Below are 288,358 nucleotides of genomic sequence, written 5' to 3'. Positions count from 1 at the left end.
GCCTAGGGTCAGTGTTGGACTGGCCCGGTGGGAAACCGGGAAAAAACCCGGTGGGCCACGACCCTTAATGGGCCCCCACCGGACCAGACCCCTCTCCCAATCGGATCGTACAAAAAAGTTTTCTTTTGCCGCCACGCAGCACCATCTGCGCATGCATGCAGTGCCATTATAGGCGGTGCCTTCTTGCAGGCGCGTCGAGCACGCTCTGCGCATCACAGTCCGACCCTGCCAGTGGCGGAACTATCGGGGGAGCAGGGGGTGCGAGCGGGCCAGGGCCCGCACCCCTCAGGGCCTCCCGGCAGTCTGTGCGCCACTAACAAATGCGGCCAAATGCGGCCGTACGGAGGGGGGCGGGGCCCGGCTGCGCGTCACGCACCAGGGCCTGCCCCCTCTAGGATCGCTACTGGACCATGCCTAGGGTGCCCAGCCAGCCTGGCACATCCCTGACTGGGAATCAAAGTGGCCATTGCATTCCGAGTACAGAGAGGCCCAATCAGTCCCCACCAGCCCACTAAATAGTGACTTTCTATTGCATCTTATGGCAGCCCCATAAAACTAGGTTTTAGGGCTGATTCATGGACAAGTGGCACCAGGGCAGTAACTCACTATCTGACATTAGTTTTCAGTTTTTCATCAGAGCTATTTGTACTGACTGAACTGTAGCATTACCTTTTCTACTAAACAACATACAGTATATCCTAGTTATCTTGCTACGCTGTTATCTAGGTTCTTGGGATTTCTGCTACAGAATGTTTAGGTTATTGTATCCATGGAGGAAGTTGTACAGTTCACATTTGCAGCTGTTGTTTTTGACCTTCTGTAACAGTAATAGCAGACTGGGCAATTAAACATATTGTTGCTTTTATTATTATCTTTATTATTAGTACAGGTATGGGATTCGTTATCCAGAAACCTGGTATCCAGAAATGGATTCACAAAATGGAGTATTAAATAAAATACAGGTATGGGATCCTTTATCCAGAAAGCTAGGAATTATTGAAAAGCCATCTCCATAGACTCCATTTTATCCAAATAATACAAATGTTAAATAAAACAGTATAATAATAAAACAGTATTTTTCACATAATCCAAACCAAGATACAATTAATCTTTATTATAAGCAGAACCAGCCTATTGGGTTTATTTAATGTTTACATGAGGTTCTAGTAGACTTAAGGTATGAAGAGCCAAATTGCAGAAAGATCCATTATCCAGAAAGCCCCAGGTCCCGAGCATTCTGGATAACAGGTCCTATACTTGTATTAGTAGTAATAATAATAAAATATCTTTTTCGAGCGCCAACATATTCTGCAGCAGGAACATAGAGAATATGGCATATATAATGAATGACATATGAGAATGATATAAATAGCGACCAGTAGCAGATACAAAGGTGTGATTTGAAATACAAGGTTTGGGAATGGGCAAGATCAGAAATAAGCAAAGTGGGAGATGAAGCCAATGATATTGCAGTTAGTAGCTAAACTAAATTAGGGTGAACTTCTCTAAATAAATATGCTGTTCCTGTTCTTTAATGGTTTATGTAAAAGATTTGAAAGGAATAAATATATAAATGTTTGAGACAAATAAATGTAAGCCTATGTTGACACTTCAGGTTATTTTATAAAGGTCGAATTTTGAAGTTATGTGTTAGGAATTGAAAGCTTTTATTAAGTGAATCCTGTATTGAAGCAGCAAAAGAAAAAGGTGCACACTTGAAAATGAATGAAGTCTCTTAATTTCCAGGTCCATGTAGAGGAACAATCTCTGTAATTCTCAGGAAGACAATCCCGTACGAGGAAAGGAGATCAGCAGGAACTTCCAGGAAAGTAAAGCTGTAGTGGGAAATGTTCTTATTGGAGTCAATTAGTCTTTAATGATGAAAACTTCTGAATTTGGGAAACCGAGATCTGTTTTCCCCCACTCACTAAATATATTGTCACTCCCAGCAGATAACAGGAAATGAAGGCAAACAGGGGTTCATGATACAGTCTATAGCAGAGTAAGCCAGGCAGTGCAGAGAGGCAAGGGTTAACAGCACAGTCTTTGATTAAGTAAGGCAGGCAGTGTTAAGAGGCAAGGGTTAACAGCACAGTCTATAGCAGAGTAAGCCAGGCAGTGTAGAGAGGCAAGGGTTAACAGCACAGTCTTTGATTAAGTAAGTCAGGCAGTGTTAAGAGGCAAGGGTTAACAGCACAGTCTATAGCAGAGTAAGTCAGGCAGTGTAGAGAGGCAAGGGTTAACAGCACAGTCTTTGATTAAGTAAGTCAGGCAGTGTTAAGAGGCAAGGGTTAACAGCACAGTCTTTGATTAAGTAAGTCAGGCAGTGTTAAGAGGCAAGGGTTAACAGCACAGTCTTTGATTAAGTAAGTCAGGCAGTGTTAAGAGGCAAGGGTTAACAGCACAGTCTTTGATTAAGTAAGTCAGGCAGTGTTAAGAGGCAAGGGTTAACAGCACAGTCTATAGCAGAGTAAGTCAGGCAGTGTAGAGAGGCAAGGGTTAACAGCACAGTCTTTGATTAAGAAATTATAATATGCTTGAATTCAGCTTTAAAAGGGTTAATTAGTACTGCAGGAAACTTCTTGAGCAGTATTGAGTTCAGGCAGAAAACAATACAAGTAGTGATGGGCGAATTGGTGGAGTTTCGCTTCGTCGAAAAATCCGCGAATTTCCAGCGAAATTCATGAAACTGTGAAAAATTCGTGAAACGCTGACTGCGTCTCATTTTTGACGCCGGCGTTTGTTTTTGACGCAGGCGTACGTTTTTTTGACTCTAGCGAATTTTCGCGGTGGTTTTGAGAATTTATGCATGAAGACGCAGTGGTTCCTTCCGGGTTGACGTAAGTATAACTGTGCAGCAAAGGGGAAGGCGGCCGCAAGCTCAGTCACTGAGCTACAGCACCAAACATTATGTGAATTTTTTTATGCAAAATCTCTGATAAATGTACTCTCGACTCAAATGTACAGCAAATGTGTAGCTACTTAAAAGACATCAATGACTTTCTGAAGGTGATCAGGAGTATAGATATCCCTGTAACTGATTTTATCCTCGTAACAATGGATGGGCAAAGCTCGTATACGTGTATCCCACATGAGGGGGGAATAGAATCTGTACGGAAATTGATTTCTGACATTGAGCTTTATAAAGGACCCCATGTGAATTCATTTTGCTCCTATTGCAATTTATCCTGTATAGGAACTATTTCAAGTTTGAAAGGCAATATTTTATACAGACCACTATGGGATGTAAGGTATATGGGATCTAATGCTTACATGTATGCGTATGAGGATGAATGCATTTTGAACCATGCACTTTTGAGGAGATATGGCGCCTTCTGTATGCGATATATCGATGATATCTTTTTCATTTGGTCAGGGCCCATTGCAGAGTTGGAGGGGCTAGTGGATCAATCGAATGACATGGCTAGCCCCATAAAGTTGACACTGAACTATAATCTGAGTAGCATAGAATTTGTAGATGTTAAAATCTACAAGGGGGAAGGTAAATTGCATTCTTGGATTTTTGTAAAGCCCACAGATAGAAACACAATTGTGCACTACCGGAGCCAGGGCCGGACTGGGGGGGCTGGGACCCACCGGGACTGCTGTCCCAGGGCCCCTCTCCGACCCCCGCTCCCCTACTGTGATTCGCTGAGCCTCTCCGGCACCACGTGCATGCGCAAACGGCTCCACTCACATACGGCACTGTGCAGCCCTGAAGATTTTTTTTAACTCAACCGCAATTTCGGGAGAGGGGGTCTGGCCCGGCGGGGGCCTATGAGGGTCGGGGCCCAGTCCGACACTGACCAGAGCCACCACCCAAGGCATATGTTAAATTCACTACCAAATTCACAAATGCTTAGGGTAGTGCGTATAGACAGTGAGGATAGTAAATAGAGGCTACCCACAAGAATTGGTCAACGATACCATAGAATGGGCTTTAAACCTCAGTCGGGAAGAGATTTTACTAGAGTCAGATACAGGAGGCACAAACTTGAGTAAAAGGAAATAAAAATGGTATGTACTATGTGAGCCAGTATGGAGAAGGCTCTGGATACATGCGCAAATGTGTGTTAAAACACTGGCCCCTAGTTGTGAGTGATGATAATATATCTAAAAAATCCCTCACAAGCCTAAATTTAGCTATCAGAGAGGAAGCTCTCTGACCCGACTGACAAATATTCAAATCCACAGGTACAACAGTTTTTGGCACAACGACCAGGGGTCCATAGATGCAGTGGCTGTCATGTGTAGTAGCCTGATCTTAGGTAACCATTTGTTTCATCCCTGGACTGGTAAGAAGTTCACTATTAAACACAGGATGACGTACAACAACAATCATGGTTGTGTACATTATTAAATGCCCATGTGGGTTGATTTACTGTGGCAAGACAGTTAAGGTGCTTAAAGAACACATTGGGATGCACAGGGCAAGTATTAGAGCTGCCTTGGACCCAGAGAGAGACGACAAGGCAAAAAACAAAAAAAGGACATTGCTCAACAGCTGGTGGCAAAACATTGGGCAGAAGAAAAGCACAGCCCAGATGCATTTAGGTCTATGCCCATTGAGTATGTGCCAGTTAGAGCGAGAGGCGGAGATTTTGACAATGCCCTGCTTAGGAGAGAGGCTTACTGGATACTGGATACATGAGCTGGATAGTGTGGCACCTAAGGGGTTGAATGGGCAGTTAGTACTAAGCTGCTTTCTAACTGGATAAGATTTTCTCATGTAATATGTGATCAGACAGATTTAAAAAGTAATTGTACTTTGAAACATAGAATCTATAGAACAACAGCATGATAAAGTTGCTAATGTGTATCTGTCATTATGGAAACAAAGTATCTGATCTGTATAAACTTGTAGGTTTTTTGAATGGATTATCTCTGAATGGACACTTTTGTTTCACCAAGTTGGACACATTATTCACTGGCACAGCAGTGGCACCGTGTGGTGAGAAACATGTACTGCATTTATGTTTATACAAATGATTGAGCTTTTTTTTGAAAGGCTTTTACTGCCTATGACGTCACATTTGGCACCGATTTTAAAGGGTATTAAAGTATAAACCCATTCACTTGCAATTTGTCCTTGAAAAAGGCCCTGATGTGGCGCCGGCGATTTACATTCTAGCTGTTAGGAAGGCAGTTCAGGGAGATTAGTCTCCGGAAGAAGAAGCAACTTGTTGCTGGGCGACTAATCTCCCAAAATAGCAGCGTGTGTCTCTGGCCTTAGTCTTTTTACATCAGATAATCTCCATTTGATTTACTTGTTCTCTCCAGTTATATGATAGTTAAGTGCTACTGATGTTACACTATTCGACTAAACACACTTTTGCTCAAAAATAGTAAAATAAATAGGAATCAAGTGGCTTTATTGTAGTTAAGAAGAGAAATCTATTCATTCTGTTTAAATAAATCTACCTTTATTTGCCATTGCCAACTATGCAGCAGTATTAAAAGTATAATTATTTTTAGCCTTGGTATAGGCCTAAACCAACACACTTTTGCTCAAAAATATCAAAATAAATAGGAATCAAGTGGCTTTATTATAGTTAAGAAGGGCAATCTATTTATTTGGTTGAAATAAATCTACCTTATACTTTACGAGGTCTGTGTGCCTCCACTTAAGATCGCTCCAGATCCTCTGGCCTCAGACGGATGTTATACCACCTCCTGAGCCTGTGCTGCAGTCTCTCCTTAATATTATGTTGCAGGTTCTGTATGCCGGGGGTCCCAGGGGGGATGTTGTCATATCCCTCACTGTGCAGGTAGCGGATTAGGTTGCTTAGCTGCTCCTCGTTCATCAGTCTGGGACCTGCCATCTTCATGTAGAAAGGTTTTCCAGTCCTACATATGTAAGGGCAGGGCATTGGGTATTTCTACAGGTGACATTTTTGATGCATTTATGACGCACATGTCACATGATATACACACGCCAATTTCAATGCTCAGGCGCTGATTTTGTCATGTGGACGCATGGGAGGTGAGTTTAAACCATGGGTGCTGAGTTTAACGTGTGGGTAGCACTGAAAAACATTGTGTTTTTTCATTTTAGTAATAGTGTGACTACATTTGCCAACCATGCGGCAGTATTAGAAGTAACATTATTACAATTAGAAGAGGTAGGCCTCAACCAGAAAAAAATAGCCAACCAGGCGGCAGTATTAGCAACAGCAGCAGCAGCATTGGAAGAAATATTATTATTAGGAGCTTTGACAGACCTCAACCAGAAGAAATTAGACAGCCTTGTGGCAGTATTAGAATCAACATTATTAGAATTAAAATTAGAATTAGAACAGGTAGGTAGACCTCAACCAGAAGAAATTTTCCAACCAGGCAGAAGTAGTAGCAGCAGCAGCAGCAGTATTAACATTATTAGAATTAGATGAGGTAGGCCTCAAGCAGAAGAAATTTCTCAACCATGTGGCAGTAGTAGCAATAGCAGCAGCAGTATTGGAATCAACATTATTTGAATTAGAATTAGATGAGGTAGGCCTCAACCAGAAGACATTTGTCAACCATGCGGCAGTATTAGAAGCAACATTTTTAGAAGCCATGGTAGGCCGAACCTATTGGGGCCTACACCTTACTCATACTCCCAGGCCTGGAAACAGACCTGAAGATGGGGTAGATTTGCTTCTCTCTCCTCTCTGTACTTTTAAAGTTCTTCCACCTGTTCCTTCTCTATAATTCTCCTCATTTGAGGCTCACTGCATTAGGCTCTTTGCTCCTGTTTCACTTCGCGTTGCTGTCATATATTGACCTCCTGGACCAACCACACAATTTTTGGAAAATTTTGCTACTTGGCTTCCTTACTTTCTTTTATCTAACACCCCATCCATCATATTAGGTGACTTTAATATACCTGTTAACAATATTAACAACCCTTCTGTCTCCAAACTTCTTTTGCAAACATCCTCCCTTGGATTATCTCTGTGCTCAGACCCCCCCTCTCACTCCAATGGTAACGCTCTGGATCTCATATTTACCAGACTCTGTTCAACCACCAATTTTACTAACTCACCATTTCCCCTCTCTGGTTACAATAGGCTCACATTTCAACTCTCACTAACTCCTCACCCCCTGCTATTCCCCAAATATGTACCTTTCATGACTTGTAAGCTTGTAAGCTCTCACCTGCGCTCACTAGTTTTCCATAGAAGTAAAAAAAAACATAATTACACAGGTTGGCATTAGTAATGTGCCCGACCCTTACAGGCAACACACGAAATTCTTAGAAACGAACGGTGGCTGAATGTTATTATTTATTGAAACAATTTGTGATCACATAGTTACAGAGTTCATTTGGGTTGAAAAAAAGACTTTAAATGTATCAACATCACACCCCCCCATAGCCAGAAAGAAAAATCCATGTAGAATAATCAAAGAGAGAACTGAGAGCAGTTGGAACTTCAGAATATGAGAAAGAAAGACAAGTATTGTGGCTGACACTTTAAAGAGCAGCGTTTGACAGGTCTAGTAACCAATAGCGACCAATCAGCTGACCAGCAAATGCTACCCACCAATTGGCTGTTATGGGTTACTAAACTAGCAAACTTTGTATCTTACATTACCCTCTTTGATGTCGAATAACACCCAGACCAGCAGAAGTATTTTTATTCAGTGGAAGAATAACGGAATTCTGAGATGTTTTACCTTGTTCAGCCATAGAAATATCACCTTAACCATGAAAAGGCCACGTGTGACGTTGCTTTATTATAAGGGTTACAGTGTGATTTAATTGGCTTTATAACAAATCGGACAGCATGGAATCAGCATATTCACACCTAAAGACATTCCCATTATGACTAATGAGCCACAGGAACCCAGAATCATGGCTGACGTACTTAAAGCCGTTACAGACGTCTATCTGAATCCATGAGGTTCCTCTGGGGTTTTTAGGGCAGATCCCAACTCTGAAGATAAAAGTAAATACCAATGGTTAGATAATGACATGGCACATCCCCGAATCTGCCTGAATGCCCTGACCCTTAATATGGGTCTTCATACCTTAAATCTATTAGAAAATCTTATAAGCATTACAAAATCTAATACCCTGGGTTTGCTTCGAATATTAATATTATTTAAATCTTAGGTGGGATCAAGTACAAGCTAATGTTTTATTAAAACTGGACAGTTGGGAAGTATGTGTATGTAGGGACCTATAGGGTTAATGTGCCCCTATGGCTTTAAATCCCTACACTTACTGATATCCCTAGTTGCCTGGATAGTACAAAAACTTGTTACATGTACTTCCGTTTATTTAGTACCTTACAGAAAAAAAACAATTGTGGAGAAATCCACAATAAAACTTTTGCCTCCTTATCCCATTACCTTTTGTATACGGAGCCGTCTGCATTCACACCAAAGACTGAACCATCAGTTCCAACCTCCACCATGATCAGACTGCCATCCACCCTAGTCCATGAGGTACCGTGGCATGCGTTTGGGGTCACCTGGTTACGATAATAGATCTCATTGGCGCTATTGACTCCCCAACAACCAAAAGGACCGCAGGCGTAATGCTTCAGCTTCCCATCAATTTGGACATAGGGTAAGGAAGTTGCAGGGGAAGTAGTTGCATCCTGGTTCAGGCAGTAAATGTCATCGTTAGAATTGGCTCCTGATAGGAATTTATTACCCCCAGCATCTATCTGCTTCAAGCGTCCTGTGAGTAAAAGAGCACACAATGACATAAATAGTTGTGATCATGCACAAAGTGCAGCCTATTTATCCAAGACATAGAAAAACATACATGTTGGCGAAAGTTCGCCAGTACAACGCTAATTCACTAAAATGCAAAATTGCGCTAGCGTTGGCTTATTTGCATATGGCGGGAAGTTACATTTCAATGGACGTATATGTTGCAGCAAATACATTACACTACACAAGCCCAGGGAACATCAATAAAAGAAAATAGAGTTATCAGGCCCGGATTTGTGGAAAGGCCACCTTGGCCCGGGCCTTGGGTTGCAGGATTTTAGGGGGGCAGCATGCTGCCCAACCACACCCACATTGGTTCAGAAACACTGGGGATGTGCTGGAGATATAATCATTTTTTAAATTACCATGCGCCAATCTCCATTGCTCTGGTCCAGATGATTAAAATTTGCATGAATAAAGGGAAGGGGACAGGGGCGACGGACGGCAGTGGGCCTAGGGGCGCCCACTACGTAAATCCGGCCCTGGTTGTTATAATACCCTACACATGAGCCCAGTGTATAGTTTATGTGCCATATGTTAGGAAATGTAGGTGGGAAGCTGGGTACCCTAAAAAAAAATTATCTTTTGCAGCCTATCACCCTGGGGCATAAAAATGCCTGGGGACTATTTTTTGAGGAAGTCCTATCTACTCTATTGCACTTCGCCTGGTCTGAGGTGGCGAAGGCAAGTCTGGCGCAAGAGGTAAAGTTCAGTCAAATCCGCATCTTAGTGAATTTGCAATGTTAGTCCCTTTGCCCTTTAGTGAATTTTCCCCCATGCATCTCTGCCCATTCTGCATTTCCCAATAACTGCTGACACTCCCTCTCACATCTCTGCTTCTCCCCTCAATCTTGGTTACACCTTTCTAGATTGTTGACCTCCAATATGTTCTGTCTGTTTTTATATTCAATATGCCTTCCCCATGTCTAGCCTCTGGGTGCCTCCCAGCCCTCCCAGCTAAACAAGAGGTCCCACTGGCATTACCTGATACTTGTATCCAGTTAAAATTGTTCAGCCTGTAAATGTAGTTCTCTTTGTTGACTCCCCAGACTCCAGCTGGTCCCACAGTCACATGTATGAGCCTCCCTTCAATCCGTGCCCATTGGTTTGCGTGCCAGAGGTAAATCGTGTCATTATCTGCCACCCCATACACTTCTCCATTGCCTGCGTCCAACTGCTTCAGCTTCCCTGGCATAACTGTGCATGGCAATTCTGAAAAGTGACAGACAGTAGGTTATTGGTAGAGTGAGATACAACTTGAGTTTTAGGGGGGCACATAGCAGATTAGTAGTCCTGGCCTCTCCTTAAACTCTTCTTAAGGTCGGAGCTAAAACTACTGAAGTCTCAATGTTCCCTTTACCCTCATGTAGGAGGAGTTGGCCTAGAGGTATTAAGCTTTTGATGTAGAATCTCATGTTAGAGACCCTAGTTCAATTCCTTGTGGCAACTTCTTGTGACCCTGGACAAGTCACTTAATCGTCTGGTGTCCCGACTACTACTGTGTCTATAATGGTTGCCTTGCTTGATGTAAAAGCACTTTGAGTCACATTTGGGAAAAACACTATATAACAATCATTCCTTTTCCCCCATTAGTAAGAGACCTGTAGGAAAGCCCCTTGGTGGGGACATGTAAAGTGACATTAGCTTTGGATCAAACACTACCAGACTGCCTGGATGATGCGGGTGTAACAGGTACCAGAACTGATACTGTGAAGTTCTGAAGATAGTAGACCATTATGGTAACCAACCAAATGCAAACAGAAGACAAAAAGGCTACCCGCTGATTACTAGATCTAGAGCAAACTATATGTGCCTATCATTGCTCTTATCTGTAATATTAAATAAATTCCTTTGTGCTTGAGAATTGTTAAAGTGTAGAACAAGAAAAAGACAGAAATCGTTTTTTTTTTACCTGCAATGGCTCCTGAGTACAGCAGAAATAGGCAGATGAAGCGCAGCATGGTGACTTTTGGTTCAGACACAAGGAACAATAACTTGGGCTGTGTGTCCTGCAATATTTATACTTTTTCACGTACTTCTCCCTCATACCCAGAGGGGTGTAGACTGGGTGTGAGGGCAGTGAGAGGATCATTATTGCCTCACGAAGATTAATTATCTTGGGGAAATGAATGTCAATAACAGCTCTGCCCTGTTGTTTTTGGAACTATTACAACTTGGCTGCGAAACTACTAAATACATGGAACAGGTGCAATTGTTTTACAAAAGTTGTGAACTAATAAACATCGCACCTTGCATAACCAATAAGGTAAGTAGAATATTATTTTCTTGTTACTGATATTGTACCAGAAAAAATGCAGTTATTCCCATCAGTGATCAGGGGGAATTCTGTTCTAATATTCAGGCCAGGGGCACATAACACACACACACTAGAGCCAATTTATATAGAGCTGCTGGGTTTAATGACTATGCAAGGAAACTGGAGCCATGGAACTACAGGGAGTGCAGAAAACTCTGTGCATTGTAATATTGCACCCCAGACCCAAGGCAACAATGCGAAATACTGTGCCATCCAACATCATCCAATATTGTAAGCCTGTAGAATAATATTTAGTCATAAACTGTACATACAGTAGCCTCGGGCAAATGACCCGATGCCACCCTGGCTCACCTTTTCTAAACTTCAGCCAAGTCAAGGGGACTATATCACTGAGCAGAACAGCTGAATAACCAGTGTCGAGGCCTAGTTTCCCTCCTGCATCCCCACATTCTACCTATCAAATGATTACATTATTATAACCTATCTGTACTCCTATCTATAGAAATAAAGTATATTTCCATCAGCCGCTATAACATTTTGTGTAGTACACCCTTGAGTGCCCTTTAGATGTGCGTATTATGGTGTGTGACTGGGACTACGTCTGCTTGTATTGTGCCCAGTGCCAGGCCAAGCAGGCCGGCCACCGCAATCCCCCTCGACTGACTGCACCCGCAGAGTACGGGAGGGGAGGGAGCGCCAGAAGGGAGAAGAGAGAGGAAGAGGGGAGAGAGCATTGGGGGGAGGGGAGAGCGGGTCGGAATGGAGGGGAGGGCGAGAGCACTAGAGGGGAGGAGAGCAGGGGGGTAGGGGGAGAGAGCACCGGAGGGGAGAGGAGGGAGAGAGCACCGGAGGGGAGAGAGAGCAGGAGGGGAGAAAGCGTTGGGAGGGTGGGGGAGAGAGCGCCGGAAGGGAGGGGAGGGAGAGAGCACCGGAGGGGGGAGAGAGAGCAGGGCAGGCCCGGACTGGCAAATGCCAGAGGGGCTGCTATAAGGTGCCATAGAAAGCCAGAATTTAGTGGGCTGGTGGGGGCTGTTTGAGCCTCTCTGTGGGCTGATTGGGCCTCTATGTACCTGAAATGCCAGGGCCTATTTTAATTCTCAGTCCGGACCTGGAGCAGGGGGTAGGGGAGAGAGTGTTGGAAGGGAGGGTAGGGAGAGAGCACCGGAGGGGAGAATGAGAGCAGGAGGGGAGGGGAGAAAGTGTCGGAATGGAGGGGAGGGAGAGAGCATCGGAGGGGAGAGCGAGAGCAGGAGGGGAGGGGAGAGAGCATCGGAGGGGAGGGAGAGAGCACCGGAGGGGAGAGAGAGCATCGGGACGGTAGGGGAGAGAGCGTCAGAAGGGAGGGGAGAGAGAGAGCAGGAGGGGAGAGAGCATCGGGAGGGTAGGGGAGAGAGCATCGGAAGAGAGGGGAGAGAGAAAGAGAGAGAGAGAGAGCAGGAGGGGAGAGAGCATCGGGAGGGTAGGGAAGAGAGCGTCAGAAGAGAGGGGAGGGAGACAGCACTGGGGGGAGCGGGAGGGAGAGCAGGAGTGGAGGGGAGAGAGCCGGAGGGGAGGGAGGCAGGGGAAACAACGAGCATAGACTAGGGGTAGGCAGAAGGCAGGTACCTTCCCAGCACCCCCATTTCGTTGCGCTCTAGGCAGCTGTCTTACCTGGTAAATTTAGGAATGAATATTCTGATATTTAAATCAGAATTTTGGCTAGAGTAGAGAGCATAATTGCACTCTCCTCAAACAGCCTCTCCGGCACTCAAAATCGTATACACCGGGTGCGAGAGGGAGCAGCATCAGAAAAGCCACCTCAGGGCAGTAATGCCCCTGTAGCCACACACTTTCCCTTAAAGGGGTTGTTCATCTTTAAATTAACTGTTAGTATGATGAAGAGAGTGATATTCTGAGACAATTTGCAATTGGTTTTAATTTTTTAGCATTTGTGATTTTTGAGTTATTTAGCTTTTTATTCAGCAGCAATATCAGCCATCTGGTTGCTATGGTCCAAATTACCCTAGCAACCATGCATTGATTTGAATAAGAGACTGGAATATGAATAGGAGAGGCTTGAATAGAAAGATGAGGAATAGAAAGTAGCATTAACAATACATTTGTAGCCTTACAGAGCATTTGGTTTTTAGATGGGGTCAGTGACCCCCATTTGAAAGAATCAGAAGAAGAAGGCAAATAATTCAAAAACTATAAAAAAAAGAAAAAATGAAGACCAGTTGAAAAGTTGCTTAGAATTAGCCATTGTATTATATAATAAAATTTAACTTAAAGATGAACCACCCCTTTAAGGCCTTTTGACAGGGGAGTATAGATACAATGAAATAGTAAATATTATGAGTAGGCTTGGGGCGAATTTGACCTGTTTTTTTTGACGTGTGATTTATTTTTTGACTCACAATGTCATACAAGTCTATGTGCTTCATTTCCACAGCGAAACCAGGCGAAAAAAATTTGTCCATCCCTAATCATGAGCAAGGAATTTTCCTGTATAAAGACTAAAAAAATTGCAATGGAAACATTGTTGGACTTGGGCAGATACTACATGAAAATGACCTTTCCCAGTGCTAGAAAGAAAGCCTAAACCACTGCAAACATGCATTTATTTAAATAAATCTGAATGAGACTGGAATATAAATAGGAGAGGGTCTATACATTTTTAGTCTTTCAAAGAATTTGTTTTCTAGATGGGGGTCAGTGACCACCATTCAAAAGCTGGAAAGAGTCAGAAGAAAAAGGCAAATAATTAAAAAACTATGAAATATAAATAACGAAGACCAATTGAAAAGTTGCTTGGAATTGTGCATTCTATAACATACTAATGGCAAACCACCCATTTAAAAGCCTCATAAAGACCCACATGCGTAGCTAACACACCATCAATTATCAGAAGTCAACATCCAATAAAGGGGCAGATTTACTAAAGGATGAACTGGCTAATACTAGCGACTTTTCACCATCGTTGCCAGCCGCAGGGACATCACCAATTCACTAACAGACGCAGGCGCCAATTTGCTAGTGAACATGACCGTCACTGCGTTCATTCGCACTCTATCTCCAGGAAACTTTTCACTCTGGCAAACGATCGTTACTCTGCAAATTCACTAAAGTGCGGATTTTACTGAACGTTATCTAGTATAGGTAAATCTAAAAACAACTGGACTTGCTGAGTAATCAATGAAGACGTTTCACTACTCATCCGAGCAGCTTCTTCAGTTCAACTGACTGGTGTGGGAAGTTCTCGGCATATAAACTCTTCCACTAATCCAATCACAATGGCCCATTGTAACTCTTCAAAGAGGCGACATCTGAAGAAATTCACAGAGGTGTAGATTCTGTGTAGTTACTGTGATAGGATTATCAAACCCGCAGAACTGTAGTCCCGCGTCTGTACCCGCACACGGAACTTCTACCCGCAACCCGCAGGGTACCGCAGGTTTTTGCGGGTAATCCTTGGGTACACGACCCACTGCAGGATGTCCTTAGCTATTCTAAGTTTTCCAAAATAGGAAACAAAGAGCCCATCTCCCCTATACCAATGCGAAAAATGCAGATGTTCACAGCTCCATTGACAGTTGCCATGAATGACATTTTGACTTCTGCCCATCCGCTCTCTCTCTTTCTTTCTCTCGCTCTCTCTCTGGGGTAAATTTATCAAAGAGTGAAGTTCCGCCACTAGAGTGAAATCCCGCAGCTCTCAATTCATTTCTATGGGATTTTTAAAGGCGTATTTATCAATGGGTGAAAGTGAAAGTTCCCCCTTTGATAAATACGCCTATAAAAATCCCATTGAAATGAATGGAGAGTGGCGGAATTTCACTCTAGTGGCGGAACTTCACTATTAACTTCACTCTTTGATAAATATACCCCTCTCTGTCTTGAATATTAAAATCCATTTTTTGTTAGCCTAGTTGAAGAACGTTTCGCTTTTACGTCAAGCAAGATTTCTTGAGAGTGAAACTTTCTCTTGATGAGAGACCCTATAAAAAAACGTAATTCCTATGTTTTCCAAGAAGAGAAATGTGGGCCTAGTCAAAATTATTAGTGAATAGAAAAGGGTGAAATCTAAACCAGGATGAACTCGCAAATTCACATCATTTATTTTGATGATTTAGGTAACGGTGCCTAATATTTACACAACGCATTCATTTCAAATAAAACTGATTTGTAGAAAGTATTGCAACAGAAGTATCTAATATCAACATTCAGTATTTACAGATTACTTTTATTCAGTTCCTTGTTCCTTGTGATTTTTGGGAGTCTCCCCCTCCCAAAGAAAATAATGCTTGTTTCACAAGATAAACAATGGTTTCAGTTCCAAGTCTGTCTGGCTTACACAAGATAATCAGACAATACTGGATATGTGGCCTCAGTGTGTGGTGCTTATCTCTCTACACAATCACCTGTTTATAAAGAATTAATCAATAGTACAATTATTGTTTATATTTTATTGATTTTTCCATGGCTGACTATTTGTAAGATTTCCAATTTGACAAAAAATATTGATTTAACGTGGCTTTTAGAAGGAAACCAATGGCACTCACCTGATGATGGGCATAAGGTGGTTATATATGGGCTGATCTGGTACGCTTTCCAACTGGCCGAACAGATCAATGGGCCACATCATATTTTCAAACAACGGATACTTTATTTATTATAATACACAAGTTTCAGTGAATTTAAACAGAAGTTCTCTAAATGCAGTATATGCACAATAAGCACAATATGCACCAGAAATGAAAAAAAGTTTAGTCCTTTAGTTTTAGTCCCCTCCTGCCGGTCCTAATTCAGTCTCTCAACTGTAGAATACTTCATTTAGGAAAAAAGTGGATCAGCGCCTTTGACAACGGAGTCGAACTCAACAGAAACGAAGAAGAAGGGGAGAAAAAAAGAGAAAATCGACATATAGGGGCAGATTCACTAAGGGTCGAATTTCGAAGTTAAAAATACTTTGAAATTCGACCCTCGAATTGAAATCCTTCGACTTCGAATATCGAAGTCGAAGGATTTAGCGCTAAACGTTCGATCGAACGATCGAAGGATTTTTCGTTCGATCGAACGATTAAATCCTTCGAATCGTACGATTCGAAGGATTTTAATCAAACGATCGAATGAATATCCTTCGATCAAAAAAAGTTTAGCAAGCCTATGGGGACCTTCCCCATAGGCTAACATTGACTTCGGTAGGTTTTATCTGCCGAAGTAGGGGGTCGAAGTTTTTTTTAAAGGGAAAGTACTTCGACTATCGAATGGTCGAATCGTTCGATTTCGTTCAAATTCGAACGAATTTAACCAATTCGATGGTCGAAGTACCCAAAAAATACTTCGAAATTCGAATTTTTTTCATTCGAATCCTTCACTCGAAGTTAGTAAATCTGCCCCATAGTGTAATATTTTTGGAAATATTCGTTTTACACCAGATGCTTATGTGAAAAAGATTTTTTTATATATATATTTTGTTGTGTTTGTTCCCCTTTTTTTCAAAAAATTCCTTTTGTTTTAGTCCTCCATTTCGGGGGCTGTGCCTAATATTCAACTTTCAACATGCATGTGCGTCTTCCACCAACAAATGGTTAAAGTGCCTACTTACAAGACATTTATTATTTCAACAACGTATAGTAGTGTTTTCCTTTTCCCTTTACGACAAATTTCTGTGCCTTTCACCAAACAGCGGCTAAAGTGCCTACTTACAAAACCTTAGTATGTGGCTCGCATGTAGTATTATTTTACGACTCCTTCTCAGTTCCTCCGATCGATCCCACATGGAATAGAGACGTATATTGTGCAATACGTTTTAATAAATATTTAAAAACTTTCATAAAAAATTTTTACACTCACATTTTGATCAAGTTTCACAAGCATTTCTAAAAAGTCAGCTGTCCTTTGCAGGTTGCCCAGGTCTTTCCGGGGTAGGAATAAAAAAGCCGGCTTTTCCTATCCCTCGTGGTTGCGTTCCTGCTGGTCAGTGTCCTGTCCCCTACTGCCTGACGCGTTTCGCTGGTCCAATCAGCTTCCTCAGAGGCATGATCAAAATTTGAGTGTAAAAATTTTTTATGAAAGTTTTTAAATATTTATTAAAACGTATTGCACAATATACGTCTCTATTCCATGTGGGATCGATCGGAGGAACTGAGAAGGAGTCGTAAAATAATACTACATGCGAGCCACATACTAAGGTTTTGTAAGTAGGCATTTTAGCCGCTGTTTGGTGAAAGGCACAGAAATTTGTCGTAAAGGGAAAAGGAAAACACTACTATACGTTGTTGAAATAATAAATGTCTTGTAAGTAGGCACTTTAACCATTTGTTGGTGGAAGACGCACATGCATGTTGAAAATTGAATATTAGGCACAGCCCCCGAAATGGAGGACTAAAACAAAAGGAATTTTTTGAAAAAAAGGGGAACAAACACAACAAAATATATATATAAAAAAATCTTTTTCACATAAGCATCTGGTGTAAAACGAATATTTCCAAAAATATTACACTATGGGGCAGATTTACTAAGGGTCGAATATCGAGGGTTAATTAACCCTCGATATTCGACCAGGAACTAAAATCGTTCGACTTCGAATATCGAAGTCGAACGATTTAGCGCAAATCCTGCGATCGAACGATCAAAGGATTATTCGTTCGATCGAACGATTAAATCCTTCGAAGGATTTTAATCCAACGATCGAAGGAATATCCTTCGATCAAAAAAACGCAGGCAAGCTTATGTGGACCTTCCCCATAGGCTAACATTGACTTCGGTAGGTTTTAGCTGCCGAACTAGGGGGTCGAAGTTTTTCTTAAAGAGACAGTACTTCGATTATCGAATGGTCGAATAGTCTAACCATTTTTACTTCGAATCGTTCGATTCAAAGTCGAAGTAGTAGTCGAAGGTCGAACTAGCCCATTCGATGGTCGAAGTAGCCAAAAAAACACTTCGAAATTCGAAGTTTTTTTAATTCGAATCCTTCACTCGAGCTTTGTAAATGTGGCCCATTATATGTCGATTTTCTCTGTTTTTTCTCCCCTTCTTCTTCGTTTCTGTTGAGTTCGACTCCGTTGCCAAAGGCGCTGATCCACTTTTTTCCTATAACAAGTTTCAGTGAGTCATGTGACAAAGATGACGTCACTACTCACCGTTTATAACTGATGACATCACCGTTTATAAGGATAGAATTTACAAGATATCCATGATATTTTCAGAAAGGATGAAAACCAAAGTAGCCAAATAAAGTCTCAATGGATCCCATTAGTCGGCCTGCTACCTCTTACCTGCTGTTTTAAAAATATTATATGAGCCTTTTAACCCTATCGCTGCTGGAAACCTAATTGCGTTCCATATTCATATCTACAATTTATTGGGGAAACTATAGTGGAGCAGTGTCACAACAGGAATGCACTCTTTCTGGGTAATGTAATAACACATACAAGTAACAGCTAAGTCACTTATCCATTCCCTCATCCTATCCTGCCTAGACTACTGCAACCTGCTACTAACTGACTGTCCCCACTGCCCAAACTGTCTTAAATTCTACTGCTAGAATTGACATTCTCTCATCCAAGAGAAAACAGTCCCATCGACTGCTGGAATCCTTATCATGGCTTACTGTTAAAGGGGTGGTCCACCTTTAAGGTAACTTTTATTATGTTATAGAACGGCCAATTCTAAGCAACATTTCAAATGGTTTTCATTATTTATTTTTTATAGTTTTATAGTTATTTGCCTTTTTCTTCTGGCTCTTTGCAGCTTTCAAATGCGCATCACTACCCCTTCTAAAAAACAAATGCTCTGTAAGTCTTCAAATGTATTGTTATTGTTACTTTTACTGATCCTTCTATTCAGGTCTCTCCTATTCATATTACAGTCTCTTATTCAAATCAATACATGGTTGCTAGGGTAATTTGGACCCTAGTTACCAGATTGGTTAAGATGGGTTGCTGAATAAAAAGCTAAATAACTCAAAAACCACAAATAATAAAAAATGAAAACCAATTGCAAATTGTCTCAGAATATCTCTCTCTACATCATACTAACAGTTATCTCAAAGGTGAACAACCCCTTTACGCAACCTCATTCCATCTCTTGTGTCTTCGTACATTTGTTGCCAAATTTTCCATTCCTCTCAGAGCAACCGCTTGGCCTCCACCCACTAGCACTGCTCTTTCCTGCCTTAAAGGAGAACTGAAGCCTAACTAAAGTAGTAGCTACAAATGTTGTACATTACGTTTTGTGCATCTATACAAGCCCTAGGAACCACAGACATTTAGCAGTAAAGATCTGTGTCTCCAAAGATGCCCCAGTAGCTCCCCATCTTCTTTTCTGCTGATTCACTGCATATGCTCTGTGCTGCTGTCACTTACTGAGCTTAGGGAGCCACTCACAATATACAGTACACATAGAATAGAAATGTCACAATATAAGGCTGATTAGTAATTAATACAGATAATTACTACATGGCAGCACAGAAACCAGTGCAATTAGAATCAGAATTTAATAATCAGCAAACCTGTAGCATAAGCTTATATTACAGCCAGGGAAGCTCATTTTCTGCTGGATAATTAGTGACGAGCCCTAAGCTTAGCTTCTCAACAGCCAATCAGAGCCCACTGAGCATGTGAGTGTCACAGACACTTTCCAAGATGGTGACCCCCTGTGACAAGTTTGAAGCCCTGAATCATTGGTGCTATTGAAATGTTGAAATTTAAGGTTGGTGCAATAAGTTCAGTATGTAAAATATAGCATTTTTAACCATATTCATTTTTATGGTGTAGTTCTCCTTTAAACCTTTCTCTCTAGTTTCACCTAATCTCTAGAATTCCATCCCTGATTTCCAATGGAGTCAATACACATTTCAACTTTGTAAACTCAAAGACTGTTTATGGAGCACTCACATAACATCTGCTTCCTTTTGGAATTGATCAGGCAATACCTCAACCAGTGTACATTCCATTACTTGTTATGCTCCTATTTGTGCATGAAAGTTCCCACATATATGTAAGTTCTTCAGGCAGGGAATGCTTTCCTTTTTTTCTTTTGTAATTATTTTGTATATGTTTTAATATTGTATTAGCTCTTGATTTTTATCTTGATCAAAGTATTACGAGATGGCTCTGCCGTACACAAGTAGTGCTATATAAATAAACCGTAAGAAACAAAGTGGGGTGCGCTATGTTAGAATGTCAAAAAACCTAAAAAAGAAAAAAAGCCTGATAGTGTATAAACCTTTAAGATAAAGGGTAATGTGCGCTAAGATCTACTCACAGGCGATTAATAGAATGTCTTGCAGTGTTAAACGGTTATCGCTTCAATGTCCTGTTGGAGTCTCGTCAGCTTTGTACCTAGCGGCGAGAATCTCAAGATAGCGCAGAAAAGTCGGCTTTCGTGTAAAGGGGAACAGAAGGGTTTAGGCTTACCAGACAGTGGTATTCAAGTGCAATTCAAACCTCTACTGGTATATGCTGGTATTATTTAGGTATAAATTCGAACTTTACAGAGAGCCTCAGGCTCTGATAAGGCTCTTTAAAGTTCGAATTTATACCATCAGAGTGATGAAGTGCCCAGCTATGGGGCATGAAACGCGTTCGAATTGTATACCCTCCACTGTTATCCTTCCCATGCGTGAATAAAGCCAAACGTTGATGTTAACTGTGCCGGATTCCTGGTATTCTTGATCTGCGCCTCCGCAGCGGTTTGTGGGTTTGATGTAGTAGCCGGCGAGGAGTGACCGGCATATGGCGAGAGCAGCGATCCCCCCCCCGCCTCTATGCCTAGGCAAAGAGGCGGGGCAGACAATTACTTTCACTTTCCATTCAGCACTTCCTACATGTCACTGCTCTCCCCACATTCCCCCATTATCTTCACCATTTAATTGTGTAACCAGGACATGGGGATGGACATCAGGCCCCCCATTCTGGTGCACAAACAAGATTCTGAGATGATACAAGACTTGTCTTAATAACAGTGTCCACAAAATGGCTCCTGTCTGCTTGTTATAATTATGAATTCGCAGACTGAAGGAAATAAGATTCAAATAATCAATATAGTGTAATTAAAGTTCATTGACTAATGTGATAAAAAAAGGATTTTGAATAATTATTTTGGGTGACGGGTCCCCTTTAATCGCCTGTGAGTAGTTCTTAGCGCACATTTCCCTTTATCTTAAAGGTTAATACACTATCGGGCTTTTTTTCTTTTTTAGGTTTTTTGACATTTTTGATATGACCCCACTTTGTTTTTACGGTTTATTTGTATGTGGATACGTGGATCCACATTTTTGATTGGTGCAGCTTTAACCCCCCATTTTCCCAGCGAGCGCGGACTTTCATTCCCTCCTTCCTCATTCTATATAATAAAACCTATTCATAAGTAGTACTATTTATTAGGACACGGGTCAGAGTGCCATGCTCTCATATGCTTTGATTATACGAAGGATCCCTTGTACCACCATGTGCTGGCACATGTGCAAAAGAGTCATTAGTGTTTTATTATCCTTTACATGTACAGAACAAAGTAGTCCTGTTTATGGTTTGCAAGAAAGGTAGTACAGGTAAAAACTCTTAAGCATTTCAGATAACAAATATTTATCTAATTTTATTTTTGTATAATAAAGGCTAGAAAAATACACACCCAGTAGTAATACAACGAGATAGAAAAGGGCACTGGCTTGATCTGTTTGCAAAGAACCAACAGTAGATTTATATTTATTATTAATATAACCTTACTGTGCAAATATATGTAGCAAACCTGTATCAAATGTAAAAATGTGTTCTTTAATAACAATAAGTATTTTAAACCATTTTAGCCCTATTGCTCAAAAGCCTCATAAAAATCTTTCACTGAAATGGTGGTTCAATTGCTGTAGCATGGGGGGGGGGGGGTTAGTCTAGTCAATTAGAGGCAATTAACATTTGTCTCTGAGTTGCATGACCTGCATAAAAACACTCAGCCTTCAGCCTTGGGCTTTTATATGGTCATGGTAATTTATTAGTCATGTATAGGTGTAGAGTAAGTGCAGCAGAGCTCATGGGTGCATGGGAAAGTGACGGAAATTGCCAAAGGGAAGGAAGAGGACCCCAAGAATACCGAAGAGATGGAAGATGCCGCCCATGAACTCTGCCATGTTTACTCTGCACCTATACGTATACGTAATAACTTAGGGGCATATAACTATGAAGATTTTTATTAATTTAGGTCATGCTAAATCTTGTAAGTAAGTCTTAAACAACTGGACTTGCTGAGTAATCATTGAAGACGTTTCACTACTCATCCGAGAAGCTTCTTCAATTCAACTGACTGGTGTGGGAAATCCTCTGCATATAAACTCTTCCACTAATCCAATCACAGTGAGGGTCTTCGACACCACCTGTCTGCTACATACAATGCTGTTCTAACATCTGTACCCCGGCGGTTTCAGAACACTTCATACATCCATTCATGCAACTCTTACAAGTGACACCTGTTTCTAGTGGTTGCATGATACCTTTATAATCCTATTTTTATGTTTGGGAAGATTCTCATTCATCCAGGTCATGATATATCTGTAGAAATAAATCAAATCAACTGGACTTGCTGTGTTTTTTTTTTCCTTGAAGACGTTTCACCAGTCATCCAACTGGCTTTCTCAATTCAGAATAACTTTTACATAGGATCTTTCTTCGGTATATATCCTCTGCCTAAGTACCATCTATTTCAAGTACAAGGATAACTTCTACAGGCAAAAGAATGGCTGCACCAAGGGATCACCAGTTTCGACCATTGTGGCAAACCTGTACATGGAGGAAGTGGAAAGAAAAGCCCTTGATAGTTTCAAATGAATCACTCCCAGTCATTGGTTCCGATATGTGGATGACACGTGGGTTAAAATACACACACAGGAGGGACAGACTTTCACTGAACACATCAACACAGTGGACCACAACATCAGGTTTACACGAGAAGATGTGCAAGATAACACACTGGCTTTTTTTGGACTGTTTGATAAGAGTCAGAGAGGGTGGAAAGCTGGAAATAAAGGTCTACAGGAAATCTACCCATACAGACCAGTACCTGCTGTTTGACTCCACTAGATCGCAAACTGGGGGTCATCAAAACTCTACATCACAGAGCAGACGCGATCCCCACCAGCATAAAGGCTAAGTTGAAAGAGATGGAACATCTCAGAGGGGACCTGAAGACGTGTGGGTATCCAGATTGGGCTTTTGTGAAAACCAGCAGAAAAAGATCAATAACACCAAGACTACCGGTGAAGGTGGAAAACAGGACAGCAGAAAGAACTTGGTCCTCCCATATGTAGCTGGGGTGTCGGAAAAACGTAGAAGGATTTTTAAGAAACACCACATCACTATCTGCTTTAAACCAAGCAACACACTGAGGAACTAGTTCACCCAAAAGCACAAGAAGAGTAACATTGTGTATGTAGTGCAGTGAGGAGTGCTTTGATTTGTATGTGGGGGAACCAAACAACGGTTACACCGGCGTATGTCGAAGCACAGAAGAGCCTCTTGTCAGGACTCAGCCGTGTACCTACATCTAAAAGAAAAAGGACACACTTTGAAGTCCAGTTTCTAGACCGGGAGAGCGATTGGTTCAAAAGAGGTGTTAAAGAAGCCATATATGTAAAAACTCAAAACCCAAATTTGAATATAGACGGGGGGTGGGGTGCAACATCTATTGTCTGCCGCATACAATGCTGTTTTGGCACCTCTCCCTGAAAGGTTTAATAACACATCAAAGCTCCAATCTTGCTAATACAATCAACACCTAACTTCATGACATCCTTGCTGATTATGATAAACAGATTATGCTGATTGGAGCAACATTTCAGAGGATATATACAGAAGAAAGTTCCTATGTACAAGTTATTCTGAATTGAAAAAAACAGTTGGATGACTGGTGAAACGTCTTCAAGGAAAAAAAACACAGCAAGTCCAGTTGATTATTTCTACAGATAATCATATTTTTATTCATTATTAGAAGAAGTACATCAACCCCACATGCCTTCAACAATTACTGTGTATAATTCAACAATTACCCTTTGATTGAGTCCTATTTCCTTACTCAATTATGTTCTCACTTTAATCAGTTGAATGGAATTCTAAAAGGTGTCGTTTGTAAAGTGCTTGTGTTTCTATGTCAATTAATTCTTTTAATTCATTACCTTCTGTGTATAATATACATAATGGAGTAAGGAAATAGAACTCGATCCAAGGGAAATTGTTGAAGGCATGCGGGGTTGATGTACTTCTTTTAATAATAAATAAACTAGCAGCTGGTAATTATGTCTCGTTGCTTGTTTAAGGTGGAAGTAGAAGTTGTATCAATAATGCAGTTGGTTGTGGAACAAACCCAAGGCAGCAAGTTGACCACAATACTCTTTATCGGGAGGTAGAGTTACACAAGTAGAAGTTGCACGGCAGTTCTGGTATATTTAAAAACCTTGATAATCCTATCACAGTAACTCCACAGAATCAACACGTCTGTGAGTTTCAGATGGCACCTCTCTGAAGAGTTACAATGTGTTATTGTGATTGGATTAGTGGAATTTCCCACACCAGTCAGTTGAACTGAAGAAGCTGCCAAGATGAGTAGTGAAACATCTTCAATGATTACTCAGCAAGTCCAGTTGTTTTAGAATCACATATAATAGATAATTTAGGGGCACTTTCAGGGGTTATCACCTATGTGGGGGTGGGGGAAGCAGGGGTGGGGGACTATATAGGGTAGGGTAGTGGATAGGGGTTTTTATCATTGGGAGGGTTAGATCTCCTTGAAATAGTTTCAGACACTCTATCAGAATTGGGGCCCAATCGCTATGGACCTGATGGCAACATTGTATGACTCCTTCCAGTTATGCAGGGAAGGAGGCAACTGCCTTTAACACATTTTATTGCAGAAACTGTGGAACAAGCTTTTGGGGACCAACCCCTTCCTCAGGTGAATTACAGTTTTCTATAGTAAAATGTGTTAAAGTCAGTTGCCAGTCTCCGGTAGTTTGCTTCTTCCCTGCATAACTGGAATGGTTCGTTGGGCTTGGAGTGGCCTGGTTAGTGAAAGCACCTACAGAAAATGTAAGCGGTTTGCTGCAAGAAAGAGTTTTACTTGGACATCCTACAACTCTCAACTCCCTCTATTTTGTTACAGAACTCGCAGTCGACAGGCCTACCAGACAGATGCATTTTCATGTTTATGGAGCTAGGGTCTTTATGTATAATTGCGAGAGTTCTAAAAGGGATATACTTGGACAGAGTGGTTTCCACAGCTACTACAAATGTCAATATCCAAACCATGGAGAATTCCAATAATTCCTTGATTACTAAATCAGGGTCAAATCTTTAAAGGATAAGTAAATCTTTAAAATAAATGAATGTAAAATTGATTAGAGTGCTAATCTAAGCACTTTTGTAATTTACATTCATTATTTATTATTTTTTCATTCCAAGATATTAAGGGATACATGTACTGTTAATATAAATGAATTTTGTTACAACAGCGCCACCTGCTGGTCAGTTTCCCACCAGTCTGACCACCAAGTAGTCAAGGAAGTTGTCAGGAGAAAGAAAGAGGCTGCTCTGATGTTCTTCTGCTTAGGAAAAAAAATAGAAACATTTCTCAAATCTTTTCTAAGCAGAAAAACATCAGAGCTCTTTCTCCTGACAACTTCCTTGACTATTTGATGGTCAGACTGGTGGGAAACTGACCAGCAGGTGGCGATATTGTAACAAAATTCATTTTGCGAAGTTGGAGGCGAAGTTGAAGTACTGAAGCCATGAGTTCAATTCTACTGAACACTAGTTTGTGTGTTTTTTTTTTGTTTTTTTTAATCCCCTGGCCACCAATGTACTATTTTAATATTCTATAGGCCCCTGCCACCAATCTTTTTTTTAAAACATTTTTTTTTGGGGCCCCAATTTTTTTTTAACTCGTAAGGGGCCCTTGCCACCATTGTTTTTTTTTTTAAAAAAAAAAAATATATTTTTTTTGGCAACCCCAATTTTTTTTAACTTGTAAGGGGGCCCCTGCCACCAGTTTTATTTTTTTCAAAAAAAACTTTTTTTTACATTTTTTTGGGGCCCCAATTTGTTTTTAACTTATAAGGGGGCCCCTGCCACCAATGTTTGTTTTTTAGTTTTTTTTTACATTTTTTTTTGTTGGGGCCCCAAGTTTTTTTTAAGTTATAAGGGGGCCCTGATCATCAATAGCTTTTTACAACTTGTGTGGGGAGGGTTACTTTTTTAGCGCTGATGTCTGTGTGGTCTTTTAACTGCGATGTGGAGTGGGCGGGATATGGGGTGGAGCTTGGTCGTCAGTGTGGGCGGGGCCCTGGGGGCCCCAAAAATGTCATTGTACGGGGCCCTGTGATTTCTAATGGCGGCCCTGCCCATTCATATAGACTGCAATGGAATGCCCCAGAAAAGAAAATCATGGTAACTTGGTTATAGATCTTTTCTTTTCTGTTTACAGAATAACTTTTGCAATAGATGTGGCAAATTGTGACTGCGACAGTTGGGAGGTTTGCAATTGCAATACGGCCTTGGAATATCAGGCCACCACTGAAACAAATACTGAGACTTTCAGTTCTTAGTAATGTTAATTATCGCTGACCCTAGCATAACATTATGTGCAAAAGTTTCAAGCAGGGTTTACAACAGACTTGGCAGTATAGACTCAGGATAGGGACATCTAATGACGCGCCCATTCTCAGCAATAATCCACAGGAATCCAGCATCGTAGCTGACATGTTTGAAATTGCCATAAAGTTCCAGGCTCTTCCATGTGGTTCCCATAGGATTCGTAGGGCTGATACCCACTCTAAAAAGGAAATAAATAATTATAATTAGATAACTGCAGAATCAACATGAGTTATCACCATATTCCTTTATTAGCAGACACATCTGCTCTGTAGTGATTGTGTAAAAAGTGTCAGACTGGGTCACATTGGGCCCACAAGAGCAGTGTTGGAACTAGGGGTAGGCAGAAGAGAACCTTATGTAAAGTTCAACATATCTTTATATGAGCAGCCACAGAGTTAGCATAGTACGACAGGAACAGTACTAGGAAGCTGTTTTGTCTTGTAATGGAAATTTAGGTTGTTCTTGCCATGAAAGCTCCTGAATTGTACATCCTCCACCTCACCCCAGCCTCCCTGCCAATTATCTGGACTGAGCTGAAAAGTAGGTCATTAGCCACTCCATCTTCCCTTCAAGTGCTCCTTTGTCTTGTGCACATATAAACTTTGGTCCCACCTCTGTGCTTTTCTGCTCATATTCCCCAGACAACACCTGCCAGAGTAGGGACTTCAGTGTGGAAGAGCTCAGTGGTAGAGTATAGTCCCTTGAATATCCGGTATGCTAAGGCTACACTTGTGATAAGATTAAAGGAGATTTAAAGCCTACATTTTCCTACATGCATATAACTTGGGCATGTCTTCCCCATCCAAGCCACATAATTTCTACTGCATATAGCCCCTACATTTGCCATCACATTTTTCTACAACAAATAGCAGCTTTCACCCGGCGGCCATTTTCCCTCTGACACATCATCAGTAACATTGAGACGTGTGTGCTATAAAGTTCATACAATGCAGAATGCAGGTTACACAGGCACAACATACGTTGATAAAAAGTTCTGCTGGGGTTGAGCACTGTTAATGTTACTCTGAGCTCAGGAGAGGTGGTTAGGAGAAACAAAATAGGATCAGACAGTAACAGTTTCTATAGCGAAAAATTTGGATGCACAGCTGTTTGTTGAAATTGTGTCCAAGGTGATTTATTTAAAGGATAAGTAAACCTTTAAAATAAATGAATGTAAAATTGACGAGAGTGCTAGTCTAAGCACTTTTGTGATTTACATTCATTATTTATTCTTTTTTCATTCCAAGATATTAAGGGAAACATGTACTGTTAATATAAATGAATTTTGTTACAACAGCGCCACCTGCTGGTCAGTTTCCCACCAGTCTGACCACCAAGTAGTCAAGGAAGTTGTCAGGAGAAAGAAAGAGGCTGCTCTGATCGAAGGATTCAAACTAAAAATCGTACGACTATTGGACCATTACATAGTCAAAGTACTGTCTCTTTAAGAAAAAACTTCGACCCCCTAGTTCGCCACCTAAAAGCTACCGAACCCAATGTTAGCCTATGGGGAAGGTCCCCATAGGCTTGGCTAAGTTTTTATGGTCGAAGGATAATCCTTCGATCGTTGGAATAAAATCGTTCGATTCAAAGGATTTAATCGTTCGATCGAACGATTATTCCTTCGATCGTTCGATCGCTGTTTTTGCGCAAAATCCTTTGACTTCCATATTCGAAGTCGAAGGATTTTCATTCCCAGTCGAATATCGAGGGTTAATTAACCCTCGATATTCGACCCTTGATGCATCTGCCCCTTAGTGTTAAATGAATCCGAATCCTAATTTGCACATGAAAATTAGGGGTGGGAAGGGGAAAACATTTTTTACTTCCTTGTTTTATGACAAAAACTCATGGATTTTCCCTCCCCGCCCCTCATTTGCATTTGCAAATCAGGGTTCGGATTCGGTTCGGCCAGGCAGAAGGATTCGGCCGAATCCTGCTGAAAAAGGCAGAATACCGAGCCGAATCCTGGATTTGGTGCATCCCTACTATGAAATAAGTGGATGCAATTTGTTGTTACCAAGTGAAAGATTGAGGTTATGTGAGGCTTATTTTTGTTTGCTCAGTGTTCTACAGAAAATGTTAAGAGACCCAAGAATGACTGCCCTGTGGCATTACCTTCTGATAACTTCACCATATTTGGTCACACCAAACACAGATCCGTCTGTTCCCACCTCCACCATGGCAGAAGATCCTGGCACTCGAACAGACCCTGTTCCCTTGCAAGATGTCTGTGTCACATTATTTTGGTAATAGACCTCATAGACGTTGTTAACACCCCAGCAGCCATGGGGACCACAACTGTAGTACATGAGCTTCCCTTTAATTTGTTTGTAGCTAAGAGTAATTCCCTTTATGCTCTCTTGGTTCAGACAATAAATATTATCTTCTGCATTTACTCCAACTAGGAACGTATCACCCCCAGCATCTATTTGCTTCAAGAGTCCTGTCAAAGAAATATAACAAAAAAAATGTATTAATATTTTAAAAACAATAGAAAAATGAATTAAAAGCGAAACTAAGCTTTGCACAGAAAGCTCTAAATGAGAATGATTATAGTCCGAGTGCCTACGCATATGGTACCAATACAGAAGCAAGCATGTTAGTGAGTGGCATTTTATTGGTTACATTCTTAGCTAATTTAAGTACCTAGTGTTGCGCCCAAAGAAAGGCCTAATTTTTTATGGCTGAGAAAGGTGCAAAGCACAAAAAGGGGGAGAACAGCGAATCATTATATCACATTGCACAAATTCTGTTTTGTAACACCAAAAAATGAAAGCGTTTAAAGTAATGAAAATATCATGTATTGTTGCCCTGCACTGGTAATACTGATGTGTTTGCTTTAGATACACTATTATAGTTTATATAAACAAGCTGCTGTGTAGCCATGGGGGCAGCCATTCAAGCACAGGATACACAGTAGATAACAGATAAGTACTACTATAGTTTATATAAACAAGCTGCTGTGTAGCCATGGGGGCAGCCATTCAAGCACAGGATACACAGTAGATAACAGATAAGTACTACTATAGTTATATAAACAAGCTGCTGGGTAGCCATGGGGGCAGCCATTTAAGCACAGGATACACAGTAGATAACAGATAAGTACTACTATAGTTATATAAACAAGCTGCTGTGTAGCCATGGGGGCAGCCATTTAAGCACAGGATACACAGTATACAACAGATAAGTACTACTATAGTTATATAAACAAGCTGCTGTGTAGCCATGGGGGCAGCCATTTAAGCACAGGGTACACAGTATATAACAGATAAATACTACTATAGTTTATATAAACAAGCTGCTGTGTAGCCATGGGGGCAGCCATTCAAGCACAGGATACACAGTAGATAACAGATAAGTACTACTATAGTTTATATAAACCAGCTGCTGTGTAGCCATGGGGGCAGCCATTCAAGCACAGGATACACAGTAGATAACAGATAAGTACTACTATAGTTATATAAACAAGCTGCTGTGTAGCCATGGGGGCAGCCATTTAAGCACAGGATACACAGTAGATAACAGATAAGTACTACTATAGTTATATAAACAAGCTGCTGTGTAGCCATGGGGGCAGCCATTTAAGCACAGGATACACAGTATATAACAGATAAGTACTACTATAGTTATATAAACAAGCTGCTGTGTAGCCATGGGGGCAGCCATTTAAGCACAGGGTACACAGTATATAACAGATAAATACTACTATAGTTTATATAAACAAGCTGCTGTGTAGCCATGGGGGCAGCCATTCAAGCACAGGATACACAGTAGATAACAGATAAGTACTACTATAGTTTATATAAACAAGCTGCTGTGTAGCCATGAGGGCAGCCATTCAAGCACAGGATACACAGTAGATAACAGATAAGTACTACTATAGTTCATATAAACACGCTGCTGTGTAGCAATGGCGGAAATTGAAAAAAGTCTATATGGCACAGGTTAAATAGTGGATAACAGATAACACAATTAAAGTATGTTCTACAGAGCTTATCTGCTATCTGCTGTGTAACCTGAGCTTTTTCTCCTTTGAATGGCTGCCCCCATGGCTACACAGCAGCTTGTTTATATAAACTTTAATAGTACTTATCTGTTATCTACTGTGTATCCTGTGCTTGAATGGCTGCCCCATGGCTACACAGCAGCTTGTTTATATAAACTATAGTAGTACTTATCTGTTATCTACTGTGTATCCTGTGCTTGAATGGCTGCCCCATGGCTACACAGCAGCTTGTTTATTTAAACAATAGTAGTGCATCTGAAGCAAACACACCATTTTTACCAGTGCAGGGCAACACTGCATTATATTTTTATTACTTTAACACACTCTTATTTTTTGATGTTACTGTTTCTTTAAGGCGTAAGACCCCCAGATATACCATATTTTGTGTGTCTGCACAAACTTCAGTCACCTGATACTTGTATCCACTCAAAATTCTGCAGCCTGTAAACCAAGTTGTTCTTGTCGACCGCCCAAACTCCAGCTGGTCCCACCGTGACATGCAAATAGTTTCCTTTAATCTGCCTCCACCGATCTGAATGCCAGAAGTATACGCTGCCCTCATCTGACACCCCGAAAACGTCTCCATTCCCAGCATCCAGTTGTTTTAGCTTCTCAGGTATTGTCGTGCAGGACATTTCTGGGTATTAACAGAGAGAATACCAACTGTAAATAGGAACAGTAAAGAAAACAAATTCTGAATTTTGAATTTCTCCTGACTGACCCCTAAGCAGACACCTTCGTAGCTGTTCCATTTGCTTCTAGCAGCTATAGAGGCTTTCTAGGTGTCATTGTCCCTTTAAAACATTTTTGCTATTGTAGGAATGCCTGTGATATATATGGCAGTACAGTGTATATATATATATATATATATATATATATATATATATATATATATATATATATATATATATATATATATATATATATATATATATATATATACAACAAAAAGTCCAGACCAATTCAAGCTAAAGAAAAAATAAAATTTTACCAGAACCCGGGTAATCATGCAAACATGCAACGTTTCGGAGCTCCCGCCCCTTTGTCAAGCATTAATTCTCACTGTGACATCATATCCTATTTAACATGTCCCATAACATAGACACACCTATTTCTTACATGGTATCAATTATTTTACATACACAAATATTAGTATTAGTTCCATAGTTTCACTCCTATCGTATTATATCCATACTATATAGGTATCACATAATTTTAGTCATTTGGTAAATTGTGTCTAATCTCATATATTAGTTCTGTCTTACTCCAAAACCATTTAAATAAACGCATACTCTACAGGCGCTGCATCCGAAAGGACTCAACAGAGAATATGATCTTTATGCGTTTATTTAAATGGTTTTGGAGTAAGACAGAACTAATATATGAGATTAGACACAATTTACCAAATGACTAAAATTATGTGATACCTATATAGTATGGATATAATACGATAGGAGTGAAACTATGGAACTACTACTTATATTTGTGTATGTATAATAATTGATACCATGTAAGAAATAGGTGTGTCTATGTTATGGGACATGTTAAATAGGATATGATGTCACTGTGAGAATTAATGCGGGAGCGGGAGCTCCGAAAGTTGCATGTTTGCATGATTACCTGGATTCTGGTAAAATTTCATTTTTTCTTTACCTTGACTTGGTCTGGACTTTTTTGTTGTATATATAATTTGTCCATGTAATTGGACTAAGTCACGGACGGGTTAAGTGCTCCACTCTACTTTTGTACAGATATATATATATAATACACAAAAGCCATGAATATCCTGTAAATTATATCCTTATAAACGGTGAGTTCTGATGTCATCAGTTATAAACGGTGAGTTCTGATGTCATTTTTGTCACATGACTCACTGAAATTTGTGTATTATAATAAATAAAGTACCCCCCGTTGAAAAATATGAGGATATTAGATGTTACCTCAGAGTTCCATGACCTGTATAAAAACACTCGGCCTTCGGCCTCGTGTTTTTATATGGTCATGGAACTCCTCGGTAACTTATAATATCCTTATATTTTACAAGAGGGGGTACTTTATTCACTATATATATATATATATATATATATATATATATATATATATATATATATATATATATATATATATATATATATATATATATATATAGTCCCATAGTGCATCCACTCAAAACGTTATGTTTATTATACATTATAACAGCATCAAATCCATCCAACCATCAATCTTGGACTCGAGTGCACAATTTCTTATTCCATGCACAGTAGAAGAGATTTACAGAATTAAACAAATAGCAGAATAGAATTAATTACCTGCAGAAGCTCCGGTGTAGAGCAGTTGTAGGAGGATGAGGAGCAGCATGTTGTCCTTTGGGTTGAGATAAAAGAATAGTCTGGACTATAAATCCTTTCTTGGATATAAATAAGCTCATTATACTCCTCCCTTCCCAGACAGAGAGGCAGAGACTGGGGGCAGAGCAGTGAGAATATTGACAGTAGTGATGAGCGATTCTGTCCCGTTTCGCTGAAAAATAATTCGAGAAATGGTGAAAAATTCACCAAACGTCAATGGGTGCTTTTATGAGCGACAATATTTACCCGTGAGACAATTTTCCTTGCTCCAAATGCTTTAAAGGAGTTGTTCACCTTTGAGTAAAGTTTTAGTATGATGTAGGGAGCGATATTCTGAGACAATTCGCAATTGGTTTTCATCTTTTATAATTTGTGGTTTTTAAGTTATTTAGCTTTTTATTCAGCGGCTCTTCCGTTTGCAATGTCAGCCGTCTGGTTGCTAGGGTCCAAATTACCTTAGCAACCATGCATTGATTTGAATGAGAATATGGACTATTAATAGGGGAAGGTCAGAACAGAAAGGGGAGGAATAAAAATTAGCAATAACAATACATTTGTAGCTTTGCAGAGCATTTTGTTTTTAGATGGGGTCAGTGACCCCTCTTGTGAAAGCTGGAAAGAGTCAGGAGTAGTGATGGGCGAATTTTTCGCATTTTTTCGCAAATTCGCCCATCACTAGTCAGGAGAAAAAGGCACATCATTTGTAAACTATAAAAAATAAATAATCAAGACCACTTGAAAATGTAATTAGAATTGGCCATTTTATAACATAGTAAAAGTTAACCTGAAGGTGAACCACCCCTATAAAGTCAAATGGCGTTTTTTCTTATGGTGGACTTTTGTCATAGTGCGTTAAAGTGAATGTGCAATTTTTCTTATGGGCAAATTTTTCCGCAGCAAATTTTTGCCGCAGTTCTGCAAATCAATGGGTGGCCAATAAATCCGCTCATCACTATTAGGCAGATTTAATGAAGGGAATAAAATGCATGAAATTCTGAAATGCTACAGAGCTACTGTTTGCTAGATATTGTATATATAATGAATATATTTGAAAAAAGGCCTCTGAAGAGGTCGAAACGTCAGTCTCCTATGTGAATAAAAGTTTTTTTATTTCTCCTAAGTCCTGAGAGTGCGAACCTTTTTTGTATAGTGTATTATATATATATATATATATATTGTGACAGGGTGTTCGGGAAACACCACTGTCTTGCAGCAAAGTGCCCTGAAAAGAGTGCATATAAGTTGCATGATATGTATTGCGGGAGGGATACCCAGCACAGGTAGGGTTAATATTCCCTCTCAGCCAAGTAATGAAGTGGCAGCTGAGAGAGGGGCTACCTAGGAACGGTAAAGGGGCTGTATGTTTTGCTATAAAGTTGCTGAACTGTACCTTTAATATTTTACATTGAAGTTGCTGAACTGTACCCTGAACATTTTCTGTTGCCTTTTGTAGGGAATGCCCAGTTCTTAATAAACCGTGTTTTGTCCCAAGCCTTGGTGTCCCTGTCTCTAAGCTCAAAATCCTACGTTTACCTGCCTACCAAACGCTAATTCCCCCATAAAGTGCATGAGCAGGGCAGTGGCATGTCCCAATAGATATTTTACCTTTTTGCCCCTAAGGGGGTCCAGGGGGGTCCACGAGGGTGGCAGAGAGGGCCAATACGCTAGCGCAGAGAGCCTTACTGCGCTCTCTGCACTAGATGAGCCAAATTTCCAGTTTGAAAACCGGAAATTCGGCTCTTAAAGTACCAGGAGCTGCATTTTTGCCACCCCTGGTACCTAGTGGGGAGCTTCCACCTGAGGCAAGAGCCTCAACTCACCTCATTGGCGAAGCACCCCTGTATAAATAATAACCTGATCTGAAAACTACTTTTCTACCATGGGAGAGCCTATGCCTTAGCAATTGGTCTGGGAGCTTTGAATTATTCAGTATAGGTATGAGATCCCTTATTTGAAAAACCTGTTATCTATAAAGCTCAGAGTTACGGGAAGGTTATTTTTCATAGACTCACATTTTATTCAAATTATTCAATTTGTTTTTAAAAATATGTCCTTTTTCTCTTTAATAATAAAATAGTAGCTTGTTCTTGATTCCAACTAAGATATAATTAATCCTTAAATTTTTAGTACTTAAATTATGCAGATTTAAATCACAGAAAGGCCCCTTATCCAGAAACCCAAGTATTCTGTCCCATAGATGTATTTTCTATATGTAGAAATCTTTTTTAAGTATATGGAACATATTTTTTATTTCACCCATGTATAATTATGCTTGAGGGACTCCCATCATTATATGACAGTTGTCGGTTAATTGACTGGGCTGAGAGGACAATGGGAAGCTTATAACCAGCTGAGTGTACGGTAGGACACATTAAAATGGGAACATAATTGGTGAAAACACTTTTGCTCCATTATTGGCTGGTTTGCATTGTGTATGTCAAAATGATGGTGAATAGTACCAGTTTTTTACAACGGTGAGTCCTTATACCTACTTTCACACATTTATTCTCCTCTTTCTTTAAAGGAGAAGGAACGCTACGGATTAGCTAATAGATTAGCTGCAGAAGTGCAAGCTAGAATGCTAAATTTTTTCTGCAGAATGTTTTACCATACCTGAGTAAAAAGCTCTAGAAACTCTCTCTTTTTGTTTCGGATAGCAGCTGCCATATTAGCTTGGTGTGACATCACTTCCTGCCTGAGTCTCTCCCTGCTCACTCATAGCTTCGAGCTCAGATTACATCAGAGAAGGGAGGGGGGGGAGAGGTACAAACTGAGCATGCTCAAGCCCTAGACCTGGAGGTTCAAGCTGAAAACAGGAAGTCTGATACAGAAGCCCATGAGTACACAATAGAAGGAAAGAAATGTGATGTTTCTTTTGACAGAGGACTCAGAGCAGCATTACTTTGAGGGTTTACTGGTGTATTTATATAGACCATTCTGATAAAGCTTACTTAATATTGGCCTTTCCTTCTCCTTTAAAGTGGTGGTTCACCTTTAAGTTTTAGTATGTTATAGAATGTCCAATTCCAAGCAACTTTTCAATTGGTCTTCATTATTTCTTTTTTTTATAGTTTTTTTTTTATTATTTGCCTTCTTCTTCCGACTCTTTCCAGATATAAAATGGGGGTCACTGACCCCATCTAAAACCAATACTCAGTAAGGCTACAAATTTATTGTTATTGCTACTTGTTATTACACGTCTTTCTATTCCGACCTCTGCCTTTCAAAGTCCAGTCTCTTATTGAAATCAATGCATGGTTGCTAGGGTCATTTGGACCTTAGCGACCAGATTGTGGAAACTGTTAACTGGAGAGCTGCTGAATAAAAAGCTAAACAACTCAAAAAACATAAATAATAACAAATGAAAACCAATTGCAATTTGTTTCAGAATATCACTCTCTACGTCATACTAAAAGTTAACTTAAAGGTGAACAAACCCTTTAAGCTTTAATTTAATTTTAAGCTTTAATTACATATTTCAGCACAGCAACTTTCAGAATTATCCTCTTATATTCTAATTCATGCTACAGCAGTTCTGAAGCTCTTTTTTTCTGAAAATCTGAACACCCTCATTCAAACCCAGGGCTACACATTTCTGAAATACCATCACATCATTATTCTTTAACTCCTCAAGATCACCCATTATCTGGTGTTATGTTTATTCAGAATACTTTATTCGAGGTCCAAGCCATATGTTTCTCTGCGCTGTTCTGCATATTTGCACTTTTATGCTGCTTGGCTCCCTTAGGCTTCTCTTACACACCTCATTGGGTGACATGCATTTGTATAGGTTACCACGAGGAGCCAGAAATGGAAGATGTTGGAGGTATAGAGCACGTTTGGAAAATGGGGGACGAAGAGGGAGAAGCACGGGGCACACTGGACAGGCAGAGGGGACATTACAATAAGCACAAGGGTCAGTGGCTGTCATTTATATCATTTATAAACTTCACGCAAGGCAGATTGGTTCACAAAGTGATTATATTTGCCCTGTGCGTGGTTATATTTATAAAGCTGAATAAGTGTGGTGAAAACAGAATTGCACATTTTTTTTCACAATGCGAATATGGACTCCGACTATAGGACCAACGCTTTAATCGGTCAATAGCCGATCCTAGCCACATAATGGGCCGCCACATCAAGGCCCGTCCCTTCCATATAATGGCCCACCCCCTGCATGGTCTCCACGGGAGAAAAGGTGGCAACCCTATATATACAGCAAGTAGGAGACGACTCCTTCTACCTAATAGAAATGACATGCTGGGAAACATTCATATAATGTATGAACAAGTCTGGTAATGACAAAGATCTGTTTCAGCCTCCCCTAAAGGAAAAATCGCCCTATGACTGGAATTTAACTCTTTGTGAACACCATAACTGATTGTATTAAACAATCATTCACATCCAGGTCATTATGTGAGATGAATTTGCCCTGATGGTTTGGGAAAGCTTAGCCTACCCCCCAGCCTTATTTAAAATCTGCCTATGGTTTTGGGGTGTTGTACATCAAGCTGGCCTAGAATTAGACAACAAGGCTGTGTTTTTGGTTCATGTTTTTTCGTTGCATGGAAAAGCTGCAACTTGCATTTGTGACCTGTGTTGTGGTTTCGGGAAGTATTCCTGAGCCCCTGCAGTGATTTCAACAACAAAATAGTGTCTGTTTTAGTGCAGTGTAGTTCGTAGACGTAGAGATCACATCCATCCATTTAGGGATGCTTAGGGTCTGTGATACTGTGGGGGGGGGGGGGTGGCGATTGGCCGGTAAATCATAGGGAATCCTGCCCAGTTTTCCTAGTTTAACTTGGGCAGCCCTTCAAAAAACCGGGATGTCCGGGTCAAAACTGGACAGGTACCAACCCTACATCCGATATTGCCTTTCAGCCTTGTCCCTCGCATAAAGAGGCTTCTCCAGATTCTCTAAATCTTTTAATGATATTATGTACTGTATATAATACCCGCGGGCTACCCGAAAAAACCTGCGGTACCCTGTGGGTTGCGGGTAGAAGATCCTCGTGCGGGTATAGACGCGGGTTGGCAGGTCACGGGTTTGGCCGCAGGTCTTCTCAATAGTGATTTGTACTCCTTTTTTCTGATCACGTCTACGTCCGATGATGTCACTTCCAGTTTACAATGACAGAACTTCCTGTTGTACTCCTTTTTTCTGATCACGTCTACTTCCGATGATGTCACTTCCAGTTTATAATGACAGCACTTCCGGATTCTTGATGGTCAGCGGGTCACCGGTCTGGGTTGCGGATAAGGTACTTGCGGGTTGGGTCAGGATGTGGGTCCAAGCAGGTAAGAATGCGGGTTGTGGGTACAGGTCGGGTATGGGTTCCAAAAAATGGACCCGCGCAGGACTCTACTGTATATGATGAAATCATCAAATGCTTTGCAATTTTACATAGAGGAATGGTAATGGTATATCAGTGTGTCACAGAGTGGTGCACCCTCTCTGTATCTTTAATTTGAGAGAACCAGCCTCCTTGGGTTCTGCTCGTTCTATAACCAATCATGTTACTGACCTATTGCCAAATAGTGAGATGTCCCACCAGAAATTTTCTTTTTTAGGGTTACATATCTTTTCCAGTATTTTGTTGCCCCTGTTACAACTGCTATAATGATCCTTCCCAAACACAAAAACACCCGTCAGCCAAAGGGATGGGAGCAACATGCAGTTGGATTCAAAGTGTGTCCAACATACAAGGAGGAGGCAAGTGGGTGGGACATAAGCATTCAGGATATGGGTGCAAGAATTATAGCTAGCATTGCATTATTATCTATTTATATATATGAACTGCGCCTTGAGTACAAAGACCCCCTCCTAAATGAATCATTAATGGGCACCTGTTGGCTAAATATAAGGTGCAGGCTAAAAGAGCCTGCACTCCGGTTGGGGGTAACAGCGGGGTTTTTTAAAAAAAAAATTGCCCCACCAGCACTAGGACATTTGCACCAGGAGGCCATGTCAATAAGAGTGCATGTGCAAATGTGCTTCTGATGTCACCTGTATGAGCATAATGAGCAAACTGTGACATTCACTCATTATCCACATTTGTGTGCCCCATCATGGCTGCTCGCACTGGGAGCTCCTTCCCGTTGGGGGTGGCCTATCGCTGTCGGGCAGCAATTAAAAATAATAATAATATTACCACCAACTGGTGTGCAGGCTCTATTGGCCACACCTTTGGTTGGGGATAATATATTTAGCCAACAGGTTCCCTTTAAAGGAGAAGGAAAGGCTAATATTAAGTAAGCCTTATCAGAAATATACCAGTAAACCCCCAAAATAATGTTGCTCTGAGTCCCCTGTTAAAAGAAACACTTCATTTGTTTCCTTCTATTGTGTACACATGAGCTTCTGTATCAGACTTCCTGCCTTCAGCTTAAACCTCATTGCCCTGGGCAAGAGCATGCTCAGTTTGCTCCTCTCCCCTCACCCCTCCCTTCTCTACTGTAATCTGAGCCCAGAGCAGGGAGAGACTCAGGCAGGAAGTGATGTCACACCCCATTAATACTGCACCTCCTATTCTAAACAGAGAGATTCTAGAGCTTTTTACTCATGTATGGTAAAACATTCTACAGAATAAATATAGCATTCTAGCTTGCACTATTGCAGCTAATCTATTGGCAATAAAATGCCTCCGTAGCTTTCCTTCTCCTTTAAGCAAACACTATACCCCTTTCACTAGCCAATCTCTTCTTACTTCAGTGTCCTGTGCACTAAGCTTGAATTAAGAAAAAACATATATTGCGAGGCAAATATTGGCATGGGGTATATTATCCAGAAAACTTATCGAGAAAGCTTCAAATATCACAGTGCTATTTCTGTTTTTTAGCAAAAGTGTAATTTTTTCTTTTTTTTTAATATTAAAATAGGACATTGCTGATATTCAGCATGAGATCTATTCTGATATTAAATATTCCTTACTGACTTCAATAGGGTAATTGGACCTCTTCCTGAACCAGCATTCACTGTAGTGATAATATAAAAATAAAACCTGTATTTTCGCACTTGCTAAAAGCCATTCAACCCTTTAATGCCAATGTATCTGCCAGTACAACCATACAGGGAGAGAATTCTACAGTTTCACAGCGCTCACTGTAAGAAGCGTTTTATTGTGAAATGTTTTTTCTTCTAAACCATCAGTTCCCAATTGGCCTCCAGGCCCCACCTTAGCTTATTACAAGGTTACAGAGCCAGGATAAACCACCTTCATATTTACGTTTGCAAAAAATCTGTGGGACTGTAGAAATCAAAATGACTATTAATTTACATTAAAAATGATACACAGTCGTGTTACCTTACCTTAATGTTTTACTCTGGTTCTCAAGTACAAATAAAGATTTAGGGACAGATTTAACAAAGAATGAGTTTAGAGCTCAACTTAGAAAAACTCACTTTCTTTTTATTCCTATGGGATTTTAAGAAATGTATTTATCAGTGCAAGTTAGAGAAAGAAAGTTAAAGGGATACTGTCATGGGGAAAAAAAAATTCAAAATGAATCAGTTAATAGGGCTGCTCCAGCAGAATTCTGCACTGAAATCCATTTCTCAAAAGAGCAAACAGATTTTTTTATATTCAATTTTGAAATCTGACATGGGCCTAGACATATTGTCAATTTCCCAGCTGCCCCAAGTCATGTGACTTGTGCTCTGATAAACTTCAATCACTCTTACTGCTGACTGCAAGTTGGAGTGATATCACCCCTCCCTTTTCCTCCCCAGCAGCCAAACAAAAGAACAATGGGAAGGTAACCAGATAACAGCTCCCTAACACAAGATAACAGCTGCCTGGTAGATCTAAGAACAACACTCAATAGTAAAAACCCATCTCCCACTGAGACACATTCAGTTACATTGAGAAGGAAAAACAGCAGCCTGCCAGAAAGCATTTCTCTCCTAAAGTGCAGGCACAAGTCACATGACCAGGGGCAGCTGGGAAATTGACAAAATGTCTAGCCCCATGTCAGATTTCAAAATTGAATATAAAAAAATCTGTTTGCTCTTTTGAGAAATGGATTTCTGTGCAGAATTCTGCTGGAGCAGCACTATTAACTGATGCGTTTTGTTGAGAAAAATGTTTTCCGATGACAGGATCCCTTTAAGAGTTAGAGCGCATAGGAATGGATAGAAAGTTTGGAGTTTTTTGAAGATGAGCTCTAATCACGCTTTTTTAAATATGTCTCTTTTTTTTATTAAAGCTTCCTAATTAACTAAACAACAAAAAGGCAGCTACCGGCAGGAACTCATTCTAAAATAAAGAAAAAAAAACAGAACAACATTTTTTTTCGATCATGGACTGTTCATTTTTACTACTGATTACTTTTATTCTTTCCTTTTACATATTGGTTTGAAAAAAAGAAGCACTTAAGCAATGAACAAAAAGGCACTTCAGTGCGAAAATACGAGTGCCCAGAATGTGGGAAAAGATTACAACATAAAAGCAAACTTATTATTCACCAGAGAATTCATAATAGGGAGAAACCCTTTACATGCACCAAATGTGGAAGAAGTTTTTCTGATAAGTCAGCCCTTAGAAAGCACCAGAAAATTCACACTGGGGAGAAACCCTTCACCTGCACCCAATGTGAGAAAAGTTTCAGGGGAAAGGCACTTCTTAAACACCACCATAGAATTCATACTGGGGGAAAACCCTTCATCTGCACTGAATATGAGAAAAGTTTCAGACTTAAGGCATTTCTTAAAAAGCACCACAGAATTCACACTGGGGAGAAACCCTTTACATGCAACAAATGTGAAAAAAGTTTCTCTGAGAAGTCAGTCCTTATAATGCACAAGTGAATTCATACTGGGGAGAAACCCTTTACATGCAAAAAATGTTGAAAAAGTTTCTCTGATAAGTCAGTCCTTAGAATGCACTAGAAAATTCACACCGGGGAGATACCCTTCACCTGCAACAAATGTGAGAAATGTTTCAAGCTAAAGTCAGATCTTAAACAGCACCAGAAAATTCACACTGGGGAGAAACCCTTCACCTGCACCGAATGTGAGAAAAGTTTCAGGCTAAAGGCAGTTCTTAAAGATCACCAAAAAAAATCATACTGAGGTAAAGCCCTTTACTGGCTCCGAATGTGAGAAATGTTTCAGGCTAAAGACAGTCCTTAAACTGCGCCAGAGATTTCACACTGGGGAGAAACCCTTCACCTGCACTGAATGTGGAAGAAGTTTCTCTGATGCCTCAACCCTGAAAAGACACCAGATTATTCACACTGGGGAGAAATCATTCACATGTACAGAATGTGGGAAACAATTCCCTTGTAATATTCAGCTCCTCATCCACATAAAACCCACAGAGCACTGAAACGTTTTCTATGCGCGGAACGTGGCAAAGTTTTGAGAATTCACACACAGAAGCAAACGATGCCGAATGTGAAGAAAACGTTCCCTCACTTTAAGAACAGCTAAAATAGCCATGAAGCAAAAAGCATTTATATCCAGAAGAAGGCAATTTCATACAGTTACACAATGCAAGTGGTTTGAGTGGCCAAATTCTCAGTCTCAGTCTCGTCTGCCATCGCCATTGCTTTTCCTGTAAATGTTCATTGTCGCCTGTTCCTTTTCGGATCTGACTGTCTGGCAGTTTCAGAATCCTTATTTTCTCTTTGGATGGGCTGTCTTGTTTTTTTGTATTTCTTCCTTCCTCTGTAATTTGTTGTCATAAGTTACGCTGTTTATGTGATATTTTCTTTTCACAGCAGTTGTTTTTGTTCTGTCCTCACTACGTGTTACTCTGGGGTAATGTGTAGCTTGACATGCAGCTAAACTCCTTCCTTCATGAATCCACTGACACGGGTTATTGAGCTTCAGTTTATTAAAGGGCAAGGTGTAAAACTAGGAGATAGAAAATGACAGTGCTTAGTAAGCTGTACAATATATAGTGAATAACGTACCCCCTCTTGTAAAATATAAGGATATTATAAGTTACCGAGGAGTTTCATGACCATATAAAAACAAGAGGCCGAAGGCCGAGTGCTTTTATACAGGTCATGGAATTTCCGAGGTTACTTCTAATATCCTCATATTTTACAACTGGGGGTACTTTATTTATTATAATACACAAATTTCAGTGAGTCATGTGACAGAAATGACATCAGAACTCACCGTTTATAACTGATGACATCAGAACTCACCGTTTATAAGGATATAATTTACAGGATATTCATGGCTCTTGTGTATTATAACATTATATATTTAGTGAATAAAGTACCCCCTCTTGTAAATTATAAGGATATTATAAGTTACTAAGGAGTTTCATGACCATATAAAAGTACGAGGCCGAAGGCTGAGTGTTTTTATACAGGTCATGGAACTCCGAGGTTACTTCTAATATCCTCATATTTTGCAACTGGGGGTACTTTATTTATTATAATACACACGTTTCAGTGATTCATGTGACAGAAATGACATCAGAACTCACTGTTTATAACTGATGACATCAGAACTCACCGTTTATAAAGATATTCATGGCTTTTGTGTATTATATATAAATACATAAACACATTGTAGCATATGTAAACTATAAAGGGGTGAGAGGCATCTGCATATAATATAAGGCTTAGACACCTAGGGAGAAACATATACTGTATAGCAGGGCCATACATATATAACAGATATAAACTTGGATATAAATGTACAAAACAAGTAAATAACTATCTGCTTTTATAGATAGGCTTGGGATATAAACAATACCCACCAACGACGCTACCATGAGACTGGATGGAGTAGGATTGCTGCAGATAGAGATAGAGCTGTGAACACTATGAAGATGGCAGCTACAGTGATCATTTCCTGGTATTACGCAGGATCACATGGGAAGGGTATGGTGGCCTAAGAAGAACATTTCTATAAGAAAGCATAACCATACAAGTAAATGACAAGATGATGCACTACAAACAATAAAACAGTTTTCAAAGTTTCAAAAACTGTCTTAAGACAAATGCAGCAAAACGGCACAAAGACAAAGGAAAAATGTTCTATGTATAATAAATGCTGTTTCTTCCCATTTTTCATATTCACTTTCTTGTCTGAGCAACTCGTGGTTAAAGGGACACTGTCGTTTTATTACACTGCAAATAATTCACTCTACCATATAAAATTTTATTCCTGAACCAACAAGTTGTTTTTTTTTGTTGTAATATTGGTGTGTAGGCGCACCTCAGGTAATTTTGCCTGGTCATGTGCTTTCAGAAAAAGCCAGTGCTTCACCGTGGAACTGCTTTCTGACAGGCTGTTGTTTCTACTACTCAATGTAACTAAAGGAGTCACAGTGAGACATGGATTTTTCTCTATTGAGTGCTATTCTCGTATCTACCAGGGAGCTGTTATCTGTTTACCTTCCAATTGTTCTGCTGATGGACTGCAGGGGGGGAGAAGGGAGGGGGGTGATATGACTCCAACTTGCAGTACAGCAGTAAAGAGTGACTGAAGTTTATCAGAGCACAAGTCACATGACTGGGAAAACCTGGGAAACTGACAATATGTCTAGCCCCATGTCAGATTTTAAAATTAAATATCAAAAAATCAGTTATTAAAATCAGTAAACGCAGTTTTATCAACCTGCTATAGTCGTACAGAAATCCAAAGCACTTGGCATTAACTACCAAAACTTTTCTTTACTGGCTTTCACAATGGGCCTCCTCATTTATGTCATTGTCCTGGTATTTAGCCAATCCACCTTTTACAGCCTGTTCCCGTCTGTTCTTAGTTCCCCTGTCTCTTGCCCCCTCCTTCAAATCCTAGTATCAATTATCCCCTTCAGAATTCTCTTACAGCAAGCAGCCATTTTTTCCCATCCTCATGTGCTCACTAGGGGCTGAACTGGCAAAAATTCTTCTTTTATTAGGTGATATTGTGGGATTAGTGAGCATTACAATGAGCTCCAACTTATAACCAACAGGCAAGAACATCTACATGAAATTAAAGTTTCTGCCTACAAAACAAAGTTGCTTTACTGCTCTTTCAGGTTCTAGTTTTACAGCTCCAAGCTTTCCCAATTTTTTTACTGGATATTGCTAATTCTAACACCTGAATAGTTGGCTGTGGCTTTCCCACAACCAATTCATGGCGCAGCCTGCTTCCAGGCATTCCATAACAGACACAAAGCTCCACATAGACTTCACAGTTCAACAAATACTCCTTGCACTCAGGAGACTGGTGTGATGTCAGCACTTTCTATATTGCAGGTAGTGATGTCATAGTTTCATCTTGCAAGACTGTAACAAGACTCTAGATGGCGGTCAGCAGAAACTGGGATATTGGACCTAATTCTCAGTCTCAGTCTCGTCTGCCATCACCTTTGCTTTTCCTGTAAATGTTCATTGTCGTCTGTTCCTTTTTGGATCCAACTGTCTGGCAGTTTCAGAACCCCTATTTTTAGTGATAGGCGAATTTGCGCCGTTTTGCTTCGCCGAAAAATTCGCAAATTTCCAAAACTTCGAAGTTTTTGACGCCGGCGTCCGTTTTTACGTCGCCGTCCGTTTTTTTTTCGATGCTGGTGTCAAATTTTTCACCGCGAATTTGCGAATAAATTCGCCCACCACTTCCTATTTTCTCTTTGGATGGGCTGTCTTGCGCTTTTTGTATTTCTTCCTTCCTCTGTAAGTTGTTGTCAGAAGAGTTACGCTGTTTATGTGATATTTTCTTTTCACAGCAGTTGTTTTTAAAATTTCATGCATTTTAGTCAAATGCAGCAAAACTGCACAAAACCAAATAAACAGACAAAGGAACAAAGTAATATGTATAATAAATGCTGTTTCTTGCAGTTTCTCTCATTCGCTTTCTTGTCTCAGCGACTCGTGGGGTTAAAGGGATACTGTCATGATATTTATGGTGTCGTTTTTACTTCTAAATTACACATGTTTAAAAATTCGAATTTGATTTTCGAGATTTATCATACACTGGCCCAATAAGAACTCAAATTCGACTATTCGCCACCTTAAACCTGCCGAATTGCTGATTTAGCCTATGGAGGACGTCCTGGGATCAATTTGGAGTTGTTTGCAGTAGGGATGTAGCGAACGGCGGAAAAAATGTTCGCGAACATATTTGCGAACTTGCGTCCAAAAATGGGAAGGCGAATTTTAAAAGCTAGAAAAGACATTTCTGGCCAGAAAAATGATTTTAAAGTTGTTTAAAGGGTGCAACGACCTGGACAGTGGCATGCCAGAGGGGGATCAAGGGCAAAAATGTATCTGAAAAATACATTGTTGACACAGCACTGCGTTTTGTGCTGTAAAGGGCAGAAATCACACTACGTCACTCAGGTGATGTTTCTGGACACGGAATGTGAAAAAGCTCACACAGCTAGGTGGCACTTGGTTAAAGACTGGGCAAACAATGCCTGCAAGGGCAACGTATACAGTAGTGGATATGGAATATATTATTGCTGCTGTAAAAACATCACTCAGGTGATGTTTACGGACACGGAATTATTATTGTTATTTAGACAGAATGTGAAAAAGCTCACACAGCTAGGTGGCACTTGCATACCTCCCAACTGTCCCTCTTTTGACCACTCAACCCCCCTGTCCCTCTTTTGTACTGGAAAGTCCCTCTTTTCTCTGCACTGAACAGCCAGAAAAAAAACAGTTTCTAACTTAATTAGCTTTTGGCAGAGAGCTCAGAACAGCTAACAGCTGCAAATAAGATACTTTGTAACAATTTTGGTTGGTGCCTGTAGTGGTGAACTACTAGGAGGAGCAGCACACCAGTCCCACTCCCCAACACAGCTAGACTAATAGCACTGGGCTCTTACAGTAGCAAAGTAAAAAAACAAAAAAGAAAATAAAAGCAGTCCTTACAAGGACTATTGGGTTACAGGCAGCAGTCAGCAGATGAGATCAGAAGCAGTGCCCACAGCAGCTACATACAGAGCACTGCAGTAGAAGGTAGATTACTAGTCAGCAAAGCTAACTAACCTAAACTCACTGTCCCTCAAATCCCTGCAGAGTTCTGTCCCTACAATACAGAGCAGTATCAAGTAGATTACTAGCCAGCAAACTTACTATCAACTGTCCCTCAAATCACTAACAGCTCTCTCCCTACACTAGCTCTTCCAAGCACACACAGGCAGAATGAAAAAACGCTGCAGGGCTTCAGTTTATATATGGAAGGGGAGTGGTCCAGGGGGGTGTGGGGGTGGTCCAGGAGGGAGAGCTTCCTGATTGGCTGCCATGTATCTGCTGGTCTGGGGTGAGAGGGCAAAAATAAGCGCCAGCTAAGGCGAACCCAAATTGGCGAACGTCGCGCGACGTTCGCGAACATTCGGCGGACGCTAACGGCCGATGTTCGCGCAAATTAGTTCGCGGGCGAACAGTCCGCGACATCCCTAGTTTGCAGCCTTTTTGACATTCAAGTTTTGTTTCCTGAGAAAAAACTTGAATCGAATTTGATTCAAATTCGATTCAAATGGGAGTTTAAATAGTTCCCATGAACTCAAAATTTAACCCTTGATAAATCTGCCCCTATGTGTAACTATTTAAAGCAGGCTTTACTGTGAGCTCTCTGGGTTTACAACAGGCTCGACAGTATAGACTCAGGTTAGGGACATCTAATGACGCGGCCATTCTCAGCAATAATCCACAGGAATCCAGCATCGTAGCTGACATGTTTGAAATTTTAATAAAGTTCCAGGTCTTCCCATTTATTACGATAAACGGAATCCATTTACTGCTCTTGGGAAAAAACACACCTGGATTTAGGTGAAGTGGACAAGTCCACATTACACTGGAGTCACTCATTGACTACATTATGTATGTACATAGGTATACCTTTATTTGCTGATAAGGAGCAGTGCTGTACAATGCATAAAAGAACAATATATATAGTGAATAAAGTAACCTCTCTTGTAAATTTTAAGGATATTATAAGTTACCGAGGAGTTTCATGACCATATAAAAACATAACATATATATAAATATATAATTAATATAAACAGAGCTCATATCAAAACAAAGAGCTTGAGTGATATGTGTCGAATCCTTCTGCCCGGCCGGACCGAATCCTAATTTGCATATGCAAATTAGGGGTGGAGAGAGAAATCGCGTGACTTTTTGTCACAAAACAAGGAAGTAAAAAATGTTTTCCCCTTCCCACCCCTAATTTGCATATGCAAATTAGGATTCGGTTTGGTATTCGGCTGAACCCTTCATGAAGGATTCGGGGGTTCAGCCGAATCCAAAATAGTGGATTCGGTGCATCCCTAATTAATATATATTAAAGAAGGAGAGAGACTGGATATAGATTGAAGGCAGATCTTGTATCAATACAGAATGGTTAATAGTAACAGGAGAATCTGAATAGAGTAATACCCTTTGGCCTTAGCAGTCTGGAGATCATCTGCAACTCTATACAGGTATAAGGCAGTCTCAGTGGTTTGCAGGTTGAAAGCCAGACTGCATAGGCTCAGCAAATTATTGGTGCAGAGAAAGTTAGTAATACAGGAAAAGACGAGATGTTCCAGAAGTTTAGAAGCGAGAGGTAAGAGAGAAACAGGGTGGTAGTTAGACAAACAGGATGGGTCCAATGTAGCCTTTCTCAGAATGGACTTGACGCAGGCCTGTTTGAATAATGAGGGGAAAATAGCAAATGTTATTGAGAAATTGAACATACAGTATGAGTAAGTACTGGAGTAAGGACAGGAGCACACTGTTTTAGTAGAGGTGATGGTATAGGATCAAGTAAGCAAGTCATTGATGCATACCTCCCAACTGTTCCGTTTTTCACGGGACAGTCCCGATTTTGACTTCTCAACCCACAGTCCTGGATTGTTACTGAAATGCCCCGACTTTCTCTTTGATCTCCTGCACTGAACAGCTAGAAAAAGTTTCTAAAACATAATTGGCTTTTGGCAGAGAGTCCAAAATATGTATCAGGTGCACTTAGATACATTTGCAACAATTTCAGATAAGCAAATGAACATTTGTAACAATTTATGATAAACAGGTCTTTTGGGGAAACTGTGACTTGCCGCTTAAAGGGCAATTCACCTTCATTAGCAAAACGGTAATAACAAAAAAAACACAGAAATGTGTTCAAACTTTCATAAACTGCCAAATTTTGTGAAATGGACATGGTAATTAGGGGTGTGTGGCCACAACAATCTTTTTGTCCCTCCTTCTATTTCCAGAATTTTGGGAGTTATGTTGATGGAGAGGATAGGAGAAGTTTTGAGACTTCAGGCTCAGTTATAAGATCGAAAGAGTTGAAAAGGGAAAGAGGAGATTTAGGAGGAGTGAGAATATTGGTGTCTGAAGGGTCAGTTCTGGGGGGTATGTTCAGATATTAGTGTTTCATTTGTGGAGGGATGAAGTAGAGAGTTACTGAAAACAAGCATTGTGGGTTAGATTTATTATTATTTATGAGTGTACTGTAGAGCTGTTGTTTAGCCTGGGATAGAGCAGTACTAAGGCAGGCCATTAGAATTTTAGTGGAGAAAGTCGGCTTTTGTACAGATTTCCTCCACTTGAGCTCTGCCACTTACATACAGAAACGCAGAAATCACGTCTTCCCGTTCATTATGGGATGGGGATTCTGGGCTCAACTGTGTTGTGGCTGCAGAGGAGCAAGGGTATTGATAGTTAGTGATGGGCGAATTTGCGCGAAATTCGTGAAACGGCGCAGGCGTCTCGTTTTTGACGCTGGCGCCCGTTTTTGACGCCGGCGCCCTTTTTTTTCGAAATTTTTTTTTTGCCGACTGTGATTTTTTTCCGCGAATTTTCGTGGGCGTTTTGCGAATTTATTCGCCTGCCGCGAATTGCGCAAATTCGCCTCGAATTTGCCTCTGGCGAATAAATTCGCCCATCACTTTTGATAGTAGCAAACAGAACTGAGCTTTAATATTTACCCATGAATGAGGATCGTAGAAAGTCATGATGGAGGAGAAGCTAGAACTGAGAAAATCAGATAAAGTTATATCAATAGCACAGGTGTTACAAACCAGAATTTTTGGTTTAGAGTTAGCAGAGGGGGGGTGCGAAATAGAAAAAGAGATAAGATGATGATCTGAAAGAGGATAAAGATCAATGTTAAATGCAGAAAGATTTAGTCTACGGGCACACAGGCACTTTTCAGCAGTTGCAGGCTCAGAGAAGATCTGCTCAGTGCCCGTGCTCCATTGATTTGAATCAGATCAGCCTGATAAAACAGGATCAAGTTTGGATCAAGTACATTGTACTGTTTTATTATTACATAGAAAAGGGAAATCATTTTTGCACATTTGGATTATTTGGATGAAATGGAGTCTCCTAAAACTGAGAAAGGAGAAAAGGCCCAGGATACATAGCAGATAACAAATAAGCTCTGTATTATACAATGGGATTATTCAGAACATATGGTATTTGTTATTGTCACAACCAGCACCCAATACCAGAACAAGTGCCAAGCACCCTGGTCTCGGCTCTGCTTCACCAGTAGTGTGACCACCATTGGGCTTCGGGAGGAGCCCTCAGCTTACTTGGGTGCCACGTGGCCTTAACGAGAGGTGCAAGGCGAGATGTTCTGACTGGCAAAGGGGCACGACCGGATAGCAAGAGTCTTTGGCCAGAAGGTCAAGGACAAGGCGTCTGGTGGAAACGGAACAGACCGGATCAGGACAGGCAGATAACAGAATCGTCAGGCAGGCAAGGGGTCAAAACCAGATAATCAGACATACTGGATAAGGCAGAAGGATGGTCGGACAGGCTGGGTCGAGGCAGGCGGATATCAGAATCCAATCAAGGGTTTAAGCAGGAAGAGTTGTCGTAGGCAGGCAAGGTCAGGATACAGAATTCAGAATAGTCAGGAACAGGCTGGGTCAAACACGGATAATCAGTCAGGATAGCAAATTCAGGAACAGGTAGCACTAGGCTTAGGAAACCACAGGATATGATCCTAGAACGAGCACTGGCTACAGGTCTGAATGGGCCTTAAATATGGTCAAAGTTCGCGCCAAAACGTGCGTCAATGTGCGATGGCGCAATCACGCTAGTGTGTCTGTACCTGTAAGAGGCGCGCAGGCGCACCGCGCGTGCCTAAGGAATCAAAGATGGCGCCGGCAAGGGGAGGACAGGAGCAGCGCAGCGGGCATCCACGCCAAGGACTGCCCACTGGACCACCAGGGAAGGTTTCTACTGTGTATCCTGGGCTTGAATGACTATCCCAAAGGCTACACAGCAGCTTGTTTATATAATCTATAACAACAAATTACAATAATACTTAGAAATTATATTGTCCTTAGATAAAATCTCTCCTGCCATTCCCCCTCAGTCTCTCAGCTGCGTGGAAAAATATTGCACAAAGACAAGAACAATGTTTCATGGACCAGCGCCTAAAGCAAACGGAGTGATTAAAAACAAACAGAAAAAAACATATGGTGTAGTATTTTTGATTTTTCCTGAGTCACCCAGTGTTTCAGAAGGTGAGGTGTGAACAAAGGGGATACAGCAAAGAATTAATCAAAAAGTCATTGAAGTAAATAGAGTTGACCTCCTTAGAGAAAAGGGAAAGGAAGAAGGAGTAGATATTGGAAATTGAGAAAATTGTACGTTTATCACCACATACGCCCCAGGAACCCACGCTATAAAAAGAAATATTAATAAACATTGGAATGTCCTTGAGGGAGATGTGCAGTTGAAAGGAAAAATACCAATTAAACCAAGAGTAATATATAAGAGGGCAAAAAAATTGGGACAAATCTTAGTACACAATTACATTCCAACTGAAAGAAAACAGAGTAAGAAACAAAGAGAGGAATGGAAGGGGTTCTATCCGTGTGCCCTATGTAAGGCCTGTAGACATGCTGAGAAAAAGAAAAATTATAAGTCAAATGTAACTAACAAAGTATACAAGATTGAAAATTGTATCAAATGTACCACCAAAAATGTGATATATTGTCTAGAATGCCCCTGTGGTTTGCAATATATAGAAAAACTAACAGAAGCCTGAGAGAAAGAATTAACGAACAAAGGGAGTGGAAAACCACAATGTATCACAACACTTCAAGAATGTCCATAAAAAAAGCACCACAGGTTTAAAATTCTGGGGTATCCCGGAGACAATAAAAAATTGGGGGGGGGGGGGTGACATAATTAAGAGAACTTTACAGGAAGAAAGTAGATGGATCCATGGAATGAAAACGCTAGCCCCACAAGGGTTGGATATGGATATGAATCTCAGAGAATTTCTATAAATTAGTATGAATCCAATAGAAAGGGAAACAAAGACGATCTAATGGATGAAAGTATTTATTATTGTAAATTAATATTGGAATTCATTTTAGGTGTGGTGAATAAATATTTATTAATAAACATGACGTATGATGAGTCATGAGGCACGGACTGAAAATATAAATAAAAATAACAATAATTAAATTATAAGTAAAACATTTTATTGAAGTGGATATTTGAAGAGATTAAAAGGAGCAATCACAACCCAATATTATCGAACTGTATTAAATTGTACACAATTGTATCAGTATATTGTGTGAATTAAATAGTAAGGAAATATGTTCAGCCTGAGCCCCAGACTCGGATACATCATGGAATATAAAAGCATAACAAAGAATTTAATCCATGATTTGTATAGGACCGAAAGTGAGAATGTTTTGTTTAAATTAGTTTTAGCACTTTGCCCTTTATTTAAAAAATGAATAGGAGCACTTTCCTGCCCCATTGGAATAAGACTAGGAAATCACTATGGCAACCCGCCGACGAAACTAAATAGCAAGAGATCTAAATTAAGGATGGAACGCAATTTCAGTTAGGGCTGGAACGCAAGCCAGAGAAATCCGGAACAGTATCCCTGGCAACGGAACAGGCACAACCGCACTTAAGGGAGTCATAGGGGAAGAACGTTAAGCCTCTGAAGAAGTCTATTGGTGAAACGCGTAAGGCAGAAGTGATGTAAGCGGCAGACAGGAGCAACACGAGGAGAAGGAGACGCCGGCAAATCTCTTTTCCCACTCTAGGACATCGCGTAACCTGTAAAAAAGACTTTACGCTTACACATGACTTTTAACTCATGTAACATGTGAGTGCAAATTTTAATTATTTTATTATTTTTAATAAAACGTTATTACACTACGATCGTTTTATACCCCTATGTTGGAGCCTGAACATCAATCTGACCATCAGGAGAGCGGACTTGGGTACAAATATTCCACGCAATAAACCTACTAACATCTTGTAAGTAGGCATTTTAGATAAAGTCGGTGAAGGTCTGGTATAAGCACATTAGTGTTAATCGTATATAACACTGGAGAAAAGAAGAACCTAGAGGGAAATAAATACAGGAACACACCTCACCTTCTGAAACACTGGGTGACTCAGGAAAAATCAAAAATACTACACCATGGGGCACATTTACCTAGGGTCGAATATCGAGGGTTAATTAACCCTCGATATTCGACTGCCGAATTGAAATCCTTCGTCTTTGAATATCGAAGTTGAAGGATTTAGCGCAATTCGTTCGATCGGAGGAATAATCGTTCGATTAAATCCTTTGAATCGAACGATTCGAAGGATTTTAATACATCGATCGAAGGATTATCCTTCCATCAGAAAAACCTTGGAAAGCCTATGGGGACCTTCCCTAACATTGGCCTCGGTAGGTTTTAAGTGGCGAATTAGGGGGTTGAAGTTTTTTTTTAAAGAGACAGTACTTCGACTATCGAATAGTCGAATAGTCAAACGATTTTTAGTTCGAATCAAAGGTCGTAGTCGAAGGTTGAAGTAGCCAATTCGATGGTCGAAGTAGCCAAAAAAAACATTTGAAATTCGAACTATTTTTCCTCTATTTTCCTCTATTCCTTCACTCGAGCTTAGTGAATGGGCCCCCATATGTTTTTTTCTGTTTGTTTTTAATCTCTCTGTTATATAAACTATAGTAGTACTTATCTGTTATCTACTGTGTATCCTGTGCTTAAATGGCTGCCCCCATGGCTACACAGCAGCTTGTTTATATAAACTATAGTAGTACTTATCTGTTATCTACTGTGTATCCTGTGCTTGAATGGCTGCCCCCATGGCTACACAGCAGCTTGTTTATATAAACTATAGTAGTACTTATCTGTTATCTACTGTGTATCCTGTGTTTGAATGGCTGCCCCCATGGCTACACAACAACTTGTTTATATAAACTATAGTAGTACTTATCTGTTATCTACTGTGTATCCTGTGCTTGAATGGCTGCCCCCATGGCTACACAGCAGCTTGTTTATATAAACTATAGTAGTACTTATCTGTTATCTACTGTGTATCCTGTGCTTGAATGGCTGCCCCCATGGCTACACAGCAGCTTGTTTATATAAACTATAGTAGTACTTATCTGTTATCTACTGCGTATCCTGTGCTTGAATGGCTGCCCCCATGGCTACACAGCAGCTTATTTATATAAACTATAGTAGTGTTTCTGAAACAATCATGCCATTTATACCAGTGCAGGTCAACAGGACATTATAGTGTCATTCTTTTTTAAACACTTTAATTTTTTTAGTGTAACATGGACATTTGATCCAGAATTGTGTGATTGGAGTGGTGAATCAGAGCTGTGCCATGAAAAGCAGGACAGTTGGGAGGTATGGGGTTGCAATGGGATGTGTGACGGTGCATCACCAAAACAAATACTGAGATTTTCAGTTCAGCTATACAAATTATCACACTAGCATAACATTACGTGTAACTATTTGAAGCAGGCTTTACTGTGAGCTCTCTGGGTTTACAACAGGCTTGACAGTATAGACTCAGGATAGGGACATCTAATGACGCGGCCATTCTCAGCAATAATCCACAGGAATCCAGCATCGTAGCTGACATGTTTGAAACTGTCAAAAAGATCCAGGCCTTCCCATTTGGTTCCCACAGGATTCTTGGGGCTGATAGCCACTCTGAAAAGTAAAGAAATAATTATGATTAGATAATGGCAGAATTCATCAGAGGAAACATTATTGAGTTATCACCATATGCCTTTATTGACAGACACATTCTGCTTTGTAGTGAGTGTCAGACTGGGCCACATTGGGCAAAGTTACTTTATCTTCGGCACCCACTTCCACATCCACGACAAGTAGAACAACTTCTTTTAGAAAAGGGAAATGAAGCACACCATCATACTTCGGCTCTTGCCTTAAACACATTTATTGCTTTTGCTCTTGCTTTAAAGGCAAGAGCCAAAGTATGATGGTGTGCTTCATTTTGGTAACACGGGTAGACTATCAGAAACATGTATTGTTTTGTAATGTTCTTGCCAAGAAAACTCCAGAAATGCTCATCCTCCACTGTCGAACCCCAGACTCCCTGTCAATTATCTGGACTTTAATTGTGGATGCCATACGCCTCTACATTTTTCCCTCCACTACTGCTTTATACTGTGTTGTGCTGTTTGCTTAGAAACTTTGGTCCCACCTCAATGCTTTCAGTACAGCTCCACACTCCAGTACTGTGTAAGGGTCACTGGCATGTATCAGCTTAATAATTGGGGTAGTGTTTTGTGCCAATGAATAAATGAATTCATTTTACTGCCCTTTGTGAAAAAGTGTATTAAACACAGCTGAATTTAGCTGTAGGACACATGACAATTACCTACAAGTCCACACTACACTGATGTCCCTCACTTTATCTCTGGAAAGACTAAGGGGAGACATCTACTCATGGGTATATACAGTACAACAACTTCATATATCACCCGCATACTGTACCTACTTACATTACAAAAGTGAAAGTTGGAAAATTTAGGGTAGGCCCCTGATCCAGCTATCACCCAATCTTCCTTTTCCTTGCCAATTTTCCAGGAAAATAAAAAACAACAACCAGAAGGTATGTCATCACAATTACATTGTAGTCCCTCACAAACTACTTTATCTATAGAGGGACCATGGGGATACACCTACTCTGAGTAGATTCCTATGGCTACATGCAGTAGGTACAACAACAACTCTGCCACATGTATCACCAGCATACTGTACTTTATCAAACAGACAATTGGGTCAGTTTAGGTCAGGTCCCTGATCCACGCCAGCCACCACCAAACCTTCCACTCTCCTGTCCATTTCAGAACAGCAAAAGTGACAACTGCCCAGAATATCATCACAATTCCATCAGTAGCATAACCATACAGACAACCCTATGAACTCATATCAATAAATAATAATAGTTAACCTGTTTATTCCATGGTTTACAACCTATTCCTCCCAGGGGTTATTGCCTTCATTGTGATCAACTTGGTACCAGGTCCCATTCTCTCTACACCACTGATCCCCAACCAGTAGCTTGTGAGTAACATGTTTCTCTCCAACCCCTTGGATGTTGCTCCCAGTGGGCTCAAAGCAGGTGTTTATTTTTGAATTCCAGGCTTGGAGGCAAGTTTTGGTTGTATAAAAACCAGGTGTACTGCCAAACAGAGCCTCAATGTAGGTTGACAATCCACATAGGGGCTACCAAATGGCCAATCACAGCACTTATTTGGCAACCCAAGAGTAATTTTAATGCTTGTGTTGCTTCCCAACTCCTTTTTCTTCTGGATGTTGCTCATGGTTCAAATGGTTGGGGATCCCTGCTCTACACTATCCAAGCAGCTAAGAATCATAGGTGCTCACCATATCAGAAATCTCAAGGCTCCACTACAAAACTGCCAGCTCAGATGGCAGGGTGGGTAAAAGATGCCTATGCGACAATTTCATTACTATTCATTACTTTCTATTTCATTACTATTCAAACTATTCTCTCCAGTAACAAGCTTAGACCCAGGACGGTCTTTGTGATTTAATAACATATTTGAAACAACTTGACAGAAGCAAGTCTCTTTCTGAGGACTACGAGGAGGAGGTAGACCTCAATATGCAAGAAGAAGAGGTTAAACCCTAAGGTAATTATTATTGAAGCCAGGGTAACAGAGACCCTGTGAATTAAGTTAGCAAATCACAGACTAGCATGCTGTCCTAGTACACTACAGAGGTGTAAGGTAGTCAGGGCAAGTGAGCAAGAGCAATTCTGTACTCCACCAAGTATCTATGAGTATTCAGGGTTCTCTTTACAACTGAATTTTTAGTAGCCTCTGTGTATAATAATTGCATTTTTATTGGCTGAATATGTGGAGCGTGGTATTTGTTTATTTCCTAATTTCTATACATATGCCCTTAAGATATACATATCGGCAGGATAGTTATTACATGGGGAGGCCCATTTATCAAAGGTCGTGTTTCTAATTAATGTGAATTTTTTTAAATTCGAATATACTAACAATTCGATTGGGAGGTTATTTAAGAAAAAATGAGAATGGCTAATATTCTACCGAATGGTTCCGATATGAAATTTCAAAACATATTCGATTTGTACAAATAGAGTTTTTTTCAAAAAAATAACTCAGGAAGGCTATTAACATCTCCAAATGGCTCAACAGACCTCTGCCATTGACTTGTACATGAACTCGGCAGGTTTTAGGTGGCGAATATTCGAATTAGGACTGTTTCCATGGTCGAGGTGTGATAAATCTCACATTAGAATTTAAATTCAAATTTGAATGTGTGAATTTTGACACTTGAAAACTTGAATTCATATTTACTATTCGACCCTTGATAAATCTGCTCCTAAGTGTTAAATATATATATATTATTAATAGTTGGTTTTAAAAAATGCCAAGACTGGATCACTATGTTGCTTATGACATTGGGTTGAGGTCTGCCAATATGGGGGGTGGCTATGAAATCAGTAGATACAAGTTGTTGCCACCAAGTGAAAGCATGAGATTTTGTGTGGCTTGTAGTGATGTGCCTCTGACCCGCACCCGACCCTAAGCCACCCTCCGTTGGCCAGCACCCGTCTGCATCTGCAGGTTCTTTTTATAGACCCGCGCCACCCCGAACATGATGTCACAAAAGGCGTGAGGCGAGTAGGTGCGGCGTCTATAAAAGACGACCCCGGAAGGCGACATTTGACGAAGTGTGCAAGGTCAGCCCGAACTGGCCCGTTCCCGTGGGTATCGGGCCAGCCAGCACATCACTAGTGGCTTGTACCTTGCACTGCTCAGTGTCCTACATAAGGTGAACAAGGACAAATAATAACAACAGAAAATGTTAAGAGGTCCCAGAATGACTGCCCTGTGGCATTACCTCCTGAAAACTTTGCCATATTGGTTCACACCAAACACAGATCCGTCTGTTCCCACCTCCACCATGGCAAGACTTCCTGACACTCGAACAGACCTTGTTCCCTTGCAAGATGTCTGCGTCACATTTTTCTGGTAATAGATCTCATAGACGTTGTTAACACCCCAGCAGCCGAGGGGACCACAACTGTAGTACATGAGCTTCCCTTCAATTTGTGTGAAGGTAACGGCAGTTTCCGTTAATTTGTCCTGGTTCAGGCAGTAAATATTATCTTCTGTATTTACTCCAGCTAGGAATGTATCACCCCCAGCATCTATTTGCTTGAAGAGTCCTTGGGGGGGGGGATATAAGAAAAAAACAAATTAAATCAAAAATATTACAACAAAACATGAAAAGCTTAAGGGGATACTGTTATGGGAAAACATGTTTTTTTTGAAAACGCATCAGTTAATAGCGCTGCTCCAGCAGAATTCTGCACTGAAATCCATTTCTCAAAAGAGCAAACAGATGTTTTTTCTATTTAATGTTGAAATCTGACATGAGGCTAGACATATTGTCAGTTTCCCAGCTGCCCCCAGTCATGTGACTTGTGCTCTGATAAACTTCAGTCACTCTTTACTGGTGTACTGCAAGTTGGAGTGATATCACCCCCCTCCCTCCCTTCCCCCCCCCAGCAGCCTAACAACAGAACAATGGGAAGGTAACCAGTTAGCAGCTCCCTAACACAAGATAACAGCTGCCTGGTAGATCTAAGAACAACACTCAATAGTAAAATCCAGGTCCCACTGAGACACATTCAGTTACATTGAGTAGGAGAAACAACAGTCTGCCAGAAAGCAGTTCCATCCTAAAGTGCTTTCTCTTTCTGAAAACACATGACCAGGCAAAATGACCAGAGATGCACCTACACACCAATATTACAACTAAAACTTGCTGGTTCAGAAATTAAATGTATATATTGTAGAGTGAATTATTTGCAGTGTAAGTGTAATTTAGAAAAAAAACCCGACACCATAAAAATCATGACAGAATCCCTTTAACTAAGCTTTGCACAGAATGCCCAAAGTTGGCGTGCCTACAATTATAATACAAATACAGAAGAGAGCATGTTAGTGAATGGAAGTGTGATGGTTGCATTAAGAGCTAATTTTGGCACCTAGTGCTACACCCAAAGGCGTCATATCTTATGGCTGAGCAAGGTGCAAAACACAAAGCAGGGGCGCATCAGATGTTGATGTTGATGTTGATGTTGCTCTTCTCAGGAAAGAGATCAGAAGCTGCAGATGCCTTTTCCCCATATCTTTCCTGAGCAACATCAGAACAAGTCTCTTGTTCTCCTTGACTGTACAGTTACAGGAAGTGACCAGCAGGTGGCCTTGTTCTTACAAAATTCATTACAATGGCAGTTAATAAACAAAATCTGAAACTGAAAAAATAAAATAACTCTGAAACTGAAAAAAATAATTACATGTAAATTCTGAAAGTACTTAGAAAAACACCCAAAGCAATTTCGATGCCAGACTTTGCCAATCTCTTGCAACTGTAACTGTTCCTGTAACTATTGTTCCTGAGCTGAGTCTGGATACTGACTGCCCTTTACCATTGCCTGGACTGTGTACATTGTTACTAGCCTTGCCAGTAGCCTGATGTTTGTATATTAACCCTGTTTTTGTAAGTACATATCCTCAACCCTGCCTTTTTTTATGAGTGCCTACATTTAGGAACCCATGCCTGTGCCAGTGCCTGCCTTTCTATTTTGTGTTGCTGCTTTTTCTGTTTGCCAAATACCTGCCTGTCTGTGGCCACCTGAAACTCTATTTTGGCCCCTTGATTGTGACAGTTGGATGGTTGTAAAAAAAGGTCATTTTGCACTTTCTAGCCATATGCCTATGAGCAAATCCTAACATTTCCCTCATTATGTTTGCAAATAAGGCACAGGACCCCAAGCTATACAGGCATGGGACCTGTTATCCAGAATGCTCAGGAGCTGGGGCTTTCTGGATAAAGGATCTTTCTGTAACTTAGATCTTCATACCTTAAGTCTACTAAATAAACCCAATAGGCTGGTTTTGCTTCCAATAAGGATTAATTATATCTTAGTTGGGATCAAGTACAAGCTACTGTTTTATTATTACAGAGAAAAAGGAATCATTTTTTAAAATTTGGATTATTTGGATAAAAGAGAGTCTATGGAAGACGGGCTTTCTGTAATTTGGAACTTTCTGGATAACGGGTTTTCCGGATAACGGATCCCATACCTGTTCCATAATTTGTGTGTCTGCACAAACACTTATACTCACCTGATACACGTATCCACTCAAAATTCTGCAGCCTGTAAATTAAGTTGAACTTGTTGACGACCCAAATTCCTGCTGGTCCCACAGTCACATGTGATCCGTTCCCTGCAATCTGTGTCCACTGATTTAAATGCCAGAAGTAAACCTTGTCATCTTCTGACACCCCAAAAACCTCTCCTTTCCCAGCATCCAGCTGTTTCAGCTTCCCAGGCATTACTGTGCAGGACATTTCTGTGTATTAACAGAGTATCAGCTGTAAATAAAAACTCTTACATTTCTCCTGACTGACCCCTGAGCATATACATTTATAGTTGTTGTATTTGCTTCTTCTAGCAGCTTTGCCAATATATCCAACAGATATGGCTGTAATATATATATATATATATATATATATATATATATATATATATATATATATATATATATATATATATATATATATATATATATATACAAATACAAAAGGTCCTCTGCACTCAACCCATTACAAGTATGGGACCTGTTCTCCAGAATGCTCGGGACCTGAGGGTTTCCTGATAACGGATCTTTCCGTAATTTGGATCTTCATACCTTAGGTATACTAGAAAATCATGTAAACATTAACTAAACCCAATAGGCTGGTTTTACTTCCAATAAGGATTAATTATATCTTAGTTGGGATCAAGTACAAGGTACTGTTTTATTATTACAGAGAAAAAGGAAATTAATTTGAAAAATCTGGATTATTTGATCATAATGGAGTCTATTGGAGACGGCCTTTCCATAACTCAGTGCTTTCTGGATAACGGGTTTCCAGATAACGGGTCCCATACCTGTTTCAATAAATTTAAGACACTGAGACATTTTGTGCCTTAAAAGGGTGGTTCACCTTTAAGGTAAATTTTAGTATGATGTAGAGAGAGTGATATTTTTAAGGTTTTTGAGTTAATTAGCTTTTTATTCAGCAGTTCTTAATTTTGCATTTTAAGCAATCTGGTAGCTAGGGACCAAATTACCCTAGCAACTATGCATTGATTTAAATAAGAGGCTGGAATATGAATAGGAGATGGTCTGAATAGAAAGATGAGTCATAAAAAGTAAAAAAAAAAAAACAATACATTTGTAGCCTTACAGTGCGTTTAATTTATAGAAGGGGTCGGCGACACCCATTTAAAAGCTGCAAAGAGTCGGAAGAAAAAGGCAAATTACTATAAAACTATAAAAAAATAAATATTGAAAACCAATTGAAAAGTTGTTTTGAACTGGCCAATCTATAACATACTGAAAGTTACCTTAAAGGTGAACCACCCCTTTAAGCTATTAAAAATGCCTTACCCTTTAAACAAAACAGGGATTGTTAGTCCATATATTGCAACATATTTAAGATGGCCAACTTGTTGTTGACTTGTTATCCAGAATGCTCGGGACCTTGGGTTTTCCAGATAACAGATCTTTCTGTAATTTGGATCTTTGTACCTTGTCTACTAGAAAATCATTGAAACATTAAATAAACGCATAGGATTTTTTTGCTTCCTTTAATTATTCTTAATTTAGATCAAGTAAAGTACTGTTTAATATTACAGAGAGAATAATTATATATATATATATATATATATATATATATATATATATAATATATTATTATATATATATATATATATATGACGAAAGGAGGCTCACACTGTGGGTGTTTAATTAATCAAAAATAGGGACTAACGTTTCGGCTAGCACTCTAGCCTTTTTCAAAAGAAAAAAAAGGCTAGTGCTAGCCGAAATATTAGTCCCTATTTTTGATAAATAAACACTTTTATTTCATCATAAGACCAGTGAGTGTGAACCTCCTTCTGTCATATACTTATCCCTTTGGGCTTTTTTTTTGCACCCGGCAACATATACCTTTATACGAATTGTGTCGGCATCCAGACATCTATATATATATTTATTTATTTGTTTGTTTTTCACCAAACTTTGGAGTGCAGGTCCTTGACAAAATAGGGAATACAAAGTTTCTGATTCCATGCACAGTAGAAGAGATGTACAGAAACACACAAATAGCAGAATAGAATTAATTACCTGCCGTGACTCCGGTGCAGAGCACTTGTAGGAGGATGAGGAGCAGCATGTTGTCCTTTGGGTTGAGATAAAAGAATAGTCTGGACTATAAATCCATTCTTGGATATAAATAAGATCATTATACTCCTCCCTTCCCAGACAGAGAGGCAGAGACTGGGGGGCAGAGCAGTGAGAATAGTGACAGAGACCATTATCAGCTGGAAGTTCATGAGATAGATTAAAGGGATCCTGTCATCGGAAAACATGTTTTTCTCAAAATGAATCAGTTAATAGTGCTACTCCAGCAGAATTCTGCACTGAAATCCATTTCTCAAAAGAGCAAACAGATTTTTTTATATTCAATTTTGAAATCTGACATGGGGCTAGACATTTTGTCAATTTCCCAGCTGCCCCCAGTCATGTGACTTGTGCCTGCACTTTAGGAGAGAAATGCTTTCTGGCAGGCTGCTGTTTTTCCTTCTCAATGTAACTGAATGTGTCTCAGTGGGACATGGGTTTTTACTATTGAGTGCTGTTCTTAGATCTACCAGACAGCTGTTATCTTGTGTTAGGGAGCTGTTATCTGGTTACCTTCCCTTTGTTCTTTTGTTTGGCTGCTGGGGGGGGGAGGGGGTGATATCACTCCAACTTGCAGTACAGCAGTAAAGAGTGACTGAAGTTTATCAGAGCACAAGTCACATGACTTGGGGCAGCTGGGAAATTGACAAAATGTCTAGCCCTATGTCAGATTTCAAAATTGAATATAAAAAAATCTGTTTGCTCTTTTGAGAAATGGATTTCAGTACAGAATATTACAAGGCAATACTGACTTAAAGCTGGCCACAGACGCAAAGATTCGATCGTACGAATCAACGTACGATCAGACTTCTCCATCTCCCGACCTGCCACTAACCATTCAGATCATATAAAGTAGTAAAAGAACAGATCGGCCGATGTTCTGCCCCTGACAGCAATCGTATGACAGTTATGTCCGACAAAGCTGGTGACAGTCTCCCACTGAAAATCGTACGATCGGCAATACACGCAGAGATATTATCGGCAGCCGACAGAAATCTTTTAACCTGTCCGACTGACCAAACGACCGATCTCCGCCGGATGAAAAATGTCAAGACTCTCGATTCGTATGATCAGATCTTTGCGTCTATGACCAGCTTTAGACAAAAATTCCCTGATATAACAGAGCTGCTGTTTGTTAGATATATACTGCTGCTTGAATAAACAGTAAAGTACTAATAACATGATCTGATCCTCCCTTTCTATCAAGGAAACTTGATTTGAATTTGAATTTTGAGATTTATCACAGTCTAGCCCTTTAAGAACTCAAATTCGACTATTCGCCACCTTAAACCTGCCCAATTACTGTTTAAGTCAATGGGGGAGGTCCAGGGATCAATTTGGTGATGTTTGCAGCCTTCCTGACATTTTTTTAATTCGATTCAAGTTTTTCCAATTCGATTTGAGTTTTTCCAATTCGAATAAAATTCGAGTTTTCTGGTCGATTCAATTCATCCAAGCTGTGAAAATTCTATTTTATTAATACATTTGGATTGGTGGAATTTGAAGTTTATGGGAGTTTTGAAAAAATCACATGAAATCGAAATTCGACCCTTGATAAATGTAACCCCAAATGTTGAACTTGATGGATGTGTGTCTTTTAGTGATGGGCGAATTTCTCCCGTTTCGCTTCGAATTTCCAGCGAAATTTGTGAAACGCAAAAAATTTGTGAAAAAAATCATGAAACTTGAAAATCGACGCCCGCGTTACCGGAGACCACTTGAGCTAAAAAATAACAAAAGAGCTCAATGGATTCTCTTCATTATACAGGTATGGGATCCATTATCTGGAAACCCATTATCCAGCTCCAAAGTACGGGAAGGCCATCTTCCATGAACTCAATTTCATCTAAATAATTCAGATTTTTGAAAATGTTTTCCTTTTAATAAAACAGTAGCTTGAACTTGGTACAAACTAAGATATAATTAATCCTTATTGAAGGCAAAACAATCCTATTGGGTTTATGTAATGGTTTAATATTTTATAGTATACTTAAGATATGAAGTTCCAAATTATGGAAAGATCTATTATCTGGAAAATCCCAGATCCCAAGCATTGAAGATAACAGATTCCATAACTGTAAAAGTTCTTTCAAATGGGAACAACCCCTTTGATCACAGGTATTCATTGCACATATTTACTATGCCCAATAAGTAAGAATCTTACCAAGGGAATTTAGCAAGGTAGAAAAATATTTTGGCTAAAAGTGATTGGGGTAAAGAAGTAGGTAGAAATGTTGTACATTATGTTTTGTGCTTCTGTACTAGCCCAAGGCAACCACAGCCCTTTAGCAGTAAAGATCTGTGTCTCCAAAGATGCCCCAGTAGCTCTTCATCTTCTTTTCTGCTGATTCACTGCACATGCTCTGTGCTGCTGTCACTTACTGAGCTTAGGGACCACTCACAATATACAGTACACATAGAATAGAAATGTCACAATATAAGGCTGATTAGTAATTAATACAGATAATTATTACATGGCAGCACAGAAACCAGTGCAATTAGCATCAGAATTTAATAATCAGCAAACCTGTAGCATCAGCTTATATTACAGCCAGGGAAGCTCATTTTCTGCTGGATAATTAGTGACGAGCCCTAAGCTTAGCTTCTCAACAGCCAATCAGAGCCCACTGAGCATGTGAGTGTCACAGACACTTTCCAAGATGGTGACCCCCTGTGACAAGTCTGAAGTCCTGGATCATTGCTGCTATTGACAAGCTGAAACTTTAGGCTGGTACAATAAATTCACTATATAAAATATGGCAGTTTTAGCCATATTAATTTTTAGGGTTTAGTTCTCCTTTAAGAGCCATATAATGGCAAAAAATACCTAAATGTCATTTTCTATAACAAGCAATAAAACATCAGCATTGCAAAATGCATTCATTCTATCAAAATGCAAATAGTATTCATTCTATCACATGTATATATAATCTAAACATTAAATAAACCCAATAGGCTGGTTTTGCCTCAGACATAGAGATGTGACAAAATATGATTAACAGCTGAGAATTGTCTGAATTGAAATGTTGTGTTCTAGGCCAGATTTGCAACTCTTTTTTTTTTTTTTTGGTTCTAAAAATCTGAATTCAACCCAAGTCAACATAACTGAACCCTCAATGGTCTGATCCCAAGGCTATACATTTCTGAAATACCAGCACATAATTATTCTTTAATTTCTCAAGATTCCAGCCAACTGTTTTTTTTTAACTCCTACCATATATTTCTGGTCTCTGCTCTGCACATTTTTGCTTGTCTTCTGCTTGGCTCCCTTATGCTTCTCTAACACTCCTTATTCTGGGTGTCCAACAATTTTATAGGTCATCATAGGGAGGCAAACTGGGCAATGTTGTAGGTAAAGAGTACAGTTGGGGTGTCAGAGTGGGATGCACAGAAGCATAGGGGAGAGTTGGGGAGGTAGAGGGCACATTTCCATATGAAAGGATTACTGTGGACTGAGAAAAAGAAACCTATATCCAATATACTTTAATTAAAAATTGCGTACCGTTTTTATAAGAAACCTGACTGTATGCAGTGAAATTCTCCCTTCCTTTACTGCTGTGAATAGGAATTGTCAGACGGTCCCTAACTGCTCTGCAGGGAAACAATCATACTTATGAACAGCAGGGGGAGCCCCGTCTTACTTCCCAACCATGCAGAACTCAAGCAGCTTTGTTTGTTTCCCTGTAGAGCAGTCGGCGACTGTGTAGAGATTTGTATTGGATTTTATTTTTGCCTTTACATCCCCTTTACTGTTTCCAACTCCAGCTGCAGGGACAAAGATCATGGAGCCAGATATAAACAGATAAACTGGGATTCTATTTGGAGGATTATTTTGCTGCAGCCACTGGTTCTGCAGAGTTGGAGAAAGTTTGTATTAAACAATACAAAAACTATAAAATCCACATTAGATTACATGACAACACAGGACCCAGTGCAGTCTGTATATTCTGATTATTAATCAGTCTTGCTGTATCGGCTTCTGGCAGATATTATTTGACTTGTGCTGTTTTGATCATTTATGACAATCCCTAAGCAGCCCAGACTACATGGAGCATGTGCACATATTTTAAGTACATTATATTGGAGATAGGTTTATTTTTCATAAAAAATTTAAGTTTTTTGCCTTTACATGCCCTTTAAGTGTTGTTAGGGGTTGAAGTAAAAAGTTAATTGTGCTGGTTTATAAAGTACATTGGTAAGTTTGCTCTGTATGATGAAGGGGCGCGTGTGACGTAATAAACGTGCAGAGTGATCTACTGTGGGAGAAGTGCCGACCCCTCTGAGAGGAACGGAACCCTTCAGAGAGGATGGAGGAACAAGGAATATTGTTCAATCTTGGTTTCCCACAAGCTCTGCCCACACACAACCCACCCAATCTCCTTAGCATCTCTTGGGGGACCCCTCTGCCCATGGGCCTCCGATCTTTGCGCTATCCATGGCATGCTGTGGGCTTAAAGCAATTCCTGCTCCTACAATAACTCTGAATGTTGGAATTTGTGAGTTTGCTCTTGTGTAATCACTATCGCTTATGGGAAATGGTCTGATCCCAAGGCTATACATTTCTGAAATACCAGCACATAATCATTCTTTAATTTCTCAGAAATAGTTCAGCTGGATAAAAGATATTTGCTGAATTACCGAAAACTGAACAGTAGAGGGCTCTGCTGCCACCTGTCTCCTTGTCTCTCAGCTTCATCAGCTCTAAGCAAAGCTGCACGGACAAATATACATTTCAATAAAAAGTCCTTTTTGGAAATTTAAGGACTGTTAAAAATGTTGCAAAATAATTTAAGAGAAATATGAAATTGTTTAAAGGATAAGTAAACGTTTAAAATAAGTGAATGTAAAATTGATGAGGGGGCTATTCTAAGCACTTTTTGTAATTTACATTCATTATTTCTTTTTTTATTCCAAGATATTAAGGGATACATGTACTGTTAATATGAATGGATTTTGTTCCAACAGCGCCACCTGCTGGTCATTTCCCACCAGTCTGACCACCAAGTAGTCAAGGAAGTTGTCAGGAGAAAGAAAGAGGCTGCTCTGATGTTCTTCTGCTTAGGAAAGATTTTAGAAAGGTTTCTTATTTTTTTCCCCCTTAAGAAATAAGCATAAGACCATCAGAGCAGCCTCTTTCTTTCTCCTGACAACTTCCTTGACTACTTGCTGGTCAGACTGGTGGGAAAATGACCAGCAGGTGGCGCTGTTGTAAAGAAATTCATTCATATCAACAGTACATGTATCCCTTAATATCTCGCAATAAAAACAGAATAAATAATGAATGTACATTGTAAAAGTCCTTAGAATAGCCCCCTCGTCAATTTTACATTCACTTATTTTAAAGGTTTACTTATCCTTTAACAGCAACACATTTTAATTGATTATAATCAGTGCTTAGTGATGTAATTTGTGTCACATGACTCACTTATAATAAATACTAATATACAGTACCCCCTGTAATCCAGCTCCTGTTATTAGGCCTGTAACTGTGTAATCTGTATCTTTATGCTACTACAGTAGCTTTGATTTGTAAAGGGCTTTGTAAAGAGATCCAAAAGTATCGATGGGGCCACATTATTCATATGACATAGAACTGCCAAATTTATGTCTACCTGTAGCTGCTGGGGGGTGCTGGATATTGCACATATGTGTTATATATAGGGTTGCCACCTGGCCAGTATTTTACCAGCCTGACTGGTAAAAATGATGGTTGATCCCAATGTTATTAATAGGGAAAAAAGATAAATATATAGGAAGGCCGGAATTTATTTCCAGAAAAGGTGGCAACCCTAGTTATATATAAAATATCTACATTATCAGTGTCGGACTGGCCCACCTGGATACCAGGAAAACTCCCGGTGGGCCCAGGTGTCAGTGGCTCACTTGCTTATAACCATTTGGCCTATTTCATGGTCATTCTCTATTTCTTAATGGGAAAAAAGAGGCTTAATAATGGAAGAATAGAGTATAGTATGTAAAGATAAAAGACTCGGAAAATAAAGAGGAGAGGAGGAATAATAGTTTGGAAAGTGGGCTCACGATCTAAAGTTTTCAAACGGAGGCATTTAACATACAGCACAGTTTAAAACCTTGAATCATGAACTAGATGATATATTAATGCCAGATGCCCAACTAACTTAAGCTTTTTTAAAGTTAAAGTTCCATTTGCAAGTCCAGTGTTTGGTCTTAGTTCATAACTTGGCTACAAATACAAGAGAACATCCCCATATCAGACTTCACCTGTATATTTCCAAGAATATTTACTGGGCCTGCTGGACACCAGGAAAAACATGGTGGGCCTGGGGTCCTCCAGGGGTCCTGCCAGCCCAGATCCGCTCCCTCCTGCCTGGCACTCTGCTCTCACTGATCTCTCCCTGCCCCGACCAATAGAAGAAGAGGAGCGTCATCAGCAGCTGACGAGGGGGGGACCTGAAGATTGACGGAATGGGGGGTCGGGGCCGTGAAGTTGGAGGAGGGTGGGTCGGGGGCCTGGAGCTGGTGTGTGTGGGCCTCTGATGTGGCAACCTCTTCACAAACACTTTTCACTAATAAATCCGGGTGGCTATTAGCACTGCTTTGGTCTGATGATTAAACGAAACAAAGCCACAAAATATTTATTATCATTTTATTGGTTTCACCATTGCATAATAATAATAATAATAATTACATCCAATGTACTTCATGTCCTCTTTATTTTTTTTGTTTCTGTAAAAGAAAGCAGTTCAATAGGGTTATAGATAATAACTGAAACCTGCTCAGTAATAACACCTACCCAAAGGCCTGTTTATATTGTCAAGTTTATATTGTCAAGAAAACAGAATATTCAGGGGTGTCCAAACTGCGGCCCAAGGGCCACATGCGGCCCAGGATGCATATGAATGCGGCCCAGGTTGAAACGCTTGGTTCCTGATGAAATAGGAGGAGGGGGGACTCTGCCCATTGCCCAGTTAGTAATAATAATAATATAATACACAACAGCCATGAATATTATAAATTCTATCCTTATAAACAGGTGAGTTCTGATGTCATCAGTTATAAATGGTGAGTTCTGATGTCATTTCTGTCACATGACTCCCTGAAACGTGTGTATTATAATAAATAAAGTACCCCCAGTTGCAAAATATGAGGATATTAGAAGTTACCTCGGAGTTCCATGACCTGTATAAAAACACTCGGCCTTGTGTTTTTATATAGTCATGAAACTCCTCGTTAACTTATAATATCCTTATATTTTACAAGAAGGGGCACTTTATTCACTATATAATAATACGTCTATTTAATATCCAGGTGTCCCATATTCCAGTGTATAGCTCCGTCTGGTTATCCAACTGGCATAGAAGTTCTTTTCTGTGTATTTCCTTTACTTTTACAAATCAAACGTGTTTGTGTATTTCATGTGTGGCCCCAGACAATTTTTCTTTTTCCAATGTAGCCCGGCGAGCCAAAAGTTTGGACACCCCTGCTCTACATGCTGCCATGTAGAGTGTTCTGTAGGCTGCCAGTCCACATAGAGGCTACGAAATAGCCAATCACAGCCCATATTTGGCACCCCATGCTTGTGTTGCTCCCCAACTCTTTTTATATTTGAATGTGACTGACAAGTATAAAAAGGTTGGGGACCCTGTCCTATAATAAAGCAGTGGATAATTTAGGGAGACAACTGGATACAGCATCATAAGACTTACTTTTGTTTACTAATGCTTCTTTTCTCTTTCCCGACCATGTTCTGGTCTCTTTTCTTCACTTAAATTGTCATTGCGGGTAAAAGTGGAATGGTCTGGTCTGGGAGAACGGCCTATTCCATTGCTGCCGTTGTGGAATTCTTCTGTGTGATGAGGGACTCCAGTAGGGACAATTTTCCCATGGTGCATATTTCTTGTATGTCTGCCATGCTGGGGATGGAATAATGTGTCAGTATTTATCATTACAAATGTAAAACAGCAAATAGACCCAATACTAAAGTGCTGCAACTTCATGGCTAAGAATGTTGTACTGCAAGGTTAAAGGATAAGTAAACCTATATAACAAGTGAATGTAAAATTGACGAGAGTGCTATTCTAAGCAGGCCCGGATTTGTGGAGAGGCCACCAAGGCCCAGGCCTAGGGCAGCAGGATTTTAGGGGGCGACCTGCTGCCCAACCACACCTAGATCGGTTCAGAAACACTGGAGAGGCGCAGGAGATATGATAGTTTTTAAAATTTCCCATGCGCCAATCCCCAATGCTCTGGACCCGATGATAAAAATATGATTGAATTAAAGGGAGGGGACGGGGGGCGACGAACAACAGTGGGCCTAGGGGTGCCTGCTATGTAAATCCGGCCCTGATTCTAAGCACTTTTTGTAATTTACATTCATTATTTATTTATTTTTTATTCCAAGATATTAAGGGATACATGTACTAGCATTTTGTTCCAACAGCTCCACCTGCTGGTCAGTTTCCCACCAGTCTGACCCCCAAGTAGTCAAGGAAGTTGTCAGGAGAAAGAAAGAGGCTGCTCTGATGTTCTTCTGCTTAGGAAAGATTTGAGAGAGGTTTCTAATTATATTCCTGACAACTTCCTTGACAAATCGTCCAGCACATGATAATTTTTATTATTATAATCAACAGGAAACTAAAGATGCATCATGTGATCTACATTAACAGGAGGAGAGTGCATGAAATTATGAGGCCCAGTTTGATTTAGCTAGAGAAGCTTAAAAATGCCTTGGTCTCATGTTGGTCTTACAAACTGATCTTGCCAAAATGCTCAGTCAAATTCTTTTATAAAGGCAACAGTACAGCTATTATGGGTGCCACGGTGTGTAATTCCGATTGGCACAAACTATAGTTTAAGGGTTTTATTACTTTTATATGCAAAAAAAAGACATATGATAATGATTCACAGGAGACTTTATGTCATAGAGTAGGCATTGTTAGCCTGAGAAACTCCAGATCTTGTTTAACTACAATGCTTTGCTGTCCACCACTTCCATAGATGATCACTCTTATAGTTGGTCACTCCTATAGATGGTCACTCTTATAGTTAGTCACTCCCATAGATGGTCAAAATGCTAATTGCTTTGCTCACCTCATTTTTTATGGGTAGCAAGGGACGTCCAGTCCTGAACCCTTCAGGTCTGTTTTCTTCATGTGACGTGTGAGTAATGGAAGAATAGTGTGTGTGATGTGGGACTTCTCCTGTATGATGAGGGACTCTAATGAGGACAGCTTTCCCATGATGAACATATCTCTTAGGCCTGCCATGCTAGGGATGAAACAATGTGTCAGCTGTCTTAAAAGTAGTTATCATTACACTTTTATAAATTAATAAATATATCCTATTCACATATATTTTGCAATAGGTGTGTTCTCCCTGATTGGTAACTACTGATTAGTAGGATTAGAGGTTACTTGCTTTGTTTCTAGCATTGACATATTATGCTGCTACAATTGCATTGATAAGAGTTAAAAGAACAGTTAAAGGAATTGTGAAAGTGTCCTAAAGTAATGTAAATATAACATACTATTGTGTTCCTCTGGTACAACTGGTGTCTTTGCCTCAGAAACACAACTATAGTTTATATAAACAAGCTGCTGTGTAGCCATGGGGCAGCCATTCAAGTACAGGATACACAGTAGATAACAGATAAGTACTACTATAGTTTATATAAACAAGACGCTGTGTAGCCCATGGGGCAGCCATTCAAGCACAGGATACACAGTAGATAACAGATAAGTACTACTATAGTTTATATAAACAAGCTGCTGTGTAGCCAAGGGGCAGCCATTCAAGCACAGGATACACAGTAGATAACAGATAAGTACTACTATAGTTTATATAAACAAGCTGCTGTGTAGCCATGGGGCAGCCATTCAAGTACAGGATACACAGTAGATAACAGATAAGTACTACTATAGTTTATATAAACAAGCTGCTGTGTAGCCATGGGGCAGCCATTCAAGTACAGGATACACAGTAGATAACAGATAAGTACTACTATAGTTTATATAAACAAGACGCTGTGTAGCCATGGGGGCAGCCATTCAAGCACAGGATACACAGTAGATAACAGATAAGTACTACTATAGTTTATATAAACAAGCTGCTGTGTAGCCAAGGGGCAGCCATTCAAGCACAGGATACACAGTAGATAACAGATAAGTACTACTATAGATTATATAAACAAGCTGCTGTGCAGCCATGGGGGCAGCCATTCAAGCACAGGATACACAGTAGATAACAGATAAGTACTACTATAGTTTATATAAACAAGCTGCTGTGTAGCCAAGGGGCAGCCCTTCAAGCACAGGATACACAGTAGATAACAGATAAGTACTACTATAGTTTATATAAACAAGCTGCTGTGTAGCCAAGGGCAGCCATTCAAGCACAGGATACACCGTAGATAACAGATAAGTACTACTATAGTTTATATAAACAAGCTGCTGTGTAGCCATGGGGGCAGCCATTCAAGCACAGGATACACAGTTGATAACAGATAAGTACTACTATAGTTTATATAAACAAGCTGCTGTGTAGCCATGGGGGCAGCCATTCACAGCTGAGAAAGAAGAAAAGGCACAGGATACACAGCAGATAACAGATTAGCTCTATAGTATACAATAGGATTCTTCAGACGTTATCTGTTATCTACTTGTGTTGTTTGTGCAGATGGCCTGTAGATATCACTGTGCTCAGACTTATACTATGCATACTTCCTGGACACCTTAAAAGGGAAAGTTACTGTTGTGTAATGGCTGCATGAGTCTGCTTATAAAGCACTGTTATACTCTACTCATCCTTGGCTACCAAAACATAACAATTGGCAACAGGATGGCTCTTATACCTCTGCAGCAGCCTACACCTTTTCTTCCAAACCCTGGTGAGCCTACCATACATGGATCCGTATGTTTGAAAATTACATTATTGCTGTTGACGAAGGGGAGATTTCTGCTGCTAGAAAGTGTGCTTTACTAATTCACTGCCTGGGAGCAGAGGGACAGTGTATATTCTATACATTACCTTCACCTGATGATAGTTATGAAACTGCTCTTACTGCTATAAATATTTTTTCCATGCCAGGAGTAAATGTGGTTGCTGAAAGATATAAATTCCGCCAACATGGACAACGTAATGGCGAATCCACAGAACAATTTGTAGCAGCTTTGAGAGAGCTGGTTGTTACCTGTGACTTTGGGAATCTAAAGGTGGCCATACACGGATAATCCGCTCGTTTGGCGATGTCGCCAAACGAGCGGATCTCCCTCCGATATGCCCACCTTGAGGTGGCAATATCGGGCTGATCCGATCGTGGGCCCTAGGGCCAACGATCGGATCCTTCACGTTCGCAAACAGGCGGTCGGATCACGGGACCGCATCAACGAACAGATGCGGCCGCGATCCGACGGATTTTTAACCCCATCCGATCGAGATCTGGCCGAACTTTCGGCCAGATCTCGATCGGGGAAGCCCGTCGGGGGCCCCATACACGGCCAATAAGCTGCCGACTCGGTCTGTCGGCAGCTTTTATCGGCCCGTGTATGGCCACCTTAACAGATGAAATGCTAAGAGACCAAATAGTGGAAAAAACAAACTCACATCGCATTAGAGAGAGACTGCTCCTTGAGCAGGATTTAACCCTTGCAAAGGCTATTACAGTTGCTAGCCAAATTGAAACAGCAGTGGCATAGGCTAAAAGCTCAGTCAGGGAACTGCTGGGAATATACAGACTGTGAATTCAACTCTGTGTAATGCACAGTCACAGGCAAAATACAGTTGCTAAGGAAAGGGATTCACCTACACTGCAAAAACCGTGCAGCAAATACAACTAAAAATACTGCATTCGCTGTGGTTCAACAAACACACTGCAAATTATGTTACATGTCCTGCAAAAGCTAAACGGTGCTGCAAATGCAAAAAGGTAGGACATTTTGCTAAGATCTGCAGTAGTTCTGCTAAAGATGTTCATGAAGTCACTACTACAAATGTCACAGTATTAAGTGTGGATAAAGCTGGTACATTTATTCCAGACAAGTTTATATGTCAGTGTCAGTACTGCTTCTGCTGACAAGGGACACTCCATTAACCTGATGCTTGATACAGGTTCAGCTCTTTCTATACTACCAAAGGAGATTTTCTTGAAATACTTTGCAAAAGATCCGCTTGTTGCAACTGCCCTGAAACTGGTCAGTTACTTAAAGGGATACTGTCATTGGAAAACATGTTTTTTTCAAAACGCATCAGTTAATAGTGCTACTCCAGCAGAATTCTACACTGAAATCCATTTCTCAAAAGAGCAAACAGATTTTTTTTATATTCAATTTTGAAATCTGACATGGGGCTAGACATTTTGTCAATTTCCCAGCTGCCCCTGGTCATGTGACTTGTGCCTGCCACTTTAGGAGAGAAATGCTTTCTGGCAGGCTGCTGCTTTCTTCTCAATGTAACTGAATGTGTCTCAGTGGGACATGGGTTTTTACTATTGAGTGTTGTTCTTAGATCTACCAGGCAGCTGTTATCTTGTGTTAGGGAGCTGCTATCTGGTTACCTTCCCATTGTTCTTTTGTTTGACTGCTGGGGGAGGAAAGGGAGGGGGTGATATCACTCTAACTTGCAGTACAGCAGTAAAGAGTGATTGAAGTTTATCAGAGCACAAGTGACATGACTTGGAGCAGCTGGGAAATTGACAATATATCTAGCCCCATGTCAGATTTCAAAACTGAATATAAAAAAATCTGTTTTCTCTTTTGAGAAATGGATTTCAGTGCAGAATTCTGCTGGAGTAGCACTATTAACTGATGCGTTTTGAAAAAAACATGTTTTCCGATGACAGGATCCCTTTAAAGGATCCAATCCCTGTGCTTGGTTGCTTGCCAGTGACTGTACAATTTGAATCAGATACTGCAAAATGTGACTTTTACATTGTGAATAAGGGAACTGCTATACTTGGAAGGGATCTCTTTGCTGCATTAAACCTACAATTAGTTGATGGTCTCATTACTACAGCACCAGTGCCTGCCCCACAGCCTGTATCTAAAATTTTACCACAAAGCAACACTTCACTGGGCTGTGAGAAGAAGTTTGTATACAAAGTTGAGTTCAGACCAGATGTAAAACCAGTACCATTTCCTGATTCAGCATGGGAAAACTTGCTATTGATATTGTTGGTCCTTTTACAGATGTTCCTATAGACTGTAGATTTGCTATAACCTTGATAGACCATTACAGTAAATGGCCTGAAATTGCATTTGTTTCTCATATAACATCAGCTACAGTAATAACATTTCTGTCTACAGTCTTCAGCAGAGAAGGTAATCCAAAAGAGTTAATATCAGACAACGGACCACAGTTTGTCTCATATGAGTTTGAATCCTTTCTGAGAGAGAGGAATATTGTACATAGGAAATCTTCAGTGTATTAACCACAAGCAAATGGAGAAATCGAGCAATTCAACCGAAGTCTGAAAGAAGTACTACAGACAGCAAATCTTACTGGGAAATCTTGGAAAGTATTTACAACAGAGTTCCTACATAACTACAGAGCAATGCAACAACCCAATCATCTTCTGCTGAATTATTACATGGCAGACAGATGCGCACTGAGTTATATGTTGCAGACATCAAACTTCCACAAAATACTGTGCCTACAAAATCATCTACTGCTGACATTGTGAAACCTCAACAAGTCAAATGCAAGGCTTATACTGATAGAAAATGTGGTGCCAGAGAAGAACACTTTCAGCCTGGATCTTTAGTCAGAATTAAGAAACCAGGAATACTGAAACAAGGACAATCTAAATTTACTATACCACTTGAAGTAAGACGCCAGCGAGGACCATACACATATGGAATGCAAGTCGTCTTGCTCCTGTTAGATCTGACTTTGGAGAAGCTCCATTTGATGAAGTAATTTTCCTACTCCTGATGCTAACTGCAATAGCCCTGAAGAAAGTGAATCTATAAGGCGTACTGATAGAATCAGAAACCTAGCTGCATGGACCAAGGACTTTGTGATGTGAAGAATGTATAATATTGTTTTAAAATGCATACTGTATAATTGTTGCTGTTCTTATAGTTGTCCAGATGCTTTCCTACTATAGGGGGAATATGTGGTGTTTATACAAATGGCCTGTAGATGTCACTGTGCTCAGACTTATACTGTGCATACTTCCTGGATGGCTTAAAAGTGAAAGTTACTGTTGTGTAATGGCTGCATAAGTCTGCTAATAAAGCACTGTTATACTCTACTCATCCTCGGCTACCCAGAACATAACACTACTTTGTGTCCTGTGCTGGAATGACTGCTCCCATGGCTACACAACAGCTTGTTTATATAAACTATAGTAGTTGTACTTATCTGTTAACTACTGTGTATCCTGTGCTTGAATGACTGCCCCATGGCTACACAGCAGTCTGTTTATATAAACTATTGTAGTATTTATCTGTTATCTACTGTGTATCCTGTGCTTGAATGGCTGCCTCCATGGCTACACAGCAGCTTGTTTATATAATCTATAGTAGTACTTATCTGTTATCTACTGTGTATCCTGTGCTGAATGGCTGCCCCATTGCTACACAGCAGCTTGTTTATATAAACTATAGTAGTACTTATCTGTTATCTACTGTGTATCCTGTGCTTGAATGGCTGCCCCCATGGCTACACAGCAGCTTGTTTATATAAACTATAGTAGTACTTATCTGTTATCTACTGTGTATCCTGTACTTGAATGGCTGTCCCCATGGCTACACAGCAGCTTGTTTATTAAACTATAGTAGTACTTATCTGTTATCTACTGTGTATCCTGTGTTGAATGGCTGCCCCCATGGCTACACAACAGCTTGTTTATATAAACTGTAGTTGTGTTTCAGAAGCAAACACATTATATTGTCTTTCCTTTTCAACTGACCCTTTAAGGGTGTGGTTCTGTAATGTTGCAGTTATAATACTGGCATGAGAAAAGACTACACGTCCCTTGTGAGGGTTCTATTAACATAAATGAAAAAGTGGGAACTAGAACTTGCACTGAGTTCCAGTAAGTTATATATCACAATAATACATACAATAATACATACAATAATATCATAACAATTGAGAATAAATTAACAAAGAAGGGTGACAGAAAGAAGAGAGAGAGAGAGTCAGAGGGCCCATCTTGCAATTGCATAATCTGTGTTTCTGGCATGTGCCGTGAGGTCTTCAACCACAAGAGGAGAGTGCACAAGACCCAGTTTGTTCTTGCTGGATCTACTTACAAATTCTGTACTATCATGCTACTCTTACTATGCGTATTTAATAAGATTACATAGCTCATAAATATTGCGTAGGTTTCATACAAAAAGGCAACAATACAACTATTATCAATCTAGATGCCACACTCTATAATTTCAACTTTTGATAACTAATATATGCAGAAAAACAAAAACCCTTGATTGATGGTGACCTTATATTATAAAGTAGGCACTGGCAACCTGAACACCCCCAGCTCTTGTTTAATAACAATTCTCAGCTGCCCATCTGTATCATAAATGGTCATATTTATAATTGCTTAGATAATTGCTTTGCTTACCTCAGAGTTATTTGGAGGCAGGGGAGCTCTGGTTCTGAACCCTTCAGGTCTCTTTTCTCCACTTGACTTGAGGGCAATGGCAGAATGGTCTGTATGATCTGGAACTTCTATTGTATGAGGAGGAGGGACTTCTGTGTGATGTGGGCCTTCTCCTGCTTCATGTGAGACTTCTCCTGCTTCACGAGGGACTTCTCCTGCTTCACGAGGGACTTCTCCTGCTTCATGAGGGACTACTTCTGCATGGTGTTCAACTTCTCCTACTTGATGTGGGACTTTTAATGCGTGATGTGGGACTTCTATTGCGTGATGTGGGACTTCTATTGCGTGATGTGGGACTTCTCCTGCTTCATGTGAGACTTCTGCTTCATGTGAGACTTCTGCTGCATGTGAGACTTCTCTTGCTTCATGTGAGACTTCTCCTGCTTCATGTGAGACTTCTCCTGCATCATGTGAGACTTCCCTTGTTTGATGTGGGACTTCTCTTGTGGGATGTGGGACTTCTTCTACTTCATGTGGAACTTCTCTTGTGTGATGTGGGACTTCTCCTACTTGACGTGGGACTTTTCTTGCTTGATGTGGGACTTCTCTTGTGTGATGTGGGACTTCTGCTTCATATGGGACTTCTCCTGCTTCATGTGAGACTTCTCCTGCTTCATGTGAGACTTCTGCTTCATGTGAGACTTCTCTCCTGCTTCATGTGAGAATTCCCTTGTTTGATGTGGGACTTCTCTTGTGTGATGTGGGATTTCTACTTGATGTGGGACTTTTCCTGCTTGACGTGGGACTTCTCTTGTGTGATGTGGGACTTCTGCTTCATGTGGGACTTCTCCTACTTCATGTGGGACTTCTCCTGCTTCATGTGGGACTTCTCTTTTGTGATGTTGGACTTTTCCTGCTTGATGTGGGACTTCTATTGTGTGATGTGGGATTCCAGTGGGGACAGCTTTCCCATGTTGAAGTTTATGCTAGGAGTGGAACAGTGTGTCAGCTCACTTAAAAATGACCCTACCCTCCTAGATTTCTCTTTTATAGATACAACATACTTTATAAAAGAAAGGTTATATATCAGGCCTAAATTACTGGAGCTTACAGCTGATTTTTAATCTAGAAACAGTTGTAGTGGAATTTCAAGGTCAATAAAGTTGTCCATTTCTAATTTTCCCTTAAAGTGCTTCATAGGAATAAATATAACCACTAAATGCAATTAGCAACTCCTTGTTACTCTGGACAAGCCCCCTTTCTGGTGCACAAAGTTTTGGGGGTAAAGTAGTAAGTGACATGTTTGCCTCTGATCTAGTAACCCGCATCCACCAGTCAGATGCATTGTTTGGAACAGGTGACAAGTAAATCGTAAATCCCTGCTGATTGGTTGCCAGTGGTACAGAACATGTGACCAATAAATAATAGCTGCTAGCTGATGGCTATGGGTTGCTAGACCTGCTGCATACATTGATTGCTGTAAAGTCATACAATATTCACTTAACCTTGGCCCAGTTGTAGTGCAGTAACCCATAACAAGTTCACTGTCATCAAAATTAAGGTCTGCATTGAACTTTGTTTTGTGCTCCAGAATTTGCAGCAGAAGTTAAATGACCCCTACTATGTCAGTCAAAAATGCTGTACTTGAATGCTAGTCTTATAGACTGCTACTAATTGAAAAGACTAGAAAGCCTATAAGAGCCCTATGTAAATGAAACAGTACAACTATTATGGGTGCTGGAACATTATCACCCAAATCATTTTAAAATGGTTATAAGAAGTGTTAAACTTTTGATTTTCAAAGGACCTTATCTCATAAAGTAGTCACTGTCAACCAGGAAATCTCCATAAATGGTCACAAAATACAAATTGCTTTGCTCACCCCAGGCTTATTGGGTGTTTTTTTTGGAGGTAAAGATGCTCCAGTCCCGAACATCTCAGGGTATCCCGATGGCTTGTGCAGGTCGTGGCTGACAGCTGGAGGAAGGCCAGTACTTTTGGGTGGAGGAGGAGGCCTGGAGACTGCAGAATCACCTCCTTGATTGTGAGAAAAGATGAAGACCAATAAAAATACAGACATCATAACACTAAAATGACCCTACTCTACTAAATTACACTATGATATTTTGTTTACTGGGATTGACATTTATATAATCTATTCCTAATTATCATCTCCATTTTTTTGTACCCGTTTTACCTTGGAATATACGGGATACAGTGTCTGAATATGAAAATGATAATTTCAGCCTTACAATCTGAAACATTTTGTTGCATTAAAGGATAAGTAAACCTTTAAAATAAGCGATTTTAAAATTGATGAGAGTGCTATTCTAAGCACTTTTGTAATTTACATTCATTATTTATTCTTTTTTCATTCCAAATATTAAGGAACAAGTACTGTAATATAAATGAATTTTGTTACAATAGCGCCACCTGCTGGCAGTTTCCCACCAGTCTGACCATCAAATAGTCAAGGAAGTGTCAGGAGAAAGACTCTGAGTTTTCTGCTTAGAAAAGATTGAGAAATGTTTTATTTTTTTTCCTAAGCAGTAAGAACATCAGAGCAGCCCTCTTTCTTTTTTCCTGACAACTTCCTTTGACTACTTGTGTGTCAGACTGGTGGAAACTGACCAGCAGGTGTGATGTTTGGAACAAAATTCATTTATATTAACAGTACATGTTTCCCTTAATATCTTGGAATGAAAAAATAATAAATAATGAATGTAAATGACAAAAGTGCGTAGATTAGCACTCTCATTAATTTTACATTCATTTATTTTAAAGGTTTACTTATCCTTTAATTGCGTAATAAGAAACATTGCTCCTACTATAGGATTTGTATCCCTTCTTACACACAGTTCAATATATGCCCCTTCAAAAAAAACCTACCTACAGTTATGTAAAAATTGGTGTATACTAAGACCCAGATTTGTGAAAAGGCCACAAAGGCCCGGGCCTAGGGCAGCAGAATTTTAGGGGGGTGGTATTTGTTCGGAAGTTTTTAAAATTTCCTGTGCACTTATCCCCAGTACTCCAGACCCAATGATGAAAATTTGCTCATGTACACAAGGAAGGGGAGGGGGACGATGAACGGCAGGTGGCCTAGGGAAGTCTGCTATGTAAATCTGGCCCTGTGTATACTCCTTTAAAAAAAAATCCCTTAAAGGGATACTGAAGACTTTTATATTTTTTATAGGAAAGTATCCGGAACATTTTAAAAGTTCACCCCAAGATATTAAAACTTTAAAAAAAAGTGGCTGTTTGCCCACTGCTTAGCCTTTAAGGAATCCTTACAGTATGCACCTTACTCACCTGACTTCCCTGGCCCTGCGCCATTAGAGCAAGCAGAAGAACATAGCAAAACATGGCTGGAAATCCTTTCTATCACTCTTCAAATGAGAGAAGCAGGACTGCTTTGTATCAAGAGGCAGCCACAGTTGACTTTTAAAGCTTTTCATTGTCTACGCCCCTTGTGAAAATCCTTTGCAGTAGCCAATCAGGGGGAGCTTGAGTTAGCAAAAATGATATGGCTAAAAAAGAACAAAAGGATTACAGGTGTGGCGTCTCATCACTAAACAAACTTAAAGGGAATTCCTGCTTCAAGTAATTAAGACATAATCTCTTTAATTGGACTGGACCCATTATTTAGAGATTATTAGTGATGCCTTTATAACACCACAATAGACCAACAGTGATATAAAATGATTATAACACGTATAAGTTGGCAAGGATCAGTTCCTAAGACCTCTATTCAATATTTATGCTTTATACATACAACATTATACAACATAATACACAGATGAATTGGGAGGGATGAGGATGCCCATAGAGTCTGTAGGACTTGTGTATGATATTAAAGGATTTTATTGGCATGCATATCCAGAATGAGGACGGTTCATCTGGTTAAAGTATTGGGATTATCTATATTTATTGAGGTCCTTAACTATAGATTGGGAAGCTGATTTCTCAATGGTGTGGTTCATCCAAAAGAAGTTGATGGGGTTATTTCTATCACCATCATTCAGATGTTGAAACACTTGTGGGAACTGTAACATCAAGGGGGATATTGGTGTTACTGTTCCCACAAGTGCTTCAACTGGCGTATCATTCAGATGTACAACTCAGTAAGTGCTGGTGGACACAGTGCAATGGAGTCTTGTCCTTATTGCTTGACTGGGTTTAAATTTTTGAATGGGCAACGAGATTCTGTGCCCCTTAGAGACCTATCACTTGTGTCTGGGGCCTTATGGCTGCTACATTTGCAAAAACAGATAAGTTCCATTTAGAAATGGTGGTACATGATCAGACAGAGGCAAAAGCTACATTAAGATCATAATACCATTTAAACCTATCAAGATCCAATTCTAGGCTCTACTGATTTAATACTGAGCAGACTGATGCATTGAGAACATTGCTAGGAGTCTAAGGGGGTTATTTATCAAAATCCAAATTGATCTCATTATTTTCTGAAATATAGTCCAACCAAATTATTTATCAATATATTTTCCCGCAAAAATTCCAGTTTGGGGGAAAAAAATAAATTTCGGATTTTCCACCAGCAAACTCAGTTTTTTTTCCAAAATTTTGCCTGTAAACCACAAAATCTTTGTATCTTTGCACGAAACCCAGCACAGATCCAACTTCGGCAGGTCTGAGATGCCAGATTTTCGGACTTTTACCATCCTCGGGGTATAATAAATCTCGGAAAATTCTAGGGTTTTTTTTCACTAAATATTCTGATTTTATAGTAAAAAAAAAAAAATAGAATTTTTCTAGTTTTTGGCATTCGGACTTTAATAAATAACTCCCTAAAACTGAAAATGAAATAAACAGGGGAAGGAAAAACCTATATCATGAGAACTGTTTACCATATATATGCAGTGCTGCATAGACAATACACTTTAGGGGGTTATTTATCAAAGTCCGAATGTATCTCAATATTGTCTGCTGCAAACTCCGATCAAATCCGCTTGGGTTTTTAACGCTTATTTATTATTACATTTTCCCAAAATTTGCTTTGCGGGAAAAAAACAGATTTTCAGGATTTTTCATCCGATATTTAAGGTTTTTTCCGTAATTTTCACCTGAAAACTCCGAATACTTCGGGGTATTGCACGAAACCCAGCGTGCATCAAAAAATCAATGTAACTTCTCTTATTGACTGATATGAAACCTCAAAAGGTCTGAGATGCTGGATTTTGAAATTCAGACTTTTCCATCCCCGTGGTTTAATAAAATCCAAAAAATTCGTGATTTTTTTAAAGTCCGATTTTATTAAAAAAAAATCACGGATTTTTCGTGATTTTTGCATTCAGAGTTTAGTAAATAACCCCCTTACAGTTTATTGTGCAAATGTATTAGGTGCAGCTAGAGATCTAAAGTCTTTTATGATCCCCTATGTCTTCATCATTCCTTACACCCTGCCTATGGGCTTGTTGATTTGTCCATTTACACTACTTTTTTTCTTTTGCAGAGAAATATCTGATTGCTTTTGTTTAGAGCCCTCTAAGGCCAATTTCAATGTGCCCCTAATTGGAAAGGCCAGCGATGGTATTTCTCTTTTCCCCACTGTATCAGCCCTTCTCCCACAAAAGTATAGAGATTGTGTCCTGGAGTCTGTGGGCTGAAATGGATCTGTGTTATAGTATAAATATGTGTATTGTATGTATCTTGCTTAGTTTGGATTAAATGCCATTAAATCGGCTCATATATTAACCTATATTATACCTGCAATCCTGTTACAAAAGGCCAATGGATTATCTAATGGAATCTTCCAGTGCAAAGGTGTCAAACAAGATTTAGTGCATCTTCTTATGAGCTCAGAACTAAATCACTGTCACTGCTACTTTATCACACCCTCCATTTGTGTTTTCTGTTTAATTGCTAAATTGTTAGGCACCCCCAGTAATTCTAGTCACTTACCTTCGACTTCCTCCAATGTTCTAAAAAACGTGATTCCTGGTGACTGGGCACTGTTTACTCATTCACTTCTCCTCTGTGTAGTCATGGCTACTTGCTCTTGTTTAAATAAACTCAGATGGTAAGGCTCAGAGTAAAGGGCCTTGTGCCTCCATATACTGTAGAAATTGCACTCAAAATGCTGACAACAGTGTTATTATTGGCTATCACTTCAGCCAAAAGAACAAGTAAATTGTAGGCGCTGTATATATATTTCCTGAGTTTCTTAGCTTTTCTATGAAATGGTTTTGAACCTCAGTAACAGGTGGAATCTTATTGTCTCATCATTCGACAGTTGGTCCCACCTACGTTCTTTCATGAAGAATGACAAATGAAGAACAGCAATGGGACAACCTACAAGTGGTTAGATGTCTAAGGCGTCAGTTTACTAAGGTGCGATAAACAGCGATAATATCCTGCGCCAGAAAACACGCCAGAACATCCGCAAGAGCAAGTTTACTAAAAGTGCAAGCACTTCTGTCATTGCCAATATTCTGGCAAACATATATATTAACTGTCTTAAATATATTGATAATGGGTTGAGTGCAGAGGACTCTTGTAGTTGACTATATGTATTTTGTGGTCACAACCTCATTGCACCCCCGCCTAATGGTTTTAAAAAATAGTGGTGAGCACAACTTTCCCTTGTTTGTTATAGTTATACAGGAGCAGTGACCAGCTCCATGTTGTAGCTCCCACCCTTCCCAGCTATAGTCAGGTGATCCCACTGGTGTCTAATAAAAGGGCAGCCAAGTTTGGAGTTTTACTTTGAAAGCAGCAAGTAAGTTGCAGGTAAAACTTAGTCCCTTTGTAAAATGTATAAGGGTAAGGCCACACTAGGCGATAGCGCGGCGATTTGACTCGCGGCGACTTTTCGCCGCGACTTTTAAGCCGCAATCGCTGGCGAAACTTTGGCGCTGGCGTCTATGGGGAATCGCGCAAAATCGCCAGCGTAAAAACACACGCGGCGATCTTTTTTCTATTGTCGCTCGAAATCGCCTCGCTAGGCGATTTCGAGCGACAATAGAAAAAAGATCGCGCTAGGCGATTTCGAGCGACAATAGAAAAAAGATCGCCGCGTGTGTTTTTACGCTGGCGATTTCTTGTCGATTCCCCATAGACAGCCAGCGCCAAAGTTTCGCGCAGCGATTGCGGCTTAAAAAGTCGCGCGAAAAGTTCGCCGCGAGTCAAATCGCCGCGCTATCGCTAGGTGGCCTTACCCTAATGAAGCAATAGAATTCTTAATGAATCAGATAAAATTGAGCGTAGGACTGGCCAGATATGGGATGACTTTGACGTAGTTGTTCAGCTTAAATATATTGCAATATATGGACAAACAATCCCTGTGTTGTTTAAAGGGTAAGGCATTTTTCAGTAGCAGTATGCACAAAATGTCTCTGTCTTAAATATATTGATAATGGGTTGAGTACAGAGGACTCTTGTAGTTGACTATATATATTAACGGCTAGTTGTCTCGCTAAAGATTATCACCAGAATTGTCGCTAAATATAGACAAAATGGTCACTAATTTGTATCGCTACCCAGAGAGTGGCGTTATGTGAAAAAAAGACAGACATTATATAGTAAAAGAGGAGTATAGTCAGTTTTTTAAACAGGAAATTCGTTTTTTCCCTGGGGAAGAATGACACTTATAAATTTATTTTTAGTGAATTCTAGGGTAAGGCCACACGCTAAGATTCGGGGAGATTTAGTCGCCCAGCAATAAATTGCATATTCTTCGGGCGACTAATCTCCCTGAAAAGCCTTCCCAATGGCTCTGTTACGCCATATCTGGCCAGTCCTATGCTCAATTTTGTTATGTTACATGGGCATGTTGTGGGTCATAGCAAACTCTTGGAAGTCTCCATTCAGCCATTGGGCCTAAACAGATATGGGACCTGTTATTCAGAATAGTCAAGACCTGGGGTTTTCCCAGATAACGAATCATTTCATAATTTAATTTCATACCTTAAGTCAACTAGAAAATCATGTAAACATTAAATAAACCCAATAGGCTGGTTTTGCTTCCAATAAGGATTAATTATATCTTAGTTGGGATCAAGTACAGGCTACTGTTTTGTTATTACAGAGAAAAAGGAACTTATATTATTTGGGTAAAATGGAGTCTATGGGAGACGGCCTTTCTGTAATTTGTTGCTTTCTGGATAACGGGTTTCCAGATAACAGATCCTATACCTGTAGTTGGAACACCCTGCTTTATATGATGGCTAGAGGCTGTATTTGTTTTGTGTTTACAGATTGACCTTGTGCAGGAAGCACTATGGCAGCTCCTACAGAATACTGACATGCACACTGTTCTTAACTTCTTAGTGAAGATTTGTTGCTCACTACATAACACCGGAAAATGCCGGAGAAGGCAAGTGATGCCTATAGACTTGAGGTTACGGCTAAGAACTGTTTCTCCAGAGCAGTGGCGTAACTAGATGTTACTTGCCCCCACAGCAGATTAATTTTAGGCCCCCCAACTAGGATTGCCATCTTTTTTGGATAAAAATACCAGCCTTCCCGTATATTTAGATTTTTTCCCTATTAATATCATTGCGGTGAAGCATCGTTTTTACCGGTCAGGCCGATGAAATACTAGCCAGGTGGCAACCATATCCCCAAAATATCCAGAGATTGTCCTGTTTTACAAATGTATGTTGAAATTGCTCATTATTTGGGTCTCGTATACCTCCAGGGCCCCCTGCAGCCGCAGGATCTGCTTTCTCTGTAGTCACTTTCCTGCTCCAGAGTTGCACAGGGAATCAGGGATACACAGTGGTGCAGTTGCAGCTGAGATCTCTATATGAATTGTTATTATAAACAGACACTTACATTAATCAAACAGAACATAATATCAGCAAATCAAAAAGCCACAAACCCACTCATACGCCCTCTATCCCTCTGTCCATATACAACAGTCCAAAACCCTCCCCCAATTCAAAAGGCCAAACTTGCAAAGTCTTTTTTTATGTCTATTTGGCCTTTATACCAGCCCAACACAAAAACAATATCCAAGCTCCACCACCCTCTTCCAAAACGGAATGAAAAACAAACAAAATATTTACAGGACATATCTCTCCCCACGCTGAGATCTCTATAGGATCAATATGCAAGCTAATGGGAGAAAAAGGGCTGAGAACACGATTATGTATTAAAGATGGGCTAGAAATAACTGGCACAACAATGTCATTTATTCCTTTTCATTTCTGGCTGTGACTGGTCCTTTAAGTGGCTGTGCACAGTAATGGCTGAAGCCCCATGAGTGAGACATGAGCAGGAGATGCTAGAGGAGCCGTCAGGTTACACGCAGCATCTCTGCATCTCCACCGAGTGTGAGCTCATCTGCTCCTCCTCCTCCACCAACACCACCGTGGGGAAGTCGTGGGCATGTGACTGTTGCTGTTAAGATGGCAGCTCTGTCTGAGCCCCTAGGACTGGAGAGAGGTAAGATCATGTTGCTTTGCCGCAGCCAAGGCCAGCCAAAGGGAGGATGAGGAGGGAATGGGAATATTCTTTCTTTTCCTTTCTTCCTCTCACTGTCATCAGAGAAATCTGCAGAATATTCTTCCATTTCACAAGCATTGCTTATTCTACAATGACTCCCTCTTGCACCTCTTCTCCTTCCCTTATCTTGGCATTTCACATTTTCCTTTCATTCCCTGCCAAACCTTTACATTTCCCCAGGTACATTTCCTCACATTACTTCCTCTCCTTTTTCCTTTGTACCACATGTTGCATTATGGCTCCTGTTCTTTTATAGGATCAATGGACTGTGATAGGCTAATCCTGTGACATAGGTAACAGTATTGAGACTTTGGTGCAAGTGCAACACCTTAAAGGTGCATTACTACACAGTTATCATGCCATCTAGTTAAATGGATAACAACTAATACAGTACATCCTGCCTGTGTGTGTTATTTATAGTAGGGATACTAATCTCTGGGATAGCAGGTATAGTAGGGAGAGATGGTGCCTATAGTAACAGTGGGATAATAGTCTCTGGGAAGGGAGTGTGACTGTGGGATAGAGGCAAGGTATAAGTAGGGAAGAGATGTGGGTGGCTATAGTAACAGTGGATAATAGTCTCTGGGAAGGGAGTGTGACTGTGGGATAGCAGGTATAGTAGGGAGAGATGGTGCCTATAGTAACAGTGGATAATAGTCTCTGGGAAGGGAGTGTGACTGTGGGATAGCAGGTATAGTAGGGAGAGATGGTGCCTATAGTAACAGTGGATAATAGTCTCTGGGAAGGGAGTGTGACTGTGGGATAGCAGGTATAGTAGGGAGAGATGGTGCCTATAGTAACAGTGGATAATAGTCTCTGGGAAGGGAGTGTGACTGTGGGATAGCAGGTATAGTAGGGAGAGATGGTGCCTATAGTAACAGTGGATAATAGTCTCTGGGAAGGGAGTGTGACTGTGGATAGCAGGTATAGTAGGGAGAGATGGTGCCTATAGTAACAGTGGATAATAGTCTCTGGAAGGGAGTGTGACTGTGGGATAGCAGGTATAGTAGGGAGAGATGGTGTCTATAGTAACAGTGGATAATAGTCTCTGGGAAGGGAGTGTGACTGTGGGATAGCAGGTATAGTAGGGAGAGATGGTGTCTATAGTAACAGTGGATAATAGTCTCTGGGAAGGGAGTGTGACTGTGGGATAGCAGGTATAGTAGGGAGAGATGGTGCCTATAGTAACAGTGGATAATAGTCTCTGGGAAGGGAGTGTGACTGTGGGATAGCAGGTATAGTAGGGAGAGATGGTGCCTATAGTAACAGTGGATAATAGTCTCTGGGAAGGGAGTGTGACTGTGGGATAGCAGGTATAGTAGGGAGAGATGGTGCCTATAGTAACAGTGGGATAATAGTCTCTGGGAAGGGAGTGTGACTGTGGGATAGCAGGTAAGTAGGGAGAGATGTGCCTATAGTAACAGTGGGATAATAGTCTCTGGGAAGGGAGTGTGACTGTGGGATAGCAGGTATAGTAGGGAGAGATGTTGCCTATAGTAACAGTGGATAATAGTCTCTGGAAGGGAGTGTGACTGTGGGATAGCAGGTATAGTAGGGAGAGATGGTGCCTATAGTAACAGTGGATAATAGTCTCTGGGAAGGGAGTGTGACTGTGGGATAGCAGGTATAGTAGGGAGAGATGGTGCCTATAGTAACAGTGGATAATAGTCTCTGGGAAGGGAGTGTGACTGTGGGATAGCAGGTATAGTAGGGAGAGATGGTGCCTATAGTAACAGTGGGATAATAGTCTCTGGGAAGGGAGTGTGACTGTGGGATAGCAGGTATAGTAGGGAGAGATGGTGCCTATAGTAACAGTGGATAATAGTCTCTGGGAAGGGAGTGTGACTGTGGGATAGCAGGTATAGTAGGGAGAGATGGTGCCTATAGTAACAGTGGATAATAGTCTCTGGGAAGGGAGTGTGACTGTGGGATAGCAGGTATAGTAGGGAGAGATGGTGCCTATAGTAACAGTGGATAATAGTCTCTGGGAAGGGAGTGTGACTGTGGGATAGCAGGTATAGTAGGGAGAGATGTTGCCTATAGTAACAGTGGATAATAGTCTCTGGGAAGGGAGTGTGACTGTGGGATAGCAGGTATAGTAGGGAGAGATGGTGTCTATAGTAACAGTGGATAATAGTCTCTGGGAAGGAGTGTGACTGTGGGATAGCAGGTATAGTAGGGAGAGATGTTGCCTATAGTAACAGTGGATAATAGTCTCTGGGAAGGGAGTGTGACTGTGGGATAGCAGGTATAGTAGGGAGAGATGGTGCCTATAGTAACAGTGGATAATAGTCTCTGGGAAGGGAGTGTGACTGTGGGATAGCAGGTATAGTAGGGAGAGATGGTGCCTATAGTAACAGTGGGATAATAGTCTCTGGGAAGGGAGTGTGACTGTGGGATAGCAGGTATAGTAGGGAGAGATGGTGCCTATAGTAACGTGATATAGTCTCTGGAAGGGTGACTGGATAGCAGGTATGTAGGGAAAGTGCTTTACTGGGTAATAGCTCTGGAGGAGTGTGACTGTGGGATAGCAGGTATAGTAGGGAGAGATGGTGCCTATAGTAACAGTGGGATAATAGTCTCTGGGAAGGGAGTGTGACTGTGGGATAGCAGGTATAGTAGGGAGAGATGGTGCCTATAGTAACAGTGGATAATAGTCTCTGGGAAGGGAGTGTGACTGTGGGATAGCAGGTATAGTAGGGAGAGGTGGTGTCTATAGTAACAGTAGGATAATATCCTGCAGGACTGTGGATATAGTCTAATGTGACTGTGGAATAAATATAAAGTTGGGAGAGATGGTACCTAAAGCAATGCCAATGGCAACCACTTGAAAGTGCATTCTCTTTAATTGCTAGGTTATGCAATTTGCAACCTTCCTCTCCTGCCATCTCAAAGACAGATGTTGACAGACTTCATACTTTCTGTGACATATAGATATGATTATGTGCATGTATAGCCACAGCAGAGCTTATGATGGTTCAGAAGAAGAAGGCGAGTGGGTTCTTTGTGGCTAGCAGGAACACATACAGGGCCACTAGCAAGCTTGAACACCAAAGCGTTTACTGATAAAGGTATAAAGCGGCAGATTTACTGGCATTAGAAGTGGCAATTTCAGGAAGGGCTACCAGTTCACATTTTAGCTGGGACAGACATTTAAAACTGGAAATGGAGAAAAGGCACAGGATACACAGCAGATAACAGATAAGCTCTGTTGTATATAATGGGATTCTTCAGAACGTATCTGTTATCTTGTTTATATAAACTATAGTAGTACTTATCTGTTATCTACTGTGTATCCTGTGCTTGAATGGCTGCCCCCATGGCTACACAGCAGCTTGTTTATATAAACTATAGTAGTACTTATCTGTTATCTACGATGTATCCTGTGCTTGAATGGCTGCCCCCATGGCTACACAGCAGCTTGTTTATATAAACTATAGTAGTACTTATCTGTTATCTACTGTGATCCTGTGCTGAATGGCTGCCCCATGGCTACACAGCAGCTTGTCTATATAAACTATAGTAGTACTTTCTGTTATCTACTGTGTATCTTGTGCTTGAATGGCTGCCCCATGCTACACAGCAGCTTGTTTATATAAACTATAGTAGTACTTATCTGTTATCTACTGTGTATCCTGTGCTTGAATGGCTGCCCCCATGGCTACACAGCAGCTTGTTTATATAAACTATAGTTATGTATCTGAAGCAAAGACACCAGTTTTACCAGTGCCGGGCAACACTACATTACATTGTCATTCCTTTTAAGCACTTTTTTTTTTTTTTTTGGTGTTACTGTTCCTTTGAGCTCAGATTTGTAAGGCCACTAGATGGCAGTCCTTCCCAAAGCATTGTATCAGTCCCACTATACTGTATGTTGCACAATTATTATCCTTTATTTCATTTCTGCAGCACTTTACATAGATTATAGGGGTCATTTATGTCTGCAAGAGCAGTGTGCAAAATGCAATATCAATCACAATCCTCATTTTAAAATTGGGCGCAATTGAACAGAGTGACCAATTCATATTTAGGTGCAATTGTGCTGTGTATTGTAACCGCACTTGTGCTTGTAATTGACTCTTCATATAGCCTCTCATAGCGCCACTTAGTATTTCCCCCTTTAGTTCTGAATCGAGTGCAGGGTTGGACTGGAGAATTGGGGGTCCACCAGGACTGCAACCCAAAGGGCCCTCCTGGCAGTCACTGGGGGCCCCTCCTGACTTTTAAACTATGCCCTCTGAAACCCCTGAAGCTACCACCGCCTTCTGACCTGGTAGTAACTCCAGGGTTCCCTAGGCGCAGTCAATAGGCGCAGCAAATATGTGTCAAACACCAGACTACAGACAAACTTCCAGCAATTGCATCCAATTTGCAAGGAAATGCACATGCAGTTGCATCAATTATGCCAAACTGGGTGCAATTGCATCAGGTGCAGTTGGGTCAGGTGCAACTCCCACTTTTGACCACAATGACGCTGAAAACTGGTGGAAAATGCTGCACTTTGGGGGGGAAAGATGTGCCGATTTCACTTGAAATTACACTTTATTCACTGCACTTCATTCGCTGCACTTCAGGACATAAATGAGCCCTCTAATCTTTGCTACAAATCCGCAGAAATCAGCTATCAGAACAAGATTAACAATCAGTTCCCTGAAAGAGCTGAACATAAAATGGTTTTGTGCCTCATAGATGTTTGCCGTGCCATTGAGCTCTTGGAGAGATTACAGCGGAGCGGAGAGGTGCCGTCTCAGAAACTGCAAGCCTTGCAACGTGTCTTACAAAGCAAATTCTGCTCTGCTGTACGTGAGGTCAGTTTCCCTTTAAATCTTGAGTCAGTCTTCCATGGCAACTGAGGAGAGGAGGCCCCATGCCAATGCAGGAAGGTTGGGTGTTGTCGTTTTTTTAATGGAAACCTTCTAACATAGTAGGAAAAAAAACATCAGTAGTAACAAATGAATTTGTATTATGATATATTATTAAATATTACATATTATGTGTCTCAGGCCGGGGGCTCAAGGTATATTCCCTTTCTGCCATCCTTTAACACTAGCCTAGGAAGCATCTGCCTGTCAAATATGGCAACAGGCACAAAAATAGGGTGGGTGCAGAAAAGCAGTCACCCAATATCACCTCTGATTCTGCAGTTCTCTGAAATGCAACACTGGAAAAATGTACTTCTGTGAATCTATATGGATCTACAGAACTGTCACAGTCTTCTAAAGATGTTATTAGACTGTAACTAATGGTAGCCAGGTGCCCTTTGCTATGTGCCCAAGGTCAGATGCATAGTCTGCTTGGCTGCAAAGTCAGCAGGGATCATTGCTTCTTCCCATACCATTAGCTGGGCTCATAGTGACTCAATAGGATTCCTATGGTCTCAGGCTTGGGTGCATCCTCTGCACTAATATCAATTGGATTACACTCTTGTTAAATGAGCTCTAGAAAAACCTTTGGGATACTGTCATGGGGAAAATGATTTTTTTTTTAAAACACACCTGTTAATAATGCTGCACCAGCAGAATTCTGCACTGAAATCCATTTCCCAAAAGAAAAATTTAAGTTTACATCCGGTAAGGTAACACTGCAGTGAGTGTTGGTCACATTTCCACCCCTATGGGCCTGATCATTATGATTATATTGCTGCTCAAAACTTCATTCATTCCATTTAACTCCTTGCAGGTCTATCAGCAGTTGTATGACACCCTGGATATCACAGGGAATGCCGAGATAAGGGCTCATGCCACTGCTAAGGTAAGAATGACATGCGCCATGTGATTATGAACTATAGTCCAACTATAGTCCAATCTCAACTAAGAACAGAGAGTAACCCACTATTGTTGATCTATGATTCACAGCATATCTTACAGCTGTCTGCCAATCCTGGCCATCAAATGAGCTTCTGGGGAGGGGGGGGGCTTTTAGGTGAATTCCTTAGCCTTTAAAGTACAGGAGTTTGGAGTTAAGTAAGGGATGTGGAAGCTGGCCATACACAGGAAAATCTAGCAAGTTTGCAAAAATCAGCAGTTATTTGTCCGATTTGCCAACCCAAGTATTGCTGGTTACCATAGGTTGGCTCCTGAGATGCTACTTCACTATAACTAGCAACTCACATCAAACCCTGGATTATACTATGGATGATGTTTAGTAGCATCCGAGCACCCAAAACATGTTCCCAGACTAATCCTTATCTTCTTTTCCACTTTGGAAAATCATGGCCCTCTTGATTTTGGTTTTTGCAATTACCTTCATGGATAAACCGTGATTAATAATTCCACCCAAGCTTTGGATCTGTTTGCAATGTCAGCAAGCTGAACCATCACTGAGGTTTGCCACAGGTTACTAGGAACTGGACACCCCAACCTGCATTATTCCATATTAACAACATTTTAAAAATAGAATAAATCAGGAAATTTAGGACACATTCCTTTGCCCAACCAAACCATATCCAGTTACTTTAAGACATGTAATTGTTTCAGAGCCTGGGCCATGTGGTATTTGTACTCAGACACCAACCTTTCTATCTCCCACACTGATCACCACATTCACACTCTTCTCTCCACCACTTATACAAGCCCCTGCTCACTCACAAACTAACAACAATGTCTACTCCCACAATAGTCACCTGTTCTCTTCCATGGACTCTCATTTATGATCTTACCTCTTACCTAAGGAGTTGACTCTGTTGCCTACTACCATTTTTGGCCCTGGTCTGGTCTATGATCTGGACGGTTCCTTCTAACTGGCCATATAGCCTAAATATGTGGACACTATTATTGTTTGGGTCTTATTGCCCCTGCAAATGGGTTGTGGGCAGGTGGTAGGCCCTGCTTGCTGTCAGCCTAGATCCTCCAACCTTCCTAGAGCTGTTCCAACAGCCACTACATCATACAATGACATTCTTGACAATTCTCTGCTTTCTTCTTTCCTGCTGCAGCAGGATAATGCCCCATACACAAAGGAAGGTCCATACAGAACTGGTTAGCAGAATGAAAGAACTTGACTGTCCTTCTCAGCTCCCAACTGAACTCCCATTAGCAATGCTCAGCATTGAACTATTCCTGATCCCCAACATCAGTGCCCAATCACTTACATATAAAAGGAAACAAATCCCACTAACAATGTTCAAACATCTACTTAAAAGTATAGGAAAAAGTTCTTGATGAAGACAGACAAAGGTCCAAATTCATATTAATAGTCTTGGTTTTGGAATAAGATATTGGACAGGCAAGTGTTGACTTTTCTGATTATTGTACTAAAATATTTAGTAGAGCATGAAAATCTGGAGGTAAACTACAGAGTAAAGCTTTTCTCGGGACTCAAAGTTGAGCCCATGATATGAAACAAAGAATCTTCAGTAGAATAATTAATCAGATATAGGGTTGTGGCATATATGGCTTTAGAAATACATTTGCACTCACTTAACCTATTGCAAAGTCAGTCGCAAATCTCCCAGAAAACAGAAGCAGCTGTCGTTGAACTAAACTTGCTGCACTAACATATGATACGTGGATATATGTTTTCCTGAAATTCCTATCATTGAAATAAGATCTAGAAGTGGAGAAGGGGGTGGAGTGATATGAGGAACACGCTGACATATATGAAGGAGTCAATGAGCGTTGGCAGTGGAGCTGATTCTATGCCAACTAATAAAACCTTTGCAATTTGTGGAATAGTCTGTAATAGGCCTGTAGTTGCCTTTAATTGATAATGAGCTATGTGTCATTTTGAGCAATTTCCTGGCACAGCAGTGATTCTAAAGCTGGCCATACGCATTGAGATCTGGCAACCCCATACACAAGTGAATCAGGAACCCAGGCCTGTACTACTTGACCCAGAACCCTGCCTGCTGGTTCACCCATCCACTCACATCCTTTCCACAAGCAATTTGTGTGCTCCCTCCCCATGTATTCAACCACTTTCCACTCACTTCCCCTCCAACTGAACCCCCTCCCATAGTACCTAAGGCATTTGCCTCCGATAACTACCCCTAGTTCCAGCCATGGCCTCCACAATTTAAAAACTCCCATATATAATAAAAGGCACTGCACTTGCCCAGGAGCAGTAACCCATAGCAACCAATAAGATGTTTGTGTTTGAACAGGTGACCAATAAATGCTTCATGGTTGCTATGCGTTACTGCCCCTGGGCAAACTTAGTGTCTTTTATTACATAATCCCATATGACTGTATAAATGCACAAGATCTTAACCAGTTTAACAGTCTGGTTCCAAAACTCTGGACTTGTCCACCTTAGGGGAATATGGAGCCATGAGTAGGGGGGCAATTTTAAATGAAAATTAAAGCTTAACTAAAGAAGTAGCTAGAAATGTTGTTCATTATGTTTTATGCTTCTGTACCAGCCCAAGGCAACCACATCCCTTTAGCAGTAAAGATCTGTGTCTCCAAAGATGCCCCAGTAGCTCCTCATCTTCTTTTCTGCTGATTCACTGCACATGCTCTGTGCTGCTGTCACTTACTGAGCTTAGGGACCCACTCACAATATACAGTACACATAGAATAGAAATGTCACAATATAAGGCTGATTAGTAATTAATACACATAATTACTACATGGCAGCACAGAAACCAGTGCAATTAGCATCAGAATTTAATAATCAGCAAACCTGTAGCATCAGCTTATATAACAGCCAGGGAAGCTCATTTTCTGCTGGATAATTAGTGACGAGCCCTAAGCTTAGCTTCTCAACAGCCAATCAGAGCCCACTGAGCATGTGAGTGTCACAGACACTTTCCAAGATGGTGACCCCCTGTGACAAGTTTGAAGTCCTGGATCATTGCTGCTATTGACAAGCTGAAACTTTAGGCTGGTACAATAAGTTCAATATGTAAAATATGTCATTTTTAGCCACATTAATTTTTAGGGTTTAGTTCTATTTTAAGGGAGTTAGGAGAATGCCTGTTATACCCTGGAAGCCGAGCTTGAAGGCTGTTTATAATGAAATTTGGGGTGGGTATAGTGGAAATTAGTGGAACTATGTCTGAATGGTGAATGCATCAATCATTTCATTTAATTTTAATATCGTTGGGGGCAGACCAAACGTAAGATCTCAAGGGGGGCTTAAAACAAAAATGTCTGGTAACAACTATGTCAGGCCTACCACCCCAATTCTTATTAAGCTACATCTTTCAGCTTAGGCAAATCTCCTCAGAAAAGGTTATCCTCCCAACTATCTTCTAAACCACGTTTGCAGTAATGCACCAGTAAAGGTTTTTTGTTTTTTTTAAAGATTTTTTTCCAGAATTTGCAGTGAAGAGATGTATTTTTTATTCAAATTATTTTCAGGCCACTGTGGCAGCTTTTGCAGCAAGTGAAGGACATGCTCACCCTAGAGTGGTTGAGCTCCCTAAAACTGATGAAGGACTGGGATTTAACATCATGGGAGGAAAAGAGCAAAATTCCCCCATTTACATCTCTAGAATAATCCCTGGTGGGGTGGCAGATCGTCACGGAGGACTCAAACGTGGGGACCAGCTCCTTTCTGTTAACGGGGTGGTAAGTATTTTATGGACTTTTATGTTTCCAGACAGAGGAACATCCTGTAGAAGACCATGATATAGCCTCAACCTGTTGAATATACTGTAGAAGACCATGATATAGCCTCAACCTGTTGAATATACTGTAGAAGACCATGATATAGCCTCAACCTGTTGAATCTACTGTAGAAGGCCATGATATAGCCTCGACCTGTTGGATCTACTGTAGAAGACGATGATATAGCCTCAATCTGTTGAATCTACTGTAGAAGACCATGATATAGCCTCAACCTGTTTAATCTACTGTAGAAGGCCATGATATAGCCTCAACCTGTTGAATCAACTGTAGAAGACCATAATATAGCCTCAACCTGTTGAATCTACTGTAGAAGACCATGATATAGCCTCAACCCGTTGAATCTACTGTAGAAGGCCATGATATAGCCTCAACCTGTTAAATCTACTCTAGAAGACCATGATATAGCCTCAACCTGTTGAATCCACTCTCTACTAGGAATCTACTAGGTTTTCCATTTGTTGCAGACCACACCTTACATTGGGTTTTTATAGGCAGGGCATAACATATTCTGTGCATAGACCCATAGTTGACCTTGCAATACCATTCTATAGAACTCTCTAAAACACAAAATTGTTTGCTGATCTGTGTCTCCCTTGTAAAAATCAGGAAGCCATTCTTTGGTAATTATTTAGAGATTTCCTCTCTGCAGAGTGTTGAAGGAGAGCAGCATGAAATGGCAGTAGAGCTCCTGAAAGCTGCACAGGGGACAGTGAAGCTAGTGGTGCGCTATACTCCAAAGGTTCTGGAGGAGATGGAGGCCAGGTTTGAGAAGATGAGGACAGCTCGGCGTCGCCAGCAACAGAACAGCTACACGTAAGGAACAGCATCTTTCATTGGAAAGGCTGAATCAGTGGGAATGAAACAAGGGCAATCAATATACTGTAGGTTAGCTTTACCTTAGAGGCTAAGGCAACCTGAACATCTTCAACTACAGCTCCAATACATGTGATAAAAAGAGGAGAGGAGGACTTGATGTAATGGCCAAGGGATTCAAATGAGGCGATAGTTTAGGTATAAAGTAAAATGAACAATGAAATGGATCATAATATGGGTGTGGAGCAAGGAATAACTTTTTCATCAACCTTGAGATCTAGTCATTTGGTAGGGAGCTGGATTTAAGTACCACGTGCTGGGTTTAATCAGACTGGTCAACTTGTTGTCTAAAGGGTCAATGATTGAGTTATACTGCAGCATGGCAGAGAACTAGTTGAGGCCAAATATCAACTGGAAAGGCCATCTGGTGGATGCCATACACAGGCCAATAACAAAAGAAAGCAGTTTATATTAGCCTGCATATGGCCAGTTTTTGACGGGATGGGAGTGTAGGGACTATGAGTTGGTTGGGAAAATGTAAGACTTTAAAGGAACGGTAACACCAAAAAAATGAAAGTGTTCTAAAGTAAGGAAAATATCATGTACTGTTGCTCTGCACTGGTAAAACAGGTCTGTTTGGATCAGAAACACTACTATAGTTCATATAAACAAGCTGCTGTACAGCAACGGTGGTAATGAAATAGGCTATATGGCACAGGTTGAATAGTAGATAACAGATAACCATATGTTCTACAGAGTTAACTGTGTGTAACGAGCTTATTCTACATTTGAATGGCTGCCCATGGCTACATAGAGCTTATCTGTATGTAGTAACTATAGTAGTACTTATCTGTTATCTACTATGTATCCTGTTTGAATGGCTGCCCAATGGCTAAACAGCAGCTTGTTTATATAAACTATAGTAGTACTTATCTGTTATCTACTGTGTATCCTGTGCTTGAATGGCTGCCCAATGGCTACACAGCAGCTTGTTTATATAAACTATAGTAGTACTTATCTGTTATCTACTGTGTATCCTGTGCTTGAATGGCTGCCCATGGCTACACAGCAGCTTTTTATATAAACTATAGTAGTACTTATCTGTTATTACTGTTATCTGTGCTTGAATGGCTGCCCCCATGGCTACCCAGCAGCTTGTTTATATAAACTATAGTAGTACTTATCTGTTATCTACTGTGTATCCTGTGCTTGAATGGCTGCCCCCATGGGTACCCAGCAGCTTGTTTATATAAACTATAGTAGTGTTTCTAAAGCAAATATGCCAGTTTTACCAGTGCAGGGCAACACTGCATTATATTTTTATTACTTTAAAACACTATTTTTTGATGTTACTTTTCCTTTAAAGGGAAACTAAACCAAACTATAAAACTGTCCCACTGCGCCCCCTAGTTCCCTGTAGAAGTTGAAAAAAACATAATTACACATGGAAACCAATGAGAATTCAACTGACTAAAATCTTTAACTAAAAATGCAAAAGAATAGACGAATGAGAATGCTGATACCCAGCACTATGTCAGCTCCTATCTTACATACAGAGATTATTGTGTCATTTTGAGCTCATTATATTACACTGGAATCAAACATGGGACAGAGGGACAGACTTGTTCAGTGCTGGAAAACTACTTAATGTTTCCAACTCCAAATGCAGGAACAAAGAACGGAGTCAGATTGAGACAGATCAGCTGAGATTCTCATTGGGGGATTATTTTGCATTTTAATGTTGCTGTGGGCCCTAGAGTACAGGGGAAAGTTTTATTGTGCAATATTGCTTTAAGAATATTACCCTTATTTTTCTGAACTACAGCTCCCAGCATGCCTTAACCTTGATAATATGCTATAACATGATGGGATTTGTAGTCCATCTTCAGATTTTCCTGTAGAATTCTACTTACTATAGGGGAAAACTTGTGCTGCGGTGGATTTCTAGCATCTCTCTATACAGGTTATTAAAAAGATGCTGAAAGATACAAAACCACTATTTATAGGGTTTGGGCATCAGTGTTCTAGAAATCGAATCTCAGTCCTGACATTCCTGGACTGACCTGTTGTAATTTCTCATTTCTGTTTTGCAGTTCCCTTGAATCTCGGGGTTGAGCATCACGGACCCTCGTCCTGAATAGGTCACCCGGCTGGAACCCTAATCGTTATATTTAGTGACACGACTATACCTATCTCTGATCTGTGTACAGTATTTATTCCAGCTGTGTTTATACACAGGGCTGTCTTGGTGTAACTGTCAGTACGTGAGCAGGTTTATAAGCACAGACCGATGTACATAAGCTTGGACGTGATTTTGTACTGTGTCCTATTTTGTGTGTCTCAGCAACTGTATAAAATATATAACCCTGTGGGTGTTTATGCACAAAATGATCTGTTTGCACTTAGAATCTTGTCCTGTTTTTCTCTAAGGGTAGGGTACACAGGGTGATTTTGGCACTTGAGCTGGGTGAACAGGTGATAAAATTAATGAATTCATATGGTTTCCACTACCACCTCTATGCTGACGATACTCAGATCTATCTCTCATCTCCTGATCTCAACCCAGAACTCCTAACTCGCGTCTCCTCCTGCCTGTCCCCTATCTCTACCTGGATGTCGCAACGCTACCTTAAATTAAACCTCTCTAAAACTGAAATGGTTCTCTTTCCTCCAACTAACACCAGTAACATCCCGGAAGTATCCATCATAGTTAACAATTCCACTATCACCCCCTCTCCCCAGGCCCGGGGCCTTGGGGTTATCCTAGATTCTGCCCTGTCATTCACTCCTCATATCCAGTCACTTATTAAATCATGTCACTTCCACCTAAGGAACATATCCAAAATACGATCATTTATCACCCAAGACGCTGCCAAAATTCTTATTCACTCTCTCGTCATATCGCGTCTAGACTACTGTAACTCTCTTTTAATTGGCCTCCCCCTCCAGAGACTGTCACCTCTCCAGTCCATAATGAACACTGCTGCGAGGCTCATACACCTCAGCAACCGCTCCTCCTCTGCCTCGCCATTCTGTCAATCTCTGCACTGGCTTCCGTTACCTTTCAGAATCAAATTCAAATTAATGACACTGACTTTCAAAGCACTTCATAACTCTGCTCCACCCTACATCTCTGAACTCATCTCTATATAGTCACCCAACCGCTTACTACGCTCCTCTACTGACCTGCTCCTCAACTCTTCTCTCATTACCTCCTCACATGCTCGCATTCAAGACTTTGCAAGGGCTGCACCCCTCCTCTGGAACTCTCTCCCACCCTCTGTCCGACTTTCTCCCAACCTTTCTGCTTTCAAAAAATCTCTGAAAACGCACTTCTTTCGAGAAGCCTACCCTCACTCTGCTTAACTACCAAACGCAACACCACATACAGTACCACATTTCTCACCCACTTAATTCGATCTTGCCCACTCCCACACCTTGTGTATTACTCCCTTCCCTTTAGACTGTATGCCTATGCATAGGGCCTTCCTCACCTTTTTGTACCGGTATTGATTGTGATGTTTGTTACTCCATATATTCTATATATGTAATTCATGTGATGTAGTTGTATAATCACATTTACTTTACAGTGCTACGCAATATGTTGGTGCTATATAAATACATGTTAATAATAATACACTCAAAATCGCTCCCCCATACATTCCTATGGGAATCACCGGCACACAGTGCAGGTGATTCCCATAGGAATGAATGGGATGCAATTCCAAGCTATTGCTAAGAAATGCTCTGTGTCCCATTACTCTTAGGGCAGAGACAAACGGTCAGATTCGGAGAGTTTAGTCACCCAGCGACAAATCTCCTCTTCTTTGGGGAGACTAATCTCCCCGAACTGCCTTCGTTTCCGAAGTCGTCCAAAGTTGCCTCGTTAAGAGCGAACGAGGGCAGGGGAAGGCAGTTCAGAGAGATTAGTCACCCCGAAGAAGAGGAGATTTGTCACTAATCTCCCGAATGTCTCTGCCCTTAAGAAAGCAGAGAGAAAAAAATCTTCGCTAACATTTAGATTCATCCTAAGGGCTCTTACAGATGAGCGCTTTTAGCTGCGTTCCGGTTTCATGCGTTCAGCTGCAGGGGAGCACAGGAGTAGATGCACTGAATTCTTTTAAATTGGGCTGTACTCTCACAGACGCATGTAAGTGCCCAATGCAGGAAAAAAGCAGCATGCTGCCAACCTACATTGGGCACTTACATGCGTCTGTGAGAGTACAGCCCAATTGAAAAGAATTCAGTGCGACTACTCCTGCCCTCCCCTGCGGCTGAAAGCCTGAAACCGGAACTAGGGATGCACCAAATCCACTATTTGGGATTCGGCCGAATCCCTGAATCCTTGGTGAAAGATTCAGCCGAATACCGAACTGAATCCGAATCCAAATTTGCATATGCAAATTAGGGTCAGGAAAGGAAAAAGTGGGAAAAAAATCTTCTTTTGTGGCAAAAAGTCACGTGATTTCCCTACCCAACTCTAATTTACATATGCAAATTAGGATTCGGTTCAGCCAGGCACAAGGATTTGGCCGAATCCGAATCCTGCTGAAAAAATCTGAATCCCGAACCGAATCCTGGATTTGGTGCATCCCTAACTGGTACACAGGTGAGCGCAGCTAAAAACGCTCGTCTGTAAGAGCCCTAAAACAAAACGTTGTTTGTGCCTTTAAGTTCTGTGAAGCAGATTTGTTTACATTGATTTTATGCTTTAATTCTGACTTGGAATTCCCATTTGTGGTGCTACAGTTGCTGTATATGAAGACAAAGCAAGTAGCTCTCTTTGTCTCTGAAAGTAACTGTCACCCCCCACTGTTTTTTGCAGCAGAGCAAGATCAGATCTTTAGTTATTGTGAGCAAACTGGCCTGTGTCATCAAAGCACATTTCCTCTGAGCTGGTCCAGAACTTATGTTTTGTAATTTATACTATATAAAATATCTTCCAACCGGCACACCCTTATAAAAACTTTTCTTTATATTACATTGTATCAAAGTCTAACGTTTCGGCCCTCATTAGGGCCTTTATCCAGGGGCCGAAAAGTTGGACTTTGATACAATGCCACTGTTACTATAGACACCATCTGATACAGCAGTGTTTTTTTTTATTAATTCCCACTACCATATGTAGAAATCAGGGTTTTAGGTTTAAGCCATAAGTGGTTATTGTCAAAGAACAAAGATGATAGAACATGACACTAATACAGAATTCCTGTGTTGTAGAAGAAGCTCAAGGTTAAAGGCCACTCTGTTATTAGGGTTGTAGAATGTTTGCACAATTCCTCATCTCTCCCTGCCTGCTATCCCACAGCTACACTCCCTTCCCAAAGACTATTACTGTATCTGCCACTGTTACTATAGGCACCATCTCTCCCTTCTATACCTGCTATCCCACAGTCACACTCCCTTCCCAGAGACTATTATCCACTGTTACTATAGGCACCATCTCTCCCTACTATACCTGCTATCCCACAGTCACACTCCCTTCCCAGAGACTATTATCCACTGTTACTATAGGCACCATCTCTCCCTACTATACCTGCTATCCCACAGTCACACTCCCTTCCCAGAGACTATTATCCACTGTTACTATAGGCACCATCTCTCCCTTACTATACCTGCTATCCCACAGCCACACTCCCTTCCCAGAGACTATTATCCACTGTTACTATAGGCACCATCTCTCCCTACTATACCTGCTATCCCACAGTCACACTCCCTTCCCAGAGACTATTATCCCCACTGTTACTATAGACACCATCTCTCCCCTACTATACCTGCTATCCCACAGTCACACTCCCTTCCCAGAGACTATTATCCACTGTTACTATAGGCACCATCTCTCCCTACTATACCTGCTATCCCACAGTCACACTCCCTTCCCAGAGACTATTATCCACTGTTACTATAGGCACCATCTCTCCCTACTATACCTGCTATCCCACAGCCACACTCCCTTCCCAGAGACTATTATCCACTGTTACTATAGGCACCATCTCTCCCTACTATACCTGCTATCCCACAGTCACACTCCCTTCCCAGAGACTATTATCCCACTGTTACTATAGACACCATCTCTCCCTACTATACCTGCTATCCCACAGTCACACTCCCTTCCCAGAGACTATTATCCACTGTTACTATAGGCACCATCTCTCCCTACTATACCTGCTATCCCACAGTCACACTCTCTTTGCAAGACTCCAATATTTAACCAGGTACAGGTATGGGACCCGTTATCCAAAATGCTTGGGACCTGGGTTTTCGGGATAACAGATCTTTCTGTAATTTGGATCTTCATACCTCAAATCTACTAGCAGATCATCTAATATTAACTAAACTAAATAGACTGGTTTTGCTTCCAATAAGGATTAATTATATATTACTTTGGATCAAGTAAAAGGTACTGTTTTATTATTACAGAGAAAAAGGAAATCATTTTTACAAATTTGGATTATTTCATTATAATGGAGTCTATGGGAGACAGCCATTCCATAATTCGGGGCTTTCTGGATAATGGGTTTCCAGATAACGGATCCCATACCTTTAATACTTGATTATATTCCCAGCAACTGTCATGTTTGCTGTTATTTTTATTAAAAAATCCCAGAGGCTCTAATGGAAAGTCCTGTGATGTGGAGCTAAATTCAGCTTCATAGTGAATGTGTTACTGTGACTATAGATACTAAAGTGACTCTGTATCTTCTCTGTGTGGCCAGTGATCCCTACATTGTGTGTAATTATGAATAACATTAAGCTTTCTGCTATAGGGTAAGGCCACACTAAGCGATAGCGCAGCGATTTGACTCGCGGCGACTTTTCGCCGCGACTTTTAAACGGCAATCGCTGGCGAAACTTTGGCGCTGGCGTCTATGGGGAATCGCTGCGTAAAAACACACGCGGCGATCTTTTTTCTATTGTCGCTCGAAATCGCCTCGCTAGGCGATTTCAAGCGACAATAGAAAAAAGATCGCCGCGTGTGTTTTTACGCTGGCGATTTTGCGCGATTCCCCATAGACGCCAGCGCCAAAGTTTCGCCAGCAATTGCGGATTAAAAGTCGCCGCGAAAAGTCGCCGCGAGTCAAATCGCCGCGCTATCGCTTAGTGTGGCCTTACCCTTAAGATGAACAGATGTAATCAGTGGTGTCCTTGTCGCAAACAAAACAATCCGAGGATTTCAAGTGAATAATTTGTCAAAGGACCCCCCGAGGCTCCTATTAACACACTCTCTGGATTTGTAGTAAGTAATTGGAATTCATCAGACGATTAGCGGCAATGGGGCTGCTGATAATGTCACTTTAGCAACAGACTGGTGCAGTGAGGGCTGTAGGCAGATTTCCCCTTTATTCCTTTTGGAAATCAAAGAAAATTGCAGTGTAAGATGCCACCAGCGTCTGCTTTTGATGCCAATTTGCCATACGCCAGTCTTCGTTCATGTCTACTGATTAATTAAGAAAAATTAAAAGGGATAATTAAGCCAATGTGACCTTTACTGGATCTCTGTTATCTGAGGCACGGATAAGATCTATCACAGTGAAAAGAAGAAAATGAATGCAGTTTAGGTCCCAGGGAGACTCACACTTTAAAGGATAAGTAAACCTTTAAAATAAGTGATTTTAAAATTGATGAGAGTGCTACTCTAAGCACTTTTGTAATTTACATTCATTATTTATTCTTTTTTCATTCCAAGATATTAAGGGATACATGTACTGTTAATATGAATGAATTTTGTTACAATAGCGCCACCTGCTGGTCAGTTTCCCACCAGTCTGACCACCAAGTAGTCAAGGAAGTTGTCAGGAGAAAGAAAGAGGCTGCTCTGATGTTCTTCTGCTTAGGAATAAAATTAGAAACCTTTCTCACATCTTTCCTAAGCATCTGACCAGCAGGTGGCGCTGTTGGAACAAAATTCATTAATATTAACAGTACATGTGTCCCTTAATATCTTGGAATGAAAAAAGAATAAATAATGAATGTAAATCACAAAATTGCTTAGACTAGCACTCTCGTCAATTTTACATTCATTTATTTTAAAGGTTTACTTATCCTTTAACTTATTTAGCCTTCTCCTCCAACTGTTTCCTTTCTGTCACTTTAAATCTGACAGTTAGAGTATCTACAGGAAGGCTACTTCCACTAAGATCCTGGCAGCTGCCCTTGCTACCCTTTTCCTACCTATCTTATACACCTAATGCACACTATCACATTAATCTCCTGTTACCTGAACTTCAAGGCTGGGCTCTCCTCCTCCAACAGGTGTTCTGCACTGGACCACGCCCTCCTACAAACTCCTCCCCCCTGACTCTTCTGTTGCCTTTTTATAGTTCCCCCTGGGGTAGAGTCCTGCGCGAAACCAATTTCTAAGACCCAAACCCACAGCCTGCATATTTACTCACTTTGATCCGCTACCTGACCTGGACCCGCAACTGCCTTATCCGCAACCCTACAACTACCATCAAACAGGAAGTGATGTTGCTGCAAACCGGAAGTGACGTCATCAAAAGTGGGCGGGGACAAAGAACAAGTTTTGTAAAACTTTAAAAGGAGTAAAATATAGACAATATTACATAAGATAAGAAATTTAGATGACACATAGAAGAGGGTATACCCGCACCTGAAAATCCTCCCCTCATTCTGCAGGGTGCCCGCTTCTTTTGCGGGTAACCCGCGGGTACCAGACCCCGGGGTATAAATTACACTATATTAAACATATTAAACATTTACCAAAACCATACCTCTTCTCTCATACTCCTAAAGTACAATTTTCTCAAAAATTATAAGTTTCAACATTCAAAACCCCACATGCCTACATAATAGACACATACCTCCCAACTGTCCAGTTTTCAGTGGGACAGTCCCGCTTTTGACAGCTCAACCCACAGTCCGGTATTTGTACTGAAAAGTCCTGACTTTCTCTGCACTGAACAGCCAGAAAAACAAACAAGGTTTCTAATTGAATTGGCTTTTGGCAGAGAGCACAGAACAGCCACCAGGTGCAGCTGAGATACTTTTGTAACAACTGAGATAAGCAAAAAAGTAATTGCAACAATTTAGATAAACAGGTCTCTTGGGAGAAGTTAGACTTAAAGGAGAACTAAACCCTAAATTTTCATGAGTTTCAGCGCATGCACAGCTGTCGCGAGACAAAAAATTGCTCCAACTGCGCATGTGGCGATACGGCACTTACTTCCCAAAGATTATCGAAGAGAAGAAGATGGCGACCGTGAACTCCGCTGGACAGAATCTGCACGGAGGGGTAAGTAAAGAGTTAGGGGCATTTGCCCGGGGAAACACTTAGGCTGGGGGGAGGACGGAGGGGTAGGGTTCTTTTAACTTTAGGTTCTCCTTTAAAGGGCAATTCACCTTCATTAGCAAAACTGTAATAACTGAAAAAAAAACGCAGAAATATGTTCAAACTTTCATAACCTGCCAAATTTTGTAAAATGAACATGGTGTGGCCACAAAAATGGTCGTGGTCAAAAAATTCACTGCGCGCAAGTTTTTTTGTCCCTCTTTTTATTTCCAAAATGTTGGGAGGTATTTAGACATTTCACATTTATATTCTCATATACCACACTTTCCACATTACACAATCTTCAGCCACCTTATAAATGGAACCTGCCGGTGCTACTGCTTTACATTGCTCTCTCTTTATATAAATGAATGAGGCAATGTGATAGTGGAAATGTGTCCGATATAATGTAATTATAAGGTTCGACACTTAGAATAAGAGAAGGAAAACTCTTCTGCATGTGATGAGAATCCTGCAGTGTGAGATGTGGCCTCAAGGGGGAGACATTTCCTTCACCAAATTATCCCAGAGAAAGATCATTTTTATTCTGTGAGTTGGAAGCTGAGGAACGCGTTTCGTGTTTAATTCCATTTAAAAAAAAAAACTTTTAAAAGGCGATAAAACGAATCTCTTGCAAATTTCCTATGTCCAACTGCCCTGTGATTCTATTGGGGGGGTGTCCTCCCATGGGAACTGCCTGGCGACAGATTGAGGACGAGGTTTTTCATGGGGAATTTAAAACAATTTATCAACAGAAACAAAAGTGTGAACGTGTTATTTTTAGTAAACCTGCATTATAGGGGTGGTTCACCTTTAATTAAACTAGTATGCTATAGAATGGCCAGTTCTAAGCAACTTTTCATTTGGTCTTCATGATTTATGTTTTATAGTTTTTTTTTCATTATTTTTTCAATTCTTCTTCTTCTTCTTCTGACTCTTGCCAGTTTTTGAATGGGGGTCACTGACCCCATCTAAAAAACAAATCTCTGTAAGACTATATATGTATTGTTTTTGCTACTTTTTATTTACTCATCTGTCTATTCAGACCCTCCCCTATTCAGAGACCAGTCTCTTACTCAAATCAATGCATGGTTGGTAAGGTAATTTGGACCCTAGCAACCAGGCTGCTGAAACTACAAACTGGAGAGCTGCGGAACCTAAACACACCCCTGACATCACATGCAGGCGCTCTGATGTCACATCCTTCCTCTGCCCCCCTACCCCTCAGCCCTGGCAGAGAGTGGGGTGGGGTTTAAAAAAAAAATTGGCACCCCCAAAACCGTGCCACCCTAGGCACAGGCCCTCAGGGGCCTATATATATAAATACGTTCCTGTGAATCAGGATTTGTTGAATCCTGAATCCTTCATGAAAGATTCAGCTGAATACTGAATTATTAAAATTACATATGCAAATCAGTAGTAGAAAGGGCAACCAAGACCATTTCTTTTACTTGATTCAAAGGATTCAGATTCGGTTCAACCAGGCACAATCATTCGGCCAAAACAAATCCTGTTGAAAAAGGACGAATCCTGGATTTGGTGCATCTCCTTCCCTTTGACTATTACATTATCCCTCTTCTTCTATTGTATATGTATCATTTATAATTTCAGGGGCAAATTAGGAGAAAGGTTTATAAATTGTTTATTTCTATGACAAGTCACAGCATAAATCGAAGGGCCAACTGCTGCCATGCCAAGAGTTAAAGCCTTTCAACGAGCCTCTTATACAGCCGGTAGAGATGTCGCGAACTGTTCGCCGGCGAACTTGTTCGCGCGAACATCGGGTGTTCGCGCTCGCCGGAAGTTCGCGAACGTCGCGCGACGTTCGCCATTTTGGTTCGCCATTGTTGGCGCTTTTTTTTTGCCCTCTCACCCCAGACCAGCAGGTACATGGCAGCCAATCAGGAAGCTCTCCCCTGGACCACTCCCCTTCCCTATAAAACCGAAGCCCTGCAGCGTTTTTTTCACTCTGCCTGTGTGCTGAAGAGATAGTGTAGGGAGAGAGCTGCTGCCTGTTAGTGATTTCAGGGACAGTTGAAAGTTTGCTGGCTAGTAATCGTTTTGATACTGCTCTGTTATTGGAGGGACAGAAGTCTGCAGGGGTTTGAGGGACATTTAAGCTTAGGTAGCTTTGCTGGCTAGTAATCTACCTTCTACTGCAGTGCTCTGTATGTAGCTGCAGTGGGCAGCTGTCCTGCTTCTGATCTCATCTGCTGACTGCTGCAATAACAGTAGTCCTTGTAAGGACTGCTTTTATTTATTTTTTGTTGTTTTACTACTACTACTACTACTACTACTATAAGAGCCCAGTGCTATTAGTCTAGCAGTGTTGGGGAGTGGGACTGGTGTGCTAATCTGCTGCTCCTAGTAGTTCAGCAGCACCAACTTTAATTTTTTTTTTTAATATTCTTTTTTTTTTATTTTACTTTTTTTTATTTTACTACCGCTGTAGTAGTGTATAAGTTGACCTTTTAGGCATTATTTGCCCTGTAGGCATTATTTGCACACTGTTTTCTTCAACCCGCCATCGAGCTGTGTGACCTTGTTCACATTCTGTCTAAATATCCATAATATTACCGTCTCCAGAAAAAACACCGGAGTCACTTTTTTCAAGCAGCCATAATATATTTTACGTAATCCGTATCCACCGCTGTAGTAGTGTATACGTTGGCCTTGTAGGCATTATTTGCACACTGTTTTTCTTCAACCCGCCATCGAGCTGTGTGACCTTGTTCCCATTCTGTCTAAATATCCATAATATTACCGTCTCCAGAAAAAACACCGGAGTCACTTTTTTCAAGCAGCATTCATATATTTTACGTAATCCGTATCCACCGCTGTAGTAGTGTATACGTTGGCCTTGTAGGCATTATTTGCACAGTGTTTTCTTCAACCCGCCATCGAGCTGTGTGAGCTTGTTCACATTTTGTCTAAATATTGATAATATTATCGTCTCTAGAAAAACCACTTGAGTTACTTTTTTTCAAGCAGCATTCATATATTTTACGTAATCCGTATCCACCGCTGTAGTAGTGTATACGTTGACCTTGTAGGCATTGTTTGCCCAGTTTTTTTGGCCGCAGCCACTGAAGCACAGAGGCCAGAAAAAATATGCCATATAAATGCTGAAAATAGTCATTTTTTGCCATACGTTGACTCAACGTATATGGCAAAAAATGACTATTTTCAGCATTTATATGGCATATTTTTTCTGGCAACTGTGCTTCAGTGGCTGCGACCAAAAAAACTGGGCAAACAATGCCTACAAGGTCAACGTATGGCAAAAAATGACTATTTTCAGCATTTATATGGCATATTTTTCTGGCAACTGTGCTTCAGTGGCTGCAACCAAAAAAACTGGGCAAACAATGTCTACAAGGTCAACGTATGGCGAAAAATTACTATTTTCAGCATTTATATGGCATATTTTTTCTGGCAACTGTGCTTCAGTGGCTGCGTCCAAAAAAACTGGGCAAACAATGCCTACAAGGTCAACGTATGGCAGTTGTTTAAAGAGAACAGTAGATTACTAGCCAGCAAAGCTACCTAAGCTAAAATGTCCCTCAAATCCCTGCAGACTTCTGTCCCTCCAATACAGAGCAGTATCAAGCAGATTACTAGCCAGCAAACTTACTATCATCTGTCCCTGAAATCACTAACAGCTCTCCCCCTACACTATCTCTTCCAAGCACACACAGGCAGATTTTTCAGATACATTTTTGCCCTTGATCCCCCTCTGGCATGCCACTGTCCAGGTCGTTGCACCCTTTAAACAACTTTAAAATCATTTTTCTGGCCAGAAATGTCTTTTCTAGATGTTAAAGTTCGCCTTCCCATTGAAGTCTATGGGGTTCGCGAACCGTTCGCGAACCGCTCGCATTTTTGCGCAAGTTCGCGAATATGTTCGCGAACTTTTTTTCCGACGTTCGCTACATCCCTAACAGCCGGTGCCTGCAAGCACTTTTTCATGCACAATTTACTGCTCTAGTGCCATTTTTTTGTTTCATTGTGTCCATTGTTCTATGCTTTGTGCCCTGAGAACTTTACAGTCATTAGGCAAACGCCATAAACATTGACTGCAGTGGCCAACTAACATGAAGGCTTAATGGGGAATGAGCCCTGGAAATTGACTTACAATTAAATTGGCCATGGCAACAAAATAACTAATTAGGGCATAAAATCTAAACGACCGACCTAATCCGATGGTGGGGGTGTACAGGTTATGGTTTCATAGGAACACGGGTCCCTGTACTACTAAGCTGGCGGCTGTTACTAGCCAAGAGCCACAGTAAGGAACTCAAAGCTGGAACCAAATGGGCATTGGTTTTATAGGTTGTCAGTTTTTCCTTCTGGAGGAATAAAATTCACCTCACCCTGATTTAACCGCCCTCATCCAGTGACCCACAGTAACAGTCCAGTCACCCACTGGCAGTAGTTTGCACCTAAATCTCAATTTATCCCTGTTACTGAAATAAACTGCAAAGGCACCCGAATTCTCAGAAGCAGATGATTATGGGCATGGATATAGGTCACATCCAGATCTGTTGGGATCCACATTGGTCTCTTTCTGAAAGTGCAGAGGCTCAGAGTCCAGCGCTGGTGGGTACAGGGTGATCCTTTTATTACCACCAGCTATACGACAGGTGTTAAAGGAGAAGGAAATGCTAAAATTAAATAATCAGAAAGGTCTATATAAATACACCAGTAAATTATCAAAGTAATGCTGCTCTGAGTCCTCTGTCAAAAGAAACACCACATTTCTTTCCTTCTATTGTGTACTCATGGGCTTCTGTATCAGACGTCCTGTTTTCAGCTTAAACCTCCAGGGCATGGGCTTGAGCATGCTCAGTTTGCTCCTCTATCCTCCTCCTTCCTCCCCTCCTTGCTGTAATCTGAGCCCAGAGCTATGAGTGAGCAGGGAGAGACTCAGGCAGGAAGTGATGTCACACCAAGCTAATATGGCAACTGCTATCCTAAACAAACAGAGAGAGAGATTCTAGAGCTGTTTACTTAAGTATGGTAAAGCATTTTGCAGAATAAATATACTGTTATTGCTTGCACTATTGTGACTCATCTAATGGCAATACACTGCTTCAGTACCTAGTACCTAGCTCCTTTAAGTACAGGGCTCCTTTACACCCTGCACTCACGTGCACCATAACTAGGGGGCAGTCAGGGGGACACCTATATGCGTCCCCATCATGATTGCGAAATTCAGACAGTGCTATGTTCATAGGGAGATGCAGGTCTTTGTGCAGCACAGGGCAGAGTGCAAAAGTGCAAGAAAAGTGTCAGTTTGTTGCAGCTTTTTACACTTAGCACCTTTCCCTCCACTTTGCCACCTATGAAATTCAGCAAAATATAGCTACATTTCATCCAGTGGCCTCTAGAGGGGGCTAGTAAACCAGTTATTGTACAGGAGGAACACTCAGGAAACCCAGCAAAGTGAGAATTTGCAGCAAGAGTCTAAGAGTATAATAAGTGGATATATAGGTATACTAGTATTTAATGATAATTATGCCCATTGCTACAACCATAGGATGACAATGCAGCTTGGCCATTTGAAAGCATTCTGGTAAGACAGAGAAATGTAGCTGAGGCTCTGCTATATAGTCATAATGCTCAGCATTGAAAATAGAAAGAGGGACAGCGTGCAGCAATTTCTTGACCCCTCTAATTACCATGTCCATTTTAAAAAATTTGGCAGGTTATGACAGTTTGAACACATTTCTGTGGTTTTTATGTGTTATTACAGTTTTGCTAATGAAGGTGAATTGCCCTTTAAGCTGCAAATCACAGTTTCCCCAAGAGACCTGCTTAAATTTTTACAATTGTTTCTTTGCTTATCTTAAATTGTAACAAATGTATCTAAGTGTACTTGCTACGTATTCTGGGCTCTCTGCCAAAAATTTAGTTTTAGAAACTTTGTATCTTTTTCTGGCTGTTCAGTGCAGGAGATCAAAGAGAAAGTTGGGACATTTCAGTTGAACTGTCAAAATCGGGACTATCCTGCTAAAAACGGGACAGTTGGGAGGTACAGTATGTACAGTATAGTGTATAGGAGACAATGGAATTCCTGTCTATTGAGAGGGAAAGATAGTGACTCTGCTCAGGTCAGTGAACCTAAAAAGGGGGTTCTGCAACAGTAAAGAGCTGAAGTTCCCAGGGGTGTCGCTGCAACTCAGGCCCTGACTGGCAATTTGTGAATTCTGGCAAAAGCCAGAGGGGCTGCTGTAAGCTGCCATAGACAATCACTATTTATTGGGCCAATAGAGGGTTGATTGGGTCTTTGTGTATTGACTGGAACCTCAGCCCGGACCTGTGCAGCTACAAGACAAGGCATTAGGCCTGGAGACCACAAAGGCCTTAGCCCAAGGTGGCACAGATTTAGGGGGGCATGCCACCCAGCCAGGTCCGGACTGAGAATTAAAATAAGCCCTGGCATTTCAGGTACATAGAGGCCCGCTCAGCCCACACAGAGGCCCAAACAGCCCCCACCAGCTCACTAAATACTGTCTTTCTATGGCACCTTATAGCCGCCCCTCTGGCATTTGCCAGAACCCACAGATTGCCAGTCCGGGCCTGCACCCAGCTGCATATGAATTTTGCTCACATATAGAGCACTGAGGTCTTGGATGCCTAAAGTTTTCTCTGCGTCCTTTCCCCTGTGCTCAGTGTGTGAGCTAAACGGATGAGCTTGTGCGTAATGCTGGGGAGGGACAGGGGTGGCCTCTGGGCATCCGGTATTGAAATCTGCCATTGACTGACATTAGAAAACCAAGCTTTTCCTTTGGGGCCCCATACATAGATAACATAAGGGACACGTAGAGACATTTATTTGTACTAAATACTGCTGGACTACTCCCCATGGCATAATAGGAGCTTAAAGGAGAACTAAAGCCTAATTAAAGAAGTAGCTAGAAATGTTGTACATAATGTTTTGTGCGTCTGTACCAGCCCAAGGCAACCACAGCCCTTTAGCAGTAAAGATCTGTGTCTCCAAAGATGCCCCAGTAGCTCCCCATCTTCTTTTCTGCTGATTCACTGCACATGCTCTGTGCTGCTGTCACTTACTGAGCTTAGGGACCCACTCACAATATACAGTACACATAGAATAGAAATGTCACAATATAAGGCTGATTAGTAATTAATACACACAATTACTACATGGCAGCACAGAAACCAGTGCAATTAGCATCAGAATTTAATAATCAGCAAACCTGTAGCATCAGCTTATATTACAGCCAGGGAAGCTCATTTTCTGCTGGATAATTAGTGACGAGCCCTAAGCTTAGCTTCTCAACAGCCAATCAGAGCCCACTGAGCATGTGAGTGTCACAGACACTTTCCAAGATGGTGACCCCCTGTGACAAGTTTGAAGTCCTGGATCATTGCTGCTATTGACAAGCTCAAACTTTAGCCTCGTGCAATAAGTTCACTATATAAAATATGCCATTTTAAGCCACATTCATTTTTAGGGTTTAGTTCTTTAATGGTAAACGGGGCTCCTTCCAAATCTGTTGCCATCTGGTCATTAATGAATCATAATTATATATGCCATTTTATGAACCCCAATGCGCATAGCTGGTAGGTAATTCTTTAAACTGACTGCCTATATGGTATAAAAACTCTTTCTATGCTGGTAGCAAAACTCAATTTCATGAGGCTTTGTCGCTCTCTTTGCAGCAACAAAATATTTTTATAATACTTAAAACAATGCAATGTGCAGAGATATGATATGATATGCATGATCTTATATAGGCCAGGGATCTGTCTGAATGAGTTGCCTCATGTCTGTTTACAGTCTCCAGATATGTGAATGTTTTATTATAGGGATAAGGCAGAATTCTTTCACCATTCATAGAGAGAGGCAGGAAAAGCCCAGGGTGGAGACCAACTGTTTAACAGCTAAAACTGCTGACAGTCATCTGTTCTTTTGCCAACAGGCTGCTGAGTAGTATCCAGATATCCCAGGCCCAGCAGGCATATACCTTAAACATGCACAATCTGCATACAGTATGTACTCTTTAGGTTTGTCTCAGACACTTCCATAATCACTTGTACTGATGTCGGTCCATATGTCCTTACGAAAAACTGCCAGTAACAGGAGAGGACATGGCGCAAGCAAATACAAAGCTGTTATCAGAGTGTGCCATTAGAGGGGGCTGTGGGAACACAACTCTTTCTGGATGCAATTTGTTCTGTGCCTGGTACTAAGGGCCTATTTTTATAAATGGGTTGTAGCTCCAACCCGCACTCAGCTCTCTGTATTTATATTATATTTAGGCAATCATTTACCCCTATTGTAAAATAGGATATCAGGATATTAGTAGTTGCAGAGGAGTATAAATCTGTAATAGATACATATAACAACAATTGTTACCCCAGTTAGGCATTAATTGTTAGAGTCCTGGGGACCGATGTTTTCAGCTCTTTCCGGTGGAAAACTTAGCTGATGTTCTGCATTTACTATATGTTTTTGCAGCATTAATAACCCAGGAAAAAAAAAAAAATAATAAAAAAAAAAAAAAAAAAATATATATATATAATATATATATATATATACTAAGCTCTATAGTTAGTATAGGTATGGGTATATAAGAATTTAATTAAAAGTAAGAGGATGTGTGTATGGATGCTGGGTTTTCATTTGGAGGGTTGAACTTGATGGACTTTTTCAACCTAATTTAACTATGTAACATATATATATATATATATATATATATATATATATATATATATATATAATATATATTATATATATATATATATATATATAATATATAATTATATATATATGTATATACTGAATGACGGAATCCTTATTGGTTCTTGTAGTTAGTGGCAATATATTATATTATCACCTAGCCCCCAAAATGGTTCCCATAAATTCAAGGAGCTGACCAGCGTATTATATGTTCTTACCTAAGATCTAAAATGCTAATTCCTATGAGTTAAAGGGCATGTAAAAGCAAAAAAAATAAAATCCAATTTTTACTTTCTTTAATGAAAAAGAAATCTATCTCCAATATAATCTAATTAAAAAATGTGTACCGTTTTTATAAGAAGCCTGACTGTATGCAGTGAAATTCTCCCTTCATTTACTGCTGTGGATAGGAATTGTCAGACGGTCCCTAACTGCTCTGCAGGGAAACAATCATACTTATGAACAGCAGGGGGAGCCCCCGCCTTACTTCCCAGCCATGCAGAACTCAAGCAGCTTTGTTTGTTTCCCTGTAGAGCACAGTCGGTGACTGTGTAGAGATTTGTATTGGATTTTATTTTTGCCTTTCCAACTCCAGCTGCAGGGACAAAGATCATGGAGCCAGATTTAAACAGATAAACTGGGATTCTATTTGGAGGATTATTTTGCTGCAGCCACTGGTTCTGCAGAGTTAGAGAAAGTTTGTATTGAACAATTCAAAAACCATAAAATCCACATTAGATTACATGACAACACAGGACCCAGTGCAGTCTGTATATTCTGATTATTAATCAGTCTTGCTGTATCGGCTTCTGTCAGATATTATTTGACTTGTGCTGTTTTGATAATTTATGATGATCCCTAAGCAGCCCAGATCACACTGAGCATGTGCACAGTCTTGGTCTTGCAAAGATGTTTAACAAAGTTACCCAAAGTTTTTCCCATTAGTTTCTGCCAGGGAGCCCGATAATTTTGTTGTACGGGGCGCCGTGTTTCTAATGGCGGCCCTGCTTGAACTGAATATATTATCGATACACAATAAAACGAGAGCAATCCAAAAGGCGAAGCCTCTCCAAGTAATAATGATCCACATTACCATAAGCTTTTGCAGGGGTATACCTATGATGTGCTCCTACGCACAGGTTATGAGCAAATTTGGGGGGCTGTTCCTGCAGAACTGTGCTTAGTGCAAGGGAATACTTATCTCAACTGCCCAGAGAAACCTAAAATGTCCAAAATACAAACCGTATGTATAGGTAATAGCTCAATCCAACACTGATCTGGTTTTGCCAAGTCCAGGGAAGAGGTATCATGTAGAAAATGAGGATTTCACTGGAGAGCTGATTTAGTGAAGCAGTGAAGACGTTTATTCAAGATGAATTAAGCACCTAAAATTTAATGCTAAATGCATCTTGAATAAATGTCTTCACTGCTTCACTAAATCAGCTCTCCAGTGAAATCCTTATTTTCTACATGCCCAGAGAAACTGCCCAAGGTCAATACTTAGGGTCAGGGCACACAGGCAGATTCGGGGAGATTAGTCGCCCGGCAACAAATCTCCTCTTCTTCAGGGGACTAATCTCCCCAAAGTGTCTCCCCTGCCTTCCCGCCGGCTAAAATACAAATCGCTGGTGGGATGGCACTCGGATCAATTAGTCTTCCGAAATCGCCAGAAGTGGAAACTTTGGATGACTTCGGAAAATGAATCGCCATCCCACCAGCGATTTACATTTTAGCAGGTGGGAAGGCAGTTCGGGGAGATTAGTTGTCCAGAAGAAGAAGAGATTTATCGCTGGGCGACTAATCTCCCCGAATCTGCCTGTGCGCCCTAAGTAAGACTTCACTACAACAGCACATTTATTCATATTTTATTTTTCATCGTCCCCTTTTTTAAGAACTATGAGACAAACGCCTTGGGCAACTTCTTCAAAGCATCTCAAATGCCAGTGTCTGCGCTCATTAAGATGCCAACATTTTTATTATTCGGCAGAATTAAGGGTCAGCTTATCTCTATGCATGTAACAAAAGAAATTGCAAGAAAAAGAAAACAGAAAAAAGTCTCTACCTTCAAATAAAGATCCAAGCTTGTCTACTGTTTGTTGTACCCCAAACCCACTAAATTATTCAGTCGATGGCAGCGTTTATACACTAGGAAAAGTTGCTTAAAGGAACTCTGAATAACTTTGGTTTCCGCATACAAAAAATAATGTCAACTGCATTATTTGTTTCTTGCTAGATTCCAGAGTAGCACTGAGTATGTATAGTCAGGACAGTGAACAAAGGGTAAGAAAATGGTGTCCTCGTTGGTGGCCCTTGGGGAGAGCACATTGCTGCAGTATAGAAGATAGTAAAGCTGTAGATCAAGTCACTGTATATATATTTCCTTTTCATAGAGTGTCAGAGCAAATTACATCTCTGAGTGATTTAGGGATTGTGCCACTGATCATATTTATGTGGGTTATTTAAAATTTCTATTTGCAATGAGCGCAGCCCAAAAGATAAATCAGCCCTTATAAAATGAGCACAAACATAATAAACAGGTGGGGAATTTTCCAAATAGCTTTAGGAAGCCGCTGAACCCGCTGAGCCCTGACAAGACAACATGGAGAATGGTTTTGTTTTTTTTTCAATATATCTCTTTATTAGTTTTTAAGTTTTACAAACAACAAGAGCAGTATGCTCAAAAAAATACCAACAGACAAAAAGAAAGAAGAAAGAAAGGAAAAAAAATAAAAAGGGGGGCGGGGAAGAAAAAAAATAAATAAATAAAAAAAGGGGGTATGAGCTATTTACAGATCTTTTAACATCTAGTACCGACCAGAGACCATTTTTCCCAGGAAATATAAAATTTCCTAATCTTATTGTTAGCTAGTGCCACTATTTTCTCATATTGGTAATTTAACTCCACATTATTGACTATCTGTTGAATTGAAGGAATATCGATACTTTTCCAGTTCCTGGCAATTATTTGTCTTGTCGCATAGATTATGTGATGGATAATTGTATGGTAAGGCTTTGGTACTGTTAGAGGAATTAGTCCCAATGTAATACGTTCTACAGTAATAGGTACTTGAACATTCCAAGTTGATTCAATAAATGATTCTAATTGTGACCAAAAAGGTTGCAATTTTGGACAGTTCCACCAAATATGTACAAGGCTCCATTGTGATGATATCCTCTCCAGCATCTATTTGAAATACTCTTATATATACAGTTTAACTTATTTGGTGTCATATACCAATCCTACAAGATTTTGCTTGATGTTTCCAAGTGTGTTATACATTTAGAAAATTCAGAGGGGTTGGAATATATCTGTTTCCATTCTGTTGCTGATAAATTCACATGGAGCCTCTTCTCCCATTTTTGTACAGTAGTAGTTTGTTTGATGTCCGTAAGAGGGGTTAGAGCTTTATACCACAACGAGAGACCACCTCTTGCTGGAGTTAAGGTGGCCATACACGGATAGATCCGCTCGTTTGGCGATGTCGCCAAACGAGCGGATCTCCCTCCGATATGCCCACCTTGAGGTGGGCAATATCGGGCTGATCCGATCGTGGGCCCTAGGGCCCAACGATCGGATCCTAGCGTTCGCCAAACGGGCGGTTGGATCGCGGGACCGCATCAACGAACAGATGCGGCCGCGATCCGACGGGATTTTTAATCCCATCCGATCGAGATCTGGCCGTCGGGGGCCCCCATACACGGGCCAATAAGCTGCCGACTCAGTCTGTCGGCAGCTTTTATCGGCCCGTGTATGGCCACCTTTAGAGTGGTTAACCATTCTTCCAAATAAGTCGGTTTCCTTAGAGGTATCGAGTTCATTGCCCCCATAATAAATTCTGCAACTCCTCAAATGATAGTAATTGCCCATTCTTTGTTAAATAATGAATGGGGGCGAATCTGTATTGACCCCATGCGGTTAATCTTAAATTCGGAATGAGAAGTTCAAATGTCACTATTGGTGCCACTGGAGAGAGATGAGGAGGACTTTCAGTTTTCTTCTTTTAATTTTGCCATGTATCACACGCATAAATTATTGTAGGTGCCACGTTTTGATGATAAGTACCTTTAACGGAGTTGGAGAACCTAAAATTTGTGGTAATAACAATGGGAAAACCAAACCTTGTTCTATTTGCACCCATCTTTTTCCACAATCCAAAGTCATCCATGCCTTGAGTTGTTCCAAACTAACAGCCTGATAGTACTTTATAATATTTGGGGCATTAATCCCACCCATACCCATAGGCAATTGTAATATAGCGTGTGACACTCTAGGAATGTGATCTGACCACGTCAATTGCGTAAACAATTTCTGTAGTTTAACCAAGTGTGATTTAGAGATCTGGATAGGTATAGTTCTAAATATATACAATATTTTTGGTAGCGCCATCATTTTTAATGCATGAACCCTTCCCAGCCAAGATAGATATTGTAATTTCCAAGATTTCATATTGTTATGTATATCTCTATAAAGGTTATTCAAATTTACCCTAACTAAATCCTCCAGAGATGATGTCAATTCGATGCCCAGATACTTTATAGAGTCCAGTCTCCATTCTACCTGGAGAATGTTTACATCTTGAAGCAGCACCGTAACTAGATGTTACTGGGCCCCACAGCAAATTCATTTTAGGGTTCCCTAAATAACCTGAGGTTGTGCTTTTTTTTACCAATATATGTTGAAATTGCTCATTATTTAGGGCCTCATGGGTCCCCTGAAGCCACAGGGTCTGCTCCCTCTGTAGTTATCGCCCTTGGAAAAGGCCTGTAGGATCTTGGAGACGTAAAGGAACCATGCCAGTTATCATACCAACCACTAATGTGTTTACTTGAAAACATTTTGTAGCACCAGGATTGCTCCAGGGATATTATTTTATAATACACAAAAGCCATGAATATCTTGTAAACTATATCCTTATAAACAGTGAGTTCTGATGTCATCAGTTATAAACGGTGAGTTCTGATGTCATCAGTTATAAACGGTGAGTTCGGATGTCATTTCTGTCACATGACTCAATGCAATTTGTGTATTATAATTAATAAAGTACCCCCAGTTGCAAAATATGAGGATATTAGAAGTTACCTCCGAGTTCCATGACCTGTATAAAAACACTCAGCCTTCGGCCTCGTACTTTTATATGGTCATGAAACTCCTCTGTAACTTATAATATCCTTATATTTTACAAGAGGGGGTACTTTATTCACTATATATTTTATAAAGAGGGTGTACTATTGATGAACATCACTGTCATGTTATGCTGTGGCTGAATTCTCATCCCCAACCCAAAACGTAACGATGTATAGGCATTCCTTATATTATTTACACTCCTACTCAAAATACATGGTTGATATTTAATATAATTCAGCAGAACTCTCTAGGTCTCAATTGTTGTGATTGTTTATACATGTCAATGGCTTTACCATGTATTGTTGTCCTATAATTTATGTTCTTTTCTTAATTATAGTTTCTCTTAAGACAAATCTTACCCTTTCCCCTGGCCTTATTTAGCTATTGTTGTAAAGGTATTGATATAACTGTTGTAATTTCTTGGATGTAAAACAAAGACACATATTTTACTGTACACTCTTTAACATTTAACAGTTAAAGGAACAGTAAAACTCAAAAAAATTAAAGTGTTTTAAAGCAATAAAAATATATCGTACTGTTGTGCTGCACTAGTAAAAATGCAGTGTGTGTGCTTGAGACTGTACTGTCGTTTATACAAACAAGCTGCTGTGTAGCCAAGGGGGCAGCCATTCAAGCACAGGATACACAGTAGATAACAGATAAGTACTACTATAGTTTATATAAACAAGCTGCTGTGTAGCCATGGGGGCAGCCATTCAAGCACAGGATACACAGTAGATAACAGATAAGTACTACTATAGTTTATATAAACATGCTGCTGTGTAGCCAAGGGGGCAGCCATTCAAGCACAGGATACACAGTAGATAACAGATAAGTACTACTATAGTTTATATAAACAAGCTGCTGTGTAGCCATGGGGGCAGCAATTCAAGCATAGGATACACAGTAGATAACAGATAAGTACTACTATAGTTTATATAAACATGCTGCTGTGTAGCCATGGGGGCAGTCATTCAAGCACAGGATACACAGTAGATAACAGATAAGTACTACTATAGTTTATATAAACAAGCTGCTGTGTAGCCATGGGGGGCAGCCATTCAAGCATAGGATACACAGTAGATAACAGATAAGTACTACTATAGTTTATATAAACATGCTGCTGTGTAGCCATGGGGGCAGCCATTCAAGCACAGGATACACAGTAGATTACAGATAAGTACTACTATAGTTTATATAAACAAGCTGCTGTGTAGCCAAGGGGGCAGCCATTCAAGCACAGGATACACAGTAGATAACAGATAAGTACTACTATAGTTTATATAAACAAGCTGCTGTGTAGCCATGGGGGGCAGCCATTCAAGCATAGGATACACAGTAGATAACAGATAAGTACTACTATAGTTTATATAAACAAGCTGCTGTGTAGCCATGGGGGGCAGCCATTCAAGCATAGGATACACAGTAGATTACAGATAAGTACTACTATAGTTTATATAAACAAGCTGCTGTGTAGCCAAGGGGGCAGCCATTCAAGCACAGGATACACAGTAGATAACAGATAAGTACTACTATAGTTTATATAAACATGCTGCTGTGTAGCCCTGGGGGCAGCCATTCAAGCACAGGATACACAGTAGATAACAGATAAGTACTACTATAGTTTATATAAACAAGCTGCTGTGTAGCCATGGGGGCAGCCATTCAAGCACAGGATACAAAGTAAATAACAGATAAGTACTACTATACTTTATATAAATAAGCTGCTGTGTAGCCAAGGGGGCAGCCATCCAAGCACAGGATACACAGTAGATAACAGATACCTACTACTATAGTTTATATAAACAAGCTGCTGTGTAGCCATGGGGGCAGCCATCCAAGCACAGGATACACAGTAGATAACAGATACGTACTACTATAGTTTATATAAATAAGCTGCTGTGTAGCCAAGGGGGCAGCCATTCAAGCACAGGATACACAGTAGATAACAGATACGTACTACTATAGTTCATATAAATAAGCTGCTGTTTAGCCAAGGGGGCAGCCATTCAAGCACAGGATACACAGTAAATAACAGATAAGTACTACTATAGTTTATATAAACAAGCTGCTGTGTAGCCATAGGGGGCAGCCATTCAAGCACAGGATACACAGTAGATAACAGATAAGTACTACTATAATTTATATAAACATGCTGCTGTGTAGCCATGGGGGCAGCCATTCAAGCACGGGATACACAGTAGATAACAGATAAGTACTACTATAGTTTATATAAACAAGCTGCTGTGTAGCCATGGGGGCAGCCATTCAAGCACAGGATACACAGTAGATAACAGATAAGTACTACTATAATTTATATAAACATGCTGCTGTGTAGCCATGGGGGCAGCCATTCAAGCACGGGATACACAGTAGATAACAGATAAGTACTACTATAGATTATATAAACAAGCTGCTGTGTAGCCATGTGGGCAGCCATTCAAGCACAGGATACGAAGTAAATAACAGATAATTACTACTATAGTTTATATAAACAAGCTGCTGTGTAGCCATGGGGGCAGCCATTCAAGCACAGGATACACAGTAGATAACAGATAAGTACTACTACAGTTTACATAAACAAGCTGCTGTGTAGCCCTGGGGGCAGCCATTCAAGCACAGGATACACAGTAGATAACAGATAAGTACTACTATAGTTTATATAAACAAACTGCTGTGTAGCCAAGGGGGCAGCCGTTCAAGCACAGGATACAAAGTAAATAACAGATAAGTACTACTATAGTTTATATAAATAAGCTGCTGTGTAGCCATGGGGGCAGCCATTCAAGCACAGGATACACAGTAGATAACAGATACGTACTACTATAGTTTATATAAACAAGCTGCTGTGTAGCCATGGGGGCAGCCATTCAAGCACAGGATACAAAGTAAATAACAGATACGTACTACTATAGTTTATATAAATAAGCTGCTGTGTAGCCATGGGGGCAGCCATTCAAGCACAGGATACACAGTAGATAACAGATAAGTACTACTATAGTTTATATAAACAAGCTGCTATGTAGCCATGGGGGGCAGCCATTCAAGCACAGGATACACAGTAGATAACAGATACGTACTACTATAGTTTATATAAACAAGCTGCTGTGTAGCCAAGGGGGCAGCCGTTCAAGCACAGGATACAAAGTAAATAACAGATAAGTACTACTATAGTTTATATAAATAAGCTGCTGTGTAGCCATGGGGGCAGCCATTCAAGCACAGGATACACAGTAGATAACAGATACGTACTACTATAGTTTATATAAATAAGCTGCTGTGTAGCCAAGGGGGCAGCCATCCAAGCACAGGATACACAGTAGATAACAGATACCTACTACTATAGTTTATATAAACAAGCTGCTGTGTAGCCATGGGGGCAGCCATCCAAGCACAGGATACACAGTAGATAACAGATACATACTACTATAGTTTATATAAATAAGCTGCTGTTTAGCCATGGGGGCAGCCATTCAAGCACAGGATACACAGTAAATAACAGATAAGTACTACTATAGTTTATATAAACAAACTGCTGTGTAGCCATAGGGGCAGCCATTCAAGCACAGGATACACAGTAGATAACAGATAAGTACTACTATAGTTTATATAAACATGCTGCTGTGTAGCCATGGGGGCAGCCATTCAAGAACGGGATACACAGTAGATAACAGATAAGTACTACTATAGTTTATATAAACAAGCTGCTGTGTAGCCATGGGGGCAGCCATTCAAGCAAAGGATACACAGTAGATAACAGATACTGTACGTACTACTATAGGTTATATAAACAAGCTGCTGTGTAGCCATGGGGGCAGCCATTCAAGCACAGGATACACAGTAGATAACAGATACTGTATGTACTACTATAGATTATATAAACAAGCTGCTGTGTAGCCATGGGGGCAGCCATTCAAGCACAGGATACACAGTAGATAACAGATAAGTACTACTATAGTTTATATAAACAAGCTGCTATGTAGCCATGGGGGGCAGCCATTCAAGCACAGGATACACAGTAGATAACAGATAAGTACTACTATAGTTTATATAAACAAGCTGCTGTGTAGCCAAGGGGGCAGCCGTTCAAGCACAGGATACAAAGTAAATAACAGATAAGTACTACTATAGTTTATATAAATAAGCTGCTGTGTAGCCATGGGGGCAGCCATTCAAGCACAGGATACACAGTAGATAACAGATACGTACTACTATAGTTTATATAAATAAGCTGCTGTGTAGCCAAGGGGGCAGCCATCCAAGCACAGGATACACAGTAGATAACAGATACGTACTACTATAGTTTATATAAATAAGCTGCTGTGTAGCCAAGGGGGCAGCCATCCAAGCACAGGATACACAGTAGATAACAGATACCTACTACTATAGTTTATATAAACAAGCTGCTGTGTAGCCATGGGGGCAGCCATCCAAGCACAGGATACACAGTAGATAACAGATACATACTACTATAGTTTATATAAATAAGCTGCTGTTTAGCCATGGGGGCAGCCATTCAAGCACAGGATACACAGTAAATAACAGATAAGTACTACTATAGTTTATATAAACAAACTGCTGTGTAGCCATAGGGGGCAGCCATTCAAGCACAGGATACACAGTAGATAACAGATAAGTACTACTATAGTTTATATAAACATGCTGCTGTGTAGCCATGGGGGCAGCCATTCAAGAACGGGATACACAGTAGATAACAGATAAGTACTACTATAGTTTATATAAACAAGCTGCTGTGTAGCCATGGGGGCAGCCATTCAAGCAAAGGATACACAGTAGATAACAGATACTGTACGTACTACTATAGGTTATATAAACAAGCTGCTGTGTAGCCATGGGGGCAGCCATTCAAGCACAGGATACACAGTAGATAACAGATACTGTATGTACTACTATAGATTATATAAACAAGCTGCTGTGTAGCCATGGGGGCAGCCATTCAAGCACAGGATACACAGTAGATAACAGATAAGTACTACTATAGTTTATATAAACAAGCTGCTATGTAGCCATGGGGGGCAGCCATTCAAGCACAGGATACACAGTAGATAACAGATAAGTACTACTATAGTTTATATAAACAAGCTGCTGTGTAGCCAAGGGGGCAGCCGTTCAAGCACAGGATACAAAGTAAATAACAGATAAGTACTACTATAGTTATATAAATAAGCTGCTGTGTAGCCATGGGGGCAGCCATTCAAGCACAGGATACACAGTAGATAACAGATACGTACTACTATAGTTTATATAAATAAGCTGCTGTGTAGCCATGGGGGCAGCCATCCAAGCACAGGATACACAGTAGATAACAGATACCTACTACTATAGTTTATATAAACAAGCTGCTGTGTAGCCATGGGGGCAGCCATCCAAGCACAGGATACACAGTAGATAACAGATACATACTACTATAGTTTATATAAATAAGCTGCTGTTTAGCCATGGGGGCAGCCATTCAAGCACAGGATACACAGTAAATAACAGATAAGTACTACTATAGTTTATATAAACAAACTGCTGTGTAAGCCATAGCGGGCAGCCATTCAAGCACAGGATACACAGTAGATAACAGATAAGTACTACTATAGTTTATATAAACATGCTGCTGTGTAGCCATGGGGGCAGCCATTCAAGAACGGGATACACAGTAGATAACAGATAAGTACTACTATAGTTTATATAAACAAGCTGCTGTGTAGCCATGGGGGCAGCCATTCAAGCACAGGATACACAGTAGATAACAGATACTGTATGTACTACTATAGTTTATATAAACAAGCTGCTGTGTAGCCATGGGGGCAGCCATTCAAGCACAGGATACGAAGTAAATAACAGATAATTACTACTATAGTTTATATAAACAAGCTGCTGTGTAGCCATGGGGGCAGCCATTCAAGCACAGGATACAAAGTAAATAACAGATACGTACTACTATAGTTTATATAAATAAGCTGCTGTGTAGCCATGGGGGCAGCCATTCAAGCACAGGATACACAGTAGATAAGAGATAAGTACTACTATAGTTTATATAAACAAGCTGCTGTGTAGCCATGGGGGCAGCCATTCAAGCACGTGATACACAGTAGATAACAGATACGTACTACTATAGTTTATATAAATAAGCTGCTGTGTAGCCATGGGGGCAGCCATTCAAGCAAAGGATACACAGTAGATAACAGATACTGTAGGTACTACTATAGGTTATATAAACAAGCTGCTGTGTAGCCATGGGGGCAGCCATTCAAGCACGGGATACACAGTAGATAACAGATAAGTACTACTATAGTTTATATAAACAAGCTGCTGTGTAGCCATGGGGGCAGACATTCAAGCACAGGATACACAGTAGGTAACAGATACTGTACGTACTACTATAGCTTTTATAAACAAGCTGCTGTGTAGCCAAGGGGGCCGCCATTTAAGCACAGGATACACAGTAGATAACAGATAAGTACTACTATAGTTTATATAAACAATCTGCTGTGTAGCCATGGTGGCAGCCATTCATTCATTCATTTTACAGTGGGCTCATGTGTAGGGCATTATATAAATTCTCTTGTCTTTATTAAGGTTCCCTGGACATTTGTAATACAAAGTGGTAACTTCAAGCATTTGCACCAACATTTATAATAAAGACAATACAACTTTAAATGACCCGCCGTATGCAAATTAACCTAAGCCCAAGATCACTAGCGTATTTTCGCTAGGCACAAACGAACGCTAGCGCATCTTTGCTATGAAATGCTCGTACTCCTGAAGTGACGCTAGAAAAAAGTCACCAGCGTTCGGCACCCAGTGCGCAACTTCGCATATTATTGAATTAGCGTAGTGGTGGTGAATCTGCGCTTGGTGAAGTGGTGCGATGTGTGTGAAGCGGTCGCTGGCGACAATTTGCCCCTTAGTGAATCTGCCCCTAGAGGTGAGATGGGCTGGAACATTACAAACATACAGGCCCGGATTACCTTCAAGGGCACCTCTAGGCCAGCCCACCTTCGAACGTGCAAACCCCCCCCCCACCGTGGTGGAGCAATGGGATATTCTGCCATCCTAGGCCCGGGCCTTTGTGGCCTTCAAAAATAACTACTGTATAAAAGGCATCTGTAGTGACGCTATAACATTGTAACTACACTATTCTGGTTTACTGTGGAGAACCTTGCTTAGGCCAAGCCAGATGATTTTGTATTGTGTTCAGGTCCCCATTTTGTTCACCACCAGTTTCAGCTCAAATCTGACACTAATTGCCTAATTTACTTGGTCCCCATCCCTTACCAAAAGGATAGGAATCTCTATATACACACACGTGCCAGTGATGCGATTTGTTCCTAAAGAATGGAGCGTCTATGTTAGACCATGACAACTTTGTCAAAAGCTCCCCCCCTGTGCTGGAGATGAGTAGAGGCTATTAACATGCAAACAGTAAAGGTTGTTTGTATTAAACTGGAAATAATTCAGTTATAAATAACTCAAAGCTGTTTTTACTTCTCATTTCCTTTCTTGTTTGCTCATTTACCATTTCAGAAGGCTTTTTCTCTCTTTATGTAATAAGTCGGGGGATTTTAGTGAGTTGTGCTACATTGGGACTTGTCATCCGGCTTCCACCTGGGCCCATGAGATTGGAAGCTTTTGCAGGGTATAAAGGAGGTGACATGTTGAAGCACCCAGTCACACCTGTATCGGAATCCACCCACGTAGCCGAAAGTGAAAACTGCAAGCATGGCAGTCTAGGTTATCCCATAATAGCTACACAGCATGCATTAAACTATTCATTGGTTCTGTATATGGAAGACGTTACTCCGGGGTTAGAATCATGGCTCTCCATGGTTAGTTCCATAAAGCTTTAGTTTGCTTGTTGAAACATCCATCGTTAGTTCAGATTACCCCCCTTATTATGATCAGGTCACAGGCATTAATGATGTTAGATGTCAAAGGCAACCCAGGCTGAGTACCCTTTACTTATAGTGGAATGTTATAATTTTAGCATCCATCATGAATTTCATGCTGATAATTCATCAAAAACCCACCAATTGCTTGTTGAATTTTGGATAAACTTAGAGAAGACCATAAGGGTTGATCTGCCAATTTTTCACATTGGCACCCAAGCATTCGTATGGTATGGGACATTGTCTGTCCTTAAAAATGTAGGAAAGAAAACATTTTAATCATCTTAAATGCAAGAATATGCTTGGATGAGGCCCTGGCCAACCAGTTACATAGAGGTCTTCCATCTCCATACCCTATAACACCCCCCTATGAAATCTGTGACCCAAATATTTACCAGAACGGTGGGTTATGTTTACTAAAAAACAACCAGCTGGTTCAAATGGACCCCACTATGGGGCAATAAAGCTCTTTCACAGTTCAAGGCCCTACCCAGTGCCTGTGCGCTGACCACAGTGGGGATAAAACAGTTAAATGATATTGTGCACCCTGGAGGGCTTACGCCGTTGCCGCAGCTGAAAGAAGAGTTTGGTTTACAGAATCATATGCTGTTTAAATTCCTTCAAATTAGGCACACATTCCAGACCCAGTTCCCGGCGGGAGCCCCCACTATTGCCGAATGTACCCTTGAACGTTACCTCCGCAGCCCCGAGCTTACCAAACCGCTCAGTTGGTTTTATGCAATCCTACTGCAGGGCGAATTTGATCCCATTAAGGGCCCAAGATTTCCCCTAGCTAGACTTGAGAGACTGGGAAGACTTGGTCGAACATATCCCTGAAACTAGAATATCAATGAGGGATAGATACATAAAGTTTCTGAATAGGATATACCTAACCCTACAAAGGCACAAAGGCTCAAATCGATCCAGGGTATCTAGATATCTGTGTGAAAATTAACTTAGAACAGGGCACATATTGTATTTACATGTGTTTTGGGATTGTCCAAAAATCCAGCAATTCTTGACTACAATATATTATGAACACTTCGTTGGGACTTCCAAACACCCGGACACCGGAATTCTGTCTGTTGGAGGCACACTGGAGACCTGACCCTACCCTCTGGAGATAGGCTAAACCCTGCTAAACTGGAAAGCCTTGGAGCCTCCGTCTCTGAACTTTTGGATTAAACTAATTGATGACATGCTTCCACGGCAGAAACTGACATATCTGGCACGAGGATGCCCTGCCAAGTTTGAAAAGATTAGGAACCGTTGGCTGGCAGATCCACAGACAGACAATGCAGCGATTTAGCATTGACTAATTTACTTGGTGGTAACTCTATAGTCTGAACACAGCAGGCAAGCTAATACTGCTGAGACGGGAATGCCCATCACAACCTCTTTTCCCTAACCCCGATATCTTCCCCCCCCCTTTTTTTTCCCCTTTTCTGCTAAATTCTCTCTTGTTGAATTGGAAAATGTTAATAAAAAAAAAAGCTTTAAAAAAAAAAAAGAATACGCTTGGAGCCTCAAACACATGTACAAATCTGTATACCAGCTATGGATGCATGAACGCATATTTTGCATAATTTTAACACCCTAGATTCTTTAGAAGAGGACTTCATAAATAGCACTGTAAAGTACAAAGGGCAAACACGGCAAATTCTACTGAAGCCATGGAAACAATTGTCTACCCAGTAAACACAGCAACATAACTCAAAGTAGAGATAAAGTGAACTCACCTTCCAATACCAGGTTTTTTTTCCACTGCAGGAGAACCAAAGACTTGGTGCCCATATGATGAAATTCTCTCCCTTCTATCACTTCTTTAGACTTCATAGGATGATGAAGAACTCGGTGGGCACCAAGAGATGCAACAGGACTATTCTATCTCAGATTTATATTTCTGTTGGTCTGTTGGTCACTAAACGTCTTCAGGCATAAGGATGTGAATTCTTTGTGAGTGGTGGAAAGTTTTTATTATTTTAGTTTCTGCAGCCTTGACAGAGAATTTTAAGAAGAGGACTTCATACTTTAAAACAGAACTTCATAAATAGCACTGTAAAGTACAAAGGGCAAACAAGGCAAACTCTACTGAAGTCATGGAAATAAATATTAAGACTACCTAGTAAAAACACCAACATAATTCAAAGTAGAGCTGTAGGTAGGGTGAGAAAAGGTGAACGCAGCTTCCAATATCATGTTTTTTATCCACTGCAGGAGAACCAAAGACATGGCACCCATATGATGTAATTCTCTCCTTTCTTTCACTTCTTTAGACTTCATATGATGATGAAGAATCAGGGGGCACCAAGAGATGCAACAGGACTATTCTATCTCAGATTTATATTACTGCTGGTCTGTTGGTGGCTAATCTTCTTCAGGCTTAAGGATGTGACTTCTCTGTGGGTGGTGGAAAGGTTTTATTATTTTAGTCTCTGCAGCCTTGACAGAGAATTTTATGAAGAGCTTTAATGAAGCTGTAAATAGATTTCCTAAAAAAGTTGTAGCACACATTATTTGGATCACCATGATGCTCTCAACGAGCCAAAAGCCTCAGGTGCCAGTGTGGTCAGCTCATGAACATTCAGTTTGACATTCTTCAGTGTTGTCATCCTGACAAAACCACAGGCTGCCATAGGTAGAGTGTTTTGTTACATTTAAAGGGCATGTAAAAAAAATAAAATACCATTTTAACTTTCTTTAATGAAAAATAAACCTATCAATATACTTTAATTAAAAAATCTGTACCGTTTTTATTAGAAACCTGACTGTATGCAGTGAAATTCTCCCTTCATTTACTGCTGTGGATAGGAATTGTCAGACAGTCCCTAACTGCTCTGCAGGGAAACAATCATACTTATGAACAGCAGGGGGAGCCCCCGCCTTACTTCCCAGCCATGCAGAACTCAAGCAGCTTTGTTTGTTTCCCTGTAGAGCAGTCGGCGACTGTGTAGATCTTTGTATTGGATTTTATTTTTGCCTTTACATCCCTTTTACTGTTACAACTCCAGCTGCAGGGACAAAGATCATGGAGCCAGATTTAAACAGATAAACTAGGATTCTATTTGGAGGATTATTTTGCTGCAGCCACTGGTTCTGCAGAGTTGGAGAAAGTTTGTATACTATAAAAGCCACATTAGATTACATGACAATACAGGACCCAGTGCAGTCTGTATATTCTGATTATTAATCAGTCTTGCTGTATCAGCTTCTGGCAGATATTATTTGACTTGTGCTGTTTTGATCATTTATGATGATCCCTAACCAGCCCAGACCACACTGAGCATGTGCACAGTCTTGGTCTTACAAAGATGTATAACAAAGGTACAAGATGGTGACTCCCTGTGACCAACTTTGAAAGCATAAATCATTTGTTTGATTAAGCTTGTGCAGTAAGTTCATGTTTATGTCTATTATACAAAATACAGCATTTCTAGACTTCACTTCCTTTTTAAATATAAAGTGACTGTAAGTAAGCAAAGTGTTTTGACTGCTGTGCTTCTCCCTGAGGGCATTATGGAGGTCATGTGCCTAAGCTGTAAGAGTAACAATGATTCAATTCCATTACTCCAGTACTAATCACTGCTTGTATGCCAAAACACTAAATTGTACTGTATGATACCCTAAACAGACCAGCCTAGGACTCATGCCAGATATTCTATTTTGAAGCTGCATAGGATAATTTTTTACGCCTTTGAAAACCTTTATTATACCTTGAACAGTAGCAGGCCAAGTAGGAATAACATGGGCAAACAGGTAGGTATGCTTTCTAGTAAATAAGCAATACTAGTAGAAGAAAAGATTCACCATTAAAGGAAGGTAAGCCCAGAAGTTCACAGAATGCCCAAATCACGTTGAAAACTAAACAGATTTACAACCAGGTCTACATTAAGGGGCCGATTCACTAAGGGTCGAATATCGAGGGTTAATTAACCCTCGATATTCGACTAGGAACTAAAATCCTAGGGCAGATAGTACGATGGAACGATCGAAGGATTATTCCTTCGATCGAACGATTAAATCCTTCGAATCGAACGATTCGAAGGATTTTAATCCAACGATCGAAGGAATATCCTTTGATCAAAAAAAGTTAGCCAAGCCTATGGGGACCTTCCCCATAGGCTAACATTGACTTCGGTAGCTTTTAGATGCCGAACTAGGGGGTCGAAGTTTTTTTTTAAAGAGACAGTACTTTGACTATCGAATGGTCGAATAGTCGAACGATTTTTAGTTCCAAACGTTCGATTCGAAGTCGTAGTCGAAGGTCGAAGTAGCCCATTCGATGGTCGAAGAAGCCCAAAAAAAACTTCGAAATTCAAAGTTTTTTAACTTCGAATCCTTCACTCAAAGTTAGTAAATCGGCCCCTAAATCTACTCCCGATGATTTTGACTGGATGCTGTATTCAGATCAAGTCAGTTTGGTCAAAATTATCTGACATTATAACTTGTATGAATGTGGCCTAGTCTAGGTAGATTGCAATGTGCATCAGCTACTATTACAAAACAGTAAACACATCATGTCAGAACTAAAGGTGTCCATACACTCTGTGAGCTTTTATCACCTGCAAACTCTGTCACTCCTGGCTAAGAATATTTGCTTATGGACTGGTATATGGGGCCAAAAAGCTGCTCTCTGATATCTGCTCAGCATTGAGCCAAATATTGATTGAAAAGGCTGGGAATCTGTCAAAGGGACAAGTACCCAATCAGGTTGTAGATCCAGCTCTCAATGGATCTGCACAGGGACTGAACAATAGTTTTGGCCCATCTACTGGGTAACTGAACAAGCAGCTCTTCCCTACAATGTTTCCGAACCAATGCCTGCACTTTTGCCCAAGAAGCAGGACAAATGGGTTTTTGCCCAATTCAGTCACCCAAGTGGTATTCCAAATCAGGTTCATTCAAAGGCTTTTCCCATGGTCCAATGATCCATTTATTGTCAGGGCCCATGTAATGTCATTGGTCATGGACTATATTCATGGTCTGATGCTGTTCTCTTTGGCAGCAACTGTAGGGCTAATGCATACCTCCCAACTGTCCCTTTTTCGGAGGGACAGTCCCTCTTTTGACAGCTCAACCCGCAGTCCCTCATTTGTACTGGAAAGTCCCTCTTTTCTCTGTACTGAACAGCCAGAAAAAGAAACAAAGTTTCTCACTTAATTGGCTTTTGGCAGAGAGCCCAGAACAGGTGCAAATAAGATACTTTGTAACAATTTTGAGACACAAAAACACAGTTTAGATAAGGAGAAATATTTTCAAACTTTCATAACCTGCCAAATTTTGTAAAACAAACATGGTAATTAGGGGGTGTGGCCACAGAAAGGGGTGTGGTCAAAAAAATTGCTGCGCTACGTGCGGGAAAACATTTTTTGTCCCTCTTTTTACTTCTTAAATGTTGGGAGGTATGCTAATGTGGTCTACATATGTCCTCTGTATAATTCTTTAGGGAGAGTAATAGAACCAGTGATATTATATTTGTGGCTCTGATGAAAACCCAAGCCTGGATTATTTACATTTGATTGACATTAGTGAGAGCAATGTAAAAAATGCAACTAACGGTAATATGTGCATGTGATTGAACATTTATTGGGGTTATACTTACTAAGATTTTACTGCACTCCACTGGGTTCAGGACAAACTTTTAAATATTAAATTTTAATATTTTAATATTATTTTAATATTAAATATTTTAAACCGGGCTATACTCACCCGGACAACATGCTGCGTTCCACCTGCGTTCAGCACTTACACGTGCCTGTGTGAGTATGGGGCCCTTTTAAATTAGCATTCCTTCCTACGCTCCCCTGCAGCTGTTCGCAGGCAAAATTGCTAGTCTATACGAGTCCTTACACAGACACTTTGGGGATTATTTATTAAATTCTAAATGCGAAAAACTAAAAAAAAAAAGTTTTTTTACTATAAAATTTTTAGTGCAAAAAAAAACATGAATTTTTTGGGATTCATTATTCCCTGAGGCTGCAAAAAGTCTAAGCCCACCATCTCAGACCTGCCGGGGTTGTGTATAGTCAATGGGAGGGGTCCCTATACAATTTGAAAGTTATTGTGGTCTGCTCTGGGTTAAGCCCGATCATTCCGGGCTTTTCAGGCAAAAACCCGAAAAAATCATATGAATCAGGAAAAAAGCAAAAAAAATTGGACAATTCGGGGGAAAGGCCTGAAAAAATTGTAGGATACGATTTTTTGCATGATTTATTCGGGTTTTTCCCCAAACTGATTAATTCTTGCTTTTTAAATAATAAATAAGGTCAAATCGTGGTTTCTAGTTTGGTCGGACTTTTTTTAAGTTTCCTCGTGAGGCAACTTCGGGTGACTTCGGAAAAGAGAATCTCTACTAGTGCTATTCCGCCGGCGATTTACATTCTATCCGTCAGGAAAGCAGTTCGGGGAGATTAGTTGCCACGAAGAAGAGGAGATTTGTCGCCGGCCGACTTATCTCCCCGAATCTGACCGTGTGTCTCTGCCCTTATAGTCAGAAGACCAACTATTTATTATGAATGTAACACAACAGTTTCAGGCAGTGTCGGACTGGCCCGACGGGATACCGGGAAAATACCCGGTGGGCCCCCGACCCTAGTGGGCCCCCGCCGGGCCAGTCCCCCTCTCCCAAACAGTTTTTAAAAAAATAATAAAAAAAATTTCAGCGCATCGCCGTTTGCGCATGCGCGCCGAGCGCCGTTTCCGTTTGCGCATGCGCGATGCGCCGCCTGGGCAATTATGCCGAGCGGCGATTCGCCTAACAAGTAGGTAGCGGGGGCCAGAGGGGGGCCCTGGACACCAGTCCCGGTGGGCCCCGGGCCCCCCATTCCGACCCTGGTTTCAGCTTCTTCAGTATTTATTGTGACACAGTGTCACACATTCTCTCACATTCTGAACATCATACATTAGATCTGCTTTGATGAAATACACTGACAGGATTCTATTGAAGTCACATGGGCTTTTTTTTTTTTCAAGTGTGACTCAAGGATATATATAGTAAAGTCACACAGCCTGTTAACCCTTTTGATCCCAAAAGTAGAAGACTCTCGGCAGCACAATGGAATACACAGAATGCTAGAGTCAGGCTTTTGCTTCTTGCTCTTCTACCATTAAATGGTGTTGCTCAAAAATGTGTATAGTCAGAACTGAATAATGTCATGCCTCACTGCTGCAACTGTCAGTTGACCTGCTTCTCTGCAGACTGCAACATTGCCAGTTTATCATGAATGCCAGCTTGACACAAGTCATTACCTTCAGCCGCTATACATTGTTATACCTATACAGGCCAGCCATCCAGTAACTACAGACGGTACAGCTGAAGGGCTTCCTGAAAGTCCGTTTTAAGTACAGGTATGGGACCTGTTATCCAGAATCTCAGAATCAGGTGTTTTCCGGATAACAGATTTTTCCGTAATTTGGATCTTCAAACCTTAAGTCTACTAAAAAATCATGTAAACATTAAATAAACCCAACAGACAGGTTTTGCTTCAAATAAAGATGAATTATATATTTGTTTGGATTAAGTACAAGGCACTGTTTTATTATTACAGAGAAAAAGGAAATCATTTTTAAAAATGTGGATTATTTGGGTGAAATGGACTCTATGGGAGACGACATTTCTGTAATTCTGAGCTTTTTTTGAATAATGGATCCCATACCTGTACTGTCCAACATGATGCAGAGGTTCCAAAAGGTTGCCAATGTAGGGGCTTTGCGAGGAAATATGTTTCTGACAGCAGCCCTGCACCTTCGTTGACATCTAAGACTAACTTTGACTTTTCAGAGGTTCCCCTAACTCTGCCCTACCTGACATATGTAACTTAATCTCTAAGTACTGTATGCACCATTTCTTCCACGCAGCTTAGTATGAACCATTCATCATCTCTTGTCTCATAACCTTCTTAGATGGACTCATTTAAGGTTTCTTATCATATGCATTCCCCAAGGACCATCAGACTTTCCTTAATTTTAAGCATTATTTAAAAATACATCTATTATGCTTGATCTTGTTCTTCCTACCTCTCTATCATGTTTTCAGGATTGATTGATTGTATTATCAATGTGTTGACAGGGGCGATTCTTTGCCTCTTGTTGCCTGATGCGGCTCCTGCAATGCTGCCCCCTCTGACTTAAATTTTTTGTGCAGGAGTGAGTCCAGGAGGGGCAACATCATTAGTGCAGGGAGCACAATTGCACTCTCTGCACTAGTAGACCCAAATTTCCAGACCAGAAATTCAGTTGTTAAGGGTGCCGTCCCTGGTAACTCATTGCCTGCTTCCACCTTAGGTGAGTTTCTCAACTCTCATGGCAGCAGTGATAAATATTTGTCACTTTCAGGTCAGTCTGTTCCCCAGTGAGCACTATAACCAGCGGTCCCTCCAAACTCATACTCACAAAATAGTAGTATGTTTTGGGGGGTTGAGAGGATATTCACACAGACACACCAAGAACATACAAACTCCCTGTGTATAAGTCACTAGTCAGTAGTGAGTCTGGTGGTAGAGCACCCCATGGGCCCTTAGTGATGCTTTCAGAGGGATACACATCTTGATTTTCTCTTTCCTCTCTTGATAGTAACATCGTGTAAACTATACTGGTCCCACAAAGTAAAGGATGTCTGCACCAGTTTATATGTAATGAAAATGAAGTTTTACTTCAGTTTACATCAGTTTTACTTGCTGTTACTACACAAAAGCGCTCAGACAACGGTAATTCGCTAATATGTGGAGTTTCATCCTGGGCACCAAACGCTGCGCCTTTTCTCTAGCGGTACTTCAGTAATGCGAGAATTTCAAAGTAATTATGCACTACCATTCATTTCTGCCTAGCGAAAATTCGCTAGTGATCTTACGCTCAGGCCAATTTGCATAGGGCGGAAAAATTTAAAGCTGTATGGACATCTTTATTGTCAAAGTTGGTTCAAATACATAACATTTCCACTGTTTAACCACATGTCCAGAAAACCATATTAAAGACAAGAGAGTTATTTTAATGCCCTACACATGAGCCCACTGTAAATTTAATGTTGGAAAATGTATGGGAGAGGACGGTTAGAAAAATTTTTTTAGGACTTTTGCAGGCAATCACTCTGAAAAAAAGGAAAAGTCGCCAGCGTTTTTTCAACTTTGATGGATTTTCGGCTCACAGAATATAATGTAAGTGATAGAAGATTGAGGAAGCTCTAGCTGCTTTATAGCACTTTTCCTGGTCTGAGGTGGCGAAGGCAACTCTGGTGAAAGAGGTAACGTTCAGTAAAATCCGTATTTTAGTGAATTTGAGGAGTAACGACCATTCACCAGAGCGAAAAGTTGTCTGGAGAGTGCAAATGACAGTCTGTTTTTGGAGATGTCCCTGTAGGTGGCAACGCTAGCGAAAAGTCGCAAGCGTTAGCCACTTTGCTCTTTAGTAAATCTATCCTGCACGTTCCAAGTGAAGGATGATGAGAACCCCAGAGAGGGGAAAGGTTATAGACACAATTATGAGAGGTTACATTTTAATAGAGAAGGGTATATGAGGCACAATGTATATAGATGGGGAAGATCAGAATTTAGGAAAGTGAAATTTGTGGCATTGAGCTTTACACTTAACAGGTGGCAAATGTATTTATAGATTGTCTACAGTTTGGGAGAAAGTCTAATGAAATGCGGGAATTCCAGAGAAAGGGTGAAACTCTCATTGCAAGTTGTGTCTGTAACGTTTGAAAAATCGAGGAATTGATTATCAAAGGAACGCAATGAGTGGTTTGTGATCGTCTGGAAATAAGCTCACAGATATGGGATGGGAAAGAGTTATGAGCAGTTTTGAATATCAGAGTCAGTATTGAAATTGTATCCTGAATAGTAGAAGAATCCAGTGTAGAGATTGGCAGAGTAGCATGGACATTCTGCTGGAACAACATGGTGGTCCATTAAAAAGCAAAAGAGTATCCGCTGCATGACCCTCCACTGAAGATTATTTCTTATAATGTTTCCTGATCTGGAAAAATGTATTTTTACATTCAAAGTGGCATTAAAACTTTGCTTCACCTTAATACCTTGCAATTTAGCACACAGGGGAACCATGTTATTATGAGCTTATAACAAGCTAAAAAAAAATTTCTTTTGCCACAGAAAAGCAGATAATGCCTCTTTAAGCTACCAGCCTAATGGCCTCTGAGATGGTTGGCTCATTGGCTTTCTATACACACATCTACATAACACATGTGCAGTGTGAGTATCCTGTGCTAGGCATTATGAAGGGCGGAGTCATTTAGTCAAGGAGAGGTCAATTGAGTTGTTTTGTAAGTATCTGCCATAGAAGCGAAGCACCGATGGAGGTTCCTTGTATTTAGCAAAAACTTTCACCTTTTAGGTACTGGGCCGTGAGGATATATTTACCGTGTTGGACTCCTTACTCCTTATAAATGACGACTTTAAAAAACAGAGTCAAACTCAATAAGAGTTTTATGTGCTTTCCTAGATAAATACAAGAGGTCCTCTGCACTTAACCCATTATCAATATATTATGGACATTGAGACATTTTTTGCCTTAAGCTACTAAAAATGCCTTCCCCTTTAAACAAATCTCCCAAACTTGGTTGCCTTGTCTCAATGTCCTTAAAATATCGTTAATGGGTTGAGTGCAGAGGACCTCTTGTATTTGTCTATATGTATTTTGTTGTCACAACCTCATTGCACCCCCGCTTAATGTTTTTAGAAATTAGTGGTGAGCACAATTTTCCCTTGTTTGTTATAACTTTCCTTAGATAAAGCATTCAAATGTGAATACACATTTGTATGTGGTGGAAGGCATTTCTATGACAGTGTATGTAGATACTTGGATCCTTATTAGTAATCTTGGTAGTAAACTTTCAGATAAGGGAGGCCTGGCTGTTGACTATGATAGATATGTGAGGTTTTCATATTCAAGAAAGCCAGTTGGGGGTATTAAGAGAAGGTATTTTACAAATCAATACAAGTTGTGGGGTCACTGTTTTAATCTGGGCTGAAGGACGTTGTACAAAATTGGGTGGGAGGAGGTTTACAACACTGGGTGGAGGCTGTACAACACTGAGATGGAGTAAGCTGCCTAAAACTGACTGTAAAGCAACTGTACAGCACTGAGCGCACAAAGGATATAAAATATTAAAAGGTAGAAAGCTGGGCAACATACGTCTAGAACTCACGAAGAAAGAAAGTTGTGCAGCACTGGGGCTGTAAAACAATAGATTGGAAAAAAATTGATTTAAGAATGAACTGCAGGGGCTGCAACTCTTGGAAACAAAGGTTATGTTAGGAGGGCAAAAGAAGCTGTGTTGCTAGCAGATGATGGGTGTCATTTCTTGCCTTGGTACCTGTTCTCTTAAGATAACTGTACGGTTTTGAGGTTTGGTACTGTATGAACAATGTGGACCCTTTAGACTTTGAAGCCATAGATCCATACTAATTGGCCTTTGGGAAAGCCACATCATTTGCTGTTTTAGGCCCTCTATAAAACTAGTCTTACAGCTGTGGGTGGCAATTTCATCTTGCTTAATTGTTATGCAAAGTCCAAAGTGAAATGAATAGTATGGGTAGATCAGGAAAATATTTTCTTTTGTGTGGCACACTATGCAAAGTATCCAGTGGGTTCAATGTTGAAACTACAGTGTTGCAGACAAAGCCAACTTAAGCAAGGGGAGCAATCCATGCTTTGTCCTCTCATGGTGCCACCAGTTTATTACCACATTTTGTCTAGTGAGGTAGTTTGTGTCATGGGCAGGGTAGAGACAAGATCAAATAGTGTTGGTGCTATGCTCATAGCATTTTTTTAAATAAATGCTACCACTAAATTTGGGGGAACAATCATCAATAAACTGAATTAAAAATGTTCTAGGCAGGCATCTCTACTACCTGCCCTGAATGGCATTTACTTCACTATCTAGAGTTAATAGAAGCAAGACTCTGTGACTGTCTGACCTCCAAACTAATATTAGACATGTAAAAGAGCCCTTATGTTACATGGGCATGGTTGGAGGGTAATAAAGTTTGCCAGTTGCTATCTCATAATTAAATCCTACCTGTGCAACTGAATCATAGGTATAAGAGTTTTGTTTAAGATCTGTAACCTTGATTGTTTTCTACTGAATTAATTTCTAAAAATCTAATTTAACATGGTTTTATGTGTCTTTCTGTAACCTTCGAGACGTTACAAGCTTCAAATTCCCCAACCAGAGCTTCTGAATAGTTCTCCTCTACAGACATAGGTATGTTACTTTCATGTGAGAAGCATAAAAAAAAATCCTCATCATAGCAGATAATTACAGGCATCTCATTCTTCCAGGAAAACATACGCCTCTTTTTAAATGCTATATTGCAGAATAACAAGATGCTGCTATAAGTCAAAAGATAATGAATCCATTTCTATAGGTCAAGATCACAGTAGATGAAACAAGGACCACATATAGGGAGATGCAGCCAATTGTGGGACGACTGGATAGCCATAAGTGCAATGCCGCACACGTGTGGGTGTTTAAATTATAGTAACATAAATAGAAACATAGTATGTTAGGTTGAAAAAAGGCACACATTCATCAAGTACAACCATTTAAGTCTATATATAACCTGCCTAACTGCTAGTTTATCCAGAGGAATGCAAAAACTCCCATTTGAAGCCTCTCCAATTTGTCTCAGAGGGGGTAAAAAACCTTTCTGACTCCAAAATGGCAATGGGACCAGTCCCTGAATCAGCTTTAACTATGAGCTATTTCCCATAACCCTGTATTCCCTCACTTGCTAAAAAGCCATCCAACCCATTCTTATACCTATCTAATGTATCAGCCTGTACCATGGAGAATTTCACATCTTCACAGCTCTCACTGTAAAAAAAACCCCTTCATAATATTTAGACGGAACCTCCTTTCTTGTAATCGGAATGGGTGACCTACTGGTAAATAAAGAATTAGAGAGATTATTATATGATCCCCTTATATATTTATACATAGTTATCATATCACCCCTTAAGAGTCTCTTCTCCAGTGTTAACATCCCTAACTTGGCCAGTCTTTCCTCATAGCTAAGATTTTCCATACCTTTTACCAGCTTAGTTGCCTTTCTCTGTACCCTCTCTAATACAATAATGTCCTGTTTGAGCACTTGGTAATATTATGTTTGAACATTTTGCACTACTATCCAGCAGAGTCGGACTGGGGGGGCCAGGGCCCACTGGGGCTGATGTCTCAGTGCCCCCCCGAGCCCGACCCTGCCGCAAATCCCCCTCTGGCCCCGGCCCCAGCCACCTTCGGAATGCAAACCCCTCCCCTGTGCGTGCACATGCGTGTACCTGGATTCCACATGACCGGGGCCGGAGACAGAGAGGCAGCAAGGGCAGGGAGCGGGTCTGGGCCAGCAGGGCCCACAAGAGTCGGGGCCCACCGGGCCGGCCCAGTTCGACCCTGCTATCCTGTCAATCATATTGTAGGCTGCTTGGTAAGATAAGCAGCAGAAGTGCAATTTAGCATCATTAGATGTTGACTAAAGACTCACTAAAGGTATTTTGTGGACCTATAATGAAGACCCCAGATGAATACCAAAAGTGTGTTTCAGAAAGCCTCAGTCACTCCGGTATGCCAATTTGATTTGCCCCACTCCCAGTAGTGACTGTAATAACTTTCTTCTTGCCTTAGGCCAGTGCTCCTCTTCTTCAAAAATGCTTTGGTTGGTGGTAATTTTCTAGAGGACTCGCTTCAGGCATCCGGCAACCCTAGGGTATGTTTGAGAATCCAAACCTGAGCTCTCCTAGGAGACTGATTTGTTCTGGAAGGTGTGAGTCTTCAATTTTTTTTGGGCCATGTATAAACAACTTAGCAAGGATTTAGTCTATGGCTGCCCAAATATCAGGGTCCTCATAACACAGTATGAGATCTGTTATCCAGAATGCTCTGGACCCTGAGTTTTCCGGATAACGGATTTTTCCTTAATTTGGTACGTTATACCTTACTTAAGTCTACTAGAAAATCATGTAAAGATTAAATAAAGCCAATAGGTTGGGGTTGTTTCCAATAAGGATTAATGATATCATAGTTGGGATCAAGTACAAGGTGCTGTTTTATTATTACAGAGAAAAAGTAAATAATTTTTAAAAATTATTTGATTAAAATGGAGTCTATGGGAGACAGCCTTTCTGTAATGTGGAGCTTTCTGGATAATGGATCCCATACCTGTATATAGAATGGGTCTACATGACCCCATTTAATACAGTGAAGTCTCCTGCTACAAAAATACATTGGTAATTAAACATAAGAGCACAATTCTAAACCTATTCTTGAGATATAAATCTAAATTATAGGCCGAATCTGGGTTGCTCTGTAGTTTTATGTACACATTCCATTTTGCTATTTGCCCTGGAGGTTTAGCCAGTGTTAATTGAATCGGTTTAATGAATCGGTTATGACATGATATATTATGGCAGCACCTATGCATATGGATAAACAAAAATATGTAGAATAAACAAGGACCCCCAATTTGTCTGACTCAATAATTAAAATCCAGAGCTTTCGTTCTCTTTGCCCCAGAACAGACTGAATGTTATACTTTTGATTGCTGCTAAGGGTATCTATAAAAATGCAGTTGCTAAGTTCGTTTATCCTTTAAATGTACTAAGCTTTCACATATAGAATTATACAAGTATTCTTGCATACCACTGTACAGCTCTGTAGAGAAGCTCGACAGACTGCAGGTATAGCATAAAAGGATTGGAGATAGTAGGGCAAGATGGCGGCATTAACACACTATTTTAGTGCTGCCCAACCTGAAACCCTTCTACCATGCAACAGCCTGTTGGAAGTTGCTACAGGTATGGGATCCGTTATCCAGAAACCCAGTTTTTAGAAAGCTCTGACTTACGGGAAAGCCCATCTCCCATAGACTCCATTATAATCAACTAATATTTTTTCTCTGTAATAATAGGGGCAGATTTATCAAGGGTCGAATTTCGAGTTCATGGGTGTTATTTAAAATTGCAATTTATTAAAAAGATTATAATTTTTCAAACTCGGGTGAATGGGATCGACCTGCAAACTGTAAATTGTATTCAATTCGAGTTTTTTCCTCTGAAAAAAACTTGAATGTCAGGAAGGCAACAAACAACTCCAAATTGATCCCAGGACGTCCCCCATAGGCTAAAACAGCAATTCGTTGGGTTTAAGGTGGAGAATAGTTGAATTTGAGTTCTCAAATGGCCAGTGTATGATAAACTTCAAAAATCTAATTACATTTTTTTAAAAAACTCTAATCAAATTTTAACAATTCCCTAGTAGAATTTGAGAGTTTTGGCCATAAAAAAATTAAAAATTCAAATTTTCACTTCCACCCTTGATAAATTCGCCCCTTAATGTATGAAGATCCAAATTACGGAAAGAATATCCTGAAAACCCCAGGTCTCGAGGATTCTAGATAACTGGTTACATACCTGTATAAAAGAACAGCAGAAAGAAATCTGTAATCTTGACAATCCCATTTTATAATATGTTTTGCTCAGGGCCCGCTTTAACCAGAGACAGCTCTAGAAAAAAGGAATTGTGTGAAGAATTCTGTTGCATGTAAATATCATTATCACTCAAGTAATAAATTACTTATTCACGAGTAAGCTCTATTTATTTTAAACTAACTCAACTTTTCTACAGTAGGTTCCTTTATTTTGGCATACAAACTCACATAAACAATGACCCTTTATAGGAACGGATCCCATGATGAACAGCATTGTCTGACATTTTTCTGTGTTCCCATGTCCACATTAATGTATATTTCCCTTCGTCTGTTCAATGCACAGATGTCTGCTTTATCACTGCACCACCCTAGCTACCATGAGTAGAAATCAAATTACCCTGGGTTCCATGCAGATTATATAAAATTATACTACCCTTTATCCTATAAATAGTAGGTTTGGTGGGATTATAAAATAGTTGTGAGTGTCCCTGAAGTCTGCAGAGGCCACCTTGAGTTTGAGAGTGGGGATAAACACCCCTTTTCCAAATTTCAGTTGGTTAAAGGAGAAGGAAAGGTTAAAACTAAGTAAGCCTTATCAGAAAGGTCCATCTAAATATACCAGTAAACCCCCAAAGTAATGTTTCTCTGAGTCCCCTGTCAAAAGAAACATTGCATTTCTTTCCTTCTATTGTGTACATGGGCTTCTGTATCAGACTTCCTGCCTTCATCTTAAACCTCATTGCCCTGGGCAAGAGCATGCTCAGTTTGCTCCTCTCCCCCACCCCTCTCTTCTCTACTGTAATCTGAGCCCAGAGCAGGGCGAGACTCAGGCAGGAAGTGATGTCACACCACATTAATACTGCAGCTCCTATTCTAAACAAACATAGAGTTTCTAGAGCTTTTTACTCAGGTATGGAAATATATCCTACAGAATAAATATAGCATTCTAGCTTGCACTATTGCAGCTAATCTATTGGCAATAAAATGCCTCCATAGCTTTCCTTCTCCTTTAAGGTCAAATAATATGTCTCACTTGGGATCCAAGGGGCCCTGTGAACCCACTTTGTCAAATGTGCGAAACAAAACTTACCTATATATATTCGATTATTGGTTTACAAATTGAAATGCATAGCTCAGGGACGGGGTTAATTCGGTTAATTCTGAAATCCTCACCCATTGTTGCCTCCAATGTATCTATATTTTGATGTGTATATCGCTCCTTGAGGGCAAAGCACTGTACAGCAGAACAATAAATAAGTAGAAGAAACAGGGGGTCGTTACAAAAGTACAAATACTGTAGGTATAAAAATACATTACATATAAATAGAAAGTATAGTTGCAATATATATGAAGTGCTTATTGTCAAGCAGACAAAGGAATGGAGGTCCCTGCCCTGTAGAGCTTACAGTCTAACATACAGATACAGTACAAATCGGAGGGGTATTAAGTGCTGTAGGTTACAGTGGGTGACACTACCATGTAACTGCGAATGGGAGTGAGTTTGTGTCTGGGATGGGCCCTCAATGTTCTGCCCCAAATCCGCCAGTCTGACACCGGTAGAGAATGGGCACGACAAACACTCACTCCATCCTGCCATTATATTGACTGTATCTGTACAAATGGAAAAGAAGAATTATCCTCGCACACCCTGGCCGTCCGATAATTGAAAATCCCCGATGGTCGATGAAGCAGGAAACGGCAGCCTCAATACGATATCACAGAAAAGTAAATCACTGGCACAATGTGGGTAATACTGGCAGGGAGAACCCTTGCTTGTTTATTCCACAATAATAATACTGCTAGTATTACCCACGTTGTGCCGGTGATTTACTTTTCTTTGTATCTGTACAAACCCCTTATTGGATTAAGCAAAGTCACATTTCACCTCAGATCCATTTTTATTTCTGCACTAGGGGAGCTTTAAAGGAATTGTTCAGTTTAAAAATAAAAACTGGGTAAATAGATAGGCTGTGCAAAATAAAAAAAATGTTTCTAATATAGTTAGTTAGGCAAAAATATAATGTATAAAGGCTGGAGTGACTGGATGTCTAACATAATAGACAGAAAACTACTTCCTGCTTTTGAGCTCTCTTGGGTTACACTGATTGGTTACCTTGGTTACCAGGCAGTAACCAGAGACTTGAGCGGGGCCACATGGGTCATATCTGTTGCTTTCGAATCTGAGCTGATTGCTGAGGATCAATTGCAAACTCATTGAACAGTTATGTCCCATGTGGCCCCCCTTATAGTCACTGACTAACTCAGAGTTAGAGAGCTGAAAAGCAGGAAGTAGTGTTCTGGCTATTATGTTACACATCCACTCACTCCAGCCTTTGTACATTACATTTTTGCTTAAAGGGGACCCGTCACCCAAAAAAATTATTCAAAATCCTATTTTATCCCATTAGTCAAGCAAAATGAACTTTAATTACAATATATAAATTATTTAATTCTTGCTTCCTTCAGTCTGTGATTTCAAAATTATAGCAAGCAGGCAGGAGCCATTTTGTGGACACTGTTATTAAGACAAGTCTTGTATCATCTCAGAATCTTGTTTGTGCACCAGAATGGGGGACCTGATGTCCATCCCCATGTCCTGGCTACACAATTAAACGGTAAAGAGAACGGGGGAATGTGGGGAGAGCAGTGACATGTAGGAAGTACTGAATGGAAAGTGAAAGTAATTGTCTGCCCCGCCTCTATGCCACTGGCATAGAGGAGGGGCAGACAATATTTGATGAGATTTTAAAATGAGCTTAGAACAGCTATGGATGCTTTAATAAAAAATAGAAATTGGATTTCATGTTTAATTTGAAAAGGACTTTTATTATACAGATTTTTGTGTCTGGGTGACAGGTTCACTTTATCTAACTATATTAGAAACATTTTTTATTTTGCACAGCCTATTTATTTACCCAGTTTTTATTTTCACACTGAACTGTAGCTTTAAGCCTTTCAGTCCCACATGATACCCTGTACACACAGCCTGCCTGTCTCTGTTGAGCAGAAGTGTGCAGATAAATTCATTTAACACCCAGGTTGTCCCCTCATTCCTGACATATCAGGCAGCCATGTATGACCCAACAGAGCAGACTCAATGATGACAAACATGCTGGCAGCAGCCTGGCACTGACAACAACCTGCCTGTTCCCACAAGCTGCCTCCCCTCTACTCAAACACCTCACCAAAAGCACAATGACATCATCTCTTCATTTTAATCCCGCCCTACGGAGGCGCTGATTGGCAGACCAGCGCTCACTACACACCTCGTCTACCATTCGCTGCTTTGAGCGTCATTCAAGCCTCATAGGCACGCCTCCGTAGGTATCCGAGGCGGGATCGTTGTAGTGTGTGGGCTGTGATTGGACTAGGGCTTGTCAGTCTGCGGCTGGGGGCGGTGTAGGATTTGAAGAGAGGGGGAGGATTTTTACCCATCTGTGAAGCGCCCCGGTGAATGAGCGGAGGGAGGAGCGGGGTATCCGGGCGGCTGAAGAGAGAGGATGGGGTCCAGACGCACGGGCTTCTCTTACCCTGTTATTGGCTTCCATTGGGCGGCTCCATCCCTGGTCCAGGCTCTGCAGCTTTGACCGAGACAGAGAGAAGAGAAAAAGAGACAGTCAGGCGTGTAGAGAAGGGACGGGACAAGCGGAGAGTGGGGATAAGAGACAGGTGGCTGCAGGGGATGGAATAAGACGGCTGTGGGCTGAGCGGTGGTGAGAGGCCAGAAGGACACAGGGTGGGGTACAGCAAGGCAACTGGGGTGTCCAGAGACAGACTGGAGTGGAGACAGCTGGGCTTTAGCCTGGGAGGGACAGCAGTGGGGCTGGGGTATCAGAGACAGGATAGTGGGGCTGGGGTATCCGAGGCAAGATAGTGGGGCTGGGGTATCAGAGACAGGATAGTGGGGCTGGGGTATCCGAGGCAAGATAGGGGGGCTGGGGTATCAGAGACAGGATAGTGGGGCTGGGGTATCAGAGGTAAGATAGGGGGGCTGGGGTACACACATACAGGTTAGGGGGAGACATTACTCAGACACAGGTTAGGGGTAAGTAGTGGGGTTCAGAGGAGAGAGACATGTCTGCTGGTCAGAGACACTGTTCCCAGGGAACAGGAGGAAAAGTGCTGCCAATACAGCAGTGGATGTGACTCTTCATTCTGGCTCCAAAATAGCTGCTTGGGGGAAAGGGAAGAAAGACAGTCACATAAAAGAGACATCAGTGCTGCCATTACCAAGGCAGGGCAGCCAGAGACAGCAGCCTCAGAAGGAAGAGACCTCCGGCAGGAGGAGAGAGAGGAGGTAAGAGATTGGACGATGCTTGGGAATGAGAGAGCGAGTGGAGCTGTCACTGGATCTGATCTGCTGCTTCCCTCCAGCATCCCCAGTGGGTACCACAATATATTCCCTTGTCTGCTTATGACATGTGTGTGTGGCCTCGGGCATGTGTACCAGCCTTGTACAAACTCCTGCTGTTGGACTACAAGTCTCACCTTCCCACCTGCTGCTAAACACTGCAAGGGGGCGCTGGGAGTCGTCATTTAACAACATGCAGGAGTGCCACAGGTCACCTTACACGCGGCCGTCCACTTGTGCTCCCAACGGTCACTTCTGTGAGTTGTAGTTCAACCATATCTAGTGGCCCGTCTTCCCACTGATGCAATGCACTTGCTAAAATAAAAAAAAGAGCTGTTGTGATATATATATATATATATATATATATATATATATATATATATATATTCCATTCTCTATCTTAGTGACCTTATTTTACATCTACGTAATCAGGATCTCGCCCATTCCCAGCTTCTGCCCTATTCCTCTGTTCCATTTGGCAATTGTAAAAAGGCCCCACCAGCAGGGTCAGGTATTCCTGAAGATCTTCATTCCCTGCCCTCTCCCATTCTTCAAATATTGACTTGCTACTGTCTCATCACATCCCTCTCAACCTTCCCTGACAACCACTGTTGCAACCCTCCCCCCATTCATGCCATTGTATCCCATCCTTTTAATGCCTTCAACATTTGTATCTGCTGAGTATCATTTTCTTATGTATATATATATATATATATATATATATATATATATATTATAATTTTCATTTTTTTCCTGTATACTTTATTTTTGCCCCTTTATATATGAACATGCAGGCTGTAAATATGTATGTTTATATATATATGTATATATGCCGATGGTCTTATATATGCATATATATATATATATATATATATATATATATATATATATATATATATATATATATATATTATTTTTAATACTTATATATGGGCATATTGCAAATGAATACCAAGCACAATCTATTTAGTCCATATTCGTCCGTTTTATCACCATTTGATCCCTTAAAAGATCTTTCATTAGATTAAAACTGATTATTCTGGCTCGTTGCAATCATTTTCGCTGATGGTAAAAAAAAAAGAAAAGATGCCTAGAGACTATTTTTGGCAAGGACCAGTTTTCTGTACATACATTCATATTCTTCCTTCCGCCCATATCCCATGATTCCAAGTCACTAAATTCAGATCCTCCCTTTTAGCTGTCAGTTCCCTGCAATATCAGGTAGTATCGTTTCTATGTGGAAACGTGTATTTTCTGCCTTTTCCCTGGTCAGGCTGTAAGTATGACATCCACAGAAGGAATTAATCTTTATACAGTGAATCACATTCATTTGCTTATGGTTATAAAACCTTATCATTGCGGCTGATTTATTATTATTATTGTTTTTCTACATCCTCTGTCTTTCTGTGTTTTCACGTGGAGAGGGGGGTTGTTATCTTTTGGATGGGGCAGGGCATTAGGCCTCTTCTGTTGGAACAGCTGGGTCGGTAGCTGCTGTACACTATAAATGGAGCCATGTAATAACAATTATTTGAAATAATTTATGTTTTTGTTGATAGAGGAAAAAATCCTATCATGTTATTGTTAAGCTATACAGGAATTATATACAGCAATCTGAAATTGCATTAAAGGGGTGATTCACCTTTATTTTAAGTTTGAGAATGTTATAGAAAGGCAAATTCTAAGCAACATTTCAATCTGTCTTCATTATTTATTTTCAATAGTTTTTGAATTATTTGATTCTTTCCAGCTTTCAAATGGGGCTCACTATCTAAAAACAAATGCTCTGTAAGGCTACACATGTATTGTTTCTATTCAGGCCTCGCCTATTCATACTCCAGTCTTTATTCAGATCAATGCATGGTTGCTAGGGTAATTTGGACGCTAGCAACCACACTGCTGAAATTGCAAACTGGAGAGCTGCTAAGTAACTGAAAAAAAATATAAAACCAATTTCAAATTATCATTCTCTACATCATACTAAAAGTTAATTTAAAGGTGAACAATCCCTTTAACCAGTAAGCTCCAAAAAACACGCGGATGCCTTTTTACATATAGTTTAAAGGACAAGGAAAGGCAAAAAAATAAAATCCCATTTTAACTTTCTTTAATGGAAAAAAAACCTATCTCCAATATACTTTAACTAAAAAATGTGTACCGTTTTTATAAGAAACCTGACTGTATGCAGTGAAATTCTCCCTTCATTTACTGCTGTGGATAGGAATTGTCAGACGGTCCCTAACTGCTGAGCAGGGAAACAATCAAACTTATGAACAGCAGGGGGAGCCCCCGCCTTACTTCCCAGCCATGCAGAACTCAAGCAGCTTTGTTTATGACGATCCCTAAGCAGCCCAGACCACACTGAGCATGTGCACAGTCTTAGTCTTGCAAAGATGTTTAACAAAGTTACAAGATGGAGACCCCCTGTAGCCAACTTTGAAAGCAGAAATCATTTGTTTGATTAGGCTTGTAGTGCAGTAAGTTCATGTTTATATTTAGTATACAAAATACAGCATTTCTAGCCTTATTCTTTTTTAGACTTTACTTGTCCTTTAAGCAAACAATTCTTATTTTTGGACAGATTTCCTATTACTCTGTAATAATAAAACTGTATCCTGTACTTGATGGGAAAAAGCTGCATAATTTCATGTTGTAGGAAATCAATCTTACTGGCTTTTTAATGTTTATATTGGTTTTTTTTTTAAGCAGGCTGAGGTCATGGTGCTCCAAATTATGAAATTAATCATCATTCAGAAAAACCCTAGGTCCCAAGCATTCCAGATACTTGATTCCATACTTGTTCAAACTTTGGAATATTGGCTTACTGTCTTGTATATTAATGTTTTTGCTCAGGCAATGGTAGGAAAGAGAGGTAATTTGTCATAAGCCTCTAATATTATTAGGTGAATTTACTAAGGACAAAATGCGTACCAAATGTTACATATTTATTTCATATATACGCCAAGGAAATTTAAACATTTAATATTTAAGCCTGCCTCTTGCAAACTGTGGTAGGCTTTACTACTTAGAGTTGTAGGTCAACAGCAGCAGATGAGAGCATGCACTGATGGTACATATTCTACCAGTAAATAGCACCCACTTTAGAGCAGGTAGTGATGTTAGATACTCTGCCAATGAACAGCACCCAATTTAGAGTATGTAGTGATTTTGGATACTCTACCAGTGACTGGCATACAAGTTAAAAGATGTAGTGTGGTGGATACTCTACCAGTGACTGGCACCCGAGTTAAAGGATTTAGTGATGGTGGATACTCTACCAGTGATTGGCATTCAAGTTAAAAGATGTAGTGTGGTGGATACTCTACCAGTGACTGGCACCCGAGTTAAAGGATTTAGTGATGGTGGATACTCTACCAGTGATTGGCATTCAAGTTAAAAGATGTAGTGTGGTGGATACTCTACCAGTGATTGGCACCCGTGTTAAAGGATTTAGTGATGGTGGATACTCTACCAGTGACTGGCATCCAAGTTAAAGGATGTAGTGATGGTGGATACACTACCAGTTACTGCCATCCAATTTAAAGGATGTAGTGATGTTAGATAGTGATGTTAGATACTCTGCCAATGAACAGCACCCAATTTAGAGTATGTAGTGATTTTGGATACTCTACCAGTGACTGGCATACAAGTTAAAAGATGTAGTGTGGTGGATACTCTACCAGTGACTGGCACCCGAGTTAAAGGATTTAGTGATGGTGGATACTCTACCAGTGATTGGCATCCAAGTTAAAGGATGTAGTGATGGTGGATACTCTACCAGTGACTGGCATCCAAGTTAAAGGATGTAGTGATGGTGGATACACTACCAGTTACTGCCATCCAATTTAAAGGATTTAGTGATGGTGGATATTCTACCAGTGACTGGCATCCAAGTTAAAGGATATAGTGATGGTGGATACTCTACCAGTGACTGGCATCCAAGTTAGAGGATAAAGGGATTTTGGATACTCTACCAGTTACTGGCATCCAAGTTAAAGGATGTAGTGATGGTGGATACTCTACCAGTGACTGGCATCCAAGTTAGAGGATAAAGGGATTTTGGATACTCTACCAGTGACTGGCATCCAAGTTAGAGGATTCTGAGTTTTTGGGTACTGTACCAGTGACTGGCATCCAAGTTAGAAGATATAGTGACGGTGGATACTCTACCAGTGACTGGCATCCAAGTTAAAGAATATAGTGATGGTGGCTACTCTACCAGTTACTGGCATCCACGTTAGAGGATATAGTGATGGTGGCTACTCTACCAGTTACTGGCATCCACGTTAGAGGATATAGTGATGGTGGATACTCTACCAGTGACTGGCATCAAAGTTAGAGGATATAGTGATTTTGGATACTCTACCAGTGACTGGCATCCAAGTTAGAGGATTCTGAGTTTTTGGGTACTGTACCAGTGACTGGCATCCAAGTTAGAAGATATAGTGATTTTGGATACTCTACCAGTGACTGGCATCCAAGTTAGAAGATATAGTGACGGTGGATACTCTACCAGTGACTGGCATCCAAGTTAAAGAATATAGTGATGGTGGCTACTCTACCAGTTACTGGCATCCACGTTAGAGGATATAGTGATGGTGGATACTCTACCAGTGACTGGCATCCAAGTTAGAGGATATAGTGATTTTGGATACTCTACCAGTGACTGGCATCCAAGTTAGAGGATATAGTGATTTTGGATACTCTACCAGTGACTGGCATCCAAGTAAGAGGATATAGTGTTTTTGGATTCTCTACCAGTGACTGGCATCCAAGTTAAAGGATATAGTGATTTTGGATTCTCTGTACTCTGTACAATACTTTGCATTGAGCCGGCATTGTTGAACTGGTATTTGATCTTATGGGGTATTGTTTTTTTTTCCTGTAGACTAAACACCAGTTTCCATAGCCTTCTTGCTTGTGAATATCTCTATTATATGACTTCCTGTGCTTGAAATGAAACCTGACTTTATGCTAAAGGAAAAGTACCCGTTAAAAAAGGCTTTTTATGTGCCTCTTGTTGGTGATGGATTCCAGGTGGTTGGAAGTGACTTTGGCTTTAATATTGTGCTGGTGCCTGTAACTACCTTTTCATGAACTCTATCTCCATGGGGTTGATAGCCAGCACTGGGAGGAAGGAATAACTTAAGCTTCATGTTGAACTCTTTACCCTTTTGGGTTGATTTATCCAGACCATGGGCAGGAAGATTAAAGTGTTCAGGCTGCAGGCCCGTACCTCTCTTCCAGGCTAAGCATGGTAATATGCATTACTGCAATTCCCATACCTCCTCCCCCCACCCTTATTGGAAACCTCAGTGAAATGCTGTATGCTTCTGCCAAGCTATGGGTGGGAAAGGGGGATGGGAGTGAATTGCTTTCCCTTGTCATGCATCCCACTTTAGATCTGAGGAGCAGAATGAAACAGGTCTTCTGCTTAGGAACAGCACCGATGGAGAGGTCCAGTCTTCAACAATATCTTACCCATCACTGTGTTTTTAATCATCTGTGCTATATTTCAAGTATTGGCTAGCCCAGCAGCTCCCCAGGACCAGTCATAGGGTTTGTAAAAGTACAAATTGTCTTAAAAGTACATCGGCAGCCCACTAGTCGTCTAGTCTTTACAGTGCCTGTTAGGGGATGCTGGGAGTTGTAGTTTGACAACAGCTGGAGGGTTGCAGTTTTATTAAGGTGGCCATAGATGCACTGATAATAGCGTATGAAACTAATTTTCGTACAATATTCGGTGGGAGACGAGAGGCATGATATCGGTAGAAGACTTGGATATCGGTCAGCGCTTTGGAAAATTTTGACCGGGCACCTTTGAAGGCACCTGAACATCAGCCATTGAATCGTCAGATACCGGTAGAATTCTATTGCTTTTCTCTGTATATCTGACATTTCAGCTCTACACGTGTGTCAGATATACAGAGAGAAGCAATAGAATTCTAACTGTATCTGAAACAAAAGGTCTTTCCTGGAAAGATATTTTCCAGGAAAGATCATAATTGTAACGTCTATTCTGTCCAGGCATTTCCTATATATTCCCTATAACACATTGCCCGACAATACAGGGATAACCCGTACCTAAAGTTGCAAATTGTTAGTAAGATTAAAGGCTGTAAAATCAATGGCGCCCTAAGAATGAGCTGCAAGGGTGTAGAAATGAATAAATGTATGAATGTATGCAATTTACTTAAGTGCTTATGCTTAAACAGCTTCATTAAGCTGCAGTTCTGTGGCGGCTTTTTTGCCTGACTTTGTAGCCGGGGCGAATTGAGTTTCTCTACCAGCTTTAGATGATTTGACCTCTTCTTATATTATTTTTGCACATTTTCATTTTTTTTTTGGTGACCCCAAGGAAATCCATAGAGGGAATGAATTATCTGTTGCACGTGTGTCAGATTGGGCCTCCCAGGAGAGCAGAGAACCTGACATTGGGCAGGGTCCATTCTAACATGAGACATGGCAGATGCATTATATGTTATATAGATTTATATAGACGGAAATACGAAATGGCTTATTTGATTTTTCTTAGACGAGAGCCTACTGGAAGATCCTCTGTCAGACTCATGCGACTCTGTGTATAATTATTGACAGTCCAAGATCCCCCACCAACCAGACAAAATGATGTATCATATAAACAAACTATCTATACAGCACTTGTTTCCATATTACTATTTATTTATACTTTTTTCACAGGGGTAGGCAACCTTCTTCTTCTCCATCTGTCGCAGAACTGCACAATTCCAGCAGAAACAATGAAAGAGTATGCTGAGAATTGTGCGAAAGCTGCAGTGCTAAACCATTACTTCCAACATTTTGGAAATAAAAAGAGGGACAAAATAAATTGCTGCGCAAAGTTGTGGTGAAAAATTTTGACCATGCCCATTTGTGTGGCCACACCCCTAATTACCATTCTCATTTTACAAAATTTGGCAGGTTATGAAAGTTTGAACATATTTCTCTGTGTTTTTCCCCCAGTTATTACAGTTTTGCTAATGAAGGTGAATTGCCGTTCTGTGAGTCTAACTTTTCCCAAGGGACCGCCTTATCTAAATTGTTACAATTGCTTATTTGCTTATCTCAAAATTGTTACAAAAGTATCTTGGTTGCACCTGGTGGCTGTTCTGGGCTCTCTGCCAAAAGCCAATTAAGTTAGAAACGTTGTCGGGACTTTTCAGCACAAACGCAGGACTACGGGTTGAGCTGTCAAAAGCGGGACTGCCCCGCTGAAAATGGGACAGTTGGGAGGTATGGCAAAATACTGCCTATACCCTTGTACTTTACACCTGGACTGTGGGGGTCTGCTTCCTCTACAGCTAATAAAAAACCCTCCTCCCCAGCAGCTCTCTTACTGGTAAGAAAGGGGGAAGCAAGTCGGTCGGGAAGTGGGTGGAGTTAGGGCGTGACATGGGCGGGGTGGAGACTGGATGTTGGTGGGGCATAGGCAGGACGGGAAGTGGGTGGGAGGATGGGGATCAGAGTGCGCGGGGCTTTCTTTTACAGGGGGTCCCGGCATACTCTAGTAACACACACTAGTTACGCCACTGATTAGTGTGTGCTTTTGGAACACATCAAGAAAATATTTTAAATCTTATAGCAATGGCACGCTGGGCAATCTTGAGTCAAACCATTCCCCTTATAAATTGTGCAATTATTCTGTCAGGTGAAAGAAACATTTGTGGAACCAAGAGAAAAATTAGCAAAATGCGTTGGAGTCTACGGGCATTTACTCGTGGCTACCTTTCCATTGCGACTTTTTTTTCCGTGCAGAATGCAGTGGAGTATATGGGTGTTTTGTCATCATATTCTTTGATACGTCACTCTTAAAGGGATTCTGCCATGAGTTTTATGATGTCGTTTTTGTTTCTAAATTACACTGTTTACACTGCAAATAATTCACTCTACAATATAAAATGTAATTCCTGAACCAACAAGTGTATTTATTTTAGTTGTAATATTGGTGTGTAGGCGCATCTCAGGTCATTTTGCCTGGTCATGTGCTTTCAGAAAGAGCCAGCACTTTAGGATGGAACTGGCTGTTGTTTCTCCTACTCAATGTAACTGAATGTGTCGCAGTAGGACATGGATTTTACTTTTGAGTGCTGTTTTTAGATCTACTAGGGAGCTGCTATCTGGTTACCTTCCCATTGTTCTGTTGTTAGGCTGCTGGAGGCAAAGGGAGGAGGTGATATCACTCTAACTTGCAGTACAGCAGTAAAGAGTGACTGAAGTTTATCAGATCACAAGTCACAGGAGTGGGGTCAGCTGGGAAACTGACAATATGTCTAGCCCCAGATTTCAAAATTAAATATAAAAAAATCAGTTTGCTCTTTTGAGAAACAGATTTCAGTGCAGAATTCTGCTGGAGCAGCACTATTAACTAATGTGTTTTGGAGTCTCCCATAGACTCCATTTTATCCAAATAATCCAAATAATTAAAAAACAATTTCCTTTTTCTGTGTAATAATAAAACAGTAGCTTGTACTTGATCCCAACTAAGATATAATTAATCCTTATTGGAAGCAAAACCATCCTATTGGGTTTATTTAATGTTTACATGATTTTTTAGTAGACTTAAGGTATGAAGATCCAAATAACGCAAAGATCCATTATCTGAAAAACCCCAGGTCCCGAGCATTCTGGATAACGGATCCCATACCTGAAAACCATAAGGAACCTTGTGTATGGCCAGCTTTTAGAGGGACAACAATAAACAGATGTATAGACTTAAATGTACTTCAACAGCAACAATCAATTCTGTCCTATAAAATAGAAATACTGTGATCCAACAGGATTACAGGATGGTCAATGGAAATCCCTGAAGTTAACCCTTGGTGATATCCCTGAACAGTCCAACCAGTCGACAAGTATGTGAAAATCGCCCAAAGTGACCAAACAGTTCAGGGCACGTATGACAAAGGCAAAAAAGTAAAATCCAATTTTTATAAAAAATTTTTATGAAAAAGAAATCTATCTCCAATATACTTTAATTAAATAATATGTACTGCAGTCCTTGTCATGATTTATTTTCTGTGTGTGTCTATTCAATCAACTCGTGGGACTCATTTATCAACACTGGGCAAATTTGCCCATGGGCAGTTACCTATAGCAACCAATCAGTGATTAGCTTTTTAAAGCCAGCTGCAAGTAGAACAATGAATGCAGCAATCTGATTGGTTACCATGGGTTACTGCCCATGGGCAAATTTGCCCAGTGTTGATAAATAACCCCCAGTGAATCACAAATTTTTTGAATGTATCAACCGTTCTAAATCCATCTGTTGCTGTTTTGCTACCTTCTCATTTTTAGTAGCGTTTTGTCTTTATTTATTTATAGACGTATCTCACTCCGTTTGTATTCAATTTGTATTCAACTTGTAATTTTGCTTTAGCTTCTTGTCTTGGGCCAGATACTGTATTTCTTCCCTACAGTATATTAGATATGTTTATTTATATACCTCCACTGAGCTAAGCACTAGTAAGGGCCACAGAATTACCTCCCAATTACGGAATGGCCACCTCCCATAAACTACATTATATCCAAATGATTAAAAATTTTTAAAATTCTTTCCTTTTTCTCTGTAATAATCAAACAGTACAGGTATGGGATCTGTTATCTGGAACCCCAATATCCAGAAAGTGCCGAATTACGGAAAGGCGGTCTCCCATTGACTCCATTATAACCAAATAGTCCAAAATTTTTAAAAATTATTTCCTTTTCCTAATCATAATAAAACAGTACCTTGTACTAGATTCAAATTAAAGGAATGATTAATCCTTATCGAAAGCAAAAACTAACCTATTGGGTTTATTTAGACGCGAATTTGCGTCTCCTTTTTGACATCGGCGTCCGTTTTTGACGGGCGTTTCGTTAATTTATTCGCCGGCGGCGAATGGCGCAATTTCGCAGCTAATTTGCGCCTCACGAATAAATTCGCCCATCTCTATTTAGGGGCAGATTTATCAAGGGTTGAAGTGAAAATTCGAATTTTTAATTTCGAATTTCGAGCTATTTTAAGGGGCAGATTTATCAACGGTCGAGGTGGAATTTTCAAATGAAAAAAATTAGAATTTCAAGCTATTTTTTTGTTTACTTCGACTAGGGAATAGTCCAAATTCGATTTGAATTTGAAAAAAATGTGAAAATTCGAATATCGAAATTTATTATGTACTATCTCATTCGCCATCTAAAACCTGCCGAATTGCTGTTTTAGCCTATGGGGGACCTCCTCATATTACATCTGCTGAGTGTGCGCTGTATTGTCCTGTCCCTGCACTGTGCTGACCTGTCTTGCAGGAGTTGCATATTTTTGCACTTGCACTTTTTGTCTGTTGTCCGGTACATCTAGGGGGCAAATTCACTAAGCGCTGAAGCGCCTAACGCTAGCGTGAATTCGCCAGCGTTGGGCATTTTTGTTACTTCGCCGATTCACTAACAGACGCTGGCGTAACTTCGCTAGTGTTACTTCGTACCCTTACGCCTGACGAATTTGCGCAACGGACGTAACTACGCAAATTCACTAACGCGCACATTGTACTGAACGCTACCTTTTACGGCAGACTTCCTTCGCCACCTCAGACCAGGCGAAGCGCAATAGAGTAGATAGGGATTGCTTCAAAAAAAGTTAACATTTTTTCTAAGTCCCAAAAAACGCTGGCGTTTTTTCTTTATTATGGGTAATAGGCTGAAAAAGATCGCAATTTTTTTTGGGGCTCCCTCCTTCCCCCCTACATTTCCTAACTCATGGCACCTTAACTATACAGTGGGCACATGTGTAGGGCAAAATAAACATTTTATTTGCTGTTTTGAAGGTTTCCCAGGCTTGTGTAGTTCTGCTACATATACCTCCATTGTAACTTGAATTTGGCGCCGTATGCAAATTAACCATCGTTAGCGTAGCTTAGCTTTGCTTGGCGAATTAACACTAGCGCAACTTCGCAACCTTACGCTTCCCCTGAGTGCAACTTCGGATTTTAGTGAATTTGCAGGCGCTGGCGAAAATACGCCTGGCGAAGTGCGGCGAAGCGTGGCGAAGCAGACGCCAGCGCAACTACGATTCTTAGTGAATGTCCCTCTATGTTGTGTTGTGTAGCACCATGGTCCTAGAGGAATGTTGTTTTGTTTCATTGTGTACTGTACAAACGTATATGGATGAAATGACAATAAACTCACTCCTGACTTTCTCTCCTAGAGAACCTATTTGGAGTCAATTGGTGGACTTTGAAAAAACATTTGAATCGCTATTCCTTCGATTGGAATGATTCGAATTCGGCCGAATACGGACCTATTTGATCGAAAACTGACCTATTTGACCAAAAAAAACTTCAACTTAATTTTGGTTGATCTTTTTGAATTCAAATTTCAAAGTTTTTTCAATTCGACCTTGGATAAATATGCCCCTAAGTGTACTTTGACTAGGGAATAGTCCAAATTTGAATTGAATTTAAAAAAAACTACAAAATTCGAAATTTATCATGTATTGTCTTTTTAAAAATTCTACTTTGACTATTCGCCATCTAAAACCTGCCAAATTGCTGTTTTAGCCTACGGGGGACCTCCTAGAACCTATTTGGAGTCATTTGGTGGACTTTAAAAAATCATAGTTTTTTTCGGAAAATACGAATTTGAATTTGAACGATCGAATACAGCCTAATTACCAAAGTTAAAAAATTCGTTTTTTTAAAATAAATTTTGTTTGGTCTTTTCTTATTCGAATTTCGAGGTGATGGGAGTTTAAAAAAACTCTCATCACCGCGAAATTCGACTCTTAATAAATCTGCCCCTAAATGTTACATGATTTTCTTGTAGATTTAAGGTATGAAGATCCAAATTACGGAAAGATCCATTATCCAGAAAACCCCAGGTCCCGAGCATTCTGGATAAAAGGTCCCATACCTGTACCTTGTACTTGATCCAAACTTAGACATAATTAATCCTTATTGGAAGCAAAACCAGCCTATTGGGTTTAGTTAATGTTTACATGATTTTCTTGCAGACTGAAAGTATGAAGATCCAAATAACGAAAGGATCCGTTAACCCGGAAAACCTCAGGTCCCAAGCAATCTGGATAAAAGGTCCCATACCTGTACCTTGTTCTTGATCCAAAAAAAGATATAATTAATCCTTATTGGAGGCAAAACCAACCTATTGGGTTTAGTTAATGTTTACATGATTTTCTAGTAGACTTAAGGTATGAAGATCCAATCCGTTATCCAGAAAACCCCAGGTTCCGAGCATTCTGGATAACAGTAGTGATGGGCGAATTTCACCCGTTTTGATTAGCCGAAGAATTAGCGAATTTCCCACAAAATTCGTGAAATGGCGAAAAATTCACGGAAAATCATGAAATCGGAAATTTCATGAAAAAATCGTGAAATTCAAAGGTTTTCACGAAACAAATCGTGAAATTCCAAAGTTTTCACGAAAAAAATGCGCAATTCGAACGTTTTCACAAAAAAATTGAGCAATTCGAACGTTTTCATGGAAAAATCAAGCTATTCGATTTCAACTATTCGCCATCTAAAACCTGCCAATTGCTGTCATTTTGGTGGACAGCTTATTCACCCAAATTTAAAAAATTTGATTTTTAAAATAAATTTTGGTTGGTCTTTTTTATTCGAATTTCGAGGTAACAGGAGCAATTCGAAAGCTTTCACTAAAAACAAATCGAGCAATTTGAAAGTTTTCACAAAAAAAGATTTGCGGGAGATTCGCGAATTTATTCATGCCAGACGAATTTATTCGCCCATCACTAGATAACAGGTCCCATACCTATATATATATATATATATATATATATATATATATATATATATATATATCTATACATAACTGATTATTCAACCTAGGTGAAAAGTTAGATTTAGAAAAAAAAGTATTTTCAGTTATCATCAAAAGTGAAATTTTTGGGAAAAATAAGCATATTTGTCCTCTTTTTACTGCTTTTTGAGCTGTAGCAAATCAAATCCAATACATTGGCAAACTCAGGAGCCTAATGTTGGCAAGGTGACAGAAGTACATTGCATCAGACCTAGTAGTTCTCTAGAGATGTAGCCAAAATGACGCCAAAGCGATATCTACGGCTACCCCGTTATGTGACAGCGCACTGCAGTCCTACAGGTAATTAGACTGAGCGTTCCTTTTAGGATAAGAGCTGTGCATTGGTATGGGCAGCCTGTTCCTTATCTCTTGCTGAGAACATTGTGTAGCACCAGGCGAAAAAACGTTACTGCCTTTTTCGGAGCGAGTCGGAACGAGATTGGAGCAGGGGCCTGTAAGCTTGAACAGCTCTGTCTGAGGGCGTTTGAAATCCTGCCCTAATTCCCTCCTTGTGTGGTAAGGAAAAGAACTTCCCTAATTAACAATTACAGTAATTAGAACTGCTGCATTGTGAGGACTTAATTATACTGGAGGATGCCTTGGAAAATAAATGGCTGCAAAAGGGAAGATTCCTGTCCCATTCCTGCATTCTGTTATATCCTCACAGTGTGTTGTCGCGGGAAGCGAGTTTCCAATTAATTGAACAATTTACTAAAGCCGACAATAAGATTAAAGGGGACCTGTCACTCAGACATTAAAAGCTTTATGATAAAAGTCCTTTTCAAATTAAACACAAAATCCAAATCATTTTTTTAATAAAACATCCATACCTGTTATAAACTTGTTTAAAAGTCTCAGCTGTCAATCATATATTGCCTGCCCCATATTGCCTTATAGAGGCGGAGCATTCAATTACTTTCACTTTCCATTCGGCATTTCCTAGATGTCACTGCTCTCCCTAAATTCCCCCTCCTTCCTCGCAATCTAACTGTGTAACATGGGCATCAGGTGCCTTATTCTGCTGCAAAAACACGATTTTGGCATGATGCAAAGCTTGCCTTAATAACACTGTTAACAAAATGGCTGCTGCCTGCTTGCTGTGACTGTGAATTATAAAGCTAAAAAAAACCAAGATTTACATAATTTTTATAGTGCAAGTTAAGTTTATTTTGCTTGACTAACATCATACAATAGGATTTTGAATTATTTGTTATGGTGACAGGTCCCCTTTAAAGGGGTGATTCACCTTTAAATACCTATTATCTATATTATATATAGTATAGTATAGCTAATTCTTAGCAACTTAGTAATTGGTCATCATTTTTCCTTTTTTTTTTTTTTTATAGTTTTTGAATTGTTTGCTTTTTTCTTCTGACTCTTTCCAGGTTTGAAATGGGGGGGGGGGGTCACTGACCGCATCTAAAAACAAATGCTCTGTAAGGCTACAAATTAATTGTTAATCTGACCCTCTGCTATTCTTATTCAATTCTCTTATTCAAACGGGTTCATGGTTGCTAGGGTAATTTGGGCCATAGCAACCAGGTGGCTGAAACTGCAAACTGAAAAGCTGCTGAATAAAAAGCTAAATAATGCAAAAACCACAAATAATAAAAAATTAAAACTATTTGCAAATTGTCTCAGAATATCACTCTCTCCATCATACTTAGGGGTAGATTTATCAAAGGTCGCGGTGAATTTTTGAATGAAAAAATTTGAATTTCGGGCTATTTTTTTGTGTACTTCTACTGAGGAATAGTCCAAATTTGATTAGAAATTCAAAAATTCAAACATCGAAATCTATCATGTACTGTCTCTTTAAAAATTCAACTTCGACCATTCGGCAGCTAAAACCTGCCGAATTACTGTTTTAGCCTATGGGGGACCTCCTAGAACCCATTTGGACTTTAAAAAATTGAATTTTTTGGGAAAAACTTTTGATCGAATTTGATCGATTGCACTATTCCTTCGATTCATATGATTTGAATTCGGCCGAATACGGACCTATTCGATTGAAAACGGACCTACTCAACCAAAAAAAAAAACTTCGACTTAATTTTGGTTGGTCTTTTTGAATTCGAATTTCGAATTTTTTTCAATTTGACCCTTGATAAATATGCCCCTAAAAGTTAACTCAAAGGTGAATAACCTCTTTAATATGTAATAAAAACTCATCTTCTCTGCCTCAGTAACCTCCCATTTGCTAGTGCCACGCTGATGAGAAGTTCTCCCTAACCCTTTCCCTGCCACAGGAGCTTGCAGTTCGTTGCAGCTTTAATGTATCCTGATATTAAATCAGGTCTCCATTAAACAAGCCAGGGAAATAGTTTAGTGCAGCAACAATTATATTATGTTCCATTTATATAAAAGGCATGAACTGCCAGTTTTTTCCCCTGAAAACCTGCTGTCGCAGTGGAATATTCTGGACAGCAATTTCCTTTGTAGGCTCTCATTGGTTAAATACTTGGAACCATCAGCTAATTAAAGCCGACATTAAAAGCATGGGAAGCATCTATACAATTCTATAGCTCTAAATGGCATAGTCATTGTATACAGACTAGGGCTGCAGTCTTTTCAGGGAACAAGTATTGGTATTATTATGGAATATAGGAATGCTGTTACTTGTAGAGTTCTACAGGTATGGGACCTGTTGTCCAGAATGCTTGGGACTTGGGGTTTTCCAGATGAGATGTCTTTCTGTAATTTGGATCTCCATACCTTAAGTCTACTAAAACATTATTTAAACAGATTCATCATGGGTTGAATTGAAAATTAGAATTCAAAGTTTTGAGTTTTTTCATGGCCAAAACCGACTAGGGAATTGTTAAAATTCGATTCTAGTTTTTTTTAAAAATTTGATTTTCAAGATTTATCATACACTGGCCCTTTAAGAAGTCAAATTCGACTATTCGCCACCTTAAACCTAGCGAATTGCTGTTTTAGTCATTGGAAGACGTCCTGGGATCAATTTGGAGTTGTTTGCAGCATTTTTGACATTCAAGTTCAAAAATTTATCATACACTGGCCCTTTAAGAAGTCAAATTCGACTATTCGCCATCTTAAACCTGCCGAATTGCTGTTTTAGTCAATGGAAGACGCACCGGGATCAATTTGGAGTTGTTTGCAGCCTTTTTGACATTCAAGTTCTTTTCAGATGAAAAACTCGAACTGAGTTTTCAGGTCCATCCTATTAACCCGAGTTTTGGAAATTAAATTTTTTAATAAATCTCGATTGGTCGAATTTTGAGTTCATGTGAGTTTTTAAAAACTCACATGAACTCGAAATTTGACCTTTGATGAATGTGCCTCTAAGGGGCAGATTTATTAAGGGTCGAATGAAAATTCGAATCCAAATTTTCAATTTTTTTATGGTCAGATATATTTGTTTTTACTCAACTATGACTGAAAATGTGTGTGTGTGAGTTAGAAGCTTCAAAGTGACAAAGTAGAGCTAGGTATTTTCTCTACTGAGCAATGTTATTCTGTAACATACTTAAAATTGGCTCCAAGACCAACTAACCCTTACATTTTTTTTTACACATACCTCCCAACTGTCCCATTTTTCAGGGGACAGTCCCGATTTTGACAGCCTAACCCGCAGTCCTGAATTTCATAACCTGCCAAATGTTGTTAACAAACATGGTAATTAGGGGTGTGGCCACAGAAATGGGCGGGGTCCAAGCAATTTCGGCGCTTTCTGTGTTGCACATCTTTTTGTCCCTCTTTCTATTTCCAAAATGTTGGGAGGTAGACATTTATTTTGACGTCTTCTGATTAATTTCTTAGTCCAATCAAATCCTTCCCATGAAACATGGTCCTTCACATATTGAATTTCCTTGTATTCATATACTAACATTTTATATTCTATATTACACTCTAAAGGTGGCCATAGACGAAAAGATCCTATTGTGCGAATCAAGGATTCGTACGATTTTCGGACCGTGTGTGGAGAGTCCCGACATTTTTCGACCGTCGGAGATCGGTCTTTTGGTCGATTGGACAGGTTTGATTTTGTCCCGCCGGAGCCCATTGCGCTCTCATCGCAATCCGATCGTTCAGATTACCCCCGATATAGCCATGCCCGTTAGTGGTATATCGGGGCAAGATCAGCTCGTTTGGCGATGTCGCCAAACGAGCGGATATTTGCGTCCATGGCCACCTTAACAGGTAATATGTACTGGTTCCCTTACCTGCCAAACTTATGATTACACATCAGTGCCATTATAACTTGATTAACATTCATTTATTTGAAAACCTCTAGTTTCCCCTGGCAGTGCAAGCCCAACAAGCAGCCACTCTGTCTTAATCTAGCCGCCAGACCTTGAGTTTCCTTTCGTGTTCAAGGTTCGAGCTGCTAAAAGAAGTGGGTAAATGAAGACAGACTGTCGGAGCAGAGCTTTCATAGATTTTCTTAGAGGCTGCATGTTGGGCTTGTTGCAGCAACTAGACGCAGGGCCGGCCTTAGGCCAATTGGACCAATTGGGCCCAATTGGGCCCCGCACCTCTGGGGGCCCCGCACTGCCCCTTTCCTTTCTATTTTGTGCCTGTATGCCCTTATTTTCCTAAATACTTGCTGTGTCAGTAGCCAGCAACACTTTGTCTAGGGGCCCCGCCAACATGGTCCCAATTGGGCCCCACATTTGATAGGACCAGCCCTGACTAGACGTGTTGAGATAAAGCAACGTTCATGTTATAAATAGGGCTAACGCTAGATCAAATTGGGCCAGTGACAAAGGGATGGCCTTTTGGGCTCCAAACTCATAGGGGGGGGGGATTCACAAAAGTGGTGATATTGAGACAAAATAAAATTGGAGATAAAAATATCAGATTTCCACTTTTCTCCACTTTTGTGAATTTGTCTTTTAGGGCAGAGACATACGCTCAGATTCGGGGAGATTAGGTGCAATAAATCGAGTCTTCTTCAGGCGACTAATCTCCCTGAACAAAATTTGCCTTTTTCATTAAAGAGATAGTGACACCAGAAATTAAACTCTTTTATCATAATATTGCCTTTGAAAGCTACTTATAACTTTGCCATAAAGTGCAGGATGCTTTGATACCAATAGACCATGCTTAGTCACCCACCCCATCCCTGATCTGCCCCACACATTATAAGACACCCCCCATAAAACAGGAGCAGAATGCCAAAAACTCGAAAAATTCTAAAATCCAAATTTTTTGTGAAAAAAAAACTCTGAGGATGGAAAAAGCTCAAATCCGAAAATCCTGCCGAGGTTGTATATAAGTCAATGGGAGAAGTCCTGAAGATATCCTGATCTGCGCCGGGTTTCATGCAATAATCCGAAGATTTTGTGGTTTTCGCACAAAAATCTGAAGAAATCTGAGTTCTATGAAAAATTCGTATGATCCAATTTTTATACGGTTTTTTTGTTTTTTTCTATCAAATGAAATTTTCAGGAAAATGTATTGATACATGCATTGATAAATAAGGGGGAATAACCCATGCAGATTTGGTCGGAGTATATTTCAGAAATAAATTCGGGCATTGATAAATAACCCCCTAAATGTATTAATTTAGAACAGTTTATAGGGTCAGCGACCCCCTCCCAGAGCTCCTTTAGAAGGTGAAAAATTAGACTTTACACTTCATTATTGGAAAAACTGTCACACATAGAAAACAGAAAGTAATTGGGAAAAGTATTTATTGTTAATATCTGTAGATACCAGTCAATATAAATAACTAAATGTATTACGAGATATATTCCTCCTCTGTTATTTCAAGTCCAGTGGTTAAACCCCTTTGGGCTACATTTATTCCTTAGCATGACCCTCAGGATCATTTACTTCCATGATTACTTGGAATGATGTTAATAAAACCCCTTTCTGTAGTGCTGCACCGCACCGGCTATATTACTCCTAGGGTCTCAGGGAGTTGTTTCATAGTACTCCTATTGCTCCGGGGATTTGATCATCTGCACCTACTCACAATGGGTAAATGGGTCTAGTCACTAATCCAATCTTGGAATCTAAACCCTCTAGTGTTGTGTTACTGCCAAATCCACATAACTAAATTATCCATCTAGCAAATCAAATAGTGTAATATATAGTGAAACTCATAGCATGTCAATGCATCAGAGCCAGGACACCTTACGGGAATACGACCCTATTGCCATAACCTCTATATAACGTGACCTGGTATGAACAGACTTACAATATACCCACCGATGTGAAAAGCAACACCCTACGAGTGTACCCACTTACTTCGGGTTACCCCATTCTCTATGAAAATTCTTTATATAGCTGTTTCACTTTTTCATGCTAAGGAATAAATGTAGTAGCCCGAAGGGGTTAAACCACTGGACTAGAAATAAGAGAGGAGGAATATATCTCGTATTGACTGGTAGCTACAGATATTAACTATAGACCATTTATATCTGCTCAGAGATAGACGCAGTAGCAAAAATTTGTAATTAATGTGTAACTATATATCAGTGATTTGATACAATTATGGTTGTTACTCTGTTTTTTGTTTTTAACTTTTAATTTCTTCTCTGTGTGGAATAATGCTGATGAATCGTTTTATGGGGTATATATTCATTGAGGGAGATGTATTGTGATATATAACAGGGGGGGGGTTAATGTATTTTAAGATAATTACTACGTCATTGTGACACTGCTGTTTTCCTGCCAAAATTGCAGATTTAAGGCATACTCACAATGTTTCAGTACTTTGAAGTACTGAAACATTGTGCAGCCATTCAAGCACAGGACACGTTGTAGAAAACAGATACGTTCTCAAGACTCCCATTGTTTACTACACAGCTTATCTGTTATCTGCTGTGTATCCTGTGCCTTTTCTCTTTTTCCAGTGGAATGGCTGCCCCCATGGCTACACAGCAGCTTGTTTATATAAACTATAGTAGTACTTATCTGTTATATACTGTGTATCCTGTGCTTGAATGGCTGCCCCCATGTCTACACAGCAGCTTGTTTATATAAACTATAGTAGTACTTATCTGTTATCTACTGTGTATCCTGTACTTGAATGGCTGCCCCCATGGTTACACAGCAACTTGTTTATATAAACTATAGCAGTACTTATCTGTTATCTACTGTGTATCCTGTGCTTGAATGGCTGCCCCCATGGCTACACAGCAGCTTGTTTATATAAACTATAGTAGTACTTATCTGTTATCTACTGTGTATCCTGTGCTTGAATGGCTGCCCCCATGGCTACACAGCAGCTTGTCTATATAAACTATAATAGTACTTATCTGTTATCTACTGTGTATCCTGTGCTTGAATGGCTGCCCCCATGGCTACACAGCAGCTTGTTTATATAAACTATAGTAGTACATATCTGTTATCTACTGTGTATCCTGTGCTTGAATGGCTGCCCCCATGGCTACACAGCAACTTGTTTATATAAACTATAGTAGTACTTATCTGTTATCTACTGTGTATCCTGTGCTTGAATGGCTGCCCCCATGGCTACACAGCAGCTTGTTTATATAAACTATAGTAGTACTTATCTGTTATCTACTGTGTATCCTGTGCTTGAATGGCTGCCCCAATGGCTACACAGCAGCTTGTTTATATAAACTATAGTAGTACTTATCTGTTATCTACTGTGTATCCTGTGCTTGAATGGCTGCCCCCATGGCTACACAGCAGCTTGTTTATATAAACTATAGTAGTACTTATCTGTTATCTACTGTGTACCCTGTGCTTGAATGGCTGCCCCCATGGCTACACAACAGCTTGTTTATATAAACTATAGTAGAGTTTCTGAATCAAACCCACCAGTTGTACCAGCGGTAGAACTGTGATGTCTAAAAGGGCCGTGACTCCACAGACTTCATTTTAATATAATACACAATCAATCATTTTGTATGTTGTGTCTATGTGAAAGAGTGTGACAGTCCTTGGCGATATTATATCACATGATGTGCCTGCAATAACATTTATATTGTCTCTTCTCTGGTTCTAGGTGGGGCGCGTGTTTCATTTGACTGTATAAATGGACTCTGCTTATTACTGGAATCTCACCTGGTGCATCTCATCTAATGACCAAGTCCTCATCCCTTGAGCTGTGCTGGAAGCTGTTTGTGGATCTATTGGACACCAGCTCCTGGATGGAAACTGCTTGGAGCTGTTAAAGATGGGCCTTATATTTCTGCTGACATAAGCGAGTCAAGTTCTTGTTCTTTGTCCCACCTGGATCTGTCGTACATATACAAATATATTTATTTATTTATTTTCCCCTGTGGTGCCTTTTCTTCTGGTGAACGTTTTCTAACTTGTGCTTGGCAAGATGATGTGCGAAGTGATGCCCACCATTAATGAGGACAACCGCCGGGGCTCCACTTATAGCTCCGATGATGCTAACTTTGAGCAGCTGATGGTGAACATGCTCAATGAGCGGGAACGGCTACTGGATACCCTTCGGGAGACTCAGGAGAGCCTTGGCACATCTCAGTTGCGCCTGCGAGAATTAGGCCATGAGAAGGAGTCTCTGCAGAGGCAGCTGAACATTGCACTACCACAGGTAGGAGCATTACAATTAAAAGAGAAGGACAGCTTATTGTCAATAGATTAGCCACAACAGTACAAGTTAGGACGCTATTTTAATTCTTTAGAATGCTTTTACATACCTGAGTAAACAGCTCTAGACACTGTCTCTGTTTGTTTAGGATAGCAGCTGCCACATTAGCTTTGTGTGACATCACTTCCTGCTTGACTCTCTCCCTGCTCACTCATAGCTCTGGGCTCAGATTACAGCAGGATAGGTAAGGAGGGAGGAGGGAAAAGGGAGAGAGAGTGGGAAAGAGGAACAAACTGAGCATGATCAAGCCCTGGCCCTGGAGGTTTAAGCTGAAAACAGGAAGTCTGATACAGAAGCCCATGAGTACACAATAGAAGGAAAGAAATGTGGTGTTTCTTTTGACAGAGGACTCAGAGCAGCATTACTTTGAGGGTTTATTGGTGTATTTATATGGACCTTTCTGATAAAGCTTACTTAGTTTTAACCTTTTCTTCTCCTTTAAGGTATGATCCAAATTACAGAAATATCCATTATCCAGAAAAACCCAAGGTCCCGAGTATTCTGTATAACAGATCCTATACCTGTATATGTGTATATATATATACACACATATACAGGTATAGGATCTGTTATACAGAATACTCGGGACCTTGGGTTTTTTCTGGATAATGGATATTTCTGTAATTTGGATCACGAGGCTAAAGTTTCAGCTTGTCAATAGCGGCAATGATCCAGGACTTCAAACTTGTCACAGGGGGTCACCATCTTGGAAAGTGTCTGTGACACTCACATGCTCAGTGGGCTCTGATTGGCTGTTGAGAAGCTAAACTTAGGGCTCGTCACTAATTATCCAGCAGAAAATTAGCTTCCCTGGCTGTAATATAAGCTGATGCTACAGGTTTGCTGATTATTCAATTCTGATGCTAATTACACTGGTTTCTGTGCTGCCATGTAGTAATTATGTGTATTAATTACTAATCAGCCTTATATTGTGACATTTCTATTCTATGTGTACTGTATATTGTGAGTGGGTCCCTAAGCTCAGTAAGTGACAGCAGCACAGAGCATGTGCAGTGAATCAGCAGAAAAGAAGATGGGGAGCTACTGGGGCATCTTTGGAGACACAGATCTTTACTGCTAAAGGGCTGTGGTTGCCTTGGGCTGATACAGAAGCACAAAACATAATGTACAATATTTCTAGCTACTTCTTTAGTTAAGCTTTACTTCTCCTTTAAGTCTACTAGAAAATCATATAAATATTAAATAAACCCAATAGACTAGTTTTGCTTCCAATAAGGATTAATTATATCTTAGTTGGGATCAACTACAAGCTACTGTTTTATTATTACAGAGAAAAAGGATTATTTGATTATAATGGAGTCTACGGGAGAAGGCCTTTCCATAATTCAGAGCTTTCTGGATAAAAGGTTTCTGGATATATATATATATATATATATATATATATATATATATATATATATATATATATATATATATATATATATCCTCTATTTTGCCTCCTAAAATGTTTTATTTGGTTATTTGAGTATTTGAGGCAGGGAGAAAATGTTCATTTTAAAACTCTAGTTTATCTCTTTCCCGGCTCTCTATTTTTCTGTTAAATTTAGCGATTTTTGAAGCAACATCTTGCAGAGCGACACAGACAATTGTGGCATCATTATACTGTAATTGTGCATTAATGTATGTAGCAAATGTGTTTCCAGTGGAGAGATGAGCGGTTTAGTGTGAGTAGCAGGACTTCATACCAGGGTACACTATAAATAGCTGCCGTTCCTTCCGATTCACCCTAGAGCTGAATATGCAGCATATAGGAAAGATAAGGCTTCCGGCCGGTGCATACAATGGCAGGCTTTTTTGCTTGCGCTTCCAGTGAAGAGAACCCAAAAGTCCTGTTCCACAATTGCAAATGAAATCTCTTAATGAGTAGAGGGATTGTAAAATAGCAGAATGTATGCTGGCTCTTTTATTACTGGTAAGTGTGTCAATTTGCACCTTAAAGGGATCCTGTCATCGGAAAACATGTTTTTTTAAAAACGCATCAGTTAATAGTGCTGCTCCAGCAGAATTCTGCACTGAAATCCATTTCTCAAAAGATCAAACAGATTTTTTTTTATATTCAATTTTGAAATCTGACATGGGGCTAGACATTTTGTCAATTTCCCAGCTGCCCCTGGTCATGTGACTTGTGCCTGCACTTTAGGAGAGAAATGCTTTCTGGCAGGCTGCTGTTTTTCTTTCTAAATGTAACTGAATGTGTCTCAGTGGGACATGGATTTTTACAATTGAGTGTTGATCTTCCAGGCAGCTGTTATCTTGTGTTAGGGAGCTGTTATCTGGTTACCTTCCCATTGTTCTTTTGTTTGGCTGCTGGGGGGGGTGGGAGTGATATCACTCCAACTTGCAGTACAACAATAAATAGTGATTGAAGTTTATCAGAGCACAAGTCACATAACTGGGGGCAGCTGGGAAAATGACAAAATGTCTAGCCCCATGTCAGATTTCAAAATTGAATATAAAAAAATCTGTTTGCTCTTTTGAGAAATGGATTTCAGTGCAGAATTCTATTAACTGATTCATATCCCTTTAAAATTTACTTCTATTGTGTTCGCGGTTCATGTGCGATCGTAAGCCTATGACTAAGAGCCCAGTGCACAAAACGCGTAATGATTTGTCTTACATTCATTTAAAGTAAACGTTCTTTTATTTTAAATAAGCAGTTCTTTCACTCCCCCTGCTTGTGGGATATGTAACTACCTGCTATATCTTGTAGGTCTTTGGTATGTGAACCCAGACCACACATTTTTTTATGATCAAAACTGTCAAATTCGACTAGGGAGTTATCCAAATTTGATTTGAATTTTTTTAAAAAATTTGAATTTGATTTTCGAGATTTATCATACTGATGCCCTTTAAGAATTCGAATTCGACTATTCGCCACCTAAAACCTACCAAATTACTGTTTAAGTCAATGGAGGAGGTGCAGGAATCAATTTAGAGATATTTGCAGCCTTCCTGACATCCAAGTTTTTTTCTGAGATCGAATTCAAATCGAATTTTCAGGTCGTTTAAATTTGTATAAAAAATGTAATTTTAATAATAAATTTTGACTAGTCAAATTTTGAATTTATGGGAGTTTATGGGAGTTTTAAAAAACTCACATAAATTCGACCCTTGACAAATGTGCCTCTTAGGGGCAGATTTATCAAGGGTCGAATTTCCCATAAACTCGAAATTCGAAAAAAAAAAAATGACCAATCAAATTTTATTTAAAAAAAAAAATCGAATTCTTTTTTAAAAACGGGTGAATAGGATCGAGCTGCAAATTCTAATCAAATTCGAATCACATTTGATCAATTTGAGTTTTGTTCTCAAAAGTCCACCAAATGACTCAGTTGAATTTGAATTCTTAAAAGGACAGTACAAGATAAATTTCAAAATTATTACCTAGTCGAATTACACTAAAATAAACTCGAAATTTGAATTTAAAAATTAAAATTTTCAACTCAACCCTTGATAAATCTGCCCCTTAATGTCACTTTTGGTCACACCCACGGGTATCGGGTCTGAACGCACATCACGAGAGAACGTGGCTTCCTCATTGAGGTGAGTCATGGCTACCATGGCTACAAGCATTGTTTGAGCCTACCAGCCGAGTTCTTCTGATTGATAAGCACAGTAACCATGCTATGACACTTAGGGGCCCATTTACTTACCTCGAGTGAAAGAATAGAGGAAAAATAGTTTGAATTTCGAATGGTCGAAAATGGCTACTTCAACCATCAAATGGGCTACTTCGACCTTGGACTTCGAATCGAACGATTCGAACTAAAAATCATTCGACTATTCGACCATTTGATAGTCGAAGTACTGTCTTTTTAAAAAATTCTTCGACCCCCTAGTTCGCCACCTAAAACCTACCGAGGCCAATGTTAGCCTATGGGGAAGGTCCCCATAGGCTTCCTAACAATTTTCTGATCGAAGGAATATCCTTCGATCGATGGATTAAAATCCTTTGAATCGTTCGATTCAAAGGATTTAATCGTTCGATCAAACGATTATTCCTTCGATCGTTCGATAGTAGGAATAGCGGTAAATCCTTTGACTTCGATATTCGAAGTCGAAGGATTTTACTTCGACGGTCGAATATCGAGGGTTAATTAACCCTCGATATTCGACCCTAGGTAAATGTGCCCCTTGGTGTAGAGTATGGACATTGCTGTTCAAAAAGACCACAAACTGGCAAGTTTAAGCTTTCATTCATAACTAGCATTTTGGTCAGGTCCCTTTTCGCACCTCCTGAAACCTGGCTGAGAAAGTAATACTGGTGGATACTGGTTGTGTTTACTCAATGGATTACCAGCATTGGATTTTCTGTACATGCTAGCGATTTCTCTTTAAGAAAGAATCTCAGCTATTGTAGACACAAAGTTGATAGTATAAATAATAGTGTCTGGAATAAATCTCTTGCGCAGTAAGCCATATCTCTATAATTAATTTGAAATTGTCTCAAAATCTAGGGCAACAGTTCAGGTGCTGAAATATCTTGCAAATATTGGCTGCGTTAAGTTTATCATGTGTCCTAGTTTGTTTAAAAAATCCTTACTTTACTTTAAAAAGATGAGTGCGCAGAACCCTCTTTATGGTTAGGGACAGACGGGGCCAAAATCAGGATTCTGAAATATGCAGGCTGATTTCAGCCCATGGCCGATAGCAGCGTCCTCTTCTTGTTTTGCATTTGGAAGCCTTTTGTCGGCTCCGACGCTCACACGATCACGGATTTCGACAAAAAAAACACAAGACTCTGTCGAGTGAGTTCACACAGGAGTCGACACAAGGCTTCTGGACATGAAACAAGGAGAGGACATGGCTAGCCATCGTGGGCTCAGATTGGCCTGCGGATTTCTGCAGGCGGATTACAGCAGGCAGATTAGAGCAGGCGGATTTCAGCAGGTGGATTTTTAGCAGGAGGATTTTCAGCAGGCGGATTTCAGCAGGAGGATTTCAGCAGGCAAATTTCAGCAGGCGGATTTCAGCAGTCAGATTTCAGCAGGCGAATTTCAGCAGGCAAATTTCAGCAGGCAGATTTCGCCCCATCCGGAACTAGCCTGTGAGCACCTATAATGACTTGGGTGCCAAAGAAAACACAAAACAAAATATTATATGTGTGATAGTCTTCATATTAAATAAAAAAGGGGGGTCTGTACAAGGGGGACTTCTTTTAGCCTAATTTCCTCCGTTTCCTGACCATGCCTGATCTGAGTCTTTTAGATGTGAATGGGGATGTAGTTACTAGATGGTAAGAGATGTGTGTGTTAAACCTCTCAGATAGCGCATATCTGTATTTAAGGACATTACACGAGGTATTAAGGCACTGCAGTATGAAATTGAGGCTTTAAGAATGTAAACCAAACATATGCAGATGCTGATCAGACGTATAATAAATGTGATGAGGTTTTCAGTTCTTCGTTAACTGAGCAGTCCTGGAATCTGATAAGATCCGCTCCTTGGCGGACTATAATGAAGGAAATGGGCACCAACAGGTTGAAGGACCGCATCAACTAACCAAAATCAAACCCGCCCAATCGATTTTAGGCAGATTTCTGGCCTGAAATACATACATAAACTTTAGTAAATTAGGTTGAAATAAGATACACGTCCTTCAAGTTCAACTTTTTGGATCAAACTGCCAGTTGATCCAGAGGAAGGCAAAAAACCCATCTTTAGCCTCTCCAATTTGCTTCAGAGGGGGAAAAAATTAATTCCTGACTCCAAAATGACAATTGGACCAGTCCCTGGATCAACTTGTACTATGAGCTATCTCCCATATCCCTGTATTCCCTCACTTGCTAAACACCATCCAACCCCTTCTTATACCTATCTAATGTATCAGCCTGTACCCCTGATTCAGGGGGAGAATTCCACATCTTCACAGCTCTCACTGTAACAAACCCCTTCCCAATATTTAGGCAGAACCTCTTTTCTTCTAATGTATGGCCACCTTTATACAAGTAGAATCTGGGTTCAATTAAGGCATCCAGTGAACATAACGTGGACCTTAGCAGGACATTAGCAGGAATTCAAGGATGAAAGAACCCCGTTTTAAACTGAGTTTTATCAGGACTGGCATTAAGTTTACCCAGTGAATAATAACAGAGTCAGAGAACCAGAACAGCACACATCCTGAGATATCAAGGCTAGTAAGACAGATCTCATTTCATGTTGCAATGTTAACAGAATCTGAAAGCCTTATTATACACAGTGAGAACTAAATTTTGCTAGAGATGGAATTTAGATATACCTATTGTTGCTACCTTTTTAAAATATTCTTACCGGCCAGTGGGGGCGGTGACACACCAGGAGGCGGCGCAGTGACATAAAGGGGTGAGATAATAATGGTGCTGGGCGATGACATCACCAGATGTCTTTGGGAAGGATGAAGATCAAGAGACTGGTGAGTTGTTACTGGATGAGGGGCTTAAGCACTTTTTCAATGTACATTCATTATTTATTTATTTTGTTTTTATTCCAAGATATTAAGAGATACATGTACTGTTATTATGAATGAATTTTGTTACAACATCACCACCTGCTGGTCAGTTTCCCACCAGTCTGACCACCAAGTAGTCAAGGAAGTTGTCAGGAGAAAGAAAGAGGCTGCTCTGATGTTTTTCTGCTTAGGAAAAAAATTAGAAACCTTCAATAAATAGAAGAACATCAGAGCAGCCTCTTTGTCTCTCCTGACAACTTCCTTGACTACTTGGTGGTCAGACTGATCGGAAAATGACCAGCAGGTGGCGCTGTTGGAACAAAATGAATTTATATTAACAGTACAGGTATCCTTTAATATCTTGGAATGAAAAATGAATAAATAATGAATGTAAGTTACAAAAGTGCTTAGAATAGCACTCTCATCAATTTTACATTCACTTATTTTAAAGGTTTACGTATCCTTTAAGGGGTGGGATGGGGCGGATCGGGGGAGGACCAGGGGCTGCACTTTGGGGTATTACAAATATACTTTGTAATATCGGCCACGGCCCTCGCAAGTGTTTTCCTGGCTTGGCTGGTAAATTACTGGCCTAGTGGCAACCCTAGATATACCTTGTCATATGTCATATCAGGCTGTGCCATTTTCCATTCAATGTGTCCAGCTTTCTGGTCAACAGCAGTCTGAAAGGATAAGGAGTGGCTGCCAAGAGACAGTGAAGTCACCAGATAAAGACAGGGCTGGGTACAACGTAAATTGGGGAGGCTATAGACGTTCCTTGTACATTTCTATGTGTGGTATCTGAGTTTATATGATATTGAAAGATTGATATTCCAGAGTAAATAGAGAGATGAAAGCTGCACAGAACCCAGAGTGAGATATCAGAGAAGTGACTGACACTGTGAGCAGCAGAATCAGTCCATTCAGGGATGATGAAGCAGTTACAGAGGGAAAGAGTCGACAGCAGAAGCTGGTTCTATATTGGAATATTCTAATCCACAGGGGCAGCTGTATCACAGGAGAAAGGGTATTGACAAGGCAGGGGGTGTTCAAATTGTTATAAAGCTATTTTATCCCTTTAAAGTATTCCTTGTGTTAATACAATATTCAAAGTTTCCATCTTCCGCTTTTATTTTTCATTTCTTAAAGGAACAGTTCAGTGTAAAAATAAAAACTGGGTAAAATACTGTGCAAAATAAAAAATGTATCTAATACAGTCAGTTAGGCAAAATGTAATGTATAAAGGCTGGAGTGACTGGATGTGTAACATAATAGCCAGAACACTACTTCCTGCTTTTCAGCTCTCTAACTCTGTGTTAGTCAGTGACTATAAGGGGAGCCACATGGGACATAACTGTTCAGTGAGTTTGCAATTGATCCTCAGCATTCAGCTCAGATTCAAAAGCAACAGTTACGACCCATGTGCCCCCCCTCAAGTCACTGATTGGTTACTGCCTGGTAACCAATCAGTGGAAACCAAGAGAGCTGAAAAGCAGGAAGTAGTGTTCTGGCTATTATGTTACACATCCAGTCACTCCAGCCTTTATACATTACATTTTTGGCTAACTAACTGTATTGAAAACATTTTTTATTTTGCACAGCCTATTTACTCAGTTTTTATTTTTACACCGAACAATTACTTTAAAAAATTGCAGAAAGTTAAAAAAGAAAAAACAAGCTCTCTTTACCTGTGCATTCAGTCTTTGTGTGTACAGGGGGTTTTATCAGGTTATTTTTGTAGAAGTGGAAATATTAGCCTGGCACCAACACCAACTATCTCATTCATGTGTGGTAGGATGTGCACTGATTCATTTTCCATAGAACAGAATGACGTGATCACTGCAGGCAGGGAAGGTAATTGGAATAGGGATTACTGAATCCGTCCAGACGCTCGAAGAAGTGACGTCTATGGTCGGGATGATGCAGCAAGCAGCATGGCTGCTCTCACTGCACGGAGGCAGAAAGATCGGACTAAAATAGCACAGTTAGTGTTTATTGTGCTACACTTACCACCCACTATAATCACATGATTTCAGGCATGATTCACATAACACAATTTCTGTTTTATGTCAATAACTGTGCTGTTCTCTTAAACATTTGCACTCTTGTTTCTTGTGTTCATAGTAACTATTTATTTGCTAAAATTGATGCCATCATTTAAAGGAATACTGTCATGGAAATTTTTTTTTTTTCCAAAATGCATCAGTTAATGATGCTGATCCAGCAGAATTCTGCACTGAAATCCATTTCTCAAAAGAGCAAGCAGATTTTTTTTATATTTATTTTTGAAATCTGACATGGGACTTGTGGTGTATACAAATGGCCTGTAGATGTCACTGTGCTCAAGACATACTGTGCATACTTCCTGGAGAGCTTAAAAGTGAAAGTTACTGTTGTGTAACCAAAACATAACAGGGCTAGACATATTGTCAGTTTTCCAGGTGCCCCCAGTCATGTGACTTGTGCTCTGATAAATTCAGTCTCTTTACTGCCCGGCTGCAAGTTGGAATAATATCATCCTCCCCCTTTCCCACCAGCAGCCTAACAACAGAACAATGGGAAGGTAACTAGATAGCGGCTCCCTAACACAAGATAACAGCTGCCTGGTAGATCTAAGAACAACACTCAATAGTAAAATCCAGGTCCCACTGAGACACATTCAGTTACATTGAGTAGGAGAAACAACAGCCTGCCAGAAAGCAGTTCCATCCTAAAGTGCTGCCTCTTTCTGAAAGCACATGACCAGGCAAAATGACCTGAGATGCACCTACACACACCAATACACTTGCTCGGGGTCCGGCCAGGCTTCAGCCTTTTTCAGCAGAGTTTGGATTCGGCCGAATCCTTCTGCCCGGCCTAACCGATTCTGAATACTAATTTGCATAAGCAAATTTAGGGCGGGAGGGAAAACAAACCAAGGAAGTAAAAAATGTTCTCCCCTTCCCATCCCTAATTTGCATATGCAAATTAGAATTCGGTTCGGGATTCGGGGGGTCAGCTGAATCCAAAATAGTGGATTTGGTGCATCCCTTATATAGGAAATTAAAGAGTTCAGGATTTAATAGATTTAGATTTGCCCAGTGAGGCCGTGGGGGCTCCAATACCACCCATCCCTCTGTGCCCCCTTTAGGGGGTTTGTAGCTGGCAAGATAGTACAAAGAAAGTGGGGTGAAACAAGTAAAAGGCTAGATAAGAGGTGCACAGACTTTACCGGTGTGTGTACCATCAAGACCAGCTTCCTCATTATCGTACTGGTATGGGATCCGCTATCCGGAAACCCATTATCCAGAAAGTTCTGAATTACGGAATGGCCGTCACCCATAGACTCCACTTTATCCAAATAATCCAAATTTTAAAAAATAAATGATTTCCCTTTTCTCTGTAATAATAAAACAGTACCTTGTACTCGATCCCAACTAAGATATAATTAATCCTTATTGGAAGCAAAACCAGCCCATTGGGTTTATTTAACGTTTTCATCATGATTTTCTATTAGATTTAAGGTATAAAGTTCCAAATTACATCTATTATCCAGAAAGCCCCAGGTCCCATACCTGTACTTCTTTTATAAGTGGCATAAATAGATAATATTATTATAGTTGACTGTGTAAAAATACATTTAGCTATAGTTCTGTATCACCGATTCCTTAATTCATGTGTATAAAAAAACCTAACCCGTAAAAAGGAACCTGGAACATATTGTGATTCAGCAGTTGACTACTCTCTTATACCTGTCACCAGCTGACCATATACGTCTTGGATAAGGATGCGGTCATATTGTATATACTTGTCAGAGATTTGTTTGCTCCTATAACTGTATTGTGAAGGACACTTTGTTTTGTGAAAATGTGGCATTCATGTGTTGTTCTAAACTGTGGGACTAGCCTCGTGGGGTGCCCAGTCTGAACTTAAGTTTCTAGGAGATTTAGGGAGAATTCTTATTTGTTCTCCAAGATCAGTGATCCCCAACCAATGACTCATGGGCAACATGTTGCTCAGAACCCATTGGATGTTGCTCTCAGTGGCCTCAAAGCAGGTGCTAATTTTTGAATTCCAGGCTTGTGGCAGGTTTTGGTTGTAAAAACCATGTTTACTACCAACTAGAACCTAGGCTGCCAGTCCACATATAGGCTATCATATAGCCAATCACAATCTTTTTACATTTGAATGTGGGTCACAGGTAAAAAGGATGGGGACCCCTGACCTAGCTATTTTTGGAACTATGGCTGATACACTGGTTTCCTATATCTATAACTTTATTATGAGGGGAAGCCCAGATCAAAGGCTGAATTTCCAAAGGGAATTTGGAAAGAAAAAAAATGGCGGCTTCAGCCTTAAATGCCTCTATATAACTGCTTACATAGCAGCATGCTCCTTTTCTAGATTCAGTTGGTAGAGTTTAAATTTTCCTTGTTATATTCTGACCTACCCCTTTTTCCATTGGGTTGGAGATTAATGATTGGCACATCTGTACTGTGTCAGCTGTGTACTGTTGGCTGGATGCTGGACTTTGTAGTACAACAACATCTATAGTCCAGATTCCCAAATTGGGGGGACGGGGTTGGCTGCCAAAGTAGTGAATGGAGCTGCCCAGTCTTAAAGGAGAAGGAAAGGTTAAAAGTACGTAAGCCTTATCAGAAAGGTCCACCTAAATATACCAGTAAATCCTCAAAGTAATGCTGCTCTGAGTCCTCTGTCAAAAGAAACACTGCATTTCTTTCCTTCTATTGAGTACACATGGACTTCTGTATCAGACTTCCTGTTTTCAGCTTAAACCTCCAGGGCTAGGGGTTGAGCATGCTCAGTTTGCTCCTCTCTTCTCCTCCCTTCTAATCTGAGTCCAGAGCTATAAGTGAGCAGGGAGAGACTCAGACAGGAAGTGATGTCACACCAAGCTAATACTGCAGCTGCTATCCTAAACAGAGAGCTTCTAGTGCATTTTACTCAGGTATGGTAAACATTCTACAGAATAAATATAACATTCTAGCTTGAACTAATTCAGCTTATCTATTGGCAATAAAATGCCTCCGTAGCTTTCCTTCTCCTTTAAGGCCAAAAAGGATGCAGTTTCATATGAATGTTTGATTGTTGACCTGTATATTTCTGAAAGTGCTGTCAGAAGGTATTATAGGGTAAGAAGGAAGATAAGTCTGGCTGTTCTATATATTTTTAGAATTTTGGCAGGATGACTGGTGCAACAATGTTTATTACAGGAGCAGGTCCAGTGGGGCTGCATCGCTAGAGAAGAATTAATGACCAGAAATGCGGCACTTAAAGTTACCAGTAGCGTCTTTTTGTTGCCAACGCGCATCATGGCAGCAGCGCCCCTGACTGCAACACAACGAGGGGCTTGAACCCTAAATATCACTGATCTTAATGCTGCTCATCCCTATATCATATATACACATGCCTTGTCCTTTTTTGTTCATCAGTGGTGGAACTACCGGGAGATGCGACTGCAGCAGGACTCCGCATCCCCTCGGGGCCCGCCAGCGGTTCGCATTTGAATTGAATTTCTGCTGCGAATTTTTGCACTCGGGCCCCGCGGGGAGTAGCTACGTTTATGTTGTCCATTAAAGGAAAACTATACCCCCAAAATGAATTCTTGAGCAACAGATAGTTTATATCATATTAAGTGGCATATTAAAGAATCTTACCAAACTGGTCTATATATTTAAGTAAATCTTGCCCTTTTACATCTTTTTGCCTTGAACCACCATTTCCTGATGGTCTGTGTGCTGCCTCAGAGATCACCTGACCAGAAATACTGCAGCTCTAACTGTAACAGGAAGAGATCACCTGACCAGAAATACTGCAGCTCTAACTGTAACAGGAAGAAGTGTGGAAGCAAAAGACACAACTCTGTCTGTTAATTGGCTCATGTGACCTAACATGTATGGTTTGTTGGTATGTTTGTGAGTACAGTGAATCCTACGATCCCAGGGGGCGGCCCTTATTTTTTTAAATGGCAATTTTCTATTTAGAATTACCCAATGGCACATACTACTAATAAAGTATATTATTATGAAAACGGTTTATTTACACGAAGCGGGGTTTTACAAATGAGCTGTTTTATTTAATGCTGTTTTTTGTTTGCTTTGTATGGTTGTGATAGGCTGGAATTGGCCGAATAGCATAAAGCTTCCTTTCATTAAAATAAATAATTATCGACCTCCCCATTCGATTTAAACCCTTTTGCTTGCAGTCTGTTAATACTTTTCTTGCTAGCCTGGCCATTAAAGGGTTCAAGTGCAAATGCAGAGCATCAATATATGTGTTAGCCGCTCTCTCTCTCTCTCTGTCACCTTTTCCTACACTTGCCAAAAAAAGAATGAAATAGAAAACGCTGAAATAACCAATGTCCCTGGTTGCACAAAGCAGCCACTGTGCTCGCAGGGGTCTCTGCAAACCTTTCACAGGCTCTCCGGGGAGCTGCTTGGGACCCAGGTTACACAAAGCAGGCTGTGTGCTCCGAAATCCTTCCTCACCTTCCTGGCCCAGCTTTCCCATATTCCCCTCCTTCTGCTTTCCCTCCAGACCTTGCAGTTTGGTGCTGCCGTTGTAAAGAAATTACCTTTTATTACAAACAAAATTCATTACGTTCACTGTAAAGTCCAATATATATATATGTATGAAAAAGAGAAATATCCATCCTGTGCAGCTACCTGAGCCCAAATTCTCTGTCTCGTGGGAATAAAATGGGCGTTCCACAGATTAACAAATATGTAAGCGTTTCTCTTTCAGGCTTTTACACTCTCACTGGGTTCTCTCGCTGCTCCGCTCACAATCTCTTTGTTTTTTACAGGAGTTTGCAGCCCTCACAAAGGAGCTCAACCTGTGCCGGGAGCAGTTGTTAGAAAGAGAGGAAGAGATTTGCGAGCTCAAGGCTGAGAGGAACAACACTAGGGTGAGTAAACTCACATCACAAGGAGGACTTTCTGGAGGGCAGAAAGACAATAGAAACCTATGACTAAGTACCGGAGGGTATGAAACGCGTAACGTGGGCCATGCGGGGTCAGTATGTACCATTTTAAATGTAAGCTGCAATAAAAACTATTTTTTTAACTATAAATTGAGCCTTGGGACATATATGTTGGATATATATTCGTAGCAAATTGTGGGTGCCTTTGAAACCGGGGCAAGTCCCTCTGGCTCAGCTTGGATTCACCGGAATCAGACTCCCAACTAAGAATAATTTCAGAAAGACAATAGGGCTCATTTATCAACACTGGGCAAATTTGCCCATGGGCAGTTACCCATGGCAACCAATCAGCTGCAAGTAAAACAATTAATGCAACAATCTGATTGGTTGCCACGAGTTACTGCCCATGAGCAAATGTGCCCAGTGTTGATAAATGACCCCCACTGGGAGCAGACAGGATGAAGTAAAAAAGTTATATTATTTCCTTTAAAGGAGAAGTAAAGTGTAAATATAGAAATAGATAGAAATGTTGTACATGATGTTTTGTGCTTCTGTACCAGCCCAAGGCAACCACAGCCCTTTAGCAGTGTCTCCAAAGATGCCCCAGTAGCTCCCCATCTTCTTTTCTGCTGATTCACTGCACATGATCTTACTGAGCTTAGGGACCCACTCACAATATACAGTACACATAGAATATGTCCCAATATAAGGCTGATTAGTAATTAATACAGATAATTACTACATGGCAGCACAGAAACCAGTGCAATTAGCATCAGAATTTAATAATCAGCAAACCTGTAGCATCAGCTTATATTACAGGGGAAGCTCATTTTTTGCTGGATAATTAGTGACGACCCCTAAGCTTAGCTTCTCAACAGCTACCATGTAGGATCTTTTGTAATGGCTTTTACTTACACAGACATGAGATCCTTTATCCAGAAATTTGATACAGGTATTGGATCTGTTATCCGGAAACCCATTAAACAGAAAGCTCCAAATTAGGGAGACTCCATTTTATCCAGATAATCTTAATTCTTAAAAATGATTTCCCTTTTCTGTGTAATAATAAAACAGTACCTTGTAATTGATCCCAACTAAGTTATAATTAATCCTTATTTTAAGCAAAACCAGCCTATTGGGTTTACTTAATATTTATGATTCTCTTGTAAACTTAAGGGATGAAGACCCAAATTACAGAAAGATCCTTTATCCCGGAAAACCCCAGGTCCCGAGCATTTTGGATAACAGGTCCGATACCTGTATTTGAAAAGCTTCCAGATAATAGATCACATTCTGTTTTGTGCATGCATTCAGCCATAGTTTTGTGTTTATTAGATGAGAGTTTGCTAAGGGTTTTTTGTACTGTCTTGAGCCAGGGGCCCCTCAGATTCTAAAATACTTGCTGGCTTCGCTGTTTTGTACGTATATTTATATAGTGGAAGGTCCACTGCCACTTTAATTTTAAGTCCTTCTCCCCCCTCCTTTGGGAGCGACTTCATATAGGTTTAATACAAACTCAGTTGGATGAGGGTGTTGGGTTGCTCCGAGAGATTTAGGGTAGTTCTCCACGGGCGATTTCAGTGCGATCCGACGCGCTGCGCAAAAACGCATCCGACAGTCGCATCGGATCAACGCTACGACACCATCCGACAATGCTATTACTTACCTTATTTCCGTCACATCCGACGTGATGCCTGCGTTTTTGCACAGCGCGTCGGATCACGCCGAAATCGCTGGTGGAGTCCTACACTTAGGGAACAGAATTGCTGCAGGAAGGCATGCCTCTTGTCCTTCTATTTGTTTCTTTGGGAGCTGATTTGGGCAAAGACACACGCTGCTATTTCAGGAGACTAGTCGCCCAGCGACAAATCGATTCTTCTTCAGACGACTAATCTCCCCGAACTGCCTTCCCGTCGGCTAGAATGTAAATCGCCGGTGGGATGGCACTCAGATTGCTTCGGGCTTTCTGAAGTCTCCTAAAGTTTCCTCGTGAGGCAACTTCTGGTTACTTCGTAAAACAAAACAATCTGAGTGCCATCCAGCCAGTTATTTACATTCTAGCCAACGGGAAGGCAGTTCGGGGAGATTAGTCGCCTGAAGAAGAAGCAATTTTCGACTAATCTCCCGAAATAGCAGCCTGTGTCTCTGCCCTTAGACTGTTACATAGAGCTGATACAGATTTAGTCCGCGGAGGGTTCCACAACCAATGCTTGAGTTGGAAATAAAAATTTATTCTGAGCAAGTTTGGGTTCTCAGGGCTGTTGTTTCTCCTACTCAATGTAACTGAATGTGTCCCAGTGGGACCTGGATTTTACTATAGAGTACTGTTCTTAGATCTACCAGTCAGTTGTTATGTTGTGTTAGGGAGCTGCTATCTGGTTACCTTCCCATTGTTCATTTGTTAGGCTGCTGGGGGGAAAGGGGGTGATATCACTCCAACTTGCAGTACAGCAGTAAAGAGTGACAGAAGTTTCTTAAAGCACAGGTCACATGACTGGGGGTAGCTGGGAAACTGACAATACTGTATGTCTAGCTCCATGTCAGATTTCAAAATTAAATATAAAAACCCCCGTTTTCTCTTTTGAGAAATGGATTTCAGTGCAGAATTCCGCTGGAGCAGTGCTATTAACTAATGTGATTTGACATTTTCTTTTCCATGACAAGAATCATCAACATTTCGTTAGGTGACAAAGGTGGTATTCCCTCGAAACATTGATTCTTCAGTGACCTAATAAGCACAAGGGGCTTGTTCCCTGTTTGAATTGATTTTGAGTGCTGTAACCTACTTTTTCTTGTATGCTATTGTGGCAGTGGCATCTGCCTAGGGGTCCATGCACTAGGCAGAATTATCCATATAGAGGTCCGGGTGTGCGTGTGAATTTTTACGACATTCCTCCCCATGGTGCCAGTGGAAAGTATCTTCAGATGTTTAGGGGTCAAGATCAAGAACTGAGGATTTCACAAAATTTATGGCAAAACATATATTAGTTGTGGTGCCTCCCCCAGTGAGGGACCAAGATCCACCAACTAAAGTAAAATGTCACCTTTGTAGATCTTCTCTTCAGTGGTTCAAACCAAATGCCCCAATTCCCTGAAGGGTGAAGTTAAGAAGGTTAGCAAGGGCAAATAACAACTGGGATAATGGACAGCCTGTTTAACCACTATGTTTATACCCTTCTGCAGCTTAAAACAGGGGGAGGTAATATGGTTTTCTCTTACTGAATATGGGAGAATTTTTAGCTTAAAGGAGAAAGAAAGGCTAAAATTAAAGAAAAAGTATGACCCATTATGGGTCATACTTTTTCTCTATGATATATCCTTACGCTTAGTGACCCTGCACACCACCAATTTGTTTTCATATCAATGGAAGGTGCTACCTATCGCTCCTTTTGATCTAACGCTAAAATTAAGTAAGCTTTATCAGAAAGGTCTATATAAATACAGTCCCCTGTCAAAAGAAACACCACATTTCTTTCCTTCTATTGTGTACTCATGGGCTTCTGTATCAGACTTCCTGTTTTCATCTTAAACCTCCAGGGCTAGGGCTTGAGCATGCTCAGTTTGTTCTTCTCTCCTCCTCCCCCTCTCCTGCTGTAATCTGAGCCCAGAGTTATAACTGAGCAGGGAGACAGGAAGTGATGTCACACCTAGCTAATATGGCAGCTGTGTCCTAAACAAACAGAGAGAGTTTCTAGAGCTATTTACTCAGGTATGGGAAAGCATTCTGCAAAATAAATATAATGTTATAGCTTGCACTATTGTGGCTAATCTATTGGGCAATAAACTGCCTCTGTAGCTTTCCTTCTCCTTTAAGCCCCTCTATAGTATACTAAATCAAACTTCTCAAATACCGTTTGTCTGTCTGTTTATGGGTTTTGTTCTGTCTGGTGTCCCAGGCAACACACACATATTGAAATTCTGGTAATTCTTTTAGACAAACAGGGATTGCCCTTGGATCCTCGCTGATCAGTTTTGTTGTACATAGAGAAGATTCCTCCAGTGATTGCCGAAAATGTATCGTCTCTTATTCCTGCTGTGTCACAAAGAGCAATGCATATTATTCATGAAAGAGCTTGTAATGATATCTATTACTTATAGTTCATTTGTTTTCTATCAAGTGTCCTCTCTCTATTGTAGGATTACGGAATGGATTTTAAACCAAAGAGCAATTGAGCTAGACAAGTACTAGTACAGTGTGAGAAACATTGGCTGAGCAAGCAAATATTTATATTGTGCTTTGATGAGTTTGTTTGGCTTTCTGTCTCTGTGTACATATATTTAATTACATTCATTGCATTAGGACTGCAGTTAGATGGGGAAGATAATGGCTGTTATATAAATAAATGGATGTCAGGCTACTGCCAGGGTAATTCCAAGATCTTTATGGCATCCCAGCGATATTCATTAATAAGAGTACGATTGGTGCTACTGGAGAGCATAATAAGTAATTGTACCGTGTCTTTATATTGTTATTGTTACAGGTCTTTCCCTGTCTTTCTGTGTTCACAGCATCCAGAGACACAGAGACTTAAAGGAGAAGGAAAGCTATGGCGACATTTTATTGGCAATAGATTAGCTGCAATAATGCAAGCTAGAATGCTATATTTATTCTGTAGAATGTTTTACCATACCTGAGTAAAAAGCTCTAGATACTCTCTGTTTGTTTAGAATAGGAGCTGCAGTATTAATGTGGTGTGACATCACTTCCTGCCTGAGTCTCTCCCTGCTCTGGGGCTCAAATTACAGTAGAGAAGGGAGGGGTGGGGGGAGAGGAGCAAACTGAGCATGCTCTTGCCCAGGGCAATGAGGTTTAAGCTGAAAACAGGAAGTCTGATACAGAAGCCCATGAGTACACAATAGAAGAAAAGAAATGCAGTGTTTCTTTTGACAGGGGACTCAGAGCAACATTACTTTGGGGGTTTACTGGTATGTTAAGATGGACCTTTCTGATAAGGCTTACTTAGGCTTACCTTTCCTTCTCCTTTAAAGGGAGCTTTTTTGTGTACTTTGACTAGGGGATAGTCCAAATTCGATTCGAAATTGAAAAAAATTAGAAAATCGAATATCGAAATTTATCATGTACTGTCTCTTTAAAAATTAGACTTCGACCATTCGCCATATAAAATCTGCCTGAATTGCTGTTTTAGCCTATGGGGGACCTCCTAGAACCTATCTGGAGTCAATTAATGGGTTTTTTTGGAGAAACTTTGAACCGAATTCGATCGAATGCGATGTTACTTTCATACAATTCGAATTTGTACGAAAACGGCCTATTCATCCAAAAAAAATTCAGTTTTTTTTTTTTTTTGGATAAATTTTGGTTGGTCTTTTTTTTAATCAAATTTCAAAGTTATGGGAGTTTCCGCTACTTCGAAATTCGACCCTTGATAAATCTGCCCCTTAAAGGGGTTGTTAACCTTTGAGGCAGATTTATCAAGGGTCAGATTTCGAGTTTATGGGAGTTTCTATAAACTCCCATCAACTCCCATAAACTTGAAATTTGAAAAAAAAACGACCCATCAAAATTTATTAAAAAAATCTAATTTTCAAATAGGATCGAGCTGCACAGGTGAATAGGACTGATTTCGATTAGAGTTTTCTCACCAAAAAAAAAATTTACATTTTTTTTTTCAAAAGTCCACCAACTGACTCCAAATTGATTGTAGGAGGTCTCCCATAGGCTAAAACACCAATTCGGCAGGTTTTACATGGCGAAAAGTCTAATCGAATTCTTAAAGGGACAGTACATGAAACATTTCAAAATTCAAATTTAGATTTTTTTTTTTAAATTCAAATTGAATTTGGTCTATTCCCTCGTCGAATTACACTAAAATAAACTCGAAAAAGGAATTAAAAAATTTGAATTTTCAATTCGACCCTTGATGTATCTGCCCCTTTGAGTTAACTTTAAGTATGATGTAGAGAATGATATTCTGAGATGATTTGCAATTGGTTTTCATATTTTAATATTTGTGGTTTTTGAATTATTTAGCTTTTTATTCAGCAGCTCTCCAGTTTGCAATTTCAGCAATCTGGTTGCTAGGGTCCAAGTTACCCTAGAAGCCATGCACTGATTTGAATAAGAGACTGGAATATGGATAATACTATGATATAATACTAGGAGAGGGCCTGAATATAAATATGAGTAATAAAAAAGTAGCAATGACAATGGCCTTATTTATCAAAATTCCAATTTTTCTTATTATTTAAATAATAAAAGTCCGACCAAACGAAAAACCACGATTTGACGGTATTTATTATTAAAAAAAGCTTGATTTAATCGGTTCGGGTAAAAACTCGATAAAATTCAGGGAAAACCCAGAGTTTTTCCCTGAATTGCTCGATTTGTTCAGACTTTATCCCGAAAAGGTTGGACTAATTCCAGCACAGACCACAGAAACTTCAAAATAGTATAGGGACCTCTGCCTCTGGATTTTCAGATTCTGACTTTTTGCTGCAGCGGACTTTAATAAATCTAGAAAAATTCACGTTTTTTAAAAAAAAACACGAAAAATTTGACTTTTGTACTAAAAAGCCTTACCGAAGTTTAGTAAATAACCGGATAAATGTGAAGCCTTACAGAGCATTTGTTTTTTTAGATGGGTTGAGTGACCCCTATTGGAAAGCTGGAAAGAGTCAGAAGAAGAAGGCAAATTATTAAGAAAACTATAAAAAATAGATAATGACGGCCAATTGAAAGTTGCTTAGACTTGACCATTCTATAACATACTAAAAGTTAATTTCAATGCGAACCACCCCTTTAAGGAAGGCAAGGAGCGTTCCATGGATATTGCTGGCTCACCTGCTTATTGACTCAATTGACATCAATTTATCTGCAACAACTAGTGATGGGCGAATTTCCACGTTTCGCCACCAGTGAATAAATTCGCAAACTGCAACAACAATTCATCTTTGAAAGATCTGCAAAAATGTGTAAGAATGTTAGAATAGTCGTTCGAAACATTGTGGCGTATCAAAGTTATTCAGACGCCCTTTTACTTTTAATGCATTTGGCAAAAATAGGCAATTGTCGTGGGCGTCTAAATTGACGCACGTCAAAATAAGCTTGCTGCCCGTTGATGCGTTTCATAAATTTTTCGCCGTTTTGCGAATTTCTTGGGAAACTCGTCAATGTTTCAGCGAAACGGAACAAATTTGCTAATCACTAGAGATAAAATTTGAATAAGCCCCAGAAATGGGAAACTTACCTTTGTTTAATAAGAAATCCATAACCTTACTAGTGATGAGCACTTTTTTTGCCATGGGGCTTCAAATCTCTTGAGTTTCACCGCCAGCAAAATGTTGAGCGGAATTCGCCACATGGACAGCTTTGTGTGTGATAAAAAATGTTGCGCATGCATTGCGCAACAGACAAAAATGTTGTGCGGTAGACAAAAAGTCTTTAATGTGTTTTGCAAATTTTTTGCCATTTCGCAAATTTTTTCACCAAAGGGAAAACTAGACAGATTTACTCATCGCTAAACCTAACTAAATGGAGGAGCCATTGTCCTATGTAAGTACAGTATATGCTTGTGTTGGAAATAAGTAAATTTTAATTTAAATTTAATAAAAATAGAAAGCAATTGGAAAAAGTATTATTTCTGGTGAACAAATTGAACTGAACTAAATGTTGGAAGGTGAACAACCCCTTTAATAACTAGACTGCGCCGGGACCCCCTGCAAAAAAATCTTCAGAGGGGTCAGGCACACTCCGAACCCCATCCTGCCTCTGCCCCATGTACTGTCTCTTTAAAACTTCGACTTCGACTATTTGCCATCTAAAATCTGTCGAATTGCTGTTTTAGCCTATGAGGGACCTCCTAGAACCTATTTGGAGTCAATTGGGGGACCTTGAAAAATCTAAGGTGTTTTTGGGAAAAACTTTGATTCAAATTCCATCGAATGCGCTATTACTTCGATTTGTATGATTTGAATTTGAAAATGGACCTATTCGGCCAAAAAAAAACTTTGACTTAATTTTGGTTGGTCTTTTTGAATTTCGAAGTTTTTCTAATTCAAAATTCGACCCTTGATAAATATGGCCCTAAATGTTGCAAAATTGTAACAGTCTAGAATCTGAACCTGAATTACACCAGAGACACGAACATTCAACTTTAAACTTAGATTTTGGAAAAACAGTAAAAAAATAAATAAAGTATAGTAATTGAAAAAAGTCTTTATTTCTGGGAAACAATCTTAAAAACAACTGAATTGAAAAAAAGTGTTTTGAAGGTGAACAAACCCTTTAATGGTTTTTAGATAAATGCAAATGGAAAATGAAAAATTAAGGGTTTTTTTAAGTAGAAAAGGAAGGAATTTGGAATAGTGGAGCAGAACAGTAGGTTCATGAGAAAGAGGACAAAACCAGTTGTAGTAAAGCAGTTTCTCTCTCTCATGGACTGAATGCCTGGTGGACATAACTGAAAGAATTCTCAAATCCTCTTATGTTTCACCTGCCGTCCCTCTTTCTTGTTGCGTCCCTCCTGCTGTCTCCTTGCCTGTGATATCACCTCATTACAACGCAGGGGATACAGGAGGGACGCCTGTGGGAGGCCGCAATGGAATTCTTGCTAATCACCAAGCCTGCTGCTACATCAAGATCAGACTGGGAAAGCAGATCACAAATTAGTGGTGTTCCACACGGTTTTAAAGCAAAGGATGGAAAGCAGAGAGAACGTGTGCAGATTCATATTTTATTCATTTTACTTAGCCGTGTGACTACAGAATAGATGAAAAGGGGAAAAAACCAGTCTGCAGTGTCCTGTTAGCATCCTACTATTTAGGGTAAGGGCAGACGTGAAGATTCGGGGAGATTTAGTTGCCCGGGCAGAAATCCCTCTTCTTTGGGGCGACTAATCCCTGAACTGAGTCCTGCGCGGGTCCATTTTTTGTACCCCGACCCGTTCCTGCAACCTGCATTCTTACCCGCTTGGACCCGCTACCTGACCTGCAAGTACCTTATCCGCTGACCATCAAGAATCAGGAAGTGCTGTCATTGTAAACCGAAAGCGACATCATGGGAAGTAGGCGTGATCAGAAAAATTTAGTAAAAATCGCTATTGGGAAGACCCACGGGCTGAACCGCAAAACCGCTGACCCGCGTCTGTACCCGCACCCAGAAGGTTTACCCGCAACCAGCAGGGTACCACAAGTTTTTGCGGGTACCCAACCCACTGCAGGACTCTCTACCCTGAACTGCCTCCCACCGTCTAGAATCTAAATTGCCGGAGGTATAGCATTCGGAACGCTTTGTTTTCCGAAGTCGCCACGAAGTTTCCTCATGAGGCAACTTCAGGCAACTTCGGAAAACGAAGCGCACCAATTGCCACCCCGCCGGTGATTTTCATTCTAGTTCGGGGAGATTAGTCGCCCCGAAGAAGAGGCAATTTGTCGCTGGGCGACTAATCTCCCCGAATCGGAGCTTGTGTCTCTGCTCTTAAGGCCCAATATTATAATTATAAGGATCTGGGCAAGGTCCTTGCCAATAGGTGCCCATATATGATCGGGATCCAACAGATTTGGGCTTCCCTGATTGGACAAAGATCATTAAGGGGGTTATTTATTGAAGTCTGAATGCCAGAAACTCTAAAAATTCTAGTTTTTTTTAACTATATAAATCCAAATTTTTAGTGGAAAAGAAACTCAAATTTTTCACGATTTTATTAAACCCCTAGGATGGAAAAAGTCAGAATCTGAAAATCCTGCATTTCAGTTTTGCCAAGGTTGTATATAAGTCAATGGGAGAAGTCCCTATCCTATTTGGAAGTATCTGTGTTCTGCGTTGGAATTAGCCAGAAAATCCGACTATTTTGGGCAAAAATATGAAAAATTCTGACTTTTCGACAAAAAGCCTGGAAAGTCGTGCAATTTGGGAAAAACGTCTGAAAAAATCATACGATTCGGGTTTTCACTTGAGTTTATCGAGTTTTCCCACCAATCCAATTAAATTTTGCTTTTTTAACAATAAATAAGGTCAAATCGTGGATTCTGGTTTAATCTGACTTTTTTTATTTTAAAATATCAGAAAATTTGGGATTTTGATAAATAACCCCCTATGTATATGGCCAGCTTGAGTTAGTGCCGCCAACCTTTCTGCATATACAGTAGTTGGTAAGTTATCTGATAGACGCCATGTTTAAGGGGATTGATTTGAGTCAAATATTCATATCATTTAAAGTTTGCAATGTTCATGGAGAGTCTAAAGGTCATCAAAAGCACACAGAGGGCCAAATCCGGCTCCTGAGCCTCCACTTGGATATTTCGAATACAACTCTCTCCCCTCTTATTTAATTACTCTTCCCTTGTTACCACTGTTAGATGCTTTTCATATATACATACATTTAGGAGCAGATTTATTAAGGTTCGAATTGTAAATTTGAATTTTCGAATTGGACTTTTGGTCAAAACTCACATATTAGAGTTGGGAATAATGCAAACTCGAATTAGAATTCAAGATTTATCAAACCTTGACCCTGCTAACAACTTGAATTTGATTATTCACCACCTAAAACCTGCCGAGTTCACGTAGAAGTCAAAGGCAGAGGTCCAGTGACCTATTTGAAGATGTTAACAGCCTTCCTGACATTTGAGTTTAATCAAATTCTATTCGAATTCGATACGAGTTTTCGGGTCGGTAATATTCATTTTAGAGTTTTAGATGTTGGAGTTTTTTCTTAAATAACCTCCCATTCGAGTTTTGAGTATATTCGAATCTATTAGAGTAAATTCACGGAAATTCAAAATTCAACCTTTGATAAATCTGCCCATTATATACATCTGGTCCTCCGTCTATTGTTAAACTCCAGCTGTCTGCACCTCCGGACAGCTGGAACCACTTTTGCTATTCTTCTCTCTTTTTCAACAGAATACTATTCAGATCTACTACAATTAATTTCACGATAATAGAGATTTCATTTTATAGGTCCAGCGTGTCTCACTAGGGATGGGCGAATTGTACCGAATTTTAAAGTCTATGGGCGTCAATAAAATTTTGTCGGTGCGCGTCTTTTTATTTTGACGCACAAAGCCATACAAGTCTATGGGCGTCATTTTTTCGCGAAACAAGGCGAAAAAATTCGCCCATCCCTATGTCTCACATAATAGGTATTTTGATGTCTGGTGCCCCAGTTAATGAGTATATGAAACATCCCAAACGAGACTCTGACACTGAGGAACTATTTTTCCTTACTGGCTTCTAACCCACATATATCTATAAAAGGCTGACAAATAGGTAGGCTTGTAACCAAAAATAGTAATGTGTTGAAACAAAAAATAGAGGAATTTCACTGTATCTCCAGATATTACTGAGACAACAAATACTTATTTCAAGGGTCACTACGCCCAACAAAAAAAAAAAGATTGATTTGAATTGACCCACCAGTTATTTCTATCTGCTACTTGTCAAAATGTTCTCATTGAAGCAGTCTACTCAAAAATCATTTAAACATTAATAAATTCCAATATGATTTTGCCTCCAATAAGGATTAATTATATCTTAGTTGGGATCAAGTACAAGCTACTCTTTTATTATTACAGAGAAAAGGGAAATCATTTTTAAATATTTAAAATATTTGATTAAAACGAAGTCTATGGGAAATGGCCTTTCCGAAATTCTGAGCTTTCTGGATAACGGGTTTTCTGGGTAACGGATCCCATACCTGTACGTTTTAAATTTCTGTGCGCAGGTCAGAACTGATACAGATATGGGACCTGTTATCCAGAATGCTCGGGATCTGGGGTTTTCTGAATAACAGATCTCTCCAGAATTTTCTAGTAATGCCTTAAGTCTACTAGAAAATCATATAAACATGAAATAAACCCAATAGGCTGGTTTTGCTTCCAATAAGGATTAATTATATCTTAGATGGGATCAAGAACAAGTTACTGTTTTATTATTACAGAGAAAAAGGAAATAATTTTTAAAATTGTGGATTATTTGGATAAAATGGAGTCTATGTGAGACGGCCTTTCCGTAATTCTGAGCTTTCTGGACAACGTGTTGCCGGATAATGGATCCCGCATCTGTACAAAATTTTGTGTTTTCGCAAAATTCTTTGTGCACACCAAAATTTGTTGTGCGCGCTGGCCTCAAAATGTATATATGAGAGCAGACCTTAGAGGGAACATTGTCAGGAGCTGTTCTAAAGGCAAATACTGGTAGATACTTGGAAATAATGTGCTTTTTCATACATTCCCTAAACTGTTCTTTGTTATGCGGTTTATTTGGCCTATTTCATGACCATTCCCTATTTCTATGAGAACAAAGAGGCTAAATAGATGGAATATTAGATTATAGTATGTAAAGAAAAGAGACTAGGAGAATAGAGGTTGAGTGAGAAGAGGAATAAAAATAGTATAAAGAGTGGGCCCCTGGTCTAAGATTAATTAGTGGGCCCCTAGTCAAAGGTTTTTGGGTGGGCCCCTGGTGTCCCAGTCCGACACTGGGTGGCACCATGGGATTATGCACGAATCCCCGTGCAATTTTGCAACACATTATATACAGTAGCTGCATGAAAGCCTGGCAGTTTTAGAAAGTGCCAGTCACATTATATACAGTAGCTGCATGAAAGCCTGGCAGTTGTAGAAAGTGCCAGTCACATAATATACAGTAGCTGCATGAAAGCCTGGCAGTTTTAGAAAGTGCCAGTCACATTATATACAGTAGCTGCATGAAAGCCTGGCAGTTGTAGAAAGTGCCAGTCACATTATATACAGTAGCTGCATGAAAGCCTGGCAGTTGTAGAAAGTGCCAGTCACATAATATACAATAGCTGCATAAAAGGCTGGCAGTTGTAGAAAGTGCCAGTCACATAATATACAGTAGCTGCATGAAAGGCTGTCAGTTGTAGAAAGTGCCAATCACATATACAGTAGCTGCATAAAAGTCTGGCAGTTTTAGAAAGTGCCAGTCACATTATATACAGTAGCTGCATGGAAGCCTGGCAGTTGTAGAAAGTGCCAGTCACATATACAGTAGCTGCATGAAAGCCTGGCAGTTGTAGAAAGTGTCAGTCACATTATATACAGTAGCTGCATGAAAGCCTGGCAGTTGTAGAAAGTGCCAGTCACATTATATACAGTAGCTGCATGAAAGCCTGGCAGTTGTAGAAAGTGCCAGTCATGGTAAGCGTGGTTGACAGAATGCCGCAGGCAAAAGAGTAAGACTCACTGTGCTCTCTCTTGTTTTGCCATTTAATTACCTTTAGTGAAGTGCAATAAAACAACTAGACGAGACATTATGAAAACTCCTCTGTGATAAGGATTGATTTAATTGCAATCACCACGGCATCGAGCCTCACTAGGCAGCGTGTTGCCCTTTAGAAATCTGGTTCAATGAAAGTGATAACTAAACTGCGATGCATTGCCTATAAATGGTTCCAGCAATGTATTTGCCTTTTATCCAGAAGTATCAGTACTGGTTTGCTTCCACACACTGCATACCTCCCAACATTTTGGAGAGGAACAAAAAGATTTGCGGGCTGTGAATTATTTTGACCACACCCATTTTTGTTGCCACACCCCTAATTACCATGTCCATTTTACAAAAAAAGTATTTGAACTATTCTGGGCTGTCTGCCAAAAGCCAATTAAATTAGACACTTTGGGGCACATTTACTTAGGGTTGAATATCGAGGTTTAATTAACCCTCGATATTCGACTGTCGAGGTTAAATCCTTAGATTTCGAATATTGAAGTCAAAGGATTTACCGCAATTCAAAGGATTTTAATCCATCGATCGAACGATTTTCCTTTGACCAAAAATTTGTTAGGAAGCCTATGGGGACCTTCCCCATAGGCTAACATTGCACCTGGTTGGGTTTTACTTGGCGAAGTAGGGGGTCAAGTTTTTTTTAAAGAGACAGTACTTCGACTATCGAATGGTCGAATAGTCAAGCTATTTTTAGTTCGAATCATTCGAGTCGTAGTCGAAGGTCGAAGTAGCCAATTCGATGGTCGAAGTAGCCCAAAAAACTTTAAAAATTCGAAGTATTTTTTCTTCTATTTTTTCACTCAAGCTTAGTAAATGTGCCCCTTTGTATCTTTTTCTGGCTGTTCCGTGCAGCAGATCAAAGAGAAACTCGGGACATATCAGTATAAATCTGTGACTGCGGGTTGAGCTGTCAAAATTGGGACTGTCCTGCTCAAAATGGGACAGTTGGGAGTTATGACATTCTACTACCGCTATTATCACTGCTGTGCAGGCCCAGCGTAGAGCACCACTTGGTCATGCATAGACTTTAGGTCGCAGATATAGCAAGGCTTGAATTGAAAATGCAAAGTAATAAAAATTAGAATTTCGAGCCATTTTCGTGTAGTTCGAGTCCAAATTCGATTTGAATTTGAAAAAAAATTGAAAATTCGAATATCGAAATCATGTACAGTCTCTTTAAAAACTTTGACTTCGACCATTCGCCATTTAAAACCTGCCGAATTGCTGTTTTAGCCTATGGGGGACCTCCTAGAACTTATCTGCAGTCAATTTGTGGACTTTGAAAAATCCACCAAAAACTTTGAATCGAATTCGATCGAATACGATGTTACTTCGATTCGAACAATTCGAATTCCACCAAATATTGACCCACAGAAAAAAAACTTTGGTTGGTCTTTTTTTAATTTCAATTTCGAAGTTATGGGAGTTCAAAAAAACTCCCATTACTTCGAAATTCGATCCTTGATAAATGTGCTCATAGCAGTGAGCTTAATGAACTATGGCTTATGATAAAGCAAATAAAGAGTCGCTGTTTATACACAAACAACATTAATCGGGAATGCAGGGAGTAAAACTTGAAATAAAAACAGGAAGGCAGGAAGGATTTGGTGAATTCTTACCTTTAGCAAAATGGTTTGGTAGCCATGGGGAGACATTTGATCCATATTTGTTGGACTGAAACCAGCAGGAGACCAAACTGAAATGATCTAATGCAGAGGTTGAATATGACAATCTTGATTGTTCCTCTCCTCATGCAGATCTCACTAAACTCAATGGCTCCCCCAATAGAGGCTAAAGAAGTGAAAATATAAATGAAGATGAATTCTGATTTCCTCTAGGCAATTCCCTCGGTGAACCTTTTGAAGGAATTAGGCATTAGTATGGACTTTTGCCTAATTAGCATGCATACTTCTGCAGGTGTTCCTTGATAATGTGAAATAATACAAAATAGACCCTAATAATCAGCAGTGAGCAGCGCTGTTCAGCTTTTTACATACAGTCATGTGAAAAAGTTTGGGAACCCCTTTTTATTCTTTGGAGTTTTGTTTATCACTGAGCTTTCAAAGTAGCAACTTCCTTTTAATAGATAACATGCCTTATGGAAACAGTAGTATTTCAGCAGTGACATAAAGTTTATTGGATTAACAGAAAATATGCAATATGCATCATAACAAAATTAGACAGGAGCATACATTTGGGCACCCCAACAGGGATATTACATCAATACTTAGTTGAGCTCCTTCTGCAAATGTAACAGCCTCTAGACCTCTAGACCCTCCTATAGCCTTTGATGAGTGTCTGGATTCTGGATGGAGGTATTTTTGACCATTCGTCCATACAAAATCTCTCCAGTTCAGTTAAATTTGATGCCTGCCGAATGGACAGTCTGCTTCAAATCATCCCATAGATTTTCCATGATATTCAGGTCGGGGGACTGTGACGGCCATTCCAGAATATTGTACTTGTCCCTCTGCATAAATGTCTTTGTAGATTTCCAAGTGTGTTTAGGGTTATTGTCTTGTTGGAATATCCAACCCCTGCAGCGTAACTTCAACTTTGTGACTGATGCTTTAACATTATCCTGAAGAATTTGTTGACATTGGGTTGAATTCATCCGACCCTCGACTTTAACAAGGGCCCCAGTCCCTGAATTAACCACACAGCCCCACAGCATGATGGGACCTCCACCAAATGTCACAGTAGGTAACAGGTGTTCTTCTTGGAATGTGGTTTTCTTCTTCCACCATTGTTGTCAGGAGAAAGAGGCTGTTCTGATATTCTTCTGCTTAGGAATAAAAATAGAAACCTTAAGGTGGCCATAGACTCAAAGATCCGCTCGTTTGGCGACATCGCCAAATGAGCGGATCTTTCCCCGATATGCCACTAACGGCATGGCTATATCAGGGGTAATTCGAATGTTCGGCCGTATGGCCAAACGATTGAATTACGATGCGCCAAGCGGCTCCGACGGGTCGGTCGGTTAAAAATCAAACCTTCCCGATCGATATCATGGCCAGATATCGATCGGGAAGACTCGTTGGAAGCCCCCATACACGGGCAGATAAGCTGTCAAATCGGTCCAAACGAACGATATCGGCAGCTTTATCTGCCCGTGTATGGCCACCTTTACTCACATTTTTCCTAAGCAGAAGAACATCAGAGCAGCCTCTTTCTTTCTCCTGACAACTTCCTTGACTACTTGGTGGTCAGACTGGTGCGAAACTGAACAGCAGGTGGCGATGTTGGAACAAAATTCATTCACATCTGTCCCTTAATATCTTGGCATAAAAACAAATTAAATAATGAACGTATATTACAAAAATGCTTAGCATAGCACCCTTGTGCTTCATTTATTTACATAAATGTACATTCACTTATTTTAAAGGTTTAATTATCCTTTAAGTCAAAAAGGAAGGAAAATAAGAACAGAAAGAAAAGTAAAATTAAACATGGTTAATATAGTATAATAATATAATAATATTTGTATATTCGTAGAAACCAAATTCCAAGTATATCTTTCAATCTTCCCAGACTAGGTTTGATTTACCTGAAGGAAGATGCAAAAAAGTCTATTGGTACGGTGGAAAACATGATTTTTGAAAACTTTTTAGGTGTATGATCGTCCGATTTACATAATGAATACTGTATATAGTGCAAGTTGCATTCATTGACTCATGCCTGTCTCTGTCTGTCTGTCTTTCGCTATGTATTTGCTTTTTTTTCCATATTCTACACTCGTCTTTTTATTTCTATGATAGCTAACTTCATATTTATTCATATTCTCAGCTGCTGTTGGAACATTTGGAGTGTTTAGTGTCACGGCATGAGCGATCTCTAAGAATGACGGTGGTGAAGAGGCAAGCCCAGTCGCCTGCCGGGGTCTCCAGTGAGGTAGAAGTCTTAAAAGCTCTCAAGTCCCTCTTTGAGCATCACAAGGCCCTTGATGAAAAGGTAAAAATCAGGCCTCTCTGCAAGTAGACATGCGTATTTTATCATGCCGGTATATTAATTAAATATGGAATAAGCTGGATAATTTTTAGAGGTTTCTTAAATGCTGGGAAACCTTCTATTCTTCTACCTTCTGGAGGGTTGTAACTAACTGGGAGTAGTAGTTGGAAGTATTTCCTATAAAATAACATTGAGTTGTGCTTCTGTATCTTATTGGTTGACTTTCCTTGTTCCGATTGGTTGAAGTTTTTATTTTGTGCCTGGATACTTGTGGTTTATTTCCAGATTATTTGAAGGTGTCATTTCCCCCCATTTTTTATTGCTATATAACATTAGAAATAGCTGATTGTCAAGGCTAGCTTGGTGACTAAGCTACAGGGAAGATGTATATTGTTCCATTTAGCCTTGGTTTTTGTAGGCAGTCATATATATGTGCTTTGTGCTGCTGAACAGATCGCTGAGCTGATGGAAAAGCAATATGGGAAAATGACATTTTGTTCTTATGATGACACTGAGCTTCAAGGGAATGTATACAGATCAGTGGATGGGCCAAACTTCATGTGGAAAGCACCAACAAATGTTCATAGTGGCAAAAAGCATCATGGGAAAGTAGGTTTTCTCCTGGCAACCTAACTGTATAGGGAAGAATCTAGTTCTTTTTGGACCCCAGTCTTCTTGGGGAGTTTACCTAGATGTGTTCTTTTTGGAGATTGCAGGTCTAAGCCCATCTAATAGAGTCCTGCATGGGGTTAGGTATCCACGGGTATCCAACAAAGATGCGGGCTTGATGCCACCCTTGTCATTCTTCCAGTTTTTACCCTTTTTGGGGAGATTTGGCACCGGAGTGGCATCATTTCTGGGCAGATGTGACGCCACTTCCGGTTTCTCATGTCTCCCGGGTCGGAAGGTTAGTTGGTCTTTTGCGGGTTGGGTTTGGGGGTACGGGTTTCAAAAAATGGACCCGCACAGGACTCTACCATCTAACACCTGTTTCTCTGATGTTAACACCTGGGTTGCTCAGGGTGATAGGACTAATAGTTAAGTAATAACTAAAGGACCAACATTTGGATGTGCTTGGTCTTTCTTAATTCACCATATGAAACCTGTCCCCTACCAGGCCCGGACTGGCAATCTGTGGGTTCTGGCAAATGCCAGAGGGGCTGCTGTATGGTCCCATAGAAAGTTACCATCAAATGGGTTGGGGGCTGTTTGGGCCTCTGCGTACTTGGAATGGCAAGGCCTATTTTGACTCCCAGTCCAGGCCTGTCCCCTACATATGGTATTCATTATCTGTGTTTATATAACTTGATGTACATAAGTTTCTGACAAATGACATGGAGTTTGTTTATTTTGTGGTAGGTTCGGGAGCGACTTCGTGTGGCCCTTGAGAGGGTGGCCGTACTGGAAGAAGAACTGGAAATATCTAGCCAGGAGGTAAGGTTGTTTAATTACAGAATTCCTACTTTAGACCACAGTGTAAGCCCTAAATGGGTCCCTGATCGGTGCAGGAAAACCATGTGAATGAATTTTATGACCTTGGAGACTTCTTCCAGCGCCCGAAGGATCAAGTATCAGTAGCAACAAAAAATGAAGAAAATGTTTTAAAGGAATGGCAATGCTATATACTGTTGCCCTGCACTATATATTGCTTCAGAAACTCTACTATAGTTTATATAAACAAGCTGCAAGGTCACACAGCAGCTTGTTTATATAAACTATAGTAGTACTTATCTGTTATCTACTGTGTATCCTGTGCTTGAATGGCTGCCCCCATGGCTACACAGCAGCTTGTTTATATAAACTATAGTAGTACTTATCTGTTATCTACTGTGTATCCTGTGCTTGAATGGCTGCCCCCATGGCTACACAACAGCTTGTTTATATAAACTATAGGAGTACTTATCTGTTATCTACTGTGTATCCTGTGCTTGAATGGCTGCCCCCATGGCTACACAGCAGCTTGTTTATATAAACTATAGTAGTACTTATCTGTTATCTACTGTGTATCCTGTGCTTGGATGGCTGCCCCCATGGGTACACAGCAGCTTGTTTATATAAACTATAGTAGTACGTATCTGTTATCTACTGTGTATCCTGTGCTTGAATGGCTGCCCCCTTGGCTACACAGCAGTTTCTTTATATAAACTATAGTAGTGCTTATCTGTTATCTACTGTGTATCCTATGCTTGAATGGCTGCCCCCATGGCTACACAGCAGTTTCTTTATATAAACTATAGTAGTGCTTATCTGTTATCTACTGTGTATCCTGTGCTTGAATGGCTGCCCCCATGGCTACACAGCAGCTTTTTTATATAAACAATAGTCGAGTTTCTGAAGCAAAAACACCAGTTTTTACCAGTGCAGGGCAAGACTACATTATATGGTCATTCCTTTAAAACACTTTCATTTTTTGACGTTACTGTTCCCTTAACAGATACTGAACCTGTTTGAGTGATCGGTATAATGGGAAGGATCTAATTGTTCTCATTAATTGCAGTCTATTTCACTTCGGGAGCAGCTTGCAAGGAGAAGATCAGGAATTGATGATGGTGGTAAAGATGGAGACTCACAGAGCTCGGTATGAAAACATGCACATTTTTATTTTGAATTTTTTTCTCAAAGAAAACATGAAACTATTTTGGGAAAAATATTGCAAAAGGCTGTTTTTGTGCTCTATGAAACTAGAAAAATCTCTTTTGATTTCAACAGTGTCATGTCTTCCACGAGGAAAGGTGAAAAGGTGCAAAGCTTAGCAGGTTTTCTAACTGCAAAAATGTGATAAAAATCAGTTAAATATATCCGTATGCATTTTCAATCTCTAAAAAAATGTTTTTTTGTCAGGTCAAATTTGAAGCACTATATAATTTGTGATATATTGAAAGATATTTTTTTCCCATGGTTTCCATGGGTTTCCATAGTGGCTTTTTATAGAGCAACATCCCAAAACAAATGCCCTTTCCCACTTTGATCCCAATGGTAGAACCGTCTTTTCTGATCTTCCAGACCATATTAAATGGCTCCTCTCATCTGGAACTACGAGGTGGAAAGGAATTAGAGCTGGAGGAGATGCTGGAGAAACAGAGGCTTGAGCTGTGCCAGTTAAAGGAGAGGTTAACCATGATGTGCCGTCAAATGGCAGAGCTTGAAGAAGAGCTAAACACAGCCCAGAAAGATGTCATAAAATCAGAAGAGGTCAATTCCAAGCTTCAAAGGGACCTCAAGGAGGTAAATATACTGTTTTTACCAGTTTTTCACTGTCCACCAGATTAAGAACCAGGTCCACCAGGTGCTCAAGGTCTAGGGCAGGGTTCCCCAACCTTTTTTACTCGTGAGCCACATTTAAGTGTAAAAGGAGTTGGAGAGCAACACAAGCATGAGAAAGTCCATGGGGATGTCAAATAAGTGCTGCGGTTGGCTGTTTGGTAGCCCCTATGAGGACTAGCAGCCTACAGGAGGCTCTATTTGGCAGAACACCTGGTTTTGATGAAACCAAAACTTGCCTCTAAGCCTAAAATTCAAAAATAAGCACCTGCTTTGAGGCTACTTGGAGCAACATCCAAGGGGTTGGTGAGCAACATGTTGCTCGCGAGCTACTGGTTGGGGATCACTGGTCTAGGCTGAAATCTTGATGAAAATTACACCTCATGGTGTGGTTGCTCTATGGGTGCAGGCATCAATGTGCTATGTAGGCATCTGATGGTAACAGGGAATAAACCCTCATTGCAATATGTAGAGACCACTGGAAACGTGTTCTTTCTTGGCTGATGTCAACCACATTTTGTCTGTAGTGGCAACAATAATTAAACCAAATTTATATATGACAGGTATGTGTAGACAGAGTGATATAATAAATATGTTCTTAACCCAATAGTTAATTGGGTTACAATAAACAAGATGGAGTGAAATAGGACCCCAGCTCTGAAGAGGATTCTCTTTACTACTGTGTTTGCATCCACATCTTTTGACAGGCTCTGGCACAAAGAGAAGATATGGAGGAAAGGATAACCACTCTGGAGAAACGTTACCTTAGTGCACAGAGAGAAGCCACTTCGCTCCATGACGTCAATGACAAGCTGGAGAATGATCTGTTAAGCAAAGAATCCCTGTACAGACAGGTAATGAGCAACAGAAGCTTCTATTTCATACATAGATAATGGAATCACTCCCTAGGACATTTATGGTGGACATGGGATTGGGATGGACCTCTGGTCATATTTTATTGATAGGCCTATAAAAGTACAACTGATTGCCTTCCTAACACCATATAGAGGGGCAGGTCTCTCAGACATAGTCCATTATGAAAATGCACAGTAACTTCATTTAAATGGTCTATTAAAGGTAATCTTGATGTGTTACTTTCATCTCAACTGTGTGTAACAGCAGGCAAAAGACCACATACTTGCCTTGTGACAACAACACCGCAATATTATTTCATTTCAAAAACCATAAGGTACACACATGGCCTTCATTTCTATGCAGGCAAATTCAGGACATCTTTGCAACAGGATCTGGACAAACTGACACTCTGAGTGGCTAAGTGTCAGATGAAATGCTGTTAATTAATGTAGGTTATGTACCTGGCATGAAAAAATATGCAAGGCACTTATACCCTCAATTGGACTATATTAGGGAAACCAATAATGGAGAAGATTCCATCTGCAGCTGCAAGGGCAAACAAGGGTTTGAGCTGTATTAAAAGGGGTATTGTTTTGCAAGAGAATAGGGATATATTTGCCTTTTACAAAGTACTGGTAAGACCCCATCTGAAATATGCCATGCAGTGTTGGCCTCCTGTGCTCAAAAAAGGATATTATTGCATTGGAGAGAGTCCAAAAAAAGCTGTTTAAGAGCATGGAAAGTCTTGGTTATAAAGAAAGACTGGTCAAGTTAGCACCCTGGACAAAATGTTGATTAAGGGGAGATATGATAACATAATATATACATAAATATATTGAGGAACAATACAATAAACTCATCAGTAGGTCCTTACAGAAACTAGCATCGAGGCAGGTTTTATTTGAACCAGTTGAACTTGATGGATTTGGGGCCTTTTTAACCTAAATTAAATTTCTGCTGCAGCTTTACTGGTCTGAAATGGGGGTCACTGACTCCGGCAGCCAAAAACAATATCTCTTTGAGGCTACAATTTCATTGTTCTTGTTACTTTTTATTACTTTTTGTTTTTTTAATTCAGACCCTCCCTACCATTTATATTCCAGTCTCTTATTTAATCCATTGTCTTGTAGCTAGGAAAAACTGGACCCTAGCAAACAAATAGCTGCTGAAATTCCAAATTGGATAGCTTCTAAACAAAATGCCAGTATATACTCGAGTATAAGCCGAGTTTTTCAGCCCCCAAAATATGCTGAAAAACTCTACCTCGGCTTATACTCGGGTCAAAGGCAAAAACGGTCGCCGGCACCTAAGAATAGTCGCCGGCGCCTAAGAATAGTCGCCGGCCTCCAAGAATAGTCGCCGGCATCCAAGAATAGTCTCCAAGAATATTCGCCGGCATCCAAAAACGAGACGCTGGCACCTCCAATGGGAGCAGAAACCCTCAATTTTTTGATTGAAACTTACCAGAAGCTGCTGCATTTCTCACACTAGGCTTATACTTGAGTCAATAAGCTTTCCCAGTTTTTGGAGGTAAAATTAGGTACCTCGGCTTATACTCGGGACAGCTTATACTCGAGTATATACGGTATTTAAAAGAAAACACAATAAATAAATGAAGAATAATTGCAAATTGTTGATCACTGTCTACATCAAACTAAGTATTAAAAGGGATTCTGTCTTGATTTTAATGGTGTAGTTTTTATTTTTAAATTACACTGTTTACACTGCAAATAATTCACTCTACAATATAACATCGTATTCCTCAACCAGCAAGTGTATTTTTTTTTTAGTTGTAATATTGGTGTGTAGTCGCATCTCAGGTCATTTTGCCTGGTCATGTGCTTTCAGAAGGAGCCAGCACTTTAGGATGGAACTGCTTTCTGGCAGGCTGTTGTTTCTGCTACTCAATGTAACTGAATGTGTCTCAGTGGGACCTGGATTTTACTATTGAGTGTTGTTCTTAGATCTACCAGGCAGCTGTTATGTTGTGTTAAGGAGCTGATATCTGGTTACCTTCCCATTGTTCTGTTGTTAGGCTGCTGGGCGGAAGGGGTGATATCACTCCAACTTGCAGTAAAGTGACTGAGGTTTATCAGAGCACAAGTCACATGACTGGGGTCACCTGGGAAACTGACAATATGTCTAGCCCCATGTCAGGTTTCAAAATTAATTATAAAAAAAAAACTGTTTGCTCTTTTGAGAAACAGATTTCAGTGCAGAATTGTGCTGGAGCAGCACTATTAACTGATGCATTTTGGAAAAAAAACAGGATTTCCCATGACAGTATCCCTTTAAGATAAAGGTGAACTACCCCTTTTAACATAAAGTGAACTGTTTGATAGTTTATTGAGCTCACAAATATTCTTGAGTGTGTACCTACTACTTATATAGAGGTATTCATAAATACAGTAGTGTACGCCTGTGGCTGCTGGGAAGGATAGTTCAACAAAAGCTGAAGCACCTTCCTCTACCCATTCCTGCCTTAGACTATGACTTGTGGGTCATAAGCCAATGACTGCAGCCATTAAGTTATTGCCTGGCAGTTGTGTGCTATTGATTAGTACCAGTTCAGTGAAAGGGAAGTAATCACCATTGTACATTAGATGGAAGCGCAATGGGAGTCTGCCAAGATGTATTTTAGATTTATGGCCAGAGAGTCCCAGGGCTGTGATGTGCTCTTTATCGACCATTCATCTTTAGCTTTGCTGACTTGTAACTCCTTCCGCAGAGTGAAGAGAAGAACCGGCAGTTGCAGGAGTGGCTGGAAGACGCCAAGCAGAAATTGCAGCAGACCCTGCAGAAGGCGGAGACTCTGCCTGAGATCGAGGCCCAGTTGGCCCAACGAGTGGCCGCTCTCAGCAAGGTACATCCCTGTATCCAGAGAAAATGTCTTTTCATTAATCATCCCTACACTGTCACCCAGGCAACATTTATCTATTTTCCTTTAATATAAATCATTATAGGAGAGAGTAAAATAAATTCTAACAATACTTACAAGTCCATAAGCCATACGATGGTCCTAGATGCTTTATAACATGGCACCCAAATTTAAAGGAGACATAAAGGATACATGAAAAAAAGCCTAATTGTGTAGGTAATTAGGAGTAATATATGGTGTTGCTTTTACATGATGCTAAAAATCAATATTGTCTTTAAAAATAGCCCCTTTATTACAGCTCCCTATAGATGTTCTCTGGTCCCTTTCAAATGTGGGATGGGCGTGTTCTAACGGACCCTGCCAGAAGCACAGTAGGAGGGGGACAGCAAATCACAGCCCTGCTTCACACAAGCAAAGACAGGCATCAGTTCCCTATCAGGTCCTGCTAGCTGCTTATTGGTTCCTGACCTACAGTGCAGTGAGCTGAGACCCGCCGACTCCCCTGCACAGCCTGGGAATTCAGGGAGCAGGAAGTGGAAGAGAAGGGTGGGACTATTAGGGTTTTTGCAAAAATATTCAATAAATCAGTCTGAAACACTAGTAGAAAATCTTTTAAACATGAAATAAACTAGGGATGCACCGAATCCACTATTATGGATTTAGCCGAACCCCCGAATCCTTCATGAAAGATTCGGCCCGAACCGGATCTGAATTTGCATATGCAAATTAGGGGTAGGAAGGGGGAAACATATACTTCCTTGTTTTGTGACAAAAAGTCACGCAATTTCTGTCCCCGCCCCTAATTTGCATATGCAAATTCAGTTTGGGTTGGCCAGAAGGATTTTCAGATTCGGCCGAATCTGAATCCTGCTGAAAAAGGCCGAATCCCGAACCAAATCCTGGATTTGGTGCATCCCTAAAATAAACACAATAGGTTGGTTTGGCTTCAATAAGGATTAATTATATCTAAGTTTGCATCAAGTACAAGTTACTGTTTTATTATTACAGAAAAAAAGGAAATAATTTTTTTTAAAATTTGGATTATTTGAATAAAATTAAGTCTACAATAGGGGGTTATTTATTAAACTCTAAATGCCAAAAGCCTTAAAATCTGAATTTAGTGGGGAAAACCACAAATTTTTCAGATTTTTTATAACCCGAGGATAAAAAAAGTCAAAATCCAAAAATCCGGCATCTCAGACCTGCCGAGGTTGCATATAAGTCGGAGAAGTCCTGAAGTTATCGCGCTGGGTTTCATGCAATAATCCAAAAATGTTTTGGTTTTCAGGCAAAATCAGAAAAATTTGTATGATTAGTTTTTCCACAATTTTTTCCCGCAAAAAAAATTTCGGGAACGTATATTGATAATTACGGGGAAAAAACCTGTGCGGATTTGGTCGTTTTCAGAAAATATTCCGATAAATTCATACTTTGATGTGAAATGAAATGAGCCTTCCCGGGAGACCGCCTTTCTGTAATTCGGAACTTTCTGGCTAATTCGTTTCCGGATAATGGATTCCATACCTGTGGTCAAATCCAGGCTTAAGGTGGCCATACATGCACCGATATTATTGTAGGAAAATAATTTTCGTACCATATTCGGTGGGTGTATGTAATGGAAATCGGTACTCACATCAAAATGACGTCCAAGATGGTGACTCCCTGTCTCTCCATACGGATCCTGCTGGTCGCAGTGCTGTGACACCAGCACCTTCCCGCCTGCCGATTGGTCACCCACGTCGGAATGGACACTGGCGTCAGAATGTGCGCCAGCGTCATGACGTCATTGCGTCCAAACTTTTGGCGCCAAGTCTGGCCTATTTAAAGCAGCCTGGACACTGCGAATCTCTGTGTTTCGAATAAATTTGCGAAATTCGATTAACGGACGTCCATTGACTTTAATGGGCGCCGGCGTAAATTTTGACGCCAACACCCATTTTAAATTGCTGTTTCACGAATTTCGTGGCGAAACAAAACGGGGCAAATTCACCCATCTCTACAAACGATTTTTCTTGGAATGTCTTTTCCAGGAAATTTCGTTATTATTACGTCTACGGCCACCTCTAGCCCACATTCCTAATGTAAGGTATGACGCCTGCATTATTCACCCATATGAAAAATTGCAGAGGGCAATTAGTGGGTGGCCAGTGATCAATGAAGCCTGTGAAGCAGAGACATTACAAGACAAACTATACAGGACACCGGGTTCAAAATGAATCTTCAGCTTTATTCAGCCAATGGCAGAGATACATTCCTCACCTTCTCAGAAAGATACATCTGTGTATATGACAAATCATGTTATGTCAATTGTACACAAGACATTGCACAATATTCATTGACTTGTATTGCCCCAAATTTGTTGTGGCAACAGAAACCAGAAATGTAGTAGAATGCAAAAGACCGTCAGCTGAAAACGTGTAAATGTAGCCTTGCAAATAAACGGCACATTCCAATACTGTATTTTATCTAATTACAGGTATAAGATCCATTATCCAGAAAGCTCCAAATTACAGGACAGCCATCACCCATAAACATCATTTTATGCAGATGATTAAAATATTTAAAGATTACAGGATGGGACCTCTTATCCAGAATGCCCTTGGATTTTCCGGATAAGGGATCTTTCTGTAATTTGGATCTTCATACCTTAAGTCTACTAGAAAATCCTGTAAACATTAAATAAACCCAATAGGCTGGTTTTGCTTCCAATAAGGATTAATTATATCTTAGTTGGGATCAAGTACAAGCTACTGTTTTTTTTATTACACAGAAAAAGTAAATCATGTTTAAAAATGTTAATTATTTGATTATAAAGGAGTCTATGGGAGGCGGCCTTTCTGTAATCTGTAAATTTTCTGGATAATGGGTTTCCGGATAACAGGTCCCATACCGGTTTTATTATTACAGAGAAAAAGGAAATCATTTTTAAAAATCGGAATTATTTGATTATAAAGGAGTCTAAAAAATATTTGGATAATTTGGATTAAATGGAGTCTATGGGGGCAGCCTTTCCGTAATTCAGAGTTTTTTTGGATAATGGGTTTCTGGATAACGGATCTCATACCTGTATTTCCCTTGTCTCTGTAATAATAAAACGGTACCATATTATCATTTATTATCATATCATACATTATCCCAACTAAGATATAATTAATCCTTATTGGAGGCAAAACAAGCCTGTTGGGTTTAATTAATGTTTGATTTTTTTAGAAGACTTATGGTATGCAGATCCAGATCAGAAAGCCCATTATCCGCAACAGCCCAGGTCTCAAGCATTCTGGATAATAGATACCTGTATATGGAACAAATCACAGTTAAATTTTGAGTTTAAGTTAGTTTGCCATGCTGCAACTATTGTAAAGAATATTCTAAAATGTTGAATTTGGAATAATGACTGAAGTTAAAAATTATACAATAACCAGCAAAAACCACTGGTATGTGGGAAAACAGTAATGATGACTGCTTTGCCACTTTATAAATCGGCTTCCAAGGGGCAGATTTATCAAGGGTCGAATTTCGAAGTAATGGGAGTTTTTTTGAACTCCCATAACTTCAAAATTTGGTCAAATTTCGAATTTGAAAAACTTCGAAATGCGAATTCAAAAAGACCAACCGAAATTAATTCAAAGTTTGTTTTTTTTTGGCTGAATAGGTCAGTTTTCAATCGAATAGGTCCGTATTCGGCCAAATTAGAATCATACAAATTGAAGTAATAACGCATTCGATCAAATTCTAATCAAAGTTTTTCCGAAAAAAAACTTCGATTTTTAAAAGTCCACCAATTGACTCCATGTAGGTTCTAGGAGGTCCCCCATAGGCTAAAACATCAATTTGGCAGGTTTTTAGCCTGCAAATGGTCGAACTCAAAGTTTTTAAAGAGACAGTACATGATAAATTTCGATGTTTGAATTTTTTTCAAATTCAAATTGAATTTGGACTATTCCCTAGTCGAAGTACACAAAAATAGCTAGGAATTCAAATTTTTTTACTTCAAATTTTCACTTCGACCCTTGATAAACCTGCCCCTTCGAAATTTGAATTCAAAAAGACCAACCGAAATTAAGTTGGTTTTTTTTGTGACCGAATAGGTCATAGTACGAATCAAAGTAATAGCACATTCGATCGAATTCTAATCAAAGTTTTTCCCCAAAAAAACTTAGATTTTTCAAAGTCCACCAATTGACTCCAAATACGGCAGGTTTTAGATGGTGAATGGTCGAAGTCGAAGGTTTAAAGAGACAGTACATGATAATTTTCGATTTTTTTGTCAAATTCAGATTGAATTTGGACTTTTACTTCGAATTTTCACTTTGACCCTTGATAAATCTGCCCCTCTAATTTGAAAATCGGCGAAATTAGAATTCAGAAAGACCAACTGAAATTAAGTCTATGGTTTTTTTTTGCCCGAATAGGTTCGTTCGATCAAATAGGTCTGTATTCAGCCAAATTCCAATCGTACAAATCGAAGCAATAACGCATTCGATCAAATTCGAATCAAAAAACTTAGACGTCATATAGGTTCTAGCAGGTCCCCCATAGGCTAAAACAGCAATTCGGCAGGTTTTAGCTGGTGAATGGTCGAACTCTAAGTTTTTAAAGAGACAGTACATGATAAATTTCGATATTCGAATTTTCGCATTCTTTTCAAATTCAAATTGAATTTAGACTATTCCCTAGTTGAAGTACACAAAAAAAGCTCGAAATTCGAATTTTTTTACTTTTGACCGTTTATAAATCTGCCCCTAAGTGGGTTTTTTTTTCCGTTCTCATTATCCTAACTGCACTACAGTTGTAAAAGCCAACAGCTCATTGGTTACTTTAGGATACTGCTCTAGAGCTGCCGTTTCTGCCCACTAATGTCCAGTATTATTCTACTATTTACTCTTTGCTCTTGTGTGTGTATATATAGGCTGAAGAGCGTCATGGGAATTTTGAGGAGAGACTCCGTCAACTTGAAGCTCAGCTGGAAGAGAAGAACCAGGAGTTACAACGGGTAAGTAGTGAGTAAGTGCAAAACACTGAGCAATAAAGTAGTAGTAGTAGAGACCAAAAAATGTACTAAAAATATCTAGCAATTCTTATAAAATATTATACATATTATACATTTATCTAATGGGCTTCTTCAGCTTCTCGGTAAAATGGAAATGAAGTAGAAAAATTCAATTTGCAGTCGTATTACTGCTTTTTAATAGAAATTTTTTTTTGGATCCAAAGTCCGAAGTAACTTGTAATATCTGCTCACCTCGTCTCTGATCATATACAAATGTTTTGATGTTGCATTTCCAAACCCTGGCCCATTAGGTCTATGAGTCGCTGCTTGCAAATAATAAATATTAATTAACTGTCCCATAGATCCTTACAGCGAGTGAGCAAACAGTATTTTAAATAGAAACTCAATCTGACGCACTACTGCTACTGAGTGACAACTGCCAAGTGACAGGCAGTTTACTTGTATGTGGCATAAAGAAGCGCCAGTCGTTTCTCTGCCAGCTAATCTGTGTTGATGGAGAAACATTACAACTCCCATAAGCTTAAAGGAGAACTAACCCCTAAAAACCAATGTGGCTAAAAATGGCATATTTTATATAGTGATCTTATTGCACGAGGCTAAAGTTTCAGCTTGTCAATAGCAGCAATGATCCAGGACTTCAAACTTGTCACAGGGGGTCACCATCTTGGAAAGTGTCTGTGACACTCACATGCTCAGTGGGCTCTGATTGGCTGTTGAGAAGCTAAGCTTAGGGCTCGTCACTAATTATCCATCAGAAAATGAGCTTCCCCTGTAATATAAGCTGATGCTACAGGTTTGCTGATTATTAAATTCTGATGCTAATTGCACTGGTTTCTGTGCTGCCATGTAGTAATTATGTGTATTAATTACTAATCAGCCTTATATTGTGACATTTCTATTCTATGTGTACTGTATATTGTGAGTGGGTCCCTAAGCTCAGTAAGTGACAGCAGCACAGAGCATGTGCAGTGAATCAGCAGAAAAGAAGATGGGGAGCTACTGGGGCATCTTTGGAGACCCAGATCTTTACTGCTAAAGGGCTGTGGTTGCCTTGGGCTGGTACAGAAGCACAAAACATAATGTACAATATTTCTAGACTATTCTTTAGTTAAACTTTAGTTCTCCTTTAAGAATCACTGTGTTACAAAATGTCAGGATTTATCAGTGATGATGGGTATGATATTATCCCATTGACGTCATCGCTTTGGGCGCAGGTTTGGGCCTCACTATCACCTATCAAAGTGTTTTCATGGGGCAGGTGCTGTCTTATTGCAGTATACTCCGTCATACAAAGACCTGCCGTTATTTACTACAGGAGAATAATAGATCTGCTACACCAAGAGCAGGTTATCAATGCAGGGGCACTTAGCTGTGATGTTACAAATTCCAAAGCCATTAGATTTCTGCAGCCTCGGGGTTCTTAAATCTACACAGATTTCTGCTCCATGACATCTGCGGTGGTGAATGATCGCCAGTATTCCCCGAGCCCTTGGCTTTTTATAGAAGGATACAATAAATTGTCAAGTGCTGTAAGTCCCGCATTCATATGCTCTGATATCAATGTTTTGCACAGGCACGTCAGAGGGAGAAGATGAACGACGAGCACAACAAACGTCTCTCCGAGACTGTAGATAAACTTCTGTCTGAGTCAAATGAAAGGCTGCAGCTGCATCTTAAGGAGCGGATGGGAGCCCTGGAAGAGAAGGTGTGTCCGAGGCGGCCATATTTAGTGACTGTTATAAGTAACGGATTGATAAAGTGCTAACATATACCCCAGAGCTGTACTACTGCCCTAATATTCTGTTTAAGGACAAGTATAATAGGAAAAAGTAGTAGTGTCCAAGTATAGGGAGCTGGCGGAAACACAAACACTGCATCCATCAGGTGCAGATGTTTTCGGAGGATGAATGGAAGACATCTGAGCAAACAGCCCGCTGATAGAATGGGTTTGGGCCTCCTTGGGCCACCTGGAGAGGTGGTTAGGAGAAAAAAATAGGATCAGACAGCTATAGTTTCTATGAGAACCAGCAATGCTATCTCATATTCATTGGCTGTTAGACTGGAGGGTGTGTTTCGTAATCTGAGCTGAGAAGAACTGAGCATGCTCATGAGCCATCAGCCAAAGCTAATTCCTGCAGGAGGGGCAGAGAGGGTTAGAGGAGGAGAAAGAATTCTAAGTGATTAAGGGGATGCTGCAGCCTTTTACCAACCAGAGTGGACTCTATCTAAATATTTCAAAGAGGCTGTTCACTGATTAAATGTTTGTGTGTGTGTGGGGGGGGTTACATGTCCTTTAAACCCAGCAAGTTCGCAGCCGCTGCTTTTACCTGTATTTCTCTTATACTGGTCTCTCTCTTCCTTTGCCTGCTTCCTTTCTCTCAGAACACTCTCTCAGAAGAAATAGCTAACATGAAAAAGCTACAGGATGAGCTTCTTCTCAATAAGGTTTGTATGGGGTTATAATCCGCTCTGATTCCTTTCTCTGCAGTATCAGTGGCAGGGTATGTGTGCATATATATATATATTTATACAAATCACTCTGCTTTGATTACATAACTGTCCAAAACCTAAGATTATTTTTAAAGGAGAAAAAAAAGTCTTCTTCCACTTGGGGGTGCAAAATGTTAGGCACGCACAAGTGATTATTTACTTACCTGAAACCCCGGGCCAGTGCTCATCTCAGCAGAAAACTGCACCGGCCCGGGGTTATACCAGTGAGCACCACAGAGTGATCCTCTTCCGTCTTCTTCTTTCTTCAAATTTCCCGGGGCAGACACATGCGCAGTAGAGTGAAATAGCGACTTTTTAGTTCAAGTTCAGCTTTTTGCTGTACTGTTCATGCGCAGCTGCGAGAAGAAGAAGAAGTCGGAAGAGGATCACTCTGTGGTGCTCACTGGAATAACCCCTGCCCGGTGCAGTTTTCTGCTGATAGGAGCACCAGGTATGGATGCACCGAATTCAGGATTTGGTTTGGGATTCAGCCAGGATTCGGCCGAATTAGGTGAATCCTTCTGCCTGGCCGAACCCAATCCCGGGTGGGAAATCACGTGACTTTTTGTCACAAAATTTCCCCTTCCCATCCCTAATTTGCATATGCTAATTAGGATTTGGTTCAGTATTCGGCCGAATCTTTCGAGAATGATTTGGGAGTTCAGCCAAATCCAAAATAGTGGATTCGGTGCTTCTCTAGTTTCAGGTAAATAAATACAATCTCTTGGGGATGCCTAACATTGGGCACCCCAAGTGGAAGAAGACTTTCCTTCTCCTTTAAGGTGAACATGTTACACTCTCTTTTTTTTAAAGGAAAACTATACTCCCCAAACAATGTAGGTCTCTATAAAAAGATATTGCATAAAACAGCTCATATGTAAAACCCTGCTTCATGTAAATAAACCATTTTCATAAAAATATACTTTTCTAGTAGTATGTGCCATTGAGCAATCATAAATAGAAAATTGCCATTTTAAAAAATAAGGGCTGCCCCCTGGGCACACAAACAAACCAACAAACCCTACTTGTTAGGTCACATGAGCCAATTAACAGACAGAGTTGTGTCTTTTGCTTCCCACACTTCTTCCTGTTACAGTTAGAGCTGCAGTATTTCTGGTCAGGTGATCTCTTCCTGTTACAGTTAAAGCTGCAGTATTTCTGGTCAGGTGATCTCTTCCTGTTACAGTTAGAGCTGCAGTATTTCTGGTCAGGTTATCTCTTCCTGTTACAGTTAGAGCTGCAGTGTTTCTGGTCAGGTGATCTCTTCCTGTTACAGTTAGAGCTGCAGTATTTCTGGTCAGGTGATCTCTGAGGCAGCACTTAGGTCATCACAAAATGGTGGTTCAAGGCAAGAGATGTAAAAGGGCAAGATTTACTTAAACATATAGACCAGTTTCGTAAGATTCTTTAATATGCCACTTAATATGATGTAAACTATTAAGTGTTCATTTTAGGGTATAGTTTTCCTTTAATAGTCACTCCCTGGTGCCTTCAGTTGTAAATAGTCTCTTGTTTGTGGTATCACAGCTCATACTAAAACCAATATTTTCTTTGGTGTTTTAGGAGCAGCTGGTGACTGAGATTGAGAGGATGCAACTAGAAATTGACCAGCTGCGAGGACGACCTTCTTCCGCATACTCCAGGTAAGTGCCATAAAGACCAGTATGAATTATTCCTGCTGTGCTTTACTGGCTCCCTAACCTGTCAATAAACTAACACAGGCAGCATTGTTTTATTGGGCCTTTAGCTGCTGTGTGATGTCCGCATCTCTCTATATTTAGGAGAGGCTCTGGCTGCAGATTTATGGTTGCTTGGTATTCATAAAGCAAGCAATACTTCAAAACAGCCTTCCTAAATTATCACCAGCCGGTGCTTTATTTGTCATCTGGGAAAGATATACATGTGACTAGGGCGTTTGTGCCCATTATGATTGAAAATCCAGATAGCTGCCATCATAAAAGTCCAGCAACTAATGTAGACAGGGATACTGCAAAGCTGCTAAAAATCATGGCAAGGTTTCCACAAAATCATATTTTTTATGTTTTTTTTTTTTAAACAGGGGGTAGAAATCTGTAGTCTATAATAAAAATGTATCATTATTTGGGCACTCTACATTAAATATATAGAGATGTAGATAACATTGGTCTTTATTGTAGCTTCTGGTCTGTAATTGACCTAATAGATTATTGAGATTATTGGTATATGTAATATGTACGCAAAACATGATTTCTTTGTAAAAAAAAAAATAAAAAAAAGAGAGATGCCATATTGCTCCATAAGAGAAGCTGCCTTAAAGGAATTGTTCAGTAAAAAAATGAAAACTGGGTAAATAGATAGGCTGTGCAAAGTAATACAACCTTTTCAATATTGTTAGCCAAAAATGTAATGTATAAAGGCTGGAGTGACTGGATGTGTAACATAATAGCCAGAACACTACTTCCTGCTTTTCAGCTCTCTTGGTTTCCACTGATTGGCAGTAACCAATCAGTGACTTGAGGGGGAGGCACATGGGTCATAACTATTTTTGAATCTGAGCTGAATGCTGAGAATCAATTGCAAACTCACTGAACAGTTATGTCCCATGTGGCCCCCCTTATAGTCACTGACTAACTCAGAGTTAGAGAGCTGCAAAACAGGAAGTAGTGTTCTGGCTATTATGTTACACATCCAGTCACTCCAGCCTTTGTACATTACATGTTTGACTAACTATGTTAGAAACATTTTAAATTTTGCCAATTTATTTACCCAGTTTTTATTTTTACACTGAACTGTTCCTTTGATAGACATCTAAAAGCTCATATATGAGCAAAGCACTAGTCTGTATGCAATATTTATACACCCATACATGCTCCTTTGCCACTTGCATCGAGGGCCCTTCAGTTTTAATGGTAAATTATGTGCTGGTACATGCATTGACATGAACCATAAAATAACTCCCAGCCTGGGCCTGCTGGTAATTCCAGAGTTCCCAAAGTGTCAGTAGGTATAACTGTCATGCAGCAAACACATTTAAATCTTATGGTTTTATCAAAGCTGCACCCAAGCTTGCACAAATGCAGGAAAATGGGGTGCACTGCAACAGGGGACTTCCCAAACAGGCTGCTACTTTGCATCTGTATCACTGTACTGTTGGAATAAAACTAGGTGACTTGTATTTGGAAAAGTGCACTTTACTCCGTGTGTCATAAATAAGCCCTCAGTAGCACACTCAGACTATTCTTCCTACACTTTTATAATACCCAATATTTTCACCAGTAGAATGTACCTGTTTTATGGAGCCTAATTCCCAGAAATTTAATTCTAACTAAAAAAAGCAATGGTAGCTAAATGCTACTTATAAAAGGTGAACCTTCCCTTAATGCCCCACACCAATTTTAGTTTTATGTTTGTTCATAAAGAACTCAGATTTCCAAACCTTCCATCTGCATGCCATAGTACATCACTGCCAGTGGTTTTATATCATATCCATTATCTCTGTGGTTTTTGTGCTTCGTCTTTGATTAGCATATTCAGCTATTGGGTAATGGTTTCTGTTGTCTTAAAAAGGAGTTGCAATTATCGAAAAGACATTACTGAAGAGATCTTGCAAATTAACAGAGCACTGTGTGGGGGTGTTTTTGGACAGCCAACTTACAGGAGAGAGGGGGAAGGTGGCGGAGAAGGAGATAGAGAGAGGGTGTAGGAGGGAGATGGAGAGGTGAGAGAGGCAGTGTGGAGAGAGAAGGATGGGAGCGATGGTACTGCAGGAGGGAAAAGGATGGCAATCAATGGATACCTATGCATGTGTAAGATGGGGTTGTAAAGAAGAATTGGTGGTAGAAATGGGACAAGAGGGAGATTTTCAAGAGAGGATTAGAATTCCTAAATTCTGTGAGTTCTAGAGAGGGAGAGACAAGGAAAGTGTGGGTTTCAGAGAGTTTATACTAGAAGAGATAGGGAGGGTGACTGAGTTCTAGTGGTTCCAGAGAATCTTATAATAGGTGAAAAGGGAGTTATTACTAAAGAGGCAAGAGAAAAAGACAGATAAGGAGAGTGTTTTATACTGGAAAATACAGGAAGAGTGATTAAACTCTAGAGATAGAGAGAGAGAACAAGTTCCAGAGAGTTTTATACTGGAAAATATAGGAAGAGTGATTGAGCTCTAGACAGAGAGAGATGAGAAGTGTGAACAAGTTCCAGAGAGTGTTATACTAGAAGAGAAGGGAGGGTGATTGAGTTCTACAGATGGAGAGTGATTCCAGAGAATGTTATAATAGTAGAAAAGGAGAGAGTGATTACTAAAGAAGGAGACAGATAAGGAGAGTGGTTGAGTTCCAGAGAGTGTTATACTGGAAAATATAGGAAGAGTGATTGAGCTCTAGAGAGGGAGAGATGAGGCGAGTGAACAAGTTCCAGAGAGAAATACAGAGAGTAATTAAGTACTAGAGAGGGAGAGATGAGAAGAGTGGTTTGAGTTCCAATGTGTTTTACTACAAAGATAAAGGTAGAGTTAATCTGGAGAGAGTAAGATGGAGAGAGTGGTTAAGTTGCAGAGAGTGGTATACTATCAGAGATAAAGGGAGAGGGACGGAGTTCTACAGAGGGTAAGGTGAAGAGAGTGATTATGTTTTAGAGAGTGTTATACTAGGAGAAGTCAAGAGAGTGACTGGATTCTAGGAAGGGAAAGATAAGGATAGTGGTAGAGTTCCAGAGAATAGAAAAATAAAGGAAGAGATGGAAGACATATTCAGATAAAGAGTTGAGAGGGTTTAGTTATTTACTGCAGGACTTTAATGTTAATGAATCATCCCTCGTTTGCATTTATAATCCAGGAGACAGGGGCATCCTTGGCCTGTGTGTATTTCCTAACAGCCAAATTATCAGAATAACGTCTGTCTCATCTCTACATTTCTTGCAGGTCTCTCCCAGGAAGTGCCCTGGAGTTGAGATACTCACAGACTCCAACACTTCCCATGGGCAGCCATGTGGATCACTACAGTGGCACATCAGTCATCAGGCGGCCTAAAAAAGGGCGTTGGGCAGCAATGAAGGATGATCCATCAAAGGTATAGTGCCCAAGTACAGAGTGTGGAACCTTGGTGGTGTGCTTATAATAGCAAGCCAGCCAATAGGAGAGTGCCATGAAAAAGGATGGTTAATTCATCAGAATTCCTGTGGGTCTGCAGCACAAATATGAATTCTGTAGGAGAACTTGATAGACCAGGAAATTATCCACTCGTGTATGGCGGGTAGCCCAGTAGTGTCATAAGAAAATCTAACACTGTTTATGGGTTACTAAAGTTACTGCTGTTTTGGAGGTAAATGGACTGCAAGTCTACCAGGTATGGGGATGTTTCATTGTTGGGGTGAAAGGTTTAGCTTAGTGTGACACACAGCATCATGGGTACTGGAGTACAGGGCTGCTGCATTGTTGGGGTAATGGGATTGGTGCAGCAATACAAGTACAGGTTATAGTATCGGATGTGGAATGGTATAGGGCAGGCATGTCCAAAGTCAGGCCGTGGGCCAATCGCTGTCCGTTTTAAAATTTACACCGGCCCTCAGTAATACAGTTGTTAAAATTAAAGGGGATCTGTTGCTTTTAGGAAAAAGTCACTTAACTGTAGTGGCTGTTTAAAACATCTGTTTCACAAATAGTCTTTTCTTTGTAATTAGAGTTTTAATACTTAATGCATTATATAGGAGCATGGCTGAGTTACAGTAGGAAAGAAGTGTTAGGCGGAGGAACCACATTAATAAACCGCTTTTTTAATCAATCTGTGATAATAGATTTATTAAGTATGTTCGTATCAATAACAGTTATCCTTTAATTCAGGCAACTGGAACAGATGATTCTGATGGGTAGATACAAAAACACAGGGCCTCAGATGTTTGTGCCGGGGCTGTGAGACTTGGCTGAATAAATACAGGGAGCTATGTTGGTTAGTGATGGGTGAATAAATTTGCTCGGCACAAATTCGTGGCGAATTTTCATGTTTCGCTGCAGCGAAAATTTGCCGGCGTCATAAACTTTTTAAACGCACGTTGGAAAAGTCGCTTGTGTCAAAACCATCGCGCGTCAGCGCTATTCGGACGTGAAAATTCATGTTTACAATTTTGTGGGTAATTTGCAAATTTTTCGGCGAATCGAAACGGGAGAAATTCGCCCATCACTAATGATGGTTTGATAAACTAACATGAGATGGTTGGATACAGTAACAAACAGATTTATATTAGATGGTTACAGTAATGAAGGGAATCTTTGACGTTAAATACCACAAAACGAGATGCACAGAATTCAGTATTCGGTTCGGGATCCGGCCAGGATTGTGCCTTTTTTTTTTTAGCAGGATTCGAATTTGGGCAAATCATTCTGCGAGGCCGAACCGAATCCAATCCTAATTTGCATATGCATATGAAGAAAGAAAATTGCGTGACTTTTTGTCACAAAGCAAGGAAGTATAAAAAGTTTTCCCTTTCCCATATGCAAATTAGGATTTGGTTTGGTATTTCAGCTGAATCTTTCGCGAAGGATTCGGGGGTTTGGCCAAATTCAAAATAGTGGATTTGGTGCATCCCTAATTTTTACTAAGAGCTTTAAAGGAATTGTTCAGTATTAAAATAAAAAATGCGTAAATAGATTGGCTGTGCAAAATAAAAAATGTTTCTAATAGAGTTAGTTTCATACCTCCCAACTGTCCTGTTTTCAGAGGGACAGTCCCTCTTTTGACATCTCAACCCGCAGTCCCTCGTTTGTACTGGACAGTCCCGATTTTCTCTGCACTGAACAGGCAGAAAAAGTAACAATGTTTCTAACTTAATTGGCTTTTGGCAGAGAGTTCACAATAGCCACAGCTGCAGATAAGATACTTCTGTAACAATTTTGAGATAAGCAAATAAGTAATTGTAACAATATAAGATAACAGGTCCCTTGGGAAAAGTTAGACTCCCAGCTTAAAGGGCAATCCACCTTCATTAGCAAAACAGTAATAACTGAAAAAAAAACACAGAAATATGTTCAAACTTTCATAACCTGGCCACCAAATTGGCGTGGCCCAAAAAAATTTGTCCCTCTTCTTATGTCCATAATGTTTTTTTTTTATCATTCACAGACAGACACTAGTGGTGCTGTTTCTATGCAATAACCGGGTGCAGAGAGATGGCTGGGCTGACAGTATTTGTGCAAATTTTATAATTTCGCCATCGGCGAATAAATTTGTGAAATTGCAGCGAAAATTCGCTAGCATCAAAGTTTTTTTGACGCCGGCGACAATTTAACGGACGCCATTGACTTTAATGGCCGTCAAATGTCACCAGTGTCATTTTTGACTTTGGGGTCAAAGTTTGCGTTTCGTAAATATTTCGCCTGTTTCGCGAATTTCGCGGTGAAGCGAAACGGGACAATATCGGCCATCACTAATAGTATGTAAAGACATATAAGGATCTGTAAATAATTCTCTTCTACCTCACTAAAGTAGCTCTTTTCTTTTATTGCTCTCCTCCTGGATTCCATCCCGTGTAAGTACCTTTGTCTTTTCTTCTATTAATCCTAAATGTAGTTACCATGCACGAATATTGAAAGGAGCTGCACTCTAGGACACACTGATACCGAGGTCGATGTTGCCTCCTCCTGGACGTTGTTGTCCTTTGACCTTATGTAAATCAGCATTTTCATATGAACCTTAGGACATTGGGTAATTGTACAGGAAACATTAAAGGGGTGGTTCACCTTTAAAGTAACTTTTAGTATGTTATATAATGCCCCATTCTAAGCAGCTTTGTAATTGGTCTTCATTATTTATTTTTTATAGTTTTTTTTTTAATTTGCCTTTTTCTTTGGAATCTTCTCAGCTTTCAAATAGGGGTCACTGACCCCATCTAAAAACAAATGCTCTGTAAAGCTACACATTTATTGTTCTTGCTACTTTTTTATTACTCCTCTTTCTATTCAGGTCCTCTCCTATTCATATTCCAGTCTCTAATTCAAACCAGTCCATGGTTGCTAGGCTAATTTGGATCCATGGCAACCTGCTTGCTGAAACTGCAGACTGGAGAACTGCTGAATATAAATTTAAATAACTCCAAAACCACAAATAATAAAAAATGAAAACCAGTTAAAAATTGTCTCATATCACTCTGTACATCCTACTAAAAGTTAATTTGAAGGTAAACAACCCCTTTAAGGGGTTAATTTATTAATTCCGAATGCCAAAAACTCAAAAAATGCAAATTGTTTTAATAAAAAATCTGAATTATTAGTGGGGAAAAAAACGTGAATTTTTTGGGATTTATTATACCCCAAGGATGGAAAAAGTCTGAATCTGAAAATCCAGCATCTCAGAGGTTGTATATAAGTCAATGGGAGAAGTCCCTATCCTGTTTGGAAATTTCTGTAGTCTGCGCTGGAATTAGCACGAAAATCCGATTATTTCGGACGTTTTGGCCAAAAATCATGCTTTTCTATTAATAAATAATGTCCAATCGTGGATTCTAGTTTGATTGGACCTTTTTTATTGAAATAGTCAGACATATTCGGATTTTGACAAATAAAGCATTAAAAATACGGTGGTTGAATTCTTTTTGTTTATTGGGCCCCCTCAGGTCCCAGGGCTGTAGTGTGCCTAGTCACTCTTTGTCATTTTGTCTTTGAATCCTTGAAGAAATGATAAAAAAGTCAGTGAGGCACCAGACCATGTGCACTTTTTGGGGTACATTGCAAACTTTTTCTATATACTGCACAATGTTTTTTCTTGTTAAGACCTAGTTTGGTTTGCTATAGTATTATAAATGTTGTGTATTTCTTTTAACCTTATTATTTAGGTGTTTGATTTGCAGCCCTTTATATTATTATTATATTCTACATTAAAGGGGTTATTTATTAAAGTCAGAATGCCAAAAACTCGAAAAATTCTAGTTTTTTTGAATAGAAAATCAGAATTTTTTGTGAATTTTTTTTAATTGTTTCGTGATTTATTATACCCCAAGGATGGAAAAAGTCTGAATCCGAAAATCCGGCATCTCAGACCTGCCGAGGTTGTATATAAGTTAGGGATGCACCGAAGCCATGATTCGGTTCGGGATTCGGCCTTTTTTAGCAGGATTCGGATTTGGCCAAATCCTTCTGCCAGGCAAAACCGAATCCTAATTTCATATGCAAATTAGGGACGGGGAGGGAAATCGTGTGACTTTTTGTCACAAAACAAGGAAGTAAAAAATGTTTCCCCTTCCCACCACTAATTTGCATATGCAAATTAGGATTTGGTTCTGGGTTTGGCCGAATCCAAAACAGTGGATTCTGTGCATCCCTGATATAAGTCAACGGGAAAAGTCCCAAAGATTTCCTGATCTGCACTGGGTTTCGTGCAAAAATCCAAAGATTTCGTTGTTTTTGGGCAAAAATCTGAAAAAAATTGGATTTTTCCGGCGAAAAGTCTGAAAAATTCATACGATTCAAATTGTCGGACGATTTTATCAAGTTTTTTCCCATACTGGAATTTTTCGGGAAAATCTATTGATAAATAAAGGGAAATAACCCGTGCAGATTTTGGCAGAGTATTTCAGATAAATTCAGATTTTGATAAATAACCCCCTTAAAGTATCAACTGCATTGTCATGAATTGAGACCTGCACTGAATCCTGGTGTTATTTGTTTAACCCTTCTCTTTCTTCTCTTTCAGACACGAACGCTGGATGAGCAGGATTGGGAGCTTGCCCAGCAGGCCAGTGTGTTGGCTAACGTGGCTCAGGCCTTTGAAGGTGACTTGGATGGGTCGGATGAAGACGACAGAGACACCATCTTTAGCTCAGCGGACCTGCTGTCTCCCAGTGGTCAGACAGATGTACAGACGCTCGCCATTATGCTACAAGAGCAGCTTGAAGCCATCAACAAAGAAATAAAGTAATAAAAAGCACCTGCCATTGCAGCCTGACCTTGCTCTATATCTTCTGTTTGTTTACATTCTATTCTCCTTACAGGTTAATCCAAGAGGAAAAGGAGACCACAGAGTTGCGAGCTGAGGAAATAGAGAGTCGAGTGACCGGCGGCACTCTGGACGGATCACTGGGACGCTACCGATCTGCCACTTCCATCCCCACATCTGTCACCACATCGACTCTAGCCAGTCCTTCCCCACCCAGCAGCGGCCATTCCACCCCACGCATCACCCCGCAGAGCCCTGCCAGAGAAGGAGACAAATTTGTAAGTTCCTTTCAGTGCAGATGTTACCAAAATCAGGGTTACCATTTGTGCTCATTGTTTTAGGTAGAACTACAGTAGAACCTCCAGTTTACGTTTTTCAGGGGACCAGGAAAAAAATTTGTGTAAAATCTGGGAAAATGTAAAATCAGGGAAATGTGTTAAAGTAACTTTTTCTTCCTTTCTGAGATATAATATTTACTGTGTTAATAACAAGGGTTACAGGAATTCTTCAGTATAAAAATAAAATTAGGTAAATAGATAGGCCGTGAAAAATAAAAAATGTTTCTAATATAATTAGTTAGCCAAAAATGTAATGTATAAAGGCTGGAGTGACTGGATGTGTAACATAATAGCCAGAACACTACTTCCTGCTTTTCAGCTCTCTTGGTTTCCACTGATTGGTTACCAGGCAGTAACCAATCAGTGATTTGAGGGGGGGCGCATGGGCCATAACTGTTGCTTTTGAATCTGAGCTGAATGCTGAGGATCAATTGCAAACTCACTGAACAGTTATGTCCCATGTGGCCCCCCTTATAGTCACTGACTAACTCGGAGTTAGAGAGCTGAAAAGCAGGAAGTAGTGTTCTGTCTATTATGTTACACATCCAGTCACTTGAACTCAGACCAGACTCAGAGCCGCATTACTTTGAGGGTTTACTGGTGTATTTATATAGACCTTTCTGATAAAGCTTACTTAATTTTAGCCTTTCCTTCTCCTTTAAGTGGCATTTAAAAAAAAAAAAAGTAGAGTAATGCATCAGGATTGTCATCCACAAACATACAACAAAACAAATAAGCTAGTTCAATATAGGCAAATTCAAAAGATTGAATACATTAATTTAAATGCTCCACTAAGGTAGTAACTGGTATTAATGATGTATAATCAATGGAATATGTTGACACTATATAAATAAAGAATAATACATTTAAAAGTGAAATTTTAGAGACCGTATTGGGCAAGGAGGTCAGAGTAGATATAATAAGAAGTCCCTCAGCACCAAGGTTAGGTTAGGCCTACATTGTACAATAAATAAGTGCAGAGGACTGAGGGATAGTTATGCCAATGCTTTTTATTTTTGCAGAATCACGTTCCAAAAGAGGACAGTCGGGATGAAAAGGCTTTGATGCAGTGTGAGACCAATGCCCCACTTACTCCACGGGCGGTGAGGTTGGAAAGGATGACACAAGCTCTAGCTCTCCAAGCCAGCTCACTGGAGGATGGAAGAGACCAACGGGCCAGGTATAATAAAGCCAAACTTGGCACATTCATTCTTTGTTAGTGGCATGGATACATTTAAATGGGATATATTCCTCTTAAAGGGCTTGCCTACACTTTATAAAGGTATTATCCAATAGATCTTGATCACTTTATTGTGCCAAACTCCCATAAGTAATCATTGTCTCTCACAATGGAGTATTGCCTTGCTATAAGGCTGTGCTCATTGGTCCCAAATTCTATTGGTAGAACATTGAAAGCCTATCTAAGTAGCAATCAAATTTCCCTGTTTCCCTCAGCTTGGCAGCAGATGGTCTGGGTGGGACAAACAGTACCAGCCAAGACTCCCTACACAAGGCTGCTAAAAAGAAGAGTATCAAGTCCTCCATTGGACGTCTGTTTGGCAAAAAGGAAAAAGGGCGCATGGGACAGATGGGCCGTGACTCCTCTTCCGTTGGTGAGCACTCAGGCTTCCTTCTTCTTTTCTAACTGAAGTCTTCTTAAGCCTAAAACATAACATCATTTGTTGACCCTACAAATTACCACAGAACATTCTTGAGTATTTTAGAATTTTATATCATTGCCTAATTGCTTGCCTCATTGGTGGTATCCTCCATATACAAAAGGATATCACCATCATTATGAAATCAGTTGATCTGGGAACCTCCAACCTGCAAACTTTCGGGGGGTTCAAGGAGACATAGATCCGAAACATTTTTAGGGCTTAACTGTTGCTCTTAAAGGGATAATGTCATGGGAATTTTTTTTCCAAAACACATCAGTTAAAGGGGACCCGTCACCCAAAAAAAATATCCCAAATCCTATTTTATCATGTTAATCAAGCAAAATTAACTTAAATGACACTATATAAATTATTTGAATCTTGTTTCCTTCATTCTGGGAACTCATAATTATAACAAGCAGGCAGGAGCCATTTTGTGGACACTGTTATTAAGACAAGTCTTGTATCATCTCAGAATCTTGTTTGTGCACCAGAATGGGGGACCTGCTGTTCATCCCCATGTCCTGGTTACACAATTAAATGGAGAAGAGAACGGGGGGAATGTGGGGAGAGCAGTGACATGTAGGAAGTGCTGAATGGAAAGTGAAAGTAATTACCTAAGGCATAGAGGAGGGGCAGACAATATTTGATCGACAGCGGAGATTTTTAAATGAGTTTAAAAAAGCTATGAATGCTTTAATAAAAAAAATAATTTGGTTTTTATGTTTAATTTGAAAAGGACTTTTATTATACAGCTTTTGTGACTGGTTGACACGTCCACTTTAATAGGGCTGCTCCAGCAGAATTCTGCACTGAAATCCATTTATCGAAAGAGCAAACATATTTTGTTATATTTAATTTTGAAATCTAGACATATTGTCAGTTTACCAGCTGCCCCCAGTCACGTGACTTGTGCTCTGATAAACTTCAGTCACTCTTTACTGCTGTACTACAAGTTGGAGTGATGTCACCCCCCCAGCAGCCTAACAACAGAACAATGGGAAGGTAACCAGATAGCAGCTCCCTAACACAAGATAACAGCTGCCTGGTAGATATAAGAATAGCACTCAATAGTAAAATCCAGGTCCCACTGAGACACATTCAGTTACATTGAGTAGGAGAAACAACAGCCTGCCAGAAAGCAGTTCCATCCTAAAGTGCTGGCTCTTTCTAAAAGCAAATGACCAGAGATGCACCTACACACCAATATTACAACTAAAAAAATACACTTCAGGAATGAAATGTTATATTGTAGAGTGAATTATTTGCAGTGTAAACAGTGTCATTTAGAAATATAAACAACATCATAAAAATCATGACAGAATCGCTTTAAGCTGACGTCTATGGAGAATGCTTCATAGAATCTGGCTGTTTCAAATGCATAAAGGAAAATATACAGTGAATGTAAAATGTATAATGAAGCAATTGAATTCTTAATGAATCAGATGAAAATTGAGCGTCTGACTGGCCAGATATGGGATGACTTTGACGTAGTTGGCCAGCTTAAATATATTGCAATATATGGACAAACAATCCCTGTTTTGTTTAAAGGGTAAGGCATTTTTCAGTAGCAGTATGCACAAAATGTCTCTGTCTTAAATATATTGATAATTTGTTGAGTGCAGAGGACTCTTGTATTTGTCTAAATATACAGTGAAGGCATATTCTGCACATAATATCAAGTTCTAGATATTTTACTAATGCATGAAAAACTAATGGATGATAAACTTTGCTATAAGCAGGTTATATTGTACCATTGGGAAACTGAATTAACTTATTTTCCTTACTCCTTTTCAGCTGGAACCCCCTCAGATGAGACCTCTCCAGCTGACCCTATGGGCCTGTCCAAGTTGGGTGGGCCTGTGGATAAAGACCGCAGGAACAAGAGGAAGTAAGTGTTGTTTGTTGTGTACAAATAACAGAAATGTTTTTCTGTATGTAAAGTTAAATAGTTAAAAAGCATCTTTATAAGGTAAGAATACTCATATTGGAATGCAGAACATTCTACAAGCTTTTCTGTGGGGCTGTAAAGTAGTGAGGGGTCAAGCCTGAAAGGCAGTGGGGATAAGATTTGGCTTGAATGCTTATTTGATCTTCTAGATCAGTGATCCCCAACCAGCGGCTCACAAGTAACATGTTGCTCCCCAACCCATTGGATGTTGCTCCCAGTGGCCTCAAAGCAGGTGCTTATTTTTGAAATCCAGGTTTGGAGGCAAGATTTGGTTGAATAAAAACCAGGTTTATGGCCAAAGAGAGCCTCCTGTAGGCGGCCAGTCCCCATAGGGCAACTGAATCGGCAATCATATCCTTTATTAACACCACCAGGGACTTTTTTCATGCTTGTGTTGCTCCCCAACTCTGTATGTTGCTCGCGGGTAAAAAAAAGTTGTGGACTCTTGTTCTAGATAATCCTGAAAGAGAAGCCTAAACCACTACGAGTGATAATTTACTTATATATATATATACTAATCCATATAGCAATGTAAAATTGTTCAGAATCCTCTTCAGGTTTCAGAAAGTAGACTTTAGTTTGGATCTGCATTTAGACGTTGTCATTCAAGTGCATCCGGTTTTTTTTGTATAGTCAATGAAAATGAATATGGACATCATTTAGTGTCTGTTTTGGTAAATCACACTCCTGCTGTGGCACAGACATTATCCTTTCATTGTGTTTGAATGGAGTCACTTTCGGCATCAACAATGACTTTAGTGTCCACTTCACTTAGTGCAGCTATTGACTCAACCCTGTAATGGACCACGTGATCCAGAAGTCAGATTCAGGCTGATGGTAATTACAGATTAGCAGCCAGTGCTTCACTACTGGGTGGGTAGAAGCAATAAACACCCCATTTGTACTTGACTGACCAGCAGGACCACCATTAGAAATCACAGGGCCAACAGCAATTTAAAGGCCTACCCCACCCCAGATCCAGCCCACACCACAGTTAAAAGACCACACAGACATCACTGTCTGTAAACCTCCCCACACACAAGTTATAAAAAGCCATTGATGGTAAGGGCCCCCCTATAAGTTAAAAAAAATAGGCGAGAGGGCCCCCCGTAAAAGTTTTTTTTTTTTTTTTTAAAAAAAAAACCATTGGTGCCAGGGACCCCCATAAAAGTTTTTTTTTAAAAAATCATTGGTGGTCAGGGCCCCCCATAAGTTAAAAAAAATGTTGGCGCCAGGGCCCCTCTAACAAGTTTAAAAAAAATTGGGTCCCCAGAGAATATTAAAAAAAAAAAAACATTAGTGGCAGGGGCCTGTAGAATATTGAAATAGAACATTGGTGGCTAGGGATTTAAAAAAAAAGCACACATTGGTATTAGAACTGAACTCGTGGCTTCAAGACTTCAAGTTCGGCTCATTCAGTGACTTCAGCAGTTCGACTTTTCGGCGGTTCAGGACTTTCGAAGAGGCGGCACGTATTTGGCGCTGCCAGGGCTCGGCTGATGGCGGCCCTGCTGACCAGTAGGACCAGTCTGGAAAGAGTTAATATTATATGACACTTTCCCTGTGAATATCTAACAGGTCTTGACAAAGACGCATCTGGCCTGAAATACATGCATTAGCGCTCAGGTGTGAATTGCAGCAGTGAGTCACAACTGTACTTGTCATTGCATCTTGTGCTGCTCTTATTCCCTTTCCCATAACCGGTTGTGAGAATTCCAAGTACCCCAAGAGCTTCATTGATCATGAGTTTTTCCCCAGTGAGAAGCGGACTGCTTCTGCAGCATAGCAACTGAGTGCAAATTTTACATGTTTATCAAGAGAACTGTATGTCCTCTATACATTTATGGAGTTGACCATTTAAGATACAGATGATGCCTGTAATCAGGGGCGTAACTATAGAGGAAGCAGACCCTATGGCTGCAGGGTGGCCCAGGAGGTATAGGGGCCCCATGAGACCCTAATTCAGGGGTCCCCAATCATTTTTTACCAGTGAACCACAAATGTAAAAAAAAGTTGGGGAGCAACACAAGCATGAAAAAAAGTTCCTGGAGGTGCCAAATAAGGATTATGATTGGCTATTTGGTAGCCCTTTGTTTATTGACAGCCCACAGAAGGCACTGTTTGGCCATAAACCTGGTTTTTATACAACAAAAACTTGCCTCCAAACCAGGAATTCAAAAATAATCACCTCCTATTAGGCCACTGAGAGCAACATCCAAGGGTTTGGAGAGCAACATGTTGCTCATGAGCCACTGGTTGGGGACCACTGCTCTAATTCATATACAATTCCAATTAGAGATGCACCAAATCCACTATTTTGGATTCGGCCGAACCCCTGAATCCTTTTGCGAAAGATTCAGCCGTCCGAATTTGCATATGCAAATTAGGGGTGGGAAGGGGAAAACATTTTTTACTTGCTTGTTGGTGACAAAAAGTAACTTGATTTCTCTCCCCGCCCCTAATTTGCATATGCATATCCTGCTGAAAAATCCCAAATCCTGACCAAATCCCAAACTGAATCCTGGATTCGGTACATCCCTAATTCCAATAAATATTGGTAAAGCAGGTAAATTTTTTTTTTGGGCGGCCTGAAAAATTATTTGCTGTGGGGCCCAGTAATATCTAGTTATGCCACTGCTTGTAATTAATAACGAAGGACAGAGTTATTGTGCTCACAGTATTATTTCAAGCTCATGGTGTCATGGGAACCATCTGTAGAAGTGAAGCTGGCCATAGACGCAAAGATTTGATTGTACGAATCTCCATTTCGTACGATTTTCGGGCCGTGTGTGGAGTGTCCCGATAATTTTTCGTGCCATGGCGATTGGTCGTTTAGTCGTTCGGACAGGTTAGAAAATTTCCGTCGGCTACTGATAATATCTCTGCATTTATTGCCGATCTGACGATATCAGTGGGAGACTGTGACCAGTTTTGTCAGACATAACTTACATACGATTGCTGTCAGGGACAGAACATCGGCTGATCTGTTCTTTTACTACTTTATTTGATCTGAATGGTTAGTAGCAGGTCGGGAGATGGCACAGAACGATTGTTCGTCCGATATGAAGGTAAATCTGCACTTCTATGGCACATCTTAAATCTTTTTCAGTCACTAGAGCTCAGTGTTAAGTGCAGGGTGCTATTTTTTAAACATAGGTAGATTCAAAATCAGGTGGTTTAAAGGGCATGTAAAGGCAAAAAATAAATAAAATGTAATTATTACTTTCTTTAATGAAAAAGAAACCTATCTCCAATATCATTTAATTAAAAAACATGTACCGTTTTTATAAGAAACCCGACTGTATGCAGTGAAATTCTCCCTTCATTTACTGCTGTGGATAGGAATTACCAGATGGTCCCTAACTGCTCTGCAGGGAAACAATCATACTTATGAACAGCAGGGGGAGCCCCACCTTACTTCCCAGCCATGCAGAACTCAAGCAGCTTTGTTTGTTTCCCTGTAGAGCAGTCGGCGACTGTGTAGAGATTTGTATTGGATTTTATTTTTGCCTTTACATCCCCTTTACTGTTTCCAACTCCAGCTGCAGGGACAAAGATCATGGAGCCAGATTTAAACAGATAAACTGGGATTCTATTTGGAGGATTATTTTGCTGCAGCCACTGGTTCTGCAGAGTTGGAGAAAGTTTATATTAAACAATACAAAAACTATAAAATCCACATTAGATTACATGACAACACAGGACCCAGTGCAGTCTGTATATTCTGATTATTAATCAGTCTTGCTGTATTGGCTTCTGGCAGATATTATTTGACTTGTGCTGTTTTGATAATTTATGATGATCCCTAAGCAGCCCAAACCACACTGAGCATGTGCACAGTCTTGGTCTTGCAAAGTAGTATAACAAAGTTACAAGATGGTGACCCCCTGTGGCCAACTTTGAAAGCATAAATCATTTGTTTGATTAGGCTTGTGGTGCAGTAAGTTCATGTTTATGTTTAGAATACAAAATACAGCATTTCTAGCCTTAGTCTATTTTAGACTTTACTTCCCCTTTAACTGCCCCGATGGTGTTTCTTATGTTTATCTTACAGGCATGAGCTGCTGGAAGAAGCCTGCCGACAAGGACTCCCTTTTGCCGCATGGGATGGCCCCACTGTGGTTTCATGGCTGGAGGTAAGAAAAGTCATGTTTTCTCGATTTAGTCCTTTCTTGCCTCAGTTTCTTATGACTGGTGATTGTCATTACTTTTCAAGGGTGATCTCTGATTGGTTGTGGTAAGTATTTTCTGTTTGGCCACAATCCCTATAAAATATGTGTATAGGGAGGTGTCCTTTAGCCTATCAGAAAGGGCCCCAACAGGCACGAAACGAGCTATTCCAGAACCTCTTTTGTCCTAATATATGGCTTTACATTTTTAATACATTTTTGTCTTTCTTGGGAAAAATCCACCAAATACCTTTATTTTCCAATTTGCTACATACACCCATGGACTGGGGTGAATGGTGGAATTCCCTTGGACTATTACTTTAAAAACAAATTGCGTAAAATACAAGATGAGGTGCCTTGGACTTTACATTTGAACCTCATGATGGGCTCAACACGCACCGCTCATTAGTATTTCTCTTCATCACTAAACTTGCCCTCTTATCTCTCAGCTGTGGGTAGGAATGCCAGCCTGGTATGTAGCAGCTTGCCGCGCTAATGTGAAAAGTGGAGCTATTATGGCCAACCTTTCTGACACAGAAATCCAGCGGGAAATCGGCATCAGCAACCCACTCCATCGACTTAAACTGCGCCTTGCTATCCAAGAGATGGTATCGCTCACTAGTCCTTCTGCACCCGCCACATCACGAACGGTGAGAGCTCACAACCCTTCTGTAGCATATGTAGAAACCTACTAATGACATATAATATCATGGTTTGTCCAACACAATGGGTATATTTATCAAAAAGTGAAGTTAGAGATCGCCACTAGAGTGAAATCCCGCCACTCTCCATTCATTTCTATGGGATTGTTAAAAGAGTATTTATCAATGGGTGAAAGTGAAAATTCACCCTTTGATAAATATGCCTTTCAAAATCCCAAAGAAATGAATGGAGAGTGGTGGGATTTCACTCTAGAGGACTGTGGCGATCTCTAACTTCACTTTTTGATAAATATACCCCAATGACTTTCAGCTTGTTGCAGTAATATTCCTAGCAACAGTCATTGGCCATAGATAATCAGGCCCATGTCTGTATTGTTTACATTACTGGCAGGTTTTAGTTGTGTTTTGTGCTTTATCTTGATTTGACCATTGATCTACTCTTCTATCATGTCCTCTGTCCAGTCGACAGGTAATGTGTGGATGACCCATGAAGAGATGGAGACCCTGACAGCAACCACTAAACCAGTATGTAGGGATCTTTTTATGGGTTTTTAATATACAAAACACATCAGTTAATAGTGCTGCTCCAGTAGAATTCTGCACTGAAATCCGTTTCTCAAAAGAGCAAACAGATTTTTTTATATTTAATTTTGAAATCTGACATGGGGCTAGACATATTGTCAGTTTCCCAGCTGTCCACATTCATGTGACTTGTGCTCTGATAAACTTCAGTCACTCTTTACTGCTATACTGCAAGTTGGAGTGATAGCTCCCCCCCCCCAGCAGTCTTACCACAGAACAATGGGAAGGTAACCAGATAACAGCTCCCTAACACAAGATAACAGCTGCCTGGTAAATCTGAGAACAGCAATCAATAGTAAAATCCATGTCCCACTGAGACACATTCAGTTACATTGAGTGGGAGAAACAACAGCCTGCCAGAAAGCAGTTCCATCCTAAAGTGCTGGCTCTTTCTGAAATCACATGACCAGGCAAAATGACCTGAGATGCACCTACACACCAATATTACAATTAAATACACTTGTTGGTTCAGGAATGAAATTTTATATTGTAGAGTGAATTATTTGCAATGTAATTTAGCAATAAAAAATACACCATAAAAATCATGACAGAATCCCTTAAGTATAAGTTGCAAATACGGAGACAATTTGATGTTTGCAATTAAAGAGTGGATATGCAAGTATGTTACAATCTCTTTCTTTCATTTCTTTCTTGTGCCTTCTCAATATGTCTTGAATTCTTCTGCTTGATAATTTAGCTGCTCTGCTTCTGTGCACATAATCTTTCTTCTCATGCTACTAATGGCTCAACTCTCAACCTTTCTTCTTTATCCTTCTTAATTTAATCACTGCCAGGAGACTAAGGAAATCAGCTGGGAACAGGTAGGCTTATCACCAGGGGCACCTTTGATTTATTAGTACAGGTTATGGGACCTGTTATCCAGAATGCTCGGGACCTGGGGTTTTCCAGATAATGGATATTTCCATAAGTCTACTAGAAAATCATTTAAATATTACATGAACCCAATAGGCTGGTTTTGCTTCCAATAAGGATTAATTATATCTTAGTTGAGATCAAGTACAAGCTACTGTTTTATTATTACAGAAAAAAAGGAAATCATTTTTAAAAATCTTGATTATTTGGATGAAGCTGAGTCTATGGGAGACAGCCTTTCCGTAATTCGGAGCATTCTGGATAACGGGTCTCCTGATAACGGATCCCATACCTGTACAACCCCCAAGAGCAAATTGTTTAGGCGCTGTATTGTTAATTAGAGCCAAGTTATTTAGCTACATCTATGGCTAGGGTTGCCACCTGGCCGGTATTTTATTGGCCTGGCCGGTAAAAATGATGGTTGATCCCAATGTTATTTATAGGGAAAAAAGATAAATATATAGGAAGGCCGGTATTTTTTTTTTCCAGAAAAGTTGGCAACCCTATCTATGGCCAGTGTGTGTAATAGATCAATCGGGTGTTATAATAACATAATCATGGCTATTTCATGTCGCTTTTTAAATTCATCTTAAAGGATAAGTAAACCTTTAAAATAAATGAATGTAAAATTGATGAGAGTGCTAGTCTAAGCACTTTTGTAATTTACATTCATTATTTATTCTTTTTTCATTCCAAGATATTAACAGAAACATGTACTGTTAATATAAATGAATTTTGTTACAACAGCGCCACCTGCTGGTCAGTTTCCCACCAGTCTGACCAACAAGTAGTCAAGGAAGTTGTCAGGAGAAAGAAAGAGGCTGCTCTGATGTTCTTCTGCTTAGAAAAGATTTGAGAAATGTTTCTAATTTTTTTCCTAAGCAGAAGAACATCAGAGCAGCCTCTTTCTTTCTCCTGACAACTTCCTTGACTACTTGGTGGTCAGACTGGTGGGAAACTGACCAGCAGGTGGCGCTGTTGTAACAAAATTCATTTATATTAACAGTCCATGTTTCCCTTAATATCTTGGAATGAAAAAAGAATAAATAATGAATGTAAATTACAAAAGTGCTTAGACTAGAACTCTCATTAATTTTACATTCATTTATTTTAAAGGTTTACTTATCCTTTAAGGCTCCTTAATACGGAACCTTATGTTTATCAAAAATGACCCAGTAGAGGTAAACATGAGCTTTTTATATCTTTGGGATATATATTATGTCAGGATAGGAGAATATTTTGGTTCTGTGGGCTTCACAATGTGGTTCCCCTAATTTTTGTGCCCTTTCTTTATCAGATTCTAGCGTATGGTGACATGAACCATGAATGGGTGGGCAACGACTGGCTGCCAAGTCTGGGTTTGCCCCAATACCGCAGCTACTTCATGGAATCACTGGTCGACGCCAGAATGTTAGATCACTTGAACAAGAAGGAGCTACGAGGACAACTCAAGATGGTGGATAGTTTTCACAGGTATGCTCATAGTGAGATCCCACCGTCCATTTGTTTGGTGTGCTTGTGCTTTTTCTTTACAATCCATGGGCAGTTGATTTATTTATTCTATCTCCTTATTTTTTTTATTTTAGAGTTAGCCTCCACTATGGTATAATGTGCCTAAAGAGACTGAATTATGACAGGAAGGAGCTGGAGAGGAAGAGAGATGAAAGTCAGAACCAACTGAAAGGTAAGTGTTTGGACAGTAAATCGACTTCTAAAACGGTAAAGCCAATCAGACATATGGTCCCATCTATGGACCTTCATTTTTGGCTGCTTGGCTTCTGTTGTGTATGCATTGTAACAAAGGATTCTGCGAGTTCCCCTTCAACATGTTGATCGGTTATCCAAGGGGCAGATTTATAAAGGGTCGAATTGAAAAATGTGGTCAAAACTATCAAATTCGACTACGGAGTTATTCAAATTCGATTAGAGTTTTTTAAAAAAAATTGAATTTGATTTTCAAGATTTATCATACCATGGCCCTTTAAGAATTCGAATTTTACTATTGGCTAACTAAAACCTGTTGAATTGTTGCTTAAGTCAATGGGAGACGTCCAGTGATCAATTTGCAGCCTTCCTGACATTTTTTCTACATTCTAAACTAATTTGTCGATTTAATTCATCCGAGTTTTAAAAATTCCATTTTTTTAAATAAATTTTGATTGGTTGAATTTAAAATGTATAGGATTTTATTGGAGTTTTTTGAAAACTCACACGAATTCGAAATTCGACCTTTGATAAATGTGCCTCTAAGAGTCTTTACTATAATCTTTACTATAATAAAAATATATACCTATTGCACTTGGATGTCATGACTGGATACTTCACTCATTTTGATTTTGTGTTCTGTGGATTTATTCATATTAAATATACACACACACACACAGATCTGATTGTACGAATCGAGGATTCATATGATTTACGGACCGTGTGTAGAGACATTTTTCGTCTGGCGGAGATCGGTCGTTTGGTCGATCGGACAGGTTAAAAGATTTCTGTCGGCTGGCGATAATATCTCTGCGTGTATTGCCGATCGTACGATTTTCAGTGGGAGACTGTCACCAACTTTGGTCGGACATAACTATCGTACGATTGCTGTCAGGGGCAGAACAACGGCTCATCTGTTCTTTTACTACTTTATTTGAGTGGCAGGTCGGGAGATGGGGAAGTCCAATCTTTCGAGGATTTGAATGATCGGATCTTTGCATCTATGGCCAGCTTTATAAAGCATACCATGGTTGGCTGAGTGCTAAGCAGCAAAACCAGTCCTATTATAAAGTGTTGAAATAACAAACATAACATCACACTTACTGTACACACTCTGCTTGTTCTTTTCCCCGTGCAGATGTCATGGTTTGGTCCAATGAGCGAGTAATGTGCTGGGTGCAAGCCATTGGACTGAAGGAATATGCCAATAATCTGCTGGAAAGCGGCTTACATGGAGCTCTCATAGCATTGGACGATACATTTGACTTTAATGACCTGGCATTGTTACTACAGATCCCAACACAAAACACACAGGTCAGCTGGGAAGGGTGGGACTGTAAACAGTAGCAATGTCTGTATGTTTTGATTTATTTAGCTCATGAAATACAGTGAGGGTCATTTATCAACACTGGGCAAATTTGCCCATAGCAACCAATCAGATTTCTGCATTCATTGTTCTACTTGCAGCTGGCTTTAACAAGCTAATCACTGATTGGTTGCTATAGGTAACTGCCCATGGGCAAATTTGCCCAGTGTTGACAAATGAGCCCCGGTATCTTTTAGAGATAAGTCTGGTGGCCATAGACGCAGAGATCTGCTAGTTTGGTAATGTCGCCAAAAAAGCGGATCTCTCCCCGATATGCCCACGTTGAAGTGGGCAATATTGGGCTGATCCGATCGTGGGCCCTAGGGCTAACGATCGGATCATAATGCATCCGAAACGGGTGGTCGGATAGCGGGACCGCATAAATCGGCATCTGACCGACTTTCGGCCAGATATCGATGAGGGAAGCCCGTCAGATGGCCCCAGACTTGGTCTGTCGGCAGCTTTTATCGGCCCGTGTATGGGGGTCTTTAAGCTACCAAACTTTCTGTGTAACCTTTAAAAATGGCAGCCATAATACTCCGTGAGGCTACAATATTTTTGTTATTGTTACTTTTTATAACTTATATTTCTATTGTGACTCTCTCCTATTCATCTTCCAATCTCTCCTTCAAACCACTGCCTGGTTGCTAACGTAAGCTGGACAACAGTAACCAGCTGTTATCATTTCTAATGGCAGAGATGCTGAACAAATAGTTGAATAAATGAAATGAAATAAAGGCACTGTCTATATATATATCATACTAAAAGTTAATTTAATGGTCAATTCCCTTTAGTGTTCTGATGTTGTGTTGTATTATTTCTAGGCTCGCCAATTGCTGGAAAAGGAGTTCAGCAGTTTAATTTCTATGGGGACAGAACGGAGGTTGGACGAGGTAAGCACAATACAAATAGGGTTCATTTTTAAGTGTGACTTCCGGGTTCCTTTTATAGACCCGTGTCGATGCATTGATGACGTCACAAAAGGGATGGGGCAAACAGGCGTGCGGCTATAAAGCTGGAAGCCGGCATTTTGAAGATGCACGGTTTACCCGCGGGTCAGGCGGGTACGGTCGCGGTTGCCACCCGCGAAGAGGAGTGCGAGGTTAGCCCGACCCATGGGTAAACCGAGCATCACTACTCCATACTGCCTGTTAGTAGCATGTCCTATGCAGAAGGCAGAACCATCAAAATAAAAAGTCTGCGTGTTCTCTGTTATTAGAGGCAGACAGTTGTGATTGGGGGGGTTATCTGACCATGTTTTTGGATCAGAAGCTACAACTTCTGCAGGGTCACAGATTGGACTCGTTTTTTGAATTGACTTTGTTCTCTAACTGCCACCCTGTTGGGGGTTTCATCTCATTGTCTCTAATGATGTCTCTCTACAGGACTGTGCCAAGACTTTCAGTCGCTCTCCTTCCTGGAGGAAGATGTTCCGTGAGAAGGACCTGCGAGGAGTCAGTCCTGATTCAGCGGAAATGCTGCCGCCTAACTTCCGTGCTGTCTCGTCCATTACCTCACCTGCCGTACAGCTTCGCAAGATGCAGTCTGAAGGTAGGAAACAGCCCGGAGACTCTCCGGACTGGGAAACAGAACAACATTTTTGTGTAGCACAGGGGTCCCCAACCTTTTTTACCCGTGAGCCACATTCAAATGTAAAAAGAGTTGGGGAGCAACACAAGCATGAAAAAAGTTTATGTTGGTGCCAAAAAAGGGCTGTGATTGGCTGTTTGGTAGCCCCTATTTCAACTGGGAGCCTACATGAGGTTCTGTTTGACAGTACACCTGGTTATTATTATACAACCAGAACTTGCCTCCAAATCGGGAATTGAAAAATAAGCACCTGCTTTGAGGCCACTGAGAGCAACATCCAAGGGGTTGGAGAGTAACATGTTACTCACGAGCTGGTGTAACACATTAAGTTTGCATGTATGCCTTCCTATTTTTGGACAAGCCATGTTCATGATACAAGACCACTGTCCTGTGAGTTCTGAAGTCAGGGTTAGCTGCACATATGTTACTTTGTCATTAGAGTTCAGAGAAACATATGGCAGGCCACATGGTATAGAATCCCTGCAGTTGTGCTCTCGATGTACTCGTATGCTCATGGGATCCATAGAAAGGTATGGGCACTTTTTATCCATATCCACCATCTCTTTGAAGTTGAAGAAACATTACTTTATGTGTAGTACGTAATACACTGGATGTGGTTTTGCTCTATGCATATTGTTGAGATACTTGCCCATCAGGCTGAACATTTTGCTCAAATAATTCCAACTTTTGCCTGATTAAGTGTTGATGAGTATTTATTTATATTAGGGATGCACCAAAGCCAGAATTCGATTCGGGATTTAGCCTGGATTCGGCCTTTTTCAGCAGGATTCGGATTCAGCTGAATCCTTCTGCCCAGCCGAACCGAATCCAATTTCTAATTTGCATATGCAAATTAGTCTGCAGAGGGAACTCGCATGACTCTTTGTCACAAAACAATGAAGTAAAAAATGTTTTCCCCTTCCCACCCCTAATTTGCATATGCAAATAAGGATTCGGATTCGGTTCAGTATCCAAATCTTTCACGAAGGATTCGGGGGTTCGGCCGAATCCAAAATAGTGGATTCGGTGCATCCCTAATTTATATATGAGCAGTATACCCTCAATAAGCACTTCACCTATTGTGTGAACAATCCTAGAGGCACATTTATCAAGGGTTGAATTTCAAATTCATGTGAGTTTTTTTAACTCACATGAATTCAGTTATATTGGAATATTCGATTAATTATTGATAAAAAGGCTACAAACATCAACAAACTGATCCTTGGACCTCTCCTGTTGATTTATACAGTAATACGACATGTTTTAGGTGGCGAATAGTCGAATTCGAAATCTAAAATTGCCAGACTATGATAAATCTCGAAATTCGAATCCAAATTAAAACACGTATCGAGTTTGGATAATTCACAATTCCGATTTGAGGGTTTTGGCCATAATAAAAATTTTAATTAGAATTTTCAATTCGACCCTTAACAAATCTGCCCCCTAATGTCCTTAATAAAGGGAGATATAATCGCGATTGTGTGACAATATATGATAATCGAGTAAACTAAGATTGTACTGCCTTATTGGGTTATATCCAGCAAACACTTACATTAAATAATGTTCTGCAATTTTAGGGAGTACTTCCACCAGCCCACGTGCAGACAATGTCTCAGTCAGAACCTATTCCTGTTAATGCCGTGCTGACACGTAAGTATGAGATGGTGGTAATACCTTGTGGGGGGGGGTGGGCATAACAGTCAAAGGGGAACTATCGCGAAAATGGAAATTTCATATTATCTTCATCATACTGAAATAATAATCTTTCTAAATCAATTAATACTTCTGCACTATTCCTCTCTCAGCATCTGTTTCTCTTCATTCTCTCTTCATGCAGCAGTTGGGTGTCAGATATTCATTGACAGTTAGATCCAATTTATCTTATAGGGGGGTTTCCTTTCCTAGCAGATATATTAAAGCTCACTCAAATAACTGATTCCAGTACAAACAAAATCTAACAAAATAACTGCCTTATACACAAATTCTGCATGTAGAGAGACATGATGTCTGGTGATTTTAATAGAGTGAGCTCTAATATATCTTCTAGGCAAAAGGATAAATATCTGACACCCAACTGCTGCAAGAAGACAGAATGAAGAGGAACAGATGCTGAGAGAGGAATAGTGAATATAAACTTGATTATTTCATAAACAGTGCAGAATTTTGAATTGATTATATTTAGAAAGTTTCTTATTTCAGTATGCTGAAGCTTATATTAAATGTTCCCAATAGTTCCCTTTAATAAGCAACATGAGCAGATACTGTTTTCTCTGCAACTGTATATCTTGTATTCCATTCCTTTCTCTTTCCCAAACAATTCAGGTATCGTCAATAAGGTCACTGAGGGCACTTTTTGTCATATGATCACTACGTCAGAGGAGCTCGACCAATAAGATTTTAGTTTTTTTCCCTCAACAATGACACTACTTGCTCAAGTGGATGCTGCAGGTTGTTATGTTGCAGGGATGATGGAGGAATGTGACAGTTGGATATAAACATGTACATTTCTGCAAATAGATAGACCCTCCAGCTTAAGGCTGTCTCTACATGGACCCTGGATGCTACTTGTACTAGACAAGGAACAGGCTGAGCATTAAAGGAACATCCATCTACTCTTTATTGCTTACCTTCTCCAGGATCGTCCCAACAAGCAGCGAGATAAGAAACAGACTGAGCATGAAAGGAACATACATCTACTCTTTATTGCTTACCTTCTCTAGGATTGTCCAACAAGAGGCGAGATATGGAACAGGCTGAGCACGAAAGGGACATCCATCTACTCTTTATTGCTTACCTTCTCTAGTATGGTCCAACAAGAGGTGAGATATGGAACAGGCTGAGCATGAAAGGGACATCCATCTACTCTTTATTGCTTACGTTCTCTAGGATTGTCCAACAAGAGGTGAGATATGGAACAGGCTGAGCATGAAAGGGACATCCATCTACTCTTTATTGCTTACCTTCTCTAGGATTGTCCAACAAGAGGCGAGATAAGGAACAGGCTGAGCATGAAAGAGACATCCATCTATTCTTTATTGTTTACCTTCTCCAGGATTGTCCCCACAAAAGGCAACACTTTGTAGACCCTTTCAGCACGGGAGGGTTTAAAGGTCAAAACCACAAATTGAATGTGCAGGATGATGGAAGTATGAGCAACGTTCAATATAACATTTTATGTTTTATCTTTTTGGGTTCCTTTTGAGCTATGCAGATGGCAGCCACTCTAGGGACTCAAAAGATTTTCGACTGGAGATTCCATACAAAGCCATGTTTCAGCCGGTCCAGGGGATGGAGTAAATTTAAGACAATGGAGAGATGTAGCGTTCAGTGTCATCTGGAGGGGATAAACCTGGTTGAGTTGGGACCCTGTCTAGTTTCACTTGGTAAAATAATCTGTTCATCGGACGATTGGGCTGTCCAAATGAGGGATGCACAACCTATTGTTTAGTCATGTCCCTTGTGAACTAATACTATGCTTTGATAGCTTCTTATAGCCACAACGCCATAATGAGGTGGCAGGGGTATAATGTTACCACCAAATACTGTTATTTATTATTATTTATTCTTTATATTCAGTTCACCGGCAGTCGAAGCAGCAAGGCAAAAGCAATGCACACCCAGCCATCTACTGAAGACATTGCGGTTAATGAGGTACTTGTGATGTAAGAACTCAACAGAATCAAGCAGGGTTATAGCGTCCCCGCAATCGGGTTTTTGGTCAGACGTTTTACAGTTTCTTGTTTACAGATGAAAAAAAAAAGGGGGTCAGTTACATAGAGTGTTACGTCTTGTATGATAGCTTGTGAGTCTGTAAGTGCTCAGTGTCTCTGCAGTGGTCAGAATTATTCTCACCACTCATTATTAAAGCTGACACTCATTCTCTGTGCCATTCTCTAAAGGGGATCCATATAGGCAAAACTGCATTTACTCTGGAGGCCTGCAGCTACGAGACTCTGAGCAAAAAAATGCCCCAAATGAGTAATGTATGCGGCACCTCTGCTGGGTCACTTTGGAAGAGTATATATGCCTTAAATATTTAATTTTTTTTTTTATCGGTAGGGCCCTCTAGGATGCAAAATAGTAATTCACGTCTGCTTCTGCACCCAGCAGGGTAACTTTGACTCTGTTTACGTGTGGTCTTTAAATCAGAATAATAGCAGCACCCACCCATTGTACATGTCAATGTTCCCTTAGACCCCCAAAGAGACTCCTTTTTAGAGGTAGAGGCTTAGAGGCAGGTCTGGTTTAAAGGGGAACTATCCCGAATATGAAAATGTAATATGTGCTTCATCAATCTGAAATATGAAACTTTCTGAACACAATCAATTAAATATTCTGTACCGTTTCTCAAATAATCAAGTTCATCTTCACTATCCCTCTCTCAGCATCTGTTTCTTCTCATTCTGTCTTCATTCAGGAGTTGGGTGTCAGGTGAATAAGGGGGCTCCTTTTGCCTAGAAGATGTATTAGAGCTCATTCTATTAAAATCACCAGACATCATGTCTCTCTACATGCAGAGTTTGTGCAAAAGGCAGTTATTATGTTAGATTTTGTTTGTACTGGAATCAGTTATTTGAGTGAGCTCTAATACATCTGCTGGGAAAGGAGCCCCCCTATAAGATATATAAGATCTTACTGTCAATAAATATCTGACACCCAACTGCTGCATGAAGAGAGAATGAAGAGAAACCAATGCTGAGAGAGGAATAGTGAAGATAAACTTGATTATTTCAGAAACAATGCAGATTTTTTTAATTGGTTGTATTTAGAAAGTTACTTACTTCAATATAAGGAAGCTAATATGAAATCTTCGTTCTCACAATAGTTCCCCTTTAACAGCCAGGCAAACTGAGCATTGTCATAGGCCAGATGTGATAAGTGCAAATGATGTATTCCTTCATTTTCTGCCATGTTTTATATTCATTTAATGGATATCCAAGGGCAGTTGGTCGGCAGCTATTGAACTCAAACTGCCAGCATCCCACCGAGAGCCAATAGCTGCTCCTGCTTTCTGGGCATTTTACTTTAATAGCAGCAAGAGAGCTGTAGGGTTGGCATCCATATTTTGGGGTCATGCCTACAACCCTTCTTTTTCAGCTCTACCCTTGACTGGCAGCACTGATATTCAGGAATATTAGACCTCAGTCTTTTTGTTTTTCAGTTACCAGTTTGTATGATTTGTGTGCCATGGCCGTGCCAAAACAACGCGAAAGAGTTACGCGCTTGTACTTGCTGTAAGAGTCATTTATCAAGACATTGAAAGGGTTGTGGGATTAGAGGGCATTCTAGAACATTACTATGACTAACAAAGAAGAAACTGACAAGATCAAGTTTTAGCATTAGACACTTTTTGTTCCCACAACCTTATATAAAAAAAATACTTCTTCGGAATACCTTATTGAAGTCTATAGTATAATGAAGGGTATTAAGAGGCTGCTCTGGTATAGAACTGTATATTCAACTACATGAACAACTTCAGAGTTGACTAGAAAATATATGTTGCTGGGAAGTGCCTTGCTGACCCATGAAATGTACTGGGAAACCCTCAACCCGTGCTTTTCCAAGCTTGTTGCACTGTTCCGGCTAGTTATTGCAATAAATTCTTCAATCGCCAAATATCATCCCTTTATCTCATGCGCTTGACTGAAACGTGCAATACAAATCTATTGTTCCTGAGTCAACAAACTCAAAACAAACCATGTAAGCTGGCTACACATACACAGATTTCGGCTGCTTTGGCCACCTTTTCGCATGCAGCCGCTAGGATGGGCTACAGGCCCAAAACAACTGCCTCTCCAATGGAGAAGACTGGATAAGGCCATAGAAGTCCTGGTCTGACTCTATGGAAACTTCTGATTGTACAACAACATAGTCAGAGAACAAGATCTTCTCATGTATGGCCAGCTTTACTGCAGTGAAATGTCCAATAACCGTGGTCGTTGAACGGGATTGATGTGCAATAGAAGCCTAAATGCAAGCCATGCCATTGGCTGTTGGTTGATTGTGTAAGTGGGATTAGGACCCTAAAGCATCCCATGCCATGTTATGAACATAATTGGCTCACTAATTCTAACTGATATACTGCTACATAGACAATATCCCAAAAAATGGCCATGTAGGCAGTTGGTTTGTAGGTAGGTGAGGTCCTGTAACATCACTGGAGATGTCCTGGGCTCTTGGCATTGCCACCTGTAGCACTTCTTTATAGTGATGAGCGAATTTTTCCAGTTTCGCTTCGCCAAAAAAACTTGTGAAACTGCGAAAAAATTCTCGAAACTGTGAAAAAATTTGCAAAACGGCAAACTCTTTGAAACGCATTGAAGGCAATGGACGTTTTTACGCGTGACAAATTTTTTAGGGATGCACCGAATCCACTATTTTGGATTCGGCTGAACCCCAGAATTCTTCTCAAAAGATTCGGCCTAATACCGAACCGAATCCTAATTTGGGAAGGGGAAAACATTTTTTACTTCCTTGTTTTGTGACCAAAAGTCACGTGATTTTCCTCCCCATCCCTAATTTGCATATGCAAATTAGGATTCAGATTCGGTTCGGCCGTGCAGAAGGATTCGGTCGAATCCTGCTGAAAAAGGCTGAATCCTTGCCGGATCCCGAACCGAATCCTGGATTCGGTGCATTCCTACAATTTTTATGCGTGACCATTTTTGCACGCGCGACAATTTTTCTCTCTCCAAATGCATTAAAGTCAATGGGAGTTTTTTCTTATGGCGTCTTTTTTGTCCTAATGTATTAAATTCAATGGGAGTTTTTTCTTATGGTGACTTTTTTTGTCACCATAAGAAAAAAACGTCCATTAAATTCAATTTTTTTGTCTTTTTTTGTCCTAATGCATTAAATTCAATGGGCGTTTTTTCTTATGGCGACTTTTTTTGTCCTAATGCATTAAATTCAATGGAGGTTTTTTGTTATGGTGACTTTATTTCTCCAAATGCATTAAAGTCAATGGGTGTTTTTTCTTATTGTGACTTTATTTCTCCAAACCCATTCAATTCAATAGTATTTTTTCTTATGGCAACTTTTTTTTTGTCCTAATGCATTCAAGTCAATGGGCAGTTTTTCTTATGGTGACTTTATTTGTCCTAATGCATTAAATTCAATGGGCGTTTTTTTCTTATGGGCGTTTTTCTTTGTGAATTTTTATCGCAGTTTTGGGAAAAAATTTGCAGCGAATCCATGCCTGGCGAATAAATTTGCTCATCGCTACTTCTTTACAATGTCTGCCATAGACAATAGATTATCATTGCTCACGAGAGTAGGGTCTCAGCTCTCTTGCTTTCCAGTGAAGGACATGGGCCATGAAAGTCTCCGATCTTGTCTAAGGTTGACTGTACTGCTGTTGCTTTTTATTTCAGCAGGACCTGGCTCTGCACACCCAAATATAAGAAAGTCTTTTCCCCCCTCTCCCTATCGGGAAGTAGAGGAAAGTCCCATTATCCCCGTGCCCTGTTTGTATTTCGTGTGCCAGCACTTTTATAGGAGGTGCCAGCTCCTCCACTGGCATCAGTAGTCAAAGCAAATCGGTGCCCTCTGAGTATCCTATTGGATAAGATGTAAAGCCATACAAATGTATTTATTTTAATTTATGACTTTTGGTTGAATGTGGATATACACGCTTGTTACATAGGGTTTTTTTATGTTATGTTGTATAGGTTTCTTGTACATGGAATGTTAATATTAAATAGTTTTTTTTATATCAGATGATAATGATACAGGTAGAGACCTCTCTGGCAGAGAAAGAGTTAAAAGAGTGGTTCATCTTTAAGTTAACTTTTAGTATGTTATAGAATGGCCAATTCTAAGCAACTTTTCAATTGGCCTTCATTTTTTATTTTGGCTAGTTTTTTTTTTAATTATTTGCCTTCTTTTTCTGACTCTTTCCAGCTTTCAAATGAGGGTCACTGATCCCCATCTAAAAACAAATGCTCTGTAAGGCTACAAATGTATTGTTATTGTTACTTTTTATTACTCCTCTTTCTATTCCGGCCTCTCCTATTCATATTTCAGCCTCTTATTCAGATTAATGCATGGTTACTAGGGTAATTTGGACCCCAGCAACCAGATTGCTGAAATTGCAAACTGGGGAGCTGTTGAATAAAATGCTGAATAACTCAAAAACCACAAATAATAAAAAACTAAAACCAATTACAAATTGTCTCAGAATATCACTCTCTACATTATACTAAAAGTTAATTTAAAGGTGAACAACCCCTTTAAGTAACATCCAATTTAATTTGCACTGAATTATATTTAAAGCTGCCCCTTTGTGCCTGGGGGTGGCAGTGACCAAATAAACACTTCCAAATAGTCCTTCAGCTATGGGCTGTGCATTCCCTACAGGGGACGGGTTGTGTCACAAGAGCTAACATTCTGTGTTTGTCATTGGCTGAACAGTCATGTTCTGCTATTGAATTGAAAGGCCCCTGCTATTGCCTTAGAGATGTAGTACAGATATGGGATCCGTTATCCAGAAAGCTCCCAATAACAGGAAGGCCGTCTCCCTAGAATCCATTGCAATCAAATCATTTACATTTTGGAAAATTATTTCATTTTTTTCTGTAATAATAAAACAGTAGCTTGTATTTGATCCCAACTAAGATATAATTAATCCTTGGAGGCAAAACCAGCCTATTGGGTTTATTTAATGTTTAACGATTTTTTTAAGTAGACTTAAAGGATAAGTAAACCTTTAAAATAAATAAATGTAAAATTGATTAGAGTGCTAGTCTAAGCACTTTTGTCATTTACATTCATTATTTATTCTTTTTTCATTCCAAGATATTAAGGGATACAAGTACTGTTTATATTAATGAATTTTGTTCCAACAGCGCCACCTGCTGGTCAGTTTCCCACCAATCTGACCACCAAGTAGTCAAGGAAGTTGTCAGGAGAAAGAAAGAGGCTGCTCTGATGTTCTTCTGGATATATATATATATATGACCAGCTTTAGTCTTTTTAATCCCATACAGATTGTGATTGGACAGACAGGTTGGGTTGGCTTAATACAGAATGAATAGCCAGTTGCATAACAGTTATGGCCGGTGTGTTACCAGCTTTGGACTCAAGTAGATGTTAGCCAACATAAATCAACATTTACTTGGTTGAAAGTGGAAGATAAAACAGCTGTTGGTTTTTGAGCATATTTCATAAACTTGTGCAGAATTTCGCATCAAGTCATTGGGATCATATGCAAACACAGTGCTGGTGCTTCATTAATAACCCATCCATTATCTTTTTCAATCAGTTGTTACAAGAGTAGTTGGGACTGGGGCTGATGAGTTGGGACTGGGACTGATGTTTTAGCAACATTATCAATGTGCAAGTGACATTCCCAGAGGCGCCTTTAGTGGTGCTAACTGCTAAGAGACAACAAGGCTCATTACTAAATCCAAACTTTAATTTTCATATTTACATTTCATATAAGTAACAAACGTGGCCTCAAGTGTAAAAGGAAAATGTTTTCGGTTTTCGGCTTTTCCGATAAAAGCCGAACAAACCGAGTCGGCAGGTTATTGTGTGGGGCCATCCGATGGGCTTCCCCGATCAATATCTGGCTGAAAGTTGGGTGAGATCTCAATCAGGCAGGTTAAAAAATCCCGTCGGATTGCAGCTGCATCTCTGTGTATGCGGTCCCGTGATCCAACCGCCCGTATCGGATCCATTATGATCCGATCGTTGGGCCCTAGGGCCCACGATCAGACCAGCCCGATATTGCCCACTTCAATGTGGGCATATTGGGGAGTGATCCTCTCGTTGTCGCCAAACAAGTGGATTTCTACGTCTATGGCCACCTAAATCACGCAAGATTAAGGATTTCGATTTCGCTTGGTTGAGCATTTAGGATTCGGTTACATCCAATTCCTGCATAAAAAAGTTGGGTTCATCCGAAGCCTGAAGCAAATCTTGGCTTTAGGCTTTGCCTATCCGTATGTGCTGGGACCACAGCAGCTGTAGGTTGGACTACAATCAGGTGTAACTATAGAGGAAGCAGACCCTACAGCTGCAGGGGGGCCCAGGAGGTATAGGGGGCCCCATGAGGCCCTAATTCATGTACAATTTCAATAAATATCGGTAAAACAGGTCAACCTGAAAAATTATTTGCTGTCAGTGATATCTAGTTATGCCACTGATTAAAATTATATTAAATGTAGCTCTTGCGATCTTGCACTACCATCTCCATCTTGTTCTCTTGTCGCTATCTTACCCTTTTATTGCTAAAATCCCGCTCTTTCTCTGTCTAGTTGCAGCATTTAAACAACAGAACATGAAGGGGCAGCTCACATTTAACTTAACCTTTAGTATGATGGAGACAGTGATAGTCTGAAACAATTTGCATTTTTTTTAGTTATTTAGCTTTTTTGTTAAGCAGCTCTCTAGTTTGGAGTTTCAGCAGCTATCTGGTTGCCATGGTTCAATTTACCCTAGCAACAATGCAGTAGCTTGAATGAGAGACTGGTATATGAAATGTAGGGGAAAGATAAGTAAAGTTGAAATAACAAAAAAAATTTGTAGTTTTACAAACCAATCGTTTTTTTGACTGCCTGATCAGGGTGTGAAGGCCTAGCAGAACTCGAGTTGGGACCAATGAGGACGCTGTATGCAGAAAATTCAGGTTTGCTGTATCCGAAGAGTTGAAAGAGTTTGTAGTTGTTTTTCAGGCAAAAAAATCAGGGCAGACAGAGAGCAGCAAAGTCAAGACAGGAGGTCAGGAACCGGTGGGATCAAGTCCTAATATCAATTTAGGAGCCCCCTGGAACTTTAGCAAGTAAGACCTATATTCAGGCATTGAATCCGGGTCTCTGGCTTCTTTTTATTTAGAGCTTTGCACACCAAAATGTGGTTTGATGATGACACGGTGCAATGACATCAGAGTAATGACATCAGTGTACAGCCATGGGTGCCGCTATATTGGACACAATTCAGAGAGATCCACAGCCGAGTGCTCCTGATACAGGGACCCCTATTTGAGAGTTCAGGAGAGAAAGGCAAAAAATGACAAGCACTTGAAAGGTTGCCCAGAACTGCCCATTCTATAACATTGTAAAAGTTAACTTCAAGGTGATCTTTCCCTTTAATGCAGCAATAAGTAGAAGAGTCTTATATGGGCCCAACAAGCACCTTAGCTTTAAGCCCTAGTATAGTGTAAAGCTGGTCATTGTGGTGCCTGATTTGGCCTCCCATGTGCTGGGACACACTGGGCTGATCTGATCAAATCCTAGTTCAAGTAAAGATGAAGATTGCACACTCAGATGAAACATTATATTTTTTTTTTATTTCATCAAACCATACAAAGGATGTTGGAAATTGTACCCCTGATGAAGACCACTTACGGTCGATAACGCGTAGGGCCAATGCCTTTATTTTGTTTCTTTTTGATGGAATCAAACAAATATGTGAGCAATCTTCATCTTTATTTGGAATTATTGTAAGCCTTGGTGACTGTTTGGATTAGCACCTCACATTTGTATGAGTGGGTGTGCGCCTTCTAACCATTTGTTTTCATACACATCCTAGTTAAGGCTACAACAACCTGTTGTACTAAGTAGGGATGCGCCAAATCCATTGTTTTCTAAAAGATTCATCCTTTGCGAAAGATTCAGTCGAAAACTGAATCCGGATCCTAATTTGCATATGCAAATTAGAGGTGGGAAGGGGAAAACATTTTTTACTTCCTTGTTTTGTGTCACTCGATTTCCCTCCCCGCACTCATTTACTAAACCTACTTCAAAATAGAGCAGACAAACGCGTAGCAATTGCAATAAATATCCATTCCCCCCGGAAGACCCTTCATCTTCCCTTGAGCATCTGTAGTCTAATGGCATTATAGGAACTAGGGAAATATTATATGTGATCCATCTGCCTTTCATATTCCACCTTAAAGGAAAACTATACCCCCGAACAATGTAGGTCTCTATAAAAAGATATTGCATAAAACAGCTCATATGTAAAACCCTGCTTCATGTAAATAAACCATTTTCATAATAATATACTTTATTAGTAGTATGTGCCATTGGGTAATCATAAATAGAAAATTGCCATTTTAAAAAACATGGGCCCCCCCTGGGATCTTACGATTCACGATGCACACAAACAAACATACAGGTTAGGTTACATCAGCCAATTAAAGGGGAAGTAAAGTCTAAAATAGAATAAGGCTAGAAACGCTGTATTTTGTATACTAAATATAAACATGAACTTACTGCACCACAAGCCTAATCAAACAAATGATTTATGCTTTCAAAGTTGGCCACAGGGGGCTGTCATCTTGTAACTTTGTTATACATCTTTGCAAGACCAAGACTGTGCACATGCTCCATGTAGTCTGGGCTGCTTAGGGATCGTCATAAATTATCAAAACGGCACAAGTCAAATAATATCTGCCAGAAGCCGATACAGCAAGACTGATTAATAATCAGAATATACAGACTGCACTGGGTCCTGTGTTGTCATGTAATCTAATGTGGATTTTATAGTTTTTGTATTGTTTAATACAAACTTTCTCCAACTCTGCAGAATCATCGGCTGCGGCAAAATAATCCTCCAAATAGAATCCCAGTTTATCTGTTTAAATCTGGCTCCATGATCTTTGTCCCTGCAGCTGGAGTTGGAAACAGTAAAGGGGATGAAAAGACAAAAACAAAATCCAATACAAATCTCTACACAGTCGCCGACTGCTCTACAGGGAAACAAACAAAGCTGCTTGAGTTCTGCATGGCTGGGAAGTAAGGCGGGGCTCCCCCTGCTGTTCATAAATATGATTGTTTCCCTGCAGAGCAGTTAGGGACCGTCTGACAATTCCTATACACAGCAGTAAATGAAGGGAGAATTTCACTGCATACAGTCAGGTTTCTTATAAAAACGGTACACATTTTTTAATTAAAGTATATTGGAGATAGGTTTCCTTTTAAAGAAAATAAAAATAGGATTTTATTTTTTTTTTTGCCTTTTTAATGCCCTTTAACAGACAGAGTTCTGTCTTTTGCTTCAACGCTTCTTCCTGTTACAGTTGGAGCTGCAGTATTTCTGGTCAGGTGATCTCTGAGGCAGCACAGATAGAGTCACGAAATGGTGGTTCAAGGCAAGGGATGTAAAAGGCAATATTTACTTAAATATATATTCCAGTTTGGTAAGATTCTGTTGCTTAATCTGTAAGAATCTGTTGCTTAAATATTCATTTTGGGGGATAGTTTTCCTGTAACTGAGCACTTAGAATAATTCTAATCTAATCGTTTAATGATTCCTTACCCCTAACCCGGCATTATTCTGTTGTATAACACCCTGGAGCTGAGGTTTCCAGTAGCAATTGAGCCATTGAGGAACAATTTAGGGAACATAGTGGAACCCATAGCAGATACGGCTAATCACTTTGCTTTCTGTGACTTTTAAAACAATGTGATGCCGGGACCCCCTATTGATGGCCAACTGGCTATTTATCTTCTCAGTCTGGAGGTCCTGGCATGAAACGGACAACTTTCTTGAAACGCCTTGTTCTGCCAAATCTCCTGTTTTTTTGGGGCACGGAACAAATTTTCTAGCCAGGTTTCTTTAATCTGTATATGAAGCGTCCATGTGTAATGAAGGGATCTGTGCTGTAATGCCTTACACTGGTAAATTGTCTGTCCGTCAGTCTGTCACTATCCCGTGCTTTTTGTGCGTGAGACTATATATATATATATATATATATATATATATATATAGTATGGGATCCCTTATCCGGAAGCCCGTCATCCAGAAAGCTCCGACTTAATGGCTGTCTCCCATAGACTCCATTATAATCAAATAATCCAAATTCTTTAAAAATGATTTCCTTTTTCTGTGTAATAATAAAACAGTAGCTTGTACTTGATCCCAACTAAGATATAATTAATCCTTATTGGAAGCAAAACCAGCCTATTGGGTTTATTTAATGTTTATATGATTTTCTAGTAGACTTAAAGGGTTTGTTCACCTTTGAGTTAACTTTTAGTATGATGTAGAGAGTGATATTCTGAGACAATTTGCAATTGGTTTTAGTTTTTGGTTATTTGTGGTTTTTGAGTTATTTAGCTTTTTATTCTGCAGCTCTCCAGCTTGGGCTGTCAGCTGGTTACCAGGGTCAAAATTACCATAGCAACCATGCATTGATTTGAATGAGAATAGGTGATATGAATAGGAGAGAGAATGAATAGAAAGAGGAGTAATAAAAAGTAGCAATAACAACAAAATTGTAGCCTCGCAGAGCATTTGTTTTAGACAGGGTCAGTGACCCCCTATTTGAAAGCTGGAAAGAGTCAAAAAACAATTCAAAATAAATAATGAAGACCAATTGAAAAGTTGCTTAGACTTCTATAACATACTAAAAGTTAACTTGAAGGTGAACCACCCCTTTAAGGTATAAAGGTAGATATTACGGAAAGATCCATTATCTGGAAAACCTAGGGTTGCCACTTTTTTTGGACAAATACGCAGGGCGGTGACGTTTGGGGGGCAGGTGATGTTTGGAGGCGGGACTGATGTTGTGGTGATTAGCGATTGGCTGAACGCCATTTTAATCATTTCAATGTCCTGCTTGGATTTCCTAAAAGACAGGTGGCAACCCTAGGAAAACCCCTGCATTCTGGATAAGAGGTCCCATCCCTGTGCTGTATATGTGCGTATGTGTATATATAGACTCACATCCATCCTTGTCCATGGACAATATCCCAGATTCTTCTTGGATTCAGAATCTATCCTAACGTGACACCAGGATGAAGATATATCTATATAGATATTTATGTTTTTATTTTTTTAAATCATGGCAGATTTATTAGGGGGATATTGTTTCACATCAGCTCAAATTGGGCCTTTAATTGTTGCCGCGTAAAAAAGACTGAATCGAGATGCACATAATATAGTCCATTCTCATATGCGCGTCAAATACCTCCTCCTCCTCTTCTTCTTCATCATTTTTCCCACTGCGCAATAAGGGCCCTATAGTAGTGAGACACCCCCATAGTGTAACTGTATAGGTGATGGGTCCGGCCGAGATGCAGCCGTTGGGTCTGGACAAGCAGCTGACAACCAATCAGGAGAGGAAGCGTCAACACTTGCTGTCATTTTTTGGGGTTTTTTTTCCCATGGGGCCCAGTTGTATGATAAACGCTGTATTTATATGTATATCTCATGTCGTGTTCATATGTGTAAATCAACTTGGAATGTTTCCCCCTCCTGACCTTTTTTTTTTTTTCTTTTTTTGTGCATGATATAAAATATTTCTTAAAAAAAAAGCTTTAAAAAAACCTGTTGCAAGGTGAGATTGTGGCAAAAAAAATCTGGTTTTATTTTTGTGGGGTGGAGGTGGGATGGGGTTTTTTTTTTCTTCTTTTTTTGTACTTTTCATTTCCCCGAATCTTGCAACGGGGGAAAAAAAAAAAGAAAAGAAATGATCAGGCTCTGTATGAATGATGTGCTGAAAAATGTTTAAAAAAATTGTGACAAATTTACTCTGTGTCTTGGTGTTATTTTTGTATTATTTTTTTATTATTTAAGATATTTTATTATTTAATATATATTTTAAAATATTTAAGATATATAGCCATAAATTCTGCTTAGAAAAGATTTGAGAAATGTTTCTATTTTTTTTCCTAAGCAGAAGAACATCAGAGCAGCCTCTTTCTTTCTCCTGACAACTTCCTTGACTACTTGGTGGTCAGACTGGTGGGAAATTTATTTATATTAACAGTACATGTATCCCTTAAAGGGATATTGTCATGGGAAAAAAAATCAAAATGAATCAGCTAATAGTGCTGGAATCTGACATGCGGCTAGACATTTTGTCAATTTCCCAGCTGCCCCTGGTCATGTGACTTGTGCCTGCACTTTAGGAGAGAAATGCTTTCTGGCAGGCTGCTGTTTTTCCTTCTCAATGTAACTGAATGTGTCTCAGTGGGACCTGGATTTTACTATTGAGTGTTGTTCTTAGATCTACCAGGCAGTTGTTATCTTGTTACCTTCCCATTGTTCTGTTGTTTGGCTGCTGGGGGGAAGGGAGGGGATGATATCACTCTAACTTGCAGTACAGCAGTAAAGAGTGATTGAAGTTTATCAGAGCACAAGTCACATGACTTGGGGCAGCTGGGAAATTGACAATATGTCTAGCCCCATGTCAGATTTCAAAATTGAATACTGTATAAAAAAATCTGTTTGCTCTTTTGAGAAATGGATTTCAGTGCAGAATTCTGCTGAAGCAGCACTATTAACTGATTCATTTTGATAAAATTTCTTTATTCCACATGACAGTATCGCTTTAATATCTTGGAATGAAAAAAGAATAATGAATGTAAATTACAAAAGTTTATTTTAAAGGTTTACTTATCCTTTAAGGTATGTTCTATACAGTTCCGTTAAACTGAGTCCAACACAAGAACAGACCCACTTGGGGGCAGATTTATCAAGGGTCGAAGTGAAGATTTGAAATGCGAGGTAATTCTATTTTGAATATCGAAATTTATCATGTACTCTTTAAAAATTTGGCTTAGACTATTTGCCATCTAAAGATAAGGAAGCAGAGCTGTCCGGCACTCAACCGGATCCACAGGACCAGAGATATTCAGGTAAAAAATATTTTTATTAGTAGAAAAATTAAAAATATATTTGCATCTCCATCCACCCTATGCGTTTCGCACCTTTTAGTGTGCTTAGTCATGGGCTCTTTTTTGCCATCTAAAACCTGCTGAATTGCCGTTTTAGCCTATGGGAGACCTCCTAGAACCAATTTGGAGTCATTTGGTGGACTTTGAAAAAAATCAAAGTTTTTTTTGGAAAAAACTTTGATTTCGAATTCTATCCGAACAATCGAATACAGCCTATTCACCCGAAGTTAAAAAAATTAGATTTTTTTTTTTTTTTAATACATTGCGGTTGGTCATTTATTTGAATTTCGAGGTAATAGGAGTTTAAAAAAACTCCCATCACCTTGAAATTCGAACCCTTGATGTTTCTGTGCACTGAAACCCAACATACTGGATGATTAAGCTGTAATTAGGACAGAGTAATAATTAGAAGTAGAGAGAGAGCTCATAAGCACCACATATCTCAAACCCATTGGGCAAGCAGCACAATTTGGGATCCTATGGGGATGTGTGGTCCTGTGCAAATAGGGAATTTCGAGTATAAAGTGCAAGTGCCACTACAAGTACTAGGGAGTCACCTGTGTCCATAGAAATGCTGGAGGTCACTGATAAAATAAATAAAAAGTCGGTATCTCATTTGCATTCAGCATTTATTTATAAGACTCACACACACACACACCTCAATAAAATAGAGACAAAGACATTTTCTTTATAAAGTGCAAAAATAGAGGTTTTTTTTTCATCGTTACACAAGAACGAATGCGTCAACTACCAACCAGAGCAAAATACAGTCAAATAAATAATGCTTTACAATAAATCGAAAAACAAAAAACCTGCGTATTGCGCCTGCCTTAGGGACGGGGAACGAATCGCAAGGCAGGTTGGAAGAGATGAAAATAAGCGTAAATGATAGATGTTTGTAAATGAAAATTTGAGGCTCCCAGAGGGGAAGCAAATTGCAAGCACTGCAGAACTTGGTGCAGCCAGCAGGGGGCGCTCCCCACACAATTAACTAGGAGCCGGTGTATCAACTGCTGCTCTGGCCAAATTCTGACTCCCACTGCTAAATACCAGAATAGAATATCTGAATCCTGTAAAGCTGATCTATTTCCAGTCTATGCACAACCCCATGTTATAACTTTTTTTGTTTTAGGTTGCACGTTTACGGATCAAATAGGGACGCACCAAATGTAGGATTAGTTTGGGGATTCAGCCAGGATTTGGCCTTTTTCAGCGGGATTGGCCCGAATCCTTGTGCCTGGCCGAACCCAAAACTTTGTCAGTTCAGCAGAATCTTTCATGAAGGATTTAGGGATTTGGCCGAAACCAAAATAGTGGATTCAGTGCATCCCTAGGATCAACCTCTTTATATGTAGCGTCAGACTCGTTAACACTATCGTTAGCAATTATTCATATTCCCTGAAAGCAAAGGAAGACTCTTCCCAGGCAGTGCAATTACAACTTAAACAACATGAACCACAATAAGGAAAACAATGGCAGAAATAATAATACAATAATAATAATAATAACAACAACACTTAAATTAATGGAAATAATAATAATACAATAAATAAACAGGATGAAATAAATTAAACAATAATCAACTCGTTTCTCTCTGTTGGTCGCCATTGCTGGCTCTATACACCCTCCATATCAGGACAGAGTAGTGTAGTTAAAGGATAAGGAAACCTTTAAAATAAATGTACATTTATTATTTATTTTGTTTTTATTCCAAGATATTAAGGGATACATGTACTGTTGATATGAATGACTCTTGTTCAAACAGCACCACCTGCTGGTCAGTTTCCCACCAGTCTGACCACCAAGTAGTCAAGGAAGTTCAGGAGAAAGAAAGAGGCTGCTCTGATGTTCTTCTGCTTAGGAAAAAAAAAATATAAACCTTTCTCAAATCTTTCCTAAGCAGAAGAACATCAGAGCAGCCTCTTTCTTTCTCCTGACAACTTCCTTGACTACTTGGTGGTCAGACTGGTGGGAAACTGACCAGCAGGTGGCGCTGTTGTAACAAAATTCATTCATATTAACAGTACATGTATCCCTTAATATCTTGGAATGAAAAAAAGAATAAATAATGGATGTAAATTACTAAAGTGTTTAGAATAGCAGTCTCATCAATTTTACATTCACCTATTTTAAAGGTTTATTTATCCTTTAAACATGGCTATGGTTAAACTTCCTTTGTGCGGCCACTAGGGGGCGTGAGAGCGAAGTGCTTTGTACCCTGCTTAGCGGCACATATATACCGGGTAGCACCACGACCTTGGCATAGAAGGTTCCTATTGAGAAGGGCACTTTGTTGGCTGGACAGAGCCGAGGCCTCCGGTAGGAATGGGGTTTGGACAGATTGGGGAGAGGCAGCCATTACAGGTCAATGTCCAGGACATCAGTTGGGGTGCTGGATCTCTCTGGCTCCTCCACAGACTTGGACTCGGAGATTCTGTTTCTCTGCGCCTGCTGCAGACTGGACTCAAGCGAGATTTCAATCTGCTCCTGACAAGTCCTGAGAAGACTCTGAAATAGAGACAGGCAGGTTATATAGGGGCTCACTTGGGTATAGAAGTACAAATAGTAACAGCATGCTCCTAGATAAGCAGCATGGAGCAGTTGCATTGATTTGCATGCGGAATGTTGCATTTACATTAATTACAGCAAAATACGCAAATGTCATCTTACCGGCTCACAGCGTATGGCATGTGCAAGGAAGGTTACGGTAGCCACGCTGGAGTAGCTCATTCCCGAACTCTGAAGCTGGAGGCCGGTCACTGCTGCGGCTACACAGGCTGCAGCCACCATGGAAGGGGGGAGGGTAATAAATGTACAGTCTGCAAAGAATGAGAGGAACAAGAAGATCAGAAGGGGTGCAGGGGTAATCGGGAACTTTGCAAGGCCTGTTCTGCCTTTATATGGTCACAGAACAACCCCTCAGTGACTTCTAATATCCTTATCATTTACAGTAGGGGGTACATTATCCCTTATAATACATGAGTGATACTCAGAGTTCCCTGTATAACTCAGCCTGCAGCCTTGTGCCTTTATATGGTCACAGAACAACTCCTCAGTGACTTCTAATATCCTTATCATTTACAGTAGGGGGTACATTATTCCTTATAATAAATAAGTGATAGTCAGAGTTCCCTGTATAACTCAGCCTGCAGCCTTGTGCCTTTATATGGTCACAGAACAACCCCTCAGTGACTTCTAATATCCTTATCATTTACAGTAGGGGGTACATTATTCCTTATAATAAATAAGTGATAGTCAGAGTTCCCTGTATAACTCAGTTCTCCCAACAATACAAGCCGATGGCGTTTGTGCAGAGACACGTACCAGTGCTACACAGAGTGATGAAGGTCTCCGCGAGCTTCCTGACCCGAGGCCTCTTCTCCGTAGGGATAACCAACAGTTCGAGGAAGTGCGGCAGGAACTGTCGGGGTGTCACCGCTTCTATGTCCCATTTCAGCTTGTTCAGCACCAGCAGCTCCATTGCCTATAGGATAACAGCAAACTTAGGCACAGAGAACAGAGGAATTTTGGAATCAGAATCAGATTGGTGGAGAGAGAAATATCTTAATGCGCCAAGGCCCTACTATGGCTATAGACAACAATTACGATCCCTCCTGAAAAAGATATTTCCAGGAAAGTTTGTTTCAATACACACGTGTAGAGCTGAATCATCAGATATACAGAGAGAAACAATAGAATTCTACCTGTATCTGACAATTCAGCACTAACAATGGCCGATGTTCTGGTGCCTTCAAAGGAACCCGATCAAAATTTTCCGGCCGGCACAATCTTGTCTCCTGCCACCTGTATGGATATTGTACAAAATATTTTTGGTATGATAGTATCAGTGCATCTATGGCCACCTTAAAGGAGAGCTAAACCCTAAAAATCAATGTGGCTAAAAATGCCATATTTTATGTACTGAACTTATTGCACGAGGCTAAAGTTTCAGCTTGTCAATAGCAGCAATGATCCAGGACTTCAAACTTGTCACAGAGGGTCACCATCTTGGAAAGTGTCTGTGACACTCACATGCTCAGTGGGCTCTGATTGGCTGTTGAGAAGCTAAGCTTAGGGCTCGTCACTAATTATCCAGCAGAAAATGAGCTTCCCCTGTAATATAAGCTGATGCTACAGGTTTGCTGATTATTAAATTCTGATGCTAATTGCACTGGTTTCTGTGCTGCCATGTAGTAATTATCTGTATTAATTACTAATCAGCCTTATATTGTGACATTTCTATTCTATGTGTACTCTATATTGTGAGTGGGTCCCTAAGCTCAGTAAGTGAAAGCAGCACAGAGCACAGAAGATGGGGAGCTACTGGGGCATCTTTGGAGACACAGATCTTTACTGCTAAAGGGCTGTGGTTGCCTTGGGCTGGTACAGAAGCACAAAAACATCCTATACAATATTTTTAGCTACTTCTTTAGTTAAGCTTTAGTTCTCCTTTAGGGTAAGGGCACATGATAAGATTCAGGGAGATTTAGTCGCCCAGCGACAAAATTGCCTCTTGCGGGAAGGCTTTTCATGGAGCTTAGTCGCCCGAAGAAGAGGTGATTAGTCACCAGGCAGCTGCATCTCCCCCCGTGTGTCTCTGCACTAAAGCCTCTGCAGAGTCCCTTCAACCCATCCTTATTTCACCATGGGCCTATAGAGAAACCTAGAACATCTGGCACTGTCCATATCTAATTGCAGTGAGTGTGGACCCAAGGTGTCAGTTTCACTGGGGGCCCAAGGAGATCCAGTCCAACAATGGACTGGAATAGATTCTGCATCTCAGGTACTACAGCCTTTTATCAGGTTCAGAGGATTCTATCACAATACGGGCAATGCACCAATGTTAGTAAACAGGCACTTTCCCTACAGCACATTATTTGCTATAAGAGTGATAATGAGGGATGCTGGGAGTTGTAGTTGGAGACTTACCAGCAGTTCTTTGTCAGTGAAACAGTAGTCTGAGTACATGCACAGGCTCTCGGCAGTCATGGGAGTGGAGTCCCTGAGTTTAGAGGCAAGAAAGAGGCACGTTGAGCCCAAAAGCTGGAGATGTCTCTTCTCTACTGGCACCAGGGACAAGAACCTGTCCAGACAGTTGACAGCCAGGGGGAAGACGTCTTCTCCGCATTTCTGCTCTTCACACACCTGAGGAAGGAACAAACACTGGTGGAACTCGAGCTGCAGCCAAAGGAATGAACAGCAGAGAATCTGCACATTTGGGGATTGCATTGTTACCCTGGTGCCAAAATAAAGGCAAACATCTGTGGCATTACTTGTCCTTTAAATTTAAGTCACAAACTAGTAATTAGAGTGTATTCTTCCTGCTCCCTATCCAGGCTTTTGTCCATATATCTGAGCTATTATAATGTTTTAATGGATTTGTCTATTCAGGAAAAAGGGTATTATCAGCTTTCCGCCCCAACTGCTCCCATATAAAGTGACCTCCTTTTATCCAAGAGATGCCTGTGTTTGGGCTCTGGGTATCACATAACAGCCCTGAGCTCAGATTTATTTCCGCCCTTCATTACCTGGACAACAAGATAGAGATAGGGATAGAGAAGATTCAGTCTGCAATGATAGAACTGCAGAACTACATCTCCCAGCATTCCACTTCAGCCGCAGTTCAAATCTGGCAGCTGTAGTCAATAACTATGGGGGGGCTGCAGTTTAGGGACCTCTTATTTTGAAGGAATTGTTCCCTTTTAAATTAACTTTTAGTATGATGCAGAGAAGGATATTCTAAGACAATTTGCAGTTGTTTTTTGTTTTTTTATTATTTGTGGGGTTTGATTTATTTTTTTTATAGTTATTTAGCTTTTTATTCAGCAGTTCTCCATTTTCAACAATCTGGTTGCTTGGTTTCAATTTACCCTAGCAACCATGCACTGATTTGAATAAGAGGCTGGAATATGAATAGGAGAGGGACAAAATAGAATTATAAAAATTAGCAATGACAATACATGTGTAGCCTTACAGAGCATTTGTTTTTTTTTTAGATGGGGTCAGTGTCATTTGGAAAGAGAAGAAGAAGGCAAAGAATCTAAAAACTATATAAAAAAAAAAAAATTAAGGGCAACTGAAAAGTTAAGAATTTGCTTAGAATTAGCCATTCTATAACATACTGAAAGTTAATTTAAAGGGGTGGTTCACCTTTAAAATAACTTCGTATGTAAAGGTGGCCATAGTCGCACAGATAATATTGTACGAAACGAATTTTCGTCCGATATTCGTTGCGTAATGGAGCCGACCGATATCGGCAGAAGACTTGGATATTGGTCGGCTCATCGATTGGGCTGGATGGAAAATTTTGATTGGGCGCCTTTGAAGGGACCAGAACATCGGCCATTGTTAGTGCTGAATCGTCAGATACAGGTAGAATTCTATTGCTTCTATATGTATATCTGATGATTCAGCTCTACACGTGTATTGAAATGAATGATCTTTCTTGGAAAGAACTTTTCCAAGAAAGATCGTAATGGTTACATCTATGGCCTCCTTAAGAGACGTATGTGGTCACTACTAAACAACTTTTAAATTTTTTTTTTTTTTTTTTTTTAATAGTTTTTGTATGATTTGCCTTCTTCTTCTTCTAACTCTTTCCAGCTTTCAGATGGAGGTCACTGACCCCTTCTAAAAAACACATCCTCTGTAAGGCTACAAATGTATTGTTACTACTTTTTATTACTCATTTTTCTATTCAGGCCTCTCCTATTCATATTCCAGTCTCTTATTCAAATCAGCGCATGGTTGCTAGGGGAATTTGGGTCCTAGCAATCACATTGCTGAAACTGCAGAGCTGCTGAATAGTGATGGGCGTGATTCGCCAGGTACAAATTCTCAGCAAATTTCCGCATTTTGCGGCCAGTGAATAAATTCTCGAAACTGCGATTGACTTTAATGCATTTGGACAAAATAGTCGCCCGTATACAAATTGCCGATTGTGTCAAAATAATTTTGACCCCCATTGACTTCAATGTGTTTCGTGAATCTTTCGTTGTCAAATTTTTTGGCAAAGATTTGCCCATCGCTACTGCTGAAAAGCCACAAATAATCAGTCAAATCAGTGCATGGTTGCTGGGATTATTGGGGCCCTAGCAACCAGATAACAAACTGCAAACTGGAGAGCTGCTAAATAAAAAGCTAAATAACTCAAAAACCACAAATAATAACAAATAAAAACCAACTGCAAATGGTCTCAGAATATCATCATACTAACAGTTAATTTCAAGGGGAACAGCCCCTGTAATATAATCACTCTGTTGTGATGTCTGATGGCAATTAGGATATATATATATATATATACAAAACAAAGCCAATAGGATGTATATGTGGTGGATAGGGAAAGAGAAGGGGATTAGATTGATTATAGATGATATAAAGTAATGGTCCTTCCTCACCTCGAGCATCCAGCTAGTGAGCATGCGCCGCATGTAGGGCTGGAGCCGAGTCTGGACACAGTGGAAATAGGAAATACACGGGATGTGTCTCTCCTCTAATTCCAGCAGCAGATTCATCAACACTCGGCTCTGCAGCAGCACCGGCTCCTCCTGGGCCTTCAGCTCCGTCTCCCAGCGCAGCACATTTCCCTCCATGCTCTGCTCTTTCTGCCGCTGCTCGGCTTACAAGGAAGAAATAAAGCCGGTCCCTTTAAACTTATTATCGTTTGTCCCTTTAAACTCAGCTCTTTATAGTGAGAGTGAAAGGGAAGCCCCGCCCCGCAGGCCGTTCATTGGCGCGTTCCAGCCAATGGCTGGTGGATGGTGTTGTGGGAGACCTTGGGGAGATTATTAGCCTCCCTACAATGAATATTCGCATTGGGTTATTCAATCTCCTGATTATAGCAGTGACAGTTGTGCAGCTACATCTTTCATTTCTTTGTTTTTTTGTACATTTTCAGCTTTTCAAAGTGACGTGCGAATTTGGGGCATTCCGCTTGCAAAACTGCGCCGTTTTTTGGAGAAATTGCGCTGGCGTCCAAAAAAGCGGGCTTCCATTTTTTTTTAACGCTGGCGAATTTTTCCATCGGTTTCGCAAATTTATTCGCCGGCGGCGAATCGCGGGAATACGCACGAATTCGCGCCTGCCAAATAAATTCGCCCATCGCTACTTTTCAAAGTTTTGAAAATAAACAAGGGGGGGATACAGAAAACAAACCCTAATAGTTGTATTGAAACTCCAGTGGGATACAGGTCATGCCAACAAGTTTTTAATGACTATAAAGCAATATTTGCTGTTTAATAACAATAAGACTGGGCAGAGCCGGTGTATCGAAAGCCGCACGTAGGGTTGCCACCTGGCCGGTAAAAATGTTGCTTGATGCAAATGTTATTTATAGGGAAAAAAACAAAAAAACATAGAAAGGCCGGTATTTTTTTTTTTTCAGAAAAGGTGGCAACCATAGCCGCACGTTCAGATGGGCCTTATATTGCCCCCTAGTCTTTTACCTCTGTGCCCATTACCAGGTTTCCTATTGCTGCACAGTCTGCTGCCAACACAAGCGGGGTCGGACTGGGCCAGTGGGACACTGGGAAAAACCCCGGTGGGCTATTTTGGGCCCTGCCTGCCCAGACCCGCTCCCTGCACTCAGGGCCAGATTTCCCTGCTTGCCGCCCCGAGGCCTCCGGGTCCTAGCGCCCACTGGCTGCACGTACATCCGCTCCCCGATGCAAGCGCGTACACCCATGCGAGTGTGCACATACACTTTAGCGCAAGGGAACTCGGAGTTCCCAATGCAGTTTACTATGCAGCGGGGCGGCATGCCGCCCCTAAAATTCCGCCACACTAGGTCCAGGCCTTTGTGGCCTCGCCACAAATCCGGGCCAGCCTGCACTGCCGCTGCTTACCTCCCTCCCTGACCCTGGCAGCGGCACAGGAAAAGGTACGTGCGAGGGGAGGTGCGAGTTGCGGCTGGTATGGGGAGGCTTGAGGAGAAGGGGGCCTGGTCATACCTCCCAACATTTTGGGGGAAAAAAGCAGGACAAAAAAGTTGCCAAAATTTTTTTTGACCATGCCCATTTTTGTGGCCACACCCCCTAATTACCATGTTCATTTTACAAAATTTGGCAGGTTATGAAGGTTTGAACATATTTCTGTGTTTTTTTTTCCTGTTATTACAGTTTTGCTACATTGTTCCGGGGAGTTTTCCTTTAACTATAATTGTCACAGTGACCCTATTAGGGTGGAGATAAATCTATTATAAAGTGACACAAACTGTACAGTCACACCTGGCAGCATTTGAAAAAGGGAAAGAGGGACAAAACTGCGTGTAGAGTGGCGCATATTTTTGACCACGCCCATTTTTTATGGCCACACCCCTGATTACCATGTCTATTTTACTAAATTTTGTCTGAACACGTTTCTGAGAGTTTTAGGGCCATGTTTTATGTGTTATAACAGTTTTGTTACAGAAGGTGAAATTGCCCTTTAAGCTGTGAGTCTCAGTTCCCCCAAGAGGCCTGCTTATCTTGAATAGTTACAATTGTATCTTTGCTTATCTTAATTTGTTACAAATGTTCTGGTCTCTCTGCCAAAAAGACTCTTATTTTAATTAAGTTTCATGAAGTTGTATATTTTTCTGGCGTCAGTGCAGGAGATCAAAGAGAAATTCGGGACTTTTTAAATAAAAATCTGAGACTAGGGTCAGTTAGGAGGTATTCAGCATGTCATATAATGACCCCTAAGTATAGCAGCACAGTCACCCCTAGAATACAGGATATTGTGGTACTGGGGCCTCCTAGCATTAAATTATACCGTTGCCTTCAGAATAGAATGACTGATCCCCAACATGTAATGAGACAGTAACTCCAGTGCTATCACATGGGGGTTGTAATTGACCAAAACGCCCTAAATTGCCCTATCAGAGTGCAGCTCAGCTGTGCAAGTCATGTGCTGCTAAACACCTAGGGTTGGTTGCTGTACCCCTGTGCCATCAATGTGATATATAACCAGGGTATTTAAAGTCCCAGTTAAAAACTATAGAGGGTTATACCCCGTATAGAGCAGTGATCCCCAACCACAGGTAACATGTTGCTCCCCAACCCCTTTGATGTTGCTCCCAGAGGCTTTAAAGCAGGTGCTTCTTTTTGAATTCCTGGTTTGGAAACAAGTTTTGGTTGCATAAAAACCAAAGTTCACTGCCAAACAGAACCTCCTATAGACTGCCAGTCCACATAGGGACCTCCAGTAGTCACAGTTTATAATGGGCACTCACAGGAGCTTTTTGCCTGCTTGTGTTGCTCTCCAACTTTTTTTAACATTTAGGGTCAGGACACACAGGCAGATTCAGGGAGATTAGTTGCCCTCTTCTTCGTGGTGACTAATCTCCCCAAACTGCCTCCCCTGCCTTCCCACCCGCTAAACTGTAAATCGCTTGGCGTGATGGCACTCGGCGTGATTAGTTTTCTGAAGTTGCCCGAAGTTGCCTCATGAGGAATCTGCCTGTGTGTCCTTAGGGCAGAGACACACATGGAGATTTGGGGAGATTTAGTCACCTGGTGACAAATCGCCTCTTCTTTGGGCAGCTAATCTCCATATAACTGCCTTCCCACCGGCTAGAATCTAAATCACTGGTGGTATGGAACTTGGATCGCTTTGGACCGCGAGGAAACTTCGGGCGACTTCGGAAAACTAAGCATTCCAAGTGCCATTCCGCTGGCGATTTAGATTCTAGTCAGCGGGAAGACATTGCAGAGAGAAGAAGAATCGATTTGTCGCTGGGCGACTAATCTCCGCAAATCTCCACGTGAGTCTCTGCCCTTATGTACAGTGCTACGCAAATGTTGGCGCTATATAAATACGTGTTAATAATAATAAATGTGGCTCACAGGTAATTATGGAGGGAGGGAGATTAGGCATCCCTGGTCTAGGGAGTTTGTTGATAATTTTCTTACCAGAACTTTATTATTTTACAAGGCTCCAAGACAAGGAAGGTTCTTCTGAATAGCTGATTTATTTATTAGACAAAACATTGGAATCTTGGGAAGCTTGTCACAATGTGACACTTAGCATGGCACGGAGAGCTTCAAATGTCACGCCTATTTGACCAAGTTTATAGTATATATATAGTATATCCATTTTACATAACATTTACTGTAAGGAAGATGTACATGGAATTGTCATACATGGTCAATAAAGTACTTACATGTGAGCAGGTGCAAGCATTACTGGAAATATATTGCACAAGTAACGGTCTCCTGTGTCCAACGGTTTGCAAGCCTTGTGGTCTAACGCTACTAAAATATAGCCAGGATGTATACTTGCAGTTCTGTTAGCTACAGGTCTATCTCTTGTCCCTAACGGATGTTAACCCTTTAGCCTTTGGCAGCAGGGCCTTGGCATAATGTGAGCACAGTTTGAAATGACATTATAGGGGCCACAAATAAATCCTCATGCACGCACCTGGCTTAGGTGAGTCTTGTCGTATTAGGGAACTTGGGGGAAAGCATTATAATTTTATATTGTTTTATGTGTCCCTTTATACAGACTCTTGTATTGTCATTGCTGGTCCGTTCTCCTTATTAATTATTTATTATTTCAAGATTGGCACCACCAGTGCAGGAAAGTCATAGGCAAGGTGAGAGAAGCAGAAAATGTACATATCACATTGAAAGAAAGCCATAGGCAGTGAGGCTCCCAGACTCGTATCATGGCTGACACTTAGGAGCAACTTCCCTTGAGACGTTGCCCTGACACATGGGCTGATTTGCAACAAAATCAGGTAGAAATTTGTGTTCCGTAGGGTCCATAGACAGAGCTCTTGTGCCTATGGCATTGGCAGGTGGCAGCTACACTCTTGCACTGGTTGCACTGGGCACAAAGAAGCTCTAGACCAGTGATCCCCAACCAATGGCTCATGAGCAACATGTTCTCACCAACCCCTTGGATGTTGCTCCCAGTGGCCTCAAAGCAGGTGATTATTTTTGAATTCCAGGCATGGAGGCAAGTTATGGTTGTATAAATACCAGGTGTACTGTCAAACAGAGTCTCCTGTAGGCTGCCAGTCCATATAGGGGCTACCAACTAGTCAATCAAAGCCCTTATTTAGACCCCCAGGAACTTGTTCCATGCTTGTGTTGCTCCCCAACTCATTTTTCATTTCAGTGTGGCTCACGGGTAAAAAAAGGTTGGGTACAATATACAATACTATGGCTCCCCAGTTTGTGTTCTGAACGACACATCAACCTAGGGGTGTTCCACATGGAATTGCCTCTATTCCACATGGAGTTGCAGTACAGACTCGTATCCCTGATATAAAGCCGTGAGGTCACTTTGGGGCATATCTGTGCATTAATTGCTGGGGGGACAAGGGGCTGCTGGTTGCAACGAACACATCTGTTCCAAAAGTAACAATAAAATTCCTTTACAATTCTTATTGTATGAGTTAATATGCCGCAGAATCCCTGGGAATGTGCAGTTTGTCAGGTTCCTGCTCCTCACAACCAGCCACCAGCTGGCCCAGCAGATCCCTTTATTCCCTGGGATTCTTTCTCCTTCTTTGGCAGACAGTGAGTTTTGTTTTGCTGGTGGAAGGAATGGGAAAAATGAGCAGAGAAGAAGCCCTGAGTCTGTTTGATGTGACAGTTTCAAGGAAGACACAATGTCGCCTTTTCTGTTGTCTCTGTAGTTGCCTTTGTACCACCACCAGCCCCCTCCTGATTCATTGTCCCTTCATGAAAACTATTTAAGGAAGTTTTTCCAAAGAAGGATTTCCTTTAAACAAAACCCCTGCACCCTCTGCTTTCTCCCTTACACCCTCTCTGGCTATTTGTTATTTTCAAGTGCCGTGAAAGAGGGTCAGGGCGATAAATTGCCGCATGATTGTCCATTGTGGGAAGAATAGGGAAGGATATTTATGGCAGAGGGATAACATGTGGTTCAAGTGGAGAAGTTCTATGGGGAGAGAGGACAGGGAGGTGCCCTTGTGCTTTGTTATTTTCTGGGATCAATTAACCTCTGTGGGTGTTGGGGTGGGGGTAACCCAAAGTGTGCACCGCACGCTCCATTTGTAAACCAGCTCCCATTACAGGCTCATTTGTAGCCCTGGAGGCAAAACGAATCTGTAACTTTCCCTCTGTTCTTTCTCTGGAAGGGAAAATCAATGTCAGCAAACTAAACACATTTCTTTCTACAGTGCTGACTTGTTTTGCTACTATTTAATTAGCCCCTGGTTCTGTGGAACTGACAATCTAATGTGGATTACCTGGTCCTGTGGAGCTTGCAATCTAAAATCTTCCATCGCAGACACCTAAACACACATGCACAAGGGTCAGTTTAATCAAGAGCCATTAAATACTAATAAGTAATATTATTATTACTGCCTGGGTTGCTGTTAGTACACAAAGCTGCTGTACACTGCCCCAGTGGAGCTTAAAATCTAATGTGGCTTACCTGGTCCTGTGAAGCTTGCAATCTAAACTTTTCCTTTACAGACACCTAAACACACATGCATTAGGGTCAGTTTAATCAAGAGCCATTAAATACTAATAAGTTATATTATTATTACTGCCTTTGTGATAATGGGTTGCTGTTAGTACACAAAGCTGCTGTACACTTCACTTATCTGTGTACTCAGAAATGTAATATTATATTATAAATATTATAATATTTGTTTGGCCTTTGTTCTGAAGATTCCCATGCTCCCCAACACTTCATTCATTATCATTGACACAGTTTTCATCTGAATCTGTTGCTACCCCAGTGGAGCTTACAATCTAATGTGGATTCCCTGGACCAGTGAAGCTTGCAATCATTCCATCACCTAAACACACATACACTAGGGTTGGTTTAATCAAGAGCCATTAAACCTATTTGTATGGGACTAATGAGTAATATTATGTTTACTGTATAAAAGGCTATATTGAGCCTGGCTGCCTTTGTGATAATGGTTTGCTGTTAGAACACAAAGCTGCTGTATACTGTATATTATATTATAAATATTTGTTTGGCCTCTGTGTGTGCCATTGAAGATACCCATACTCCCCAACATTTACTTCATTATCCTTGACACAGTTTTCATGTGACTCAGTTGCTGCCCCAGAGGAGCTTACAATCTACTTGCACATTTATACTAGTTGTTTGGGGCCCTTCCATCAGGAGCCAGTTAACTTGTTACCGTATATACTCGAGTATAAGCCAAGTTTTTCAGCCCCCAAAATAAGCTGAAAAACTCCACCTCGGCTTATACTCGGGTCAAGCGCAAAAACGGTCGCCTGTGTCTAAGAATAGTCGCCGGCATCCAAGAATAGTCTCCAAGAATATTCGCCAGCGTCCAAGAATGGTCGCCGGCATCCAAAAACGAGACGCTGGCACCTCCAATGGGAGCAGAAACCCTCAATTTTTTGATTGAAACTTACCAGAAGATGCTGCATTTCTCACCCTAGGCTTATACTCGAGTCAATAAGCTTTCCCAGTATTTGGAGGTAAAATTAGGTACCTCGGCTTATACTCGGTATATGCGGTAAGTTGTTTGTGGGATTAAAGTTAGCCCCACGCACTGAGATCCGCTCAGTTGATGGAAAAAATTGCTGCTTAATTTGTTTCACATACACTGGGGCCAATCTTAAACCTTGGCCAGGATCATACCTGACAAATGAGGGCCACATCAATGCAGTCCTCCCCTAATGAGATTTTCAAAGCTGCGTGATAATTATTTTATCTGGGCATATTCCATCCAGATATACATAAGTAAGGTGAGAATTCTTGGAGACTCTTCGCATGGATCAATAAGCTGCTGACTGCCAAGAACAAGTTGTCACCTTCTCAGTCTTAAAGTGACCATAGACGTAGAAAAACGATTGTTTGGTTAAGTCGCCAAACGAGCGTATCTCTCCCCGATATGTCCACATTGAAGTGGGTGATATCGGGCTGATCCAATAGTGGGCCCTAATGCATCCGATATGGGCGGTTGGATGGCGGGACAGCATAAACGCATAGATGCCCATGATCCTGCAGATTTTTAACCTGCCCGATCGAGATCTGGCCGACTTTCGGCCAGATATCAATCGGGAAAGCTCATGTATGGGAGACTTTAAAGTGATGGTTAATTAACTTTTAGAATGTTGTAGAATTCTAAGCAACTTTTCAATTGGTCTTCATTATATTTTTTATATTTTTTAATTATTTGCCTTCTTCTGACCCCATTTAACAACAAATGCTCTGTAAGGCTACACATTTATATTTATTGCTAGTTAATAAAAAGTAACAATGACAATACATTTGCAGCCTTACAGAGCACTTGATTTTCTGATGGGGTCAGTGACTTCCCCCCCATTTCAAAGCTGGAAAGATTCAGAAGAGGAAGGCGAGTAATTCATAAACCATCTTTTAAAATTGAAAAGACCCATGTCCATCCCTTGTTGTCAATCCCTATGTGACTAGTTGATTCAGAGTTGCTTGGTCTGCTGCCTCTTCAGTTAAATTGTCTGAATGTGTTGTATTCATCATTAAAGGAATAGTAACATCAAAAAATGAAAGTGTTTTAATGTAATACAAATATAATGTAGTGTTGCTCCGCGCTGGTAAAACTGTTGTGTTTGCTTCAGAAACACTACTATAGTTTATATAAACAAGCTGCTGTGTAGCCATGGGGGCAGCCATTCAAGCACAGGATACACAGTAGATAACAGATAAGTACTACTATAGTTTATATAAACAAGCTGCTGTGTAGCCATGGGGGCAGCCATTCAAGCACAGGATACATAGTAGATAACAGATAAGTACTACTATAGTTTATATAAACAAGCTGATAGTAATTTTTTTTTTTTACTGTTCCTTTAAGCAGTGTCGGACTGGCCCAGCGTGTTACCAGGCAAACTCCCGGTAGGCCCAGGTGTCAGTGGGCCTCTTGCTTCTAAACATTTGGCTTATTTCATGGCCATTCCGTTTCTATGAGAACAAAGAGGTTAAATAGATAGAGTAATAGATTATAGTATGTAAAGAATAAAGACTAGGAGAATAGAGGTTGAGTGAGGAGAGGAAGAAAATTGTACTAAGGATGAGGCTCTTGTCTAAGGTTTTTTGGTTGGCCCTTGGTGTCCCAGTCCGACACTGCCTTTAAGCGTCTCTTCTACAGAAGAAATCGCCTCATCTTGGTCACTCTGTAACTGACATACTCCAAACCATTTACCCTTTATGAAAATATCAGATAAACTCTATGCTGTAATAGTTGGACTATGGTGTAGAATTCAGTTTAGTTGAGCCTGGCTCTAAGCTCATGGCAAGTGCCACTCTGTTTGATGAGTATAATGCATGGGCTCTTAATATCAGATGAATAAAAAAACCACAGTCTACAATTCCTGCACAGCAGGAGGCTTTTTGTTGTCCTGACAATTTAACATAAAACACAACAATGGCTGCCTCCGCATTAGAGCAGGTCACATTAGGAATGCACTGGGAATGAGCTGTTTAGCTGTCGGGACTTAAAAGCAACTTTAGACTGACATAAATGGAAAGAAAGAAATCAATGAGTGGAAATTCTCCTCAAAAAGAATAAGAGGAGAGTTGAAGCTGAGATCTGAATATTGTGCACAAAGACTGACAACCGACATCCTTCAACAAACTAAAACACAAGCAAAGACAAAAGAGATGACATGGCAGGAGCAGATAAGACTTATTATAGCTATACTGTACTGTAGCACTGGATTCATTAAAATATGTCTTTTTTTAAACACTTTAACACCATGCATTATAATATATAGAACAAATACATATTTATAGAGCCGTGCCATGAGTCCTGCGACCCCAGAATTCTACAGGTCTGCTAAATTACCAATCCAGTTGCAAGTTGCTCTTTGTGATCCCAGTAAAACTGGCCTTACATTATAAGATCCTCTTATGCCCAACTTAAGATAAGAAATATCAGTCTGATCCCACTGCTACACCAGCGGTCAGATTGAAGACCTCATTAACAAGAAGATATGGACATCGATACAATGGGAAAATCAATCCGATTTTTGGCCAGATATTAGCCGGGTGGGCCGGTTAGAGGGGCCCATACACAATTCAGCCTCAGGACCCAAATTGGCATCTTAAATTTGCTGTGTATGGCCACTTTAAGTCTCATGGCAAATGAATTATGATTGGAATGAATGTGCTGAATAAATGCAGTTATCTTGGCCCAGTTACCCTTTCCTTTTATCCAGTGGAATAACTAGATGTTACTGGGCCTCACAGCAAATTAATTTAAGGGCCTCCAACATATCCAAATGTTGTCCTGTTTTATCAACATATATAAATATATATTGAAATAGTTTATTAATTAGAGCATCATGGGGCCCCTATACCTCCACCCATGAGGCCACAAGGTCTGCTTGCTATGTAGTTACACCCCTGCTTTAATCACTAGGATGGTATTGCTCCTACAGTTCCTTGTCCTAGTCTAGTTGCTCCATGACATACACTAGTACCCCATGCCCGTCTCGGTCTCTTAGGCAGGGCCGGAACTAGGGGTAGGCAGAGTAGGCACTAGCCTAGGGCGCAAAGCTGGGGGGGCGCCAGGCACGTACCTGCTCTGTCACCTACCCCATGTCCGGTCCCGTCTCTCCCCGACTGTCGCTGTTATCTTTCGCGTAAATGCGCCACTGCGCATGCGCGCTGGAGCCAAGTTTCGCACATGCGCGCTGAAGCCAAGTTTTGCGCATGCGCAGTACTGAGCCGGCGCCGTGGCCTGACAGGTTGCCTAGGACGCCTGCCTGGGTTGGCCCGGCTCTGCTCTTAGGACAGTTAAAAAGACAATGAATGTTTTCATATCTAGTTAAACGTTATTTACGACTTTTTTAATGAAGGAAAAACATTGGGTTAAAAAAAAGACCCCCTTATTCATAGCCTCGTCTATAAATAATGATAGGGAGAGACAAGTTTCCTAGATCCACCCATTATATTTCTACAGCATATGTTTTTGGGAGTGTCTTCATCATCATAAATAACTCTTTACATCTCCCGTAAGCCATTAAAGAGGATAATATGTCTAATGAAAACATATCATAACCTCAACTTCTAAGCCTCTACAACTAATAGCCCTCAAAAGGATAAAAGACCCTCGTCATTACAAAGCAGTTAAACACCCTCAACCTGTGGAGCATACGGTTGACCCCGGCAAAGTTCTCCATGAACATATGTCTGGGAGCCACTAAAACTCAAGAGACACATGAGCCAGTCAACCTAACATACTTGGGCACGGTCCAGTGGCTCTTTTGTTCCCTCCAGCCTTATTGGTCGATAGTATTTATACGCACAATTTAGGAAGGCCTTTCACTTAAACTTTCTTTGTCCCTGACTATAGAGGAGGGAAGATGGTTTAAGGGCAGAGAGGGAGGGTGGAGAGGTCCCTCAGCCATGAATACTAAACGGTTCAGCTTAGCTGAGATCCCATCCTGCCCCTTTCCATTCAGACATTATTTCAGGCTAGTGAACTTGAAGTAAGGAGAACCCTGGAGGGCTATAACAGTGGGCCGCATGTTTTTATCCCTGCCTGAATGCAGCTAAATAAATGAGCAATATGTATAGCTGGTGTAGGAGGGAGACCCCACACACTTTGTCATAGTAGTACAGACAGTGCTTGAAGGAAACCACAAGAAACCAGTCTGTAACCTTTTGTATATTTTGTTTAACGGAGGGCAGGCAGCTGGTGGGCAAGGGTTGGCCCTGTTTTTCCATGGCACCGTGGGACAGGGGCATTAAGAGTGGATGGGGAGAATAGAGACAGAATCAGCAGGTGTTAGCATTGTGCATCTCCTGACAATTATCATTTCTCATTGTCAAGTTTGTGTTGTGTTTCAGCCCTCGTTCTTCCCTCGCTTTCAGTTTGGAAGTTCTGCTCACAAGATTCTACCATGGCAGGGAAAGAAAAGAGCAGTCAGCCAAGCACAGACAACCTATTTGCCCTAAGTACTCCACAGATGGTGCTCAGTGTCAGATTGCTGACTTGGCCCTACTGGGTCCAGGCTGATGGAAGTCACAACAGTCTTATGTTAAAGATAAATGCTGCCCTATCTAGCCTCAAGGCCAAATTCTGCCTTTGATGTTCCACTTAGATCACTGCTCTCTTATACTCACAGGGCCAGGAACTCCGGCAAACAAATGGAAAGATAATAGGAAAGACTTTGCTTTCTTCTTTGAATCAAAGGCAACCTATACCTTAATCACAAGTAGGGGTTGTGTTTCCACAAATGTTCCGTTGCAGGCAGGAGTAAAAGCTGCCCTAAGGGTAAGGACACACGAGGAGATTCAGGGAGATTTTGTCGCCTGGCTACTAATCTCCTTGTCTTTTGAGCAACTATCTCCCTGAACTGCCTCAGCGTTTTTCCCCATAGGCTACAATGAAAAGTCGCCTGCGCTAATGCACACAGGGCGATGCGTTTTCAATAGTTGCCTGAAATTGCCTCACTGAGGCAACTTTGGGCAACTATTGAAAACGCATCACCATGTGTGCATTAGCGCAGGCGACTTTTCATTGTAGCCTATGGGGAAAAACGCTGAGGCAGTTCAGGGAGATAGTTGCTCAAAAGACAAGGAGATTAGTAGCCAGGCGACAAAATCTCCCTGAATCTCCTCGTGTGTCCTTACCCTAAATTAGGTGGAATTAAATATCATCCATAGGCTCCTATGCAAAAACACTTTCAAGTTGTTATATATATGGGACCTGTTATCCAGAATGCTCCAGAACCTAGAGTTTTCCCGGATAACAGATATTTCCATAATTTGGGTCTTCATACTAGTCTACTACAAAATCATGTAAACGTTAAATAAACCAATAGGCTGGTTTTGCCTCCAGTAAGAATTAATTATATCTCAGTTGGGATCAAGTACAAGCGACGGTTTTATTATTACAGAGATAAAGGAAATCGTTTTTAAAAATGTGGATTATTTGGATAAAATTGAGTCTATGGGAGACGGGCATTGCATAATTCAGAGCTTCCTGGATAACGGGTTTCCGGGTAACAGATCCCATACCAATATATGAAAGATGGTAGAACATTGCTGGACCATATTGTGTAAGGCGAGATAATGGTGATTGCTGGTTGGACATTTTTGGATAGATGTTCTTCATATATACTGAAAATATCAGATACATAAGCCTCCTTCAGGTGCAACATATAGAAACTATGATCCAACTGACCAATGCTCATAGGACATTATTGTGTGTATCAGGACATAGCCATCTCACCTATAGGGATTCACCTATAGGGACCTATAGGGACTTTTCTTTCCCTTGATTGGGAGATGGCTAACAGCACCTTGACTGTTCAGCCCAAAACCACAGTAGCACAATAGTATTGACCAAAATGATGCACATCAAAACCATGAGGCTGATGATACATAATGTATATTCTCTAAAGGCAGTGGTCCTCTATCAGTGGCTCATGAGCAACATGTTGCCCACCAATACTCTGCATGAAGCTCCCAGTGGCCTCCAAGCAGGTTCTTATTTTCAGTCCCTGGCTTGGAGATACAGTAAGTTTTGGCTGCATGAAAACCAGGCTTATGGTACAACAGAACCACCTGTAGGCTGCCAGTCCACATAGGGCAACTTAATAGCCAATCATATCCTTTATTTGGAACCCCAAGGAACTTTTGTGCCTTCATACCTGTGTTTCTCCCCAAATTTTTTTTACAGTACATTGGAATGTGGCTCGCAATAAAAAAATTGGGGACCTCCATTCTAAAAGAAAGCCTAATAATTGTTGGTTGTCATTGTTAGTTGTCATTGTGATTATCGGTGTGGTCTGTCAGATACCTACACATCTCAATAGAGAAGTGACACTTGCTGAGCTCCATCAATTAACTGCTGGAAGTCTTGTGACTTGGTAGAAGTTTGTGATAAAAGGCTGAACTGTCAGTTAGAGCCGACTACACAGATTAGTACATTAGAACTGCTGCCTATTGACATCTGTTGAAGTTGGATGAGGGTTAAAGACAATAGTGTGTTGTGTATTCAGCCCAAGATTCTTGCAACATAATGTCCTGGTTGAACTGAGTTGGCCAATTTGTGTCCAGTTTAAATAGGTAGAAACAAGAAAAAGTTTGTACCAGTGTCACGATAAAGCTCCTGCGCCACAGCTTCTGTCCCAAATAAGAAGCAATGCAAATGCCAAATCTTTAAGGTTGTGGACACTTGAAAAAGAGCCACTAGCTCGAAACATGTTGTGAATAAAAAAACCTTGCAGCACAGTTTCTGCGGTTTTATGTTCCTGTTTGTCCACAACCTTAAAGATTTGGCAGTTTAAATAGGTGTCGTTTGGTGAGAGATCTGAAGTACAGACCCATAAAATAATGTGATAGTTCCTCAACTGCAGCTGGAATAAAACGCTGAAACGCTGGTGGCAAACTGGGAGATTCCGTGGAGATTAGTCGCCCAGCGACAAATCTCCTCTTCTTTGTGCAACTTTGGAAAACGAAAATTATTTGGAGCAGGCACTCAAAAAGCCAATCTTCCACCAGGCAATATGTTCAAAGTGAAAAGGCAGTTTATTGTGTCCACAGCCTTACGCGTTTTGTGTTACAAACACTTAATCATAGTCGGAAAACAAAGCAATCCAAGTGCCATCCCACCGGCGATTTACATTCTAGCTGGTGGGAAGGCATTTCGGGGAGATAAGTCGCCTGAATAAGAGAAGATTTCGGTGACTAATATCCCCAAATCGGACCGTGTGCCACCACCCTTAAAGTAGCGGCTCACAAAGGTTGGGCCCCCCAGTGAAGGGATCCTAGCTTGACCAGTTAGGGTGAGGATCGGGCTTGCTGTGTTCAATAATGTTGGAACTTTTGGAATTGGACTGTTCCAGTGATGCTTTTATTTATCTATAACCTTGTTATGAGCTAAGGGGAACCCTCAGTAAATTCTGGACTATAAAAGGGTATCAGGAGCCCCAAACATTAATGGATACATAAGTATGACTAGAGCAGAGGCCCAAGGAGTTGGGGATCAACACAAGCATGAAAAATGTTCTGCCCTAGGCGGGTGCCTCTTCTGCCCACCCCTAGGTCCGGCCCTGATCACTCGGACGTGTTCTAGTCTAGATGGAAGATGAAAGCCAAGTAACATATCTTCCATTCAATGGTTTCAGTGCTTAATTCCTTTTTTATATGGCAGGAGCTTGAGATAAGGTGCCAAACACCAGAATCATTTCACTGTCCCCTGCTCTATTCAACCTGACTAAAGGCATTTTTATTTGTATCGTTTCTGACCCAGAACATGGTACCGGTTGAAGAGTGTGATTCAGATATAAGAACATGAAGGCATGTGTAGACATAGGGGTGCTTGATTGACACATTAAAGGGAATGTCTAACCAAATATTCGTTTGCCAAATAAAAGAAAACAATTCTAAGCAACTATGCAACTATAATGTTTTCATCATTAAAATCTCAGTTTATGTCATTTCCCAGAGACAGAGTATGTAGTTCAGTGTTAATATGTACAAAGATAGGAGCAAAGGCACACTCACTGCACATGTAGATGGAGTTGGTTAGGGGGTGTCATATTTAGGGGGAGGGAAGGGTAAGTAGTTGTACAGCTGCAGCTTTGTGATCCACCTTGTCTTGGCACTGTTGCCAAATTATGAAATAAGTGCAATTAACTACTAATTGGGGATCTTCTATGGAATGTTACATTTGCAGATTTTCGGTCTGTTTCTTTCGTGTCCAAGCTCTTTCTGAATGGACTGACAAGGACATTGACGGAACTAGGGGTAAGCAGAGTAGGTGACTACCTAGGGCTTAATGTTTGGGGGGAACACTTTTAAAAAATGTTTTTTTTTATACATTTGCACAGAAAGAGAAACCCCTGGTCTGGGCTCGTTTTCTGACACTTCCTGATCACACAGGTACAGATTTGGGAGCAATATTTTTGCTGCTGCTGGTGGCTCAGTTACACAGATAATTATGGGCAATATGATGGATTTTGACTTGTGCTGGCACCGGTATAGATTTGGGAGCAATGTTTTTGGCTGCTGGCACAGGAACACAGATAATTGGGGGAAATATGAGGGATTTTTCAGCTGGTTCTGGCACAGGTACAGATATGGGGGCAATACCTTGTTTGCTGCTGCTGGCACACGTAAACAGATGATTAGGGGCAAAATGATATATTTTTGGCTGCTGCTGGTACAGGTACAGATTGGGGGCAATATTGTGGGTCATGGCTGCTGGCACAGGTACATGAGGCAATATAATGGCTGCAGTGCTTTCTGGCACAGGTACAGGGGGCAATATTATGACTGCTGGCACAGGTGCAATATGGTGGCTACTGGCACAGGTACAGGGGGCAATATGATGACTGGTGGCACAGGTACAGGGGGCAATATGATGACTGGTGGCACAGGTACAGGGGGCAATATGGTGGCTATTAGCATGGGTACAGATTTGGGCACAATACTTTGGCACAGGTACACAGATGACTGGGGGGAGGGTGGCAGATTGAAGTCCTTGCCTAGGGTGCCAAAATACATGGCCTGGCCTTGGCCTGTTGAATGCAGTGTTGCAGGTGATGCAATTTGCTATGCAAGGATTTACTTTCCCTTGCCATTTATTTATGTTGTAGCCTTAAAAACTAATCACTGATGTGTTGGAAGCAAGCTATTTCATTAATATAATTGGGGTTCAGTACCCACTTCTGGTTACTGCATTTGTTGTACTTGAGGTGTTGGAAACCACTGCCTCTCGAGGTATTTAATTTGCTTAATTTACATGGAGTGTTCCCACGGCCTCTCACTGTATTTAATTTGCTTCATTTACACGGAGTGAAAAATTTGCGAAACAGCGCCTGTCTCATTTTTGACGCCGGCGTACATTTTTTTTTTTTACATTTTTGACGGCAATTTTTTTTCTCGAATTTATTCACCGGTGGTGAATTGCGGGAATTCACCACAAATTCACGCCTGGCGAATAAATTCAACCATTTTTATCTATGGCTCTAACTGTATTATTTTTCTAGCAAAGCCATTGATTTCACTGTATGACATTCTTAAAGGGATACTGTAAAAAAAAATTTTTTCCAAAATAAATCAGTTAATAGTGCTGTTCCAGCAGAATTCTGCACTGAAATCCGTTTCTCAAAAGAGCAAACAGATTTTTTTATATTCAATTTTGAAATCTGACATGGGGCTAGACATATTGTCAATTTCCCAGCTGCCCCTGGTCATGTGACTTGTGCTCTGATAAACTTCAAATTGGAGTGATATCACCCCCCTTCCTTTTTGCCCCCCAGCAGCCAAACAAAAGAACAATGAGAAGGTAACAAGATAACAGCTGCCTGGTAGATCTAAGAACAACACTCAATAGTAAAATCCAGGTCCCACTGAGACACATTCAGTTACATTGAGAAGGAAAAACAGCAGCCTGCCAGAAAGAATTTCTCTCCTAAAGTTCAGGCACAAGTCACATGACCAGGGGCAGCTGGAAAATTGACAATATGTCTAGCCCCATGTTAGATTTCAAAATTGAATATAAAAAAATCTGTTTGCTCTTTTGAGAAATGGATTTCAGTGCAGAATTCTGCTGGAGCAGCACTTTTAACTGGTTCATTTTGAAAAAAAAAATTTCCGCAAGACAGTATCCCTTTAACATGAATAAAATGTCATTAGAGAAGCCAGCACCTGATATTTAAGTACTGAGGGATCTGGGAGGCTTCCATTATACGGGGCTGCTGTATGTAGAATGCAGTACATTCGTTTTATCCATTGATACCAACTGAGTGGGTGAGCATTCTTATAGGCTTGTATTCCTTTTCATTAGCTGCTCCCAGTACTTCTGTGTCTGTGTTGCATTTCCCTTTATAAAATGCTGTAAAACCACAATCTAAAAGAAGGCACAGGGGTCACAGGCACCCACATCCGGCAACAGGCTTTGTCCTTTCTTTGCCACACGCCATGATGAGCCCCTGTTTGAATACAAAGAAGGGCCCAGAAAGTAGAAAAGTAACTATAAAAGTTCTCAACCCAATGAAGCTTTAATCAATTCCCCATTCACTGAAATAAAAAACCTCTTGCACCCGCCCTGCACCGTGCAGAGAATCCGTGCAGTGAGGTGCCCTGTGTGCTAATTGCTGGGTGCCCATAGGAGACAGGCAGCTGCATTTCACCACTGACCCCATCACATTTGATGGTGCGGTACATAATGTGCCTGCTCCAAACCCAGCAGGTGGCCATATTGCTCAGCTCTCATTATAAGCCAGGTTACAACACGGAGCTGCTGTTCAGGAGTAGCCGGGCGTGTGATGTGTGTGAACATGAGGGGAGGTCACTCAGTCTCCCTTTCTCTGGCTAATGTCCACGTCTATTATTGTCAGTGAAAAGGTGCAGTGGGATTTTAATTCGAGTTTTACAAGCTTTAGTTAAGGGCACATTTTTACAGGTTAGGAAGAACGCTCAGTTTTTTCAACAGTTCACTCTTTATCTACTTAGACCACCGGTATAGCAGAAAGGACACAGAAACACACTTACTGTCAATGAATACGCGCCAGCTTGCTTTCATTTTACAAACAGATTCCATTACAGATGAGGATCTGTGCCAATAAAAACAAAGTTTACCAAAAAAACAAAAAACAAAGGGGACGAACTACAGCACTGCACTCCAATTAAAGATAGTCTTCATTGGGACTATATAAGAAAAGGCAATTAAGGCCAAGGCCTTACGCATTTCGGGTGCTTCTGCCCTTTGTCATGGCACTTTTGCAAAGTTGTCTCCACCTGTTAGAAACAACTCTATAGGGGTCATTTATGTAGATCAGGGGGCGGAAGTGCAAGAGCACTAAGGGGCACAAGCAGGAATCACTGTATTCATGGAGCAGGTGCAGGTGTAAATGAGGCTTTCTTTGTTTGGCACATTCTGCTCTGCAAGGAAACTGGGTACCCTGAGGAACTAACAGTATCCCCTAGGGCAGGGATCCCCAACCTTTTGAACCCTTGAGCAACACTGAGATGTAAAAAGGAGTTTGGAAACAACGCTAGTATGAAAAATGTTCTTGGGATGCCAATTGGTAGCCCCTATGTGGACTGTCAACCTACACGAGGCTCTGTTTGTCAGTACATGCGGTTTTTATGCAACAAAAATGTGCCTCCAAATCAGAAATTCATAAATAAGCACTCAGTGTGAGGCCACTGGGAGCAACATCCAAGGGGTTGGAGAGCAACATGTTACTCACAAGCTACTGGTTGGGGATCACTGCCCTAGGGATACCAACTTTTTACCAGTGCCACAATGTGGTGGGGTATTGTTGTGACATAGATGGGTTTCGGGCGATTATAGTGATGTGCGGGTTGACAAAAATTCAATCCACACCCGAACCTGACCTGTCTACTCCCAACCTGCACCCTTCCCAAACTCAGCCGACACCTCCATTTATAGACCCATGCCCCCCCCCACTTGGGACGTCAGGGAGTGTGCACCTATAAATGGAGCCAAAAAACAGCAGGGTAAGGTTGCAAGCAGGGAGTGCGGAAGTAGAGCTCATTCCAAACCCACATTCAATCCACAAAATGTGTGTCAGCCCGAAATTACCCACCCCACAAATCCCTTATGTATCAGGCCAGCACCCACATCACTGCATAGCATGGCTTGACTTATTGAAGGTGGGTGGGGTGTATGTAGCATGTATGTAGTGTGTGATTGGTCATGAGTGGGATGAAACAGTGGTGCAACGGAGCTGGTGATGTAATTACTGGCAAATGTTTAATACCAGTTCCATATAGGCCTGTGCACTACTGACAGCTAAATGCACCCCCACCTATATTTGGAGCAGGATCTGGGTGGGGAGTGAGGGGTGCTGTCACCTATTGGCCTGGTGCAATACAGTTTCCATTATGAACATGAGCTAATAACGGCAGTAGATGGGAAGATATATGGGGGAAAGTGCAAATGAATGAAAAACTTGCCTATAAACCAATATAGTTAGTCAACAAACTTTCTATTAGTTTCTAGGAAAGTTTTAAAGGCGCCCATTTTGGCTCCAGTTAGTTTCAGTGAAACAGTGATGGTGCCAAATTACAGCATGAAGTGTGCACTTTCACTATATATGTAGGGCACAAAGCTTTTCCACCTGGAAATAGTGTACGTTAGTGAACACAAGTATCTGAGTGTTCCAGCCAACGTGTGAAAGCGTTTGGGCAGTGCACAGCAATAAACATTACAAGGTTCAGTGTTTTAGTAACAGCTTAAAGGGATTTCATGATTGCTTTATAGCTCTTTATACCCTCCATTGAACAGACACGCGTATGTCCTTACAGATTGAATAGGCCTTAAGACGCCAACAGCTGTGTAAACTGTCTCATGCTCTCACCCCAGCGCACGGCGGACAGGCCGACAAAACCCCATCCAGAAACTGGCAGAAGTTTTAAGAAGCGAACACAGTTCTTGTTTACCCCATGAGACTGAGTTTCTATGGCTCATTGTCTCTGAAGTCTGCTGTTCCCCACTTGTCCTTGTGCCAAGTTCAGTGGCCTGAAGTAATTCCCGAAGGGTGGGCGGCTTACAGATAGGGGAGCTAGCAGGGTTGCAGTTGGCTGAACAATGGCGGGACGTGGGCTTCCTATGTTCTCCTCTCTTGGATATTTTCTTTCAAACTTTTTCTCCTCCTCCTCAATCTGTTTCCAACCTAAACGGCATATTGCTATTCTCTTGAGAAATGCTCTACCCTAGGGATTAAGGTGGGAGTAAATCCTCAAACATCTGGTTCCATTTAATACAATGCTACCTGTTCCGTATCCTCATAATAAGGCCCAAGTTCAGACTTTTGCAGCCTAACTTTCACCTATTACATCTCTCAAAGCCCAAACTTTCATCTTATCTCATTACAGACTTACTAGTGCCCGTTTAATAAGTAGATCATTTATAAGTTAAGGTGGCCATGCACAATAAGATTAGGGATGTAGCGAATGTCGGAAAAAATGTTCGCGAACATATTCGCGAACTTGCGTCAAAAATGCGAACGGTTCGCGAACGTCGCGAACCCCATAGACTTCAATGGGAAGGCGAATTTTAAAAGCTAGAAAAGACATTTCTGGCCAGAAAAATGATTTTAAAGTTGTTTAAAGGGTGCAACGACCTGGACAGTGGCATGCCAGAGGGGGATCAAGGGCAAAAATGTATCTGAAAAATACATTGTTGACACAGCGCTGCGTTTTGTGCTGTAAAGGGCAGAAATCACACTACGTCACTCAGGTGATGTTTCTGGACACAGAATGTGAAAAAGCTCACACAGCTAGGCGGCAGTTGTTTGAAGAACACACTGGGCAAACAATGTCTGCAAGGTCAACGTATACACTACAGCAGTGGATACGGAATATATTATTGCTGCTTGGAAAACGTCACTCAGGTGGTGTTTCTGGAGACGGTATTATTATTGATATTTAGACAGAATGTGAACAAGCTCACACAGCTAGGTGGCAGTTGTTTGAAGAACACACTGGGCAAACAATGCCTGCAAGTGCACTACTATTGGTGCACTACTATGAAGAACAGCAAACAGCACTGGACACGTTAAAGAACAGTAAGATAAGTAAAATAAAAAAAATTTATATATATATTAAAAAAAAAAATTACTCTGGTTGGTGCTGAACTACTAGGAGCAGCACACCAGTCCCACTCCCCAACACAGCTAGACTAATAGCACTGGGCTCTTATAGTAGCAAAGTAAAAAAACAAAAAAGAAAATAAAAGCAGTCCTTACAAGGACTATTGGGTTACAGGCAGCAGTCAGCAGATGAGAGATCAGCAGCAGTGCCCACAGCAGCTACATACAGAGCACTGCAGTAGAAGGTAGATTACTAGCCAGCAAAGCTACCTAACCTAAAATGTCCCTCAAATCCCTGCAGAGTTCTGTCCCTACAATACAGAGCAGTATCAAGTAGATTACTAGCCAGCAAAGTTACTATCAACTGTCCCTCAAATCACTAACAGCTCTCTCCCTACACTAGCTCTTCCAAGCACACACAGGCAGAATGAAAAAACGCTGCAGGGCTTCAGTTTATATATGGAAGGGGAGTGGTCCAGGGGGTGTAGGGGTGGTCCAGGAGGGAGAGCTTCCTGATTGGCTTCCATGTATCTGCTGGTCTGGGGTGAGAGGTCAAAAATAAGCGCCAGCTAAGGCGAACCCAAATTGGCGAACGTCGCGCGACGTTCGCGAACATTCGGCGGACGCGAACAGTCGATGTTCGCGCGAATTAGTTCGCGGGCGAACAGTCCGCGACATCCCTAAATAAGATTTGCTCGTCTGGTGTGGTCACCCAACGTACAGATGTTTCACCGATATGCCCACCAACGGCAGGGCGATATCGGGTTAATCCGAATTTTTGGATTACAACGAAGAGAATGGGTGCTGACAGGACGAGGACCACTTCAACTAGCCGATGCAGTCGTCGATCACCAGAAAAAGCAAACCTCCCCAATCAATATCTTGGCCAGATATCGATCAGGGTGACCCGGCAGAAGCCCCCATACACTTGCAGATAAGCTCTGTCTTTAATCTGCCCATGTAGGGCCACCTTTACTCCTATGTGTCAGGATCACCCGATGGTGCTCCCGTCTCCCTCGGCGTCACCTCCAAAATGGCGGCACCCATGGACCGACGCCAGCACCATGATGTCAGGTGATGTTACAGGGCCGGCGCTAACTTTTAAAAGGACTTCCAGGTCACGGGTTTGACGCCCATATATAGGAATTGCTGAATGTGTTCCTGGGTTTCCTAAATTCCTGGATTACTGTTTCCTGGCTTCCTGACCCCTGGCATTACCCTGATTCTGTTGCTTGCTGCCTGCTTGCCTGATCTTGACTACACTTACTGCCTGACCCCTTTTTGAACACCGCAAACTTGGACTTTAACCCCTGGGCTTCCTCCTTGGTCTGGACTTCTCCACTACGAGCCGATAGGCCCCTGACACTATGTCAGAGTCAGACTTTACCTATGCAGCTGTGTTTCAGCTACAAGTCAAAAAGTTTAAGGGCCTTGTACTTTGCAACAATTTCCAATGCAGTCCTAATAATGATAAACAGTTCCATGATGCTGCCCTGTCTGCTTATAATACCTACAGCTGGTGGGTAATTGGGACTGGGATTGAGACAATACTTGTGCCCTTGGGTTCTGTGTAGAAACAAGTGTAGTCCTAACAGTGAATGGGTGATTCTAATATCTAGTACAACTTGTAATTATCTGATTATTAGGGATGCACCAAACCAGTTCATTCTGGACTCTGACAAATCCTGAATCCTTCACACTGGATGTGGCTAAATTCTGTACCCTTGCTGCAGGCAGAAATTGCTGACACACTGATGGAAACCACCAAAGCGCACCCTGAAAATTTTTCACATTTTGTAGGGTTCAGATTTGGTTTCCCCAAGCTCTTGGATACTGTCAAACGTTTAACTGGATATTGGATTCGTTGCATCCCTACTTTTATTTATTTTTCAGTTACGGATTGGAGGTAACTTTTCGCAGTGACCATGGTTATGAGTTTAAGACTAGTGACTTTGTTTAGGTGGAAACAGTTTAAAGGGATCCTGTAATCGGAAAACATGTTTTTTTTCAAAATGCATCAGTTAATAGTGCTACTCCAGCAGAATTCTGCACTGAAATCCGTTTCTCAAAAGAGCAAACAGATTTTTTTATATTCAATTTTGAAATCTGACATGGGGCTAGACATTTTGTCAATTTCCCAGCTGCCCCAAGTCATGTGACTTGTGGCTGCACTTTAGGAGAGAAATGCTTTCTGGCAGGCTGCTGTATTTCCTTCTCAATGTAACTGAATGTGTCTCAGTGGGACATGGGTTTTTACTATTGAGTGTTGTTCTTAGATCTACCAGGCAGCTGTTATCTTGTGTTAGGGAGCTGTTATCTGGTTACCTTCCCATTGTTCTTTTGTTTGGCTGCTGGGGGGAAAAAGGGAGGGGGTGATATCACTCTAACTTACAGTAAAGAGTGATTGAAGTTTATCAGAGCACACATGACTTGGGGCAGCTGGGAAACTGACAAAATGTCTAGCCCCATGTCAGATTTCAAAATTGAATATAAAAAAATCTGTTTGCTCTTTTGAGAAATGGATTTCAGTGCAGAATTCTGCTGGAGCAGCACTATTAACTGATGCGTTTTGAAAAAAACATGTTTTCCCATGACTGTATCCCTTTAAGTAATCTTCATGTAGAATCCTGTCCAGTCCGTTAATACTAGTGCTTCCATTAAACAATAAATGTATACCTACAGAGACCTCAAATTCCAATATCCAGCAACCTCTTGAGTAAGTATGTGATTAAAAAGTATATTCCAAGATGCAGAGCCATACAGCAGCCAGTAAGTATAGAGCCTGGTATTCATGGGAGCAGCTGTAGGTCTCTGAAATGAAGTGCAGAGGCCAGCAGCAATCCACTTAGGCTTGAAGGTGGGATGCAAAGTGCACAGACCTGTCTCACTGCACCCGTTTTTGCCACTTTGCACACTGCCTTCCACTTTGTAAGCAACTTCTCATGTATATATGAAAAATGTAATGTAAACATGTCTTTAGTATCAACCCCACTGGTGAGAAATTCACCATTGCAAATGTAGGTCATAAACAGAAGAAGCCATTGCTGTCTATGTAGAAGGCCTCAGCACGTGCAGCCATATTGAACCTCCCACTCACCGATCTAAGTGAAATATCACTATTTTCTTTTGTAAGATGAAATCCGCCCAAAATGCTACATTTTGTTTTTGTTAGAAACTGCAGTTCATGTTTTTCTATTGTCCAGTTGTAGATGCTCAGAAAAGACATCAAGCCAAGGAGACCACAGTTACGTGTATTATAGAATTCTTAAAGACTTTTAACATCTGACAAAAAATAATAAATAAATCTTTCAGTATGCAGGTTAAAAGACAAATTCCGTTGTGTAGGAAAAAATTAAACATTTGCTGAATGGATTGACT

The 288,358-nt window shown here is 40.4% G+C and overlaps 7 protein-coding genes across 9 annotated transcripts; 2 read left to right on the top strand and 5 right to left on the bottom strand.

Annotated features, from left to right (window-relative positions):
- Positions 1 to 7,252: 7,252 nt before the first annotated feature.
- LOC100126637 (fish-egg lectin) lies at positions 7,253 to 10,723 on the bottom strand. Its single transcript, XM_041571650.1, has 4 exons — positions 10,616 to 10,723; positions 9,688 to 9,915; positions 8,335 to 8,668; positions 7,253 to 7,916 (listed from the first exon to the last, which is right to left on the bottom strand). Exons 1-4 carry the CDS (start codon positions 10,662 to 10,664, stop codon positions 7,748 to 7,750), a joined length of 780 nt encoding a protein of 259 aa, XP_041427584.1. The 5' UTR covers positions 10,665 to 10,723; the 3' UTR covers positions 7,253 to 7,747.
- Positions 10,724 to 26,470: 15,747 nt separating this feature from the next.
- Positions 26,471 to 33,021, bottom strand: LOC121396168 (fish-egg lectin-like). Its single transcript, XM_041570731.1, has 4 exons — positions 32,917 to 33,021; positions 31,017 to 31,244; positions 28,717 to 29,044; positions 26,471 to 26,776 (listed from the first exon to the last, which is right to left on the bottom strand). The coding sequence occupies exons 1-4, from the start codon at positions 32,963 to 32,965 to the stop codon at positions 26,608 to 26,610; spliced, it is 774 nt and encodes a 257-aa protein (XP_041426665.1). The 5' UTR covers positions 32,966 to 33,021; the 3' UTR covers positions 26,471 to 26,607.
- A 21,398-nt stretch (positions 33,022 to 54,419) lies between these two features.
- LOC108705380 (fish-egg lectin) lies at positions 54,420 to 62,508 on the bottom strand. The gene is made up of 4 exons (XM_041570729.1): positions 62,405 to 62,508; positions 60,356 to 60,583; positions 58,059 to 58,386; positions 54,420 to 54,839 (listed from the first exon to the last, which is right to left on the bottom strand). Exons 1-4 carry the CDS (start codon positions 62,451 to 62,453, stop codon positions 54,671 to 54,673), a joined length of 774 nt encoding a protein of 257 aa, XP_041426663.1. The 5' UTR covers positions 62,454 to 62,508; the 3' UTR covers positions 54,420 to 54,670.
- A 7,638-nt stretch (positions 62,509 to 70,146) lies between these two features.
- On the bottom strand, positions 70,147 to 78,867 carry LOC121396053 (histidine-rich glycoprotein-like). The gene is made up of 4 exons (XM_041570646.1): positions 78,842 to 78,867; positions 78,009 to 78,699; positions 71,531 to 71,707; positions 70,147 to 70,353 (listed from the first exon to the last, which is right to left on the bottom strand). The coding sequence occupies exons 1-4, from the start codon at positions 78,865 to 78,867 to the stop codon at positions 70,156 to 70,158; spliced, it is 1,092 nt and encodes a 363-aa protein (XP_041426580.1). The 3' UTR covers positions 70,147 to 70,155.
- An 8,425-nt stretch (positions 78,868 to 87,292) lies between these two features.
- lin7b.S (lin-7 homolog B S homeolog) lies at positions 87,293 to 100,228 on the top strand. The gene is made up of 6 exons (XM_041571649.1): positions 87,293 to 87,395; positions 92,145 to 92,263; positions 93,135 to 93,206; positions 96,758 to 96,967; positions 97,677 to 97,840; positions 99,934 to 100,228. Exons 1-6 carry the CDS (start codon positions 87,359 to 87,361, stop codon positions 99,953 to 99,955), a joined length of 624 nt encoding a protein of 207 aa, XP_041427583.1. The 5' UTR covers positions 87,293 to 87,358; the 3' UTR covers positions 99,956 to 100,228.
- Positions 100,229 to 148,303: 48,075 nt separating this feature from the next.
- On the top strand, positions 148,304 to 244,183 carry LOC108705384 (liprin-alpha-3-like). 3 transcript variants are annotated; one of them, XM_041571646.1, is made up of 30 exons: positions 148,304 to 148,596; positions 169,421 to 169,978; positions 183,289 to 183,390; positions 200,402 to 200,566; positions 201,923 to 201,997; positions 203,061 to 203,141; positions 203,567 to 203,788; positions 204,532 to 204,678; positions 207,408 to 207,542; positions 212,467 to 212,550; positions 214,142 to 214,273; positions 214,951 to 215,013; positions 216,622 to 216,701; positions 219,956 to 220,103; positions 224,715 to 224,935; positions 225,013 to 225,235; positions 226,318 to 226,475; positions 226,751 to 226,908; positions 228,751 to 228,844; positions 232,959 to 233,040; positions 233,523 to 233,723; positions 234,198 to 234,260; positions 235,112 to 235,138; positions 236,488 to 236,663; positions 236,777 to 236,874; positions 238,033 to 238,208; positions 239,085 to 239,153; positions 239,646 to 239,811; positions 241,428 to 241,500; positions 242,173 to 244,183. In XM_041571646.1, exons 2-29 carry the CDS (start codon positions 169,745 to 169,747, stop codon positions 241,484 to 241,486), a joined length of 3,639 nt encoding a protein of 1,212 aa, XP_041427580.1. In that variant the 5' UTR covers positions 148,304 to 148,596; positions 169,421 to 169,744; the 3' UTR covers positions 241,487 to 241,500; positions 242,173 to 244,183. The 3 variants fall into 3 exon arrangements, with proteins under 3 accessions (XP_041427580.1, XP_041427582.1, XP_041427581.1); XM_041571647.1 differs by having other exon boundaries at positions 148,305 to 148,596; positions 224,736 to 224,935; XM_041571648.1 differs by lacking the exon at positions 235,112 to 235,138.
- Positions 244,184 to 257,090: 12,907 nt separating this feature from the next.
- MGC83948 (protein) lies at positions 257,091 to 264,117 on the bottom strand. Its single transcript, NM_001094248.1, is given in 5 exon segments — positions 257,091 to 258,986; positions 259,149 to 259,297; positions 259,803 to 259,962; positions 261,408 to 261,623; positions 263,876 to 264,117. Coding segments are annotated over 5 exon segments (870 nt in total). The 5' UTR covers positions 264,071 to 264,117; the 3' UTR covers positions 257,091 to 258,836.
- Positions 264,118 to 288,358: the final 24,241 nt, after the last annotated feature.

Source organism: Xenopus laevis, chromosome 7S (assembly GCF_017654675.1).
Source record: "Xenopus laevis strain J_2021 chromosome 7S, Xenopus_laevis_v10.1, whole genome shotgun sequence".
Classification (NCBI taxonomy): Eukaryota; Metazoa; Chordata; class Amphibia; order Anura; family Pipidae; genus Xenopus; species Xenopus laevis.
This window is presented reverse-complemented; position numbering and strand designations above follow the sequence as displayed.

What these genes read in the sequence shown, in the direction of transcription:
- LOC100126637 (XM_041571650.1), bottom strand. Translation starts at nt 10,664, where the DNA reads ATGCTGCGCTTCATCTGCCTATTTCTGCTGTACTCAGGAGCCATTGCA. An exon ending in TAACTGGATACAAGTATCAG is followed by an intron (nt 8,669 to 9,687) that starts GTAATGCCAGTG and finishes TTTTACTCACAG; the next exon opens with GACGCTTGAAGCAGATAGAT. An exon ending in GACGGCTCCGTATACAAAAG is followed by an intron (nt 7,917 to 8,334) that starts GTAATGGGATAA and finishes TTTTATCTTCAG; the next exon opens with AGTTGGGATCTGCCCTAAAA.
- LOC121396168 (XM_041570731.1), bottom strand. Translation starts at nt 32,965, where the DNA reads ATGCTGCTCCTCATCCTCCTACAACTGCTCTACACCGGAGCTTCTGCA. An exon ending in CTACACCGGAGCTTCTGCAG is followed by an intron (nt 31,245 to 32,916) that starts GTAATTAATTCT and finishes GTTAATACCCAG; the next exon opens with AAATGTCCTGCACGACAATA. An exon ending in TGAGTGGATACAAGTATCAG is followed by an intron (nt 29,045 to 31,016) that starts GTGACTGAAGTT and finishes TTTCTTTGACAG; the next exon opens with GACTCTTGAAGCAAATAGAT.
- LOC121396053 (XM_041570646.1), bottom strand. Translation starts at nt 78,867, where the DNA reads ATGAAGCAGGAGAAGTCCCACATGAA. An exon ending in TGCCTCCAAATAACTCTGAG is followed by an intron (nt 71,708 to 78,008) that starts GTAAGCAAAGCA and finishes TTTCATCCCTAG; the next exon opens with CATGGCAGGCCTAAGAGATA. An exon ending in TGCTACCCATAAAAAATGAG is followed by an intron (nt 70,354 to 71,530) that starts GTGAGCAAAGCA and finishes TTCCATCCCCAG; the next exon opens with CATGGCAGACATACAAGAAA.
- lin7b.S (XM_041571649.1), top strand. Translation starts at nt 87,359, where the DNA reads ATGGCAGCTCTGTCTGAGCCCCTAGGACTGGAGAGAG. An exon ending in GGGCTCATGCCACTGCTAAG is followed by an intron (nt 93,207 to 96,757) that starts GTAAGAATGACA and finishes AATTATTTTCAG; the next exon opens with GCCACTGTGGCAGCTTTTGC. An exon ending in TCCTTTCTGTTAACGGGGTG is followed by an intron (nt 96,968 to 97,676) that starts GTAAGTATTTTA and finishes TCCTCTCTGCAG; the next exon opens with AGTGTTGAAGGAGAGCAGCA.
- LOC108705380 (XM_041570729.1), bottom strand. Translation starts at nt 62,453, where the DNA reads ATGCTGCTCCTCATCCTCCTACAAGTGCTCTGCACCGGAGTCACGGCA. An exon ending in CTGCACCGGAGTCACGGCAG is followed by an intron (nt 60,584 to 62,404) that starts GTAATTAATTCT and finishes GTTAATACACAG; the next exon opens with AAATGTCCTGCACAGTAATG. An exon ending in TATGGCAAAGTTTTCAGGAG is followed by an intron (nt 54,840 to 58,058) that starts GTAATGCCACAG and finishes TTTACTTTTCAG; the next exon opens with AGTGGCTATCAGCCCCAAGA.
- LOC108705384 (XM_041571646.1), top strand. Translation starts at nt 169,745, where the DNA reads ATGATGTGCGAAGTGATGCCCACCATTAATGAGGACAACCGCCGGGGC. An exon ending in GACCGCAGGAACAAGAGGAA is followed by an intron (nt 228,845 to 232,958) that starts GTAAGTGTTGTT and finishes TTTATCTTACAG; the next exon opens with GCATGAGCTGCTGGAAGAAG. An exon ending in TGACAGCAACCACTAAACCA is followed by an intron (nt 234,261 to 235,111) that starts GTATGTAGGGAT and finishes AATCACTGCCAG; the next exon opens with GAGACTAAGGAAATCAGCTG.